The sequence below is a fragment of the Triturus cristatus genome, chromosome 5_2, assembly GCF_964204655.1.
Source record: "Triturus cristatus chromosome 5_2, aTriCri1.1, whole genome shotgun sequence".
Lineage (NCBI taxonomy): Eukaryota > Metazoa > Chordata > Amphibia > Caudata > Salamandridae > Triturus > Triturus cristatus.
Genome location: NC_140588.1, coordinates 989,460,688 through 989,719,129, shown reverse-complemented (window position 1 = coordinate 989,719,129; position 258,442 = coordinate 989,460,688). Strand labels below are relative to the sequence as shown.

Here is a 258,442-nt window from a genome sequence, read left to right as displayed (position 1 = left end):
CATGCTGTAACGAAAATGTACATAGATTTATGTAATTTACTAAAATGTTGATGCCTATGAAACACTCATCAGTATTTGAATGTATCTGAAAGAGACTATTAGTTATAGATTCCTTACCTTAGAATTACCCCCAGGCGTCAAACTGGATCCGGAGATTATTTTCTTGAGCAGTACCCCTGTGCATCAGTAGGTGGCTTTGGTCGACTTTGCATCCGTTGTTGTGGTCGCCAGAATGTTATATTATTGGGTTTTTATAACGCGCGCAGTTACTCCTAGGAGTGTCCAGGTGCAAGCCTATGAAGTGCCAATTAAGAAGAAATTAAAACAGAAAAGTTTTGAGCTGTTTCTTGAATTGCCCCAGCTCTTGGATACAGCGCAAAGAAAAAGGTAAAGAATTCCAAGCCGTGCTGCCCTCACGGCCAGAGATCTGCTCCCCATTCTTTGAAGGCACACACGAGGAACTTGCGCAAGCAGCTGAGATGACTATCTCAAGTGTCTGGCAGGCGTGTAGAAAGCAAAGCGATTTCTAAGGTATATCGGTCCCCCAGCATACAAAGCACGATGCGCTATAACCAGGGCCTTAAACTCAACACGTTTCATAACGGGTAGCCAGTGCAGCATACGCAGATGATGCTTGACACTCTTTCTAGTAGGAATGTAGAGCACCAGCCTGGCCGCTGCATTCTGGACCACCTGCAATTTTTTAAGAATGTAGTCAGGAAGGCCCAGATACAGCCCATTGGCATAGTCTACCTGAGAAAGGATCAGTGCCCGGACCACTGTTTCCTTCGCTGTCCTAGGTAGTAGTGGAAGGAATTTCTTGAGAGACTTTAATATCCCAAAGCAACTCCCAGCCAATTTTTTAATCTGAGTCGAGAAGGACAACTGCTAGTCGAACCAGACGCCCATATTTTTAACTGGTAGTCCAGAAGAAGATGGCATAGGATAATCGGACGGCCAGAGATATTCCCTGAACCAGGGGGGGGGGGGGGGGGGGGAAATTTACCGTAAAGAAGGATTTCGGTCTTTTCCTCGTTACATTTGAGTTGGGCGGCACAGAGCCATTGGAAAACAGCTGTCAGACACTTTCACCCTCAAGGTAGAAAATTCCGATTTACCCCAGGTGAACAAAAGTTGGGTGTCATCGGCGTAAGCAACTATCTTGGCACCCCGGTCTTCCGCTAATTGGACCAGAGGAGTAACATATATATTAAAAAGCAGGGGGCTCAAAGAAGATCCCTGCGGCACTCCAGTGGTCACAGATTGGGGAAGAGACAGGAAAGGCGGTAGCCAGACCTGTTGCACACGCCCCTCAAGAAAGGATTTCAGCCACTTCCAAGCTAGCTCAGAGATACCTATGTCCGCCAGCCGAGCCAAAAGCAGTGCATGGGGAACGGTATTGAATGCCGCCGACAAATCCAGCATTATGAGAGCTGCACTTCCACCAGAGTCCAAACAGTCTCGAATTGCTTCAGAGACCTCGACCAAGGCGGACTCAGTACTGTAGGCAGCTCTAAAACCAGATTGTGCTGGGTGAACTGCCTTCTCATAAATTTTCGCCACACGGGAGCAGAGAATGATGTCGCAGTGTCTACTTAGATGCCGCCCTGCGCACTGACGTCAGTTCTTTCTTTTTCCCCCGTCTTGCCAGCCACCACAGATCCGGTACCCTTAGTAATTTTTTGACTAAAACTTTTTCGACTTTTCTCGACATCTTTTTCGAGTAGTTCGACTCCTGGTGCACGTAGGGATGTCCCATCGTCGGACCGGCTTCAAGCCTTGTGACTCCTGTCACAAGTTGATGTCGGTCACAGACCTGCACCTCGTGTGCCTCTAGTTTCTGAAGCGCGACCACGACCTGAAGTCGTACTCCGGCAGTCCGCTCCGCGTCGCTCGAGGTCCCGGTCCAGAGGGAGGTAGCGGGACTGGTAGCGGAGTCACCACCATCATTCCTCTTCAAAGTCTTTGTCATCGGTTCAGTCGAAGCACAATAAGAAAGCAAAGAAGCACCGTCGCTCTTCTCCCCATCCGTCGGCTGACGCGACGTGGGACGTGGAAGGCCGTTGTCCTTCGGCTCAGTCCGCAGAGCCTATTGGGACAGCTCTGAGCTTCGCCCACCCCACCCCCCCGGAAGCCAGAGCGTCCCCTGCCCAGCTTCATGCTTTTTACAAAGCCCTCCACTCCATCTTAGGGCTGCCTGACTCCGTTGGCGCGCCTAGGCCCTGCGGACTCAGCTGGGGGGCTCTAGGCCTTCGATGCTGGCAGCACACCCTCGGTGCCGCTGGGCCCCCAGGGATCCATGCCTGGATCCGGATTGGTACGAGTCAACCTCACAACACCTCCCCCCTGTGCCGATTCCTCTGATGATGCCTCCGCCACCTCCAACACCAGCTGTGTCCCCGGCCTCCCCCTCGATATGGACACAGAGCTGTACCAAAATCGACCGGTACTTTTGTACCACTGTTATTCCCTGGCGTTCCTTAGCACCCTAGTGGCACCCAGAGGGTGGGTGAGGAGGACTGGGAGGGGTCTGTTGACCCTCTAGCAGACCAGCTTGAAGAGCCGGACTGGAGAGAGGAATTTAGTGAGGCCAGTGGTCTGGATACCTCCCCAGACCTTGGTATGCTTTCTCCCCCTACCGTGGACACGGAGGAGGGAGCCTCCTAAGCTGTGGTGTTGCATAGGGCAGCTGAGGCCTTGAACCTTGAGCTTTCTTTGGTGGCAGTCAGGACTAACCTTCTGACTGAGCTGCTTCAGCCAGCAGCGCCTCTTCGGGACCCCTGCTGCCGTTCAATGAGGCCCTCACAGATATCCTTCTGGGCACTTGGTCCAAGCCCAGCACAAGAGCCCCTGTGGATAGGATGATTGCCCGACGCCACTGCCCGGCTGACCCAATTTTCCTCTCCTAACACCCTACCCCCGAGAGATTGGTGGTCCAAGCCTCAACATCCAAAGGCCCGTTCCCTATTGCTCCACCAGATAGGGAATCCAAGAAGCTGGACCATTTTAAGAAGATGTTTTCTTCTGCCAGCTTCGGACTGAGGTCGGTTAACACGTGTCTTGGGCTGGTACAACCAATCTGTGTGGTACATGGTTGAGCAGGTGCTGCCACAGTGCCCGTAGGAGGCCGGAGACATACTCTCCCGTGCAGTCGAAGATGGTAGAGATGCAGCAAAGTTCACCATTCGATATGGGCTGGACAAAGCCTCTATCCCCGATTTTGGTGAGAATGACCCTGAGGCTGCTGCGCCTCATGGCCTCCTGCATCTGCTGGTGGATCATGCCATGTGGCATATGCCGGCTCTGCAGTGGCCGCAGCATTAGATGAATCTTGCCGATCGCATCCCGATCTCGGAGGGCACTGCACACCAATTTCAGTGGTGGCTAATTAACCAGGATTGGGTCAGCGGCAGATCCCTCTCCCTTCCTTAACCACAGTTCACAGTGGTGACAGATGCATCACTCCTGGGATGGGGCGGCCACATGGGGGAAGGCGGAGATCAGGGGTCTCTGGTCTCCGGCGGTGTCTGGGCTCCACATCAACCTTCTGGAGCTCCCAGCGATTCATCTTGCACTGAAGGCATTCCTTCAAAGGAAGGGTAGTGCAGGTGTTCATGGACAACGCAAAAACCAAAGGAAATGATGGACGGAGTGTTGAAAATTGCAAGCACTCACCCCCAGTCAACTGATCTGGGTTTAATCCATCACCGTTCTTTAGCCCACTCTGCCACCCCAGTTCAGACAAGGCCATGTGCAAATCAGTCTGACCCTGTGCCTCATGGGAACAGTCCAGCCCGAACTGCCAAGCCATGTCTTCCCTGGACCGGAAACAAGCTTCCTAGGACCAGTTTCTGGCATTTCAGCCGTCTTCAGCCAGGCTTGCTTGAATCCAGTGGCAAAGTGAGCAAGGGACTCACGTCTGAGCATACCCTGCCAACTTATGGCGAACAAAGCAAAAACCAAAGGAAATGATGGACGGAGTGTTGAAAATTGCAAGCACTCACCCCCAGTCAACTGATCTGGGTTTAATCCATCACCGTTCTTTAGCCCACTCTGCCACCCCAGTTCAGACAAGGCCATGTGCAAATCAGTCTGACCCTGTGCCTCATGGGAACAGTCCAGCCCGAACTGCCAAGCCATGTCTTCCCTGGACCGGAAACAAGCTTCCTAGGACCAGTTTCTGGCATTTCAGCCGTCTTCAGCCAGGCTTGCTTGAATCCAGTGGCAAAGTGAGCAAGGGACTCACGTCTGAGCATACCCTGCCAACTTATGGCGAACAAAGCAAAAACCAAAGGAAATGATGGACGGAGTGTTGAAAATTGCAAGCACTCACCCCCAGTCAACTGATCTGGGTTTAATCCATCACCGTTCTTTAGCCCACTCTGCCACCCCAGTTCAGACAAGGCCATGTGCAAATCAGTCTGACCCTGTGCCTCATGGGAACAGTCCAGCCCGAACTGCCAAGCCATGTCTTCCCTGGACCGGAAACAAGCTTCCTAGGACCAGTTTCTGGCATTTCAGCCGTCTTCAGCCAGGCTTGCTTGAATCCAGTGGCAAAGTGAGCAAGGGACTCACGTCTGAGCATACCCTGCCAACTTATGGCGAACAAAGCAAAAACCAAAGGAAATGATGGACGGAGTGTTGAAAATTGCAAGCACTCACCCCCAGTCAACTGATCTGGGTTTAATCCATCACCGTTCTTTAGCCCACTCTGCCACCCCAGTTCAGACAAGGCCATGTGCAAATCAGTCTGACCCTGTGCCTCATGGGAACAGTCCAGCCCGAACTGCCAAGCCATGTCTTCCCTGGACCGGAAACAAGCTTCCTAGGACCAGTTTCTGGCATTTCAGCCGTCTTCAGCCAGGCTTGCTTGAATCCAGTGGCAAAGTGAGCAAGGGACTCACGTCTGAGCATACCCTGCCAACTTATGGCGAACAAAGCAAAAACCAAAGGAAATGATGGACGGAGTGTTGAAAATTGCAAGCACTCACCCCCAGTCAACTGATCTGGGTTTAATCCATCACCGTTCTTTAGCCCACTCTGCCACCCCAGTTCAGACAAGGCCATGTGCAAATCAGTCTGACCCTGTGCCTCATGGGAACAGTCCAGCCCGAACTGCCAAGCCATGTCTTCCCTGGACCGGAAACAAGCTTCCTAGGACCAGTTTCTGGCATTTCAGCCGTCTTCAGCCAGGCTTGCTTGAATCCAGTGGCAAAGTGAGCAAGGGACTCACGTCTGAGCATACCCTGCCAACTTATGGCGAACAAAGCAAAAACCAAAGGAAATGATGGACGGAGTGTTGAAAATTGCAAGCACTCACCCCCAGTCAACTGATCTGGGTTTAATCCATCACCGTTCTTTAGCCCACTCTGCCACCCCAGTTCAGACAAGGCCATGTGCAAATCAGTCTGACCCTGTGCCTCATGGGAACAGTCCAGCCCGAACTGCCAAGCCATGTCTTCCCTGGACCGGAAACAAGCTTCCTAGGACCAGTTTCTGGCATTTCAGCCGTCTTCAGCCAGGCTTGCTTGAATCCAGTGGCAAAGTGAGCAAGGGACTCACGTCTGAGCATACCCTGCCAACTTATGGCGAACAAAGCAAAAACCAAAGGAAATGATGGACGGAGTGTTGAAAATTGCAAGCACTCACCCCCAGTCAACTGATCTGGGTTTAATCCATCACCGTTCTTTAGCCCACTCTGCCACCCCAGTTCAGACAAGGCCATGTGCAAATCAGTCTGACCCTGTGCCTCATGGGAACAGTCCAGCCCGAACTGCCAAGCCATGTCTTCCCTGGACCGGAAACAAGCTTCCTAGGACCAGTTTCTGGCATTTCAGCCGTCTTCAGCCAGGCTTGCTTGAATCCAGTGGCAAAGTGAGCAAGGGACTCACGTCTGAGCATACCCTGCCAACTTATGGCGAACAAAGCAAAAACCAAAGGAAATGATGGACGGAGTGTTGAAAATTGCAAGCACTCACCCCCAGTCAACTGATCTGGGTTTAATCCATCACCGTTCTTTAGCCCACTCTGCCACCCCAGTTCAGACAAGGCCATGTGCAAATCAGTCTGACCCTGTGCCTCATGGGAACAGTCCAGCCCGAACTGCCAAGCCATGTCTTCCCTGGACCGGAAACAAGCTTCCTAGGACCAGTTTCTGGCATTTCAGCCGTCTTCAGCCAGGCTTGCTTGAATCCAGTGGCAATGTGAGCAAGGGACTCACGTCTGAGCATACCCTGCCAACTTATGGCGAACAAAGCAAAAACCAAAGGAAATGATGGACGGAGTGTTGAAAATTGCAAGCACTCACCCCCAGTCAACTGATCTGGGTTTAATCCATCACCGTTCTTTAGCCCACTCTGCCACCCCAGTTCAGACAAGGCCATGTGCAAATCAGTCTGACCCTGTGCCTCATGGGAACAGTCCAGCCCGAACTGCCAAGCCATGTCTTCCCTGGACCGGAAACAAGCTTCCTAGGACCAGTTTCTGGCATTTCAGCCGTCTTCAGCCAGGCTTGCTTGAATCCAGTGGCAAAGTGAGCAAGGGACTCACGTCTGAGCATACCCTGCCAACTTATGGCGAACAAAGCAAAAACCAAAGGAAATGATGGACGGAGTGTTGAAAATTGCAAGCACTCACCCCCAGTCAACTGATCTGGGTTTAATCCATCACCGTTCTTTAGCCCACTCTGCCACCCCAGTTCAGACAAGGCCATGTGCAAATCAGTCTGACCCTGTGCCTCATGGGAACAGTCCAGCCCGAACTGCCAAGCCATGTCTTCCCTGGACCGGAAACAAGCTTCCTAGGACCAGTTTCTGGCATTTCAGCCGTCTTCAGCCAGGCTTGCTTGAATCCAGTGGCAAAGTGAGCAAGGGACTCACGTCTGAGCATACCCTGCCAACTTATGGCGAACAAAGCAAAAACCAAAGGAAATGATGGACGGAGTGTTGAAAATTGCAAGCACTCACCCCCAGTCAACTGATCTGGGTTTAATCCATCACCGTTCTTTAGCCCACTCTGCCACCCCAGTTCAGACAAGGCCATGTGCAAATCAGTCTGACCCTGTGCCTCATGGGAACAGTCCAGCCCGAACTGCCAAGCCATGTCTTCCCTGGACCGGAAACAAGCTTCCTAGGACCAGTTTCTGGCATTTCAGCCGTCTTCAGCCAGGCTTGCTTGAATCCAGTGGCAAAGTGAGCAAGGGACTCACGTCTGAGCATACCCTGCCAACTTATGGCGAACAAAGCAAAAACCAAAGGAAATGATGGACGGAGTGTTGAAAATTGCAAGCACTCACCCCCAGTCAACTGATCTGGGTTTAATCCATCACCGTTCTTTAGCCCACTCTGCCACCCCAGTTCAGACAAGGCCATGTGCAAATCAGTCTGACCCTGTGCCTCATGGGAACAGTCCAGCCCGAACTGCCAAGCCATGTCTTCCCTGGACCGGAAACAAGCTTCCTAGGACCAGTTTCTGGCATTTCAGCCGTCTTCAGCCAGGCTTGCTTGAATCCAGTGGCAAAGTGAGCAAGGGACTCACGTCTGAGCATACCCTGCCAACTTATGGCGAACAAAGCAAAAACCAAAGGAAATGATGGACGGAGTGTTGAAAATTGCAAGCACTCACCCCCAGTCAACTGATCTGGGTTTAATCCATCACCGTTCTTTAGCCCACTCTGCCACCCCAGTTCAGACAAGGCCATGTGCAAATCAGTCTGACCCTGTGCCTCATGGGAACAGTCCAGCCCGAACTGCCAAGCCATGTCTTCCCTGGACCGGAAACAAGCTTCCTAGGACCAGTTTCTGGCATTTCAGCCGTCTTCAGCCAGGCTTGCTTGAATCCAGTGGCAAAGTGAGCAAGGGACTCACGTCTGAGCATACCCTGCCAACGTGACAACACCACCACCATGTGGTACTGCAACAAACAGGGCGGGGTGGGTTCGTGGACCATATGTCAGGAGGCTGTTCGCCTCTGGACTTGGTTGGAACATCACGGCACCTCCCTGGTGGTTCAGCACCTGGCAGGTTCTCTGAATGCCAGGGCGGACGAACTCAGCCGCAGGTGCATGACGGATCACGAATGGCGTCTTCACTTGGAGGTGGTGCAAGGTCTTTCAGCAGTGGGGAGAGCCTTGGTTAGATCTGTTCGCCACTGAAGAGAATGTGGAGTGTCAGCAGTTCTGCGCATTGGAATTTCCAAGGCGGCACTTGCTCAGCTACGCTTTTCGTCGCGAATGGAATTGCGGTCTTCTATATGCTTTCCGCCTATACCACTTCTGCCCAGAGTGCTGAAGAAGATCAGGTGCGACCGGGCCCAAGTCATTCTTGTGGCTCCGGACTAGGCACGAAGAATCTGGTATCCCGAGGTCTTGAACATGGCCATCGATCCTCCGATCAGACTGCCTCTTTGAGAGGATCTTCTGTCGCAGCAGCAGGAGACGGTCCTCCACTCGAAGCTGTCCAGCCTCCACCTCATTGCATGGAGATTGAACGGCGACAGTTGACAACTTTCAACCTTCCTCCTTAAGTCTGTAATGTTATCTTGGCAGCCAGACGCCCCTTCACTAAAAGGTATACGTCTGTACATGGAACAAATTTGTGGCATGGTGCGCAGCAAAGGCTGTGGATCCCCTTTCTGCCCCTCTTTCGGAGGATCTCATCTCCATTCTTTCTTTGGTCATTTTGGCCTTTCTTCGCCTTCCTGATCAGCCTTCTCTTTTCAAGTCCCCTATTGTAAATAGGTTCCTTAAGGGCATTACTCACCTCTTTCCTCCTATTCCTTTCATAATGCCCCAGTGGGACTTGAATCTGGTCTTAACTTACCTCATGTGTGCTCCTCTTGAGCCACTACATAATTGTCCTCTCAGACTATTGACTTTAAAGACTGCTTTTCTGGTTGCCATCACCTCTGCTCGCAGCGTGAGTGAGCTTCAGGCTCTATCTTCTTAACCTCCTTTCCTTGCTGACCATCCGGACAAGGTTGTCCTTCGAACTACATCTTCTTTTCTTCCCAAAGTGGTTACTTCTTTCCACATCGGACAAACCATCACTTTGCCCACCTTCTTCCCACATCCTTCCTAGGAGGAGGAGAGACTCCACCTTCTGGATCAAAAACGTGCGTCATAATTTTATCTGGATTGCAAAAAACAATTCCGGGTGGACTATTAACTCTTTGTTGGCTATGTGGGCGCTAAGAAAGGTCAGGCCGTGCAAGAGCAGACCATCTCTCGTTGGGTCGTCTTTTGCATTAAAAACTGTTATTCCTTGGTGAAAAAGGAGCCTCCTGTAGGACTGCGCGCCTATTCCACCAGGGTGGCGGCAACCACTACTGCTTTGGGAGTTGGAGTCCCCCTCAGTGACCTCTGCCAGGCAGCCACGTAGGCATCACTGCACACGTTTACTAAAAATTACTGCCTGGATAGTCAAGTCCGGAGAGACGGCTTCTTTGACTGTTCAGTTCTCCCAGACTTTCTGGTGTGAACTTTGTTTGCAGACCCTCCTCCAGGGTTGGTATTGCTGGGGTATTCTAAGGTAAGGAATCTATAACTAATAGTCTCTTTCATATGAATAAGTTACTTACCTTCAGTAATGATATATCTGTAAGAGACAAATATTAGTTATAGATTACTTACCGCCCCACCCATCCTCCCCGTTCTGCGAACTGACTTCTAGAGTGAGGGACTCTCTTTCAGGGCCCTAGTTATGTGTACCAGTGGTCAGTGTCCTGCATGGCTCTGCGCATCTGGCGTGGAATGTCATGTAAAGACCTGAAGTCAGCATGCAGGGGCGGAGTCAGAGTAGAGACTGCGAAGTCATTCTGGCGACCACGCCACCAACAACAGACGCGGAGTCGACCGACGCCACCTACCGACGCGCATGGGTACTGCTAAAGAAAAAATCTCCGGATCCAGTCTGACGCCTGGGGGTAATTCTAAGGTAAGGAATCTATAACTAATATATGTCTTTTACAGATATATGGTTACCTGAAGTTAAGTGACATATTCTTCAAGATAACTGTATCTCATTCACATGTGCTGGGTCTGAGTACCTCTGTGGCTATCGCACACTGTTGGTCTAAAAGAACCCTAGCATACAGCTGAAGCAAACCAGGTCCAAAACATACCTGGTGAGCCAAGAGTTGCAACAAGCACCTCATTTACCCATTGTTTGCCTCAAAACTTAAACCTGTGCCCGCTCTTTTATGCCTGTCTTTTTAGGCAATATGTCTTTATTCATTTTTTTTCCTGCTAACCTAGATGACAAGGATTTCAAATGTTTCTCCATTCCATCTTTTCATCCACCTTCATATTTGTACTGTAGATATCACTCCATTCACAAATACGTTAACTTCACAAAGTGTCAAAATACTTTATGTCCTCAGCTAAAACTATCGCTTACCCTGTCTTATCCCCTTTTTGTCTTGTGATAAACCTATACCAAATGTGGACTGTACCAAAAACTTAAAGCTGGCTTAGAGCCTGCCCATTACTTTGCTTTATTGTCACACTCATTTGTTGCTTATTTAACGGCTTACCCCCTTCCTCTTTGATGCCCCCCCCCCCCACCCCCCCCTCGGAGGATAGCCTCTCTACCATTCTTTTGATTGGCTGACTTATGTCATTTCACTTCTCCCATTTCAGGAACTACATTTTTCTTTGTCTTTAAGCACTCCATGAGAGTGGTTATTTTTTTCTGCTCTCTTGTGTGCTGCTTCCCCCAAACACCTGGCCCATTGTGCTCCATATGGTTCTCCCTCACGTGCCACTTTTCCTGTTCAGTACCAAAATACGAGCAATCTGTTTCTTCCTTCTCCACCCAGCTTTTTTTCTTCTTCTAATTTAATAACCACCCAAATCTCATCCTCACAGCTTCTCCCAAAGCTCTAAAGCTCATCTGCGGTCCTTAAAAACACTACTATTTTGAATTTTTTGGGAGAGTCTGGCAGCTTCCATTTGCTGCTGTTCCTCTCTGCTTTAATTAATATGATTTTGCACAAGGTAAAATTATTATTTATCATCTGAAGTAGCGTTCAACATCTTGGATTGGTAAATAAAAAATATAATTAACATGGCCCTTGTGTCGTTCATTAGGCATTATCAAGCAGCCTTATGATGCGTACTCTAATGCATTTGTTCTGTCATCTCGTCTTTTTTCTTTACTCCCCCCCCCCCCCTCCCCCCACCCTATACAGCATTGCCAAGAAGCATTTTGCTGAAAACCTATAGTTGTAGTACGTGTTGGCTGCAGGTATACATGCTATGCACTCTCCTGCCATCCAGTGTTGGGTCCGGACTCTGCAAGTTGTTTTTCTCATGAAAGTCTATATATCCTCACCTCCTAAAGGTATTTTGCATGTTCAACAACTCCTTTGTTAGATTGTTTTTTTCTGCCATCGGTCTCAGACAGACTGCATCGAAGCTCTAGAGTTTGACATCCAAGAAGCCTATGGATGAATAAAGGATCAACAACGGAGAAGAACTCACAGCTCCGATACCGGTTGGAACCGTGTACTGATAAACGGAAAGCACCAGACTTTCACATTGTTGCCGTCTACACCCGTCAAGAAGGGTCGTCTTCAGGTAATGGAGGCAAAAAAGGACAATTTATTTAGACAATGCCCTCTGTGCGAGGCAAAATAAGCCTCATCAGACACACACAAGGTCTGTAACCTGTGCTTATCACCAGAACACAAAGAACAGGACTGCGAAGCATGCAACTTATTCAAGAACAATACAATGCTGGGAAGCAGATGGAATTGGTGCCATAATATGGAGATGGCAGCCGAGGTAGAGTTCTCACTCGAAGAATCACACAGTGAGGGTGAGATCGACAAAATACCAACCAGTGATGGGTATGTCCTCGTCAGTCCTCACTACGTCACATCCGACGAATCCAGCGGGGAAGAATTGTCGGAAGTGCAAGTTGAGGAGGCAACGCATCAGACTCCGGTACCTGGGTCAGGGCAGAGGAAAAAAACAACAACGCTAAGGGGCATGAGTAATCTTTATCTACCCTGAATACAGAAAATACATACACCTTCCACTACACGCCACAGTCCTCGAGCTCTGGTTGACACTGTGAGCGCGCCGCAGAGGAAGGTTCTCTATCCCGATCAGGCAACAAGGCAAACATGGGGATGGAGCAGCCATCACATCAGTACTGAAGCAGCTGTTGACATCGACACAAGCGTCAGCACTAAAGAATGCAAACCTGGCCTCGACGCCTGCGAAGCAAACGGATCGGAAGAAACCCTCTATCAAGCTACTCGGAATCGAGACACCTATCGGCATGGACAAAGGAAAAGGAACAAGGTCACTTCAACGCTGAAGAAAACCCACGTTCTAACCATAACAATGACAAATGTGCCTTCCTTGGCCACTCCAACAGTGTCAGAGAAGCAGGCAAACACACCTCAAAAACAAGAACAACTGGAAGAAGGTAGTGTTTTTTAAACCACCCACAAAAGGCGCCTCTACTCCCTCACACATCACCTGTTGGGGAAGGCTGTAACAGTTCCATCAGTTGTGACCGGAGATAACGTCCATCCAATACGTGTTAAATATCAGTTAAGGATGTTGCCTTGAGCTAAAACAGCAACCTCCAAATATCCCACAAAGAAGACATACCTTAAATACACAGCATCCCCAGAAGTAAAAGCATCACTACAAAAAAGAACAATGGAACCAGTCCCCTTTAAACATCATGGCAAAGGAGTATACTCTCTATTCTTCCTAACACCCAAAAAAAATGTCTCACTCCATCTAATACTAGACTAATGACCACTCAATCAGTACATTGTATTTGAACACTTGCACATGGTAATACTTCAGGATGTGATACCACTACTACAGGAAGGTGACTTCATGGCTGCATTAGATCTCATACTTTCATATTCCAATCCAGCACATTGCTGATATCTCAGGTTTGTGGTAAGTGGATGCCACCATTTGGAGTAACAACAGCTCCACGAGTATTCACAAGGGGGCACATTTATAAGAAATTGGCGCATCTGTAGAGAGTTTCCCCGCGCCAGCCTGCGATACCTTGTGCCAACACGGATGCGCCATATTTACAAAATGGCGCACCATGGTGCAAGGATTGACAGATGCGTCAGAAATTCTGACGCATCTGTTGGCCCAAAAGTCTCGTATTGCTGGAGTCGGGTCGCAAGCATGATGCAACTCCCAACAATGCATGGGGAGGCCTATACTCGTACTGCGTCCCTCCTTACGCCTGCTTCAAACATGCGTAAGGTTTAAGGTTTTGACGCAGTGGCGTCCTAGAAGTGGCGCAGTGAAATCTAGTAGAGTTCACTATGTCACTTCTACGAGGCTTTCCTGTGTGGGAATGCCCACCCTGCATTCATTACACCTGACGCAGGTATAATGTGACGCAGGGCTTTACATGGTGACGCTTCTCCCTAGATGCGTTATGTTTTAAATTGGCCGCATTGTTTACGCTACCGCTGCGTCACAAACGTGCGTAACAGCGGCGCAAAATAGTTGAAAGGGGCTTGTAAATCTGCCCTAAAATGTTTAGCTGTAGTAGCTGAAAAACTAGGAAAGTAAAACATAGATGTCTTTCCATATATGGACGATTGGCTGATCAAGACGTCCAGCAAACATAAATGTCTTGAAGACACTGAAGCCACAATAAACCTCTTACACCAATTGGGATTTACCATCAATGTCACCAAATCCCATCTACAACCACTCCAAATACACCCTAACCTTATCTTGGAGCCATACTCAAATCAATCACAGCACAAGCTTACCCCAATCCATAGAAGGTTCTCAATCTCCAGAACCAATTGGCTCTTTTTCAGCCACATCGTCACCTAACAGTCATAACAGTGATGCACTTCTAGCACAGCGGTAGTTCCACATGCAAGGCTACATAGGAGACCCCTACAGGAGTGCTTATCAGCACAGTAGTCACAAGCGGAGGACAAGATGGAGGATCTAGTGTTGGTTTCACCCAAGGTCTACAAAACACACAAATGGGAAGAGCCTTCGGGGAACTAATCCCGCAGGTAACAAATCACAACGTATGCATCACTCATGGGTTGGGGTGGTCCATTATGGAGAACATTGTGGTACTGAGACTGGTCGCCACAACAGAAAGTCCACATCAATGTATTGGAGCTGTTAGTCTTTAACATGGCTCTCAAAGTGTTCCTACCCAACATAACAGGGAAGAATGTCATTCTAAGAACAGACAATATGACAGCAATGGATTACATTCAGAAACAGGGAGGGACCCATTCACGGCACCTATCCCAGCTAGTACAAGTCATATGGAAATGGGACAACAAACACAAAGCCCACCTCCAAGTACAATATGTACCAGGAGTGGACAACTCACTATTGGACCTACTAAGCAGGACGCAGATTCAAGTCCACAGTCAAATCGTACAAACATACTCCCAACGTTGGGGGACACCGACCATAGATCTCTTTGCCACCAGACACCCACAATCCAAGGGCAATGCACTATGGATGAACTGGTCAGGGATATTTGAGAATGCCTTTCTCGCACATTCCTTATATGTTCAGGAAAATCAGACAGACTTCGTTAACTATGATACTTGTAGCTCCAACATGGGTGCGTCAACCTTGATACACAACACTGCTGGAGCTCTCCCTAGTACCTCATGAGAAGCTTCCAACATCCCTAAACTTCTCACTCACGATGGGGGGCAGTGAGGCACCCCAATATACAACAATTCAATCTGGCTCCTTAGGTATCTACAATTACCTCCAAAATCCATTGACATTGTAAAAGAAGCAAGAAGACCAACCACCCCAGCATGTTGTGAAGCAAAAAGGAAACAATTTGTCAACTACTGCGCTGCAAACAATATAAACCCTCACACACCATCTGAACAACTAATATGTTGCAGCTTCAAAAGGCACATTTAGGATACACATCAATACAACTGCATTTAGCAGCAATTGCAGCGTACCTACAATACAGAAGACAATCTCTTTTTCGTGTACCTGTCATAAAGGCTTTCATGGAGGAACTTAAAAGAGTAACTCCACCACGTTCACCTCCTGTACTATCGTGGAATCTAAACATTGTGTACAGTTCTTAACATGGAAAGTGGCACTCTTTGTTGCCATTACATTGCTATGAAGAGTCGGCGAAATATATGCACCCACAATTGAGACACCTTACTTCCAATTGTTCCAATACAAGGTTCGCCTAAGTACAAACCCAAAGTTTCTGCTAAAGGTTATATCACCTTTCAACCTAAATCAGACTTACTAGTTTTCTTTCCAAATCCAGAACAGTCGCAGAAAGGGTGTTACATACACTAGACATAAAACGCGCCCTGCTGTATTATGTGGAAAAAAATCAAAACATTTAGGAAAACACAACAGCTATTTGTAGCTTTCTCAAACCCACGAAAAGGTCCTCCATTTTCAAAAGTAAGAATTGCAAGATAGATACTGAAATGTATACAAATCTGCTACATAAAAGAAAAACTAACGCTACCCACAGTGCCAAGAGCTCATTCTACGAGGAAAAAGGCCGTATTATGGCGTTTTTGGGAGATCTACCACTAAGAGATATTTGTAAAGCGGCAACATGGATAAACCCACACACTTTTACCAAGCACTATTGTGTGGATGTGCAAGCCAGACAACAGGATTTAGTAATTTGTAACCATTACAACGCCGCAGAGGAAGGAACAAACCATCATAACCTGGCGCGATACAGGTCTCACAAAAAAGCGTACCTAAAGAAAAACATTGCTTTGCAGAATGGGGGATTGACATCCAGATCATCAACAAAGAAAAGTACCCTTTCATCTTAAAACGCACCCCCTAACAATATCGCGACAATTTCGGTCCTGAAACTTACAACAACCAGACAACCAACGATTATATCCTATTGAGCCAGCGATTAGGGAAGCTTATGCTAAGCTACGAAGTGCTCTTTCGGTGTGAAAGTGACCATGCTGCCCTTGTGCTGAGTTTAAAATCCTCAGTGGCCAACCAATATATTCTTAGCCTTCTCGGGCACTCAAACGGTGAGGAACAGTACAGACTCATGAGGAGAATCAAATGGGTGAACATTACCATCAACAAATTTGACTCATGGAAATCCTCATGGATGAGCTGGGAGACTAGGTCTACTGTGCAGGACATCATAGGGGAATGGGAATATCTTGCTCCATAACTAACCCCTCTGCTTCATGAAAGTTCCCCTCGCACCAAAACAAACAGAGGAGCCCACATTCAAGGCTCAGCTCCACAGATCAAACCAAGTGCGCAGCAACTAAAAAGAATCTAAAGAACAGACAATAAAAAAGGAACCAAAGCCTCTAAGAAGCAGCTGCCACTAGTAACAGAGGCCCACAGGCATCTTGTCTGGAACCTAAAATGGAAAGCCACTGAGGGGAAATGGATAACAATTTTCGACCTAGTCACAACGAACAAGGCCCCACAATTCTGGGGATATTTAAACAATCTAATCTACGGATCCTCTAATAAAGGGAACCCGATACCAGCAGGGATCTGGGAAGCACACGTGAAATCTGTATATACCAGCAAACAGAAACTCACACCTGTAAAGGGTCACTACACACAGAGCGATCCAAAAATCGCCAGGATTGATTGCCCCAGGCATTCTATGGAACTCACAACTCCAAGCGTGGCAGCTGTTTGAACTGTCTAAAAAAGATCTAAAAAAACGGTGCACCAGGCCCCAATGGATTGCCCGTCTCCCTTTTTAGGTAGGATATCAACTTTGGGTCTTCAAATCTTTCTATGTTGTACCCAGAATGCAGGCTCTTAGAAGAGGTCCCGGACACTTGGGAGGGGCTCATTGCTGCAACCTATTTTCAAAAAAGGGGCAAACACCGACCCCAGGAACTATCGGATGATTGCCTTGCTGGATATTGTGGAGAAGGCATATGCAAGCACCATTCTGCAGAAACTAGCGAACTAGGTGGGCTCAGAAGGCCTACTGCCATTTTATCAGATCTGGTTTGGACCAGGGGCCTCCACTGTTGACAACATCACAGTCTTGTCATACCCAGCCCAACAAGCAGTTGCCTGCGGTTCTTTCCCAGTAGTCGCATGCTTCATGGATTACTCAGCAGCATTTGATGGGATTGATAGAAACATCCTCTGGCGGAAATTGGTAAGCCAACTGCGTGCTATCACATCTTTGTACTCAAGAACTTGGGTAAGGATAAAACTCTCCACAGAGTCAGCTACAAACAAAAATTGTCACGGACCGGGGGTTAAAGCAGGGCATGGTCTTGGCACCAATACTATTTAATCTGTATACTGCTGATCTGGGCCCGGCTCTACAGGGGGCCTCCTCGTCACCCCAAAAATCGGGGACAAAAAATCCACCTGACATCGCCATAGCCATCCCAGACGGGTACAAGATCACCCGCAGAGACAGCGTAAACAGAGCCGGAGGAGGCATCGCCATCGTTCACAAAAACACCATCAAGATCTCTACAAACACCAACGACAACCTCAGCACCGCCAAACACATGCACTTCCAGATCCACACGAACCCCAAGGCCACCCTTAGAGGCACCCTCGTCTACAGACCACCAGGACCCCGGGCTCAATTCTGCGACTCCATCGCTGACCTCATCAGCCCACACGCACTGACCTCCTCCTCGGAGACCTCAACTATCAACTGGAAAACAACAACGACAGCAACTCCTCCACCCTGATCGACAATCTCGCCAACCTCGGACTCAAACAGCTCGTCACAATGCCGACCCACACCGGCAGCCACACACTTGACGCAATCTTCTCCTCAAGCCCTCACGTCACCTACAGCCACGTCCGAACTCACCTGGACCGACCACCACTGCATCCATTTCTCCCTCCGAAATCCGCTCGCACACCACCGCACCCTACAGACCCCCCGCCGCCGCTGGGGCAAGATCACTGAAGAACAACTCCAGACAAGCCTCGCACCCCACCCTCCGACGAACCCCACCAACCCGGATGAGGGGGCACTCTCCCTCGAACGCTGGATGAACGACTGCGCCAAAACCATCGCACCACTGAAAAACCCCACCAACAGAGGCACCAGCAGAAGTGTCAGCTGGTTCTCCCCGGAACTCCTCGACTCCAAATGCACCTACCGGAAACTGGAAAACACACGGAACAGGGACAAGATGCCAGACAGGCACACTGCCTACAAAGACGCCATCCGCAACCACCACCACCTCATCAGGACCGCCAAAAAGACCTCCTTCACAGACCGCCTCGACAACAACGCGCACAACAGCAAGGAGCTCTTCACCATCGTAAAAGAACTCTCCAACCCCAGCTCCAACGCCAACGACATCCCACCATCACAAGCCCTGTGCGACTCGCTTGCCACCTTCTTCCACCGGAAAATCACCGACATCCACAACAGCTTCAGACCCTGGACGACCCCGGCCGACCACGCCACACCTAACCCACCGCACCCCACCACCCACGAAGCCCTGACCAGCTGGGCTAACGTGAGCATCGAGGACACTATCAAGACCATGGGATCTATCCACTCCGGCTCCCCTTCAGACCCCCTCCCACATCACATCTTCAACAAAGCCAGCAACTCCATCGCACCCCACCTGCACAAAATCATCAACCTCTCCTTCGAGACCGCCACCTTCCCTGAGAGCTGGAAGCACGCAGAGATCAACGCCCTACTGAAGAAACCCAAAGCTGACCCGAGCGACCTCAAAAACTTCCGTCCCATCTCCCTGCTCCCGTTCCCAGCTAAGGTCATCGAGAAGATAGTGAACACCCAGCTCACCCGTCACCTCGAAGACAACAACATCCTGGACCCATCACAATCAGGATTCCGCAGCAACCACAGCACCGAAACCGCCCTCATCGCCGCCACAGACGACATCAGAATACTGCTAGACAACGGCAAGACAGCAGCCCTCATCCTCCTGGACCTCTCCGCCGCCTTCGACACCGTCTGCCACCGCACACTACGCACGCGCCTCCACAACGCAGGGATCCAAAACAAAGCCCTGGACTGGATCACCTCAACATAATCTCCTACGCCGATGACACACAACTGATCCTTTCCCTCACCAAGGACCCCCTCACTGCCAAATCCAACCTCCATCAGGGAATGAAGGCTGCGCGACTGGATGGAGGAAAGCTGCCTCAAACTGAACACAGACAAGACAGAAATCCTCATCATCGGGTCCAACCCCTTCGCATGGGATGACTCCTGGTGGCCCACATCTCTGGGGTCCATCCCGGCCCCCACCGACCATGCACGCAACCTGGGAGTCATCCTCGACTCAAAACTCTCCATGACCAAACAAGTCAACGCAGTCTCCTCCACCTGTTTCAACACCCTCCGCGTGCTCTGCAAGATCTTCAGATGGATCCCGACAAACACGAGGAAAACAGTCACCCAAGCACCCTCTACGCCGGAACCTCGGCCAAACTCATCAGCAGACTACAGAGAATCCAGAATACCTCTGCACGCCTGATCCTCAACGTCCCGCGCCGCGACCACATCTCCCCTACCTGAGGAAACTGCACTGGCTCCCCGTCGACAAGAGAATCTCCTTCAAGCTCCTGATCCACGCACACAAAGCACTCCACAAAACCGGCCCAGCCTATCTCAACAGCCGACTCTCCTTCTACGTACCCAACAGGAAACTCCGCTCCGCTGACCACGCCCTGGCCACGGTCCCACGCATTCGGAGAATTACTTCCGGAGGCAGATCCTTCTCCCATCACGCCACCAAGACCTGGAACACCCTCCCCATCCACCTACGCCAAACCGAAGACCTGCTGACCCTCAGGAGACAACTCAAGACCTGGCTCTTCGACCAGTAACTTCCTCTCCTCCCCACCCCTCCCCCAGCGCCTTGAAACCCGCCCGGGTGTGTAGTGCGCTTTACAAATGACCTGATTGATTGATTGATTGATTGCTGATGACCTAGGGCCATATGTATCCAGCAAAATTGCGATCGCAAATGCCGAAAATCGCAGAATTTCGGCGTTTGCGATCACAATTTTGCTTAGTGGTATGTATGAGGCAAATCTGCATGCAAAATAAGGAATCGCAAAATTTGCGATTCCTTATTTTGCGATTGCATTTAAGGAATCGCAAATTTTGCGATTCCTTAAATGCAATGTAAGCAGCACCAAAAAAGTGCAATTTGGCCTTAAGGAATCGCAAATTACCACCAACTTCAAGTTGGTGGTAATTTGCAATGTCTTTGAAAAATTCACTTTTTTGCATTTTTCAAAGTGCAATGTGAAGCACATACTTGCCCTTAGGGCATGTATGTGCGCCACATGTGCACCCATGCTTATTTCAGGGATGCAACAGGGTGTCCTTTTAACACCCTTGCACCCTTGAAATTGCATTCTCAATTTGCGATTCTCTAATTGCTAATCGCAAATTGAGAATGTCTGCCCATTCATTCCTATGGGCCTCTAGGCCCATAGGAATGAATGGGGAGGTATTCCTTAATTGCGAATCGCAATTTGAGATTCGCAATTAAGGAATATGTAGGATTCGCAAAATGTATTGCAAATCCTACATACTTAGCATTTTGCTATTCTCAAATAGCGATTCGCAAAAAATCGCTATTTGAGAATCGCAAATGAGGATTTTGATACATATGGCCCCTAGTCCTTTTGGACCACACAGGAACAGGCCTCCAAAAAGCCCTCACCGCCCAAGCTGAATACATCAAAAATATGCTAACAGCTAATGCGAGTAAATCCAAAACCGTGATTTTTGGCAGTTATCCAAAGAAAAAGGTTATCAAGTGGCGCGTGGGCACTTTGAGCCTGGACTGCAACCTAAGTGCTTGACAAAGCAAGACTGGCCGCCCTTCGATCCATTTACACAAACTGCAGCTGAAAGGAAAGATGGTCACGCACTCCCTCTGTAAGCTGCATGCCACGCTAGACAGCCCAACAACTATGGCCATCCGAAGGATAATGGGGGCCAAACTGCTACCATCACTTAACTATGCGCAACAGGCATTTCCAGGAATGCTTGTGGAAGACCTGGAGAAAAGTCAATGTGCAGCGTACTAGAAAATACATCGCCTGCCCGCATCCACAAGAAACACCTTGATCCGTCTTGAGTTCGACCTCACCAAACACAAATTAGAAGAACTGGCTACATTAGCAAAATACCATCACCTGGCAACCATGGCCCCAGCTAACTCAGTGAAGGCTGTCCTAAAAGGAATATGCTACTTACCAGTATGCATCTGTTCTTGGCATGTAGAGCTGCAGATCTACACACTTTTGCATAGATCGCCATCTGGTGTTGGGCCCGGATGTTTGCAGTTTGTTTTTCCTCTTGGAAAGTCTTTGGAAGTCACGAGGTTGGTGACTCCTCCTTTGGATGGTATTGCGCATGGGCTTCGGCTCCATCCTCAGATTGTTTTTCACCAGCAGGGAAAGATGGAACGTAGTAGTAACAGTGAAGAAACCCATGTGTGTTGTATCTAAATAAGATAGACTGGAACAGATACAGGTTGCCGGGGAGGCATGTGGGCGTGTGTAGATCTGCAGCTCTACATGCCAAGAACGGATGCATACTGGTAAGTAGCATATTCCGTTCGAGGCATGTGAGCTGCAGATTACACACTTTTGCATAGACTATATAGCAGTTCCCAACCTTAGTTACGACCACCGGTATCTGTTGCAGTGGTTTGAAATAGTGTTTTTAGTACAGCCTGGCCCACACTAGCTTGTTGCTTGGATTGCACATCTACACAGTAGTGTTTAGTGAAAGTGTGCGGTGTTGACCATGTAGCTGCTTTGCAGATATCATCTAATGGGATGTTCCCTAGAAAAGCCATAGAAGCCCCTATCTTCCGTGTAGAATGGGCTTTAGGGGGAACTGATAGCGTTTGTTTTGCTTTGGGGTAGCAAATCTGGATGCATTTTCCAATCTACCTAGCTATCCCTGATTTTGAGATGGGGTTGCCCTTGTGTGGTGGAGAGAAAGAGACAAACAGTTGTTTGGTCTTTCTGAAAGGTTGTGTTCTTTGGATATAGTAAAGTAAGGCTCGTTGACATCTAGGGTGTGTAGAGCCCTTTCTGCAACAGTCGGAGGTTGCGAGAAAAATACTGGTAATTCTACAGCTTGGTTTAGGTGAAAAGGGGAAATGACTTTAGGTAGGAATTTTGGGTTGGTACGGAGAACAACCTTGTTCTGGTGCATTTGAAGAAAAGGTTCCTGTATGGTAAGTGCTTGTATCTCACTGAGCCTTCTAAGGGAAGTGATGGCTACAAGGAAAGCTGTTTTCCATGTGAGAAATTGCAGTTCGCATTTATGCAAAGGTTCGAAGGGAGGCCCCATTAGCCTTGTGAGAACGATATTTAAGTTCTACACAGGTGAGGGTGGTACTCTGGGGGGGAATTATTCTTTTTAGGCCTTCCATGAAGGCTTTAATGGCAGGTACTCTGAAAAGTGATAGGTGCTGCCTGTTTTGTAGGTAAGCTGCAATTGCTGCGAGGTGTAGCCGAATGGAGGTATATGCTAGATTACACCTTTGTAGGTGGAGTAAGTAGCATATGATGTGTTGTATAGACATGTCTAGAGGATTGATTGTGTTGTTATGGCAATAAACAACAAATCTTTTCCACTTGGCAGCGTAGCAGGCTCTAGTGGTAGGGCGTCTAGCTTCTCTGATGTCGTTCATACAGTCAGGGGGAAGGTTTAGGTATCCGAATTCTAGGATTTCAGGAGCCCGATCGCAAGGTTGAGCTGAGCTGGGTCCGGGTGCCTGATCTCTCCATGGTTCTGGGTTAGGAGGCATGGTGAGAGGTGTAGCTTTTGGTGTGGTACTACTGAGAGTTCCAGCAGCGTGGTGTACCACGGTGGTCTGGCCCATGTTGGAGCTACTAGGATCAGCGTGAGAGAATGCTGTTGTAGCTTTCGCACCACTAATGGAATGAGTGGGAGAGGTGGAAAAGCGTACGCAAATTTGCCTGACCAGTTAATCCATATCGCATTTCCTTTGGACAATGGGTGTGGGTATCTGGCGGCGAAGCTTGGGCATTTTTTGTTTTCGTGGGTGGCGAAGAGGTCTATCTGTGGATGCCCCTACATTTGAAAGAACGGATGAAGAACCTGTGGGTGAAGTTCCCACTCGTGGATCTGTTGTGTCTGTCTGCTGAGCAGATCTGCCACGGTGTTTTGGACTCCTGGGACATGTTGGGCTTGGAGAAAGATTTTGTGTGGAATTGCCCATCTCCATATGCTCTGTGCTAATTGAGAGAGCTGTGGAGAGTGTGTGCCGCCTTGTTTTTGAATATAATACATGGCCGTTATGTTGTCTGTGCGAATGAGGACTGCCTTGCCTGAAATCCGTGGTTGAAAGGACTTTAGGGCTAGAAAGATTGCTAGTAGCTCCAGATGGTTGATATGGAGTAACTTTTTCTGAGTCGTCCATGTGCCCTGCACAGTGAGTTGTAATAGGTGAGCTCCCCAGCCGGAGAGCGATGCGTCTGTTGTTAGTATTATTTGTGGAACCGGGTCCAGGAACGGTCGACCTTTGGAAAGGTTTGTGGTGTTCCACCACTGCAGAGAGCGATGGGTGCGACCGTCTACCAACACCAGATCTGTCAGTTGCCCCTGGGCCTGGTTCCATTGGCGCGCTAAGCACTCTTGGAGTGGACGCATCTGGAGTCTTGCATGAGGCACTATGAAAATGCAAGAGGCCATCATCCCTATCAGTTGCATAAACACTCTTGCTGGAAGGGAGTGTTGAAGTCGAATTTTTGTCGCAAAGCCTGAATGCTTCCAATCCTGGCCGGATTGTGGTTGGCTATTGCTTTTGAGGTGTCTATGGTGGCACCGAGGTATTGTTTTATGTGGGATGGTGTTAGCTGGGACTTTTGGTGGTTCACCGTGAAGCCTAGTTGGTGAAGTAGTTGGATTGTAGTGGTGGTGTGGTGTACACATTGGTTGTATGAAGTGGCTTTTATCAGCCAGTCGTCCAAGTATGGGAAGACGTGAATGGGCTGTCTTCTGAGGTGTGCCGCCACTACTGCTAGGCACTTGGTGAATACCCGTGGTGCTGTTGCGACTCCGAATGGGAGCACCTTGAACTGGTAGTGTTGTCCGTCCACTACAAATCTGAGGTACTTTCTGTGAGCATGGTGTACTGGAATGTGGAAGTATGCGTCTTTCAAGTCCAGTGTGGTGAGAAAGTCGTTCTGGGAGAGGAGCGGAAGCACCTGCTGAAGCGTTACCATGTGAAAATGGTCTGAATGTATGTATGTGTTTAGGGGCCGGAGATCTAGAATAGGTCGTAGAGTCTCGTCCCTTTTTGGTATTAGAAAATATAGGGAGTAGACCCCTAAATTTTGCTGGTTGACGGGAACGTGTTCTATTGCCTGTTTTTGTAGGAGGGAGATTACCTCCTGCTTTAGTAATATGGAATGTTCTTGTGACATTGGGCGTTGCCTGGGTGGAATGTTTGGGGGGGTAGATGTTAATTCCAGGCAGTATCCTGACCGAATAATTTGGGTCACCCACTTGTCTGAGGTGATGGTCTCCCAGACATGAAGGAAATTTTGAAGTCTGCCCCCGACCGGAGTGGGATGGTCTGGAGGGAGCGGGTGGGGGAAGTCATTGGGTAGGCGGTGTGGCAGAGTGGGCGGTATTTGTTTTGCCTCTGCCTTTATTATTATTGCCCCTATAGCCGCCTCTTTGATAACCCCTTGTGAAGGTGGACTGAGTGGGGGATTTGTAGGAAGTGGACGCGTTATCTGAGGAGTAGCCTCTACATGTACTCCGAAAGGAAGAGCGGCGAAAAGAGCGCCTAGGAGGGTGTGACTGCAGGGCTCCCATGGACTTCGCCGTATCGGTGTCCTTCTTCATTTTTTCGAGGGCCTCATCTACCTTTGGGCCGAATAGGTGTTCTTGGTCAAAGGGATGATTCAGGATGGAGGCTTGTACCTCTGGTTTAAATCCTGATATTCTTAGCCAAGCATGGCAACGGAGGAAGACGCTAGTATTAATGGCCCTGGAGGCTGTGTCTGCTGCATCTAAGGCACAGCGTATAGAGGTGTTAGTTATTGTCTTACCCTCTTGAATTAATTCATTGGCCCTAGTTCTATAACTTTCAGGGAGGTGGTGCATTATGTTTTCTAATTCATCATAATGTGCCCTATCGTATCTGGCCAATAGCGCTTGGGTGTTGGCGATACGCCATATATTGGCTGCCTATGACGCAGTGTGCTTTCCTGATGCGTCCAGTAGCTTTGACTCTTTGTCAGGTGGTGGTGCTTCGCCTGACGCCTGGGAATTTGATCTTTTTCATGCAGTGGAAACCACTAGGGAATCTAGTGGCGCTGGCCCTTTGATATAGGCAGGATCTGTAGGGGCAGCTTTGTATTTTTTCTCTATGCGTGGGTTAATGACCCTGGCCCTGACTGGGTCCTTAAAAACCTCTGGCGCATGCTTTACCACCCCCTTAAGCATAGGTAGTATGGAGGTAGACCTATGTGTGGTATCAAATGTGTTGAGGAGGAAATCCTCCTCCACTGGGTCAGTGTGCAACTCTACCCCGTGATAGTGTGCCGCCCTTCGAAGTAGATGGTGGAAACCTAATGAGTCTTCCGGTGGAGATGGCCTGGAAGGGTAAAGGTCATCTTGTGGGACGTCGGGAATATCTGGGTTATTGTAGTCGTGGGGTCTTGGGGCACATCCCCTGTATCGTGATATGGGTCCCCCTGATCATCATCGTCTGGAGACTGGGTCGGAGAGCGATGAGGTGGGGGTGGAGAAGGCGGAGGGGACGGAAGTGGAGAGGGTGGAGGAGGTGGGGAAGGTATTCTGAAAGGGGAGGTAGCAGAGTCCTTCCTCTTTGGAGGTGGAGGCGGAGCCGGTTTGTCCAAATGTCTCTTTTTGGAAGAGAGTGCCAAATGTCCAGTTTTTGGATCCCTGGTGAGAGTTTTTTGTAAGGGATCCAGTGTAAATAGTTCCTGTGACAGTGTTTGGTCCGTCAGCGCCGAAGTCTTCGGGGCCGATGACTTTTTAGGCTTGTCCGTGCCAGTTTGCTTAGCACTGGGCTTGGGAACCTCCGATTTCTTGGTCGGCGCCGAGGTGGGCTTCGGCTTGGAAGTGTCGGTGCCGAGGGCCTTATGGGGTTTGGTCGGTACCGAAGATGGCGTCGGTACGGAAGCGCTGGGTTTCGACCCCGGGGGCTTCGGTGTGGAGCTCGGTGTCGAGGTAGAGGCCGGTTTCTTTTTCGGTGCCGAAGTGTGTTTCTCGCACCGCTGGCAGGCTGGCTCGAGCCCGAGCCGCCAGAAGACTTATTTGGCTTCTTCACCGGGCCCGAAGGTGGGGTGTGTGAAGCAGTGTCTCTGGTCTTGCCTAGGCCCGGAGGCGAAGGCGTGACCGAAGCCTTTTTGGGTGTTGGTGTGTGGGGGGGGATATATTACTCACGACCCTCTGCGCCGGAGTGATGTCCTCCACATCGGAGTTGTCGCCCTCAGAAGCACTGACGAGGTCCTCTTCGGTGCGCTGCTGTCCCGGATCTTCGATGTCGTCTCCGAAGATATCGACTGGAACGGAGGTCGAGGAGTGTGCCATGTTTCGTCTGGCTCTTCGGTCCCGAATAGTCTTTTTCGATCTGAAAGACTTACAGGCCAGACAGTCTCGAGCCTCGTGTTCAGGGGAGAGGCAGAGGTTGCATGCCTCATGAAGATCGGTGTGGGGGAATTTGGACCCACATGGAGGGCACTTTTTGAATGGAGTTCTTTCTATCAGCCGGGACCGGAGCTTGGGTAGGCCCGAAGGCCGCCATCGACGACTGGAACCGAAGATTTGTCGATGAGAAGGTGCGTTGATTGAGGAGATCGCGATCGAAACAATACCGCGATGTGAGGTAAGGATTCCGCTTCGATCGTCGAACTGGAAAATGTTCGGAACCGGAGCGCGAAGATTACATCCGAGCCCGATGGCGGAAAAAAACAATCTGAGGATGGAGCCGAAGCCCATGCGCAATACCATCCAAAGGAGGAGTCGCCAACCTCGTGACTTCCAAAGACTTTCCAAGAGGAAAAACAAACTGCAAAGATCTGGGCCCAACACCAGATGGCGATCTATGCAAAAGTGTGTAATCTGCAGCTCATATGCCTCGAACACAATTTTTTCAAAACCAAACAATCCCTGGTCTGCTAAACTCTCAAGCATAAAAGGAGCAACTGCAGCTAGCAATTGAGAAATGGGAAATGGGACAATTAACTACGCCACCATCAAATTAGCTATAAAAAAGCAGCTGCGTTTTTTTAAACAGCAAACACTAACTTAGCAGACAATGTCATGCAGATGATATCCCGCATGGCAAGGAAAAACATTACAATATAACAAAGTAGCCGTTAAACATGTGCAATACCTCGCAGAGGAGGAGATACGGCACGTAGCGTAGACCTTAAAGTTTTTCATGAGAAAAATAACTTGCAGAGTTCGGGCCCAACACTAGGTGGCAGGAGTGCGCATGCATGTGAATCCGCAGCACTACAAATAGATGCTTACAGGGTAACATACTACTTACTTTGTCAGCACTTGATCTTTTTGCCATTTGTTTCAGTCCAGAACACTTTGGCTCAGATTTACAAAGCTTTTACGCAATGCAGCTTCAGCACCTAAAGTTACTGTACTGCATTGCATTACAAGGACAGAGCCATATCTACAGAGAGATGGCACTTTCCTCACCTCTCCCTAGCGCCGGCGCAGAATTTTGCTGCCGAGTCCCACACATACACCTAGTGTATATAGTGCAAGGGTGTGCGCGAGTCTAGCCTAGGATTTATAATGGAATGGTACCGTTCCAGGACAAAATACTGTGACTAGACAAGTTTTAAAACATTTCCATTGTGCTTTTACTTACTACGCCACACCAGTTTGGACCCAACCATATGCAAATCAGTCTTGACCTTGCTCCTCATGGGAACAGTTCCGCCTGATCTGCAGTACAAACTGGGGTGGAGTAGTAAGCAAAAGAGAGATGGATTTAACCGTGATCTCTTGACTGGGGGTGAATTTTGATTGATTCAGCATTCAGTCCATCATTTGTTGCTGCAGCACTTTTCGCTCTAAGTTGATGGGTATGCCCAGACCTGGGTCCCTTGCTGGCTGTGCCACTGGATTCAAGCTAGCCTAGATAATGATGGGTAATACCCCCAACACTGGTCCCAGGATGCTTGTTTCCAGTCCATGGAGGACCTGGTTTGGCAGTACCCATGGAGGAGCAGGGTCAAGATAGATTTGCATATGGCTGGGTTCAAACTGGGGTGGCATAGTGAACAAAAAGGATGATGGATTTAACCCAGATCTCTTGTCTCGGGGTGAATATTTGATTGATTCAGCATTCTGTCCATCATTTGTTGCCGCAGCACATCTGAAAATATGGCATCTCAGAGGATGACTGCTGCTGCATCTTCGAGTTTAACCAACACATCTGCCTCTGGCACCTAGAGGTCTTTTTACACAGGTAGGCCATACAAACCTCACTGGTAGTCTTGTTATGGTCGGTGGGGAGGTAGAGATTGCAGACACCATGCCTGCCTGCCCACAGATACTCTGTTGCAGTTGAAGCACAATTGGAAAGCTGTGAGTTCTATTACCACTTTCCTGTCAGCATTCTCTCTGGCATATTCCGTGGGGTTTGAGATAGTCTCAACCACATTGGGTACTGGGGTGGCAGCTGTCCAGGGTAGAAGTAGTCATGGCTGTAATTTAGGGAGAACCGTCGAGTAGCGTTCGATCTTGCAGTGATTGTTATCAGAGTCATCTGTCTCAAAGAGTGGAGCAGTTAGGGCTGGAAAAGCTGGGAAGAAATTGTTTATCTTCGAGGCATTGGTGGAAAAAAATCTATCTAATGTGGAGTCTGTGACAATGTACATTGTGGACTGGGAGAGAAGTCAAAGCACATCCTGTGAATAGAAGCTTCTTTGACGAAAAACAAGTTGTAATGTCTGAGCCCAACACTAGATGGCAGGAGCATGCAGATTATGTGCATCTACAGCCACCTATGCTATTAACATATTGCTTTACCCACTTTTTACATATAAGACAAAAAGATATGATGCCAAGCTATCTGACTATCCTTCCCCCTCCATTGTCTCAAACCTACACCAGAACATGGCTAATTTCAGACAAGCATTGGCAAAACCAATAGGTGTGGTGTTGACTGCCACCCTTTTGGCAATTCTTGTTTTATTCTGTCATGGTTTTTGCAAACTTTTATTGTTGGGGAAAGCAGCAAGGCTTTAAAAAAAAACCTGACTAATGGGAAAAATATTTTTGTCTCCAAAAAGCACACATCACCATAATAATCCCAGGTACTCCTTGTTAAACGGCAGTAGTCTGTAACTCGCAGTGAAATCAGCCAGTGGTTGAAGTGGGCTGATCCATTGTCCTTTGATGCATGCTAGAGTGGGTGTAAGAAAAATGTGAACACACAACAGACTAATAGATGATGTATGACAGAAAACCCTTGTAAGTAACTTATGCTATGGACATAGTTTTAGTACAAAATGAAAGGTCTTGGCTAACAGAAAACCTAAAAACAAAAATACCAACTGTCTGGCATTGGCTGCAAGTCTCTTGCCTTGGCTAATGCTTTTTCCTTTTGTAAATCTTTTTGAAAATATATAGAGAGGGTTGGAAAAAGAGAGGATAGATTTACAAAGAGACACAGAGAGATAGATATGGTTGCAGTTAAATACAGAGGGTTGCCTAGATAGACAGATTTGCAAAGAAACAGATCAATAGATATATAGACAGACCATTATTAGACAGACGGAAAGAATAGGAAATTGGATTAAATGGAACAACTTCAATTAGTAATATAATAGGTCAAAACATATATATATTCATATAAATATGCATGACATACAAGAGCACTGAAAAAACATACATGCAGGACATATAGACTAAATTGGTTTACAAGTATACCTGTAGTCCTCAATTAAAATACATTCCAGCATGACCTGCACTTACTTGCGAGCATACCAAAAAGAGACTCACTCATAAAGATCAGCTTTAAATGGACACAATATGGAATGCTGTGAAACAGAAGCAGTCAGGTAAACAAAGAGCAAAATACAGTCACTCAAAGTGAACTTAGCCATGGCTGAAGTAGGCAGACACACTACCCCATGATATGTGTTGTAGTGGGCGGAAGCAAAATGAAAATGACATAACAGACCTGTGGATGAAGAGAGCTATCTGAAAGCCACTTTAAGTAAGAATATTATACATATAACTTTAGTAAAATCAAAAGGACTTTTCTAAAACCAGACTTAAACATTGGCAACGCCAATCTGTTTCGCCTACACGAGACCTAATGGCATTGCATATGTTTTTTAAAGATGTTGCACAGCAGCCGGCGCTGCTGTGCAACACGGCTCAAAGTAAATAAAAAGAAAGCGACCAGTAATGACCACTCCGTAGCACTTTGTTTTAATTTACTGTAAGCCATGTTGCACAGCACCCTGCACTGTTGTGTAACGTCTTTAAAAAACATTAACAAAGCCAAATAACTCTGTGCGAGATACTTGGCTATGTCAATGTTTTCAATAATGTTGCACAGCAGCGCAGGCTGCCCTGCAACAGAGCTTAAAGTAAATAAAACCAGAGCGCTATGGTGCGGCCAGTGTTGACCGTGCCATAGCACTTTGCTTTTATTTACTTTATGCCATGTTGAACAGCAGCCTGTCCTGCTGTGCAATATGTTATACCACAGCACAGAGGGTGAGGGGTGGCAAGCAACAGGAGGGATGAGGGTGGGAAACAAAACAATTGTGGTGGGGGACGCCTGGGTAGGTTAGAGAGAACCACAGGGAAGAATATGGAAGCTGGAGGTAAGAAGGAGGCACTGACCAACAGAAAGCAAGGAAACTAGCGATGTGAGAGCCAATCCATTTTATGTAGAGTTGAGTAATGGGCAGGCTCTAAGCCCCCTTTAAGATTTTGATTTCTTTGCAAGAGATTTCACAAGAGCTACGTAGGCAAAAGCTTAGAATGATTTCCCGAACTGTGTATGTGTGTGTATATATATATACATATATATACCATAAGGTGTAAGCACCCGCCCTGTGTTCAGAGTTTGAGGTGGGAGTGGTGTTGGTGATATTAGTCGAACTCCCGAACCGCCGCCGATGAGTTATTTCCGGCCGACGAAAAAGTCGCAAGTTATTCAAACTTGGGGTAGCCAGTTATCTATCTGACACCTACTGGGAAAACATCATGTAAAATCCGGCGGCTGTGGCGAAGGACATGGGGCAATTGGAGTGGCGATACAATGAATTGGACATAAGTCTAACGGAACATCAGAGCCACCCCATTGGCCCGGTATCAACCAATGGCAGAAGTGGACACAGTATAACTGTTCAATCACGCACTGTGTACCATGGACAAGCTTCACAGCATTGAGAAGGCGATGAACGCCGAAACGAGTCTGCTGTTAATAAATAAAGCCAGAAATGATCCTGCGAGTGCTCCAATGTGTGTTCAAGTTGCTGTGCAGCAAACGTGAGGTCCCACCCTCACCATAAGGAGTAAGCACCCGCCCTGTGTTCGGAGTTTGAGGTGGGAGTGGTGTTGGTGATATATATATAGATATATATACGTTAACGAAATAAGATTACACACAAGTAGAAATTTGTAGACAAATTCAATTTAATGCATTTACAACCGCAGAACAGAATTGCACAAATAATGCAATATTTTTATCCCCAAAAAAACTGTTAGAAAAGGCTTTCAACCAAAAGCATACTTTACAGTATTCAATAACACAAACACATTAAAAGTGCAAATCAGATTTTATACACATACGACAGAAATGAAAAAACACTGTACAAAGGCGAGATGAGATCATTGCACATTATTTTCCTGATATCGAAAAAAAGAGCAGTGGGCGGTCACTACGTTATGACCTTGGCTGAACAACTGTGCATTTATAGAGTTATTATAACCATAAACCAAGTTTAAAAAAAAGGATTGAGAACAGACGCGCAGGGTACGATGAACATCAGAACAGGTAAATCTTTAACCTCCTCACAATAGAGCTGGGATTGTCGAGTGGCCAGAGAGTAACTTTTAGTCATGATGATCAGAATCACCAACAAACATGAAATTCTTTATACATCAAATTTCTGCACCCCTATTCTCCATGGTTATTGTGAAGCACAGCATGTGAACGTGAACTCAGCAAAAGCATCTCCTGAAATAACAGACCCCAAAACACAGATTACCTAATTTTTGACCATCTCCCTCCTCCTAATATGTGTAGACTGCACTTAAAGTAATTCCAACACATCCTAAAAAACATGAAAACTCAATTTTGCTGGAAGAAGAAAATACATTTGTCAATATCTTTGCCAGGATCTTTTTACGCAAGGTCAAGCTATTGCCAGTCCAGACATTTTTACATCGAACATGCGGAAAACCTGACGGGGATTTGTTTAATATGAACTATTGGAAAGCCCAAGCCTCCTATCACACAATGTTACGGTACCAATAGAATGCTGCTCGATATAGCCTGCTAGGACTTTAAAGCTTTACAAAACCACAGTAGGACTGTCGCATGGTGTTCATGACCTGGGCAGCATTCTCAAGCACCAGCTCTGTAAAGGCGAAGTAGTCTATAGCATCAAATGTGACGATGATTTGATAAACAGCTGAATGGGCATACCCTTCCAATTTAGAGCGACAAATGCAAAAAGAACAAATGATGGATCAAATGAAGAACAGATCAAACATTCACCCCCAGTCACAGATCTGGGTTGAATCCAACATTTATTTCAGACAGCATGACCTGGTTTCTTTTGACCTGTTTCATTTGACCCTAGTTTGGTGGAAGAGTGAAACATCAATAAGAAAATGATTTCTCAACAGTAGGCGTCTGAAAACTAGTTTTTTTGTTTGTTTCATTCATACCTTTGTACTCCCTTCCATGCTGCAGGGCTGAAATGAGTTTCACCACAATGCATTGTTCTTGCGTGTGTTGCCTGGCATAGACTCTTCATAGCTGTTCCAAGCAGATTTTCATATTGCAGCTTTGCTATAACAATACCATATGAAAAATCCATGTGATATTGAATACTTGTGCTTTGTACTTAAATCCTACGAATAACTCTATATGTTTATATTTTGTTGGTTTATAAAAAGACTCAAGTCCTGTAGTGTTTGTGGTTGAAAATGGTGAAGTTTATCCACAAAAACATTGAGCTTTGTATCCATCTAATGAGTAATGCCTTCTGAAGGATGCTTGGGTAAATCTCTACTTGTGGGGAAATACCTGTGAGTTGAACACATGGGGGAAGTTTTTTAAGACTTAATGCGGCAACAAGAGAGTAGGACAGTGCCATATCTACAAAGGAAATTACACATTTTGGGGAGTGCTCACTGATGGCTAGATATTGATAACAGCACCTATCTTCCTAGAAACATAAAGAAAACATTTCAAGGAAACTTAAAGTTCCCATTTTTCTGTCCCTCGTGATGTGCGTGTACCTGCACAGAGAGAGAGAGAGAGAGAGAAAGGCAAATGGTTTGGAACTAATGCTAATTATAAACCTTCTGACAGAAATGAAGGGCCTTCCAACACTCCCGGTGCTATAACCAGCCTCTGAATGTTTGGTGTCGCATGTTGCGTAATAAGGCATTCAACCGTTCTGTTGAAGCCTCAGCGAATGCCTGTGACACCATGAAAGGTCTTGGTGAACAAACATCTAAGTTCGCAGCACTAATGCCACCTTCCTGGAGCCTTGTGCTGAACCAGCAGTGTATGGAAGTGTTAAACCCACTCTGCTGCACTTAGCCCTTGTGCTCTGCAAGACATGCCCATGCAGCAGTCACTATTAGTATATAAAACAGTGATGGATGGAATGTTTGAATTGATCTCAGTCACTGGTAATCACTTGGCCGCAGTCCAATCCATGGCTATTCTGACCACCATGCTAGGGTCAAGACTGATTTGCATATAGCTAGGTCTAAACTGAGGTGGCATGGTGTGCAAAATAAAGATGGTTTGGGATGCGGCCCACAGTAATTACCAGTGGCTGAGATTAATTCAAGCTTTCCATTCATCGCCTTTTCTATACTTTGATGCAGCAATCACTGCCATTTATACACTGCTGCAACTAGTGTGGGCCTGAAGTGCTGGTAACTCGTCCTCACAGCTGTGGGCGAGAAAGATGTTACTTTGTGTAGCCTGCATGTTCCAAGGGGGATATTGTTTGGGTGCTCCGGTTATATTACTGAGGGAATGTGGGGGATATTGTTTGGGTGGTTCCTGGAGAGGTGCTCCGGTTAGATTACTGAGGGAATGTGGGGGATATTATTTGGTTGGTTCCTGGCGAGGTGCTCCGGTCATATTACTGAGGGAATGTGGGGGATATTATTTGGGTGGTTACTGGAGAGATGCTTCGGTCATATTACTGAGGGAATGTGGGGGATATTGTTTGGGTGGTTCCTGGAGAGGTGCTCCGGTTATATTACTGAGGGAATGTGGGGGATATTGTTTGGGTGGGTCCTGGAGAGGTGCTCCGGTTATATTACTGAGGGAATGTGGGGGATATTGTTTGGGTGGTTACTGGAGAGGTGCTCCGGTTATATTACTGAGGGAATGTGGGGGATATTGTTTGGGTGGTTCCTGGAGAGATGCTCCGGTCATATTACTGAGGGAATGTGGGGGATATTGTTTGGGTGGTTCCTGGAGAGGTGCTCCGGTTAGATTACTGAGGGAATGTGGGGGATATTATTTGGTTGGTTCCTGGCGAGGTGCTCCGGTCATATTACTGAGGGAATGTGGGGGATATTATTTGGGTGGTTACTGGAGAGGTGCTCCGGTTATATTACTGAGGGAATGTGGGGGATATTGTTTGGGTGGTTCCTGGAGAGGTGCTCCGGTTATATTACTGAGGGAATGTGGGGGATATTGTTTGGGTGGGTCCTGGAGAGGTGCTCTGGTTATATTACTGAGGGAATGTGGGGGATATTGTTTGGGTGGTTCCTGGAGAGGTGCTCCGGTTATATTACTGAGGGAATGTGGGGGATATTGTTTGGGTGGGTCCTGGAGAGGTGCTCCGGTTATATTACTGAGGGAATGTGGGGGATATTGTTTGGGTGGTTCCTGGAGAGGTGCTCCGTTCATATTACTGAGGGAATGTGGGGGATATTATTTGGGTGGTTCCTGGAGAGGTGCTCCGGTTATATTACTGAGGGAATGTGGGGGATATTATTTGGGTGGTTCCTGGAGAAGTGCTCCGGTCATATTACTGAGGGAATGTGGGGGATATTATTTGGGTGGTTCCTGGAGAGATGCTCCGGTCATATTACTGAGGGAATGTGGTGGATATTGTTTGGGTGGTTACTGGAGAGATGCTCCAGTCCACTGCGGAGGGATTGTGAGGGATATTGTCAGGGTGATTACTAGTGACCGGATCCAGTCATGTTGCTGAGGGAATGTAGCAGCGTATTGCTGCAAATAGATGCGTATGATGAAAACATGCAGCGAAAAAGCCAACTAGGTGAATTTAGTGTGGTAAATGTAATGTAGTACAAGGCAGAGTGAGGTATGCTGATGCGCTTTGCGCTCCAATCTTGGTTCAAATGAGCACAGCTAAGAGTAGTATTGGGAAACTAAGCTGCAAGAACTCTGGTTTATATCAATGTAGTGACCCAGGTATGTAGAACAGGCTAGATCTACTTAGGAATCAGTAAACAAACACATTTGGCAGGTGGATGACACAAACCAAATCTAGATGGAGGTAAATGTTTGGCAGCAACTTGAAGGAAGAGACAGGGTAAAGTAAGACTAAAAGTGAAAGGAGTACAGGTGCAGTTGTAAATATTGCAGATGGAATAGTAGCCATCATCAAATTTTTTCAGAAATGGTAGGTGATAATGATGGACTAAATTTATTATTTACATGATCGTAAATAAATGATGTACGACCAACCTGCTCATATAGAGCATCACGTGTGCGGTTTTCTACATGTCAGGTTAGGGGTTTGGTGGTGTTATTCAGGAAAGAATACCGTGCATTATTAGTCAATACTACGGAAAACAAAGGGTCTGGAAAGAAAAAGGCGGACAAGATGGACCCTTACATATCCACCTGCCCATCAGTTCCCATAGTTCTGTTGTGCCAGCGGTCACATACATGCACTTGGGAAACAGGTCCTCCTCCATTCATTTCCTAGAGCCCAGTTCACTATGTGATGCTCATAAGCAACTTGGAAGGTGGGTGACTCAAGCATAATTGATGCCTAATAATTCCAGCCAGATATAATGGTTTCAAAACTTTTGTGAAAACAAAGAAAATTCAGGAAGTGCTCTCCATGGTGAGACATTATTTGCACAAAAAGCAGTGGTATAAAAACCAATACATCACAGGGTACCATGAAATATGGAAATTATTTAATGGTTAACTGTGAAATATACATTTCATCATTGCAATCACAGCCCCCAAAGGACTCTGCAAAGCGTTAACATTATACACCATGGAAGCCCAAATTATGTGTCAATGTTATCCAAATTAAGTGCTAATTTGTTTTTATTAGTATGCGGCACATTCTCTGGCAGCACAATTTTAGTTAATTAGAAACAACATTTTATGCAAATTAAATTGCAAATGCGGTAAATTCATAACTAAGCAGCAAACGCTGCAAACCTAGAATCACATAGATCCACAGACCTTACTGTTCCCAACTGTTTATCCATAATTTATTTGTGAAAGCTAAACAAAACCTAAACATTCTAATTCCGACTAGTGCACATTGTTAGCTACACTGTAACCAAAACAGCTTTTTGAGGCTAACTACTCCCAAATAAACGTGCAATATAAAAATACATAATGGGTACCATGTGTAATATGCTCCTATACTGTCTTCTTAGGGTTTTGGTAACATATGCAAGCCTGGCTGCCTTTGGTCTTGTGGTTGATGACATCACCAGAATCCCTCAATGGCGAGAGAAAGAGAGAGAAATAAAATGTGGCCCAATAACACAGTATTTGGAGCAACTGTACTAATAAACACACACCACTATAGTGCAAAGGTCAAACGAGTTTAATTCCGTGGTACAGAAAAACTGACATCACAAAACACTTTGCGTGTAGCAATTAGTTTACACATGAAATAATTCTCCTGATAGCAACAATATCTCTTGAGTTTTAATTGTACCTTAATGCATAAATGTAACTACTTGCATTTTAGCTTTGGTTAAATACATTTGTAAAAATGAACACAGATGCAAAAATGCCATGGCATAAACCATAATGTGCTGTTTATTCTCATTGTTAAGGGAGAAGAGATGGGCATCTTAACCCACCCAAGGCTTACCTTTTGTTAGTCAGGGCCTGTTCCCACACTCGACAATGGTAATAAATAGATATATTTTGCTCTGAGCTCCACAGTGTAATATGGTAATAAATAGCATATTACAATGTGTGCTCCACATGTATGCTGTACACATATATATAGATGTGCCAGAGCGTACTGATGTTTATTCCTATGGCTGAGAGGGGTAATGGCTTTCAAAAGATAAGCCTCAAGTAGGCTATAATGCATCGCCAATGGAAGTAAATAGCCTATCACACTTTGCAAATCTGCATATATGGTTTACGCCATGGGATTTTCTTATCGTTATTAACTTCTAAAAAAGGGTATTTAATGAAGCCAAGGATGCAAGGAGTTAGCTATAAGGTAAAATCACATTGAAGAGACCTTGTGACTATTAAGAAAGGTGTTTCACTGTGTTAAGTAACTGTAAGATGCAATGCCAGGAAACAATGTTTTTCTCATATCAATTGTGCTCTGCTGTGGCACTAAACTGGATTTTTTGGGCAATGGATAGCGTCTTCTATCAAGGAGGCGTCCCCTTGAGCACAGCAGGTCCCACAATATGGTGGGTATGGCAATCTTCAACGTGAGTGTAGTAACAATAAAGCAGCAGAGTTTGTAGCTTGTTAAAGCTGTTTATTCGTACTTCGATATTATAACTTCATATCGACAGCAATTTTCATCATGTAATGCATTAAACCGTTATGCAATTCGAACATCTCTCCCGATGCATTTCGAGCATTAAACGCCCTTCATCAGGGGAAAAATTGTCTAAAGGATAGAAAAAGCAAAGATATTTTGAGGACAATAACCCGTAAAAGGTGAAAAACCATCACCTTTGACCCGAATGTGTAAATGTGAATATGATAGGTCTTACGAGTAAATGCAAGACACTTGTAGTGAGACTACAGAAATACCATAACGTGCGGGTTCACAGTAAAAACAAAACAGATTGGTTGTGGTTAGAATGTGAGTGCAATATGAGAAAACGAGCAATGGTGCTTAAACACGTACAGAAAATAAAAAATCTGTGGTGTGCGTAAAAATACAATAAGGCGGTGTGGGCTGACCACATCGTAACGCAAATCAAGATATTATAGACATGCGGGCAGGAGGTCAAGCGAGTCAAAAACAACGTGTATCGTGCTGGAGGTTGCACCACAGGAATGAATAACGTGCCAGTTAAAAGTGAAACCTAAGCGAGGTCATTGCGAAAATAAAAAAATCAGAGTGCCCTTATGGAGTATGCCGATGTACGAATGCGTCTTCCGAATCGTGTGAGATGACCAGAAAGTATCCACAACCTTTGAAGTGAGTGTGCAAGGAGAAAGTGAAGAAGAACTGAATCGCGGAGCGTGAAAACTCTTAAAGAACGGGTGCCATCTTGCAGTGAGTTGCAAAGGAAAAAATAAACATTGACAACATTATGAATTGAAAAATAATGTGATAGAAAAGGGTGCAAGATAAAATGAGAAATTTAAAGTAAGAACTACAAAGATGGTGTAAATACGAGACTACATCAAGGAGCGTGAAAGGTCTTAAGAAACGGGTGCCATCTTGCAGTGAGTTGAAAAGGAAAAAGAAACATTACACAACATAATGAATTGAAAAATAGTGGAATAGAAAAGGGTTTAAGAGAAAAATGAGAAGTCTGACGTATGAACTAAAAAAATGGTGTAAATACTAGACGTTTGAATAGAAAAATGAAAATAACAAAGCCCCAAGCTGGAGTGGAAGTTTAACAAGATTATCAATACTGAAGGTAAAAGTAGCTAAGCAGCGAGAAAAGTAAGAAATAGGGACAGCTGTGCCATGAAAGAACATGGCAGGTCTTCAAAAAAGAGCAAAGACAGCTGTGCCATGAGAGAACATTGCAGGTCTGCAAGCGAACACAAATAACTCAATAGATGCAGATAATGGCTGCACAGTCTGCAGTAGGGTATATACAAAGATCGAATCTGACAATTCATGGCAGGTGACCATTAAAGGTAACAAAGAAATTCAATGCGGTCATTAAAACCGTGGGGTTTGTAGAGTTCAGGAATCTGATCCAATAGTTCTCCCTCTGTAACAAGTGGATGTTGTTGTATCTTCCTTCTTGTTTTTCTACCACCTCTAATATGAGAAATTTGAGTTGACTGTCCTGGTGGAGAAAATAAGGTCATTAACTCTACTGCCTTTGTTTGTGCAAAAGCAGACGTCCGAGATTAAGGTTTCGGGCCGAGCCCTAAGTATGTTATGCTTATGTTTTTTGGTGGCGTTTTTCAATAGGTTAGGTGGGTAGTTGATTATGAATGCGTTGGATCCTGAGGGATCGGGACTTAACTCCATTTAGAGTGTGTCAGTTGTCCGATGGTAATGACATTTCCGTAGGACAAGGATGGTGTTAGGAGGAGAGATCATTACTCAGGTGTGTGGGATAATGAAAGAGCCCACTCCAAGATGGACACCAAAAACAGAGGGTGGAACCGCCCCATTTCTCTTTCAATGCCCAGTCCAGGTGTGTGGGATAATGTCAGCATGCCAAATCCAAGATGGCCACCAAAAGCAGAAGGTTAGGGCCAGCCCTTTTCTCTTTCTATGCCCAGCCGAGCAAACGGCCGGGGAGGGGGGCATCCCACCACAAACTCCAGTGACCAGAGGACAAAATGGATGCCCGAGATCAACAATAATGATAGACATAATGATAGATGGTTGGCTGGAACTGTAATTTCACAGGCTAATATGTTTCTGTTTGTTAATAAATCCTTTCAGGCTATGATTGGTGTGTGAGATGATTTCTTAGCATCTACATGAGCGCCCAGGAAAAACACTTTTTCTAGGCTACAAAGGGCTCACAGTTTTGAAGTACATCTGATCATTGGCTTAAAGTGCTCTGACCATATCTCAGAAGCCAGGCAATCTCGGCATTGGCTCAGTACCAATGATCAACTGGATTTCACAGACTGCTGCCTGACACAAAGATCCAATGGTATTGTGCCAGACATTCTTGCATAAGAATTCATCCTGGTGGTCAACTTCTCTGACCCTGCTGATCCTCCGTAAGGCGAGGTCACACATCATGGTGAAGAACCCTGAATACATAAGTTCTTTAATCAAACGTTCTTTCACCTCCCATCTGTTCTAAATTGGACACTCTGAGGTTCAGATATGCTTTGATACCACCCCAGAACCTCTCTGCATTTACCTCAAGAAATGTCATCTGGCCCCCAACCTATGCCCTATTAGGACTTGCTAGTACATTGTTTATTACTTCTCCATCATGCCAAACACTCCATATAATCATAATGCTCTTCTTACAGTGGTGTAATCCATTTACAAATCATAAGTGGGCAGTGAAGTGTCACAAGTGGCAGGAAAGCACTTCTATAAAGTGATATTCTCTGCACAGATGTTTTGGGTGCAAACAACAATAATTGTTAATATTCCATGGAGACCGAGGTCCTGAGCTTTAGCAGGAGTAGTTTATCAAGGGATTACTCAATCTCACAGTCAGCGAGGCCCTCCACTGTAATGGGATTAAGGACATGATGGATCAATCAATGTGGTCCAAGATTATGAACATGGCCAGAAAAAGCTCATAATTTAACTCACGATCTAGATGGCGTTCTGCAGGACCTAGTCCAAACCCAAGGCAAACTTTCTATCCAATGATGAGGGCGTGCGTGCATCGAGCCAAGCATGCCAAATGTTGGGGATATTTTTTAACATATATTTACAAATCAAGATGGCTCCCAAATTTCAAGAAGATGAATGCCAGGTCAAATCTTTTCCCCGGATATTTCCAAATGATGCTTTGCATCTTAAAACAAAGGACTTTAGTTAATAGAAGCACTAGTTTCCAGTACTCAAAATAGGCTATGGGTAAAAATTCTTCGAAGCCTGAGTTAGCCGTTCATCCTTTCCGAGTAAACAAAATCATCACACCTATCATTTTATTTCCTTGAGACATTTCAGTTTGTGGTGGACACTATTTAAATAATGACAATTATGATTTCAAGGTCTTTCCTAATAAATGTAAATCACTATTAACAGCAGATGAACCGACTGACATGAAATTGTCGCTCCTTTTAGAAAAAGCGATAACCAATGAAAAATGGGACTGACTTTAATGAGATATGGATCGGCTATCCTTGTGTAAAATGTAAGATATATTATTTCTACACTAGAACACTCTGAGGCAAATAAGACAATTCCCAAAACAGTCCAAGGATACAATAGAAGTGGTGAAGTGAAAGCCTGTATTTTTCCCATGTTTAATAAAATAATAACATATCTCAGAAACAATGGCTAACCGTATTTAACCAGCGACCAACCGAAGACTCAATTGGGGAAAAACTAAATACTTTCTTTTTCTTAATCAAAAAGGTGTCACCTTTACAATAGGTGCAGCAAGATGGTAGATAAATGTAACTCTTTTAAAATCACTCTTTTTCAATTGCCATGATTTGATCAGCACTGCAATATTGAACATGATGGAGAACTAGTTCCTCAATCTGATGGACTATCTGGGGTTATATATATTTCGGCTACACCTAACGTCAATATTGCTTTTATTTGTTTACAGTGAGCTAATGCGTTCATTTACTAATGTATTAGTTTAGACATGTTTGTAGTATGCATTGCATATTTCTTGTTGCTAGGAACTGAAAATGGATGGGACGAGTAACCAGATGGTTTGATCAAACAGGTATGATTATAGATTTTTTCTTTGAAGTGAAGTAACTAGGAGACAGGTTGTGAAGAAAGAGGGGAAGTGTTAACAGTGCTTTGGGTGGTACATGAGAAGCTTAGCCATTTTTTGCTGCTTTCCGGTTAGTAAAGTGCCTGACCAAGAATTAGGTCCAATATAACGTTATACTTCTTCCATACTCCAGAGCCCACGCGCCCTTTCATCAGCTATGATATGGTAAAAAGCTTAAGTGGGCCGTTCATTTGAATGGGTAATGTATCTACATAGAAGCTTAAGAATGGATTCTTAAAACTTTGTGCAAACAAAAGCCCAACATATGTGCGCCAAAATCAATTTACACAGGTATGGTCACAATCACAAAACACAGAATTGGGAATGTAGCTTTTTACCCTCACAAATGGGATAAGCCTTTACAGATATGCTGCAAGCATGGGGAGTAGTCACATTTGCAAGCTTAGCAGCAAGAGCATGCAGGTTTGCGGGTGTTCATGAGAAGATCCACGAGTTAACCCCTTCAGTGCCCATGACGAGATAGTCTCGTCATGGAGCGCGGTTGCGCTGTGCCCATGACGAGACTATCTCGTCATGAACCCCGCCCGCTAATGAAAGGCCCGGCACAGGGCAGGGTAAGGGCGGGGCACTGAAGAGGTTAAAGTTATGAACACCCAAAACCTTGTGGATTTTAGATATTTACCAGCTACTTGCTGGTAGTTTCTCAACCTGTAAACAAAGATTTAGTTATAACAGCAGCAGTAGTATGTTTCAAATGCGGAAACAGTGGGGAACACCCGCAACCTTCATCTGGGAATCAGGAAAAGGACTTCCCCATGAAGAATAAAAGAATCATAATTGATTTATATAGGAGTGATCTTGGAAAACTTTCTGGAAAGAGATTAGCTCAAATGTAGAAATATCCCTTCGGAGTAAGAGTATCCCCATGTTGCTAAAGGCCCACAAACCAGGCCCAAATAATTTAAATATAGTTAATTAACATTTAAAAGAGTCATTTTTAAATACTGGGTAAAATGTAAAATACCCCCAAATGGATCTAGTGCTTCTGGTATAGAAAGAAGATACAAAAATATGCTGACTTCCAAGGTCTCAACAGTATGGATTTCAGGTAAGCAGGACATGCTCAGGTCTACGACCACAATAAGGCCTTGTCTTTTACAGAATCATTTACAGTGACTGTAACATATTCAATACCATGTACTGGAAGAACATGTGCAAAGGAAGTAAACCTCATGTCTGCATGTATAAGGATGATCAGCTCTTTAGCAGCATGTGATTAAGGCACACCAAGACTCTTTGTCTCGGCGGGACACCTGTTGGGCAGTTGTGCGCTTTACAGATCCAATTTGATTTGTCCGTACCACAGCCAAAAAAGTCCTGCGCCAACTCAGACTCTCCATAACTAAAGGTGCAAACGTAGACGGATAAAGCAAAAAACTAGTGTGACCTTTTATTGGATTATGTAGGATTAATTAAAGGGCCTTATTTGGAGTTTGGGATACTATGTCAAACAGTATCCACCGTATTACAATGCACTTGTGACCCGTTTGACAGAGTGGCCCTAAGTTTTTCACAAGACCCTCCACACTTTATAGTGGCTTACACAATACTCAACTCAGTAGCAATGGTGAAATTAGGTCAGCAGAAAACAAAAAAGTTATGCAACGTGAATCCTGTGGCACGGTGAGAACTGGTCCCACTTCTGGGCATATCTATCACACTTAGGGTGTTGCACAGAGGAAATCAAAAAAGTGATTGGTGGATTGCTTGAATTAATCTCAGCCATTGTTATCTGGGAGTACCAACCGAAACACATTCCTTCTGAATCTATTTAAGTTTTTTCTGCATCTTATATGCATGTATATATGTATGGGTATTTCTATAGTAAGAACCTAGCTAAAAGGCAGCAAAGCGCTGTACACGATTAAATACAAGCATAAAGTCAATGCGCAGTAGTTGCTTTGTAGAATGTTAATACATTGTGTAGTATTGTTCTTTAAATAGGTGTATGTTCAACTCTTTCAAAGAATGGAGTAGTATCGGGGCAGTCCTGATGGACACAGGGATGTAGTTGAAGATCCTGGATACACAGATGGAAAAGGCCTCCTGCCTTGTTTTTTTTTCCTTTTTACACTTCTTAGTCTCCAGTCTGATGGAGTTCTGGCTGCGGCTGTGCCAAGAACGGACAGCTGCAAGATAAGCTGGGTGCTGGTCATGATGGCTTTGTAAATGATGCAGTACATGTAGCAAATAGAAGTCTCTATCTCCTAACATGTTGTTAGTAGTGCAGAGACTCAAAAGCACACAAGCCTTTCCTAAACATCCCCAGGCTGGTGAGGGACATTTGGACAAAAATAAGACTCCAAGTAAGATGGCACATGTTTTTAACTCCGCTTATTTTGCTGCCGTCAGTCTGTAAGTAAGGCACACCCACTTCCCCTCCGACCCTTTCCTGCCACCACAATCCCATAAGTGGGCAAGACCCAAAGCTACTAAGAATCCACTATTTTAATAATGAGGATCTGGCGTGGCTAGCGCTGTGACTGTGACAATCATTATGGAAACATTGCAAATGGACCATACTAAATCATACACCACCATGCCACAAATACATAAAAATACCTTGTGCTTCTTGTACATAGCCGCAAACTCAAGGCAATGCATTCACAGATGCCCAAGGATTCTGCCACAGCAGGGAGTGCCATGTGTTCATAAAACACTTTTTTAATATAGTGTCAGTTTTCATGGTTGCACCTCAATTCCAGCATGATATTGAGCAGTCAATGACCACATCATGAATACAAGCACATGTAGCGTACAGCGTCCACACAGTTGGATGTAGTACTTAAATTTACATAGGTCGCATCCAGGTGCAAAGGCAAGCAAATGCAGAGACACTTTTTATCAGTAAACAACAACACAGTTATAAACAACAGCCCACTCATGGCACAGAGTAAGCTGTATGAAGAATCTGGCACATTGTGTCAGAATTGGATATAAAAGGAATGACTGGAAAATGCTTGTACAGCACATTTGTAAACACCAACCATTTTTGCAATTGAGAAAATAAAAAAGGATTAAATGGAGACATGCCTATGGACTTTAGTAGGAATATAAAAAGGAACAAACATGTTGGTGAAAGTCGCAATTCTAGGAAAAGTGGCCCCTGTTGTCTCATAAAACAGGCTATATTGACACATTCTTCGCGAGCCTGTTCAAGAACAGATGAGACTGCTATATTCTTGATATCGGGCCTCATGAATAAAAAAATTAAAAAGAAACCTAAACTACTCCCATTTGCACAGATCGTTAATAGCACTGGTGACTGGTAAATCTTGGTTCCGTTAATTTTTTTTTCCTGTCCATTCTCACTGATGAGGACTCTCTTAACACATTAAGATAGTCACATACTTTTCATTTATAACATACCCTTTGCTATGTTGTGTTTCTCTTTTCTTACCTGATTTTTAACTGCTTGCACTACTTTTTTACATTTTGTTAGCTGTAGTAAAACAGTCGGTAAAGCTAACCTGTTCCCTACAGAAGTAAACGGAAATCTTACTACATATATTTAGTTTACAAATTGTGGGGCAGACATTTTACAAAACAGACAATGCTATTTTTTAATGTAGATGAAGTGTGCTAAATGAATACACAAATAATTGCACTTTTCCCCGATTTCATATGGGTAGTTCCTAATTTCTAAAAAATATTTTATGAGCTGCATTGAAAAATAATAAGATATTTTCTAAACATTTTTATCTGAGTGATACATTTTCGTCTTTCACTTATAAGCATTCTGTTTTACACCTTGTAATAGGGTCTAGGCACTAAAATGAAAGTACAATTGTTGTTGCATAAATGTTAAAATCAAATCAAATGTATGACTGTTCAATCTGCCCGTAGTGGATTAAGAGTAAATGTGCTCTAAATTGAGTGTAATACTAATGGATCGCTTTGTAATATACTGATTAGCAATTAAAATTTCAGGGTGATTTTAATTATTGTAGTGATTCAAAACCTCAAATGGGGTGAATATTTTGAAAATGGAGAGCTGCAGAATGCTCTTATGTTACGTGAATTTCCCCATTTGAAGTTTGTGGAGGATTACCAAATGGTTGTTGAGGGGCGCTCGTGTCATCAATCTTCTGTATTCAATCTTAACCCTTATCCCACAGTTGAATCAAAGTGGTGGCCCCGTCATCTAAATTATATACGCAAAGTAAATGGTGGCTTACAGAAACAAATAAATTAAATACCAAACTGCAAAGTTCAGAACAGTCTGTATAATGAAACAGGATCTGATGAGAATCATCCAAAGTAGTAAATCATCAAGAGCGCACGGGCCAGATGTATGCTTCACTATCTTAAATACAGCTACTAAGTGGTGGAGCTCAATCTCTGCTGGCTTTAGACACCCATTCAGCCTAAGTATTTTCTTCTTAGCGCTCCCTTTGCATAATAACTTTTAGGTGGGCTGATATGATGTGCTAATCATCACAGAGTATACTGATGCACTCATTAGTGAGTATTTTAAAGTAATGCTGCTATTCGCCAATGCACCAAAGTTACTCCTTTCACCCGGTGAGATGCTAGTTGAGTCTCCTTATTATTTTTCCTCTAATTTTAGTGTTTTAAGCAAACAATGAGCTAAATCCATATACATCTTTATAATACCTTCTTTTCATTCAATTATTTTGATTTCTTTTTCAATATAATGTTCTGGGATGCAAAAAAAAAAAGACAGTCCCAGCAGCATGTTTTTTCTACTAATACCATTAGGATCTTTTTTTCTAACAACCTTGTCTTACTTATTGGTAATGTCTACTTATACAATAATGATCTATTCACATCCTTTAATAATCTCATATGAGCGGTTTACTGATTTTTGACCCTTTTCTTTAAACTTTGCCTCTAGACACTCAATACCACATCACCTAAAACACACACTTTATTTTTTTCACTGTGTCCCGAGACATCTCAAGACTCAATTAAGATTCCTGAAGTGTTGGCACAGCCTACCCCGTTTCATCCGTTAGCTGCCTGCTTGTGACAGTACACCAGTGTCCACAGAAGGTTAAACCCTTGCCTCTGTGCAAGTCTATGGACAATATCCCATTTGCTGCAACTAGGTACACACTTATATGCTTTTATAAATAGAAGAAAATGGTACAAAACGTACCATTTAAACAAAATGGTATAGAAAAGAGAAAGAGAACCATAGAAAGGGCATGTTGAAAGTAAAGTGACTGTAATTGGATAGATTGGCACTAAAGTAGGAGCCATTCTCTCAGTACAAACCAATTCTCACCCATACATAATATTTACAGAGGTTATAATTGGCTTCTGACCTGGTGTGGTCTAGTCCATTAATCTCTGCACGTGTAGAGTGTTGACACTACTCCATTATTACACTGCACATTTTGACGTTTATATGGTGTTTTAGATGCCTTCTTCGCCAGCACTGCAGTGATTAAAAAATGCCCATCCTATTCAGGAAAAGAATGGCTTTGGTCCATTAAACATGTAGCTATGTGCAAAGAAATACTGTCCCATCAGACTTGCCTGTTCAGTAACTTATATAATACAAAATGATCCTTGTGACGGCATCCCAAAATTTCTCTGTGTCACCATCCCACAGAACATATCCAGAATCTGCACGTTCCGGTCAGCTAACACGTCTTGGATTTGCCACGATCCGAAGATCTTTCTAACCTCTTCCATTTAACACTGAGGTTCTTGCAAAATGTTGTTTAGTTTGACCTCTGCGGAAAACCCTGCAACATAAGAAGAAAAAATAGTGAACACCCCTGGGAGAAAAATTGCAACTCACTGCTCAATTGGCTTAGCTGAGTTAGGTACGCACCTTTTTCATTTCATTTGTAATTATTCACTGTGAACAGTTACTGTCAAATGTTAACAAGCATTGAAAATGCAATAGGTCTCGTCTTTGATTAAGTTAAAGCCATTTGCTTTAGTAATGGTATTGTATAGCAAAGCAAATGGCTTTAACTTAATGAAAGGCGAGACCTATTGCATTTAAAATGCTTGTTCTATTCGTCTAACTCTCCCATGCCCTCTCCCCCTACAATCCTTGCCAAACATCCCTTCTACCTGCAACTATCGTTAGTGAGGGCCAAACAGCCTTATCTGCTCTGTAAAGCCTCGACGTGGTGGTGGTGGACGTGGTAGTGGTGGTGGACATGGTGGTGGTGGATGTGGTGGTGGTGATGGGTGTGGTGGTAGACGTGGTGGTGTTGGACGTGGTGGTGGAGGATGTGGTGGTGTACGTGGTGGTGTACGTGGTGGTGGACGTGGTGGTGGTGGACGTGGTGGTGGTGGTGGACGTGGTGGTGGTGGACGGGGTGGTGGTGGTGGACGGGGTGGTGGTGGACGTGGTGGTGGTGGACGTGGTGGTGGTGGACGTGGTGGTGGTGGACGTGGTGGATGTGGTGGATGTGGTGTTGGTGGACGTGGTGTTGGACGTGGTGTTGGTGGTCGTGGTGTTGGCGGACGTGGTGTTGGTGGACGTGTTGGTGGATGTGGTGGTGGACGTGGTGGTGGACGTGGTGATGGACGAGGTGATGGACGAGGTGGTAGACGTGGTGATGGTGGTGGATGTGGTGGAAGAGGTGGTGGTGGACGTGATAGTGGTGGTGGATGTGGTGGTGGACATGGTGGTGGTGGATGTGGTGGACGTGGTGGTGGATGTGGTGGACGTGGTGGTGGTGGTGGACGTGGTGGTGGGAGTGGTGGACAGGGTGGTGGTGGACATGGTGGTGGACGTGGGAGTGGTGGACGTGGTGGTGGTGGTGGACATGGTGGTGGTGGACATGGTGGTGGTGGACATGGTGGTGGTGGACATGGTGATGGTGGTGGACGTGGTGGTGGACGTGTTGGTGGTGGTGGACGTGTTGGTGGTGGTGGACGTGGTGGTGGTGGACGTGGTGGTGGTGGAGGACATGGTGGTAGTGGTGGATGTGGTGGTGGTGGATGTGGTGCTTTGGAGGTGGATGTGGTGGTGGACGTGGACGTAGTGGTGGACGTGGTGGTGGTGGACGTGGTGGTGGTGGACATGGTGGTGGTGGACATGGTGGTGGTGGACGTGGTGGTGGTGGACGTGGAGGTGGAGGACGTGGTGGTGGAGGACGTGGTGATGGTGGTGGACGTGGTGATGGTGGTGGACGTGGTGATGGTGGTGGACGTGGTGATGGTGGTGGACGTGGTGATGGTGGTGGACGTGGTGATGGAGGTGGTGGCCGTGGTGATGGAGGTGGTGGCCGTGCTGGTGGTGGACGTGGTGGTGGGGGACGTGGTGGTGGGGGACGTGGAGGTGGTGGACATGGTGGTGGACGTGGTGGATGTGGTGGTGGACGACTATTGGGTAGGAAGGTGCTGGCAGAATGCGGAAGGAGAGGAGGATCTCGAAGGGGGCACATGGGAGAGCAGAAAGAGGCCAAATATTAGAAACAAAGAACGACGAGTAGATAGGACATGAAACAGATTTAACGGGGTGGTCCCTTCTTATAGCGCATGTGAATGTTCCTGAGCACCCCGTTTTTAGTAAACAGGGGGACCATGGGGAGATTAATTGATTAATCACACATGATGATCGCGTGCAATTAATAACGCATGATGATCGCGTGTGGCAGCTGGTGTTGTTCGAGTCACGGCGTTGGCTTACCAATGTGTGATTCTGGGCAAATTAGTTAATCTCCTGTGCCTTCTAAAAGGCAATGTGCCTTCTAAAAGGCAATGTGTTCCTGTGTGAATGTGCTCTTGTGTAATGTAACTGGGTGTCTTGTAAAGGTCTCTACTACTCTTGAGTTCATTTTGCGCTGTATGAGTTTGCTAAACAAACAGCCAACAGACCTTGTAGAGCAAGAGCCTATTATATCCGTTCATGTAGCGCACGCACAGCAACGAGGGCTCTGTACAGCCCAGTATTGCACACTACACAACAAACAAATATCCGTTCATGTAGGGCACGCACAGCAATGAGGGCTCTGTACAGCCGAGTACTGCATTTAAAATTTAAAGCGCATTACAGCGCAATGCTCCGTTAATAAAATTAAAAAAAAACGTTGTGCCTGCAGTGAGAGTGGCTGACAAAGAAAAGAAACAAGATTGCGGCCACATCCAGTCCAGCATCCCGCAGCCTGCCCTAAACCCAGGATCACAATGGCCGGACATCACGCAGAGTAAAAGGGAAAGAAAATAGCATAGTAAGCAGGAGGCAGTGTGCACACGTCCACAATAACGCTGCTAATGCCTTTGCTGCAGATGAAGGTCCGATTCCACTAGGAGAACAAGCGCGGTCCCGAAAGTGAAAGAGGACCGCGCTGCAGCCGGAGCATGGGGATCTCTTGTCTTTATGGGGCCATATGTTTCTAATTAGAAACACATGGCCCCATAAAGATAAGAAAGTGCTTTGCGACACCAGCAAAGCAGGCGACCCAATCCGGCTCGGAGGCCAACGGGTGTACAGAAAACCCTAATTTCCAATGGCAGGCCACCGTTTAGCATAAACTGTGACGCCAGCCAATGGAAATGAGGGGCGGGGCTTAAAGCCCTTTTCTAAAACTCCTTGTACACCATAAATCTCGACAAGGCGAGCAGCGCTTTGCACTGCAACGCCATGCAAGACCTAAAAATGGAGAGTTCAGGGAAGTACAGTAAACCATAAATTCCTATCTGTGTCAACCAAAGCAGCAGAAGCATTGTTGTCTGATATTATTTGACAGTGTGTTCAGATGAAGGTGCTATAAGGGAGTACCAACTTCTATGGCTGCCAACTTCATGCATCGCATGTGCAGACTGCCAGTGGTATGCCCATCAGTGTATTTAGTTACAAGTAGACCTGGGCGTAATTTTAATTACTCTGGCGTAATCAGAGTAATTTCGGTAATTCCACATTCTTTTTGTAGCGGAATTATCGATAATAACGCAATTACGCCTGCTCGCATAATTAAGAGCAATTTGGGGCACACTTAGAGACCATGAATGCAATAAGCGCTGTTTCTTAATGCCATTTTGGATGAAAGAGTGCATTTTCTGTGCTAAACAAATCGCATTTAATACCGGGAGTAAGTTGGGGGGGGGGGGGGTGAACTCTATCCCAACAGCACAATTTAGCTCTATTTCTTAGCGCAGAATGCCTTTTTACGCTCATTTTGGACCCGAGAGAGGGGTTTTGCGATAAGAAAATAGTGCTGAATGCCAGTGGTAAGTTGGGTGAAAATTCTATCCTAAGAGCACGCAAGCGTGAGCGGCTGTTCACACTTGCTATTCATGTTATGTTCCATCAAGTGCTATTTCGTTGCACAAAATGCATTCTTGAGCCCATTTTGGACGCAAAGAGGCATTCTTTGCACTAATGCGGAATTACTCTTCTTGCATAATCAAGCGTACTCACTTGCAATTCTGTGTGATTATGCAAGACTGAATTAAGCGAGTTATGCCCACCCCTAGCTACAGGGACTGTTAGCAGAAGAATGAGTTAAGTTTTCATAGCATCATCCACTCTGCTCCGTTCAGGAAAGTGAACACTTTGAGTGGGTTTCTATATTACAGGTTTCTCATAATGTCTTCTGTAATACTGTACTTCTAGCATAGAAAAAATAGGCTTTCACTAATGGGTAGGATGCAATATCACTATCTCCATTAACTATTCCTTTACTCCTGGGCTAACCACCTAATGCACATATAAAATACCCCCTCCTGAGTTAGCCCTGCTACGCCTGGGTATTTTTGCTATTGCCCTGGAAAAGGGTAGGGGTAATGGAAGCAGCTTTAAAATGGTTGCAACCCTGCCTTACTTAGCTGTAGATTGGGTACCTAGTTTCATTCACTCTTATGGAAACTTGTGGAGTACCACAGAGCTCCTCTCTTTCTCTACCACTTATCTGCAGGCATCCTTTGGAATAGTTGCTGAGGAATTACTAGGTTAATTTTCAGATGTTTGTTGGCGTTATCCAAATGTATGTCCTCGTACATAATGACCACAGCTGTTGCGCAAAGATCATCAATGGATGAAAGATAGACTGCTCTCTGTAAACAAAGGTAACCCCGATTTACCGGTCCTATGTGGGACTAATTTCGACTTTTTCACCATCTACTGTCGTGTATGCCTAATAGTGTCTCCAACCGGAGCTTAGCAAGTAAAAACCTGGCAGTAATCTTGGATGCGTATCTCAACTCTACTTCCTTGATCAACAGCATGGTGCCGGCTGTTCCTTTTCAGCTTTCCACGCTTTCAAACTCAATACTGCTGCAGCTAATCTGAGCCCTTGAAGCGCGACTTCATTCATGCGCGTCGATATGGTCATCAATTCTGGGACAAGCATGTTTACACTATATGTTATTGGAATTTCAGCTACAGGGAGATGAAGAGACTTGCCCAGACATCTCTTTAGCAATTATCAGTGCTGTGACTGGAGAGACCATTCCAAGGTCAGCATCTTGGCCACAATGTAGCACAACTTACTTATTTGCTTGGGAAGCATCTCTCTCAACCTTCTGCACATCCAGGTGACAAAGGTGCCACCTGTGCCTGCATATCACAGAACATTATTCACTGAACCAGGATCTGCAGAGGCTAAAAACCCAGAAAGCAATGGCAGTTTCGACAGAATGAGGAGTAGCTTCATAGAGGAGTTTGGGGTTTTCACAATAGATTGCCCTGGGAGTGGACATTGTCAGTGGGGGGGAACATCTACACTGTGTGGCTTTGAGGTTATTAACTTGTGATGTCCTTTCCCAAAGTCATTGCACTAATAAAGTATGTCTGAAAGGCACATTCAACACCCCTATTGTTTGCTGAAGGGGAAAGCAGAAGGTATATCAGTAAAAACATGTTTTCCTTAAAAAAAAAAAAACACATAATATAGAAAAACAGAAAGGCAATTGAACATTGACCCTAATCTTACCACTGGGAGTTTCCTACTTTATTACAAACTTGAAAGTACGTGCACAACCTTGTGTTGAGTCACACGTTGTAGTAAGGTATCCCGTGCCTCCTGGGTATCACTCACTTAACTCGAGTGAAAATTTAAACGAACTGGTTGCACCCCCACTATCGTGGGGTATGTCCCCAGGGCACTGGTGTTGTTGCCTCCTATGGAGGTTAATATGCTGTCCCAAATTTTCTCATTAAGAGAAAATTTGGTAAAACATATTTGCCCTGGGGACATACCCCACGACAGTCTGGGTGCAACCAGTTTCCGACTTTAGACACATTCACCAGTCGAGGGATTGTGGACAACTGGGATGTGGTAGCCGCACACCTATGTGTTGTCAAAAAAAGCAATTGGGTCAGGCTGGTCATCTAAATTCCATACAAGGTGCCTAGTGGGAAACTCATATCTGTTTGAAAGAGCCTTCACATTAAGGATGAAAATATGAGGTAACTGTAAACGCAGCAGTTTTCTACACTCAGATATGGGTTCTCAAGCGGTTTGTGTGTCCAAGCTTAGTTTAATGCAGTGCTGTGGTACATTTGGATAGTGTCAACATTATTCTCCTACATTTTCTTCAAGTGCTTTTCCTGCACCAAGACCTTGTACCTTATTCCTTATATAGAACACCATTCAAATTGGGTGTTTTTCTGAATAGTTCCTGTGCACCTAACACGAATTGGACCTATTTTAGTAATCTCAGATTGTCTCTCAAGGTATTTCCTCACAACGTGTCTTTCTGTGCACAATCCAGAGTAACATCGCCTGCCTTAAATGGCACATTATGTTATATTGTATTATTATTATTATTATTATTTTTTGTGGTATATTACTGCCTTGTGTCAAACTCTGTGATGCAGGTATCAATAACACAGGAGAGAGGGAACAATAACAGAATGAAAACAAAGGTCACGGTTTCCAGTAAAAGCATTATCATACAGCGCTGACCTGGTAGCGTCGCGGGCTTCACATCACACCGCTGCTATGTCTCCATCTCTATGGAAATGGCCGAACTTCCGTGATAAGCTGCAATAGTCAAATAAAAAGATTGCAAATAGTTGCAAGATAAGTAATTTCTCTTATTGCCACCACAAACCAGTATTTTAATCCTGGTGCAAAGAGATAGAAAAACAAGTGGCTTCCCAACAAACACAAAGCAGACATTTCTTACCTCTAAAGGGATTTCCTAGTTGACAGGGAAGGATTCTGTATTTAATTAGTGAACAACCCACCAGTGTTTTTGACCACTCTCAGCATGTAAAAACCACAAGCGTACCTCAGTCGGTATTCAGCATGGGTGGAACCGACCATTCAAGAGTCGTACGCAGAAATGCTATTTCCAACTGCAAAGCGTCTACAACATCTGCAGAGTTTACGCATGACGCCTAGGTGGGTATCTATAAGTGTTCCCAGATGAGAGTTGGGAGAATGAGAACAAAATGCAACACAAATGGATTGAACAGTCATAACTGTGTGGGTTTTCACCAACATCTTCAAAGTCTTTATCACACTTCCCTCCACTGCTAAGTTAAATACTGAGGTAACCACATGTAAGCAGTGAACTAAGTCTGGCTTACACACCATAAGGAAATTCTCTGTACACAAAATGCTTCCTAATAATAAAATGAAGGAATTTGAATACATTTGAATCAATTTCAGTTTTTTCATTAAGCTAGCGAGTTGGAATTTATTCCACAGTCTGGAGACTCCATGCCTGTTAGGTTAGGAACATTAGACATACTCCAGCAAAGTTACAAAGACCATACATTTCCTTCTTATGATGTTTTGAGAACTGTATAAAGGATCTCTATAAATGCAGCACCGATTGGAGAAAGATAGTAGCTCTGAAATGCACAGTCCTTGCTAATGCATCCCAAGGTTAACAGCTTTTCTGGAAATCGAAACCGAGATATGTTTTGGAGCTCCAGACCTTGAAACATTCCTGGACACTGGAGGGCCTGCTGCTCTCTCCAGCCATGGTGTTGGACCAGATTCATAAACATTTAACTTATGACTTTAAAATTTTGGTTTTAGTGTTGAAATTGTGACTCATAGAATCAGGATTTCAATATTATGCCAGATATGACTGCACAAAATCTGTCAGTACAGTATGCATTTGCTGTTGTAAGCAGAGGGATAAAGATCAGAGCATGGGACTGGACTCTGGGACATGGAGGATTTTAAGAAATGGCTTTTCAAGTTCAAATATAGTAATAAAAAACTCTGATTAATTTTGCAGATCGGCAAAAGTTGCTCCAAGCAGAGGGTGTAGGTGAAGGGATTTCTCTGCATGGAAACGTTTTCCATATGGAGGCAAACTGGGAAAGAAATGGAGAAAATGCAGATTATCCTAACAATAAACGTGCAGATTACCTGGAAATTTACGATTTTCATAGCATTTTTGGCATTCTTTGGGGATTGTTTTAAAACAGGCCTCTTGTCTGAACATTAATGCATCCTGATGTCTTCAAGTATAGAGTGTTTCATCGCCGGAGAACCGGAATAAAGTAGAAATCGCAGTTATCACTCATGAAGCTGTATAACATGCCAGAGAATCGGCCTACAGTATAAACCACAACAATCACTTGTGGATCTATATAACACACCAGAGAGTCGGCTTATACTAAAAAACCACAACAATCAATCATGGCTCTCTATAACATACCAGAGATTCGGCTTACAGTACAAACCACAACAATCAATCATGGATCTCTATACGCACACCAGAGTCGGCCTACAGTACAAATCATAACAATCACTCATGGATCTCCATACACACACCAGAGAGTCGGCTTACACTAAAAACCACAACACTCAATCATGGATCTCTATACGCACACCAGAGTCGGCCCACAGTACAAATCACAACAATCACTCATGGATCTCCATACACACACCAGAGAGTCGGCCTACAGTACAAATCACAACAATCACTCATGGATCTCTATACACACATCAGAGAGTCTGCCTACAGTACAAATCACAACAATCACTCATGGATCTCTATACACACACCAGAGAGTCTACCTACAGTACAAATCACAACAATCACTCATGGATCTCTATACACACACCAGAGAGTCTACCTACAGTACAAATCACAACAACCAATCATGGATCTCCATACACACACCAGAGAGTCGGCCTACAGTACAAATCACAACAATCACTCCTGGATCTCTATACACACACCAGAGAGTCTACCTACAGTACAAATCACAACAATCACTCATGGATCTCTATACACACACCAGAGAGTTGGCCTACTGTACAAATCACAACAATCACACATGGATCTCTATATACACACCAGAGAGTTGGCTTACACTAAAAACCACAACACTCAATCATGGATCTCTATACACACACCAGAGAGTCGGCCTACAGTACAAATCACAACAATCACTCATGGATCTCTATACACACACCAGAGAGTCTACCTACAGTACAAATCACAACAACCAATCATGGATCTCCATACACACACCAGAGAGTCGGCCTACAGTACAAATCACAACAATCACTCCTGGATCTCTATACACACACCAGAGAGTCTACCTACAGTACAAATCACAACAATCACTCATGGATCTCTATACACACACCAGAGAGTTGGCCTACTGTACAAATCACAACAATCACACATGGATCTCTATACACACACCAGAGAGTTGGCTTACACTAAAAACCACAACACTCAATCATGGATCTCTATACACACACCAGAGAGTAGGCCTACAGTACAAATCACAACAATCACTCATGGATCTCTATACACACACCAGAGAGTCGGCCTACAGTACAAGTCACAACAATCACTCATGGATCTCTATACACACACCAGAGAGTCTACCTACAGTACAAATCACAACAACCAATCATGGATCTCCATACACACACCAGAGAGTCGGCCTACAGTACAAATCACAACAATCACTCCTGGATCTCTATACACACACCAGAGAGTCTACCTACAGTACAAATCACAACAATCACTCATGGATCTCTATACACACACCAGAGAGTTGGCCTACTGTACAATTCACAACAATCACACATGGATCTCTATACACACACCAGAGAGTTGGCCTACTGTACAAATCACAACAATCATAGATTGATCTCTATATACACACACACACACCAGAGAGTCGGCCTACAGTACAAACAACAACAATCAATCATGGATCTCTATACACACACCAGAGAGTTGGCTTACACTAAAAACCACAACACTCAATCATGGATCTCTATACACACACCAGAGAGTAGGCCTACAGTATAAATCACAACAATCACTCATGGATCTCTATACACACACCAGAGAGTCGGCCTACAGTACAAATCACAACAATCACACATGGATCTCTATACACACACCAGAGAGTTGGCTTACACTAAAAACCACAACACTCAATCATGGATCTCTATACACACACCAGAGAGTAGGCCTACAGTACAAATCACAACAATCACTCATGGATCTCTATACACACACCAGAGAGTCGGCCTACAGTACAAATCACAACAATCACTCATGGATCTCTATACACACACCAGAGAGTCTACCTACAGTACAAATCACAACAACCAATCATGGATCTCCATACACACACCAGAGAGTCGGCCTACAGTACAAATCACAACAATCACTCCTGGATCTCTATACACACACCAGAGAGTCTACCTACAGTACAAATCACAACAATCACTCATGGATCTCTATACACACACCAGAGAGTTGGCCTACTGTACAATTCACAACAATCACACATGGATCTCTATACACACACCAGAGAGTTGGCCTACTGTACAAATCACAACAATCATAGATGGATCTCTATATACACACACACACACCAGAGAGTCGGCCTACAGTACAAACAACAACAATCAATCATGGATCTCTATACACACACCAGAGAGTTGGCTTACACTAAAAACCACAACACTCAATCATGGATCTCTATACACACACCAGAGAGTAGGCCTATAGTACAAATCACAACAATCACTCATGGATCTCTATACACACACCAGAGAGTCGGCCTACAGTACAAATCACAACAATCACTCATGGATCTCTATAACACTTAACAGAGTTGGCGTACAGTACAATCTACAACAATCACTCGTAGATCTCTACAGTATGACTGAGATGGACTACAGTACAAAACACAAAAATCACCCATGGATCTCTATAACAGGCCAGAGAGTCGGCCTATAGTACCAGCCACAACAATTGCTCATGGGTTGCTATTTTTCACAACAGAGAATTAGAACCAGCATGTTCCCAAGTGAAATCAGCATGTTGCCAAAAGACTGGAGCTATACTGACAAGACATCTGAACCTAGAGACTAGCTTCTGTTTGGAAGAGTTCACTGGAACTACAACTTTGGAAACTACTGTGTTAGAGTGCCAGGCGACACATCTAAAGAAAGTAAAATCAGCTCAGAAAGTCATGTTGACATTCCTAAAGTAAGTGGCCCAACTCTCCAGTCCTGGCAACTACAAAAATCTGGACTGGGGTGCTCTTGTGAATACTGTTGGTGCGCTGCTCTGGTCTAGTGGTCACTTTTGATAACCTGTTCTTTTGAGAGTTGCTTTACCACTCATTCATCACAGGCTATTTTTCTCAAATTGCCATTTAATCTCTTTATCTTTTTGTGTTAATTGCTGTACCATTTAATTTTATCTTTTAAATTGGACTTTTTCAGGACGTTGAACTTTATATCTATTTAAAAGAACTGTTGTTTTTGAGTTGTTAACTCTCTTTTTTAATGGAGATTTACCTTGTAACCCAGCCCAGTACTGTGTAATAAATACTTTAAAGTTACAAACAGGAAACTCTGGCAAGAGTCACACTTTTATATATTTTATCAAACCACAGACTAGGTAGTCCTAAGAAGATCCTTCTTCCATTTGAATGGAGAAGTATTAGCTGCTAAAGAGTAACTTTCACTAATTTAAGTCTCCATCACTTGCAATGCATGGTATTGTCTGTGCAACCTGCTAAGTTCTTAATTTATTTCTATTCATTAGTGATTTACAAAGCGTGCAATTTCCCTTCAAAATAGATTTTGCGCAGAAAGACACAAAGTCATATGCTTTCAACTCAGGACTTTTCTATCCCTTCACTACAGGGGATTCTGTGCGAAAATACTTGTTAGTGAACTGAAATTGCACAACACTCAAATATGTAAAAAATGGTTGAAATCTAACAGAGGAAACCTTCAAGACTACCCTCGTCCCTAAAAAAATGCTTTATTCCTCGGAGTGGATACCATCTTAAATATCAGACGATTCTATTCCCTCATGTGTGAGGCCTCCGACGAGTGCCCATTCTGGCTGAATCTCGCTTGACATGGTTAAAGCATATGGTACCTTAAATTGGAACTACATGTGCAGAGTACTACACCTATTCAGATTCGGAGTTGATCAGACTGGCAAGAGTTAGAACCTGGCAGCATATATCCAATCAATTCTAACTTTGGTGAGGTAGGACTGCCCCCAATTCTCTTTGCCCTCCTCCTTGACCCTTTTTTCTCATAAGGTCTGAAACTTGGGACAGGGGTGCAGCATACCTTTCAGTGAGCGAACACAGGCCCACAACCTGTACACGGATGATATGCTCATATATGTGCAAGGTTTACAGTGGGCATGACTGCTATTGCTGGAGCATTGCGAGTTCGGTGCTCTTTCTAGGTTACAAGTTAATTATAGCAAATCTTCGATCTTTCCCCTCAGAAAGAACACGCTGGAGCAGAAGACCCACCTTGGTGAGGACCGACTGGCCTGGGCCTCCGCTACTTTAAGATATCTTACCATTCAAATATATCATGAACAAATGGATACCCTGGAAGGGAACCTGGGCAGAGCAGTGAGATCGTTCCGATCGTAGACCCAGTTCTGTACCACCCTCCGTCTGTTTATGGCTGGCTGAGTAGTCCTGTCACAGATGATGATGCTCTCTCGCTTTTATATTTCTTTGCAAATCTCCCAGTATTGGTCCCCATTCCCCCAGGATTTTCTGAGATCTTGAGTCCCTTTTGGTGGGATTAATAGTGGGCTAAAGGATTGGTAGAGTTGTACTACATAAGGTCAAGCTGCCACCATCGGGGGGGGGGGGGCATGGGAGCGCCTGACTTACGAGACTACTACCTGGCAGTGCAGCTCCAGTGGGTGGCATACTGGTTCGCTGGGTACCATCACGAGGAGACAAGAATACTGCATGCCCAGATACGCAATGGTGCCCTACAGAGCACACTATTCCCCGGCGTTTTGTGTTCTGGCCTTTACTCCCGTCTACGGCCCACAGCTGCTTGAAGCATAGCTTCCCCCAAAGTGGCTCGACCAAGCTGATACTCTCTACTTCTCCCGCTTAGGAAGAACCGAGAATCGGATGTGCACCCACTACTCGATACACTACATAGCATTGAGCATGGTTGGTGCCTTATCACATGGGTTTACAAAACATTCTAATGGGACCCCTCCTTTGCACTACCTCCCTTAAGGCACCAATAAGAGATATCTCTGGGGCTCAATGACTCTGGTTGAGATTCCTCAGATATCACTGTGATATCCCCAGGAATGCCAAATTCATACACTTTAATATCCTCAAATGTCCCTACTTAACCCCCACAGGCTACACTTGGTTTACCAGCTGTGACGGACGTTTGTAAGCGATGCTGACCATCTCCATGCATATGATGTGGTCTTGCTCATTGCTACAACAATATTGGAGAAAGGTGCTACATGAATATCTAGCAAGCTACTAAGCGATCAGATGTTACCAATGCTCAACGCTGCTTGTTGGGACTGTTCCCTAGACCTACAAATAAGAAGGACACTATGGGATTTATAGATTTGTCTCTCCTTTTAGCTAACATAGCCATGCCAATGAGGTAAGTTCCCACTCCCTCCCCTGCTTTTACAGTGGAGAAAGGAAGTTATAAGGTGGGTAAGTGTGGAGAGTACGCCCATACACAGGGAAAAAAGGAGAGGTCTGCACAAGTACACATTAGCAGAGTTCTGGGACACAATCCTACATGATTTTAAGGAGCACACCAATAGTGACACCAGACCGCAGTGGGCCTCCTACTTATGATACGGAGTCATACCTGGGTGATCTCTCACCCATGCTATAAAATGAAGGTGACCCTCTAACCCCTATGGTATCATTTATATATCTTTCTCCACATGACCTAGTAAGTCCCAGCAAAAGGACTAGTTCCAGAGGCTCTAATCAATGTTATGTCTGTAGGAGGGCAGGATGCATAATCTCTTTCCTTTTCCTGATGATAGGTTACTGTGGGAATGGGCAGTTTATAGAGATTTATTATAGAGTTTCCTAGGCCTCTCTGGTAGGCAGGCCTCATTTGCAATAATAATCCTGAAAACTCCTGCAACACCATTGTGTTTACCGATTTACATTGTGTAACAGATATGCTGCCTTAGGATGTAAGTACAATGCTAACATGACTTGTATGTTCTTTTAAGCCATTCAAAATATATATATTTTTTTAAATGAAAAACAGAAATATTTTAAAAAGACATGTGGGCATCATAGCCTAGCTTGCTACAGCTATGCATTCTATCAGAGACAAATGAAACTTCTGTGGAAAATAGCAGAATCCTCTAGATGTCAATTGTTAGCACACTATGTGCATAAACATAATTATTGTCATTTCATACCTGTCTCTCCTGATATTCAAAGACCTTGTATGTCAGTCTGAGAGGAAGTGGTACGCCTTGCACCACTAAGTGAGAACAGCACTGACAAAGACCAGATAATGTAAAGAGGACGGGGAAAACGAAGCTTAAATCCCACCTTCTAAGAAGTTAGCAGTTTAGGGATATGATCAATAGATTTATTGAGCATGTTTAATTTCAATCACTACCCCAACCGGAAATCATCCAGGATGTAGATATTTGTTTTTAAAATGCTTGACTCAGAAACAGTAGCCAAAGTTCCTTGCAGAATGGATTGCTCGTCTGGAATTTTAAGAGTTGGATGGAGGCCTCATCAAACCAGAGTCCAAGATTAACTCAAACAAAGTCATCCTTTCAAAGGCTGCCATTTGGTATTCATATCAGTGAAAGAGGCCACCAGGCAAGGCACAATATGAGAAAGATAAGGGTAGGACTGACTATGACTGTCCTCGGGATCCAGGCCCCCGGGGACATCATGACTCTTTAAAGGGTTAACAAGGAGTTGTTAGGAGAAAAGACAATGGGCCAGATGTACGAAGATGCAATTTAGCATTTTCTAAATAGCGACTCCATAGGAATCGCTATTTAGGAAATGCAAAATGATGTGTATGAAATTACCTATTTCCTGATATAGAGTACTACACAGTAGGAATCGCTATTAGGAAATCACATGCCATTCGTACCAACGGGCCAGTTTTGCATTTCCAAAATAGCAATTTCTTATTTGAAAACCGCTATTTTGGAAATGTTAAACCAAAGATGGCTATGGGCATAGTGCCCCCCCCCCCCCCCCCCGAAATGCACCACAATAATAGTGGTGCACGTGTAGAGCACACATTGGCCTAGGAGCTGGCATGCACTCTATTGCTCTTCATAAAAAAATCATCTTTGGGTGCTTTTTTAAAGTTGCACATGGTTACCATCGACTTTGAGCCAATGGTAATTGCATTTCCTTAATGCTCATTTGCATTTAGGAAATGCTTTGTACTTGTGCTAAGAAATCGCAAATAGGAAATCCCTATTTGAGATTTCCTATTTAGGGAATCGCAAAATGCGATTTCATCTGGGTAGAAATCTCATTTTGTGATTCCCTAATAGGGCTTTGTACATAGGAAAAGGCTGTTATGCATTTCTTAATGGTCTGAAATTGCTATTCGGCCCGTTAAGAAATGCAAAAGGCCTTCATACATTGGTTTCTAACCATCAATGTATGAACCGCTTCCAGAATGCAAATAATTTGGATCCACAAGTCACAGTTACGCAGTCATAATGACCAGAATCCAGATACTTTGCTTTCACAGACCCATGCTGAACGCACCGTAGTGGCCAGTTGTCGGCATGTAATGATAACGGAAAACCGAAGCACTCGAACCATCTGGGAAACAGGATGGGCCAAAAGGAATCCACAGAGTGCTTTATACATCTCAATCATTTCCGTTTCAATTGTAAAATAAATGATCTCAGACCGATTCCTGCCCAAAACCTGGAATTCTCCCCTTTCTCAGGTGCTCCTCTAGTTACAAACACATGGATCATTCTTGAAGTCCTCAGCAACATCCGAGATCCTTGGCTCAAGGCTGCCGTGCACCGGACACGGTCCTCAGTTTGTGCACGCTAAATAATGCAGCGTGTTGAAACAGTAGCCCAGTTGTTAGAACTGGTGTGCGCGCCTTCTCTGTACACTTGAGCTCATGGTGCTGGGTGATGTTCAGGTACGGGCCATTAAGTAAATTACAGCTACTAAAAGGATCACTTACTCAACCTGGCTATATCGCCTACAGACAGAGCCCCACACCTTAACCCTGGCTGACACAGGTGAACAAACATCTCCAATAGTAAATAGAAGGGAAGCTAAACTCTGACTGGCTGATCTTTTAAATGACAAATGATGGGAGTGCAAAAGAAACACGCTTCCCATGCACATCCATCCATACCGCCCCTCACTCCTCTTAGTGCTGTTAAATATCCCAGAGCTGTGCGAAGAAAAGGATGGGCTCAGTGCTCTTTACGAAATGAGCAATGGTGGATTTTGTGCCGTAGAGGTTCAGCGGCCACTGGCAGTTTGAGGACCGCCCACCAGCCCTAAGCCTACTTGGTTAGACAATTTGCCGGTGTCAAGGTTAGTTCTACAAGTTCCAGTCAGGGCCAAAGGCGAGAAGGTGTAGTCCTTCTAAGTACATAATGAGGTGCACTAGGCCCACTATCTGCTGGTGAATTTGCAGCCTCATGAACCACTTCATGACCTTCTGTATGTACCATGACTTAGGGCTATAATCCATAGTGAACTGGATCTGTATGTCTAAACTTTATAGGGAGGAGCGTGATTGTCAAACATATTTTGTTCACTTTGCTACCATTATACGCCTCCAAGAAACAGTATTCAGAGCATTTGTCTTAAAGATAGTTTTGTGCAAAACCTAATAAGACCTAAGTAGTATAAAATGCATACACATGAATGATGTGATAATCACTTATGTATTGTGAATTTGGAATGAGCAAGATATTTCGTGCCCCAAATTAAAAAATATACTTCAATGGAAAGGATTTTTAAACCAAGAAGATTTGCTGACTGACTGGGTAATAATGGAAGGGGTTGGCTTTCAAATATGAGCTGGGCGAGAGTTTAACACTAGAAAATGCCGTTCGTCTCACGAAATAAATGCCACACACCTAGGAAATAAAATAGATGGTCGGTACAATCACAGTTTAAGAAGGGTTTTTGTGCAGCATTGTCAGATTTGGGGTTATTAATTTGGGTGGGGTACCGCTACCAATTCAATAAACTGATTATGATTAGGTTAAAAGAGAATCTCTGCTCAACCGCTGATAGCTATGTACAAAGAGCAGGCAATCCCCACAGAAATGCATGACAAGCTCCAGAAGAACCAACAATTCTAAATGAAAGAAAACAGCACATACAAATTTTCAGAACTATTTAGAATAACAGAAGCAGATTTAATGAGTAAAAAGACACCAAGATCGTCACAATAGGCTAAGGGGAACCAGAGATATGATTTTGTAAAGCTTTAAGGCAAAAAGTGCCTAGAAAAAGTCAAGCACTATGGAAAAACAGCAGTTCGCAGTGGACTGTGATCTAAGCACAATGCAGGCTCACCGCAATGGAGTGAAGGTCGGAGGGCCGGATACACCCATAAGATTGCCCTGGTCAACTTTCAAGTTTAGTCTCAAACTGCAGGGAAACTACTTGTAGTCAGTCCTGCAGCCCCTGCTCCTGGGTGCAGGCTTTTCATGGCAGCCGATCTCTCTCTAGCCAGGTCTCCTTCAGAACAAACCCAGTCCTCATTAGTCAGCTGGACCGACTTGGAATCGGGAGTCCTTCTGCGGTTTGGGTCCCTGAAGCAAGTAAACAGGAGGTCAACCTCTTGACCTTTGAAGAGTTCCAGTCCCTGGGTGCAAGCAAGATTCAGTAGTCTTTGAATCTTCTTTTAGGAAGAGCCATAAGTCAGTACTCTTCAGCTCGAGCCTTTCTAGGAATATTCTGAGGAGGTGATGGTGGAGGTTCTAGATTTATCCTGTGCACCAGCCAGTGACTGGAGGAATTCTACGAGCCAATCCTAACAATTTTCCAGAAGTCCTCAAACCACTTTTTGCAGTGCTTACTCTTGCCTTACTGTAAAATTGCCCCGGAGCCCCTCTGTCAAGATGGCAGGGCACACCTGCTGAAGACGGGCCACCATTAGGCAGGCCTGTCTTCAGCTTCCTGGCCGCTACCCTACCTGAATTTGATCTCCATCCTGGTGTGGCTGAATACTGACCGCCTAGAAGGGATGTATAGGAGAAGCCCTCCCTGGCACCTCCAAGTAAAAAGAGGTAGTGCTCTTTGGTCTGTCAACTGTCCCTGTCTAAGCCCAGAAGGCTAATCCCTGTTAAGTGGTCAACTTTACACCCATTGGCTTTTCCCAGGCCCAGCTGAAATCCATTATCCTCCAACTCTCCTAGCCAAGGATGTGTCTTCCAGCTCTGGAGGAGTGATGAGTGGTAGAACTGTTTTACAAATTTGCTTTTCTGTTTAAGTTATCAAAAAACTGATACCACCATAAAGTTCGATTTTAAAAACTAAGCAGGAAGTAACTCTGAAGCATTTCTCTAGCTCTTTTCACAAGTAAAGATGGAAAATAAATATATCAATCCCGCCTACAAAGTCTAGCCTGGCCTATACAGCGAAATAGTTTTGGAAGTTTAATTCACTATGAGGGCACGCTAACCCCATTAGGCTTCTGATTCGTTAATAGGCTTGTTAGTCCCTCTTTAGTACCGCCTTGTCTTCACTTGTAACCTCCCATGTGGACTGGCCCGCTTACTTCTGTTGTTACACCGTATGTCTTATTTAGTCTTTAAGCACTATTTTTTTTAAGGAGTTTCTCCTACTGCAGACACGACATGCTCTCCTGCAACATTCAGCGCACCATGCGCGATTTCACTTTCCAAGCAGCCCGGGACAATGGCGGCCGCTTCTTTGAAATGAAAAAGGTCTTGCATCTTCAAGAGTTTGCACTAATACCTTTTATGTGTTAGTTATCAAAACAGATAAATAAAAGGCATTGCCATTTATAATGCCAATAGCTCAAACTCTCGCAAATGCGAGACCTATTTCATTGTAAATGCTTGTTTAGTCAAGTGCAGAAGACAGGACTAAAATCCAGATTGCAAAGCAGATCATTAGACTGGAACGCTAGCAATTTAGCCACCAGGCACATCACTTAATCCATCCCTCCCTAAAGACGTGTTTTGATAGGTATCAACAACACAGGGCTCAATGGTATTTTCTCTCGTCACTTTCCATGTACTTTTGTAACCTGAATGAGGAGCCCGGATCATGTCTCCCGTCACACTAGATGTAGTAGCTAAATTTGCAAACTGAAGCTCCCCATAACATCTGTAGCTGAGCCAGTCGTCTCTCAATCTCTCTCATGTCACACCAGCTGCAAAGCTTGCACACTGAGGGTTCTCCCTGTCACACTGGCTGCATATCCTGCCTGCTTCTGGGAATATACTTGCTTGGGAGAGCTACATTTTGGCTAGAACATGCGGTTGACAATGTAAACAAGGTTACTCCTTTCAAATTAAATTTTCCGCTACTTAAAAGGAAATCAATGTTAGCACTATAGTTTGGCTTTCGCTCGTTAAAACAATGTTAAATATAAGTGAAGGTATGTTGGCGACGTGTCTCCCTCCTTAAAACTACTAAAGTAGTTAAAGCACCAACAATAACGAAAGCAAGTAGTAACAACCTGCCAATAATGCGTAGCGTTATCCTCTAGTGTTGAGCCTGCTTTGTAACATTCATTAGTTTGATCTATACCAGCCATAAAGTCTTCCACCTAGCAATCTACCGGGCTGAGAAGTGTAATAAAGTAAATCCACCCCAGATGAAGATATGTGGTAAGAGGTATTTATTACAGCCTCAACCAACAGCCAGCATATGACTCCAGCTCAACAAATTATCACCCCTCTCAGCAACATAAATCCTAGCATCAGTGAACCTACCATTGTACTCAATGCAGTCATCAAAATAACCTAATAACTTAATTGGCAACCCACCATAACCCGTAGGTTTAATATTAGGTTTGGACAGTTTCTTCCTTCCTTGAAAATTCTTCATAAAAAGATCCTTTGAGAGAAACGTGATGTGAGAGCATGAATCAAATTTCATTTTGACTCTAACATCCCCCACCAAAACCTACTCAGAGGGATGTTCCACCTCACTCTCACTAACTTGAAAACGGACTTCCTTTATTTCTGATCTTGAATCTCTCCTATTCCTCATCCTACAATTTTTCCCAAAATGTCCTCTTTTCCCACATACATTGCAAGTAACCCTATTAGCAGGACACTCACTTGCATTAGCCATGTGTCCAAATCTTCCACATCTGTAGCAATTTCCCTGAAAAGTTGTTGCAAACCTCCTATTCCCTTGTGTCTTTCCTGCGTTTTTTTCTATTACAACACCTTTCTCGCAGACACCCTCATAATTTTTTTCCCTCTCATCTTTTTGTATGGCTCGACACTCCACTTCTTGTGCTTTTACACTGATCTTGTCTTCTTTATGTTCTTTACTTAGTTCTCCAACACACTTTAACATATGCTCTACCCTTTTTGCAATACTAATAACCTCATCCAACGGTGGCTCGTCCTTTAGCCAGAGTTCTTCCCTCACTTTATCACTGCAACACCTCAGCACAAACTGATCTCTAATCCTTTCCTCTACCAACGCCCCAAATTTACAACTTGAAGCCAACTTCCGCAAAGCCGTAATATATTCTTCCACACTCTCCTCTTTTCTTTGCTCCCGCAAACCAAAATGGTACCTTTCCATAATAGTACTAATCTTTGGCAAGTAATGTAAATCTAGTTGTCTTGCACATATTTCATATTCATTCAACCCCCTCTGATCATTTTGCGACAAAGGAGGTAGATTTTCCAACACCTCTTGTCCTTCGCCCCCTAAACAATGTAACAAAAGTGCCTGCTTCCTTTCACCACTCAAATTCGTTCCACACACCCTGGCATAATTTTCAAAAATCTTTTTCCATTTCTTCCACTTAATAACCGGTTCTCCTGGATCTGACAAGAAAAACGGCGGCGCTGTAACATTCTGCATACTCACAAGAGGTGTAAATCACTACTTCCCCACAACCCAACTAGTTGCTAAAAGTGCTTAAAGTCCAAAAGATGTGTCAGTCACCATATGTCCCAGCACGATACCGCTATATCAAACACGTTTGTTGATGGTGTGTTTGTCACCGCAGATGACCTTTTCAGTTTAATTCAATTTACAACGCTCAAATACTTGTATTCCACAAGTGTAATCAAGTTTCAAAAGAAACGTTTATTCCCCTGACCACCAACCAATATAGTGATCCTTATCCAGTCTCCGTCCAATTCTCAACTTCCAATAGACCGTCGATGATCTTCTTCGATGTCCTCCAACACTTGTGCTGCAAAAAAGAATTAAAAAAAAAAAAAAAAAAAAAAATATATAAGAAAAAATTCCTTCTTCCTCATCTAAGATGGCCGCCACAAAACATTTGGTCCATTTTCTTCAGGCAGTTGGGCTTGCTTTCTCTTTGAGCAATCTCGGATCGTTTTCCTCACTCAAAATGGCCGCAACCAAACTCTTCCTCATCTAAGATGGCCACCACGAAACATTTGGTCCATTTTCTTCAGGCAGTTGGGCTTGCTTCCTCTTTGAGCAATCTCGGATCGTTTTCCTCACTCAAAATGGCCGCAACCAAACATCCGGTCTATTTTCTTTAGTTAGTCTGGCTTGTTCTTCTCCTTTCACCACACTCAAGATGGCCGCCAACCTTTCCCACAGCCTTCAGTCCTTTTTCAATTGCTCACTGACCTTCAGACGTCGTGAAGCGTAGAGACCACTTTGATCCTCAGTACCTGCTCAAACAGCTTTCCACAAGGCTCTTACAACCGCAATTTCCCACTTTTCACTGCTTGAACATGCTTCAAAACGCTGGATCCTCATCCAGCACGTCTCTGTAAGTTATCACCTTTTTTTTCTCTGAAATAATCCAAGCTCTTCCTTCTTTGTTGCTGTTGAGACTGTCCCTTCCTCTGCGTTCTTTTCTCCGCCCAAACGTCGCCAGTGTAATAAAGTAAATCCACCCCAGATGAAGATATGTGGTAAGAGGTATTTATTACAGCCTCAACCAACAGCCAGCATATCAACTGTCATCATAGAACCCTCACATGACAGAACCTCAGAACAAGCTGGTTCCATGCCTAGTGTTCTGGCATGGAGCCATGTTACATCATTACAAGAAGCTCCATCTTTCATGTGGCTCCCACACAATCAGAAGGAATCACTTTGAAAAGCAACTCTTCACTGTCACCAATAGAAAACCCTTACCACTTCCTTCGGTGGGACTATCGCCACATCTTGAACGCCTTCCAGTAGTTGCTCTCTTGCAAGATATGTTTGCCTCACCAGAGGACAATACTTGTTTTCTACCTAATCAGTTTGCCCTGAAACAATTCCTCATCAAAATTCACTTCCAAAGCTGAAACACAAAGAACAAGTTACTTCCCTTTGGTAAGGCTCTTTCTGGTATACTTTCTCTCTTTATATTCCTCATGAAGACTATTAACCTCAACAGAGTTTTTTCTGCTCCACCTTTTCTTTCTTTTTACCAAAGAACCCCACAAAAAACAGATCGTCTTTTGGGGTCCAGCTGATGGAGTCTCTGTGTTTTGAGGAATGGGGCAAGGTGAAGAACGGTGGGAGACTGAGGGATTGTCCTACATGAAAAGGAGTCACAACTTTCAGCAAGAAAGCCGCCAGATCCTTAGCACCAGTTTGTCTGGTAAAAAGGATGGTATAGGGCAGTTCCACTGAGAGGACCTGGAACTCGTTCACGCAACAAGCTTAAGTGATCGGAATGAGGCAGACCGTCTTAAGGGTCAGATGACACAAAGGGCGGCTGTGTATTGGTTCGAAGGGAGTACAGATGAGAAAATTTCAGGACCAAAATAAGGTCCCATTGTGGCATCCCTTAACGTCTGAGAGAAAACGGGTGCCAAACCTTTAAGAAAACGTATCACAACAGGTTATTTAAACAAGGATTTTTGGTAAACACAATAAGGCCGAAATAGCCAACTAATAATATTTCATAGTGCCTACTGCAAGACCTTGTTGGGCCAAAGACAAAACAAATAAAATATCCACGCTGGGCGATCTGAAGGACCCACCTGTGATAGTTGACTAATTGCCACCCGGGGAGAAAGTGTTGGATCGTGTGTCCTACAGGGTCCGTGTCCGCCACTAAGGTCAAGCTAAAGTGGCTTGGAGGCTTATGCCATTGATGACATGCACCTTGTCCCATGAAGCCCCATCTCAGGCCACGGGACAGAGGTGACTCCAGTGGGGCCTGACATTTCCTGTATGCCAATCCTCTGCAGTAGCCTCAGAAAGACTGAGACTGATGAGTAAACTGTCTGGAAGGGGTTCAGAGGCCCAAGGAAAGCACTGTGGCCCAACTTTCATAAAGCGTTCTAAGGTGTATTCAGGAATTTTGCCAATAAGGCAGAATCCATTCAATGGCATATCCATAAGAAAGTCCTGCACAACACATAAAAAAACTAATTGATCGCATCCATGCAACGGGACGGAAAGCTACCCTAGTGCCAATCGCCCACGCCAAGCAACTGGTAGTATCCACACCAGCACAAATCACGTATTTGGCTTCATTCTGACCTTTTTGAATTGTTTAAGAGGAGGGGGCCCTAAATTCGTGTGGGACTGCCAGCAAACTCTTACTGGCTATGTCCCAGAGAGAGTACATATGTTGGCCTAGTAGGCAAATCTTGTTGACTGACCTCAAGACTAGGCTGGCAGAAGAATACGTTTTTATTTTTGAACGCCTCAATCCTTTTTGACTCTGTTCAGGGAGGTCATGAGAAATGCATTAGGATTCACGTTGCTTGGAAGCTTGGAACACCAAATTTTGGTGTTTGGCCACCTGTCTGTTCATTGATGGGCAAGACCAAAGCTAAGACCAAGTGTCCATCAGAGTGTCTGGGAAGGCTTCTGTTAATAGGATTAAGGGCTCAGAGGAAGCAAGCCCATGTTGTAGGACTTTTGAAATGATGTTTGTTTTAACTTCAACAGAAGGAAGTTGTAGGTCCACGACCTCAGCAGCATATGGAATTGTCACAGGAATTACCACAGCTAAAGAAGCACTATGTTACATTGGTGGTTCACAGGAGGAAATCAACCGTATTTCAGGGGAAGTATGAAGACCACTGGACTTCTAAAAATCCATGAATAAACTGTTATCATCATAATGTGGTGTAAGTCATAACCTTCATCACTATTGAAATCTCCAAGTGGTGGGAAACTTTAGTTAGAGTTGTAAACCAAAAAGATGATGGTGCTCTGAGCCTGGCTCAGTGGTTGAGAAGGTACATTGTAAGAATCAGGCTGTACCATACCCACATGCTCTGGGTTGGAGTCAGAGGGCAACCTAATTCTGGATCAGGATGAATTCAGTTTGGGGGCAGAAATCAGAGTCTGCACTGGATACCCCACGGGCGATGTCGGTCTGTAATCGATAAAAGAGTGACTGGCACAGGTCTTAGAGCTAGAGTAGAAGTCTGCACCAAAGTCAGTGAGGAACTTGAGACAGGTTCGAGGCCTCAGACAGCACCAAGGACAGATTCGTCTGAGAAAACCCGACTGGAGGCCCCTGTAGATCCTTCAAGACCCAAACGCGTGCCAAAGGAAGCTGGTAGAGTGTTAAAAATATGCAGCATAGCCTCTTTAAAGACCTTATCCTGCTTTGGAGTTGCAACTGGCCTAGGGTGCATCACGATCAATTGCAGAATCTGCTCCTCAATCTGGGATCAGGAGCGAGATAGAGTGGCACCTTGATGTCCACATGACCACTCTTTGATTAGAGTTGCAGGATGGAGCAGAGTCCTTCTTATGTTTCCTCTTCGATTTTGAATTTGACTTATCGGACAACTTTCACAACAATAAAGACCAGTTGCAGGATCAGCTAGGGGACCGGGAGTGGGTCTGCGTCCTCGACTTGGAACAAGAGTGCGCCTAATGCGAGGTTTGTGACTTTTTCTTATGTTTGCCAACAAACAGTTTTGCTTCACGGTCCTGGATCGCCTTCAGGTGCATGAGAGTGCACTGGTCTTATGAATTGGAGTTGTGCTCTGAGCCCAAACACCAAAGGCACACCTCATGCGAGTCTGTCAATGACATTGTTTTCAACAGTCTCAACATATTTTGAACCCTATAATTTTTGGGGGGGGGGAGGGGGGAAGTAAATCTTTCCCTTGCACACTAGATTTCAATATTGAAAAGTCAGCAAATACTAACTAAAGAGGGAGCGGACCTCTGGATCAACCTTTGAAGGCACAGATTGAAAGGAACAGACATTCACGAGCGGGGGTGGCCCATCTATGCACCTCCGCTCTGTTATTTCCAGGGCCCAATGACCTTCCCAGACTTGGCAAGGCGCCACCTAGAGGCATGTGGGAGCACTGCTATGAAAATTAAGGAATTCAGTCTGGTGCCTGGGGAATACTCCAAAGGTGAGCAATCAGTGGTTAAATCTATTGATCAGAAAGACCATTACTTTTTTGGAGTGAAGCCTGGGCTGGAAGACTAAGCCCAATTACATCCATGTGAAATGCTAGGATTTTCCCTGAGATAGAGGTGCCGGTTCAAATAGTATTCTTACAACCACTTTTCCTTAAGCCTAAAACAGTAAGGGACCAAAATTAATTTGAAGTTTCAAATGCTGTGTCTGAACTTAAATATTGGCTCAGTATTGCAGCATTATACATTGTTAAGACATTAATTGATCATCACTGAGAGAAAGTTGTGTTATGTCAAGAAGACATGCACACTAGATTTCAATATTGAAAAGTCAGCAAATACTAACTAAAGAGGGAGCGGACCTCTGGATCAACCTTTGAAGGCACAGATTGAAAGGAACAGACATTCGCGAGCGGGGGTGGCCCATCGATGCACCTCCGCTCTGTTATTTCCAGGGCCCAATGACCTTCCCAGACTTGGCAAGGCGCCACCTAGAGGCATGTGGGAGCACTGCTATGAAAATTAAGGAATTCAGTCTGGTGCCTGGGGAATACTCCAAAGGTGAGCAATCAGTGGTTAAATCTATTGATCAGAAAGACCATTACTTTTTTGGAGTGAAGCCTGGGCTGGAAGACTAAGCCCAATTACATCCATGTGAAATGCTAGGATTTTCCCTGAGATAGAGGTGCCGGTTCAAATAGTATTCATACAACCACTTTTCCTTAAGCCTAAAACAGTAAGGGACCAAAATTAATTTGAAGTTTCAAATGCTGTGTCTGAACTTAAATATTGGCTCAGTATTGCAGCATTATACATTGTTAAGACATTAATTGATCATCACTGAGAGAAAGTTGTGTTATGTCAAGAAGAAACTAATAAAGTAATGTGTTCAGACCCTTTAGGTTTCATACATGGGTGAGGATATGCCTCCATAATTCAACACTTACGACTATCATGTAAATTACCTTCATTGTCTTCTTCCATTCCGTCATCGTCCCACTGGTCTTCGCTTCCTAAAAGCGGGTTCCGGGACTCACACTGAGAAGATCGCATGGGGAAAGACAGCCCATCCCCCAAGCTAAGGAAAGAAAAAAATTGAACCATGATATCAGTCTATGTACATGGAAATTAAGTTTTTAAATACAGTTTCATACAAACTTTAAAGTTACTAGATTAAATAGAGAAGTCGAGATGTTTGTCTTATTGCAGGCTTTGAAGTATTGTGTTCCATTAGGTCAAACATGCTATTGAATGAGACAGGAGCAAATATCTGGTGTGCCACAGGCTCGCTAATGGTTCAGACTGAGACAACAAAAAATATTAAGAAGAATCTTAAAGATGGCTATTACTCAGCTCATTTTTTATTTCGTGCAATATTTTGTGGGTGAATTGCTGTTGCCTTTGTATGCGCACATTTGGTCAGTGAGGTCTAGAATTACAAAAAGATGCATGGCCCCCTAGTGCTCACAGAAACATATGCATAGGGTTAACAATGCTTCTCTAAAGGCAGTTGCTAAACAAGCAGCAGTGTAAAAGTAGTTTAAGACTGTGAATATTCCATCTGATAAAACCTTATCTGATGGCAGTCTTCCTGTTTAACAAAGCATCTGATACTACATACCTTGCAAGCTTTGAAAAAAGCATTTCTCTGACTCAATTTTATGAAATTACTTTTTTGAAGGGGTTCACATATAGCAGCACATCACAGTACCACAGTACCGCCAACGCTTTCCAACCTCTGGTTCCCTTTTTATCGACCCCTCCATGCCTCTCATATCAGCCTTTGTCTCATCTCTACTTCTATAAACTTACACTCCTTTAGCCTGCTTATATTCCACAAGCAGGGTAGAATTTTAATCAAACAGGAACAATTCTCTTAAACCCAGTGGATATATTGTTTCTCTGCAGTCTCGGTCTATGAAATCCAACATATGTTGCCATACTGACAATAAATCATCTCGCTCTTTAAGTATATGTCTACTTAATCATTCCATTGCCACAGTATCACAAATGCTAAGGTACCAAAAACTCAAGTTGTGCACTATTGTTTCCATAGCTTTGCTGCAACTATCTTAGCAATTAGCAATAATTGTGAAATTAATACTCTCTCCCTAGATATACAATTCTTTCATATATTTGGTCTCATACCTAGAAAAAGTTAGCTTTGAGTCTGCTTGGATAGTGATTCCTACCATTTTCCTACCATTTCATTTGCTGCCCCATGTATTTACAATAGGTTGACAATTTCAGATATGCTCACAGAATGTGTGTAGGTGTTCCCCTTTCAGTGTATTGTCTCCATCATCTGTTTGTTCCTTTAAACATCTTGTTTAGCTTGCTGGAGTTAAGAACCATTGTAAAAACATCAAGATGATGGACGGAGTGCTGAAACGTTTCAACCACTCACCCCAAATTAAAGAGATCTGGGTTGAATTCCTCATTCTTTTGCTCACTAGGCCACCAGAGTTTGGACCAAGCCATATGCAAATCAGGTGTAACCCTGAACCTCATAGGAACAGTCCAGTCCGAACTGCCAGGCTAGGTCCTCCTTGGACTGGAAACAAGCATCCTGGGATATCACCCCTCACCATCCAGGCTAGTTTGAATCCAGTGCCACAGCAAGCAAGGCACCCATGTCTGGGTATACCCATGGCCACTTAGGGCGAACATAGTAAACACAACAAGATGATGGACTGAGTGCTGATACTTTTCAACCACTCACCTCCAGTCAAGAGATCTGGGTTGAATCATTTTATTTTCCGATGTTGTGTTGGCTGATTTGAATATGGCTAGGTCAAAACTGGGGTGACGTGGTGAGCAAAATAACGAAAGTTTCAACACTCCGTCCATCATTTTATTTTGTGATGTTATTTTGATTCTATATTGTCTTTGCTATCTAGACTGGTTGAATCTCACAGTATCGCTCAGTGGCTTAGTCACCCTTTCTCTGCTATTTCACTGCCTATTTCATTCTGCCACCTTTTCATGTACAGATGCACAAGTTACTTACCTTCGGTAACGATGTATCTGTAAGAAACATTAGTTAGTTATAGACTCCTTACCTTAGAATTACCCCCAGGCGTCAGACTGGATCCGGAAAGTTTTTTCGTCAGCAGTACCTCTGCGCGTCGGAAGGTGGTGTCGGTCGGCTCTGCATCCGTCATCGGCATCGCGGTTGCCGGGATGACGTCACTGTAGGAGAGTAGGATCTGCTTCTTATGGTTACCCCCACTTTTTGCTGATGTTTCACTGTTTTTCGACTTTAGTCTGGCTGGGACCCTGCTATCCAGAGCCCCAGCCTAGCTGCTTCCTCTCTAAATTGATTGCATGTACTTAAGGTACACCACAGATTGGATTCTGGGGTACCCTTATAAGTCCCTAGTATATGGTATACTATATACCCAGGGCATAGGTACCCCAGAGGCCTCTCAGGGGCTGCAGCATGTATTATGCCACCCCTGGGAGAACATTTAAAATGACACCACAGGTGTGCTACAGCAGCCTGTATAAGGTGGTGTATGCACCCCTTACTCAGATATAGGTTCCCTATATATATCCATATCACTGCACATATAAACCTATCAGTCACCCCTATGACAGTCCTTATCAATCCTGAAGGCAGGGTGCTGGGTTTTATGTGAGAGGGTGCCCATGCATGAGCAGAGCCCCTCTGCAGCCTTCGGAACCTTTATTCCGGAGTTGTTTGTGATGCAGCCATACCATATACTCTTAAGTGCATTATAAACCCGCGGTAAATGCTAACTTTGGAATGACTGCATGGAAACATGTCGTGTTTGGTGTCAAACGCCTTGGAATCATGACCATATACGCTCCTACGAAGATCTCCAAACCAGATACTCGCTGCACCACTCGCAATTCTTTCGCTACCTCCAGCTACGGCATGCCCTACGCTCACACCTGAACAGGTACGCGGTTGCCAGATCATAGCCCGCCTGAAGCCCAGATTATGTTTTGGGGCCTGGGGAGAGGTGACATTTCCCGCATTTACCGTACACTGATTAACAACACCCCGACTTCCTTGGACTGACTGCTGGCACAATGGGAGGACTGGGTGGGCCCCTTGGAAGAAGAAGACTGGCGTGATGCCCTTATAGCCCCCAGAACGGTCACCGCATCCGCTAGGCTGCGCTTGGTGCAGCTCTATTACCTACATGCCGCATATCTCACCCCTGTACGCCTTCATCGCGCGGGGCTTAGTCCGTCCTCAGCCTGTACCAGGTGTGGCTATGACCCCGCTGACTTCCTTCACATGGTTTGGGCCTGCCCCCACCAGGCGGGATTTTGGGAGGGCATCAAAGAAGAACTCTCTGAGGTTCTAGGGTGGGGGGTTCCACACGACCTTAAGCACACGATCCTGGGCATCACTTATGGGCTGGACGGGTCACGCAACGAAAAACTGTTCTTCACTACAGCTATGGTGGTAGCTAAAAGAGACATTGCGACCTCCTGGAAATGCCCTGATCCCCCAAGTGTGGGGCGTTGGCAGAATGGGGTGGATTGGTGCGCCACACAGGAGAAAGTTATGTACGTGGCATGTGGTTGCCCTAACAAATACAGCAGAATTTGGGGGAAGTGGCTGGGGGCGGGGGGGGTTCTAATCATGAGGGGCTTGACTGTTTTCATCCCATTTCTGCTTTATTAATGTCTGTAAACTGGATAACGAGAACTTGTGAATGTAATCCTCGATTATTGAAATACGGTGCTGATTGGCTGGTGCATTCCTTCTGTAAACTGAATAAAAATGTGTTTATAAAAAAAAAACACCTTAGAATCATACCTCCACACCAGTAACTGGTGTGGGAGGTATGATTCCACCCTACTAGAGGGAGAACCATGACTTACCCGGTACACCCAGTACCAGCTTCACAGACCCTGGCATCACAAAATGGATGCTGCCAACCACAGACACGTGTCCTCCTGCTGCTGGACGAAAGCAAAAACAACAGTTGATGGACAGAATACAATGTCATACATTCACCCCAGTGCAGAGATCTGGGCCTAAATCCATTGTTTATTTGCTCACCATGCTGTTCCATGGGTACAGTCCAGCCCGAACCGCCAGGCCAGGTCCTACCTGGACTGGAAACAAGCATCCTAGGACCGGTTTCGGGGTTTCACCCCTCTTCAGCCAGGATAGCTTTGTTCCAGTGGCATGGAGAGCACGGGACCCACGTCTGGGCATACCCTTCCCACTCGGGGTGACACATGCAAAAACAACAGTTGATGGACAGAATGCAGAACAATGTCATACATTCACCCCTGTACAGAGATCTGGGCCTAAATCCATCGTTTTTTTGCTCACCATGCCGTTCTAGTTTGAACCCAGCCATATGCAAATCAGTCTTGACCCTGTGCCTCATGAGTACAGTCCAGCCCGAACTGCCAAGCCCGGTCCTCCCTGGACTGGAAACAAGCATCCTTGGACCGGTTTCGGGGTTTTACCCCTCTTCAGCCAGGATAACGTGATTCCAGGCAGGGGAGGCCTGGACAATAGGTTTCCTGTCACAGGGAGGTGTAACCACCTCCCAGACAGGCTTTAGCTTACTGGGGCTGGGTGGATGCACTCCAAGAGTGCTTTGATGTCTGCACAGGGGGCACATTTGGTGTCCATGTGCATAGTTCAGCTCAAACCGGTTGCAGGGGCTACCAGCACCTGCTCTGGCGCGAAACTGGACAAAGAACATGGGTGTAGCCACCCCTCTGTCCTGACCCTCCCTTAGGTGGGTCCCCAGAGTTTGTCACACCCCTTCCTTGGGTATAAAGGAGGAACCCCTGACTACAGGACTTTAGATTTACCTGGATGAAACTCTGCTACAGAATCCCAGAACTTCTACTATCTACACAACGTTGGATATCCGAAGAATCTCCCTTAGAGTACAGGAGTTACTCCCCTGCAAGGCAGGGACCAAAGACACATCTGTCCAGTTTGCAACTACGCATCTCCTGAAGGACTCCGAAGACTTTGCAACACAGGAGGTGGGTTTCCAAGCTTCCCGAGGCCGATCCGTGCTCTCAGCCACCCTGAGATACAAAGCCCTCGTGGGGACCGTGCAACCCGAACCCCTGGACACCGTGCACATTTGCAGCAGCATATGCTTCTTGGCGATCCCCGAGGCTGTGCTTTGGGCTACTTGTAGTCCCGACCCCGACCAGTGATTCTACCAAAGATTACTGGCCTACACTCTTCGAGTGACCCGTGGGCTGGTATTTAGTGATTCCTCTCGAGGTCCCTTTGCGATCCCTTTTCCGTCGACTTGTGGGTCCCTGAAAAGGGTACTTTGACTTTCAACGGGCTTACCTGGTTGCTCCAGACGTGCCCTGGCTCTCCATCGCTTGGAGAGTCCACAGGGCCTTGCTGGTCCACAGTGAAGCCATTTTACTCTCACCGCGTGGGTTGCCGTTGCCAAGGCTTGTTGGTCCCTCATCCGGACACCGACCCCCCCAGCACTCGACATCCTTTGTGGGACAGCTCGCCTGCAGACTGTGGTCCGTCGACGCCTTCTGGTCTCCGTGGCAGTGGAGTCAAGCTTCACCTCATCACACCTGAAACACCCAACATCGGTGGGCATTCGTCTATGGTTCCCCTGGTCACTGGCAAGTGACCCAGACTCTGTCCCCTCTGCTTTCAGGTTCTTCACATCTTTGATCCAGGCTTGGATCACATCGGACACTTTTCCTTTCCACAGTAGCAACACTTTGCAGCAACTCTCCATTGACGACATTGAAGATTCCCGACACCATTTGACACCTATGCGCCCAGCTTCCCTGGGTTAGGTAACACGAGTACTCCGGTGCTCACGTGGGAGTCTGAAAGGGTTTGCTCCCAGTCCTCTCCTAAGTGTCCTTAAACTCTAAAATTCCAAACGCGACTTTCCCATAGGATTGTACGGCGCTCGCGGCTATGTTCTGACACTGCACACGTCCCCTGTGGGTCCCGTGTTTCACTACCGTGGGTGGTTCCTTGGGGTCCCAGCGATTCTACGTGCTCTAGGCACTGTGTCTAGTCAAGTCGTGGTTCTTAAACCACTTTCTTAATATATGGTTTGATCTCATAAAGAGGTTAGTAGAGGGTGTTTAGTAATAAATACATATATTTAATATATATACCTTCTGTGGTTCTCCTTTCATTTAGTTATTCAAGAGTTTATAATCTGGTAAACCAAGCTGCTTTACATTCCTTCGAGACTTAGCCTGAAGGCTGATCTCCATAGCTACCACTAGGATAGCTTTCAATAAAGGTTGTCTTTAACCTAATCATTAATAAGGGTTGTTTGGACTGGTGCAAGGTGCCCACTATAACTAGTGGACAGCATATACCAGGCCAACTTCTCACAGTCGCGGCAGCTACTTAGACACCGCTCTCGCACAATGATGTCAGTTCTTTCTTTTTCCATGCCAGCCAGCGTAGATCCGGGAAGAGCGGTACCTCAGTCATTTTTTTACTATGTTTTTCTCGACTTTTGTGGACTTCTTGTTTCGAGTCTTTGACTCCGAGCGGGTGCACGAGGGATGCTCGGGTTTAAGGCCTGCAGTTCCTGTAACAGGCTGATGTCGGTCACAGATCCGCACCACGTGCGCCTCTTTTGCCTGGAGCGCGACCACGACCCCAAGTCGTGCTCCGACTGTCGGTTGTTGACCCCGAAGGCTTTGCGGGAGCGGTCCCGAAAGCTGACTGAACGCCGACAGTCGGCTCCGCGCCGTTCTGTGCGTCGGTTGGTTCTGCGTCCGTCGTGGTGGTCGTCGGGATGACATCGCGGCAGCTACTTAGATGCCGCTCTTGCGCGGTGACGCCTGTTCTGTACACTACTTTCCGCGCCAGAAACGCAGAGCCATGCAAGACACTGACCATTGGTGCCCAAAACTAGGGTCCTGAAAGGATGTCCTTAACCCTAGAAATCAGTTCATAGAAAGGGGAGTTTTGGGTGGGGTGGTAAGGAATCTATAACCAACTAATATTTCTTACAGATATATCGTTACTGAAGGGAAGTAACTTGAACATCTGAAAGAAACACGTTAGTTATAGATTCCTTCCCGTAGAATAGATACCCCAGCAATACCAACCCCGGTGGTGGGTCTGCGAACCAAGATCACACCAGAAAATCCTGGAGAACAGAACGACCAAAGAAGCAGTCTCTCCGGACTTGGCTGTCCAGGCAGTAGTGTTTGGTGAACGTGTGCAGCGATGCCCACGTGGCTGCCTGACAGATGTCGTTTAGAGGCACTCCCCTTCCCAAGGCAGTAGTGGCTGCTGTCGCCCTGGTGGAATGAGCTATACACTATACGTGTAATCCTTTTTATGTATACTTATATTTGCATTGATTTCACCAGGATCTATAGATTTCATGTTCCCTGATGTGTACTGTTTGGTCCCTGCAATCGATCTGTTCTTATTGGACCCAGGTTGTGCTTTTCTTTTCACGCCATTAATGCACTTGCCTGAGCCTACTGGCCCTGCCTATAGGCCAGTACAACTAATTTCCTTGGCACGCAAAGATGATGCACACTGATTTTTATATGCTCGATGGATATGTTTGTTTTTTTATTTTATATTGCTACGGTCATTGTATTGTATACATACTTTTATGGTCTTAATGACCGAAATAAAGGTTTTTGAACTGAACTGAACTGAATGAGCTCGTAGCCCGACTGGAGGCTCCTTTTTACCTAGAGAGTAGCAAGTCTTAATACACAAGACAACCCACCTAGAAATGGTGCGTTTGTGTACAGCCCAACCCTTCTTTGCACCCACGTAACCTACAAAAAGTTGATCATCCACCCGGAATTGCTTTGTGCGGTCCAGATAGGAGAGTGCACGTTTTGGGTCCAGACGGTGGAGCCTCTCTTCTTCCTTTGAAGGATGCGGAGGCGGAAAGAAGGTGGTTAAAGTAATGGTCTGCCCAATGTGAAAGGCAGTGACCACCTTAGGAAGAAAGGATGGACGGGTCCTGAGAACCACCTTGTCCGGATGAACCGACAATAAAGGAGGTTTTGAAGAAATGGCCTGGAGCTCACTCACCCTTCTAGCAGAGGTGATGGCAACCAGAAAAGCAGTCTTAAGCGATAAGAGACGTAAGGGACAGTTGTGAAGTGGCTCAAAGGGGGCACACATCAAATAAGTAAGCACAAGATTCAAGTCCCACTGAGGCATAACGAAAGGGATTGGAGGAAAAAGATGCGTTAAGCCTTTTAAGAAATGGTTAACTACTGGGGACTTGAAAAGAGAAGGCTGATCTGGCAGCCAAAGGAAGGCAGATATGGCCGAAAGGTAGCCTTTGATAGTGCCCAGAGCAGAGCCCTGCTGGGCTAAAGAGAGAAGGAACAAAAGTACTTCAGAGAGAGGGGCAGAACGGGGATCCACAGCCTTTGCTGTGCACCATGCCACAAACGTATTCCACCTGCAGGCGTATACCGTCTTTGTGGAGGGACGCCTGGCTGCCAAGATTACGTCACAGACTTCGGGAGGCAGGTCGAAAGACATCAACTGCCGCCGCTCAATCTCCACGCAAGGAGGTGTAGACTGGACAGGTTCGGGTGGAGGACCGTCCCCCTGCTGCTGCAACAGAAGCTCCTTCCGAAGAGGCAGTCCGATTGGAGGATCAATGGCCATGTTGAGCAGCTCGGGATATCAGACTCTTCGTGCCCAATCCGGAGCCACAAGAATGACTTGGGCCTGGTCGCGCCTGATCTTCTTCAGCACTCTGGGCAGAAGTGGTATAGGCGGAAAGGCGTACAACAGAACGCAACTCCACTCACGTCGAAAAATGTCACCGAGCGAATGCCGCCTTGGAAATTCCAACGTGCAGATTTGCTGACATAGCGTACTCTCTTCGGTTGCGAACAGATCTAACCAAGACTCTCCCCACTGTTGAAAGACCTTGTACCACCTCCGAGTGAAGACGCCATTCGTGATCCATCATGCACCTGCAGCTGAGTTCATCCGCCCTGGCGTTCAGAGAACCTGCCAGGTGTTGAACCACCAAGGAAATGCCTTGATGTTCCAGCCATGTCCAGAGGCGGAGGGTCTCCTGGCAGAGTCCATGACCCCACACCGCCCTGTTTGTTGCCATATCACATGGCAGTGGTGTTGTCCGTAAACACCTGCACTACTCTTCCCCGGACAGAGGGAAGGAATGCCTTCAGTGCAAGACGAATCGCCCGGAGCTCTAGAAGCTTGATGTGAAGCCCGGACTCCGCCAGAGACCAGAGGCCTCTGATCTCCGCCTCTTCCATGTGGCCGCCCCATCCCAGAAGGGAGGCATCCGTCACCACAGTGTGGTCTGTTTGGGGAAGGGAGAGGGATCTGCCATTGACCCAATTCTGGTTCGTAAGCCACCACTGCAGTTGTCGAGCAGTGTCCTCCGAGATCTGGACGCAGTCGGACAGATTCCCCATATGCTGCGCCCACTGGAACTTTAGGTCCCACTGCAGAGCCCGCATATGCCATCTGGCATGAGCTATCAGCAGGATGCAGGAGGCCATAAGGCCCAGCAGCCTCAGAGTCATTGTGACCGAAACCCGGGACAGAGGCAGAAAGATCGGAATCATAGCCCGAATATCCTGAACTCGCTGTTCGGGAGGATAGACCCAAAACCGCGTCATGCCCAGAACCGCTCCTATGAAGAGGAGCTTCTGAGAGAGAATCAGGTGCGACTTCGGCACATTGATGGAGAACCCCAGCATATGCAGGAGGTTGGCCGTAGTCTGGAGGTGGGACACGACTGCCTGGGGCGAGCCCGCCTTCAACAGCCAGTCGTCGAGATAGGGGAAGACTGAAACTCCTGATCCGAGCAGATGAACTGTGACCACCGCCATCACTTTCGCGAACACCCGAGGGGCTCTGGTAAGGCCAAAGGGGAGCACGGTAAACTGAAAATGCTCCTGGCCTACCGCGAACCACAGGTAACGCTGGTTCGCAGCTTTAGTGCCTACATATAGGAGCGATCTAATCTTCTTTCACAATTTGGTAGGTATAATACACCCTTACTATATTTATGGTATCGTTTGGATTTCTATGTGAAATATGCTCTAAATCTGCACTTACCTTACTACCCTATCTAAATGAATCAGTGTAGATCGAATAAACACAACATATGACAGTATAGATCTATTTCTTTATTTCTTTCCTTCCTTCCGTTCTTAGATTCTTTTACTACTTGATGCTTATGCAAGATGATTATCAGGATAAATATCCCATATATGAAATGTAATACTGTATAGCTTTGTTTTTAGTGTGGGGTCCATTGAGAGATTATGGACATGTGGAATGACGTAATAACTTTCATTATATTTGTATTGGGTCATAACACACTTCTCTGAAATTAGAGATTTATGAGAAATGTTTGTCGTAATGTAGGTTTTGTTTGTTAGATTGTCATCTACTGTATGATATTTTTAATGGTTACACATTTTTGTAATTGTAATTATATGTCTATGTATTTTTAACAGCTCTGAAGAAGTCCTGTCTCAGGACGAAACGCGTCGGCTGTATCGCACTGTATTGTCCATTGAACTTGGAATAAAGAGACTAAAATCGAGGAATACTCTGTCTTCTTGAATTCAATTTGACTTATATATATTGTTATTATTGGATTGTTTTACAGGGGCTGCGAAGAGCTCGCCACCGGCTGAAGCACCTCAGTAAGGAGGTTAGTCCTGACAGCCACCATAGGAAGCACGAGGTTGAGAGCCTCGGCCGCCCTACGCAACACCACAGCGTAAGACGATCCCTCCTCCGTAGCCACGGTAGGAGGAGACAACATGCCAAGGTCGGGTGAAGTGTCAAGACCACTGGCATCCCCCAGGTCCTCTCTCCAGTCCTGCTCATTATCTAACTGGTCAGTTAAAGGGTCACCTGACCCCTGCCAGTCCTCCTCACCCTCCTCTGGCTGCCAATTAGGCTGAAAATGGCCAGGGTGGAACACAGGGACAAAAGTACCCATCGGTCCGGCTCCGTGTGCACGTCGGGATGGAGGGGAGCCGACCGGCGCTGAACGCTGTAGTGGTGCCGGAGGAAGCACGCCGGTGGAGGTGTAATGAGGTCAACCGGCGCCGATCCAGATCTGCATCCAAGGGGGACCTGCTGCGCCGGGGCCGGCGCCGGCAAAGACCTAGGCCTCCCCAACCGAGTCCGTGGGGCCCGAAGGCACGCCGACGGGGTCGGTCCGCCCAAAGATGGCATGCATCGCCTCGTAGAACGTACGAAGCCGGGCGGGGGTCGGGAAGCTCGGAGTCGACCAGTCGGGCTCCATGGAGGGGCACCACCCGTGGGCCTCGTCGGATCAGCCGGGTCGTGGTCGCGCTCCAGGCAAAAAAGGCACACGCGGTGCAGATGTGTGAATGACATCAGCCGGTTACAGGAACTGCAGGCCTTAAACCCGGGCATCCCTCGTGCACCCGCTCGGAGTCAAAGACTTGAAACAAGAAGTCGACAAAAGTCGCGAAAAACATAGTAAAAAAATGACTGTGGTACCGCTCTTCCCAGATCTGCGCTGGCTGGCATGGAAAAAGAAAGACCTGACGTCATCGTGCGAGGGCGGCGTCATCCCTGCAACCACGATGCGTATGACGGACACGGAGCCGATCGACACCACCTTCTGACGTGCAGAGGTACTGCTGATGAAAAAACTTTCTGGATCCAGTCTGACGCCTGGGGGTAATTCTAAGGTAAGGAATCTATAACTAACGTGTTTCTTTCAGATACAGAAAGAAGGCTGTTCCTAATTACGAGACAAGGGAAAACTAGGAGAACCGGTTTTGCGTGGTCATGAGATGTAGGAGGACGGGGATTCCTCCTCTTGGAATTTGGGGCCCTCACACACCCGGCTGGGTGTCATGCTTCATCATAGGGCTGCTCCTCGTCAGGTCGGCGCTGCAATACCCGACGGGCTCCCTATGGGGGGCTCTTTGGCAGAGATGTACGAGTTACTTACCTTCGGTAACGATGTATCTGGTAGACACGTTGTCTAGCCGCAGATTCCTTAACTTAGAATTATCCCCAGGCGTCAGACTGGATCCGGAAGTTTTTGCAGCAACAGCACCTCTGTGCGCCTGGGGACGGCGCCACATGACCCCGCCCCCCTGACGTCATCCACGGACGTGACATCAGTGAGGTCATAGAAGTCCCACCCGGCTTGCGGACGTCAGTTTTCTTCGGAGAAACTTTTCCGTGGCACAACGCGGAGCCACCAACAAAACTGTGAAAGTATGGGAACAGTGTGCAAAGAAGGAAAAATCTATAAAACAAAGAGATCGGATGATGCATAACATCATCATAAAGGACAGTGTCAGACACTGTATACCAATAGACCAAGAAGTAAAGGCAGAGCATCGCTCGGAGAAACAACCCCGCAAAACGAAGCGGAGACCATCCCCAGAGGCTAAGTAACAAGGGAAGAATATCCCGACAGACAACAGAAAGGCTGCCATTACAACGCAGAACTGTGCCGGCCAACGAGGGTGGAGCAGAGGAAGAACAACAATCCACTGTGAGATGACATTACAAGGATTGGCGCTTTCCCCTGTAGAGATCGAAGGGCCGAGGCACAACCCAACAGATCCCAAGGAAGGTGACTGCAGAGGAGACATGAAACCCTAAACCGAAGGAGGAGGCGGGAGGGAGGGAAAGAATAGGAGAACTGGAAGGACCAGAGTGGAGGAATACAGAGAAAGGGAAAATAAATCCCCTGTGAAGGCGAAGCGAAAAGCACCGCTCCAACGGAAGAGAAGCCACACAGAGGGAGGCGGCTGCAGAAGGCAAAGTCTTAGAAGCTCGCACCAACTTGAGCACCCTGGATGGAGACCAGCGCCAACTGAAAGGAGGCAAGGTGGAGAACCCCACCTGGAAAGGTCCTTGCAGAACGGGGAGGATGGGTGGGCGTTAAGGAATCTGCGGCTAAACAACGTCTCTACCAGATACATCGTTACCGAAGGTAAGTAACTCGTACATCTGATAGAGACATCTAGCCGCAGATTCCTTAACTTAGAATAGATACCACAGTCATACCCCAAGGGGGGAGGTGGGTCTGCGATAGAACAACAAAAAGTGCCTGAGAGACGGACTATAAGGAAAGCTTTGGCAGAGCAACCAATCAGCAGACCAAGCAGCTCGGAAGAGCAAAAGACAATGGGAGCCAAAGGCACCACAAGACGACCCGAAGGGCGCAAGACCACACCTGTGTGAATACTGGATGGAATAACGGCACTAGGCCATATCCCAGAAGGGTAAGAGAGAGTTCATAATGAAGGGAGGAAGAAGAACTACTCCCAGAGCCCAATGGTGCACTAAGTTGGCACCAACCAAAATCTAAAGGACAATATGGAGTAACATAATCAGAGCCTACCCGGTGGGTCTACGCAAGGGAGGCCGGACAGGCAGCAGCCAGGAGGCGAAGGGCAAGTGCCAGGAACTGAGCAACGTCCCAGAAGCACAGGCGTGCAACATAAGACACGTCAAGTGCAAAACTCAGTCACAAGAAAATGTAGTTAAGACGTGTACGGGACTGCCCAACAAGGCAACTGGAAGGCCAAGGGAAAGAACGCACCGAAAGGGAAACAGAGATGCAGGGCGCAGCACCCGGGACTACCCTCAGAAGAGGAACTGTCCCGCAGGCACGCCAGATACTGATAAGGGTGACACCCAAAGGAAAAAAGACATCTGAAAGGCGTGTCATCCGAGGCACCGAAGGTGCCTATATGAACGGTTAATAAGTGCACGCAGAGCTGTGGAGAACAAAATCAGATCCCTGGAACCACCACCTCCGACAGGGAGGAGAAATGCACCCACACAGAAGAGAGGGACTGTTTAGTACATGAACGGGACAGACAAGACCCACAAGAAGAAGAGCATCCAGAAGAGGAGGCTAACCCCAGGGAGCGGAACCATGGGAACCGTTGTTGCCGAATGAAATGAAATGAAAGATGCCTTTATATAGCGCATGGCTACCCGGAGGCATCCCAGCGCTGCAGCGGATGATAGAGGGGGGAAGGCTTTATGGGAATAGCCAGGTTTTAAGTTGTTTCTGGAGCGCAAGGTGGTTAGATTCCTTATGGATAGGGAGTTCCGGAACTTGGCAGCATTGTAAGAGAAAAGATGGCCACCTGTTCTGACCCTTTTGATTCTGGGTACTTCAGCCAGGTGGAGCTCGTCCGAACAAAGTTGTCTGGTGGCCTTGTAAGGTCTGACCAAGGTTTCAATAATAGGTGGGACTTTTCCTTGCAGAGACTTGTGCGCGGTGCAGCGAGCTTTTTTTTTTTTTTTTTTTTTTTAAAATTTTCAAAAACCTTTATTGAGGCATTTCACAACAAACTCATTACAGTTTACGACAAATCAGACCACGTTACACCATAGGTTCCAAATCATAACAGGAGGTTAAAATGACAATTCTCCCCTGCAAAAACAAATACTGTGGGAAATTATAAAACAGCAAAGCAACTCGGTTCGCCCCTCCCCCAAAGAGGATCATGTTGCCAAAGCATCAGCAAAGGGCATCGCAGCACCCCAAGGAGGCAAGGGGAGAAAGGAAAGCAATCACTGACCAGCACCGGCGGCCGCCGCGGACAGAACGCCGGCGGGGAGCGCGTGGGAGGCAGCAGTACTAGGAGAAACTCAGGAGTGAAGGTATGTCACCAGGGGTCCCATATGTCAACAGGGCGGGACCTTGCCGGCAATAAATCCCAAAATTCGGACAGCAAAGACTGACACCGCGAGGCGTCCTCCAGCCAATGGTCAAACTTAGGCGCCGGTCTACGACCCCAGCAAATGGCCACCCTACGCCCGGCAAGGACTAGCAGCATTGCAATCAGGCGATGAGAGCGTTGCAGAGAGCTTTAAAATGTATCCTCTCCTGCACCGGAAGCCAGTGAAGGGACCAAAGGGCGGGCTTTGCTGAGCAGCGGTTTTTAGTGCCATGAGCAATCATGCTACCGCATTTTGCACGGTTTGCAGTTTAGTGATAACTGAGTTAGGAGCACCTAGTTAGAGAGCGGTACCATAATCCAACCTAGAGAGGATTAGGGCCTGAATCAACAGCTTTCTCGAGTGGCAGGGTAGTAGGGGAAGTATTTTACGGGTAGTTCTGAGCAGACCGTAGCACGTGGTGACAGTCTTCCTCGCTTGGGCTCTTAAAGTGAGATCTTGGTTCAGCCAGATGTCCAAGCTTTTTATCTCCCTTTTTGGCGTAGAAGCTGGGCCCATACAGGTCGGCCACATTGTGCTCGAGTTGAAACTTGCCTGGTTGCCCAACAACATGAGCTCTGTTTTGTCACCATTGAGCTTTAGGTGAGATCCAGCTGGCAACTTCCTTTAGGCAGGAGCACATATCCGTGGGCGACTGTTCAGCCTGGTTCAGTGCCACAACTAGCTGGGTGTCATCAGCATACGTGACTATGTGGATTCCAAACGGGGACACAATGTCTGCTAGAGGGGCCATATATACATTAAAAAGATTGGGGCTCAGGGACGAGCCCTGGGGAACTCCACATTGCAGGGGGAACGGATTGGATAGGATGTTGCCTTCAAATACCTGGAAGTGTCGTTCTTCCAGGAAGGATTGTAACCATGATAGGGCAGTGCCTGACACTCCCACTTTTTTGAGACGGTGGACCAACGTGCGGTGTTTCACCGTGTCAAAGGCTGCACTTAGGTCCAGGAGGATTATGGCAGAGGATCCTCCAGAATCCAGAATCTTTCTTGACTCTTCCATTACCGCTTTCAAGGCGGTTTCAGTGCCTTGACAGGGGCGAAAGCCTGTTTGTGAGGGGTGGAGCTTTCCATTAGCCTCCAGATGAGCCGAAAGTATGCGGTTGACATATTTTTCCACGATTTTGCTGATTCCGGAGAGTAGCAAAATGGGGCGGTAATTACTCAATTCAGCCGGATCCAAGTGTGTTTTTTTTAATAAGGCTTTCACCATTGCTTTTTTCCAATCACGGGGGACTGTGCCAGATGCTAATGAGGCATTAATTAGATTAATGATGGTAGAGGCGACAGTGGGTGCTACCAGCTTCAGAATGTTGAGTGGTGCCGGGTCAAGGGGTGACCCACTCTTGACCGAGGCTAGAATGAGAAGGAGAGAATCCTTGGTAAGTGGGGTGAATGATTCTAGGAGGTGGTTATTGTTCTGCTGTTCTAGGTCAGAAAGCTTGGGTGGGTGCTCATTATCAATTTGCGGGAGATGTCTGAGGATGTTTTGGATTTTGTTGGAGAAGAATCCTGCTAATTAATTTCAGCGGCGTCCGAACAAATCAGGGGCCGCCGGAGGGTCAGGGACTTTCAGAAGTTTTTTTAGCGATCAGGAATATTTCTCTAGAGGAGTTAGCAGATGCTAAAAAAAATTCCTCATAATAAGAGGCCTGGGCTGCTTTTATTTCTGCTTTGTACGTCGTGATAGCTGACCTGTATTCTGATTTCTTGTCTATTGAGTAGTCTTTCCTCCACGATCTTTCTAATTTTTTACACTGTTGTTTAAAAAGATGTAGTTTAGAGGTGAACCATGGGGATTTCTTGGGTCCATCTTTCTTTAATATTGTTTTTCTGGGTAGCACTGCATCGAGAGAGTTTTCAATCCAAGAGGAGAATTTTTGTTAGCTACAGATGGATCGGCATCTAGATTAGGTTTGGTTAATTCCAATTCGCGGGTCCAGTCCTCTTTGGATAATTTGGGCCAGGGGCGAATACGAGTGCGTGTCACTAGCGAATGTGAACCTGTGATTGGTGGGTGCCAGGAGAAAGGGACTAAAAAATGGTCCAACCAAGGGAGGGGGATCGGGTCTTTCCCTTTTAGTTCACCTAGGGTCGAGAAATTAGGGTCAAGGAGATGTCCCTTAGCATGCGTTACCTTTTGATGCAGTTGGTATGCTGCAAGGTCATGGACTAGGTCGGAGGCCAACCTGTTCAGGGGATCATCGAAGTGTAGGTTTAGATCTCCGAGAAGGGTGAAATTGGTCGAGATACTAGCAAGATTTATGGCTGTTTCAAGCAGGGAACTCCAAAATTGTCCCTGTGCTCCAGGGGGGCAGTATATGAGAATACCTACAAGTATGAGTGAGGGGGTAAATTCAATAGAAAAATGGGCATTTTAGCAGTCTACTAGAGGGCTGCCCAAAATGCGGCAGGTCATATGGTTATTGTGAATAATTGCAATCCCACCACCTTTGCCATTACTTCTGTCTAGTTGCTGGATCTAAGTCTGTTAATAACATTGAAATTTCCGTGGAGTGTTTTTTTACAGTTAAGCATGAGCAGTTTGAAATGTTTCCCTGCCGGCAGGGGATGGGGCGCTAATGGGGATAATTCGTATGGGCAGTGTATACATCTGTCCTGCGATTTTTCAAGAGAGATAGAATGGGCGCACTTGGGTTCTGGGGCTTTATTCAGTTGATTTAGCTCTGCCCTTGTGTAGCAAAGATGAGCTGGAGGTGAAAGGGCAGGGGTTTTGGCCCCTGGGCCAGGTCTGGCGCGGACAGGCACAGACGGGCTTGTCTTTGGCGCGTCGGCGGCCCGTACGCTGCGCGGTCGCGTCATCAGGCGCTTATATGTGAGTCCGTGGTACAGCGAAGTCAGACAACTAGACCGCTGACCCGGTGCATGCGCACTAGCGCCCCTCCCCTGAGCTACAACTCAGCTCCCCTCGGTGCAAATAGGCAATTTAAAAATCAATCGTAAAAGCGCTATAACACAGTAAACAAATATGCCACAAGATAAAATAAAAAGCGGTCTGGCAGGAAAATACCTTTTGTTCTGTTCTGGGGGCCGCATTTCTTCTCTACCACGAGTGCAAGCGACATCCTACCTTAAATCCTCGCTCCTGGGGCCAGGGCTGTGCTGCATTGACGGGCTGCCTGCGCTGTGTGTCTCCCCCGCCGCCTCATCCTCACCAGTGGCCGCTGTTGGGGGAGACTACAGCTCCCGTGATCCCTTGGGGCAGACAACTTCCGTACTACAGCGCGCCCGGAGGCGCTTTAAAAACGACTGCTTCCTTGGCAGAGCGGGGGCCGCATTTCTTCTCTACCACGAGTGCAAGCGACATCCTACCTTAAATCCTCGCTCCTGGGGCCAGGGCTGTGCTGCATTGACGGGCTGCCTGCGCTGTGTGTCTCCCCCGCCGCCTCATCCTCACCAGTGGCCGCTGTTGGGGGAGACTACAGCTCCCGTGATCCCTTGGGGCAGACAACTTCCGTACTACAGCGCGCCCGGAGGCGCTTTAAAAACGACTGCTTCCTTGGCAGAGCGGCGGCCGCATTTCTTCTCTACCACGAGTGCAAGCGACATCCTACCTTAAATCCTCGCTCCTGGGGCCAGGGCTGTGCTGCATTGACGGGCTGCCTGCGCTGTGTGTCTCCCCCGCCGCCTCATCCTCACCAGTGGCCGCTGTTGGGGGAGACTACAGCTCCCGTGATCCCTTGAGGCAGACAACTTCCGTACTACAGCGCGCCCGGAGGCGCTTTAAAAACGACTGCTTCCTTCACGACGCGGGACGCGCGCGGGCGGCGCCGGGCTGAGCCCGGGCAGAGGGCGGGCCGTCTGTGGCCGTCCGGGGCTGGCAGAGGCTGGGTTGGGCTACGGACCGTGTACCTCCGACTCGGACTATAGTGTACGTGAGCTCTCCCAGTATTCTGGACTCTCTTTAATAAGGTCTACATACTGCCCTGTATATTTCTTGGCTTGGTCCCCTTTAGTAGCCTCATTAATCCTTTTTTGGTATATTGTTGCTGATTATGTCTAACGGTAAACATGTTAAACCGGTAGCTGGATCTGGAACTGGTCTTATGGACAATTACCTTGTCAAAGTGGTCAATAAAATTAATAATGACCGAAGAGTATCCCTCGGCAAGGGGGTTCTCCCTGCCCTTTCTGATATTACCCCTAACCCGGAGGTTGTTAGTTCACTTGAGGACTCAATTAGTGTGAGTACCTGTCCGGTTTTAACGGCCGTAGCTCAGGTTCATTCAGATGGCTTGGTGGATCCTCTGGATACGTCCACAATAGATTTAGAGGAAGTCCCCCCTAGTTTGAGACCGGTGAGAGCTTGTAGGAATCAATTTAACAAAAGGGGGGGGAAGCACATCAAAAAAAGACCGGAAGCTCTACAACAAGCTCCTAATACCTCTGGTCGTGGAATTGCATTACAGGGAGGTAATAGCTCAGCCTGCATTAATCTATTACCAGACCAATTTGCATTATTAGTAGCCACCCTCGAGGCTAAATTTGAAGCCAAGTTAGCCGAGCTCACTCAATCTTTATTGCTTCAACTTAGTACGGCTAACCTGGAGGTTAAGAGGCTTGGTGACCTTATAGCAAATATTGTGCCTGGTAGTGGTTAAATTAAGGCTTTAGAAATGGGTATTGTTGGTGTCTCTGATGGCACATTATGTGACTCTCCCCAGCGACCCACCAAGTCCCTTGTTATACCGGTAACTGTCCCCTCTGACCCTTTACTATCTAGTGGCTTAGTTAACCATTCTTCTATGGGTCAAGGTGGCATTTCTACCCTTAAGATTGGAACTAATATCGGTTATACCAACCTTCCCCCAGAGTGTGCGCCTTTTGTAGTAGTTTTGACAAATGTGCCTACCTTAGAAAATCAGCATGCCCAGCCTCGTGACGAAACACATGAGTCCCTAAAAAATAAAACTGTGTCCTGGCTCAATAGAAGATGTGGTTTCCCGATACATTTTGCAGATCACATTTTGTCCACTAGAAGGACTAAGTGGGTCGGGCCATCCCGAAAAGGTTGTAGTGGGGACTGTGTCATAATCAACTTTAGATATCCCCAACATGTTAATACAGTCCTGCTACGTGCAGCATCTTTGGTGGGCGATACTAACAGTGTGGGTGTGCGACCTCTGGGCTATTTTTATAAGCACTTACTCAGATCCCCTATTCGTGCGAGACCAAGCCCACCCTTTCATGAAACCTCAGACGCCTGTAGCCCCTCAAGGGCTTAACGTGGCTAACCCTGGTGAATACGGTTGTAATATCACTACCCATAATAGATTTGGGGCTCTCTCAGGTTTGGAGGCCTGTGATTGACGGGAGGTTCCTGAGCCGCAGGGGAGTGTGAGTCCGGTTGTTTTGGATCCTAGAGAAACTATTGATCCTATAATGAATAATGGAAATTCACAATCTAATTTTGATAGCACAATAATTGACCCTGGGGAAATAATAAAAATGTTAAGCTGGAATATTGCAGGCTTACGGACCAAAAAGACTGATAATGGTTGGCTAAGTTTAGTAAATCAATATGACATTATAGCCCTACAAGAGACTTGGGATAAGGATTGTGATTTTTGGATGGATGGTTTCACCTCTTATTTCGTGCCTGCACAGAGCTCTATAGCAGAAAGAGATAGGGGTGGTCTCATGTTTCTGATCTCAGTAAATATCATGGGAAGTGTTAAGAAGGTTGTATGTACTTCCCATAATTGCCTTGTATTGGAAGTTAGCCTGCCAAATAATACCAAGCTCATTCTAATTAATTGTTATAATTCACAGCAAGAAGAGTCCCCTAACGAGCACATCCATTGGCTGTCAAAATTTTTAGAATCCTATAAGGACAATCAAACCACTTTTTGTTATTACATCCTGATGGGTGATTTTAATATACATCTATGTAAATTAAATTGTCATTACAGAGACAAGGATGGCCCACAATTCACAAACCCTCAACATTTTGAACATAGTCCGAGGGGGGTAGCCTTGGAGTCCCTTTTGTCTAATAATGATCTGTATGAAGTAGGGTTCTCGGACAAGAATACCCGTGTCCCCACTTATGCTGCTAGGGATAGTGAATCTTTAATTGATTTTATATTTTTATCCGCAGGGCTTTTAAGGTATGTCTTTTTTTATAATGCCCTACGTTCTTGTTTTAGTGATCACAATCCGGTGGTATTGTTCTTGGCTAATGTTTTCCCCCTTATGGATAAATCAGCCTTGATACCCGCGTTGGTTACCGTGAAAGTTAAAGACCAAGGGGGGAGATTAAAATGGAGTAGGGTAATCCCTGAAGACTTTTTTAATTTAATCACCCTAAAGGTTGGCCCACACTTAAGCACTTGTGCCGACCCCTCCTCTTATGGCAGGGATGTAATATTGGCTTTTGAAGCTATTTGCTTACAAGTGGCTAACGATCTCACCACAAAAGGCAGAGTTGTCAAAAGTAAACCTGCCTGTGGTTGGTTTAATCATAGTTGCACCTTAGCCCTAAATCAACTTAAAAAAGCCCTTAATGATAAACCTAGAAACAAAGGGCTAGTCACACAGCTAAGGAAAGAGTATTCGCAAGTAACACAGGCACGGAAAAGGGAAATCAAACAAGATGCATGGGTAGCCCTAATGGACAATGCCATTCTGAAAGATAGCTCCAAATTTTGGGAAATTATTAATCCCCCTTTGCTATCCGGTTCCCATAATTCTTTGCTAGAATTGAATATCTCTGAGGAGGACTGGTTAGGTCATTTTGAAATAATATATGGGAGTAATCTCGTAATGGACGCTTTTACGATACCAACTTCCAGATCGTCCCTCCCCCCTATTAATTTCACCTTAGAAGAGGTGGAGAAAGCTATCGAGGGTACGGCCGGGCGTAAGGCGCCTGGTCCAGACGGGGTGCCTTCGGATATGTACAAGGCTAATCCTAGGTATTGGGCCAAAATTTTGTTAAATGTTTTTAACTCAGCGATCGTTACAGTCCCCCCGAAGTCGTGGTCTCATTCGATTATAATCCCAGTGTTTAAAAAGGGCCAAAGGGGTGACCCTAGATGTTATAGGCCCATATCCTTGCTGGATTCTTCGTTTAAAATCTTAGGAAAGATTATTCTGGCTAGGATATCAAATTGGGCCACAGAGAAAGGTGTAATTTCTAACGCACAGTATGGTTTTAGACCGGAGAGGGGTACTGAGGATCAATGTCTTAATCTGCACTTAATCATCGCAAAGTACACAAAAGCTGCAGGGGGTTCGCTTTTTTTAGGGTTTATGGACATGTCCACGGCTTTTGACCTGGTTAACAGGTCTAAGCTGTGGTCAAAACTTCTGGAATTGGGTCTGGATAGGCCTCTTGTGTATTTTTTGGCAGAACTACATAAAGACTTGAAAGCCTCAATAAGGATGTCGCAGGAGGGGAAATGTACTGCCAGTTTTAAATCTGGTAGAGGGGTACGTCAGGGTTGTATCCTTGCCCCTATGTTATTTACATTATATATAAATTCCCTTGAAGATAGTTTGCTAGCTGCATCTCTTGATATCCCACGGATAGATAGTACTCCCATACCCGTACTTCTTTATGCCGATGACACAGTTTTATTGGCCAGGACACCGCTTGGTCTGCAAAGACTATTGAATTCCTTTGGGGATTTTATGAAATCCTTGGACCTTGTGGTTAATAACGGTAAATCCCACACTATGGCACTGGGCAAGGGAAAAAACAATCATAAAACGTTTTATTGTAATGGAAATCCTATTTCTAGAGTGAAAGTATTCACCTATTTGGGAGTCGTTTTTGATGATAAGGGTACCTGGGCATCGCAAATAGCTACTAAGGTGAAAGCAGTACGTAGCTCCTCAGCTGCAATTTTGGGTTTCGCGAAAAGGCTGGGAGGGAAACCCTGTGAGGCCAGTATAAAAATATACCAAGCAAAATCTGTCTCAATAGCTAGGTATGGAGCTGCAATTTGGGGGTACACTAACCCTGAACCCATTCAAACAGAAGAGAACAAATTTTTACGTGCTCTTCTTGGTCTTCCCCAATCCACAGCGACACACTCGGTCCACCTTGAATTGGGGTTAGGATATATTTCTGACATTATAAAAATTGCTCCAATTCTGTTATGGATTAGAACCTGGCTGAACCCGGACCTTACGCTGAATCACAGTATCTTGAAAGATTGCACTAAATTAGACAAATGGAAAGAAATCGAGTGGCTATCCTATATTAATATGATTTCTAAGGAAATAGGACGCCCCGAGCTTTTTACCAATCCTGAAGGTTTATGTAAAGCAGATCTAATGTGGGTCAAAACATATTATATTAAGCACTGCGAGGTTGCCCGTGAATCTCAAGAGCTCTGTAAATCTACAGTAAGGGCTCACCTCTTGCTTAATTTATCTATGGCTATGCATCCGTATTTGTCAACGGTCACGAATTTTTACCATAGATGGCTTTTGACTAAACTCCGTTTTAATCAGATCCACTTAGTATTAGGTGTTCCACAGGGTTGGTTTAGGCCGGATGATGGGGTCCCTTGTAAATGTGACGATTTCTCTGCTCAAGATACAATGCATTTTATGTTTTTTTGCCCTTTGTATTGTGAAGCTAGGAAAAAGTTCATTCTCCCTATTTTGAGAGAGGAAGCTTTCGTACAAGTTAAACCCGCATTATTGTTTTTACAATTAATGGAATCCCCTAGAACTAGGTTTTGTGTAGCTAGCTTTCTCGTTGCTTCTATTAGGTTAAGGAGGATCAGACTGGCTGTATTGGAGGAAATTAATTAGTTTTTATAAATTTGATTCACCGTGTAACTTATTTTTTTAACTAAGAAAATGTTGGGCTGTTCTTAACTTGTTTAATCATGTATTGTACACTTTTATGATTTTAAATTATCGAATAAAGTGGTTTTGACTTGACTTGTTTTAACAGGGGGCAGGACCCCTCTAAATACCGAAGATCACAACTAGTCCTGTTTTCTGCCCGCCTCAACCTAAGGGAACCTGTGTTTTTTCATCACACATGCGTGTTGAACATATTTCTATGCGCCCTTAATATTAGCGTAGAATTGTGAGATTTCCTCTTTGGGTCTTTTGGCAGCGGCATCGGTGGATACCAATATTCATCAATGGCGAGCAGTCAAGGCTTATTCCGGGAGATGGTAAAGGGACTGAAACTCAAATAGTATTCGATAATCACTTTCGATACGCTCAATATCCATCCAGCAGGGTTACAGCTTTTTAGATGGCCTGGTTTAAAGGAGGGGTATCATGAAAAGACACCGAAGTGTACTAAAAAACGTGCAAAGGAAAACGCCGCCATGCAGAACGACAGAAAACCTGAGTACAAGGCACCCGCCGTGCAGAACGACGGCACCCAACTGCTCCCCAAAAAACAGGGATATAGGACCAGACCTCGCCAGATAGGCGGAGGCGTATAAAAAGGGTACCCAGTGGTCAGCAACATGCGGGTATATATAGAAAGATGAGCCACAAGACCAACGCAGCTGCGAGTGCTATAGCAGGAAACCGCCTAATGCACCGGTGGCAGGCTCGAAAAAAGCGTGTTGAAACACACTGAAAAGAGTTAGTTACAAGGAAAAAACCTCTAGAAGAGGAGTATGAGACACACACACCAGGCGCAAGCAAGGCGAAACCTGTGGCATGTGGGAGGCAGTGCCAGAAGGCACAACACGGAAAACTGCCCAAACAGTAAGATAAGGACACCAGGAGATGGGGGAGCCCAAAGGGACCTCCATGTCCGCCTGGCGCGGAGCAGAGCTACACAATAGCATACAGGTACCCCACCTGGGGTATATCACGCCCCTAAGAAAAAACAGGGGAACATCTCTTAGGGTAAACCACAGTCAGAGGTCAAGACATGAACAACCTGTGGATCACCGCCACTTACTGCCAGTCCAAAAACGCACAGTCCAACTTGTGGACGCTGAATGAAAGTTGCAAAAAGAAAGGAGGGGTAACCACCCCAGGATAGGACGAACTGAGACCTGCCAAGTATAGGACTATGGTGGGGGGGCGAAAGCCCGCAAGGAGGTGCTGAACCGCTGAGTCGGTGTGGGTATTATTTTTTGATAAACAAGTTTTTATTGTTTTCTTGTGCAACAAAAGCAATGAGCCTTTCAGACCAGCCACATACATTCCTCCCATCTGGGAAGCATTCCCCCTCTCCGCCCCCCCCCCCTGGACCACCTCCCCCCCCGCCCCCACCCCGCCCCGCCAAATCATAATACATTTCCTAACCATTTCCCCCAAACCCTACGATACTTTTTATGGCAGCCCCGATCTTGGTACAGAGTCCGCTCCTGCGCCGCACACCAGTCCACTCCCGCACTCCACCTTGTCAGACTGGGCGGCTGCGGCTGTTTCCAGGCTGCCGCAATGTCCCTCTTTGCCACCATTAACGCTGTCATAAGAAACACTTTTTCAGCGCGCGTGCCATCCAGGCCATCAGTGATGCCCAGTAGGATGTGTTTGGGGTCGTGCGGCACCTCCCACCCCAGGACCTCCGTCAAGTCAGCCTCGATGCCACGCCAGTACCCCTCCAATTCTGGGCAGGACCATACCATGTGAATGAAGTCGGCCGGATCAAAGCTACAACGGGGGCAAGCTGCGTCGGTGGAAAGACCCGCGCTGCGCATGCGCGCTGGAGTAAGGTAGGCCGTATGAAGATAATAGATTTGAATGAGCCGCAGTTTGGCGGAAGCCGTCACCAGCCTGGGAGCCATAAGGGCGTCCCGCCAGTCGATCTCATCCAAGGGACCCACCCATTCCTCCCATCGCTCCTTCAGACCCTCCTGGGGTACAGGGGTATTGTTAACAAGGGAACGATATATCCTGGATATGCCTCCCCTTCCCAGGTTACCCAGCACAACCTGAGCCTCCGGGGGGCTATGATCCGGCAGCCGGATGTCCAGCGGGGTGTGTACCCGTATGGGGTGTCGCAATTGAAGGTACCTGTAGAATTGGGATGGGTGGAGGGAAAAGCGCGTCTGTAGTTCTGAATAGGAGCACATGCGACTCCCCCGCCATACATCCCCCAGCTGGGAGATGCCGAGCAAATCCCACGGCTCAAAACCCTCCAACCCCGCAACCTCCCGCAACCATGTCCCATGCCAGAGAGGGGTGGCGCGCGTCAACTTCCCGGTCCACCCGGTGTGGCGGAGCGCGGCCCGCCAGGCCAGGAAAACCGCCCTGGTGATGTGGCAGGGGCGCCATACATGCGGTCTTGAACATTGGAGAGACCCAGGGCCTCCAGTTCCACCCTGTAGGCCGGATCGGACCATCCCCCCCCAAACCAGTCATGAATGACTAGAAGCCGGGTGGCCAGGTAATAAAGATAGAGGTTAGTCATGCCAAGCCCCCCGTCAAAGGTGGGGAGGCGGCAGAGCGGCAAAGCCAATCGTGGCCTACCACCACCCCATAGGAACTTGGTGGCCGTCCCGTCCAACTCGCGAAACCACGACCTCGGAAAGGACACCGGAGTGTTCTGCAATACATACAGAAACCGAGGGAGGATCATCATTTTATAGAGCGCCACCCTCCCCAGCGGGTTCAGTGGGAGCGAGTGCCACCGAGTGAGGTCCGCTTTGGCTTTTTTGACCAAAGGGGCCACGTTGAGCGCCCAGCTCAATTCCGGGAGGAGGGAGACCCAGATGCCCAGGTATTTGAAAGACAGCCTGCGGAGGGGAATCATGGTCTGCCAATCAAAGCATTCTCGAGAGGGGTGAAGAGGTACGAGGACCGACTTGTGCGAGTTGAGGCGGAGGCCAGAGGCGCGGGCAAAGCGGCCTAAGATGTAGAGAGCCCGGGGGCCCGAGCGCGCCGGGTCACCAAGGTACAGCAGAACGTCGTCCGCGTAAAGGGCGATCTTGTCCGCCTCGAGGCCCGGCCACTCCCATCCCCGAATGAGAGGGTCCGATCTGATTAGGGCCGCAAGGGGCTCCATTGCGAGCGCAAAAAGGAGGGGTGAGAGCGGGCACCCCTGCCGTGTGCCCCGGCCGATCCGGAACGCTCTTGACAGCGCCCCATTAACCAGCACTATGGCGCGAGGGCGCGCGTACAGAACCCGCACCATCCCGACAAACTTGGGACCGAAACCCATGTGGGCCAAGACGTCGAATAGGTAGGAACAACCCACCGAATCGAAGGCTTTCTCGAAGTCGGCAAGCAGGAGAGTGAGGTAGGGGGATATGCGGTGGCGGTGTGCCAGAGCCACGTGGAGGCGGCGGAGGCAGTGGCGCGTGCCCCGATCCGGCATGAAGCCGCATTGATCCGGATGCACTAGACACGACAGGAGGGGCCGGAGCCGCTGGGCCAGGACCGTGGCATACAGTTTGATATCGGTATTGATCAGCGAGATCGGCCGGTAGGCTGACTGATCACTGGGCGGCGGAGTGGACTTAGGCAGGATCACAATCGTGGCCATGTCGGCCTCCGGGGGGAAGGAGCCTCTCTCAACCGCCTCCGCGTACAGGGCACTCAGCCGTGGAACCAAGTGCTCCTTGTAGGTGGCATAAAACTCCTGAGGGAACCCGTCCGGACCTGGGGTCTTCCCGGCGGACGTGTGCCCTATCGCGTCCCCAATCTCCTCAGGAGAGATGGGAACTTCCAGACTTTCCCAATCGCTCTGCCGCAACCGGGGAAGGCCTAACTCACCCGCGGCGAGCAACGAAGCCAAAGACAGATCCGATGCCCGCGCCCGGTAGAGTTGTGAGTAGTACTGAGCGAACGCATCCGCTATGGCCACAGACGAGGACTGAAGCGTGCCACCCGAGTCGGTCACCGCCGGGATGATGCGCGATGCTCTGGGGTAAGTGGCCAGCCGGTGCAGGAGCGCCCCATTTTTGTCGTCCCAGCCGTATTCCCGCGCCACCGAGGATTGCCAAAGGAGCTTGGCCGCGTCAAGCGACAGCTGACGAACTTCCTCGCGTAGGAGCCATAGCTGCCGGGTCCCGGCCGGGTCGCCAGAGTCCGCGACGGATTGCTCCAGGCGCAGCGCCTGAGCCTCGCAGGCCGTGAGCCGCTGTTGCTGCGCCAGGCGATGTTTCACCACCTGTGCCTTAGCAACCCCCCTAACCGTGGCCTTGCATGCCTCCCAGAGAGTTCCCGCCGAGGAGACCGATCCGTCGTCGTCGCCAAAGTAGAGTGCCAGCGCGGATCCCACTTCCCTACGGAGCGTCTTGTCCTGCAGGAACCACGCATTAAAGCGCCACATTTGGCGAGCCCCGTGGAGCGGAGGGCCCAATCCCAGCAAAAGCGGAGAATGGTCGGATATCCCCCGAGGAAGGATACGGACGTCTTGGATACCCAGACAATCGGCCGGGGGGACAAAGATCGCATCTATGCGTGCCTGAGTGTGGTGGGCGGCCGAGGTATGGGTATATTGTCGTGTGTGTGGGTGCCAGAGCCGCCACGCGTCACAGAGGCCCTGTGCCTCCACCCACCCCGCCAGCCGCTTCGCCTGCGCCGCGCGGGTGTCTGAGACCGGACCCGAAGAGTCAAGGTGTGGGGCCGAGACGGCGTTAAAGTCCCCTCCGAGAACAACGGTGCCTGGCGGAAAAGTCGCCAGCCAGGACGCGGTGAGAGATAAGGCCGAGGACAACCCCGCGGGTGGCACATACAGTGATACGAGACTGAGCGGTCGGCCCTCAAGCGTGCCACCAACCGCAACACCCCTCCCCTGGGAGTCATGGACCACCCGGGCCAACACAAAGGGGAAGGAACGGCGTAGGAGGACCGCAGCCCCCCGCGACCCGCGCAAGAACCCGGATTGCCACACTCGATCATATCCGAAGCGCGCCAGAAAGGGACAGTTCTCACCGAGGAGGTGGGTTTCCTGAAGCAGGATCACGTCTGCCCCCGCGCGCTGGGCGTATTTGAGGACGGCAGTGCGCTTGAGCCGGTCCAGCAGGCCATTCACATTCCAGGACAGGATGCGCACCTGGGCTTTGGGAGCTAAATCAGCCATGGCAGCAGTGGGAATGGAGCGTGTCGGGACGGGGGCAGGCAGGGAGCGCCGGGGGGACACCCCTGGATCCGGACGCCAGCAGAGGGGGCACAGAACTCCCACCCGGGGAAGCGAGCGGACGGTGGCAAAAGGTGAGCGGCAGTGGAGCGCGCAGGTGGAGCTGAATGCGGGGGCACGACGCCGGGCGCCGCGCAGCGCTGTGTGAAAGGCTCAGCAAGTAACAACCCAAACCCAAACAGAACAGTCTCGGCAAGAAAGACCCCAAACGAACCCCAAACCCCAACCCCCCACCCCCCACCCTACACTTCAAAACCAGAAGCATCTGTCGCCCGAACTGAACCAACAATCACAAGGCCCCAAGCTCAGGTGCTCGGGTATAAAGAGCGTAGTGGACCCCTCCTGAAGTACGGATCACCATGTTCTGACCTGGGCTGGCGCTGGGGGCGTAAGATCGTGGAGCCCCCCACCCCCGCCCGAAGCTGTAACAATCCCTGCAACTGTAAGAGACAAGGAGAAAGTCATATAGCGGGACTGCGGGAAAGGTCTGATGAGTCAATGTGCGTGTTAAGGGGGGTCGGAGACCCGTCCGGCCCAGGCGATGCTCGGCGCCGGGATCCCCCGATCGCCCGGGAGGAGGCTGCAGAAGAAGCGGAGGAGTCTCTCACTGGTCCGCCGGAGGCGCTCACAGACCGAGCTTTGATGACTGCGGCACCCCGCCGCTGCCGGGAGCGTGTGTGCTTCCCGCGCCGCGGCCGCTGGGACCCAGCCACAACAGGGCACCCGAGCCCCGCAACGGACGTCCCTCCGCCCGGCTGTCACAGAGGCCTCTCCTCGGTAAGCCATGCCCAGGCCGCCTTGGGGGTATCGAAGAACAGCGCCTTACCCTGAAATACAAGTCGAAGGCGGGCCGGGAATTGGAGCTGGTATTGAAGGCCCAGGGAGCGTAGCCGTTGCTTCACCTCCGTATATGAGCGGCGCTACTCCTGGACCTCCCGGGTGTAGTCCGGAAAAATCATAATGGTGTGGTTGTTGTAAGCCAGTTTGCCGCTCACCCGAGCCTACCGCAGAATGGCATCTCTGTCCCTGAAGTTAAGGATTCGGAGGATAAAGGGGCGTGGGGGGGCCCCTACCGGAGGCTTGGACGCCAGCGAGCAATGCGCCCTCTCCACCACAAACCAGGTTGACAGGCTGCCCGCCGGCATCCAGGATCTGAACCAAGCCTCCAGGAAGTCATCGGCCCGACCCGACTCGACCCCCTCCGAAAAGCCCACCAAGCGAAGGTTGTTGCGGCGGGCGCGATTTTCGGCATCCTCCGCCCGCCTGTGTAGCTCCTTGGAGTGGGTCGTGAGCTCCCGGACCTGGTCTTGTAATTGATGGATGTCGTCCTCCGTCGCGGAAATCCGCGATTCTGCCTCCGTGATGCGGGCCGTGGCGTTGCGGAGATCCTGCCGCAGAAGCGCGACATCTATTTTCACCTCCCCAACCATCCCCTCCAAAGAGGTGCGGGAAGCATCGATTGCGTGCAGGATGGTGGCCAAGTCCTTGTTGGGGGCGGGAGCCTCCCCCCCGCCGGCACCCGGGGGGTCCGGGGTCGCAAAGCGGTCAATCTTCGTTTGGTGGGATGCCGCCGCTTGCTTAGGGCCTTTTTCCTTGCCCATGGTGGATCCCCACGTCCCACCACCCGAGTTCGAGGCCGGGCCGACACCGCCCCGCCACTGGTCACGCGCCGCGGGCAGTCCCCAGAGATGGCCCCCAGGCAAGCCGCGACACTCGGGCCGCACAACGCTGTCCGCTGCCCCAATCCACAGGACCAGTCCAGCCGCTACTGCCCCATTCAGGGCCTACAGCCCGATCCCTCCCGGGATGCAGAGATCTCAGGGCGCCCCCATCCAGCCACGACGCGACTCCATGGGCGACCTCGCCGGGCAGGAATAAGGAGGGGCAGTGGGCAGGGGGGCCCCCCCGGCAATAGCCCCCCGGCAGGTGGCACCCGGCAGCAACAATCCAGTGTCACCTCCCCGTCAGATCGCCGCCTCAGGCGCCAGGGCGCGACACCACTCTTGTGTGGGGGCTCACCACAGGCTCCGGGGGGGGGGGTCGAGCCTCCACGAGGGCACCCTGCCAGCAGCCAATCCACCAAGCGTGTAGGGCAGTAGGGCAAGGGGGGCAGAAGGAAGCAGTCCCCTGTAGTACGCACCGGTCCATAGGCCAAAGTTGAACAATGCGGTGGATGGCGGCAATCACGTAGTCGGGCCCGGTCCCACGAGCCCCCAGCACCCAGCACCCGGGCCGATCCGCCCGGCGATCAGGGCCCCGCGGCCGGGGGGGTCCGGGGAGGCGTCCGGGACCTGTCGCCCCTCCCACAGTGCTCCGCAGGCCGAGGTTTTCCCCCGCGGGTCTCTCCCGCCTCCACACAGCTGTCAACAGATAGCGACCTGCGCCCCTCGTGTGGCGCCGCGGGCGCTCGTAGCGGGCGCCGCCGGTCGAGGAACCGGCCGAGTGCACGTCCCTGCAGCGGTGCCGCTTCCAGACGGCAGAACACAGTCCCTGAGGCACCAAAGCGTCCCAAAGTTGCAGCGGGAGTGGGGCAGCGGCTCCTCCGCAAGTATCAGGAAGTGGAGCGCGCCCAGACCATCAGCAACGGAGTAAGAGCGGATGCGAGGGGTCAGGCATCACGGAGCTCTACCTCGGCGCGGCCATTTTGGCTAGCGCCACCCAGCGCTCCCGTCGGTGTGGGTATTAAACAAAAGGACCCTATCAAAAGGCAGGTCAACAAGGCGCTCCCGAATATTCTCCGGGAAGATGCCATCCCGCAAACAAGCATGGCGGCGTAGTGTAACAGAACCGGCCATAGCCCAGCCTAAGGAGTCTGAGGTATCCAGGGCCGACCGGATAGTAAGTTTTGCCAGAGCACGTCCGTCACAGATATGGTGGAGGAGGTCAACACGAGCGCCCTCAGGGGTGGAAGAGAGAAGAGACTCGGCAGAGTCCCAAAGGGCAGAAGTTGCCCGAGCCAAGATACACACTGTATTGAGAGAGCCGTGCTAGTGGAGGAGAAAATATTACGACCCTCCAACTCCAGCCATCTGGACTCCTGAGAGGAAGGAAGCAGCAGCGGAGGCAAGGAAAGAAAGGCAGCTTGCAGAACGAGCCCCTGAACGTCTGGATGAACAAACAAGCAAACCGGATCGTTCGGGGCAGGGCGGTGGCGGAGTATAATGGAACGAGCCACCGGATCACCCGACGCCGGCCGAGCCCAGGTCCCCAGAAGGGCCTCATAAAGGGAGGCTTCGAAAGGCAGAAGCGGCTCGACATTCCCCGAGCCGTGGTGGAGAACATCTAACAGGGGGTCAACAGGCAGGGGAGCTGAAGGGGGCTGCATATGCAGAACGCGTGCGGCCATGAAAACAACCCTCATAAATGTTACACCAGCCTCGGTAGCTCGCCGAGGAGGGGACAGTAACTCATCCGTGGGTGAGGGCTGTAAGCTGAGCTGCCCACTCCAAGGGGATTGTCCGATGAAAGGAGGAGCAGACCAATGTCCTGTGGAAATATGGATTTTTATGATCAGTTATGTCCCCTATCTTGGACCCCAACGGTTTCATGTATAAATCACAAGTACATGTATGTTCCCTCCAGTTCCAGTTATAAAGACGCAAACACATGTGCGTCCACCGCCAACATGTCCTCTTTCAGATCCGCCATGAATGGGCCGGATATTCCATTCCTAAGTACGAAAGGCCACCGGCTTTATATGGTTCACTTATGCCATTTTACAGTCCAGGCAAGTAGGCCCTGATTCTGCCATCAAGCTTTTCCTGCCTTCTGCCTCTGAAAGCTCCAGTCTGAGCTCGCATCTGTATCCATGAACTTTGTCCTACTCCCTGCGCAGCTAACGGTGCCTGACATCAGCCTGTTGCCTGCCAAAACCTGTATTTCACCTTCGAAATTATCTGCTCCGCTCCCTACCCAATGCATTCCTGTCTAGTAGTTTAAGTAAACATTCTTCCAGCTACCGAGCAAAAGGCCCGGCTTCTCTGTCTTTATGCAAGTAATTCATAGCCCTGTTACTATGAAAGATTTCTGCCCTCGCATCTAGTGTAGACACTTAGACGCTTGTACACGCACTCACAGTCAGTATAGTCAGTATAGAATAAGATTCTACTCTAAGAAGGCCTCTCTTTTGGATAACATAGTTCTTTAAACATAGGATGTTAGATATGATTTGGGATTAGGTTGACTTGACCCTCCAGACTTCTGTCGCCACATGTAGAGCTAAATGTCAAGTCCCCTTCACCTCCTAGTTGCACGTCAATCACACGTCATGCTGCTGCGCGCGCATTTCTGCCAAGTATTTCTGCTGACATTGCGAAATTCTTTCATGGAACCACCCTATTATGACATCATACCTGATGACGTTCCTTAGTTACACCCAGTTACACCCACTTTTGCTACGCATGTATGTTTTATCTTTACTATCAATTGTTACGCCTCCTGCATTTGCTTCACTGTAATGCCTATTGTATAAAAATGATTACTTATCAATAAAGTACGGTCTTCACTTCCTGAACCTTCGTGGTGATGGAATATGGAGCTCATCAATTTAAATTGATTATGGAATAAAGCCCGTTCCGAACCTCTAATACCACGGATTCTGCCTCTTATTTTACTGAGCTATTGTTATAGATTTTCCGCATCAAATTAAGTTCCGGTAATTAAATTATTTACCACATAAATGGCGCCCGAACAGGGACACTTTCTCATCTCACGCGCCGGCGGTGCGTTGCAGGCCCGGTCTCCTGTCACAGCTGGACGGACAACAACGCGTACCCACAGGATTTCCTGTATCTCCCTCCTGCCGAGCGGGGGTAACTGAGGCTGCGATCAACACCCAGACGAGGCGGTGAGAAGTGCGAAGTATCCCGACCAGAGCCTAGCTGAGCGAGCAAGATCCGAGGTATACAGAGGCCCACCAGTTTCCGAAGTTTCCGAAGTTCCGAGTCGAGTCCAGTCCGGTTCAAGTTCAGTTCAGTCCCGAGGCCTTCCGTTCCGAGCTACCCGGTGAGTACCATTATCGGGGAGGCGTTCTGACGTGCACATAGGTTGTGCCGGTCAAGACGGGTTTGGGTACACAAATCCGGTCTGCACTGTTTCAGCAGTGTATCTGTACTGTTTAGCAGTATATCAAGTATGTCTAGTATATAATTCAGATTTACCTAGTTAGTATCGAGTATTATGCCTAGTGACTAGTTCTCTAATTGGCCATCATTGTCTATTTCATTTAAATGTTAAATGTTAAAATGTTTTAAATATGTTCTGTATATTGTGGTGTGAATGACTGTTCATTATTGTGTTTTATGGTATTAAACGTGTTCAAAATTAGGTATCAGATCAGTTCTCAAATATGCCGCTCTTTTCGAAATTAAGACAGATCACAACTAGAAAAGGGGTACTCGAAGAAGCTGTTCCCATTCCTCCTAGGGACACTCCAGGGTACTTCATGTATCATAAACATGGCCTAGACGCCATATTATTTCTTGATCTATGGGTAGACTACACCAAGGAATTACCAGAAAGTCAGAGGTGGCCCGCAGCTGGGACCTGGGATGCAGATTGCATTATGAAAGTAGAAGAAGAATTGTGGAAAAAGAAAGCTAGACAGTCACAGAAAGATGCCATTGAATTATGGCGTAAAGAATCATATAGACGCACAGAAAAAGCGCTCAGACAGGAAGAGAAAAGTAAGGAGAATTCAAATAAAGTTCGAGAAAGTGTATTAAGTGAAGAAGGTAATCGAGTAAAGTCAGAACAAACAAACAGACAAAGAAATGCCCTTGTGAATGGTATGTATCCTCTTCTGGCCGAAGGATTACCTAAGGCTACTCCGGAAATACCAAAAGACTTGCCACCCCCATTGTTTCCGATAAAAGTACATCCCAAAGGGCATCCCAGATCCGCAGAAGATGTTTTTCTTTCCTCTTATTTAGACGACGCAGCTCCCGAGTATGCTAATGCTGCGCCACATAGACCGTCTGCCGAGGGGGTTCAACGCCAAGACCCTCCTTCGTCTGTACCTCTGCAACAGCAAACCCCGACACAAGTTCCGGCAAGCACATCTGTTTCTACATCTGCATCCACACCAATGGTTGCTATATCACGTTCAACGAATCCTTTCACATCCAGCACCCCAGGTGGTGCTACCGGAGGTACATCAAGCATTTTTTCTACGCCACCCAGAACAAGTAAACTTTCCTTTCAAGAATTAGCCCACCAACGTACACCCAAACTAGTAACTCCCAACACGCTCAAGGAACTTCTAATAGATTGTAGATATGACCCTGTGCCCGGAAAAGGGGACGAAATGATGCTGGCATCATTACGTATCCGACGAGCTGCAATATACTTAGGGAAGCTACCAGGAATGACTGCACATTTAGAAAATATATATCATTTTGTCCAGTCAGGGCGAGACCCTGAGAGTATTACCAGAGCCATGGAGTACCAAAAGGTGGAAATACAGGGGGAACTGTTACGTTTCCTCATAAACTGTGTGATCAGAAATCAAGATCAACCAGGGGTAAGTCCGGAAGAAATGCAAATTCTTACCACATGGGGTAAGAATATATCAGAGGGGAGACACGATAAACGATCATGTATAGTAGCTATGAGCCGAAAGATCCGCAAAGAAATAGAACGAATACACGAGGAAAGATTAGCAGTAGACGAACCTGAACAAACCGAGGACGAGGAAGAATTAGAACTGCCCACAGGACAGTTAGAAACCATGGCCTATGTAGGTAGAGGAAGATCTTGCAATGATACTAGATGCTTTACTGATCCGATATGTCCGATACGTTCAGATAATAACAGAAAATTCCAAACTCCTATAATAAATATAAGGTCCCCCGAACATTCATTCCAAGCCGCTGACAAATTACTCCGAGAACGAAGGGGTTATCATATACTCGATTCCATGGACGAACAAGAATTAGCCAGGTCAGCCGTACACTGGGTTGATAGTCCTGGAAAATATGGTGATGATACACTAGCACATACGTTTTTGAACCTCGCCCCAGATGAACAGCGTTTAGCTGGTATCTACATGATTCAACAACTCCTTATATTATATAAAAGCCAACACTCCGATCCTGGCCCCTTACCTGATATATTGACTGAATTACTCACGAATAAATGGAGAGGTTCCGGTACTAAGTTAATTAGAGAAATACTAGAATCTAGAAGACAGTATATTCTTTTTGTATGTCCTGAACATGTCTCACTGCCCATCAAGGAAAGAACGACGTATTACATGGATAGACAGAATCCCTTACGCGAAGTGCACCCGATAAAGGGTGATGACAATGAGTTTAAACGTGTGTTTGTATACATACCCATATCCAAAATAGAACTATTAGAAATGAAGAAAGTGGTACCCAGTCATGACAAAGACCCAGCGGGTTTCCACCGTGAAATTAAAGATATGCTACTCATGGGAGAATATACCTACCCCGACATTATGACAATATTGAAGGTATTAATGCCTGCGGGCATTTACGAAAAACTCAAGGAAAAGGATTGGGAGGTGGGAGACCAGAAGATAGATTGGACAGCATTAGAAAACGAAGAAAAAGCTCGAGGTCCAGGTTCAGGGCTCGGGGACAAGACCAAAGCACTACCAGGTCTACTAGTACAGGTACTGCCACGTTTATTAACTACGAAAAAGGAAGACTGGGGTGCAATCTCAGCCTGTAAACAAAAGCAAGATGAAGACACTAGTGATTTCTATTCCCGATTTGAGAAATGTTTTGGTATAAATAGTGGAATAAAAGCAAGTAGCGAGTCGTATCCACACCTGTTTGTGACAAAACTGGTTGAAAATGCCTTGCCCCAAGTTAAGAATAGAATATTGAAGTTCGAGAGTACCTGGCAAGGTAACACTCCGTCACAAATGTTACAAATGCTACAGTACCATCACAATAGGATTAGAGAAGAACAAGAACATGAACATAGACGCATGAAAGACACGAAAATGAAAATGCTAGTTTCCCAGACAGTGCCAGCTGACGGTCATAAGAAGGGTATAACACAGTCCAGTGGCTCAACAGGTCCTGTAAAAGGGACATGTAACTATTGTAAACAGCCAGGTCATTATGTACACGATTGTCCAGTTTTAAAACATAATATTGCCATAGGTAACGCAAAAGAAAGACCACGACCAATTAGACAGGATCAGAACCAACAAGGAGCCCCGCAGCATGCCCAGTCCATGCCAGCTCCGCAACAGTCTATGCCAGCTCCGCCACCGCAGCCTATTGCTGCCACACAAACAACGACCCGACAGATGTATCAGACCGCACAGTATGACTATCCTGATTATCAACGATACTCATGAAACAGCCTAGAGAGGGAAGTTGGCTTACCCCTTATTGAGGTCCCTGTAGATCAAGAAGGACCTTATGTACACAGTGAACTGTTAGGTCAAGATAGAAAATTCTTACTTGATACAGGGGCAAGCCGAACAACAATAAAACGTAGTGAAGTACCAGGGGCACCCCTCTCAGGCACACAGAATATTTCCCTTGGCTTTTCAGGAAAACCTATCATTAACGAAGTAACACAGCCTCTTCCACTTACGATCGGTCCCTTGACACGAACTACAGATTTATTACTTACTAAATCATGTCCAGAAAACTTGTTAGGCATAAAAACTTTGAAAGCTCTAGGAGCTATTATATGTTGTTCTCCGGAAGTAGTAAGATTGTTTTTACGTGATTACAAAGGGCACTACGTGTCCCGAGACATGGATCACCGACTACAGACTTTACCGACACATTTATGGGCACAAGGCCCTACAGATGTTGGTTGCATGAACATTACACCATATCGAGTCACACTAAAGGCAGGAGTGGTACTTCCACGAATGCGACAATACAAGTTACCCCCAGATGCTGTAGTGGCTTTACTACAAATCATTGACGAGCTTATTACCCAAGGAGTGGTTGTGGAAACTGACTCCAATGTATGTAATTCACCGATAATTCCGATTCTTAAACGAACCGATCCAACAGCCCCGCCAGTATATCGATTGGTTATTGATCTGCGCGAATTAAATAAATGCATAGTACCACAATACCCCGTAGTCCCAGACATTTCTTCATTACTGACAGCCATTGATTCCAAAGCAACGTTCTTTACTGTAATTGATCTCAAAAATGCCTTTTTCAGCGTCCCAATAGATCCGGAAAGCCAATACTTGTTCGGATTTAGTTTAAATGGACGTAGCTTTAAATTCACACGCGCACCCCAGGGATTTACCGAAAGCCCCAGCATCTATAGCCAAGCACTGAAATGAGAACTCGACAGTATCCACATGCCAGTCAACACTGCCCTGCTTCAATATGTCGATGATCTGCTGATCACCGCTAGAAGCGAACCTGAATGTGAAAAAGCCTCACTGACGGTATTACAATTTTTGGCCGAAAAGGGGCACAAGGTGTCCCCTTCTAAGCTGCAATTCTGTGTCCAGCGAGTTGTTTACCTTGGTCACTCGCTGTCCAAGGAGGGAAGGCAGCTTACACCAGATCGCATCCAGTTAATTGCTAATATGCCCATACCCAAGACACAAAAAGAGGTGCGGGCTTTCATAGGCCTCACTTCATATTGTAGGCAGTGGATCCCTCAGTATGCATTTCTAGCAAAACCACTCATTCAATTGACAACACAGGAGGCAGCCACATCGACTGTTCTCCCTTGGACTCAGGAACATACACAAGCTTTTGAAAGCCTAAAGAAAGCCTTATGCCAAGCACCTGTTTTAGCAACACCATGTTACAATAAACAGTTTACACTCTTCGTTACAGAACGCGAAGGTACTGCCTTGTCAGTACTCACACAGGAACAAGCAGGATCACACAAACCATGTGCTTATTTTTCTAGTACATTAGATCCCGTAGCTCAGGCTTTGCCTGCGTGCCTGAAATCAGTGGCAGCAACAGCTTTAGCAATCAGACAAAGCGATGCCATAGTATTAGGACATCCATTGACAGTACAAGTACCACATGCAGTAGAGGTTCTCTTGAACCGCACACAAACACAACACTTGACTATAGCACGACTCACTGGTTACGAATTATCATTGTTTCAGCCACATATAGAAATCAGACGTTGTAGTACATTGAATCCTGCCACACTGTTACCTATAAATGGAACAGACCCACTAGCACATGATTGTATTGAAGTTATCACTATCACGACGAAACCCAGACAAGATTTGACAGACGTCCCATTGTCAGACCCAGACCTGACGTTGTATGTAGATGGTTCATGTATGAGAACAGGTACAGGAGAGCTAGTGGCCGCTTACGCAGTCACAACAGACACTGAAATCGTTGAAACTAATTGCATAAATACCTTGTCCGCTCAAGCCGCAGAGCTCATCGCTCTGACACAAGCCTGTATTCAAGCCACAAATAAAAGAGTCAACATATACACTGATTCACGTTATGCATTCGGAGTTGTACATGACTTCGGCGTGCTGTGGCGAGAGAGAGGTTATTTAACTTCTCACGGTGCCCACATTCAGCACGGACCCCTCATTCATGCCTTATTAGATGCAATACATTTACCCACTGCAATATCAATTATGAAATGTAAAGCTCATATGAAAGTTACTGATATCATTTCTCAAGGCAATGATCTAGCTGACAGAACAGCTAAACAGACCGCTCAAACTCAAACATCCGACATGACAAAGACAATAGTCCCGACACCAACACATTGCATGATGGTTAAGGATCCCGCTCTTGACGTAATTGACATACAGACACATGCTACACCAGATGAAATAAAGAAATGGACTGAATTAGGAGGGATCCAAACGGACCAAGGATGGATGACGAAGGAAAAATCTGTGTGGTTCCTTCCTGATTCAATGGTCCAAGTCGTTATTAACACTGTACATAGTCCAGCGCATCTAGGAGAAAAAGCTATGCTAGACAGCATTCAACACATTTGGTTCAACAAACATTTACGAGCAGCAGCTAAACAAAAAGTTCGTACCTGTATGATCTGTTGTCAGTTTAACCCAGGTAAAAGCATTCCCGTAGAACAGGGTGGATTTCAGCCTCCTGATCACCCTTTTGAAGTCCTCCAGATGGATTATATCCAGATGGAACGATGTCGAGGATTCAAATATGTTCTCGTAGTTGTCTGTGCTCTTTCCCGTTGGACAGAGGCATACCCGGTTTCAGATTACACTGCCCCGACTACTGCCAAACAGTTAGTTCGAGAATTCTTCCCACGGTACGGTTTACCACGTGTTGTCTACTCAGATAACGGCCAGCCGTTCTCATCCGAATTAATGAAACACGTTTCACTTTTGTTAGGCTATCAGTGGAAATTCCACTGTGTCCGACACCCCGAGGCAGCAGGTCTCGTGGAACGACATAACCAGACCCTGAAAATTAGATTGTCCAAAATTTGTAGAGAGAAAGGTGTCGACTGGGTAGTAGCCTTACCCGTTGCACTCTTTTACATGAGAATGGTAGCACACTCTCGAACAGGGCTATCCCCTTATGAGGTGATCTTTGGCAGACGACCAAATATGTGGGGGACGCCTATACCACGCAAAATAACTGATATTGACTGTAATATGCTGACAGATTACTTGGCTTCCTTGATGTCTGCACTACAATCTTGTCGTTCACAGGTAGCTGCAGCCTTTCCCGACAATACCGAGGTGAAACCCCATGACGTAATTCCAGGGGATTTGGTTTTAGTGAGGAACTTTGATCGGAAGTCTCAGCTGGATCCTAGGTGGAAATCACCTCAGCTCGTACTGCTAACGACGAGGACAGCCGTAAAGATCGAAGGACGAAAAGGCTGGATACATTCAAGTCATATCAAGAAATTTCATGGACTACCGTCAGACGTAAACGACACACCTTGCGTGTCTTCCCCGATTGACTCAAAACTTCCTTTGGTTGAACTGAATAACCACGAACTATATAAACTAAAACTTAGGTCTAACAAGTCAGGCAATTTGATTGTTTAAGTCCTCTCCAAGGTGAATCGGTCGAATTTGTCTCTGACATGTATCCCTTGGACCTGTATAGAGAAAGAAACAGAAGGATAAAGTTGAAACGACATGCGTACTGTAAATCACTGCGTAGTCATTGCACAGTGACGTTATTAATTTTGTTTTTCTTAAGTCTTTTAATAATTACTGCAAGTATATTTTTGCACACATATTATCCTATTTCTAGACATGTTTATAATGTTACTGCTGAACATTCTTTTAGTGAATTACCTCCGCATGAATTGTCTTATAGATTTGCGCTGTGCAATAACACGTTTATTAGTATGTTACATCATTCCCATCAGGTTAGCAATGCTACAAATTGTTGGATATGTGGTCGACTCCCTCCCTATCAGAACTATAAAGGAATCCTACCTCTCTTTCCATACCCGTTCACACACAACGGCTCCTGTGGAGCATGGTTTAGTTTAATTAATTCCCTAGATTCGAATTCTGCAGTTTACCAGAATAACTGGGTATGGGGAAATCTGAACTTAGTTTTACTCAAAGTCTGCTACCCTAACAAGGAGGGACTTCCCAAAAGAACAGGAACTGATCTAGAAAATGAAGTATATGGATTAGGTAATTTTACGCTTAATCTCATGATCCTGAATGTCGAATCCGAAGCTACACCAATTTTGCCCGCCATGTCAGTATTTCCAGTTAAAGGTGAATTATGTGTAAGAAAGAATGGTTCCATACATATGGGCCATAGTAGATGCACCACTGTGATAGAATTTAGTGACCAAGGCAAGTCTACATTTAGAGCTTCCCGCCATTCCTACTTCATATGTGGTCAGACGGCATACATACGTTTACCTCTAGATTGGGATGGTACCTGCTACATCGGATTCCTTTTACCACCTGTTTTCCTAGCTCCTCCTGATTATTATAGAAATACTCATTTAGTACACAATAGAGAAAGGAGAGATCTCCCAATAGTCGATTACACTGAGACCGCATGGGAAAAATACACAGATTTCAATAAAGGTCTCTTTCCCTATATAGGTACAGTTACCAATAGTAAGCTGATACGTAGATTAACCAGAACCCTTGAAGCAGTAGTGAACGAAACTATTTCCGCCTTAGGCAATTTAACAGAAGAGCAGTCTGCTATGCGGATTGTTGTGCTTCAAAATCGTCTTGTCCTTGACGTCATCCTGGCTGATAGGGGCGGAGCTTGTAGGGTCATCGGATCAAGTTGTTGCATTTTCATACCAGAAAATTCGCCATCTGTATATAAAGCCATAACTCGCCTTCATAAGATTGTAAGCCAGATACACCAGAATCCAGGCACCTGGACTTGGTCCGGTTGGTTTTGGAGTGTATTATCTACCTTTGGATGGAAGGTCCTATCCTTCCTAGGTATTGGCTTCCTCATATTATTCAGTTGCTGTCTATGCCTACAATGTGGACCAGCGATCTGTGGTCTGTGTGCCACATCGTGTATTCCACCACCAAGATTTCATTCATCCCAGAAGAAAAAAGAAGAACAAATGATGCTATATGAACAGATCAACGGATTGATGAAGATTGATATCTCTTGACGGGCAAGTAGGGGACAAGGAGGGAATGTGGAAATATGGATTTTTATGATCAGTTATGTCCCCTATCTTGGACCCCAACGGTTTCATGTATAAATCACAAGTACATGTATGTTCCCTCCAGTTCCAGTTATAAAGACGCAAACACATGTGCATCCACCGCCAACATGTCCTCTTTCAGATCCGCCATGAATGGGCCGGATATTCCATTCCTAAGTACGAAAGGCCACCGGCTTTATATGGTTCACTTATGCCATTTTACAGTCCAGGCAAGTAGGCCCTGATTCTGCCATCAAGCTTTTCCTGCCTTCTGCCTCTGAAAGCTCCAGTCTGAGCTCGCATCTGTATCCATGAACTTTGTCCTACTCCCTGCGCAGCTAACGGTGCCTGACATCAGCCTGTTGCCTGCCAAAACCTGTATTTCACCTTCGAAATTATCTGCTCCGCTCCCTACCCAATGCATTCCTGTCTAGTAGTTTAAGTAAACATTCTTCCAGCTACCGAGCAAAAGGCCCGGCTTCTCTGTCTTTATGCAAGTAATTCATAGCCCTGTTACTATGAAAGATTTCTGCCCCCACATCTAGTGTAGACACTTAGACGCTTGTACACGCACTCACAGTCAGTATAGTCAGTATAGAATAAGATTCTACTCTAAGAAGGCCTCTCTTTTGGATAACATAGTTCTTTAAACATAGGATGTTAGATATGATTTGGGATTAGGTTGACTTGACCCTCCAGACTTCTGTCGCCACATGTAGAGCTAAATGTCAATTCCCCTTCACCCCCTAGTTGCACGTCAATCACACGTCATGCTGCTGCGCGCGCATTTCTGCCAAGTATTTCTGCTGACATTGCGAAATTCTTTCATGGAACCACCCTATTATGACATCATACCTGATGACGTTCCTTAGTTACACCCAGTTACACCCACTTTTGCTACGCATGTATGTTTTATCTTTACTATCAATTGTTACGCCTCCTGCATTTGCTTCACTGTAATGCCTATTGTATAAAAATGATTACTTATCAATAAAGTACGGTCTTCACTTCCTGAACCTTCGTGGTGATGGAATATGGAGCTCATCAATTTAAATTGATTATGGAATAAAGCCCGTTCCGAACCTCTAATACCACGGATTCTGCCTCTTATTTTACTGAGCTATTGTTATAGATTTTCCGCATCAAATTAAGTTCCGGTAATTAAATTATTTACCACAGTCCAAAGGGAGGAAGCCCCATGGATGAATGAGGGTCCTGAAGGGGCTCTTGAGGAGGCGGAGAGTCCGCCGGAGCCACAAACCCTGAGGGCGGGGAAGAGGCAAGGACGGATCCAGCGTCGCCAGACGTCGGGGTGATGCCGAACTGCGTCCGGAGGCCTTCGGAGAGGAGTCGATGATCCGGCGTCGAGGCAGCGCCAGGGCGTCCTCGGCCGGCGCTGACTCGGCCTCGGCCGGCGCCGACTCGGCCTCAACCACAACAGGCTCCGGTTCCGAAGTAAGGAACGGAGCCGGGGAGGCAAGTCTACGGAGCCGGACCGGCGCCGACTCGGCCTCAACCACAACAGGTTCTGACTCCAAAGTAAGAAACGGAGCCGGAGCCGAGGAGGCAAATTTACGGCGCCGCACCGGCGCCAGCTCAGCCTCCGCAGAGACAGCGGCCTGTCCAGAGGGCCGAGGGGGACTCGGAGACGAGCTGCGAGTACCAGCAACCACCTGCGATGCCGCAGGGCGCCCCACAGGACAATGCGGCGCGTTAGGGGTGCTATGGGCAGAAGAGGGGGACCCAGCCGGACCATGCCCTGATGACGCCATACTTCCATCATCCCTAGACGCACGGGGCTCAGTCGGCACCGGGGGCGAACTTACCGGCGAGTCCACTGGAGACCCCACACGCAGCTGGGGGTCCGAGGAAGCCCCAGGGAGAGGAGGGGACCCAAGGGAGGCCTACAGGGCTGCGGCATAAGCTGCCATCTGGGTCCGAGTCGCCCCCGCACAAGGAAATGGCAGATAGGGGAGGGCAGACTCTCGGGGGGCACGTCCGGAGAAGTCCGGGGAGTAGTGCCCCCTACAACAGGAGGAAGGGAGGTCGAGGACCCCGGCAACAGGCACTAGGACTTACCAGGAATGGGCGAGCGACGCACACGGGAACCAGACGGTGACCGACGCCACAAACGGAACCCACTGCCACCGGGACCTGCCGCCGAAGAGGAGGCCAGGGCCTGTGACGACTCCGACGAGGACAGGCGAGCCGAAAGTAGCTTCATCTGGTGCTCCCGCCGGGACTTCGGCTTGAGTTGTTAGCAGGCGTAGTAATCCGTCGATTTGTGGTGTTCACCGAGACACCACATGCAGATAAGGTATGGGTCCGTTGCGGACATTTGCCACGAGCAGGAGGCACACGTCCTAAAGCCCGAAGGCATCGCACACTGTTCCAGATGCAAAGCGTCAAAAGGGGCCTGAAAACAGGCCAGAGGAACCGCTTACTCCGGATCCGCGTTGTACGTGGAAAAGAAGGAAACTGACGTCAGCGCGCTGGGAGGGACTTATATGACCTCGCTGACATCACGTCCGTGGACGACGTCAGGGCGGGGTCATGTGGTGCCGTCCCCTGGTGCGCAGAGGTGCTGCTACAAAATATTTTCCCGGATCCAGTCTGACGCCTGGGGATAATTCGAAGTTAAGGAATCTGCGGCTAGATGTCGCTATCAGATCTTTTATTCCAAATTGCCGTTTGGTGCCGTGTGGGTGAGGGGCCTAACCAGTGTCATAGGGAAATTCCTTGTGTGATACCTGCCGGGGATTGAGGAAGTCAGCAACAATGTTACGGTAATCTGACTACAATGTAATTGTTTCATTCTCAATGTTTTTGGTATCCAAAACATATCCCACATAAACTTCCTCCTTCAACTGTCCATTCAACCTAACATTTACAGCTATGCGGCCCTATTATATGTTTTGACATACGGAAAACACAACTGTACCATTAGAGTTGGTTGCCACAGTATATTCCTGGAGACTCTTGCAGGTGTACCTGGCCATGTAAATTTTACTATGTCTTTTTGTAATTTGTCCTGTGCTCAAAGTATTCCGTTCACCATAATTCTGCTTTTCGGCACTTTATAGGGAACCCTCATCATGCACACCCAGTCTTCTCATATTTGATCATCTCTCAAGCAGTTCCAGCTGACCCCGTTAAATGCCTTATTGGCATACAGATCCAACAGGACCAGGGTCTTCTCTGTTTTATTTGCTTTTTCTATGAGTTGTGCAGTCCTGTTAATGTTATTGAATGTGTGACGTTTTGGAATTAACCCTGACTGATCCTCGAGTATCATATCTGGGAGGATCTGTGATAACCCGGGAGCCAACATTTTCGTATATAACTTAAGGTCTATATGCACCAGTGCTATCAGTATGTAAGTGGAACAAAGAGCCATATCCTTCCCTTGTTTCGGTATGGCAGTTACCTCAGCCTCATTCACTGTATGGGGCACATTAACTATTTCTTAGAATAGATGTGTTAACTGCAGGATTAAGCGGCATGCGAAGGCTCTGTAGAATTTCTAGACTTGGGGTTTCCTAGGTTTTAGCTCTTTTATGACCTTCCTTACTTCCTCCTATGTCTGAGGCTAATAAAGTTTCTCTTTGTTCATTCGTTATTTTAAGGCGGTCAACCAGGGTTCTTGTTCATACTGGTTTGAGTAAAAATCGTTAAATACCCATAATTAAAAGTTACCACCCATCTGAGTGTTTAATCAACACAATCCTTTCCCTATTCCGTTTAGACTGCAGACTCCTCATTAGCAGGGTACGTGCCTTAATACTGAATTTGCATGCTCTATGTCGGACTACTAGTAGAGCTTTTTCAGATCTGTTTACCAATAATATGTTCAGCTGCCCATCAGCACCATGCTCTTATTTGTTCTGAACGCCTCCACCTCTTCTGCGAACTTCCCAGACACTTGGAAACATGCAACTGTCCTTTTATTGCTGAAGGAAACCTCAGCAGACCCTTAAATGCTTGCCAACCATAGACCGATCTCTGTGCTACCATTCCCAGCCAAGGTCTTCAGATATTCATCAACAGATGCCTGACCAAATACCTCAATGACACCACTCAGTCTGGTTTCAGACCTAACCACAAAACGGGAACTGTCCTCATCGCCACAACGGATGACATTGGCATGACTCTAGACAGAGGAGACATAGCGGTCCTCATCCTCCTAGACTTCTCTGCGTCGTTTGACACGGTCTCCCACACCATCCACATCCAACGCCTACATGACATCAGAATTCAAGGACTTGCACTCTGATGGATCTGCTCTTTCCTTAACCAGTCAGTCAGCCTCACACTGTACACCTCGGACATCTGCTACCTCATCTGTAGAGTTCCGCAAGGACCCTCCCCGAGCCCAACCCTCTTCAACTCATACATGATCCCTCTCGCCAGCATCATCTGCTCTCACAACATCAACGTCCTCTCCTACGCAGACCACATGCACCTCATTCTTTCCCTCTCGGACAAGACACCCAGTACCCGGATCAAGTTCAATGCCTGCATGACTGAAATCACCCACTGGATGAAGATCAACTGTCTAAAGTTGAACACCGACATGACTGAAATTGTGATCCTCTGGAAGAGCACTTCACCGAAACTCCAACAGAGCTAGAACCGCCACACCCTGGTATCATCATCAAACGCAAACTCAATATGAGTCAATGCCGTCATCACATCATGCTTCCATACTCTGAAGATGCTGAGGAAGATTTTTAAATGGCTCCCAATTGGCTCTCAGAAAACTGTCACGTACGCCCGGATCACAAACCAGATGGATTATGGGAACACCCTCTATGTCGGGATCAACAAAAAACTTACAAGGCTGCAGACCATTCAGAACACGGCAGACAGAATCCCTCTCAATCTCCCACACAGTACTCACATAACACCACACGTGAAGGAGCTCCACTGGCTCCCCATACACAAACAGGTACATTTCAAACTCCTCACCCACACTTTCAAGGCACTACCCAACACTAGCCCAGAATACCTCAACAATCCTATCTGCTTTGACAAACTTCCAGATACCTCCGCTCCTCTGGACTCCTGCTTGCACACATCTTACACATACAGAAAGCCAGATCATGGTGGACGAGTCTTCTCCTACATCGCTTCTAATGGTTGAAATGATGTGCCGCTACACATAGGAGCATCCTCCTCTCTTATTGAATTCCACAAGAAGCTGAAGACCTAGCTTTCCGAGTAGTCCCACTAGGCCCTAGGGTTTGGCTAGACTCACACATGCTCAGCACCAGGATACCCTCCAGGGTGATGGAGCACTCTACAAATCGGCATAACATAACATACTCTCAAAGCTTTGTTACGTCTCTTAAACCTGATCGCGGTCCTGATTGTTTACGTCTATCTTCTGCTAATTTTAGATCCGCTTTTAGTTTGTTTTGGATCGGGGCCTCTTTCTTTTGTTTCTGGCTGGTAAGTCCATTATTTTTCATTTTAAGACTGCTTTTAATGCTTCCCACGTTATTTATCTGGAGATGTCTGATAAATTGTTCATAGTTAAGTCCCAGCAATTGCTTGCAAATGTTCAGACCTGTTGGCTGCATCTCTTAAAACGTGGCTACTGAGTATTCACCTTTTGTCTCTAGGTGGTGGATTTACATCTCTTAGATTGCACCACAGTGGTGTTTGGTCTGAGAATGTGATTAATTTTATTTCTACATGTTTGACATGCCCTAAAAGACATCTAGACATTGAAAACATGTCTATCCTTGAATAGGTGAGGTGTATTTGGGAATACTAGGTGCAGTCTCTTCAATATGGATTCAGTGCCCTCCAAGCAGAAATAAATCCTCAATGTGTTCAGGCGTGTCTCATGATATCTGGCCACCTTGACTGCATCATAGTGCAAACTGATCCTTTTTTGCATCAAATACCTGATTAAGATCATCTCGTTCTACTATAATTTTCCTTTTAGCAAATCCTCTCACCTTCCTAAGTACTGAGTGGAGAAATCGTAATTGGTTGTGCTTAGGTGTGTATAAAGTGGCTATTGTACATATCTGAGTTGCCAATCTGCACTTCACCAATATGCATCTTCCTATTTTGTCAACTATAGTTTTGAAAACTATTACATCTCCAATGTATTCTAAAGGAGTATTATTAGAGGCTGAAGAATGAATCTGGATTTTACAATGCTTCGACTAAAATCTCGTTGTGTCTCCCTTTTTCAGATGGGTTACTTGGAGTAATACCACCTCTGCCCAAATTTCTACCATTTACTGTACACACTACAGCCTCATCTTTGGCCTTCCCAGACGAACCCACATTGCACCATACCTCAGGTAACTCCACTGGCTCCCCATACAGAAGAGATGCCATTTCAAGCTGGTGACCCACGCACACAAGGCTCCACACAACCAAGGACCATCATACATGAACCACCGCCTGAACTTCCACCAACCGTCGAGAAGACTAGGCTCCACCTCGCTTTTACTTGCTCATACTCCATGCATCTACCGAAGCAGAAATGGAGGACGCTCCTTCGCCCACATCGCCGCAAAGACCTGGAACAGCCTCCCCACACACCTCCGCACCATCACCTCACTTCCGTAATTCTGAATGGCCCTCAAGAACTGGATGTTTGAATAAGCCTCCAGTACCCGCAAGTGCCTGGATACCTTATCGAGTGATTAGCAGCACTCAATAAATCCTGATTGACTGACTATAGCGCTTTGTGGGAAAATTCCACCCTTTCACTTTGAATGCAAGCATTCTAATCCCATCCTTGTAACTTATATATGTATTTCTTGTTCTCTTTACCTGTCTTGTCAGTCTCATTATATCTGGCCATGCAGGATTCCCGAATCCCATTTTGCTTCTCCTTCCCCAACAAATTTGTGTTTTTCCCCGCTGGCAGTTGCCAATATTTTTGCAGATTATCGTTTTTATTATAATTAATATTTCCGGGATTCAAGTACTACATCTTCTAACACTACTTCCCCCCTCCCCCCCTTTCCCTATTTCACCTCATGTTAAGTATAAAACAGAGAAGCACAATATAACTTATATAAATTTGTTTACCATTGACCTTCTCTAGTCTTATATTGTTGGAGGATTTTTATGTCTTTCATGTCTTTATGTGTTATTACATCCACAAGAGCACTCTCTCCTTTGTGCCCTTTTCTTCTATACCAGCCATTTCCCTCAGGTCTGTCTCTTCGATATTGTTTGCTTTGCTAGCAGTTGGTCTTCCTCCTTAGCTTTCCACCCTTCTTCCTCTGTTTTGTCTTAAGAGCTCTCTCCTGCTTAAAACCAGATGCCGCATGGGAAAGTTAATCAAAAGTGGATGACTCCTGTGTAGAGTTCATGTAGTATTGGGTGAAGGAGTTTTCTTTTTGCCAAATTTGATGTTGCTTGGTCCTGTAGGAGAAGCAGTTTGTCTACTTGGTGGTTTAGGGGGTCATTCCTTCTTGCTCTCTGTATTATGTGTTCTTCCTGCTGATAGGAAAATGTTTTCACTATTATGTCTCTTGGTCTGTTTGCAATTTGTTGTGTTTGACTGCTTCTCCCTCTTTAAGCGCCAGAATTTGGGCAAATATAGTGTATTTTTTTCAGAGTCAGCTGTCTCTTCCAAGACATTTCGAATCTATATGTTCTCTTTCCGGACTTGTTTTTCCTGATGTTTCCTATTTTTATTTACATTGTTGCTCACTTTGTTCTGCCTTTTCCAGACTGTCTATTTTTTCCTGTATATCTTATACTTCTTGTTGTATGTGATGTATAGTTTTGCCTGCGGGCCGTCACTGTTTCAAATATTTTCATGTTGCTTATATTTCTTTCTTCAAACCTTCCTTCGATTCTGAGTACAATGTTTGACGCATAGTGCAGAAGTCTTCCTTAGTCATGGGGTTTTCTTCTATTTTCCCTGCTATTTTTGCTGAGATCTGTGATTCTTATAAAATGTATTTGCCTGCATGAATTTATCAATACAAAAGAAAATTGCTCTTTCAGCTATTTGCCCCATCCAGCAAAGTAGTGTGACTTTCTTGATGCAGGTTCTGGGTTGCCTGCAATGTGCACTAGAATTTATATACTTCACCATTAGACCTTACCTGGATTCCACAGGTAGAAACCACAATTTTCTGTTCATGCCAAATACTTGCTGGAGGTTCCTTCGAATGCCCAAGTGGAATGCATTTTTATCTGGGCCATTATGAAATACTGGTGGTGAAAAAGCTTCTAAAATGGGAAGAGAGAAAAAGAAATGACATGCATGATATATACTATAACACTATTGGTCAGGTAAAGAGGCACGTTCAGGTAGTTATTTACTGGGAGTGGAAGTAGAGCATTTCAAAATAAAAGAGAGGAGCCACTCCTGATTTAGGATCATAACTACATGTCTACATTACTACATTACTAATTTAAAATTACAAGCCCTATTGAGAAAGGTCTGAATTCAGAACACAAGCCTGGAAGTCATCAGTGAGGCAAACAAGGAAAAGGCTTTTGGCAGCCTAAGTATAGCAGGTAAGCAAGCCACACAGGGAGCTCTGAGGTGGTGGTGGAGAACTGGCGTGGTACTGAGGGAAGACCTCCCATAAAAATCGAACAAACTTTGCTACTGAACCTATATGGTAGCTGGAAAGTGCGGAAAGTACACAAGGGAGTCAGTCGGAAAACACATGCACACTGTAGCGTGCTTAACCCACATTTTTAAAAAGTGGTATTTGAAAAAGGAGCAATGGAAGGACACAAGTAATAAGTCCATGCCCCTGTGCAGGTACAAACACCAGAATAGGAAGGCACGTCCATGGAAGCTGACAAAGTAGCAGCAGGCAAATGAGTGACAATAAAGCCAACTAATGGTATGCAACTGTCAGACTCTAAGTGCACTGTAAGCTAACAATATGTCTTGCAACATCTGCCGTTTTAGGCAACAAATAAAAAGCTACCCCTCAGTGCAGTCATAACATGTTGGGTGTAAGTAAGATATTGGGAAACAGACGAGGAAGACAAAAAGCACAGCAAATAAGAAAGTAAACAAATACATAAATAACGTATGACTGGTGACGCAGAACAGCATTCACAACAATAATTAAAGAAAAATGTATTTGCAATGAAAATAGTTCTAGGTTTAATGTCCTAATGTGTGTAAACACAATTGTGCACAAATACACACAGGTCGTTTGTGTGCCAGTTGCCTCTTTCTGTACCTATGTCTGTGCCTTTTTACATTTCCCAGGCTTGCGACGCTGCAGTGCAACAGACCCACCCAGATAGGAAATGCTGTCAAAGCAAAGTTCTGTGCTATTCATCGGTTCCCTAATGTAACTGTTTGCTTACATATGTCATTTGTTGCGCCCATGACCACTGGGCAAATCTTTTGAACCAGGAAAATGCAACAGCTGAGAATCCATATGAAGATGGCATGTGATGCAGACCTGACAATCACACACTGGTGTGCCTTAATTTCCTGCATCCACTCACAACTTCAAGAATACCAGCAACCCATATTCAATAGAGACCTACCACCCGCTTGGGCCACGGCTATTGGGTGAGTATGAGACAGACAGACAGACAGACACACACACACACACGCAAAAGGTCAGGACATGCAATGCAACTGAGAGTGTTCCTGGTATAGAAGGGGCGTTTCCGATGCTTTCATCACATCACATTGGTAGTGCCTCAGCATGAGCCACATAAAATGCAAGGGATGACACTCTTTGTTTGTATGCTGCCAGTGGAGGGAATGAGGTTCATACAAAATCAAGTGATAATGAAGATGAAAAGACATGAGTGAGATAGGATCAACAACATCAGGATACTGCTGTTGACCCAATGGCAGCCAGCCTCGGCCCTGTGTGGATGAGTATCATGCTAATGTCCACTGCAGCAATGGCAGCTGAAAATGTTGCTTCAGCAAGGGCAGCTGCAGGCAGAAACCAAGAAGGAGACCTAACTGGTCCTCTTGATGGTGTGAGGAACCCATGCCTTATACTTTACCGAAGCTTCAAGAGGGGACTTTGTAGGTTCCCTCTGATATTTCCTGGCTAATGTCTGTAGGACTAGGTTTGATAGCCAATAATCTGTGTTCTGCAGCTACAGAGGTTCCAAGGGATATCAGAAGCATTGGCAAGGCAATGGTGGCGTGTGCAGACGTGGATGTGATTGCAGCCGGTTTAGGGGTGGTGGTAAATGTCTGAGCTGGTGCAAGTACTGTGACAGAGGACACAGCCAGTGAAGGGATCATGGTAGATGTCCCAGCTAGTATAGGGGTGATGTACCCAACCAGCGAAGCTGCTGGGGTGGTAGTGGATGAGGCTGCAGCAGAAACTGGTTTTCTCCTAAATCCTTATGAAGATGGTGAGTTTTAGCTGGTTAATGACTAATCATGATCTGCACCCTTCCTCTTATGAAGTGTACCGTTCAACACTTTGGAGGAAATTGGGGAGGCGATTGGGTGCATGGCAACTGGGAAAACCCCGGGGCCGGATGGTCTAGCGGCTGAATACTATAAGGCCTACCGGGAATCCCTGATACAGCAACTGCATGCCCTTTACTCCACAGCCTTGGAAGAGCCCATATTGCCCCCCTCGATGCGTGAGGCCTATCTGGTGTCCCTACTCAAACCGAACAGGGATACCGCAGACCTGGGATCATACAGACCCCTAACACTCCTCAATGTGGATTCTAAAATATTCGCCAAGGTGCTAGCGGAGCGCCTGGCGCCAGTGGTGCCTGCGCTAGTCCCCAGCAACCAGAATGGCTTTGTGCCCAAGCGTAGCACCTCGCTGAACTTGCGAAGGTTTTTTAGAGTGGCAGTAGATAGTGTGCAGGAGTGGCCGAGGGCGGGATGTCTTGTGCTGGACCTTGAAAAGGCCTTTGATTGTCTGGAGTGGGGCTATCTTGCGGCAGTGCTGTCGCATTACGGGCTGGGCTCGGGATTTCTCCAAATGGTTGATCTATTATACAAAAATCCCACAGTTCGGGAGAGAACGGGACCATACATCTCTGACGCCATACCAATATGCAGGGGCACCAGTCAGGGGTGTCCGCTTTCGCCCCTCCTGTTTGCGTTGGCAATTGAACCCCTGGCAGCAGCGCTGCGGGCGACGCTAGGAGATGGAATACCTTTAGGAGATGCGACGCACCAGGTGTCACTGTATGCCGATGACCTATTGGTCTTCGTAAGAGACGTGGGAAATATACCACCTCAACTAGAGCGCACGTTACGTGACTTTGCCACTATGTCGGGACTCAAAGTGAATGTTGGCAAGTCCTGTGTTTATGCATTCGGGGAGACACTCCGGACCCGTGCTATAGCCTAGGTGGTATAAGGGTGCAGTGGAGAGCTGATACTTTCCGCTATCTAGGAATCCAGATATATCGCCAACCGGTGGATCTTATCGAGGGCAACCTGGGTCGATCCGTGGCAGCCATTAAGCCACAAATACACTTCTGGAAAACGCTCCCACTTGCGATCGCTGACAGGGTCGCATTATCTAAGATGGTGATCCTGCACCGCCTGCTGTACCATTTCGCTAACCTGCCGATATATATCCCGGCGGCCTTCTTTACCACACTCACCAAGCTAATTAGGGATTTCCTCTGGGGCAACGCGCGTCACAGAATGGCGTTGGTTAAGCTGTACTTTCCCACTGATCAAGGAGGCCTTGTGGCCCCTTGTTTCGAGCACTACTATCTGGCCGCGCAATTACAGTGTATAGCTCGCTGGTTAGCTGACAGAGGCCGTGAAAACACCGCGTCCACAGCACCTCCCTTCTCTCTAGACGATATTACCAAACTCTTTCATCCAGCCTCCAGAGCCCCAAAGCCGACACCGCTCCTCCTGGTGGTGGCGTATAAATGCTACCGCCGCAGTCTCTACCTCACCACAGCACTGATCCCTTATGCGCCGGCCTTTCCATTGGAGGGTTCCCCCAGTGGGTCTGGGGTACTCACACCTTCTGAACTCATGGAGTGGCGCGAAGCTGACTGACAGACCATAGGTGACTTGTACCGGGAAGGCGCCCTCATACCATATGAATCCCTGGTTGAAGAGATGGGGCTGCCGCCGGGGCAATTCCTAAGGCACCGTGCATTAATTGCGATACTGACCTCCAGATGGGGGGACATGAAAGAGGAGCCGAGCCACCATCTCACCATACAGTACTTTGGGGCGCGCAGGCACTTGGTTCGATGGTTTGCGGCATCTCTTCGCACGCACGGGTGAGTCTGGAACCACTACGCCACAAATGGGAAATAGACCTTGGGCGACCACTAGAGGATAAGGAATGGGGCAGGATACTACAGAGCCCAACACGTATACCCAGAAACATGCGCTTCCGTCAAATACAACTGTTATAGTCCACTGAGCATACCTTACACCCGAGAAAATTAATCAGTATTATCACCGCGCAGATGCAGTATGCCCTCGCTGCGTGGAGCTGGGAGTTGGTTTGGTGCACATGCTGTTGTAAACTACACTCCTATTGGTGGGCTGTAGGGGAGGCCCTGTGCACGTGCACAGGCCATACCATACCCTTTGAATGGTCTGTTTATCTGTTGCATCACTTTCGCAGAACCCCGGCTACTAAAGTTTCCTCTCGCTTTCTTGATTTGGGGTTGGTGGTAGACAAGCGTTTGCTAACGAAGAGGTGGAAGGCACGCGACCCGCCGCACATACAGGCATGGAGGTATTCATTCCTAGCGTGGGCTAAAGCGGAAGGAATGGCAATTCTCCGAGATGAAACACTGGGGCTCCGGAAGACACCTATTGCGACACAGTGGGAGGGACTGCTCCAGGCCTTGACACACACTGGGGAGGATGGCTCGGAGGGGCGACCCGGACGGGGGAGTAGCGCCCTAACGGAGAGTGCTGGATGACCTGTTAGTAGGCAATTTTGACACCATATACATGGATGTATGCCGTCTGACGCTTGGGGGAAGGCATGGTCATGGTTGCTGGGGGTGGGTGGCAGCTTACGGGGAGACATGAGGCAGGGAGTCAGGGTTGCGGGATGTGACGGAAGGGGGCATGGTGGAGGAGTGTCGTTTTACAAAAATCGGAAAAGTCGGATTATGCTTCTGTTACTGGTTTCGAGGTTTTTTGTTTAGCTATGGTGATTAATCTTTAACATCTGTGCATTTCCGTATGCGGTCACATTTGAGAAGACTCTGTATACTACACTAATAGAACCATGTCATAAATGCATGATGGTATTTACCCTGTTGAGGCTCCACTTGTAACTAGGCCAACAGTGGCACCGACACATGTGTTTGTACTACTCCTATGCAACCAAAGTGATGATGTGCTATTGTTATATGGTTCAATGTATGGTTGGCTTTATATGATGTATTTAGTCTTTAATGACGATGAGAACTCTATTGAAAACAATAAAAACAAATTTAAAGAAAAAAAAAAAATGAAGTGTACCGTTCAAGGGAGGCAGTTGATCAGTCAGCTGCTCATGTGTAATCAGGGGCCACAGCATTATGTATACTGGGCAGTAATGTGATGATCTGAAATGGCTTACTGTGTTTAAGTATTCTTCTGAAGCACGTTCCGTGAACGCCTTCTGTGCAGATGATGCCACACAAAGGTGAAGTCCCATCCCACTTTATTCTCGTTTACTGTTACATGGAACAACAAAGTACAGAATGTCCTACAATACCATACACACATCTAGTGCTTTAAGTGTCATGAGAAATGTGGCAGACCCTAACAAGAGTGTGGCAAGAGAAACGTCTCTAGGAAACCTTTACAAGAAGCACAGCCTTTGTTACTAAGGAAACAGCACAACACAAGTCCACATTCACATAAATAAAGCACAATTAAAACAACAGCTGGATACTTTAATTCACATTTTATACAGCACCTTTATCCTTGGCCATAAATAAAATAGTTGACAAAGTAAATTTAAAAGTAAGTTGTTTAGTCCCCAGGTCACACAGCGGCGTCTAATAACATTGCACTGCCGCACTAGCATGTTACAAGGAGGCAGATGCAGTGTACAGCAGAAATGAATGGCACAGTAGGGCACTGGCTCAACAGGATAAGAAATGTAATGCCCCTTGTCGTTGATCAACTATATAACTATATATTTGGATGATAACTTGACTATGAGGTCACCCACTAATCTGGTCTCCTCACTAACCACCTTCTCTACCACCACTTGAAACTCTATTAGAATTTCAGCTCTTGGCAGAGGATAACAATCGATGTAGGTGGAGTCCTCACAGCCTTCAAAACAATTTAAAAGCCCAGTTTACTGGAGCCTAGTCTGAGACAATAGTTTTGTCACTAATTAAAGTTTCTGGGTTGGCTGGCAGGGCTTAGTGTCTATGGCATCTGAAGTTAACGTTGTATAGACCAGGGGAATTAGGATCTCTAAGGTATTATATGCATCCTGGAATGTAATCTGACACAAAATTCTGTTATACATCTGGTGGGCAGAATATCGTGTGAACAAGTTGTAAACTATGAGCTTGAAATACAGTTCAACGTAGGACAGCCAGCTGCATCTCCTTCCACCAACCACCCAGACACCTCTGCTTCAGAGTACTCCTCCTCGCACACATCCTACGCATAAACAGAACCAGATGAGGAGGATGGGCGTTCTCTCTACATCGCTCCTAAATCATGGAATGGCTCCCACTGCACACCAGAGCCTCCTCCCCTCTTCTTGAATTCCACAAGAAGCTGAAGACCTGTTTTTTCAATTAACCAACCGACCATAAGCAGGACTAGGCACACAACCTTACTTTCCGCCAGGATAACTTTGTTGGTGTGCTTTACAAATACACACAACAAAAAACATCTTAGCAGGGATATTTCTAATTCAATAATCGTACTACCTCTGCATGGTCCTTCATATTTTTCAGCAAGGTGTAACAATACAACAGAGCATCAGGTTCTTTGCATGAAAATACATAGGATCGGTGTAAATCACTTAATTTCTATTACCTAATTTCTGATTAAATAATGACTCCTGACACACAAAGGTGTTTTCAAATCTAACGCTATGTTAACAAGTTACATATTGAAAAAATGTGTGTACACGGCCTTGTTTTTGAGGTATTATTATATTCACCCTTCAGAAGAAGCATGATGATTGGCATTAATGCACATCTCACTCTGAATCTACCTGAAATGCTTCAAGTCTACAGTGGTAATATAATTATTATCTCAAAAATTGTCCCAAGGGTAAATGTGCCCATTTGGAACATGGGTGAAAGTTTGAAAAGCCAGTAAAAAACTGGAACCAGTAGGTTTTTCAAAAATGGTACTTTCCAATTTTCTGTTCTCAGCATAAATCTCCACGTCAAAAAACGCAAGTCACGCTCTTTTAATACTCCAGATAAACTGCTGACTCTTATATTGCCCATTAATCCAAGTGAGATATTTGCATGGGGATTTTTGTTTTCATGTCTACATACACAGCCCATTGTCTATGTAGTGTCTTTATTTGGACTTGTATCATTATGAATTAACAAAGCCTGCATTTGTGTTACATAGACATTCCCAAAATGAGGTGTGAAGACTATACCTATAGAGATGCCACCAGTTTGCCAGTAAACTCATTTTGCAATTTAAAATAGTTTTTAGTCAATGCAAGCTCTACGCACTGCTTACAAAAAGGCTGTAGTCTCATGAATCACTTAAGCTTCCTCAAGTCGATCTATACTGCTTTCACAGTTGGCACATGCAGAATGCTGAAATAAAGAGCCTCCATGTCGTCCAATGTCACAAATATTTTCTTTGTGGGATCAAATCATAAATCAGATTATGTACTTGTGTAGGAAGAAGTCAGTAAGGGCTCTAAGAAGGACTGTGAAACTACTTGGTAACTCTGTGTTAGTTGCAATTTATTATGCAATTTAGGCAGTTATACTAAATCTAAGATTTCGTGGTATGGCCTCAATCAAGAACTCTGCCCCTTCTTGGTTATCCACATCATTGACCTTGCATATTTCCACAATGACATTTCTAATGACCTCTATTGAATTTCTGGCTCCTGCTTGGAATCATTTGCTGCTTGACAGTCATCAAAAGGCTTGGTGAGTATATATTTCAGTGTCTAGTAGTTTTGTGATCGTATTTGAGATGTTATTACATATATTTCTAAGTGCTATATGTTATACTGTAGGCAGTTTCAGAAAAGATATTTATCTCTGATCAGAGCTTGGTTGATACTGCAAAGCTATTCCACTATCAGAAGGGACCACCAACATAAACTGGGTGGATGTGCAGCTATAATTTTTAGATTTAACTTTACTGGTTCTCACATTGACTCAATCAAGACCTTGCTGAACAAATGATTGTTACTCTTTGATAAGGTTGACTTTATTAGCCACTTGGACTATACATTAATTTTGGCACCATACTGGCAGGCTAGCTATCTCCATATATATATACAAAAAAACACCAAATGTTACCACCCTGTGGGACCTCAATTTTCATCCAGAAAAATCAGTAGACATTGATACAGCACCTCTTATCGACTCTTTACAGACATTAAGACTCCACCAAAGGGTCTTGACCCCTACTCACCTAGCAGGACACATTTCTGAACCAATTTTGACATTACCAATGATGACTCCTTGACAGTAAGTATACCTCTCCCTCACTCATAGGCTGATCACTTTGCTGTACCCCTACACATTCCCCTCGCTCAATAAGCGATTCATAATGGGAATATTCCAATCTCCCATAGAATGCGGCCTTTAAAAAACTAGTGTTTCAAATTCTTTGCATGTATAATTCTTCCAGAATCGAAAAACAGCCAAAAACCCTGCCAGGGAAATGTTGTCTATTGTGAAAGTTCTTTTAAATCCAGCAGCCTCTTATAACATTATCACAACTTCACAAGAACTGCAGGAAAACCTTTCAGTCTTTTGTCAGGAAAAAATGCTAAAAATATAAGCCGTACTTGAAGAGCAACTTTCCATAAGTTTCTTGATCACCCTTTCATCTCAACATTGGGCTCATCTTTGTGTAATATCATCCCACTGTCCTTTGTAGAAATTATTAAACCATCCCGTAGAGTCATAAAAGCAAAATTGTAACTTGTCCACCTCATATTTGGGTGGTATACCTGGTTATCTTTGAATTATGTAATCTCTCTTTATCTTCCTCTTAAGTACCATCCAGTTGGAAACATCCCACAGTGTTACCATTCCCAAAGAAGCCATCAACGTATTCCCAACCTACTAAGCAATTATCAGACAACTTATCCCCTTCCCTTAGCTCTAAGACTTTAGAGCATAAAGTGAACAACAGCTGTCTTTATATTGTGAAACCAAAAATCACCTGGATACCACACAATTGAGGTTCAGTCCTCATTTCAGCACAGAAATCACATTGCTGGCTGTAACAGATAACATTAGGACCATTCTTTACAAAGGGGACACTGCTGCAGAGCTCTCGCTGCCTTTGACAAGGTCTATCATTCTAGCCTACGTAGTTGTCCTTTTGATAGTAGAATTTTGCGGAACACATTACGTTGGCTGCCACCTTTCCTACCAGATCTCAGTGCATTCTGCTTGCACCCTTTCAATCCACCACAAGCCTATTTAAGTGTGGCGTCCCAAAGGATTCATCAGTGAGCCCCACACTTTTATATCTTTACATCTCTCTCCTTGCTAAACTAATTAGGATGCTTCGATTGGAGATCAACAAAAAATCTGGGCTTTCTATTTTGACTCAGATCTAACATTTAGGCCACAGGTGAATAATGTTGCTGCTTCCTGCTGTTTTAGTCGTGAGAATGCTTAGAAAAATCCTTCCATTTATACGTTTTTCATTCCACAAAATGGTAACACAGGCTCTCAAAATTTCTAGACTGGTTTGTGGAAACTTGCTATATTTGGGCTTGTTTTGTCTGGTTCTAGGACCGATTATCATTCTGGTCATCTGCCCCTAAAATGATGACTCTAGCCCTAACTCCGTTACATTCTCTTAGGCCAGCCTCTTCTCATCTACTACAAATTCTTAATATCAAAAGGAGCACTTTAAGCAGCCCTTCATTGTCCCATCTAGGTGCCAAATCTTCATTCCTCCCACCATCTGAGAATTCCCAATTTAATCCATTTCAGGAAACAGCTTAAGCCCTGGCTCTTCCAGCAGAGATACATCATGTCCTCCCAGACATGTCTTCACTCCTTTAGCACCAGGGTAGTGGTGAGCTTTATGAATCTCCTTCATTTATTTATTCATCCTCTAGTTTCTCAACTTCCATCAGCACTGCTTTTTCAAATGTTTATGCCTCTTCATTCAATGCAGTGATAAACTCCACATCGTATGCTGTTACCCAAGCTTCTAACATTATCTCTGCCAATCACAACACACCTCCTCTACCCCTAACCATCTTGATGTCCATGCACCCTTTGATACCGTTGACGACATAATCATGTTCGAAACTCTTATCGTGTTAGGCATTGTGCCTCCCTAGATTGTTTATTCCTTGGTACCTAGTACTATTTACCTTCCTCATCCATGCCACTACTGTCAATCACTAGAAAATATGCTCTCTTCCTTTTCATTACCTGCACGGCCAGAAGTTTTTGATTCACCCACCTTCATAGTCACATCACTGAACACCTTCTGCATTCTCACTATTTGAGTTCACAATTGCCCTCAGTGCACCTATGCTCGAAGCTGTAGATCTCCAAACAATGAACACAAATGCCTTCACTCTTATTCAATGCTCCAGTTGTAAATACGTTTCCCTCTCAGATAAAATACGAGCCTAGTAACAGTGTATGATTACTATGTAAGTTTGCAAGAAAAACTCAAACTATCCATCAACCGAATACAAATGTCTACACTCCCACCTATTGCCATGGTGATAGTTCATTTTGCAAATCCAGTATGACACCTGTACCACAGGTATCTGTACTTGACTGGAAGAGAAGGATCCTCATACTATATAATTTGAATGTGCAACAGCATCACACTGCTCAATCTTTCACTCAGACTATAGAAAGGTGATGAAAACTCAGCACTTCTCAGCCCTTTATTGTTTCCCCTACCCCTCCCGTGGAACAAATGTGGGAGGAACTCTTCACCATCCCCCTGCCAACTTTTGTACATAAGCACTCTTCTATATAAAGCACTACGCTGCTGCCAAGCTTCTTTTTTGCATTTTATAAGTCAATATATATATGTACATACACACACACACACATATATATATATAAATAGTACAGTCTCCACACTGTCACGAAGTTTCTGCTTTCACAGCTATCCCAACGCGAAAGAAAAGGAGAAACGGACCCTCACGGCTCAGGCAGGAAGATTTTATTTCATTAGACTCTCCCTCTGCGACGCGTTTCGAGCACTGAGTGCCCTTGATCACACACAGGGTATTGCATCCGCCATTGTTTTTACCAATTGCATCAGAAATCACGTGACCATCACCAAATAAACATAGTAGAGATACTTCGCTTCTCACATCATGTGTTGTTATGAGGTAGGTGTTATAACATTCTTAGGGTAAAACAAACTTAATTGCACTTGTAAGCTGTTATTTTAAACTGCGTAAAATGCAGTATTGTAAAATACATTTTTACAGTGGATAATATAAATATAATAAATACATAGAAATATCGCTAAGAACATTTTCTGTATAAAAATATATATATTTTTTTTATATAAAAATATAAAACCACTTAAAACTACAATGTAGAGGGAGGAGCCTAGCGCGCAACCAAGATGGCCGCGTAGGTGCGAGGCTCCCGAGGACCTCCGCGACCTCCTACGAATATCCTGACATTATCCTGCCCTGGATGAGGGGACTAGGTTGGTGAACCTGAGCTGAGGTGGCACCCGTTTCCCGCTTCCGAATCGGACCTCGGACACCGGAGTGAGCACCGATTGAAGTGTGCGGCCTTCCCCTCGCCGGACCCCGGATTTGCGCAGTGGGGTGATCCAGGGACAAAGTGAACAACAGCGGCAGGCAGGGCCTGGCGACTCGCGTGCCCCGCACTTTCACTTTCGCACCACCTTGTTGTCTCTGCAGGGTTGGGTCGCGGAGCCCTTGGTGTTGGTGTGGTGTGGCCTTGCTGGGAGACCCTGCCTGCCTGCCGGCTGTGTCCACCCCGCTGCCCCGAGGGGGCCCCCCCGGAGCCTGTGTCTGCTTTCCTGCCCTACACGGCGTGGCTGGTGCGAATGGGAGACTGGCGGCCATGGCCACGAAACAAGATGGAGACCGGGTAAAGACCAAATCGACCCGGCGCGGTGCCGTCCATCAGGCCAACAGTATGGACCGCTATACCCTCCAGAAGGGGTCGTCCGATGGACCGCGCAAGCCCCCTGAGAGTCCTCCTGATACCCCAGACCTGCCCGCAGATTTGACTCTGCGAGATGTTATGGGCGCCATTGCCGAGATGAAGGCCTCGGTGGGCCAGCGGTTTGATACACTGGCGCAGAAGATTGACTCGGTCCTTGTGGATGTTGGCCTGGTGAGGGCCGATCTTTCCAAAACCAATGACCGAGTAGATTCTTTGGCCCACACCGCATCGGGCCTAACGACAGATGTGGCGGCCTTGCAAACGGAGGTGCGCCGGCTTAGTCGGGCGACGGCGCTAATGGATCGGCGCCTGGAGGACTCCGAGAGTCGGGCACGGAGGAACAACATCCGCATTATCGGGGTGCCCGAGGGACGCGAGGAGGCGGCGGCGGATCTTTTTGTGGAGGACCTGATTGCTACCCATCTCCAGCCACGGGGGCTGAGCAAGTTCTTCGCTGTGGAGAGGGCTCGCAGGGTTCCCGGGGGTCGGCCTAATGTCGGAGCCCCTCCGAGACCTCTCATCGCCCGGATTTTCAATTTTCGGGATAGAGACGCTATCCTGCAAACCTCCAGACTGCATGGACCGGTCAAGCTAGACAATATGGAGGTTAATTTCTATCCTGATTTCACTCCAGCGGTCCAGAAGCAGAGACTGAGCTTCCTAGGTGTCAAACGCCGTCTTCGGGACCTAAACCTCAAGTATGCCATGCTTTTCCCGGCCAAGTTGCGTGTGGAGGTGGATGGTCGCACGCATTTCTTTGATCGTCCCGAGGCGGCCGGGGACTGGCTGGATACTCTGCCCGGGGATCGTGATCGGGGGGGCGGGGGGGGGGGGGGCGGGGGGTGACGGCACGCTGGATCAGGACTGAGGGTCTCATAATGGGCCTCACTCTGGACGAAAATGATGCCACTTTTAATTCTGCGTCAGTTTTTTGTAAGTTCCCCTCCTATGGAGGTTGTGTTGGGTCTCTTGGGGGTTCTCCCTCCTCCTCTAGGGGGCTTAGTTAGTCTAACTATATATGGGGCGACAGGCACACTGCACGTTGGGGGGGCTGTTTGGGCTCATGCAGGGGTGCAGGGAGGGGGGAGTTCTGTTGGGGTGGGTGGGTTGGGATGGGGTGTTGTTCGTTCTTACCACAAGGCAAACGTATTATTGTGTTGGTTTTAAGGTGCTCTCCGGGGTACGAATGATGGCTCTTGTATATGATGGGGGGTAGGGAACTAACTTTGTTATCCTGGAATGTGAATGGACTGGGGGACAGGATCAAACGGGGTGTGGTCCTGCAATTTTTGAAGCGAATCTCGCCTGATGTAGTCTTCCTGCAGGAAACGCACCTCATTGGTAACTCCTTCTGCGCCATGAATCGGCGTGGATATCGCCTAGTGGCTCACTCGGGCTTTACGTCCGGCTCACGGGGTGTGGGCATCATGGTGAAGAACTCGCTCCCGTTGGAGATTGATGAGGTGCTCCACGATGATAGGGGACGCTATACGGTCTTGGTGGGAAGACTGGAGGGCAAAGTGGTTGTCTTTGTGTCAATATACATCCCACCGGGGCTGCAGTCGACCACCTTTGCGGACCTTGGGCGCCTTCTCCTTGGCCTTCCGGGGGGGCTTTTGGTTGTGGGGGGGGATTTCAATGCGGTGGTATCTGGATCTTTGGATCGTCACCCCCCTAGAGACCTCCCCCGGGCACAGGCGTGGCTCCCCGGCCTCTTAGATACATTTGGATTAGTGGACTGCTGGCGTTTAAAACACCCCGCGCAGTTACAGTATACTTTCCACTCGGGAGCCCATGGTAGCCTCTCACGACTAGACTATGTCCTTGTCCCGGCGGCCTATGTTGGGAGGGTGGGAGAGGTACGCCATTTGCCACGGGGTATTTCGGACCACTCCCCGCTCCTACTGCACTTTGATGTCTTTCCGAGGGGTGAGGGTAGGGTGGTCCCAATCAATCCTTGGTACCTGCGCGACCCCTCCATTCGCGCTGCATTGATTAAATCCCTTCAGCGATATTTTGATGAGAATGTGGGGTCTGTGCCTTCGGCCATACCGCTATGGGAGGCCTTCAATACAGTACTCCGAGGAGAGGCCCTATCCCTCATTTCCCATGCCCGGAGGCGCGAGCGGGAGGAGGTGACCCGGATGGAGGCTGAAATAGCCGAGTTGGAGGGGAATCTAGAAGGTGGGGTGACGGATGCTGCATTACATGTCCTCCAACTCAAGCAGGCGGCCTACAGGGCCCTCGTCACGGAGGCGGCCAGGGGCCTCAGTAGAGAGCAACAGGGGCGTTTGTATGATGTGGGTGATAAGGCTGGTAAGCTTATAGCGTGGTTAGACAAAAAAGAGAGAGCGAATCGTGTGGTCCCGCAGATTGAGAAAACGGATGGTGTGTGTGTGACCGAGCCAGAAGAAATTGTCTCCTGCTTTGCGGATTATTTCCATGGGGTGTATTCCCCGGTGTCTTCCTGCTCGGAAGAGGATTCCCTCGCCCTGCTCAGTGATATCGCGCTGCCCTCCCTTTCTGGGGAGGACAGGGTGTCGTTGGACGCCGCTCCCACCTCCGACGAGATCGCCCTCGCCATACGCTCGGTCGCTTCCGGCAAGGCCATGGGTCCGAATGGTCTCCCTATCGAGTTGTACAAGTTACGACCGGATACGCTGGCACCCCACCTCCGGGCTATGTTCCTGGCGGCACACTCGGTGGGCTCCCTCCCGCCGGACCAGCGTCTGGCTACAATCGTGGTCATCCACAAGGAGGGGAGACCTCGGAACCGGGTTACATCCTATCGGCCCATCTCGCTGCTGAATGCGGAGCCCAAGATTCTCGCTAAGGTACTGGCCAATCGGCTGGTCGGCGTGGTGGGCGATCTGGTTCATCAGGACCAGTCTGGCTTTATTCCTCATCGCAACACGGCCCTTAATCTGCGGCGTTTGCACGGTGTGCTCGCACGTGCCCCGTTTATACGGGAGCCGGCCATTTTGGCGTCCTTAGACGCCACCATGGCGTTTGACACGCTTGAATGGCCATATATCTGGGCGATGCTTGCGAAGTTTGGATTTGGCCCAGGGTTCATCAGTTGGGTCAAATTGCTGTATTCGGGCCCATTGGCGCAGGTGGTGGTGAACGGAAGAGTATCGGCTCCGTTTGAGCTGGGCCGAGGCACTCGACAGGGCTGCCCCTTATCGCCGCTCCTTTTTGCACTTGCCTTGGAGCCCCTGGCGGAGTGGCTGCGGTGGGAGCCTTCCATCCGTGGTCTCCGCTGGACCCCCGAGTATGAGGACCGTGTATCCTTATACGCTGATGACATCCTCTTCTACCTAGCTTCCCCACGTAATTCACTCATAGTACTAGTTGATGTTCTGCATTCATTCGGTCGTAACTCCGGTCTGGTCATCAACTGGGCTAAATCGTGTGTGTACGTTCTCTCTGGGGAGGCTCCTATCCTCCCGCGGGGCTGTCCGATCCAGGTCGCCCCGCAGGGATTTAGGTACCTGGGTGTCTTCATTACTCTGGACCCGGAGGCTCGGTATGATCGGAACTTGCTTCCCCCCCTCCAGCGTCTGAAAGAGGATGTCGCGCGCTGGCGGCGTTTGCCGCTTTCGCCGCTCGGCCGGGCGGCATTGTTTAAAATGATGTCGTTGCCGCGTTTCCTATACGCGTTACAGAACACGATGGACCTTGTCCCGGCGCGCTACTTCCGAGAAGTGGAGAGTTTGCAGCGCCGCCTGTTCTGGGACGGGAGGCCACGTATTGCCCTGTCTAAGCTGACGCTCCCCTGGTATGATGGGGGGATTGCCCTCCCGGATATTAAACGGTATTATTGGGCCTCCCAGCTAGCCGCAATTAATCAGGGCCTATATGGGCCGGCCTTAAACCCTGCGTTTGAAATGGATAGGACGCTACTTCCAGGTGGTGACTATAATCGAGCGCTCTACTCTAGCGCGCCCGACGCTCGCCTGACGGGCCCCACGCGTGTCATGGTGCAAGTGTGGCACACGGCTAATGCTGCAATGGAGTGGAAGGACCGTTTGACCCGGGCGTCACCACTATACGCATCTGAGCGGTTGGGCTCCTTGTGGACCTCGAAGGGCTTTGAGAAATGGGATTTAATAGGCATCAGCAGAGTGGGGGATCTCTGGACGAGGGGAGGATTTAAAACGTTCGAGATGCTGCAGACGGAATTTCAGTTGCAGGGCAGCGAGTACTTTCGGTACTTGCAGGTCCGGCATGCGCTGGGCTCCGTCTTTCCGGACGTCGCCTCCATCCCGGAGTGCTCCCCCCTGGAGGATAGAGTGCTGGACGGACACGTCCCTGACAGCACGATCTCACTGATCTATAAAAAACTAATCAACGATCGCTCAGACTTGCTGACTGCCCTTCGTGAGGCTTGGGTAGCCGATGGGCTGGAGCTGGACGACGAGGACTGGATCTCCGCGGTGGCCTCCCCGAAAGAGGTGGCCATACCGGCTCGCCTTCGTTTCGTCCAGCTCAAGATACTCCACAGGGTCTATATGACGGGGCCAAAGCTCCTGCGTATGGGCTATGCTGAGGACGGTTTGTGTAAGCGTGGGTGTGGTGCGCTGGGGACCTTTTTGCATATCCTTTGGGAGTGCCCGCAGGTGGAGGGATTCTGGCGAGGTGTGCATGAGGTGCTGCGAGTGGTCACGCATGTGGCGCTGTTGCCCGAAGCGAGGAGATGCCTGTTGAATGTGTGGGAGCCTACCGACTACTCGGTGCCGCAGACGTGGTGGGTGACTCTGGGATATATGGTTGCCAAGCGTGATATTGCCCAGCTGTGGGGATCCCAGAGCACCCCGACAGTCTCGGCCTGGAAGGAGCATATGGACTGGTGCATGTTTCGGGAAAAGGTGGTGTATGTGGCGAGAGGTAAGCCTGCGACATGGGTGAAAGTGTGGGGCCCCTGGAACGCCTACCGCGGGGGAATCTGTGCTCCACCCCTACTGCCTGATCCATCGCCGGCCCCGTCCCCTTAGCCAACTCATCCCCCCGGTACCTGGGCATCGGGTGCCCCCAATCCTAGTTCTGATCTCTCCCCCCCTCTTGAGACTCCTATAGATGGCTAGATTCCCCCTCTAGGGGAGCACGTGTTGCTATTTCGATTGAGGATTGCCTTGTGGGTTTGTTTGTGTTTGCTGTGCTTTAAATTTAAAATGGAACCGTAGGATGGGGTCTGCATAATGTGACACGCAACGATGTTATCTCCTGTAAATGCTCGGCAGCGGCACCATGTGTTTTACAAATGTATACCGTATGCTCCTTATATTGCTAGCGGCCGGCCGGAAGGTTGTAGGCCCATACTTGTACAATTTTTTTTGAGTCCTGTAATAAACGGTTTAAAAAAAAAAAAAAAAACGAAAAAAAAAAACCTACAATGTAGGGCATAGTCACTTGTAAACATTCTTAATATATATGTAAACAAATCATTTGTGCAAAATAGATCAAATGTGCAAAAATTCGCAAATTATGTAACTGCCCCTTTCACATTCTTTGTGCATCAGTTTGTTTCCTTCTCAAATGAAATTTTATATCGGCATTAATGTGTGACACCTTTAACCTCATAGATCAATCTGTTGTAGCGAGATCAACTTCCTAGTTTTATATTTGTGTTTGCTTCTTCTGACCAATCTCAAAAACTGTGGGGTATTGTATGTGTAATCGAAAAACTTTATTGATACACATCCCTCACCATTTTGATACCAACTACCCTCTCCATGCAGAAACAAGCAAAATAAAAAAGAAGAGAAATATATATGTATTGTGACTATTTATGAAATAACTAATCATACAAAGTGAAAAAAGATTGTTTTTATAAAGGGAAAAGACTAATATAATATCAGGAATTCCAAAGCTTCCAAAAAAATACTCGGAAACAGAAATGAAAATAGTGAAATAAAAAGCACTTTTTCTTTAAACTTGCATAATCTAATCCTCTGAAAATTCATCCATTCATCTTAGGTAGCTACATCAGTATTCTGTTTTTTGTATAGTTTATAAAAAATTATACATATCTTCAGTAGTGTTTAGCCCATTTGGATTTTTGCTGTCCAGTTCTAATATCATGCGTGTTTCTAACTTCCTTAGAAGTTTTTCTCTGTTGCCTCCCCTTCGTAAGGGACCTGCTGCATTAATGACATAGTATGATAGACAGTTCAAATCATTGTTGTGGACTGACTTGAAATGTCTGGCGACTGGGTATGCACCATCGTTATTTACAATGGCTCTGAGATGCTGCAAGATTCTGACGTGTACCTGCAGCTTGGTGCTACCCACATAGCGTAAGCCACAAGTACACGTCAGAACATATACAGCATACTCCGTCTTACATCCATAACTACCCTTAATCGCAACCGGAGCATCAGAGAAGGGAGTTGTGTAGTGTGTAGTATTAGTGCCAAATTTACAGGCGCGGCATGATGGGCATTTAAAAAAACCTGTTTTGGGTTTCAGCCATGTAGTTACCATATTGAGTTCTGGACTTGTTTTTACCAACTCAGTTCTCATAGATCGGGATTTTCTATATGTAATAGTAGGTAATTCAGGTAATCTACTGCCCAGAACCCCATCTGTAAGAATAATGGGCCAGTTCTTTTTGATGATTGCTTTTACTCTTCTTTCTTGTTTACTGAATGTGGTGATGAAACGTGGACATTCATCATCATTGTTAGCAATAGGTTCTTTGGGGGCTAGTAGTGATTCTCTAGATCTTTCATCTGTCTTTTTGAGTGCTCTCTTAAGGGTGGAATCACTGTATCCTCTTTCTCTTAATCGCCATATCATGTCTTCTGAGCATTTTGTATATTCCTGTTGGGAACTACAGAAACGTTTCAGTCTTAGTAGTTCACCAAATGGGATACTTTCAATGAGGTGTTTGGGATGTTTGCTGCTCGCATGGAGTATACTATTGCCAGCAGTCGGTTTTCTAAACAATGTGGTTTCCAATGTACAGTTACTAATTGATACTTGTACATCTAAGAAATCTACTCTGTTTCTACTAATGTTAGAAGTAAATTTAAGATTGCTAGAGTTGTTATTGATTGTCCTAACAAATTATTGTGCACTTACTTCATCTCCATCCCATACACAAAAAACGTCATCGATAAATCTAAGCCAGTGATGGACATGGTCTATGTTAGGTATTTTCCTTAGGACCTGTTCCTCCCACCAGCCAACATGCAAGCATGCATAGCTGGGGGAGAAACAGGACCCCATAGCCACGCCCCTTTCTTGTTTCCAAATGGTTTTGTCAAACATAAAGAAATTGTTGTTAAGACACCAGGCAATCAGTTTGCATATCATTTCATTATGACTAAGATATTAAACTGGTCTTGTGTTGAGAAAGTGACTGATGGCTTTATATATTCACTGAAAAAACCATAGGTTTTAGGGAAAGTTATAGTTAGTTGGACATTTCACTCGTACAAAACCAGAGAAATTCCCCCGTTATAGTTAGTTCAGCTAACTATAACTCGCGCCCCCGCAATGCACTGCTGATGACGTCACATATTACATCACTCATGACATGGTTGGTCAGTGACATCACTGATGACATCTCAAATGACATCACTGAAACCTGTTTTTTTCTATGAATTTCCAAGGTTTATTAAATGCTAATTTCTAACCATAACGTCCCTGAAACCTATTTTTTTTTTGTGAATTGCTAAGGTTTTTAAATGCTAATTACTAAATATAACGTCCCTGAAACCCATGGTTTTTCAGTAAATTTCTAAGGTTTATTTAAATGCTGATTACTAACTATAAAGTCCGTGAAACCTCAGTTTTTTAAATGAATTTCAAAAGTTTTAAAATGCTAATTTCGAACTATAAGGTAGTAGTCGTGTTTGCAGAGTGGTGCAGAAAGGGGCCTGGGCCTCCGACCAGCACTCAGGAATTCTGCTGCATTGGACTTACAGGCCCACGAGCCCCCCAGCCTCATATAAATTGAATCCCCGGGGAGGTGGAGGTCCCTTGGGCATCGTGAGGGGGGGAGGAGCCCAACACACATTTTTTTTCTCAAGCCCCGCGCATAATTAATAAAGCCCCGGGAAAGTGGTGGTCCCCAGGGTTGCTGGAGCCCGCGTGGCCCCGCATATATTTTGCACATTGCCCCCAGGACCTGGCTCACCCAGGGGCTCATTAAAACTAAGCGCGGGAGCCACACTTTGTTTTTTTTTTTTAATGCGTTTTTGGGCAATGGGGGTACGTGTGGGACCCCCTGAGCATGTCTAGGGGGTCAGGGTGTTTCTACCCTGTCCCGTTTTCTTTCTTGTTTTAACAATTTTTCTTGTGACTCGGTTCTAACGAGTCACCAGATGGCTGCCAACTCTTCTTGGTTTGAAGTGTTGGCAGCCAATCAGAATGAAGCTCATGACCGGGAGGGTTCGCGGATCCACCGCAGTCACCAGATATCTATATTTTTTATTTTTAGATTTCTAAGGAACTACTGAACGGATTTACATCATTTAAAGCAAAGAGTGCACTCTGGACCAAGAGCTACCTCTCTGCCAAATATGGTGTAATTCCGTTCAGCAGTTCCTGTGGAAATTATCATGGAGAAAATGCGTTTTGGGACCCCCCTTTTTTCTCGGTGCCCGCTTGACGAATCACCCCGAAACTTTCAAGACAGGAGCTGACCGGAGCGCCCAATTAGTTTCGCGAAGATTCGTCAAACGCCACCAAAGATATTGGCAAATCAAAAAACGCTTTTGCTATGGAATCTAGGACCTAACTATAACTACCTACTGACGACCGCCAGTAGGTAATATATATGTGTGTATACACACACATTTTTATGCAAACACAGACGGATATTAAAGTCATAACAGAGAAAATAATTACTATTATTTATGCCTCATGCAGGGACCTTTGTAAAGCTGGTCTACAATTTCCAAACACTTTGTTAGCTCCTTGAAATGTTTCGAATTTTCCAGTAAACTAAGATGCTAGACAATTGTTTCAAGGTGTTGATGGGCAAACATTATATGTCATGCAATAAAATCAACTTATATAAATACATTCTTAAATACGCAGATCCTTACCTAGGGTTGATCGGTTTCTGGTGACCAGCCAGCAATGATAGCCAAACAGAAACAACAAACTGACGAAAAACATGACGGACACAAAGAGAAGGAATAGAATGTGGAACTTCGATCGACTGTTTTCCAGGGTCCCCTGAAAAAGAAGAATAAGCACCTTATGAGAAATACAGTACAAGAGGATATAAGCCAAATATGTGCATCGGTGATATCACCAGGCTCAGACTTCTCTCAGAAGGGACCAACAAATTGGGTCTCAAGAATCTGCCTCCATTAACACACCCTCAGAATGTACCCTCTTCTCCATGCGGAGATTCCCCAGGTACATAAGGTTCTCCTTCAGCAGGTAATAGAAAATGTACACCCATCATCAGAAGCAAAAAGTAAAATTTGTTGTTCCAATGAATAGCTACGGATAGTTGTCTTTCAATTTTCTACAGCTACATTTCTGGATGCAATAATGCTCCCCATGCACCAACTTTCTCTTACTGGGTGAAACCTTTGTCAGTTTAGAATTGTTTTGGTAAATATTTTGATTTACATTTTTGAGCACTTCCTGGCAACATGACCCATCATCGTTCCCTTATTAAGAAAATTAACATTACCCTATATGTGTCTTTTTACCCTTTATATTTATTACCCTTTATATTGAATATCCTAATGCTCTTTCTAGGAGTGGACAGCCTGCATGCCCAGATGATAGTGCGAATCAGGGAAGAAGTGAAGTAGCAGCTATGTTTGAATAGCACACACTAACCACCAAATGAGAGATATTCTCTGGGTTGCTAGGATGGTTAAATACTATGTAATTGGCGCTCTTGATGTTAGTAACAAATTCAAGCTTTGCAAGTGTTTTTTCAACATTTTCAATCGCTGAATTTTATTATTTGAATTTTATTTTTACCTTCTACGTTATAAGATTTCCGAGGTCTTTTTGTGATTGCTGTGCCATATTAGTTTCTCATTTCTGATCTGTATACCATAGGGGGAATTTTTATATTTGTCTGCAGAGTTTTTTGAAGGGCACTGAAGCTTGAGTGTACTGGCATTGGTTGAACTGTACAAATAATAAACAAACAATGAACATATATTTTTGGACTAATACTAAACAAATTACTTTGACCAAACTAATTTATGACACATGAATATAAACAACACTAACAACCTTACTTCTTAGCTTATACTGAGAGTTATTTTCAAAAGTACAAATGTAACGAAGTTTATGTTGATGATTGGAAATACAAAAGGCATGTGACAGGATTTTAGGTAAATGTTAAAGTTGGCTGGCAAACAAGACTGTGGGAATGAATCAGAAAGGTTGTTGAAAAGTTTGGGGACCAAGAAAGAAAAAGCTGGAAAATTAGTTGGAATGCTACGGCAGGGGACAAAAACAGCACAGGCTTCCATTATGTAAAACTTGAGTGGTGATAGTGAAGAAAGAAACTAAAAAGGCATAGAGAAAACACAAGTGTAGAGCATTGTCAGTGAATTGAAGACATTTCTTAAGTTTGGTAATACTCCTGTGAAAAGCTAATTGCAGATTCCTCAACTTAAAATATTCTCCAGACACCAGAGTGGGTCTGGACAACATTTTGCAGCAGTGCTGCACCACACTACTTGGTTGCATAGTGTGGTTACCCATGCACGCTGATATCAGTTTACTATGATTAGTTTTTCATGAACAATTGTTGGTAACAGTGAGCTTATTACTAATGAACAAGTTACTTACCTTCGGTAACATCTTAATTGGTAGGGATTCTATCTAGCCACAGATTCCTTAACTTACAATATTCAAATAGGGCCTCACATTGGTTCTGGATATTTTTTGTGAGCAGTACCCCTGCATGCCGGTTGGTGGCGTTGTTCGCCTCCATGTTGCGTCGTGGCCATCATCTCTGCCGGAAGTGACGTGGGCAGTGCCTATATACTAGCCACTTTGGCGTGCCAACATTAGTTCCTTTTCATGACTCTCCACACCAGAAGCACAGAGTCTTGAATAGCACTTCCCACTGATGCGTAAAACTAGGGCTCTTAAAAGTGAAACAGCCCTTTACTCCGAAATCCTTTCGCAGAACGGGGAGGTTGGGTGAGTCGGTAATGAATCTACGGCTTGATAGATCCTCTACTAGAGAAGGCGTCACCAAAGGTAAGTAACTTCTTCATCTGATAGAGACTTCTACCCACAGATTCCTTACCTCAGGTTAGATATCCAAGCAAAACCTTCCAGAGGTGGGGCTGTGACATAGATTAGACTAGAAAATCCTGTACGAATGAGAGGGCAAAATGCCTATCTTGCCGGACCAAACTGTCCAGGCAGTAATGCTTCGTAAACGTGTGCAGGCAGGTCCTCATGACTGCCTGATAGATATCCAAGAAAGGTACTCCATGAGCTAACGCAGTGGCCACAGTCTTGGTTCCGGTAGAATAAGCTCGCAAACCCTCACAAGGTTGCTTTTTGGCCAGTGAATAGCAGATCTTGATGCAGAGCACTATCCATCTAGAGATGGTTAATTTCTGCACTGCCTTTCCTTTTTTGGCTCTAATGTACCTCACAAGGAGTTGATCATCCACACAGACCTCTTTTGTGTTGGCCAAGGTTGACTGACAAAACTCTTTTTGGATCCAGCCGATGGAGTCTTTACTCTTCTTTAGAGGCGTGAGGCAGAGCGTAAAAGGTAGGCAAAGTGATGGACTGGCCTACATGAAAGAAGTAACCACCTTCTGTGGGAAAAATGCTCTAGTGTGAAGGACCAGTTTGTCTGGGTAGATGGTAAGATACAGAGGCTGTGATGACAGTGCCTGTAGCTCACCGACCGGCCGTATAGATGTTATTGCCACAAGGAAGACTGCTTTTATGGTAAGTGGCCTGACAGAGCAATTGTGTAGCAGCTCGAAGGGAACACACATCAAGAATGGGAGAACTAAGTTGAGGTTCCACTGTGACATTATAAAAGGAGCTGGTGGAAACATATGTTGAAGACTTTTGAGCAACCTATTCACAATAGGGGGCTTGAAAAGGGATGGCTTATCTGGCAACTGCAGAAATGCCGTTATGGCAAACTGATAACCTTTCAATGGGCCTTTAGGAGAGCCCTGATGGATTAGGATAAGAATAAACAAAAGATCTTGGGAAAGGGATGCCGATAGAGGGTCATCTTGTTTATCTGTACACACGTCACAAACGTTGTTGAACGGCAGGCATATACCATCTTGTTTATCTGTACACCATGTCACAAACGTTCTCTAACGGCAGGCATATACCATCTTGGTGGAGGGCCTAGATAACACTGCAGACTTCAGGCAGAAGGTCGAAAGCTGTCAACTGTTGCCACTTAATCTCCACGAATGAATGCAAAGCATTTTCTGGTTCCGATGCAGAACCCTGCCTTGTTGCTGTGACAGAAGATCCTCCCAATGAGGCAGGCTGATCAGAGGATCCGTGCTCATGCTCAACAGCTTGGCATACCAGACTCTCCATGCCCAATCTGGAGCCACAAGAATGACATTGGTCTGGTCATTCCTGATCTTCTTAATAACTTTGTATTGGTGGAAAGGCGTACAAGAAGCCTGAGCTCCATTGGAGATGAAAAGCGTCTCTGAGCATCCTTGGAAACTCCAGCATGCAGAACGGCTGGCATTGCGCTGACATGTGGCTAAAAGATCCAACCAAGGCTCTCCCCATTCTTGGAAGAGACCATGTGCCACCTTTGGATAGAGACGCCATTCAATCCGAAAGTCTTTGACGGCTGAGTTTGTCCGTCATGGAATTCAGAGAACCCTCCGGATGTTGAACCACCCTGCCAAGTCAGAGCGATTCCACTGAGGGGGGAGCGAGCCATCCTCCTCCCGCGTTGTCTGCCTTTGCGCCAAAAAGGCAACGGCCATCAAAGGGCATGTCCATGAGTGTGGATTGGACATCCCCTGAGAACCCAGTAGAACGTAACCAGGCATAGCGCTGAAGGGCTACTGACGTGGCAATCGTTCTGCCAAGTGCGTCGGCAGTACCCAGTCCACAGCGGATGGTAAACTTCGTTGCGTCTCTCCCTTCAGCAACCGCTCGAGAGAGCACGGCCCGCGCCTCCTCCAGACATTGAGGCAGCACTTGTGCAACCGTGTCCCACACGGAGTGGGAATAACAGCCCAATAGACATGCGGTGTTTACCGACCACAGTCCCAAGCTGGAGGAAGAAAACATCTTCTTCCCAAGATGATCCAGCTTTTTGGATTCCCTTTCCGGGGGTGCGGTAGGGAATGCGCCCTTGGACGTAGATGCTTGGACTACCAAGCTCTCAGGGGTGCGGTGTTGGGAAAGGAAGGTGGGGGTCTGCCGGGCAGTGGCGTCGGGGAATTATCCCGTCCACAGGAGCCCCTGTGTTGGGCCTGGACCAAGTGCCCAAAAGGATGTCCGTCAGGGCTTCATTAAACGGCACAGGGGCTCCGAAGAGCTTGCTGCCGGTTGAAGCACCTCTGTCAGGAGGTTAGTCCTGACTGCCACCGTAGGTAGCTGGAGGTGGAGAGCCCGGCCGCCCTACGCAACACCACTGCATATGATGCTCCCTCCTCCGTAGCCACGGTAGGAGGAGACAACATGCCAAGGTCTGGTGAGGTATTCAAACCACTGGCATCCCCCAGTTCCTCTCTCCAGTCCTGCTCACACTATCTTGTCTGTCAAAGGGTCTCCAGACCCCTCCCAGTTCTCCTCACCCTCTTCTGGTTGCCAATCTGGTCTCAAAGAGCCAGGGTAGAACAGGGGTACCAAAGTACCTGTTGGCGCGGGACCCGGCGTAGGTAGACGCTGGCCCAGCTCCGTGTCTACCTCTAGGTGAAGGCCGGGGTCGACGTCGGCTGGGGACACAGCTGATGCCAGTTGCGGACTTGGTGCCGGTGGAATCTGTGCCGGGGGAGGTGTTACGAGGCCTGGATCCAAGGGGACCCTGCAGCGCCGAGGCCAAAGCCGCCGACACCGAAAGCCCAGGGCCCACAGCCGTCTCCGTGGAGCCTGAAGGTGCGCCAGCAGAGTTAACCTGCCCAAAGATGGCATGCATCGCTTTGTAGAAACTCTGAAGCTGGGCAGGGGTCACACCAGGTCCCAGGAAGGGAGGAAAACCCAGAGTCGACCCAGCAGTCTCCGCACACGGAGCCGTGGGAGGGGCACCACCCCCATCTCTCGTCGCGTCGGACGGGGAGAAGTCGAAGAGCGACGATGCTTCTTCGACTTCTTTTTGTGCTTCGACTTACCTGACCCCGAGTGCGAAGACTTCAACGAAGAGTGGTGGTGGTGGCTCCGCGACCAGTCCCTCGACCACCTCCGCGACCGGGACGTCGAGCGGCTCGGAGCCGACTGCCGGGCGTCGAGTAGCTTTCGGGACCGCTCCCGCAAAGACTTCAGGCCATCATCTGGCAGTCGGTGCACGACTTGGGGTCATGGTCACACTCCAGGCAGTACAAGCACACGCGGTGAGGACCCGTCACTGACAGGAGTCGGATACAGAAACCGCAAGCCTTAAAGCCGGGCACCCATCGTGCACCAGGAGTCGAAGGACTCTAACTACAACGAAGTTGAGAAAACAGTTCAGTCAAAATCTGTGCTTGCTGGTGCGGTAAAAGAAAGAACTGACGTCAGCGCGGGAGGGTGGCGTCTATGTAGCTACCGCAACGTCATTCCAGCGACCATGACGCCGAACACGGAGTCGACCGAAGCCACCTTCCAACGCGCAGGGGTACTGCTGATAAAAAACTTTCCGAATCCAGTCTGATGCCTGGGGGTAATTCTAAGGTAAGGAATCTATAACTAAGTGTTTCTTTCAGATATCCAATTTGTTGTAATTTCATAAAATTGCTTTCTAAAATAAGATCCACACTCCATATTCTATGAGCTGTACAAAGTGAAACAAAACAAGTATGTCCAAGATAATCAGTAGATTGTTGACAGCAGAGGTGCTTGGTCAAAAGAGTCACAGGCAGTCCTAAAAGGAGATTGGGATATCCCAGGTGGTGAGGATCAGATCAGAGAGAGAAAACCAGCTTTAGCCATACACCTATACGACTAGAAGCAGCATCTTTTTCATGTTACTGTGGAACAATAGGTTTCCCTAAAACCTGCGTTCCTCAACTTAAGCCATGCTAGGCTTGAGTTGCCCTCATTCTTTCTGCTAAATCAAACAGGGATTTGTGAAGGTGTGACTTACTGAATTGCAGGCTTTTTTAAGAAGTTATCTGTGTCCAGCAAGAAATGCCCTTAATTGCAACTAACAAGAAAAATAATCATTAAACATTACTCGCAAATTATCTTCTTTGAAAGTTTGTATTTTATGCTACTTTCTGTGGCGGACTAATGTAATTTGAACATAACCTGTGTCCAAGCTATAACAATATACAAAGACAGTCTCTTAGTGTTATTTGAAAGAAATGGAGGCTTCTGTATATGTTGGCAAGCTTGGAAGCTAAAGGACTTGAAAATATGCATGGTATGTGGTTGGACTCAATCATTCTCCTTCCTACCCACAGAGTTGCATCCCTATTTATCGGAGTTTGGCACATGGAAAGAAAAGGATTGAGGAAGCCAGTGGCAGAACCACAAATTATAAAGAAAAAGAGAGAAGTAGAAAATGATTGATGGCCATGAGTCTACCTGGAGGATACACTACCAGTTCAAAGCTGGAGTTTGGAATTTTATGCATAGGGAGTAGGATGTGGTAGGGGAGGAATGCAAAGAGGATTGTGAGAAATCTGTGCTGCGAAGGATGTGCAAGCCTAGTTGAAATGGAGTTGTGATGTATGTTGTTGTTCTCAGTTATTTAACCCCTTCGACGCGGCAGGAATTCCGCCGCGGCGCTGGGGGGGGTTTGGGGGCAGTTGCGGTGGCGCTGTGCTCGTGACGGACCACTCCGTCACGAGCCGCGGTTGAGCTGTGCTTATGACGGAGTGGTTCCGTCATGAGCGGGGAAGGGGTTAAAGAGAGGCAGATATTTATGTATTGTTGGTTATGATGAGCTGGAGCACAGAACACTTTTAGACGTTGGATTCTTTTATGAATTTGTATCAAAGAAGTGCATTTTTTATTTGAAATGGCATCTGTTTGTATCCTATTGACTGCATGTTAGTTTATTTGAAACATGGACTAGCGTGCACTGTTGCTTCCAAGAACATATGGTTTGTACTGTGTTACACATTTTTGTTAGATTTCCTCGATACTGGTTGGTTAATATGAAGGGCAAAATGCAGTCAATAATCACTTAAGTATCTTTCATAAAATCTGTACAAAAGCTAGAAAAATATACGGTTTAGAAACAAACATGATGAAGATTTAAAAAATAAACTTCATCTAAATGTAATACTTACCACCCAAAAGAGCAGGAAATATTTAAACACGGTTGAAGCAATATAGGTGCAATATAGCAAGGAATAGCCCAAGAACAACAGGAAAAACTTGTAGTTTGAAAATCCAACACAGTTGTTCACCCTGAAAAACAAACACAAATTCTGAACCGATGTGAAGAGTGAGTTGCCGGGAGATACATGCCACAAAGTGCACCTATACAGTGAGGGCGCACTCTTAAACACTCTCAAAAACATGATTGTCACAGAATGATAGAGTCTGAAGACAAATGTAAACATCAAACATAAACATCAGAAAATAAATAGAAACCCCCCAAAAAGAAGCAAAAGCAATGTAAAAATAAAATAATTAATACAAATGACATTGAAACTAACAATAACATAGAACATACACAACAATTTTTCACTGAGTTTAGCTATCCTGTACATTGTGAGATTGTTGTTACTTTTGATAAGGTGCCAAGAGTGCCAGTGATCTTGGAGGGCAGTGGTCAAATATTAGAAACCCTACTGTTGGTGCCTCCTGCTTATTTACCCCAAATATCCAATTTACAAAGGCAGAGGAACATTGCTAATCAGGTCTAGGGAAAGCCACAGCTGGAGGTTGAGCCTAAATTTACAATTAAAACAGTATTAACACAAAACTATTACATACTTCTAGTCTGAGTGTATGCAAGTTGGATGCAGGCTACATGGAACACATGAGAATCCTTTGGTTCACACGTCTGGCATGGGGCTAAATTGCCTATCCCATTATGAACTATTCTAGGCAGTAGTGAAACATCTCTGATGGTTGCTAGGAGGAAGTGTGATGTGATTAAGAAATTTATATTTAGTTTCTATGTAGTTTCTACACACAGTAGACATTTAAAGGTTATTCCTGGGGGCAGGAGCTAATTCAAAAACATACATTTAAGGAGGGGGAACAACATCCTCAAGTTTTAGATATGTGGGTCTGTGGGTGGTTAGTATTTTACAATGATCATCTCACTTGTTTGTGGAGGACCAAAAGGTAAACATGAGTAAAGCACACTGTGAGCAGCCATCTGGATACAGTCTTGTATCTGCAGATCACATGGTTGCCTTCTATCGTTCAAGAACTGCACTGCAGTGAGGACCACCATAGGTATCTAGGTCTTCTAAGGGTGTCAGTTTATGAGTAGGGCAAGATCCAAGGAGTGATCATAGTGTAGTTCAACAATGATGATGCCAGTTAAAAGAACTATATCTCAGCATTGCATGAGGACTCTTGAAGGAGACTAGCACAATATGAAGAAAAGAGAAAACCAACATTGAAGCAACAAGCGTATAAGTAGAGACGGAATTGTGTTCATACCTATACCCTGAGCTGGAGACAGCATCGCATAATTTACATTGGAATATTGTTTCACTGAGTTAAGGTGAGGAATTCTGACTCTTCAAAGTGATGGACTGGGAGTCAAATTTTGAGGCTGAGGCTATATTGAGTGCAAAACAATTAAAAATTGAATTGAAAGGGGCCAGGCTGACTGCAGGAGGCTGCATAGCACTGGAACGCTTTTCTCCAATGTTTTACTTTTAAAGCACAGCATCTGCACCTCAAGCTGGATCTGGAAAATAGCACAAGGCTTTTCAAAGCTTCTGTGTTCTATTTATGTGGAGGAGACTCCAAGTGGTCTAAGGAAAGAAGCCAAAACAAGAAGGCAGGAGAAAAGTCCTTGGATTGCACACAGGATTTTATGTCAAGACAAGAGGCTAGCATTATGCACAAACGTTTATTTACTCATGAGCAGCAAACCATTAACCCGTTGTGTGCTCATGACGAGCCCAGCTCATCATGAGGCACAGTGGAGCTGTGCTCATGACGAGCTGGGCTCTTCATAACGGTCACGCTCCGCCCACGCGCGATTGATTCCCCGCCTGTGCGGGAGAATCAATCAGTGGGCAGAGTCGTGACGAGCTCAGCTCGTCATGAGCACAGCTCCCCTGTGCCTCATGACGAGCTGGGCTCGTCACGAGCACAGCGCCGCCGCCGCCCCCCCCCACGCCGCGGGGGAATTACCCGCGCGGCGAAGGAGTTAAACACTTCCAAATAAAACTTCAAAAACATGAACATGAAAAATAAAATGTTCAGTCCCATATATGCTGGTTTACCTCCATCTTCCTCCTCTTTTGTTTGCTGCTTTTGAGCAGATAAGTATATTGATGTTTTATTTTTGAATTCTTTGAGTGAAGAGAAAGTTTATTGGGATGTTTTGCTGTAAGGGTAGACGGTTTACATTACCCAAGTTATGGGTATGATATTTAATAAGGTTTTTTCCCAAATTTTTAATTTGATTAGAGTGTATTTGTAATGTTAGGCACGCGGAGTTCAAAAAAGTATATTTATTTTGATATTTGCTGGGTTTTTGATAATACATGTGGAGGTAAGTGTTATTTTTAAACTGGGTTTAAGTAAGTTGTTAGGAAACAGATGTTTACCTTAGGTTGTGAGCGCGAGGAATGTGTATTTCTCATCCTTACACTTGGGGCCATTGAGGAAAGACTGTGCTGCTGATGCGCGAGGTGTCTGGCGCATCTGAGCCTCTCGAACTGAAGGAACGCGCGTATAGGGAGCGGAACTATTCTCAATCATAAGAGAAGCTTGCACACTGTGTACGAGCGTCTCTCTATAGGAGATTGAGCACATTCTGCAGCCACAGCTTTGGTAGGCCTTGTTTAAGAACTTCGGGACATTTTTTAAAGGAATTAGTCTTGCGAGGTCCGTTGCTTAGCAACGATAAACTCAAGACTATGGGGCTTGGCAAAATCGGCAGTTGTTGCCATTTTGATACCATTTGAGGAGAGGCTGTGATTAAGAAGGTGGTTTTTGGACATAATTGATATAGATATTACAAAATAATAATTTTGGAAGGGTTATTTGATTTTTATAACCTCTGAGGGACAAGGTGCGAGGAAAAGGTATGGAGTCACAAGATAGTGAAGTGAATCAAGAGAGCATAATAAGGGGTTGGGCAGTGTTCTTGGATTACAAAAAGAGAGATATAGTCCGTGTTGAGGACGATGAGTATTTCTTAGTCTCAGAAGAGGATGAGTTGTGCAGAGGGCCAGGAGGTAAATGTGCAGGGAAAAGGAAGCATGAGAAGATGACTTCAAGTAAGAAGGGAATCCAAGACGGCTCTGATGGAGAGGGTGCCAGTTACGGCATGCAGGAGGGACAGTCAAGCACTGTAAGTGAGGTATCATCAGGTATGATGGCGGTAAAAGAAGGATCATCCATTTGGGATGAGCATGTGTTGGATCTGGACTACAATGACAAATTTGATGAGGAAGTTAGGGATAATTCAGGATTGAGGTTAAAGAGGATAAAGATGGTAACCTATCCTATTGGGGTAAATCCTTTTGATCCCTGTGATATTTGACAACCCATGGAAAGGATTGGTGGCCTTTGGAGCACATGTCTGAGTATATTCAACACTGGATTTAAAGACCATTGGAGATGGATGAGCTTAATGTGATGAAGGCAGAGTGTTCTCGGCTGGTCATAGATGATAAAGTCACAATGACCCTGAATTTGGATCCGGAAATGATTACTTATTTGTTCAAGTTAGGGCAGGATCCAAGGAAAGGTTAGGAAAACTCACTCAAACATTGTCAGGTCAAGCTCCTACATGTTTTAGGTCCCTTAGCAAGGATGTTCGAATTGGTAGAAGATGTTTTTCTTAAAGGAAAGGATCTGAATATTTCGTTGTTTAGAGACCGGTGCCAACGAGCTATATGTTTTTTACGGCAACGCTAATGTGGGCCTAGCAGCTGAGCAATGAAAGACTGTTTTGATGCACATTAATCCTAAATTGGCTGATCTGGCCAATAGAAAGTGAGGACACCTAAGGACTTTTATTTGGCGACGGAATGGTGCAGTCCACGGGGAAATACATGCAAACGTTCACCAGGTTGGATAAGGTGCAGTTCAATATGAACAGAGTTTTTAGTGGGGGTAGTTTTTCTGGGTGGGCTGGAAGGAGAGGGCAACCTTTCAGCTGTGTGAATTATAAGACTCACTCCTATGGCTACCAAGCGAATGGGGGTTATGGATCCGGGGGAAGTCAAGGAAGTTTCTATCCCCAAAGGGGAAGGGGAGGAAGATATAGATCGTCTAGAGGACGAGGGCAAACCTCCAATACATGGCAAGGTGAGTACGAAGAGTTGTATCAGTTCTATCCCCATTCAAGGGAGCCTAACAAGTTGGAGGATATCGTGATGGGAGAGGTCAAACCAATGTTAGCAAAGGAAGCAATAGCAGAGGTAGCAGAAGAGAAGAAAGGTTTTGTAAGTACGCTTTTTCTTGTGGAGAAAAAGGACAAGGGCTGGAGGCTAGTCATAAATGTAAGAAATCTGAATCAGTGCATAGTGCAGAAATTTCAAAATGGAAGGGGTGCACATGCTGCAAGACAAGTTGCAGGAGCAGGACTGGATTGTGAAGATGGATCTTAAGGACACCTACTTCACGATTCCAATAGGGAAAAAACATGAAATATCTGCAATTCAGGTAGAAAAGTGTTTTATACCAATTTCAGTTCCTGCCGTTTAGATTATCGGAGGCCCTTTGGTGTTTTACAAGAGTATTGAAGCCAGTAGTTGGATATCTGCAAGAAGAGAGGCATGTTCGGATGATAATATATCTGGACAATATTCGGTTAATTGGGCAGAAGCTGAAGGAGTTGAACAGTTAGCTGGTTCTGGTGCAGGATTTGCTGGAAAACTTGGGTTTCGTGCTGAATTTAGAGGATTACATTTTGACTCCAACAAGGCTACAGCTACTGTTACTGAAAAAGAAAGTAAGGAAGATAAGTAAAGAAGTGAAAACGTTGTTGATGAAAGACGAGGTAATCTTGAGGGAATTGACTCGGCTGATTGGCCTCTTGTCTTAGTCAATTCAGGTGATTTTTCCAAGTCCACTGCATTATCAAGCATTGCAAAGACTGAAGATGTCCGATCTATCCAGAGGTCTGTAGTATGGAGAAAAAGTGGTTTTGAGTCAGGATGCAAAGATAGGGTTGCAGTGCTGGAAAGAAAATTTAGACACATGGAACGGTAAGGCGATATTTAGAGTAAAACCGGATATCATTTTGGAATCGGATGCGAGCAAGTTAGGATAGGGAGCTTGTTGCTCAGGTCAAGAAACAGGAGGCGTTTGGAATGCATTGGAAAAGGAGATTCATATAAATTGTTTGTAGATGAAGGCAGGGATTTATTTTTGCCTTGCAGAGTTTAAAAGGGCAGTTGGAAGGTAATTCTGTTATTTTGAGGATAGACAACATGTCGGCGGTGACCTATATCAACAAACTGGAAGTAACTAAGTCAAAGAGATTGGCAGATTTGACACAGAAGATGTGGGAATTTTGTTTGATACACAAGATTGTTTTGAAGGTAGAGTATTTACATGGTGTATCCTTTGTTATAGCAGATTGGAGTTCAAGGAATGTGACAGATTTGAGCGATTGGAAGCTAAGGAGGGATAGGTTTCTGGAAATTCAGGAGGCTTTAGTACCCTTTGGGACAGATCTTTTTGCGTCCAGGTTAACAGCTCAGATACAGAATTATGTGAGTTGGTGACTGGATCCAGGCGCAATGGCGGTGGATGAGTTAAATCAGAATTGAAAGTGGATGGAATGCTATGCTTTTCCTCCTTTTGAAATGATACATAGAGTGTTGGTTCAGATGAGGAGGCAGGGGTGCCAGGTGGTGTTACTGACCCAATTTTGGAAAAAACAGGTTTCGTTTCCGACTTTGCCTGAAACAGCAGTCGAGATTCCATTTTTGATTTAGTCATGCGAAGGACTTTAGCAGGGAGTAGAGTAGGAGGAGCATCCTTTGGTGTCAGCGGGTTGGCTCCACTTTCTAGTATGGAAGGTGTCAGGAATTCTGGAAGATTCTCGGGCCTTTCGGGAGCAGCTTCTGAAGACCGGATGAGTCATGGGAACCTGGTACACAGAAGAAATACAGAAGAGCTTGGAGAGGTTGGGTTTATTGGTGCTTGGAAAGGGATTTGGATCCCGTACAAGCGGATGAGGCAGAAGTGGTGAATTCTTTAGCAGATTTGTTTGGTAAAGGTTTGTCACACAAAATGGTTAATTATTCATGATCAGCAATAGCGGCAGGTTATTCCTTGGTGCAAGGTATTTCTATTGGTATAAGCCCCCTGGTGTGCAGAGTGATGAAAGGTGGTTGGTTACAAAGGCTGCTGAGAGCTAAGTATCAGACATTATGGCATGTGGATTTAATACTCAAGTTATTGGAGAATTGGCCAGGAAACAAATATTTAGGAGTGTGTGAATTTGCATGGAAGTTGGCAACTTTGCTATGTTTGATTTCTTTCAGTAGGGTGTCCAACATTAGGGCTTTGGACATATGTATAAGATTTTACCAGCCCAATGATGTGCTTTTTGAAGTGTGGAGGAGAACTAAGACTAGTTGGTTAGATTTTCTATCAAAGTTTTGATAATGTTCCAAATTTGTGTGTGGTGAGATGTTTAAGGGAATGTGAATGTCAAATGCTGGAGAAAAGATATGCGGGGAAGATCAGTTGTTGATCTCTCTTGTGAAGCTGTTCAAGGGTGCATTAAATGCTACCATTGTAAGATGGGTGAAAGCGACGACGAAAGAAGCGGGTGTGGATTTATCATGGTTAAAAGCCCATTCGGAAACAGCGGATATGGCGAGTAAAGTGTGTATGTCAGGAGAACAGTTGGAAGATGTTTTAGAAGCAGCAGATTGGTCTAACGCAGATACGTTTAGGAAACTTTACTTTAAATCTTGGAGAATGTTTCAGGTTATGCCTTGAAAAGCTTTGAACATGCATAATGCTAGCTTTCTGTCTTGACATAAAATGATGATACTTATAGGTTAACTGAATAAGGAATCACTATTTTAATAAAGACTAAGGAGGCTAGCATTATTCCACCCACCTTTACCTTGGGGAGAGGGGGAAGTTGAAGTGAGGAGTGATCACTCTAATGGTGATGTTTGTAACTATAATGTTGAATTGGGTACAATCTAATGCTATTTAAAAAAAAATTATATGAACAGGCTTCATATTGTGATTTTTTCCGCAGAGAACCAGATGAGGATAGGTTCTTCGCTGGAGTTTAATTCAGGAGTGGTCATGAAGAAGGTCAAACAAAAGAGGAGGAAGATGGAGGTCAACCAGCATATATGGGACTGAACATTCTATTTTTAATTGTGATTTTTTGAAGTTCCACTTTGAAGTTTTTAATGGTTTGCTGCTCATAAGTAGTAAATAAAAGTTTATACAAATGCTAGCCTCCTTAGTCTTTAATAAAACCACAATTCTTTATTCAGTCAACCTATATGAATCGTCATTCCTGATTCACCCTGACACACTGTAAGGTGCATACGTTCCACCTCCCTGTACCCCAATAAATAGCCTGGAAGTGAATTAAGTATCTGGTATCCTTGCCAGTTCAAAGCTGCCAAAAACCTACCATGGACAGTGGTGATCCATTTTCAAAACACACCTGTGGGCAGACACAATAATGGTACAATTAATACACAAAACAGCATTCATGCTACATCGTAGTTCACAGTAATATTTGGCTAAATGTAATACACATTTTAGACCAGTTTTTAATTTCTGTAATTTCAAAAAATGCTTGGTGTTGACTAAAAAGCGTTTGATGGAGCTGAAAGTATACAATACATCCTCTCTTATGACCATGGACTTGCAAGTAAGTTTCCCCTCATTGCTATATTGAACAAGTTGGGACAAAACACTTAAACTAAATGAGAAACCACATACTTGACTAGGCATCTGGGGTTAAGCTCCCATACTAAGCAGAATTCATCCTCAATTTTAGACGCAGTTGAAGGAATAATTAGAGTGATTCTTTCAAAGCCGCAGACCATAGAAACGATTCCGTAGCCTTCATTGTAAGTAGCTCCATATGATGCTGTGATTTTAGATCCCATTGTCCATGTATGTGAAGTTCACACCACTCTTTTTTAATAAATACTTCACAACCCTTTTCTCTTTAATAAACAGCTTTTAAAAAATAGCAAAGGACAAATATGATGGACAATGATAGCCAGAACAGTATTATCATCTTTAAGTCCAAGACTGGGGGATCATGTAAGCAATGAAGCTGTTGCCATGATTTTTGCTCTCTGAAGAAATGCTTGTGATGTCATGACTTAAATGCAAACATAAAAGATTCTACTTCTGAAAGAGAATCAAGTTACACAAACAGACTCATGTACCTATCAAAATACAATACAAAATATAGTATGCAGAAGGACCAGAAAATGCATGAAATGAAAAATGTTTTTATATAGCGCACTAATGCCCAAGGGTGTATAGGTGCTGCTGGCTGCAAGAAGAAAGTAAAGTAGAAGGATATCAGATTTAAGGGTGCTAAAAACGAGGAACACAATTGTGCCTAAAACTCCATGTTTTCAGCTTTTTCCTGAAGGCACAGATCTGTACATTTCTTCAGAGATAGTGGAAGAGAATTCCGTCTTTTGGCTGTGCCATAGATAAAACTCCTGCCTCCCCAATGCACTCTCTTCACTTTGAGTACTATCACATTGAAGGCTGAGGAGGACCGCAAGGTTCTAGATAGATCATACCATCTGAAATTATGCTTCAGATATTCTGGCTGCGACCAATTAGCGCTTTGAAAACAATGCATGAAGAGAGAAACTGCTTACCCCCAAACTGGAGGACTTGTAAGATGTAATGGTATTCTGAGATATAGTTCATAATACAGAGGGATGTACATAAAAGGCTTCATGTATTTACTGTTACCAGGTGATGTTGTGGCCTAGAGGCAAAGGGTCAGACTTGATAAGCATGTAATTTGGGTTTGAATCCCTGCTTTCTATCATGGCCAAATTGTGTGATCCTGGGCAAAATTCTACTACTCTTTAAGTTGCACCCCCATCAGAGATATAAGTGCTATTTAATCAAAGGTAAGAAGGTGATTTTTTTCACAGACCTTTTAAACTGGTTTGTGTTTTTTACTGTGTGATGAAAAGTAGGGATTTTAGGACCCATTATTTATATATAAATAGTTCAGATCACCCTTTCTGAATGAGTTCCTAGCCCTCTGTACAAACAGTACTTTGACAAGAACAGCTAATGTTTGTGACCCAATAAGCATAATCCTTCCAGAAACAATTTTAAGTTTCATGATGAATTTGATCTATACTGTAATGTTGGATGTAGTTATTGTTTACTCATACCCCCACTTCCTAAAATTCTATTGTCTCCTAAAGTATTCTTGTTTTTCCCTAACAAAAGAACTTCACAGACTTTTTTATGTTACCTGCACTGTAAGATCATCCATGATGTCACAAAACTTGCTTGAGGTACAACCTGATCTCATTACTGGCTGTAGCACACCAGGTAACTTGGTCCTTTAGCAAACACCGGTTTATTGAGTTTGCTTAGAGTTAATTGAAACCCCAAATTTTAAAGTCTCTACTGAATCTGCATGTTGATTATTAATTTGTAGTGGCAGTAATTCATTAAAACCACCATGTATTATTGCGGGGGAATTGCGTCCTCGGATGTCCTGTCTTACCATCAGGCCTCGCATCTCCTTGTCCTCAACGAGTGGTGGTATGGCGATAGGAGGGATCCGGCGTACGCATTGGAGCGGCTGCTTATGGGGTCTAATACACTGCACACTATCCTGTAATCGGCGCCTTTGCGCAGCAGCATGCGCCAGAGCATCGCCAGAGCATGGAAGGCACCTCGAGCTCCATCGGTGACCGCATGGAAAAACGGCCTAGATTTCTGTATGGGTCTGGAACAGCCCATATTTATGGCCAGGGGATGCCCACGCAAGCATTATAAAATATGGAAAAGATGGGCGGATTACCGGGGGATGTGGCTGGAGCAACCAGTGGAGGTAGAGGATCATTCATGGGGATAATTCTTGAGACTAGTCAGGTTGGGGTGGCGCCGGGTAGGGGGGAACACAGAGGGATATATCTTATTGTGCTACGACTTGGTTGCAGAATATTAAGGCTGTGGTGGGGACCGTATGGACAAGGTGCGACGCTGGGGAAAGGGTGGGGGGCGTTGGGGGGGGGGGGGGGGGTTTGTTATATTTTGGGATGTATTTTTGTGGTATTGCGGGATGTCATGCATAAAAATAGATTGCTTTTGTAACAGGATGCAATATGATTTGATTGACGACTCTGATACACAGGGTGCTGTGATATGTATGCAATCGACAAATAAAATATGTTTTTAAAAAAAACCCACCATGTATGCAGGGGACAAATGCTTCTACTGAATGTATGCATAGGTAAATGCTATTAAAGCAATACAACAAGACTCAGTTGGAGTAAGAGTTGGAATTATCTTGTTTGGGTTCCAAATGTAAGTAAAGCTCAGAATCCCACTATTCAGATATTTGTCAGCAATGGCATAAGGGATAATGTACCATTGTAACTCTTAATAGCTTCCTTCATGCTTTGAGTTTATTTGTCACTTGATGTGCAAACCTATTCTAAAAAGGGTGTAGGGGGGATACATTTCATGAGGGGCTCAGACGCCTTCAATTGGGCACTCTGCCCTCATTTAGTCCGCCTGCTTTCATACTGACAAGTGCCACTTGACTCAGTAATGCTTTCAGCTGGGAGATGGCCTTCTTTCCGCCTTACATAATGGAGATCCTGTGTCTAAATCAAACAGGCAATTGTTTCGCTTCTCAGGTTGCACCAACGAGATAACCACTCACTCAAATGCAACATGTAACAGCAGAAACAAATTCCATCACTAGGGCCAGGGGACTAACAAACCTCAGAAGGGGAATCTAGACATGCAGCCACAAGGCAGAAGAACACAATATGACGACAAAGAAGAAACATGAATTATTCATGGTTAGTCCATGTTCTGGGAAGACTTTTAACTGAGTGTGTGGCTTGGCTCATTTACCTCCAAATTGCATGTATGGTGTCTACTAGTGTGTTGGGTTTGAACCCTATAGACAAGTTATGGAAATGTGCAAAACCCACTTTATGTTATTGTTTGCAAAACATGGGATAGCTGTGTTGTGGATGAGAAAAGATGTTATGCAAACTCCTTTAAGGGAGAAATAATTAACACAGTTATGAGAGTATATTGTCTGGAAAGATGGAGGAGGCAAGTCTGATGGCAACTGTAACATCTGAAAAATACATCTGAATGTGTTGTTTTGACCGCCATCAATATGAGAATCTGACTAATTGCCGTCTGTCTTTTACTATATGTGTCAAACCCTAAAGAATGGACTCCTGTGATCTTTTTTAAATTAACAGCGATGTATTGTACGTATAGCGTCACATACTGTAATGGTCTCAAAAAGCATAAAAAAGGTAACAAAGAAAAAAAGACGAAATCTATTGTATCATCACCATTTTTTGCTGTTCACTTCCTTGAGAGTTGAAATGGCAAGCATTGACTGCGAAACACAAAAGACCCTGTGTGGGAAGCTTTCAGAAAAGTATTATGCTGTAATTACAAGACCTGTATTCGGATTGCACCCAGGCTTATCCAACTATTTATTTGCGCAGCCAAGATATATGTTTTACATGATGAAACTAAGATCACACCAGGTTGGCACAGGATTTACAATTAAATAAGAGGCTGAACTATTGTGCCAACATGGTACTGCGCAATAACACATACGAGTATTTTTATTTCATTGACAGCCTTTTGTCATATTATAAAGATAGAGCACATGACTGCTCCCTGATGGTCTATAAGTGCTCTTGGTCACTTTCGGGGACGTGGTAACCCAGGCAACGGGTTCTGGCCAAACTGCTTCAACGTGTCACCGGGAAACCACTGTCACAAGTCACTTACATGCCGCAGACAGAGCAGTGGTGGCAGCGATCTGGCTTGATCACCTGACATCTGTCGCAGAATCGGATGCCTGAAATGACAATGGATATTGAATTAGTACAGCAAGCACAGGTGCTAAATTATCCCCATTACAGAATATACACTTCACTCAATTGTCTGCTTCTAATTGGTTCCCCAGCATTTCCTCCTGCTGAGCCAGGAGACTGCTAATTTAGGCTTCCATTCAATATAGATGAAGTGGAGCATGTGATCTTTCATACAAATTACATCTGTTCCCTTGCTATGCAATTGTCTCACAGCCCCCATCCACCCCGAGAGTGCTGACAGTTTCCAGGCTCTCTACCATTGGCTCTTCAAAGCAATATCATCCACAAAGGGTGCCTAGCCTTCTCTAATTTCTGTCAAGGATGGCATCTGCTTTCATGTTAACTATAACCAGGGCTCTGAAATATTTCCTTTCCAAAAACCTTTTCACTATGAGTTCAGAAACTACCAGAATGAGGATATTACCATGCAAATGTAATGCATGTAGTCATGGCCTTCCCTTCTCCCTACCTTTCTGTGTATGCAATATCCGTCTCTGGAAGGGGAAAGACTGCAGTCCTTGGCAGACCAAGCATATCAAGTACCCCACTGTCACCCAGGACCCACTCCCAGCACCTGCCCACCAGAGTCCCTTCTCATAGGGCAACCTGGGCTTTTCAAGTGCAATACAAGGGTGTAAAGGACATGTGTGTAACTTGAACTTGCTCATATATTGCCAACTTCCCGCATTTTCTATGTATGGGACGTTTCCAAGGTTTGGGAAAAGACAAGCGAGCCAAAGTCAGCACAGCAGAAACTATGCACTGCCTTACCGAACTGAGCACCTGCCAAAGAACATCAATCCAATGCATAGTGTTTGCAAAATATGGGGTGAAGGCCTTGTGGGTTTCCTGCACGTCACATCACGTCACATCACGTCACATCAATATGATGGATTTTTAAAGGGCACTGAGAGCCTCTTTGCCCAAGTAGCATGTATACTGATCCATCTTGTTCTAGCATTGGCATTGCATGAAATGAAAATGTCAGACTCAAGGTACAAAACAAGACATACATTAACATGCTAGAGGTCACAAAATACAAAATAATGTACGAAGACCAAAAGTCTAATTGACACAAGTAAATCAATACACGGTGAATAGATGTACACCTCATCTAAATCATAAAACAAACATAGCATGTAGGTAGCTGGCTCTCTATATAGTGCAGTAAAACGAAGAACACTGTGCAGAGAGTCAAGGGAGACCCACATTGGTATACAGAGGCAAAAGTAGATAATAATAACGCTCTATTTGTGGTTTTGTTGGCAAGCTTATCAGAGGGTAGTGCTAAGCATTTGTTGTACTCACAAAGGCAATGAATGAGCCACACAAGAACAAATCCAAGGCCAATTTTCAAAATTAACACTGATTTTTATATAATTTTCAAGATTAAGAATTCGATCACAGGTAAGTACTTTCTTAGTTATGATTTTTTAATGTTCGGAAAATAACTCACTGTTGTGCGCAATTACGCACAATGAAAGTCTACAAAAATGCATATACAATCGTACAGTCTGTTCTAGGGGTTCACCATCGAGGTTTAGTGTAGCATCAGTCCAAGGTCCAACGTTCCACCAGCGGATAGTCAGGTACGGCCCGGATTCAGCCAGAAGCAGTGCGCTACAAAGAAGGGGGCCACCTCAAAACAGTCTGCACAAGGGGACTTACAAGTATATCCGGGGAGCTCCAATTAAGGGATTGGGTCGCAAGAGATTCAGGACTATGGGCTTGGTGCAGAGCAGATAGGTCAGCTGAGCTCTGTGCATCAAGATCGTCTTCGCAGTTAGAGGCAAGCAGCTTGGAGGGACAATTTCTAGACAGCTAGGTCACTCACAAAGTGGGCCTCAGGGGTCTCGACGTCCCTCGACTGTTGCTTACTTCCTGGGCAGTTGGAGTCCAGATTGGACTCTTCGTCTCGAAGTCGGTTGCAGGTGGTGCGGTACCTCAGGTATTGCTAGGGCACAGCTCCAGTAGGTCCTAGTGTCCTCTCACTTAGTGGGGGGGCAGATCTGACCCTTTGGAGTGGGTGTACCGCTTCTGGTTTGGTAGCTGCGTCGGCGGGTAGCTGTAAGTCGGTAAACCGGACTCTGCAGGTTCTGCGCCTGCGCACTGCAGGAATAGTTCCTCTACTCCAAGGGAGTTCTCTGGCGCTTGGCAAAGAGCAGCAGGACGAGGCAGCACACCACAATGGTGGAGTCCTTGGAGGCAGCAGGCAGGGTTTTGCGCTAACATTTTGCAGCAGATACACTGTTCTCGGGTCAGCAGCTGTTCTTTGTCCATTATCTTCTTAGGTCCATCAAATGTAAAGTTCAAGGTCTCGGAGTGCCACCCAAATTCTTGCTTTTGGGGTGTTTGCAGGAGGAGATATGTAGTAGCCAATGAACTACCTAGTTTTAGGGTGTCTACACCCTCTATGTGATCACTTCCTTTGGGGATTGAGCACAACCCTTACCTTAATTGGCTAATTCCCTCTCAAACAAGATGGAGGAAACTGAAAAGTGGGGGCACATCACCTGCCCCACTTCAGATGTGATGCCTGCTGCATGTGGGCCCACCGCCTAATTTAACTAATTTTCCGCCTGTCCTACTGCCAAATGTGGTGCACGAAAGTGGGGTTGGCATCCTCCACTATCTGGAGATGCCTGAGTTGCATTTCAAAGGTGGCATCGCCTTTGAAGCGTCCCGCCTTGGAATGCCATTCCGGCCTGGAGGGGGTGTGAAGCACCTCTGCCCAGAGCAGGCATTATTCCTAGCCTCTGAGAGCGAAGGCTCTCACCACATGAGGTCAGAAACATGTCTGCTGGTGGCAGGGTGGGTAAGACCAGTGCTTGGTAGGTTTTCAGGGGGCGAGCTAAGGTGCCCTCGGTGTCCATTTATTAATAAATCCAACATTGGCAGCAGTGTGGATTTATTAAGAGGAGATGTTTGGTACCCAACATCCCTGGGTACGGTAAAGCGATCATGGTACTGTAGAACCCGTAATGTCCAGTGTCTAGCCCATGTACTCTATATGGCCTCAAATCTCACTTATAAGACATAAGAATGGATTTAGATACTGTGGGATCATCTGCTCAGGCAGATATGACCACACGTGGTACAGCGCACCTTGCCTTAGCGCAATAAGGCCTGTGGTAGGGGAGTCTTTTCCTATTCCTCATGCAGTGTCTGGGGGCATGGCACACAGGGATGTATGCAATGTCGACTCTTCATTTTTTTCTGCACCAAGACACAAAGCCTGCAATGGCAGTCTGCATGGTCTTGGTGAGGGGTCCCTAGGGTGCCACAACTTGTGCTGCAGCCCTAGTGGACCCTCTTTTGTTCTAATGCCATGGGCACCAGGGGTACCATTTACAAGAGACTTCAGGGGTTGTTAAATTTGTGCCACTTGTGTTAAAGTTTTTCGGGAAAGTACACTGCTAACGAGGAACCTGGTTAGGGGGACCCAGTACACCTCAGTCAAAGTTGCAACAAAAACCAGGCAAAAAGTGTGTGGGGGGGGTGGTACTGCAACACACCCGTTTCCCTCATAGCATATGTTAAACAAATAGGTCTAACCATTCTGCACCACAATCAAGTTCTTTTTAGAAGTAAACAACTCTTCAACTGTTTTGTAAAATTAGAGAGGGCTATAATTTCACAAATAATGTTTGCACCACCTGACCGGAGAGTCTTCCCTAAAACAAACTTTGGAATACCTTACAGGCATAAGTATATAATCCTGCATTTATCACTGTACTGACCCCAGGAAATCCATCACCATTTCCGGTTATCAGGCAGGACTTGGGCTATACTATGTACTATGTCATAAACAATATGTACAAGGAGTAAGAAGAATGACCACCAATTAAAACCTGCAAGTCTGCAGATGTTAAGGGGCCTTTAACCTCTGAGCAAGAACTCAGAAGAAATCTGAAAAAATTGTCCTGGTTGGTATGGAAACGGGGAAGAATTCTGTCAGGCAGAATGGGTGGGGCATCACAGAGACAACAACAGATAAATGGATAGAATTGGAGCTTGTTGTTAGGCGGATCCTCCTTGCCAGCAGATTCAAGAAAGCTTCTTGTACAAGCATTGTGGACTCACATCACAAATTCATGCTAGTTTTGGATAATGTTACAACTTTGGGGCATCCACCACCTTATGTCTAAAGCCTATCCCTTTTCTAAAGGGGCTGAAAAAGGTCTCCGCACTTTGATCTATGAGAGCAATGCAAATCATGGTTGCTGGATGTGTTTATGGAGGTCAACTCAATTAAAAAAGCACAGGACATCTATGACTGCTCAATAGAGGGACCGGAATCAAGACAACTCAGAACTGACTGATGTGCTGCACAGAAAGATCTTAAAAATAATCAAAATATGGGCTGGCACAGGGAGAAGTATATGTGGATAAGGCCAGTTAGACCGCCACATACTGATTAGTCACCAGTTCCGTTTTTGCTATGGCGGAAGAGAGATGGAGCTTGGGCCATTTCAGCATCTTCATTCTGAGCCTGGTCTCAGTCTTTGAAGGTACCACTCTAGGTATTAGATCATGTGAACAACTCTAGACCGTGCCTCGTACTGTCTTGCGACACTCAGAGTAAAGCTACCACCAGTGTAAAGTACCTAATGACTCCAAAAAACAGCAAATGCTCTCCTGAAAGAAACAGTTCACTGGTATTGGGCCTCAGGACCTGACATACCAGATGCATCATTACGACTGAGAACGAAATCTTGGAGTATACAACAGCTGAATGTATATTGCTAGCTAACAAGCCTGGTCTTTAAAGTTCCTCATGAAAAATGCTGCAAATGCATCATCTGTTCACAGGAGGTACTTTCTTTGATGGGTTCAATAGAGATATGTGCATGCTGCAGAAGGCATATTCTTGAAAATAAAAGAGGATATGAGGTAAAGATAAGCCTACAACAGTTCAGCAAAGTCTATAGAAAAACAACAAAACATTCAGAATGTGAAAGCATGATTCGTCTTTGGTCTGCAGAAATCTGATGCATAATGCATCACATTTATCATGAGGAATTTTGGAGCCCCCTACGCATGTTACATGAACTCCAAAGATCACAACTTTGGACTGATTGCACCTTAAAACAGAAAGAAACGTTCTCACTTTTCATAACGTTTGCAAAACTTCGCTGTCTGAAGCCTAGTTTCATGAAAACAGGGATTGAATTGTGAATCGCAGTTGAAGTCTCAAATATGCCAAGAGAGGTTCTAAGTGAGACAACTGCGTTTTAGAAATAGCCTGCCATATGAGAGAGGACCCAGCAGGTAGAAGGGACACTTGCCACACAGAAAAAAACACAGAATTGGAATTTAGAAAGGGAAATGCCAAGTGCATGTTCAGTGACTAGGACCAAAGTGGTGCATATCTGGTCTATGAAAGGGGTTGGCATGCTCAGTAGGGATTCAGCACATGGCTGGACCACACATGCTCAGGCTGCCCAGATGCCTCGGCAAACCCCTCTAGATCCTCCAATAGCCAGCCCGCAGGAAGAGAGGAAATAAGGTTGCACATTTACTGTCTATGATAGAGGCGGGACAACAATATAGCACATCAGCGCTGCACTTCACTAGATTGGGGCAATGAACTGAAGAGATGGTGGGGGGCTGCTGTTATAGTCACACTCGTGTCCAGCAACCTGTGTAAATGAAATGCCTGGATCTTAAGTGATACAAGAGAACACCAAGAACTCTTGAATCTTAAGATCAAAGCTTTTCTATGAAGATCCAAATATGACACAGAAAATCTGGAACTACAAAACTGGTTGATGAACAAGGTCCTAGACATAAGTTGGTTTTGTATATTTGCTTAAGTTCTTGGGGTAGTCAGGTCTTATAAGCGAAACAGGGCAAATGTTGGGGCTCAATAGGCTTTATAAAAGAGATAAGATGTTACCTACGGAATGGGATACGGTTATCATCCAATGATGGTGAGAAGTAGGGACTTTGACTAGATGCTTAAGAGAGAAACTAGAGGAAGTACAACAATGGAATATAAATGAGAAAAGTCAGAATCTCAAGTTTATAGATGCCTTTCTTAAAGAATTTTTATTTTATTTTATTTTTTTAACAATTCTTTTTATTAAACAATGACCGGTGAACAGTACATTACAGTGGACCAAGTGGTTGACACTTCGCACAATGCATGAATGGAAGGATATACAGATAGTACATATGAGAGGAACATCACGGAGAAATAGGGTCATCATTTGAAACATTTCGAGGTGGTGTACAGATCTCTCCTCTAAAAGTATTCCATGGGTTCCAAATATGTGACCACTTCCTAGGGCACCCCCCTGCCAAATACAGTCTTTTCTCTAAACATGCACCAATCGAGGTTTTTCTCCCAAGCTTCCAATGTGGGTGGATGTGCTGTCCCCCACAGTTGAGCGATGTTTCGTTTTGCCAACATGAACCCCAGAGTGGCCCACTGAGTCTGTGAAGTGTGTGGGCTCCCAGATATTCAAGAGGCACCGTCTCACCTCGGGACAGAGGGAGACATGTAATACCTCGTTAATCGTGTCGTGCACTTGGCGCCAAAACAGGTTGATATGTGTGCATTCCCAGATGATTTGCATAAACGTTGCGGTAAGGCCACATCGCCGTTTGCATTCCCCTGTATCAGACCACCCCATGTGCACTAATCTAGGTCCTGTTATGTAGATCCTGTGAAGGATCCTAAGCTGAACCAGTCCCAGGCGTGCCGGGATAACCGCCACTTTGGGGAGAGGACACTGCTGCCTGCCAATCCTCATCATCCAGCTCTACCCCATCTTGCACCCACTTATCTCGCAATATCATGAGGGGGTCCGCCATGTGGTTAATTAACTTTTTATATATTAATGATATCGTTTTGTCAGGGAGGTGACCATCCAAGACTCTGTCCTCCAGAGGGGAAGCCTCCAGGGGATCGGCTGCTCTAGGCAATGAAGACTGAAGTGAGTGTGAGACCTGCGTATAGTGAAAACTTTCTGTGTCTGCCAAATCATATTCATTTTGAAGCGTGCTGAAGGATTTGATCTCCCCCTTTCCCCAAACATCTTTAATCGCTGAGATAAGGTCCCACCTGTCGAACCCCTTCGCCCTCCACAGGTCGCCCAATTTCTCTGAATCCCAAAGAGGGGTGGCTAATGTTAGTCTGTGCTTCCAACCGAGAAAATTAGTGGCTTCGTGCCAAATTTGAACCGAGTGCTTCGTGGGGCCTGTTAGTTTAAACCGCTTAGGTCGGGAGTACACCGCCCTACCATAAGTGCCGCCCGGAAGGAGCCATCTGTCCATGGCGTAACCCGGGTCATCTGCCAGACCATATGTGCCATGATTAATAGCTGCCATATGGGAAGCCCAATAGTATTTCTTAATTTCTGGGAGGCTAATGCCTCCATCATACCAGTGTAGTGTTAGCTTGTTCAAGGTGATTAGAGGCCTGCCGTCCCATAATAGGTCCATCTGTAGGCTCTCAACCTCCTTAAAATAACTTGCTGGAACTAGATCTAGGGTATTTTGCAGGGCATATAAGAACCGTGGTAATGCTATCATTTTAAACAGAGTAGCTCTGCCCAAGAGTGAAATATGGAGAGTCTTCCAGCTGGCAATGTCACCTTTAAGTCTACGAAGAGGGGGAAGGAGATTCTGGGCATAACGGACCGAGGGGTCCAGTGAGACAAAAATCCCCAAATATTTAAATCCATCCAGGTTAATTTGTATTGGGCAGTTCCGGGGAGGGACGGGAGGGTCCCCCTTCAGAACAAATAATAAGGATTTACTCCAATTGATGGAAAGTCCCGAGAATCTACTGAAGACTGTAAGTATCTCCAGCACCACTATAAGCGATATCTTAGGGGAGGCCAAATAGAGTAAGATGTCATCTGCATACAAGGATATGCAGTCCTTCCATCCGGGGGACCACCGCAAACCTCTTATCATTGGGTCCCAACGTATCCAAGTGGCAAGGGGTTCCAAGGCCAGGGAAAAGAGAAGGTGGGATAGTGGGCAACCCTGATGAGTCCCTCGACTGAGTAGAAAGGAGGCTGAGACCTTGTTATTTACCACCACTTGAGCCAGTGGTTCAGAATATAAAAGACGTACCCACTGAATGTACTCCGGGCCAAGTCCCAATTCGCCAGAACTGCCCACAAGTATGGCCACTCGATGGTATCGAAGGACATGGTTGCGTCCAACGACACAATCACAGCAGGCTCCCGAAGAGTATGGACTCTGTCTATGACACCATGAACTCTGCGCAAGTTCAGGGCTGTATTTCTATGCGGCATAAAACCGGATTGATCCGGGTGCACTAAGCCACCAATCACCTTCACCAAGCGGTTGGCTAAGAGTTTGGCCAGAATCTTAGGTTCGGCGTTTAAAAGAGAGATGGGCCTGTACGAGGCACAGTCTGTTTTGGCCTTCCCTTCCTTGTGGATGGTGACAATAGTAGCTATTCTTGGTTCCCGAGGCATTATTCCCACTTCCCTAGATTCTTCAAACATAGACTTCAAATAGGGGGCTAGCTTACCTGGTCTCAGCTTGTAGAGCTCAATGGGAAGTCCATTTGGGCCTAAAGCTTTCCCAGAATTCAAGGAGCGGATCGCTTGTGCGATTTCATTCTTAAGGAATCTTGTTGCGGTGGAGAATGTCAGATGTCACACAGGTGACATTGTGATTACAGAAAATATGCTTTTGATTAAAAGCCAAGTCATTAGATGATTAATGCACCTAGTACATTTAGATTTATACTGACTGCACATAACTCCTTGCATTGATTTAGAGGAGAGGCCGCGCTTTCCTTTATATTTGATCATAGGTGTTCCCTGGCAAATGGTGGAATGGGCTGAAATAAGAGGGTTACGTGGGACATCATGTCTAGGATGGTGACCTGCATAGGACAAACGCTTGGCCATAACACTGCAGTGATTGACATAGTGTACAGGATATCTGGGTAGACAGGGGAAGGCTTGGCGTATGAGGGGGGGATGTCGAGTTTGTGGTGGAAAGGACGAAAATATATGGAAGGATATTGGGTGCATCATGAAATTGACTAGAATATAACAGATGATACCTGGCACTGACCATATGCGTGATACCTGGGTACGTACAACGTAACATTGACTGGCTATGCATTTAATGGTGATACCTGGACACATGGGGAAATTTACTGACACAAGGTGGGAGATACCGGGGCATATACTTTCCCGGACTGGAATATGATAAGGTACCAGAGCACAAAGCAATGCATATAATGAATTCCCTAAGAAAATAACGGCCTTGACAAGCATAAACATACTTATTACAAGTGAAAGAATGTTATCTCGTCAGAAAAGGACAAACTCGTATTTACAAATAAATGTTTAATTTGTTAAAAATGTAAAACTAAGTTGGTGTTTGGGAATATAATGAATGACGTCCGTGGAAAAATGAGTTACCTAACGAAGTTTTAAGTAGCTGGTATTTGGAGACCGTGAGCATAATTTCAGAAAATGAGAAGCTGATGTTTAGATCTTAGAGAACATTGGCTTTGTTTGAAAGAAACACAACTATTTAAAGCCGAGAGTTAAGTGAAAATTCATGCAGATGTAGGACCAGATTTGGCTGAAGGTTTGGTATTGGTTGCAAAACACACTTTCTTTTATCACTACGGCAGTTACAGTTAGGAGTGTGCAGAACGTTTTTTTTTTTGGTCAATGCTAAGTTGAGGAAAACAGCCAGGTTAATACATCTTTCCCATGCCCCTCTATAAAGAGCAGAAAAAAAGCAGGCAAGGGCAGGCGGCATCCCACACCGGGCATCAGGCTGCCCTGAGGCTGCAAGATGGCTTGCTCCTTAGTGGGATGCTATAGCCATTCACATTTCCTGCTCAGCAGACAATCAGAATGGTACAAATACAACAGGATTGGACAAATGTTTTCAATAAGAATTGGTGAAACAACATGGGGACCTATTACAGATAGAGCACACTTTTCCTGTTTCCACCACGGTGCACCTTTCAGGAGGTGCACCTGGTGCGAACAGGGAAAATGTGCCCTATTATGTTGAATGCACTGCCCTCTGGGCAGCCATAAACTGGCGCTACCCCCAGGGCAGCGCATTCATGAGAAATACAGAGCAAAGGTTTAAAAGATGATCGATGTTTATCTGTACAAGCGGCAACCCACCTGCAAGGGGAGGTCTGGAGGGCCGATAGGACCCCCTTTCATCCCTCCAGAGGGCTGTCCTTAGGAGGCACAATGAAAATATGCCACCTTTTTGTGGTGCACTTCCAGTGAGCCTCTTGAGGGCATGCTTGCCTCCGCACTCATGTTGGTAATACGGCATGGGTGCAGAGGAAAAGAGTTCCCTCATTTGCATGGGGCGACACCCCCATGCAAATGAGGGAACGCCCACTAATGATAGCGCTGGCACTACATATGTGCCAGCGCTATCTGTATTACAGAAGGGGCCGCACAAGCAATTGCGGACCCTTCTGTAAAACCAAAGTGCCCCTAAAGCGCACATAGCAGGCACAAATGCCTGTTGCACCCCTGTGGAACTTCTGTAGTACGGCCCCAGGAAACGTATTATGGAAAGTGCCCTGGGGGTGCAATGGTCATGTACGCCAACTTTGTGCTCTCCCGGTGCACTTTGGTATTACAGAAGGGGCCACAGACGCTTGTGCGGCCCCTTCTGTAATACAGACAGGGCTGGCTGGCAGCACTCTCATTTTTTATTTTTTTTTGCAGAGTTTTATATAGCGCGAACTTGACCCGAATCCAATCGGGTATCAGAGCGCTTTACATAGCACCAGTTACGTTACATGAGGACACACATTCATATTTTGTTAGGCACGGGGAGATTAAGTGATTTGCCCAGAATCACAGGATGTTCAGCGTCATTACCGAGACTCAAACCCAGTTCCCCAGGTCCAAGGTTGAGCGCCCTAGCCGTTAGGCTAACTCCTCTCCCCATTTGCATGAAGGCAGGTCGCACTGTAAGTGTGCCCCCTGATGGCACCTCTCTGGAAGGGGTCCTGTGGATACCCCAGACATCCCATTGCAAGCTGGTGCAGTCAGTCACTGCACCCACCTGCAAACGTATCTCGTCCCCTTTTAAAAGTGCAGACAGGTTGCCGCCTGCACAGTGAAACACAAGGCGGCCTTGAAGCAGCCGCTCTGTATTTCACTTGAAAGTGCTGCCCTAAGGGCAGCGCATTCAACATAATAGAATGCACTATCCCTATTTGCGCCATGGTGCACACAGGAAAAGCGCCCTCTATCTGTAATAGGGCCCCTGATGATTCAAAAAATCTCACTACAACCAACCTGAACAGTTCCCTTTGTTGACAACATTCTACTGGATTCCTTGCAACCAATCACAATAGCTGTGACCATCCTTCACCTTACTGAACTGCTGTCCTTTTCTTGGAGGGATAGGCAGCCTAGACATGAGGGGTATTCTGTGTTTTGAGAATGAAACAAACACTTCATCAATTAGCATTAATTTGCTTACAGAATAGATTTTAAGGGTTATTAAAAAAACAAAATACTCTCCAGAGATGGAGAAGAGAGAGAACAAAATACCAAATTCTGCTGTATATGGTTTTCATTGGGTAATTTACGCAGGGTCTAATATTTCAGAACTCATGCGTAGGTATTCCATAATCTAGGAGTTAATAGCATATTTTGACATTAATATAGCTATATACCACTGTTGTCGATAATATGAATCTAGCATTAAGCATCCCCCATTTTGAGCTTTAGGTATACTAGAAAGACTTATTAAGAGCGTTAGGCACACCTTGTAAGTGATGGTGTCAGGATCAACCACATCTACAGCATTACCACGCCCACATATTCTTCTGTGAAAGAGAATGATGATGGAAGAAGATCATGAAAAAAGAGAACAGAACTAGTCGGGTTTCTGTGATTGCGAGGAGATGAGGCTTATACTTTGGGTGATATCCTGAATGTTAATGCCAGGTTTAACAGCTGATTTTGGTTGAAGAGAGGGCCTATAAGGATAGTAGTCACTGGAGTATTAGTAGAATTGGGCAGGTGGTAGGGTGAACAGTATGGTACCCATTAGATGGTTGTGCCCTCCCATCGGAGAAGAGAAGGTGTATGGAACGTGTTGTGATTTCTGCTTGTTTGTGGAAATGGACACCCAAGAGCTACTGAGTCAAGGAGTTAACGTATGCTCAAGAAACCTTGGGTAATACTTGGTGGGTATGGGAGAAGAGTGGTGGGCTGGGATTTAAAAGGTATCAGGAGACAAGAAGGGGAGGGGTTTGAGGGCATAAACATAGATGCAATCAGAATCCAGCACATCAGTCACTGCTGACATAATGACACATGGCACAAGCAGGGAGCTGGGGGTGAGGAATCCAAATACTGGCAATAATGAGGAAGGAGGAGCCATGAGTGGGGGGGACGGTGTTGGGATGAAGACCATGTTCCTGTTGAAGGAACAATCGTGGAGCATCAGATTTCTTCAGTTATCCTGGATCATCAACTTTCTGTTTTCGTAGCTAGTCACCCACAAATGGTGGAAAGCCTCAGTAGGTACAATTCCGTAATAGAGAGGTCAGGTCAGGCGTCCAGGGTGAAGATGAAAATGTTGGTTGATCTTCTACAAGGGTCTGTAGGTAGTGGGTTAGAATGTTTGTTTTTTTATATTTTGTGACTGGATTTTAGAATGAAAAGTGGGAGAAAGATTTGAGTGACCCATAAGTGGCACGGAATTAAAAAGTAAGCTAGGATGCTGGCCTCGGGGCTCTCCGGGTAAGAGAGACATAGGCCATTGAAAAATAAAATATTGCTGGTGAGGATGTATGGGGAACATGATTAATGAACTATTTAGAGCTTGGCGTGAACTTAACAAGCCCAAATATATGAAGACCGGGGGAAGTGTGTAAAATAACTGGGGAAGGACATGGTCAAAATCTGATCCTAACAGCAGGCAATCAGAAACTGGGACCTCAACAACTTGAGGCCAGAGTGGAGATCTGGACAATACATACCATTTTACAATGACATCGCACATTTGGCTTTAAAAACAATCCCAATGTAAAACAGAGCTTGTCCATTAGACGTCTGCAATAACAGTTGGATCTAGCAACAAACCACTTTCTGGTCCCAGCAGGCTTGATTATGATGCAGACTAACAGATGTAAGTCCCTTTCATATAAATTATTTTCTTTAGTTAGTGGTACTGAATGCACAGCTGCTTCTATAGAATGGCAAACATACACAAATGGCTATACAAAGGCTGACACATGAGTAAGTCTCAGGATGGCGTAAAAGATTAGCAAAACTAACCTCCACTGCCCGTTCTGGTGTACACTGGCAACTTCTTTGCAACTTCAGACAGAATCTGTTTCTGTGCGTCTGGCCTTTCTTCATTGTCGTACCGCTCCTTGTCTGCATAGGACAGCAGGAACTATAACCGGGGACAATCAGTTAATCAAAAGACACTTTCACCTCGTTCCATTTACCAATGCAGAGACCTGGGGGCATGCTCTGTACTAGCATGCAACACGCGGCTAGAGAGCTATCTAAAGAACAATAAAATGCTGAGGGAGTAAAGCAGTGTTTCAAATATGAAATTCAGCTTCATAAGGAACTGTGCATATAAAATGGGTTCTGGTGTGCCTGGCTGATTTCAATTAGCCAATGTGGGTTGAATGACATGAACTATTATTGATAAGGATAAAACATAGCTATACTAGCATTTGAGAGGAGACAAAATGCACAAGAGAAATTACACCTTGTCAACCAGGGTTAACATAAGATACATTTTAAATGTGGTGTTGCCAGTGCTTGTAGGTACACTGGGGAAGAAACCTGGTCACAGTTGATTCTATCCTATGCGAAATTCAGTATCTGGGCTAGGTTCGGGTCCAATGATGTTCTGTAAGTGTATATTGGCACTAGCTGGTGAGTAGGTTAGTATTCACCCTGGCACTTTTCCTTACCCGATATAAAAATACAGAATCTTAAAATTCCTAAGGAGATTGAGTCCATGGCATGGGATTCAAATAAGTAAACAACCATGGTCTGATTTTGAGTTTGGTGAAAAGGATACTCTGTCACAAACGTGGCGGATATTCCGTCCTCCAACCACAGTAGTCTATTATAGCCTAAACCACTTGTAATAAGGCAGACAGGATATCCGCGACGTTTCGGCAAACTATCCCATCCGCCAAACTCTAAATAAGGCCTTTAGTCTGTACAATATAGGTGCTCCAACTTAATTCCTTTGAAATATATCAATCACATAAATAATGGCCTATTCACCTATTATAGCCACTGGACTGCAGATAGTGCCACGAGTCGATACTTATTGTAGAATGTGTGCAATACAAATGCTAGTAAAATAAAAACAGAAAAGCATGCTTATTCTCGCAAAGATAGCGATCACATATGCCAAGCAAAGTTGGAGCCTCCACTGCGATCAAAGCGTTAGGTATGCATTGAACTGCTAAGAAAACATAACTGTGGTCCTCAGGCATATTCTGAAAATATGTCAGAGACTGGTGGTAAATTCACTGTATTTATAACCAAAAACAACCATTCTTACAGAGTAAAACAGTGCATCAGGCACATAATACCAACTTAACATGACTGAATTTTAATTTAAAGACTAGGAAGATAACTCATGAAATGAGAGGAGTTGGCCTAACGGCTAGGGCGCTCGACCTCGGACCTGGGGAACTGGGTTCGAGTCTCGGTAATGACGTTGAACATCCTGTGATTCTGGGCAAATCAATTAATCTCCCCGTGCCTAACAAAAAAATGAATGTGTCCTTATGTAATGCAACTGGTGCTATGTAAAGCGCTCTGATACCTGTTTGGATTCGGGTCAAGTTCGTGCTATATAAAACTCTGCAAAAAAAATACAAAATCAGCACAGTTCCCAGTTGTGGCTTAGTGCTGTACTGAATTAAATGGCAGCCTTATGTTCACATTTCGTCTTTACAATGTTTTGCTACAATTAAGCAAACAAGAAATGCCTCTCTATTGAATGTGTATTTTTAGTTACGCAGTACTATTTCTGGCAAGAGTACATAATCGTTTAGGGAAAACCTAACATTCAAAAGGAGTGGTGAAGAAGAACTCAGACTTGTGTAAAATATGTCTGCTCAACTGTTATTGTACGTTAGCAGTTTTACACATGTAACATACTTCCCCTGTAGACGATGCTGGCTTTTCAGATGCAGCTCAAAGTCTTCCAGGTTGCCAGGTAGGAAGCACTGCAAGACCTATGCTTCATGAGATACAAGCTCCCACTAAACACCTTAGACCATTATGATCTTAGCTATATGGGATGGGTGAGTCATACCCTGCCAAAGATGACAGCTCCTACTTCAGGATGTGGGGAGGGAGTATCGAGCCTTCATATGTATGGCTCTGACCGCTGAATCTTTCTTCCAACCTAAATGGAATATTACCAAAGCATCTCAAATTAGCACAAATAAGTGCTTTCTTAAACACTGTCTAATGTGTTGGCTAAACTGAAATGTTACTCTTTGAAAATGCATGATCTGAGTCTGCAATACTGAATTCAATCCAGGTCAAAGCAATAATTTGGGGTTTCATCTCAAGGCTTCTTCAAGTCTTGGCTTGTGGTGAGAACGCATAGCCTGGAGCTAATTACTCTTCAATATAATGTGATGTAATTGGCACCTGAAGGACCACGTCAGGCACCAGACTCAGGTCACTAAGTCAAACTGCAATTACTGCTGATGACTGCCACTTACTATCTGCTTTCTCCCAGCTATAGTGACACAAATCAATATTGCACGTGCACCTTTCCAGGCAGTCGGGCTCGCTAGTTACTCCGTTGACTCGGTCTCAACAAGGACACAATATATTAGAATAAAAAACACAAATATTTTCATCATTCAACGTAAAACACACTACTACAAAAGTTGGAAAGGTGATGGTTAGTGGCAGCACCTTTGAAACTGCTACAACACGTCACCTATAATAAATTACAATTTTAGATCAGCAACATGGAGATGCACATTCTTACCTTCTTGGTTGGCTGAGACGGAAGGGTAAAGATAGATTTCCAGTATGTCCACGCAAAAAGCACAAACACGACGTGGAACACTAGGAGGTAGGCGACTGAAATAAAACGTAAAACAAGAAACATGAAGTTCTCTTGTATGATCAAAGGAACGAACCTAAACTGATAGAGTGAGTGAAACGCAAATGTTCGCAGATTTCAGAACCTAAAACTCTTTTGTGCAGTTTTGGACTGAACTTGCTCTACTAACATGACTTTTAGAGGTGATTTTTCTCGAGTACCATTTCTCAAGCACGATACAATATTGTGAACCCATACAGATAAGAACCCTAGCAGTCACTATTACTAAAATTATGACATCTGTGGGCTACATTATGGAGAAGTCACTACCTGCGCGAGAGTACACAAAGTAGTTCCCCTGTCAGACGGGCAGGTAATAGAGAGAACTGTTTCCCCATCTGCTGGTGGGCTGCCTCCTGGTGTTCGAGAGGAGTGCCAAGAGGAAATCTGGAAGCTCAGCAGATGGGGCCATTGTGGTGTCAACACCAGCGGGGTAAGTTTCTGTGGCCCTCTGTCTCCCCGCTTTTGTAGGGACACTGCCACACCATGGAGGACCACTAGGAAAAACACTGTAGCCCTTGGATACAGTATCCATATTACTATACTCATGACAGTGTGAAAGCATCTGTTCCATAATGTAAGGAACATAATTTACCACGACTTATCTTAAAGATCTAATCTTAGTAAGCAGGTAAAAAATAACCAGTAACATCAGACGTTAATGAGCAGCAAAGGCTGCAGACATATCTCACACGTGTGTCTATCATGTGAAAGCGTATGCATTAATTAATATTTAGTTTCAATTCCAAAGTGTAACAAGTGTGTATGAAAATACGCAAACCATACCAAGCAACAGCTACAGGAGGTTTAAATGCTTTATTTTTAATGGCTCTCATGTTCTGATGCAAAACAGTTGGTAGGAGGCCAAGAGACAAAATACATTCTTCAACCGAGGGGAAAAAACCAGAGGCAGAATCAATATCCATTTTATTCTGTGTTTAATCACTGATGTAGTCACAAATGTTCCATTCTTTAAAAATCACTCCCCAAAGGACGATGAATATAACAATATTTGATAGTTGTCAAAAACAACCAGACTTGTAACATGCAAAGCGACAGAGCTTAGTTTCTGAGAAGTGAATCTACGGGGCCGATTTCTAGCTTGGCAGTAAAGATACTCCACCGCAACGCCGACAGAGTATCCTTAACGGCAAGATAATGGTCCACCCATCCGATTTATATGTGGACGGACCAATGGTGTAACCATGGCGGAGACTACTCCGTCTCCCCATTGTTAGACCCCTCCAATGGCCTGAAGGAGTAAGGGCTGTCTGAGATTAGGCTATATGTCCTTCCGCCCAATTAGGACAAGGATTAAAACATTTTATGTTAATATTCTATCCATATTTAAAATGCTTGTGAATTGTTTTAGAGTTTTTACTGGGAAAATAATGAACAAGCCAATTTCCAAATACCTGGTAAAGTCATTGGCCAGTACAAAAGTGGGAAATGTGAAATTTGAACCAAAATATATCACTTAAGCATTCACTGAGCTCCTTGTTTCTACCTATCTTTTCTCCATAATGTGAAAAAGTATGCCATTAAAAAATGTAAAGCTTCCCATTATTCAGCACTATATTGAAATTGTATAAAAATATCGAATTAACACTGCGTGAGTCTTAAATTCATGATAAAGCTTCTCACATCTCAGTTAATCTGCTTGAGAAAATGTGTAGCGTGAAGTGTATTCACTGATGTTTTTAATTCCTTCCTGTTCCGGTTACAACTAGAGATCACACAAACTGAAAACGTAGATATGCCTTCACCACTAAGGAATGTGATAATAAAAGACTTTAATGGAAGACTGTTGATTTTTTTAAGCCCTGGTAATATGCATGAAAGACCTCCTGTAGTTTAGTTGCAAGGTTTAAAAGTCTGTGTGGTTGGAAGTCAAAGTGTGTCAACGGGGTCCAGGGAAGATTAAAGGTACCTTACTGGACTAATGTGCCTGAGAGTGTAATAATAATGGGGACATTGTTAGGACTGAAACGTTTTTTAACATGAGTGCACATTAAGCAACAAACCAAAATAGATGCAGTGGATACCACCTATAAACTATATATACAGAATACATTCCCGATTTACCCTTTATGAGGGCCAATTTTGACTGAATGCATCACACTATTTTATAGTATTTGTACAATACCGCAAAACACCAACCACTAGCATACAGGTAAACGGGGGAAGAATTTGGAAGGGAAGGGATGAGAGAAAGCAAAGGAGTACGGTAAAGAGAGGGACACACATAAAAAGATAGAAAGGTAACACCCCTTCAAAACAAGCATTGGCATAGCCAATAGGTCTCGCCCTTGGGACCTTATAAGTGTTTCGCCATGCAACGGTTGATGTTGTTGCACCAAGGATATTGTGCAGCATAACTAAGTACTTATAAGGTCCCAAAAGTGAGACCTATTGGCTATGCCAATGCTTGTTGATTGTAGACTAAGATTTTGCTCTATTAAGAACTTGAAAAACAAAACGGATGCTTTTGTGCCATTTTTTCTCAGCCTTCACTTCCTCCTGTTTGTGGTGGAAATGGCAAAACGTTTCGAAATGTGTACTAAATATCTTTTCCAAAATTGAACACAAAATGCTCTGCGGTTGCTTTCACTAGATAAGCCATTGGTCTTGGCATCTCTACCTTTTGAGATCTGTCTAAAAGTACTGAAAATACATTTTCTGACATTTGCTTTCCTTCCTTTTAACTATCTATTTCTGCCTTAGTAAATTGCCAAGCTTTAACACATTCTTTACATACACCTGAGTATCTTCGCCGAAACATTCCATTCCTGTGAGCTTCCCAAACAGGTTATACATGGGTTTTTGAAATCCTGCTGCCTCTGACAGCAGGTTATTAAGTGTCGTGCCAAATTACCCACAGAAGTAATGAATGGGAAGTACTTTCATGGGTTTAGATGGAGCGTGACGTGATGGTATGTGGATGATTAATTCAGTTGAAAATACTGCTGCCTTTTCAGGAGTGTTGCCCCTCTGTTTGTTTCAGAGGAGGTGATGATCCACAACCACATTGTGTTTCATATTCCTGAAATCAAAGTAAATAAAGATTTTGCTTGACATCCTTCCTACACGCCTCTGCGGTATGAACCCACAGCCTGTAGCTTCAACACTTCATCACTTACGTCTCAATGTTTCCTAACTTTTAATGCTTCGGGCATCGTTGGCAAAGCCAATAGTACTGACTTGTAGGTGTAATGTTACCTGTTATATCATATATCTGGATACAATGACAGACAGCAAAATACAAGTCGGGCGGCACACTATGCTAACCACAGATTTTAGCCCCTTAATTACATTGGCCACGCCCCTTTGAGAGACCCCCAGTTTTTTCATCCCACTTAAAGCCCTGACTGTAGCCCATGAGGTTAATTGAAAGTAGAGGATCAGAGCCAGTGTTTCAGTTTTCCCACTAAATTTGCTCCAGTGGGGCTGTTGGAGAGTTACTCTTTGCCTTGATTGATGAGCTTGGACCTTTAGAACTGCTCAGTCGCTTTACAGCTTTGGTGCCCGTTTCGCTGCATGTTAAAGAGGCTCCGTGGGGGTAATTTAGCAGATAAGCGCTTTCTCAGCTCATCCTTCCTTATGGAAACCCTGCTTTAAAATAAAAGCGTTCACCACCTCCAGTACAGATCCTATACATAGCGCAGATCACCTTGGTAATTAACTAAAAATATGTGTATCTGCCTCTTTAGAAACAAGTTCTTCGCAAGTTTTTTCATACAGAAGAAGGTGTGAACTTTTCCAAATTTCTTTTGCAGCCTGGCTTTTGTGACTATACTGAAGGAGAAGTGATCGCTTCCCAGCCGTGGGAGGGCTGCGATTCAGCGCCCTGGAAGCTGTTGTCCTGAAACACAGCTTAGCTGAGCAGCAGAAGGAATTCAGGAATCCGATGTGGAACTGCCTGAGAAAGCATCAAGTATGAGGTGGGGGTGGAAGAGCGAGCGAAGAGAGATGAATGAATGAATGAATGAAATTATATTTATATAGCGCGTAGCTACCCGGAGGCCTCCTAGCGCTTATGGACGACAAAGAGCAGAAAAAAAGAAAGGGTTACTGGAAAGCTGAAAGAAAAAGGTAGATCTTAAGGTGTTTGCGGAAAAGAGCAATATTGGGTTCGCTACGGAGCGTGAGTGGGAGGGTGTTCCAAAGATTGGAGGCATTCAGAATGAAAGACCGTCCGCCCCATTTTGCTCTACGGACTTTTGGGGGCGCGGTAAGGAAGGTGTTACTGGACCGGAGAGACCTGGTCGGTTGATAAGGCACGATCAAAGATTGAAGAATTTGGGGGCCGTGTTTCCAGAAAGCTTTGTGTGCCAGGCACATGGCTTTGAACTGGATCCTGGCGCGGATGGGCAGCCAGTGCAAAGACATCAAAGCGGGTTTGGCTGACTGTCTACGGGGGATCTGTGCCAAATGACGTGCCGCACAGTTTTGAATCACCTGTAGTTTATTTAAGGTTTGATTGGGGAGCAGGAGATGAAAAGGAAAGCAAAACTAGCGCTGTGAAAATCAGAGCCAGTCCTCGTAATGCACTTAGATCTGCTAATCAGCATTTATTATATATTCCCAGGATCCATAAAGTTCGATTAGGTGGAGCAGCTGCGAGGGCAGGCACAGTCAGCAGTTCCCCTCTGCTCTGAGGTCTGGCTCTGCTGTGAGGCGGCTGGAGCCCCGTTCAGCAACAAGCGCGGCCATGCTAATTACAAACAGATGGCCCCTGCGCCGCTGCTCGCTCCCACAAGGTGTCGGCCCTGGCATGCACAAGTTTGTAAAAAAATTGCAGACCGATTCCAACAGGTCATTTCCTAGAGCAGCGCATGTGCACCGCCTAGGCGAGACCTAACAACTGCGTAAATGTGACTTTTCCCCAGATGCCTATAACATATGATTGTTAAGGGGACTTGGGCATAGCAATTTAAGAAATTGTGTCCCCACTAACAATGTATAAAGAAAAAACACGAGCTTCTGTGGGTGCCTTGAGCCCATTCAATATAAATTGCTCCACCTCTGTATGCAAAACTACAACTTGTTGGTTACTCCTCACTGCTGAAATACCTACACACAAGTGCGCCTTACGTAACTTCTGAATTTGTTGATGCTTAGCTATTTTAAGATCACCGTAGTCTGCGAAAAGCTTTTGACCTCCACAAGTAAGGATCCCTTCGGTGATTCTACCTCACATGATGTGGACCAACATTCCCTTCAACATCAGAACAGCACCAACCCTCCTACAATTCAGGACAAATAATCTGAAACTCACCTCAACGAACACTGCCTCAGATAGGCCGACTTCTCACCTCTTCCAATAGCCCCACCTCCTCCCACTGTCCTCTATAGGGCTACATGCCCCACTGGGGATGACCCCATGTACAACGCAGCACAGTTGCTAGCTGGCTAGGTCTGCGCTTCAGAAATATTAAAACAAAACAAAAACAGCTTTTACAAATAAGGCTCTACTCTGTGACAGCCCTCTCTCTACACTTATAAACCTCTTGAGACTAGCTGAGTGGAAGACACACCTCTACTTTAAGCAGTCTCTGTTAGATAACAAAGGGGAACAAAAAAAGAAACTGTTCTTTTTGGGGACCTGAGCATGTAGCCCTGGCCAGCTGAAATCTCTTTACCTGTGCCCAGATACGCAGCTGCATCAATCGTGTTTCAGGATTTCAAATCAAATCACCGTGGCACACTGTTTCTGGACATTCATCGGGTTTAGCAGTATTTGTTTGCTTTGTTTCAAACAAGGGATGATACATCTTAAATATTATACTTAGGTCTTATAAAACAATCTTGAATACATTTAGTGTTAATGCAGATTAGTTTCCAGAAACGGTGTGCTAGGTTTGAAATAATCAAACAGGACTTAACATTTTATTTAGGGCAGCTTTGAAATGTGTTGAAAGGGCAATAAACCGAGTGTGAGACACTTATAATCAGAGAGGCTGCCGCATAATCTTTGCAAGAGAGATAATTATGATCTAATTGGCCATAACTGGAGGCTCTGTCTGAATTAATTGGTCCCATCTATGCTGGAATTGGGAAAAATGTACTCTGGATGCCCATACATTTTACGTCAAGGTGTGATGGAGGAGAAGGGGTGGAGTCAAACATCTATTTTTTTTAAATATGCTGCAAAGAAATTGACAATAGGGAGATATGTGACAATAAATCTGTTCTAGCTGAAGTAAATGGCTACAAAGAGGCTGCATTTCAAAATATGTCACAGGGTTAAGAGCAGTGCACGCCTACTGCAGATATCTTTGTGTCCCCAGCGATATTCAAGGGATTATAATATTAACAGTGTTTTGTCCAGTTATAGTTTTGTTTCATAAAGTAGCATAGAGGGTCAATGTGCTCGCTGCAAAGTACATTGTGTAACATGCAGATCACAGATTCGTATTTCATGTAGATAGGTAAGTGGGTTACTGCTTTTGACACAGAGATTCTTTTGTTACCTCCAGTTCATAAGTTGCAGTCCTCATATAGCTCAGTGAGATATGAACTGACATCAAGCAGCTGCAAGTCGTGGGTTTAGATCTTTATTATTATTATTTACTTTTGTTAGTCTATGCTTGCCAAAAGGGTTCGTCTATGCTTGCCAAAAGGGTTCTTCTATGCTTGCAAAAAGGGTTCCGTTGGGTAGTCATAAAGTCTTATTAGTACAGGAAAACCCAACACTGCTTTACGTTTTTAAATCCTGCCTCTGTGTTTTTCTTTATCATGCATATAAGTCAAAGTATGGACGATATGGCACTCCAACATTTTATGACCCTCGTTGTCTTTTGTAATTTACTGAACATTGATTTACAAAATTGTATGAGTTCTTTTCTCTCTGGGTATGATCTAAATTGCTCTGACACATACACTGGGATGATTAGTGCTATAAAAGAATTAAATAAAAAAGAAAGAGTAAGTGCCAATTAAATCTTTGTTTGTGTAATTATTCATACACACAGATATAACCGTCATTCTTACACTGCATGGACATCTCTTACAAAAGGGGTTTGAACAAAGTATAAAACCTGCCCCAAAATCATCCTTGTGAAACGATAAGCGGTGCATCTTTATTTCCTTCCATTCCATTGGCATCTATGTGTTAGGCTCCAGGTGGCTCCCAGCCAGTGATGCTCAAACACAAGAAGGGCTGATAGCCCCTTAAATCAGGACTTCGTTTTAGACCCGGCTGGAAGTAAAAATATGAAAGCACCCTCGCCACCTACGAGTTGCTGCTCCGAACAGAAAGCAGGCAACGTGAGGGCACTGCTGAATTGTGTCCAGGTGTTGGAGAATTACACCAAGACAGATTCAGCGTACTTCCCTGGGTCGGCCCGATGTGGTTCAGAAATAGCTAGCTGAATTTGAATCTCCACCCCACACTGGCTGCCATCCCGTCAGCAACAGGGTGCAACTGAAGCCTAGCTCAAACAAGCATTGGCAAAGCCAATAGGTCTCGGCAATGCCCGAGCTATCGGCCTTGTCAACAATGTGAATGTCTTTTAGCCATGTTGTCTAGCAGCTAATCTGCTGCTCAGCATTGCTGAAAGTTACTGAAAGCCCAAAATCACAGGATGTTTAGCCCCCATGTTGAGTTTATTGTCTTGCCCCTCCTAACACAAAAAAGCTCTATGATGTGGCCTGCGCTGGCCGTAGCGTAGCACTTTTTTCAGAGACTTTCAGACATGTAAAATGTCTTTGTTCCAGGCACAAGAGCACAAGTGCCTGGAACAAAGACACGGCTGGCGCGGGCAGCTCCTGAACGTTGGATTAGGATCGACCTTGGGCGATTGATTCACCCTTAACAAGGAGCTGGTAGCATTCGATATTCCATACATGTGACACCTTAATTTTCATATGGACTACCCACCATTTGGGGGCAGTGACCAGACCATACCTACTTACACCTAACATAGGTTGCCCCTTCCTCCCCTGTCCTGATGAAGACCCGTCAGCTGAGGTTGTGAATTGCTCTCAATGTACCAGGGTCGAAACGTGGACATTCACCCCGCACGTGGGCCTGTACCCCTTCCTTTCCCCAGTCTGTCCATTTCACAGATGATGTTTCTCTGTGCACCTCGTTTGAAAGAAATATGAACAATATCTGAAACAACCTATATGGGGCAGGCCCTAATAAGGAACTGGTCTTAATACAAACTAAAGCCATTCCCCGGTTTAAAATTTATTACAACTAAGTCTTGCTTGGATGTAATTTTGAATCCCCTTTTCTCTCTACTTTATCTGTCTCACACATGAGCACATCTTCTTTTCCCTCCCTCTTTGGAGCAACCTTTATATCTAATGAATATTAGATTTATTGAATATGACAATTTATACAGCTAAGGAGTACCTGTACCTGTACCTTGAATCAATCAGTGCCATTGTATTTGTTGAGTGTGTGCTTATTGTGTCTATTTTCTTTTGTGGAATTCATATGTCCTATATGACCATTTGCAAATCATATGCAATTGTAATGTGTCTTTCAAACTAAAAATATTGAACAATTCAATTTGTATATACATTGGTCCAGGACCGACGGTTTTGCTATACCTAGGGGGACTGAAGCATAAGAATTCCAGTTTGGAAAGATACTCTATTAGCGGGTGCCAAAGATGGGAACATTTCTTGTGGTGAAGGAGAGGGTGTTCAGTTATGCATTCCATGGCCAATGTTTGCCACAATCTCTGGAACCACACTGCTATAGAGAGGGGCTCAACATTCTTCCAGAAAATGCAAGTCGTCGTTTCGTGGCTCCGGAAATGATTCAGATTACTGCCCAGTCCACGTGGGCAGCCCAAGGATCAGGGCAGCAGGATCTGCCAGGATGGCGTAGCCCAGAGTGCCTTTAATGTGTTCCAGAACCTTTTCCCAGTATCTTTGGATTAGCGACCAGTACCATCAAATATAGAGGAACCTGCCTGCATCTTGGTGACAGGACCAGCACGGTGTGGGGGAGTTGGTGAAGATGCAAAAAAGCCTGGCGGGTGTCAGGTAACATTAGAACATAACTTTCAAGAGTGTTTTTAACAAAACGTATTGAAATCACATTTAATTTTGTTTCGGTCGCAGAAAGGGGATTACCTTTTTCTAGAGGATTCACCAACGTCACTGCAAAAAACCAAAAAGAAACAGTCTTTATTACACATCCCTTAAAACGATGTGTTTTGCACTCATCAATTTCTTCTAGACACTCCTTACAATAGAAGCAAAAACTAGAAGATTCAGATATAAAGCACTTCAGTTTAAACCACAAGATTTGCAACAGTAAAGAAGTATATAAATAAATTTGATTGGTCCCTAGAGCCAGATTCATGTACTGGAGGCCATCTAGGAATGGTTTTTGTTTTCAGAAAGATGGAAGCTGTTGTATTGATGAGCATGAACGGCCATCTTGGATTGGGGTTTCTGAAAGAAAAAGCATGGTGGCCAGTGTGTATGTCTGCATAATGTTGCCCTGGCACCCATTTCGGTTTTTATTTTTAAGTTCACCTTACAGTTTGGAGATGGCTGACAGACATTTTCAACAGTGATAAAATCACAAACAAACTGTTGAGGCAGGAAATCATGACTCACTCGAAACTTCAGCTTCTCCTGAGTCAAGCACCCTCCCAACACTCGACAACGGTAATAGAGGGGGGGGAGGGTATGTGTGTGTGTCTGTGATCGGCCCTCTATATCCATTGGTCTAATTAATAATCATTCACAATTGACTTCGACGCCAAAATAGCATGTAACATGGGATCAGCCCCCTTTAGCCACTAGCTCTCTTTCCTGTGAGCGAGGCATTTTGTTTGCAAATTGTGCACAATGGGTCAAAACGTGGTGCACTTCAGTGCCAGGTTTTGTAGAGCAATATTACCGCTGTAATGCGTATTTTTTTTAAAAAAACTTTTATTGCAAACAATTGCAATCCTTAGGCTGCTGTATTTTTTTACTTTTAAACTTTGCCTATTGCATGCTTGCACAAGCATTACAGGCTTGGCAAGGCCAGAGATATAAGCTTCGCCAACGCTGGTAGCAAGTGAGCCTCTCTGGGGAATAAATGTTTAGCAAAGTTCGTTTGTTTCTCCAAATTGCATTTGATTTGAATGCTAACTTTTCTGCGTCTCTTATTCATTCACAAATATTTTTAAAAATGTATTTTTAAATGTAGTCTGAAGAACGGGTCATTGAAGAATTGAAAGTTAATATTTTGTGCCAACTTGACATATTTTTCAGTACGATTCGAAACATGGCGTTTTTAATTCTTATTACCGAGTGTGTCAAAGGTCAGCACAACAGTTCACTATAAAAATGAACTTAATGGAACAAATGTCGGAAGGAGCTTGCTAGGTAATCTTAAACTGGACAGAAAAGAGTTGATTGCCCTGACCATTTTATTTTTCGTGGTCCTGAAAGCTCTTGACTGTAATCCTCAAAGCTCTGCCAGCAAAGATCTCAGGGCTCAGTCAAACTGAGAGCCCAGTTCACAAATCTCTATTGTTGAGTAGTGGCATCTTACTCCTGACGTAGGTGTGCCCTCCTCTCGAAATTTCAGAGGACACGCTTAATCAAAAAAGGGCTTTTATTTGCCACATGATTTCTACATATACATCGAAAAACACAAATTAAAGGCCCTGAAAACACAATCTGTAGAGTACAGTGGCACAGAGTAGAATGGTGTAGAGTGTCTTAGAAAGGTGTGGATTGGCATGGAGTACAGTGGAGTGGTGTAGAGCAGAGTAGACTGGTGTAGAGTGCAGTGGCATAAAGTGCAGTGGTGTGATGCAGTGTAGAATGCAGTGGCATAGAGCAGAGTGGTGCAGAGTAGAGTGCCGTGGAGTGAGGTGGTGTACAGTGCGGAAGTGCAGAGTTGCGCAGAGTAGAGTAAAATGGCGTAGAGTGCAGTGGCAAAGAGTGGTGCAGAGTGCAGTGGCATAGAGTGCAGTGGCGTAGCGTGGTGCAGAGTAGAGTGGCACAGAGTGCAGTGTTGTAGAGTTTAGTAGCACAGTGGTGTAGAGTGGTGTAGAGTACAATAGAATGCAGTAGTGTAGAGTGGTGCAGAGTAGAGAAGAGTGGCGTAGAGTACAGTGGCGTACAGTAGAGTTGTGCAGAGCAGAGTGCAGTGGTGTAGAGTGGCATAGAGTGCAATGTTGCAGAGTAGAGCAGCGTAGAATGCAGTTGCGTACAGTAGAGTTGTGCAGAGAAGAGCACATTGGAGAAAAGTGCAGTGGCGTAGAGTGCAGTGGCGTAGAGTAGAGTGGTGTAGAGTAGAATGGCATAGAGTGCAGTGGCGTAGAGTGTTGTAGAGTGCAGTGGCGTACAGTAGAGTGGTGCAGAGTACAGTAGAATGGCGTAGTGTGCAATGGTGTAGAGTAGAGTGGTGCAGAGTACACTAGAGTGGCATAGAGTGCAGTGTTGTACAGCAGAGCAGAGCAGAGAGGCATAGAGTGGAGTGGCAGAGTGGCGCAGATTGGTGTAGAGTGGAGTGGCACAGAGTAGAGTGGAGTGTCAAATAGAGAAGTAGAGTGGACTGGTGTACAGTGCAGTGGTGCAGAGTAGAGTGGTGCAGAGTAGAGTGCAGTAGTACGGAGTGCAGCAGTGTAGAGTAGTGCAGCAGTGTAGAGTAGTGCAGAGTAGAGTAGAGTGGTCTGTAGTGAAGTGAAATACGGTGCAGTGGTGTACAGTAGTGCAGAGTGGAGTGTGGTATAGTGCACTTGGGTAGAGTGCAGTGGAATAGAGTGGTGCAGGGTACAGTGGAGTGTCGCAGAGTGCTGTGGCATAGAGTAGACCGGTATAAAGAGCTGTGGTCAGTGCTTGCTGGTGACAGCAGTGAAGTACAGCAGCACAGAGCAGGGTGGTGCGGAGTGGCATTTAGTGCAGTGGTGAACAGTGAAGTGGCGTAGAGTACAGTGGTGTAGAATAGAGTGGCGTAGAGTGCACTAGCATAGAAAAGAGTTGTGTACAACGTAGTGGTGTATAGTACAGAGGCATAGATTGCAGTGGAATAGAGTTGAATGGTGCAAAATAGAGTAGAGTGAACTGGAGTGCAGTGTTGTACAATGCAGCACCCTACAGTAGAGTGGTGCAGAGTGGAGATAAGTGGCGTAGAGTGGCCTGAGTGTAGTGGTGTGGTATACAGAGACTGGTGCAGTCACATCTCTCCACATCTCAAACAACTCCATTGGCTCCCAGTCGCAAGAAGGATTGAATTCAAGGCCCTAACAATTGTGTTTCGTGCCAACCAGGGCAGGGGCCCTTGCTATCTGAGGAAGAGACTTTGCCCATACCACCAGGAGCGGTCCTTAAGATCCAATCACCAAGGCTACCTCACTGTCCCTCGCTTCCCCAAAACTAGGCAGGGGGGGCAGATTGTTTTTAGTGGGAACCACCAAAATGTGCAATGACTTGCCACCGCACTTACACATGTTAAACTCGGAGCAGGAGTTCAGAAAGACTTTGAAAAACTGGCTCTTTAAGCTAAGAGATTAGCTGCCTTGTCCCTCTTCTCTACTGTCTTCCGCGTTAGTGACAGGACACCTCGCTCGAGGTAGCTGTGCGCTTCACAAATGTCCTTTATTATTATTATTAAAGTGGCATAGAATGCAGTGACGTAGGGTAGAGTGGTGTACTGCAGAGTGTCATAGAGTGCAGTAGCATATAGTGTAGTGGTGCAGAGTACGGTCGAATGGCATAGAGGGCAGTGGTGTACAGTACAGTGGTGCAGAGAGGATCACAGTAGCGAAGAGTGCATTAGCATAGAGTGGAGTGACACACAGTATTGTGGAGTGGCGTAAATTGGCAGAGTGGAGTGGATTACAGTAGAGTGGACTGGTGTAGAGAGCAGTGGTGCAGAGTAGAGTGCCGTGGAGTACAATAAAGTGGTGTAGACTAGAGTAGACTGGTGTTGAGTGTAGTAGTGTACACTGTAGTAGGGTAGAGTCATGTAGAGTAGAGTAAAGTAGCGTTGTAGGGTAGAGGGCAGTGGAGTAGAGTGCTGCAGAGTACAGTGGAGTGGCGTATAATGCAATGGCATAGAGCAGAGTGGTATACAGATTTGTGGGCAGTGCTTAATTTGAGCCGGTGAGTGTCAGTGGCAGCCACAGGCGCATATTTTTGGTGACCAGTACTTATTTTGCCACGTCAAATATTTGCTGAATGCAACAGAGCGAAAGTACAAAAAAAATGTAAACACAAAGGAAGAGAAAGACGGCAAAACCATCACAAAGAGATAAAGCAGGAACTGCAAGAGCATGGAAAAGGGACAGGGATTGCCTGGAAGCGGATTAAAGACTACCAGCCTTGGTATTTAACGTGCCAACATTTAATTGCATTGGCCGTCTGCTTCTGATCAGAGCTTCGGGCACAAGCACTCTTGCTCACAAATTAAACCCTGGCTGTGGCGTACAGTGCAGTGGCAGACAGAGGAGTGGCGTAGAGTACTGCAGAGTAGAGTGGTACAGAGTTCAGCGCCGTAGATTATATGACATACATTACAGTGGAGTGGTGTAGAGTAGAGTAGAGTGCAGTGGCGTGAAGTACAGTGACACAAAGCAGGGTGGTAGAGCAGAGTGGCATACAGGGCTGTAGTGTAAAGTGGCGTATAGTGCACTGGGGTAGAGTGCAGTGGAGTAGAGTGGTGCAGAGTAGGGTGCAGTGGCAGGCTCACGCTGAATTGATTTTCAGAAAAAAACTGAAAACTTGGTTGTTACGGTACTCAGCTTCCTAGCACTGGGACACTTCACGTAAAGTAACCACGCGCTTTACAAGTGACAATATCATTATAATTGTATAGACTGGTGTAAAGTGTAATGGTGTATAATGCAGTGGCGTAGAGTAGTGTGAAGTAGAGTAGAGTGGTGTTAAGTGCATTGGTGCAGAGTAGAGGGGCGAAGAGTGGTGCAAAGTAGAGTAGAGTGTTGTGGAGGGCAATAGCGCAGAGTAGCATTTTGCAGAGTAAAGTAGAGTGTAGTAAAGTACAGTGATGCAGAAGAGTGACAGAGTGCAGTGGTGCAGAGTAGAGTGCAGAGGCGTAGAGTGGTGCAGAACAGAGTACAGTGGCATAGAGTGCAGGGGTGTGGAGTAGAGAGGCACAGAGTAGAGTGGCATAGAGTGCATGGCATAGAGTGGTGTATAGCAGAGTGGTAAAGAGTAGGGTGCTGCAGAGTGCAGTGGCACAGAGTAGAGTGCAGTGGAATAGAGAGGAGTGGTGTAGAGCGGTGCAGAGTAGATTGGAGTAGGGAGGCATAGAGTAGAGTGGTGCAGAGTAGATTAGAATGCCGCAGAGTAGATTAGAGTGGTGTAGCATGCTGTTATGTAGAGTAGAGTGGCTTAGAGTGCAGTTGTGCACAGTATAGAGGTGTAGAGTGCAGTGGTGCACAGTAGAGTAGATTGGCATACAGTGCTGTTGCGTAGACTAGTGTGGTGCAGAGAAGAGCAGAGTGGCATAGAGTGCAATGGCGTAGAGTAGAATGGTGTAGTCTCACCTCAGTAGCCAGACTAAATTAACTATAACTCGTCCCTCTACTCAATTAGTCAATCAATCAAGGTTCTATAACGAAACTACTCACTCGGTAGGGTCACAAGGTGCTGATCTCTATACATTTACTCACCTCTATACATTTTATTTACATTTTAAAAAATTACATTTTAGTGGTATCGTGGACCTTTCTCAATAATCTCAAGAAAGTACTGCGGTACATGTAAACTTTTTAAAAACATATAAAATCAATACAAATAATTTTCCGCACGTCTACAGAGTTTGCTCAACTGTCTCATGCCTTACAAAAAGACTAATAATCTAGTATTCACATTAAAACACGAGAGCAAATGCAAACTGTGGTCAGAACAATATGGCTTCCTTTTTATTTTGTAAGGGCTTTGTTTGATAATTCTGCTTTTCGTTGTCACTATATGCCACGGTATACTGCGACTCAATATATAACTGGGTTTTTGCCCCATATTACTTAAAAACTACTGAACAAATTCAAATCAGATAAAAAAAATTACCCTTTCCACACCATAATCTATATCCCTGCAAAATATATTGTAAATCCGTTCAGACATTTTGTCACTATGTCTAAGAAAGTCTATGGAAAATGCACTAGTGGAAAAATGTGTTTTGAGTTCCTCCTGTTTTTCTTTGTCACCCACTTAACTAAACAGCACAAAACTTTGCACCGTCAGCCATAGTAGAAAAAAATAATAAGTCTACACAGTTTTATAAAGATTCATCAAACAGGAAAAAAGTTATTAGCAAGCAAAAATCTAAGAAATTCCTATCTCTGGGAATCCTAACTATAAAAAAAATATTTACAAAAAGCTGTCTCTCTTTATCTATCTATCTATCTATAGGATGCTGTTAGGAACCTTTGGTCTAGAAGACTCATCAAGTTTGTTGACTATGGTTAAGTAAGAACAAATGTTTCTACCTAAATGTACACCTCAGAATTCCCATCCACTCTTCCAGACATCCTATAAAGATGGTGTGATCTACTGTCTCTAAGACCGTCGAGTGGACACTAGTAAAACCAAGGCTGCCTCGTGTCCTTCGTACATGGGGATGAGCCGGCTCTCACATATATTTACTATTGCTGCCTCTATTCCTCTCAAAGGCATGAAGTTCGGATGACAGAAGTAGCATAAATATTTTGTAATCCTCAATTTCTCTAGTGACTTCTATTTCCAGACTTCAACCTAATTCTAGAATGTTGGAACTTACCCCTTCGTTGTCTCATATACCAGGGCCGTATATAGGTCTTTTGAACAGCACAGTGGTATTTGCTTGCTTCATACAGGTGTTAACTCACCTTTTGAGGAGGGATGCGTTGTGAATGAATATGATTTAGTGGGGGCGGGTGAGAGGTGAGGTTCAGTTTTGTGGTCAGTCTTTCCATATGGTACTCTTTAGGCACTGATCTCTGACCGTGCATATTCCATGACTAGTATATCAAGAGACTAAAACCGGGACCCTTTAGGATGATCAGGAAGGGGGTAGGTGAAATGCTCTACTAAGTGTAAAAAACACGAAGTTGAACAGCAAGAAGTGGCTCTCAAAAACAATGCACCTATTGAAATATGGGTCCAAAAAGTTCCCAACCTCAGTAAGGAATTAATTACATTCACGGCCATAACCTGATACTTAGTCCAGAAGAAGGATACTGTGCAGGACCAGGGGGTAGCACCTCAATGTCCTATGGTACGGACACTTTTACATTGTAGCTGAGCAGCCAAGACACGGAAAACAACCTTTACAATTAGGTTTTTACTACATTGTGCCTTTACCACACATTTTCTACCACACGTCTTTAGAACGCATATGTTTTTACAACGTAAGCCTTTACCACGCATTTACGGTAAGTTCAGGAGTGTAGGGGTCTCCCCCCACAAATACATTGTTTATATATATATTCACTGAAAAAACCAAAGGTTTCAGGGGCGTTATAGTTCGGAATTGGCATTTAAAAAACCTTAGAAATTCACTTAAACAACCATAGGTTTCAGGGGCGTTATAGTTAGCTGGACATTTCCCTCGTACAAAACCCTAGAAATTCCCCCGTTATAGTTAGTTCAGCTAACTATAACTCGCGCCCCCGCAGTGCACTGCTGATGACGTCACATATTACATCACTCATGACATGGTCAGTGACATCACTGATGACATCACTGATGACGTCATCCAGTGAGTGTGTGTTTCTGTAAATTTTAAATATGTTTAATATATATATAGGGGAAAACCTATGGAAGAATGAGTGGGTGTATAACTGTGTGAATGGATGATTTAGTAGGTGCGTGACTGACTGTAAGTGAGTCATTAAACGTATCTTACTGCAGACTAGTGACTAAACTGTGTGAATGTCAGTATCTGTCTGTTGGTGTATAAGCGGCTGCATGGTTTTGTGAATGGCTATATGAGTGTCTCTATGGGTTATTGATTGGTTGTCTGAGTATCTGTATGGGTGCCTGAGTGTTTGTGTGGGTGGGGTGTGTGTGACTCTGTGCATACATGTGTAAGTGGGTGATTCTATGGGTGCATGGTTTTAAGAGTGCATCTGTGATGGACTGTATGGTTGGGTGAGTGTATGTATGGGTGTGTTAGTGATTGAATGTATATCTCAGTGGTACATGTGTGAGTAACTACATATGTGAAAGGCAGTATATATGTGTGTAAGAGTATATAAGTGGGTATATGTGAGTGTGTGATTGTGAGAGTGGCTGTATGGATGAGTGTGTGCTTGTATCAGTGACTGTATAAGAGCGTAAGAATGTGGTACTATTTTTATGAGTAAGTGAACTTGTGTGTGTATAACTGCATAGGTGAGTAAATGGGAGTGTGATTAATTATTTGCATGACTGACTAGGTGTGAGAGTACCTCTATGGATGATTGGTGGAGTGTGAGTGTCTATGTAGGTGTATAAATGCATATGATAGTCCTGTACTGAGTGACTGCAAGTATGGGTGACTGTACAGGTGAGGGAGTGGATGTGTCTGTAGATCCAAGAGTCAATGAGTGGGTATGTAGTTATTGGTATTGGATTATCTATGGTTTTGAGAATGGACGTCTGAAATTTTGATTGAGTATATCAAAGGGTGTGAGAAGATGCACTAATTTATCACATGGATGACGTCATCAGTGATGTCATTTCAGATGTCATCAGTGATGTCATCAGTGATGTCACTGACCATGTCATGAGAGATGTAATATGTGACGTCATCAGCAGTACATTGCGGGGGCGCAAGTTATAGTTAGCTGAACTAACTATAACGGGGGAATTTCTAGGGTTTTGTACGAGGGAAATGTCCAGCTAACTATAACGCCCCTGAAACCTATGGTTTTTTAAGTGAATTTCTAAGGTTTTTTAAATGCCAATTCCTAACTATAACGCCCCTGAAACCTTTGGTTTTTTCAGTGAATTTCAAAGGTTTTTTAAATGCTAATTCCTGACTATATCAGGGCTGAAACCTATGTTTTTTTCAGTGAATTTCAAAGGTTTTGTAAATGACAATTTTGAATGTATTAATTGCTATACTGATTTTTTTTATAATGATTTACTACATTTTTTAAACTATTTATTTTTAGATATTTTTTTTAAATTACATTATAATTACATTATACATTACAATACAAAATATACTTTCTCAGAATGAATTACTTTAGTTTAAATACTTGGCAAATAGGCAACAGACTTAAGTACAGTAGTTACAGTTGTTGCAATGGGCAACACAATTTCAAACACAAAGCAACATTGAGCTCAATGTGAATTTCTAGTTAAATGCAATTAGTTACTTTATGGATTACTGTTCTAACCACAGGACTGGATCCTAGATTCAGTCCTTGGACATCTCCTGTAAACCGTTGAGCAAAAGCGCTTTGGTTACAGTAGTAATTTTTAAGGAATATTATTGTATTTTAAAACTTGACACTTTGAAACTTTTTCCCATAGAATCACCAATGTTATCCTATGGCAGAAAATTCACTTAGCAGGTAAGTAGTGTTATCGTTACTTTTTCTTACTCAGTGGTGGATCCTGGATCCAGCACTGGCTAACCTCCTGTAAACAGTTTAAAGAATGTGTTTAAGTCATACAGCCGATTTTTTAGGAATATTTTTAGTTTGTGAAAATAGACACTTTGAACCTTTTCTGGTGAAAACCACACAATGGATTCCTATGGAAGGAAATACAAGTTACTGGTAAGTACACTTAGAATTACTTTTCAGGGTCAGTGCTGGGCTAAAAGATGCAGCCCTGTGTTCTCTCCTGATAATAGGTGAGTAAATCGGAATTCGTAGTTCGGCTGATTTTAGAGGAATATTTGTACAATGGTGAAGGAAGGGGGAGGGGCCTGAGGGGACGTGTGCAAACACGCCCTGTGGCGCGTTTTAAGTTGGGGAATTAATTCCTCTTCAATCCTGAGGTCCCCTGGGGGCCAACTAGCCCACCAGGTACCTCCAGTATGCGCCAGGGAGCTGCATTGCAGAGAGGTATTCAGAGACCACGCCCCTTTTTACAACACTCTACAACACAGCTCCGTGGCGCTTACTGGAGGTACCTGGTGGGCTAGTTGGTCCCCAGGGACCCTCAGGATTGAAGAGGAATTAATTTCCCCAACGTAAAACGCGCCACAGTGCGTATTTGCACAGATCTCACCTCAGGCCCGCCCCCTACCTACACCACTGTGCAAACGCGCCCCGTGCGGTGTTTTAAGTTGGGGGATTTAGTCCCCTTGAATCCTGAGGTCCCCTGGTGGCCAACTAGCCCACCCGGTACCTCCAGTATGCGCCAGGGAGCTGCGTTGCAGAGAGGTGTTCAGAGGCCACACCCCTTTTTACAACACTCTGCAACGCAGCTCCGTGGCGCTTAGTGGAGGTACCTGGTGGGCTAGTTGTCCCCTAGGGGACCTCTGGATTGAAGAGGAATGAATTCCCCAACTTAAAATGCCCCACAGGGCGTGTTTGCACAGTATCACCTCAGGCCCGCCCCCTACCTTCACCACTGTGCAAACGCGCCCTGTGGGGTGTTTTAAGTTGGGGGATTAAGTCCCCTTGAATCCTGAGGTCCCCTGGCGGCCAACTAGCCCACCAGGTACCTCCTGTAAGCGCCAGGGAGCTGCGTTGCACAGAGGTGTAAAAAGGGGCGTGACCTCATTACACTTCTCTGCAACGCAGCCCCCTGGCGCATACTGGAGGTTCCTGGTGGGCTAGTTGGCCCCCAGGGACCCCCAGTATTGAAGGGGAAGTCGTTCCCCCTCTGCAAACGCGCCAGGGGGCGCGTTTGCAGAGTGATGAAAGGAGGGGGCGTGGCCTCCTCCCCGATCCCGTTTTTTTAAAAATGTTTCTTTTTAAAAAGGGGGGCTGTGTAGCCCCCCCTCTTTTTCTTATTTTTTGGCCCTGGGGACTCAATTCCACAGGGCCTGCCCCCAATTTGTATTTTTTTTTTTTTGTTTTTTTTAAATCGGGTAGGGGGCCGCGTGGCTCCCCTCCCGAGGCCATAATTTGCCCCGGGGACCCCATCCCCCAGGGCATGGCCTTTTTTTTTTATTTTTGTTTTCGGAGGGGGGCTGCCTTGTCCCCTTTTGGCCCCAGGGACCCCATCCCCTGGGGCCGTTTTTTAAATTATTTATTTTTAGGAGGGGGGCCGTGTGGCCCCCCTCCTGGGCCACTACTGGCCCCGGGGACCCCATCCCTCGGGGCCTGGCCATCTCGTTGGGGACCGTGGTGGGGTCCCAATCCCCCCACGGTCCCAGCCGGCTCCCCGCTTCCTGCGGGAGCCGGCATAGCTTTTCCACATGGAGAGCAGCTAACATGCTGCTCCCCATGTGGAAAAGCAATCGTCTTTGCTTCATTGAAGCGAGAGCAGGTTTCCCTGCTCTCGCTTCAATGAAGCAAAGCAGTTTGCAATGGCAGGGTGGGAGCCGCGAGGCTCCCACCCTGCCATTGCAAACAGCAGTGTCCCGGGGGTGGGCACCCTGGGACACTGCAGGAGCCGGCCCTGAGGGGTGTCGGTCCCCAGGGCCATCTTTGGCTCCAGGAGGGGGGCCTCGCGGCCCCCCTCCCACTTAATTTTAAGCCCCGGGGGTGGTGGTCCCCGGGGCTTGGGGGTCCGTAACGGACCCCCTATTTTAAATAATTAGTGCCCCGGGGAGGAGGCGGTCCCCGGGGCGTGGGGGGGGGGGGCTCGAGCCCCCCCACACTTTTTTTTTCCTAAACAAACATGCCCCAGGGGGTGGCGGTCCCCGGGGCTGCGGGGGGCCATGAGCCCCCCGCATACATTAAATTAAAGCCCCGGGGGTGGCGGTCCCCGGGGCTTGGGGGGGGCCTTTGAGCCCCTCCACCCATTTCTAATGAAGCCCCGGGGGGTGGCGGTCCCCGGGGCTGCGGGGGGGACGTGAGCCCCTCCGCATATTCAATCTTGGAGCCCTGGGGGTGGCGGTCCCGGGGCAGTGTCGGGGCGATTGGGACCCCCCCACACTTTTTTTAAAAATTATGCCCCCGGGATTTGGCCCCCGGGGGCAAAATAGAATATTCAGGGCAGGAGCCCGCGCTGAATTTTTTTTTTATTTTCGGCCTAAATTTGTGCTGGGTGCGCGAATTGCGTTGATTTTTTTTTTTTTTAATTCTTTTTTTGGCCCTGGTGGTCCTTGTGGGAACCCCTGAGCAGACCTAGGGGGTCAGGGTGTTTCTACCCTGCCCCCTTGTCGCGTTTTCCGCGTTTGTATTTTAGGTTTCTTGTGCCTCGGTTCTAACGAGGCACAAGATGGCTGCCAACACTTCCTGATCTGGAGTGTTGACAGCCAATTAGCATTCAGCTTGTGCACGGCAGGGTGCGCGCTGGGTGCGGGGAGGGTCCGCGGATCCTCCTCGGCCATAGATATATATGTACTTTTAACTGTAATTTTCTCAGGAACTACTGAACGGATTTACACCATTTAAGCAAAAGGCACGAGTCTGAACTGAGGACTACCTCTTTGCCAAATTTGGTGTAATTCCGTTCAGCAGTTCGGGCTGTAGCTGCGACAACAGGTCCTATGGGAAATTGCATGGGGAAAACGCGTTTTGAGCCCCCCTTTCTTTCTCAGCCCCCCGCTTGACAAATCACCGCGAAGCTTTCAGGGTAGGAGCGGAGCTGGCCAAAAGTTTGGAAAATTTCGCGAAGATTTGTCAATCGAAGCCAACGTTATTCCAAATAGAATGTTGCGGATTTCCTATGGAAAAAAGGTCCTAACAATAACTATCTACTGACGACCGCCAGTAGATTATATATATATATATACATATACACACATATACAATGCCTAGTGAAGGCATACCTTGTGAAAGCATTTGCGTACTAAACAAACGCGGGGTACAAAATGTGTGGTAAAGGCATGCAGAGTATTTCCCTGCATTGTTCCGTCATACAACCCCAGGACACCCTCTGCATACTTACCCCTTCAGGACATAGGTTTAGATCTCAAAATTCAATATGAGACAGTAATCAAACAAAATGTAGAATAATGCCTAGTGAGAGTTATTTTCTTGTGAGGAAACCGGACTTTATATTCATAACAGATATAGAGGGTACATAGTCGGAATGAACAAAACATACAAGCAGGTCAATGTGGAATTTTCTTTTGCCCAGGAAAGATCCCTTCTTTTCCACCCCCACCAATCTTGGGGTCCCTCCTGGATCAGTGTACTTTGGAAACTGATGCACTCCTGCCCTTGACATGAGTACATCAGCAATCGTTTTGAGGGTGGCACTGGGCGGAGAAAAGGTTTAAGAAGATCCACAAACGTGTTGGGTCGTGGGTGTGTATAAACCTTCCAGGGCATCTCTCTCTGGAAAACTAGCAAGGCGTGTTAATGCTTCATTAAACGTAGAGATGGCCTTAAGGAAAAGCCTTGGGCAAGAGGACAGCCATTGCATGCCTAGCTCTAGGAATTATGTTATAAAAGACAACAGTGATTTTTTAATGTGTGAGGCATCAGACGTCGTTTTTACGTGAAAATACTTCTTCAAATGTTAAATAAAATGAAACTTTGTGCCTACTTAAAAGAAATCTGAAACCACTCTACAAAAAGAACCTAGTCCGTATCATGCTTCCAACCTCAGCCTAAGATCTGAACTTCAACATGGATCTCTTGTGTTTCGTGTCACCCAATACGCTCTGACCTATTTTACGGTGCACAATGAATACCTGATCTGCATCAGCCTGCTCAATACAAGCACATAGACTGCCAGTAAACTAAGCACACATTTGTTTATGAGGCTTAAAAGTCCTCACGCAAAAGTTATCTCATCTTCATTAAACAACAGTTTCACAATAAAATAAGAGTGTCTTTTTTAGACTTGTTGATAATTTATGATAAATTATCCACACAAACATCAACACTTTGACAAAAGAGACATTTGATTTATATTTGCTACACATTGTTTTGTTAAGTAAATATATGGTATCTCATGTGGTGGCCTTCTGCTGTCTTGCATTGTTCTGTCCCTAAGAGGGTGGCTGAACTCGCTGCTCGATTCAAATGTTGATTCATAAGAAGTGTTGGTCATCAATTTCCTGAGAAAGACAACCTCAAAGGGCATCCCACTATCACTGAAGACAAACTGCAACTTCTGCCAACAACTCTAGGGAAGAAAAATTCAAAGTGTGGAGCGGGGCTGCTTGAGGCAGGGCTCGGAGTGGTGAAGCGTGAAGCTCTGACAGGAAGGATCCCAGCCAGACACCCCAAGGAAATAGTGGAGTGGCCCCATGGAAAGTAGGAGCCAAGGATGGGAGTACATTGTTTGTTTTCACCACGAAAAAGGGCTCTGGTATCATCTGGAGGTGCCCAGGATAGGAACATTTAAGTTGTCGAGAGGCGAGGGATCAGACTCTATTACATTTAAGTCGTAGAGAGGCAAGGGTTCTGCCCTTTTTTTCCTCCCCACCGTCCTCCAAAACAAAGGTCACATCCCACCCACCCACCTCTAGAGGAAGGCTGAATTTCTAACAGGAGAAGAAGGGGGCTACCTAAAAATGTGGACTGATTTACTGTACTGACCCCTTGGAGGGGTGTTAAGTTGTGTGGACACTGGACAGGCAGGAGGGGGGCTGAACTGCAGGTGGTCCTGGACCTTTTCTGCCCTACCCTGGGATGCCTGGAGTTGAACATTTTAGGCGAGACGCTTGGACTTGGATGAGATGCCTAGAGTTTAATCATTTGGACGATTTGCCTGTGTTGATTTGTGAGAGCACTGGGCAGACGTGAGGGGGGCCGACCTCTTCGTTGTTCTGGACTTTTCTGTTGTAGCCCGGGATGCCTGGAGCTGAACATTTGGGGGGAGGAGTTGCCTGGTGACAGGTACCCTGGCAAGGACGGAGCGCTATGAGGTGCCCTGGTATATGTGTTGTATTGCCCAGCTCTCTGAGAGACGGAGGTTAAGGTTAAGTTGCCACTAAGGGATGCTGGCCAATAATCCCCAAGATGCCCTTGGTTCAGTGCTGGGGCGATGGATAAGGAATAGGGGCCTTCTGGCACTAAGGAGAATTGTTGTATTACTTGTACAATCTTTGCACTGGTTTTGTGCTGATCTTATGACCAGTATTCTTATAACTATAATTTCTATTTAACTATGGTTCTCTTTTGTCACTGAAGCGATGTTATAAACATAGAAGTCTACGCCTTGACTAAACCACAATCAAAGTTGTCTCTCTCCTATGAGTCTTTTCAGTGGGGGAGGGTTGGATGGGAGGGGCCTGCACGTTGCAAGCGCACTAAAGGTAGTCACTAAGAATCAATAATGTTTTGCCAATATAATTGTTAAAATGTGCTGCCAGGTAAAAAAAGCTCGACGTCACTGCAACGCATGAAATGTTAAATATGTTCCTGTCAGAAAATGAACAATGAATATGGCTTTAAAGCGTCATTTCTTGGAGAACAGCTCCAAACCACACTGTAAAGGTTACTACTTCGTGCCTCTGAGCTCTTCTCTTGGCAGTAATGCCTCCTATTTTTTAATGTTTCTCATAAACCTCCTTTTTCAGGCAGGGCACGGGTACATCTACTCAACAGCAGAAGCTAGGACTGTACCGTCACAATTTCAAAATTCCACGACCACTATCACATATTGTAAGCGGATGACCAGGGAGGATGGGGGTGGAAGATGTGATTCAAGCCCGCAGGAGAAGCATCGTTGTACTCGATGTGAACAATAATACAGCAGGGTCATCGGAGGGGCTCTGAACAGACCTGCGACTGCCCCAGTGTACTGCGGCTGGAACAGGACATGTAGAAACTTTGGCAATCAGCAGGATATTTTCTGTTTTGAAGCCACTCAGCTCGAGCTAACCTGCCATTGTTGGTAAGAGGGACTCCTTTCCGACCTTCCCCGACCCTCCTTCCCAGTGGCAAGATTCTGCAACTTGTCATAGGAAAGGTAGGATGTCTCTGTCCACTAACCTGCCTTAACTGGGAGCCCAAAGTGACCTAGTTTGCTTCCAGAGGCTATGAGGAGTGCAATGTTGTTAAACAGCACCCAGTCCCTAAAGATGCTCAACTTAAAATTCCACTCAAGCGGTTCTTAACATAAATACATGCACGCTAAATGAGGTCATCGCCAATATTAATTGGCTGTTGTTCCCACTAGTAGTGTTTGAAAAAATTGGATAATTTGCAATACAGCAAAAGATACACACAATGCAATACAAACAAATGTACATGGATACAAGCAAGAAACTGTCCTATTATTAAACACTGTGGGGTTATTATCATGAACTCACCCTTAAATCTTGTAGCTCATTCTGCCACAAGATGCCCTCAACGCCGTAATCAGACAACAGTCCGCAGTTACCCGCTATGCCGATTCTATACGCACAAACGCCTAAAACGTATGTATGTGTTTGTGTGTGTACATGAAACATGAACTGCTAAACCAGAAGGAGAATGGTATCCGAGGCGCCTAGCCGAAGGGCTCTTCCAAGATCAATAATTTCCATTCTCTGCCACAATGGACAGTCAATACTTTGATTTATGACTTCTTACCAAGTGTTATTTTCTGCACTGCTCTCTACTTGTTTTGACAGACACATATTCACAACAGAAATTGTTAAAATGCGGAACTCCACACTGATCCATGCTCAAGAATACGTGCACTTGCATATACTTTTTGATACACAAAGAAATCACGTTAAAGCTCCAGATGATACAGAACACCACCACCAGACTCGTCCTGGGTATCCCTCGACACGAGCACATCACCCAACACCTTCGGAAGCTCCACTGGCTCCCCGTCGAGAAGAGAGTCACCTTCAAGATACTCACCCACGCCTACAAATGCCTACACAACACCGGACCCTGATAACTCAACGACAGACTCACCTTCCACGTACCCGAAAGAAATCTCCGATCCACCAACCTCGTTCTCGCCGAGACCCCACGTGTCCGCTGAGTCAAAGCATGGGGAAGAGCCTTCTCCTACATCGTGGCCAAGACCTGGAATGGGCTCCCGATCGACATCAAACGCGCCCCCTCCCTGAACTCCTTCAGGAAGGCCCTCAAGACCTGCCTCTTTGGCAAAATGGAACTGCTGCCCCAAACCCTCCCCCCCCCCCCCAGTGCCTTGAAACCCTCACGTGTGAGTAGCGTGCTTACAATTCCCGATTGATTTGATTGAGGGTATCACATAACAAATCTGATGTGAGAAAGAGTGATAGACGGCCCTACAAAGAGGTTGGTAAGAAATTTACAAATTCAGGCAAAAGTGATATAGAGGACAAACGTCCAGTTTGTTATAGATGTGATTATAAAGGCCACACTGCCAATTAGAAGTGGTGTCCCGCTATAACATCTTAATGTACCTTTTGCGAAATTGTTGGTAATTTTGCAAAAGTTTGCAGAAGGAGAATCAACAGAAGTAAGAAGAAGTTTGTGGGGTGCATGGAGGACAAAAATGAGGAGGTTGAGAGAAATAGTAACTCCTCAAGTGAAGATGGAATACTATGTATAGAAGACATGTGTGACACAGAGAATGTTGTATTGAATGTTTGTACCAACAAGGAAAACAACAGTTATGATATAAGTATTGGGGGAAGACATTTACAAATTGTACCCGATTCTGGTTCTCCATACACTATCATAAAACGTACAGTTTGGGAGAACACATTTGCTAAAAGTTGAAACCTCCTGACATTCAACCAGTAACTTTCACAGGTGAAAAAATTCCTATGGTAGGGTTTGTTGAAGAAGTTTTCAAATTTAAAGACAGAAGCGCACTGGGTAAACTATATGTTGCAGAAAAAGGGCCAGCTGTACTAGGTTGGATTGATCAAGGAGAACTGGGAATCATTCTTAATCTGAAAATGGATGACCAGGTTATGCTTTTAGACGAAGGAGACAAAGGTTTAGTTAATGATATCATTAAACAGTTTGAGTGTTTTTTCTGGTGAGGTTGGGAAACTAAGTGGATTTGTACACAGAATTGTACTTAAAGATCATGCTATTCAAGTATGTCACAAACCAAGGAATATTCCCATAAGTGTGATAGAAGGTGTCATGGCAGAGTTAGATGCTCTGGAGAAGAAAGGTATAATTGAGCCTGTAGAGAGTGTGGAATGGTTGGCTCCCTGAGTCGTAGCAGGCAAACCGGACGGCCGTTTGCAACTATTTATTGACTTAAGAGACCTAAACAAAAATATTATAATGGATAAGTTCCCCCTACCCAAGATAGATCAGTTATTGGCACGATCTAAAGGCATTAAATGGTTTTCGACAATAGATGTTACATCTGCATATCATCAGATTCAGTTACATGACAGCAGTAGGGATTTAACAGCCTTTATAACTCCATTTGGGTGTTACCATTTTGTTCGAATGATTTTCGGCCTTGCTTCGGCTGCTGCCGTGTTTCAAAGATTAATGCATAAGTTGTTCAAAAATCAAAATGGTGTAACCTATTTCCAGGACAACATTTTATTCATGGGTCGGAATAAAAATTAACTTGATAATAGATTGAAAGCTGTTCTTATTAAACTGTCTGAGAAAGGTTTGACTGCTGAATTAAAGAAATGCACATTTGCAATGAAATCAGTCACTTACTTTGGCCATGAGGTTGGTGGTGATGGCATTTTACCAAAGAAGAGTTTAATTGAAGCAATTAGCAATGCATCTGCACCCAAATCTAAAGATAAAGTAAATTCGTTTCTTGGCCTAGCTGAGTTTTATTCAAAATTCGTACAAAATGTTGCTACTAAAATCTATAGTATGAGGCAATTACTCAAAGTTAAGCAAGAATTCTTTTGGAATATGGAACTCCAAAAGGATTTTGAGAAAATAAAGCAAAATCTTATTTCTGCCTTTCCCCAAAAGGGTTTGACAATCTTGCTCATAGCATCATTACCACTGATGCCAGTGGTAAGGGTCTAGGGACGGTTTTGTCACAAGTAAATGAAAAGGGTGAAGAAGTGACAAATGAATTTGTCATAGAGAAGGAGATGTTAGCTACAGTATGGTCCATGGAGAAATTTAGACAGTTTGTTTGGGGTACTAGATTTACTTCAGTGCCAGGACACCTTATGGTAACCGTTGCGCTTTATAAATTTTATTAACATAACATAACCTAACTTAGCGTACTGATCATAAACCTTTGCTTTAAGTATTGACTTCAGAAGGTATACTTAAAGCTACACCTCGAATAGCAAAAATGAGTTTGAAACTATTGGATGTTACTTACGAGGTTGAGTACTTACATGGTAAAAGGAATCAGGTAGCTGACTACCTCAGCAGATCTCCTTTACCCTGTGAAGATACAGAGTGTACTCATTGGGATGATTTTAAGGTAACGGTCGTATACGATGACGCAAGTGCTATCTCTAAGGAAATGTGGGAAACAGAATATTTACAAGATGAAATTTTGAGCAAAGCGTGTAATTTTGTCATTAAAGGGTGGCCTAACAAAAATTATCTTCAAGAGGACTTAAGAGCCATGTGGGAAATCAAAGATGAATTGTCCATTGATAATGCCAATTATATATGCAGAGGAGAAAGGATTATTGTTCCTTCGAAGTTGCTCTCCAGAATTTTGGAAATCAATCATGAAGGTCATTTGGGAATTCTCAAGTTGAAAAATAGAATCAAAATGTCATACTGGTGGCCAGATATGGATAAAGATGCAAAAAGATTTGCCAAACAATGCTCTATCTGTCAGGAAGCAGACAAAACACAACGTGTATTCAGACCCACTTTAGGCACTAGGTTTATTCCTGATCATCCCTGGGAAGATTTAAGCATTGATTGGTTAGGTCCCATTGAAGATGATGAGGGTAACCGTAAACACATTCTTGTGGCCATTGACAATTATTCTAAATGGCCGGAGATTGAAATTACAGAAAGTTGTGACACCAAACAAGTCATCAGCTTTGTAGAAAATGTGTTTATACGTGAAGGTATTCCCAAAAGTATACTCAGTGACAATGGTCCTCAGTTTTCCTCAGAAAAATGTGTCATTTTTTTTAGAAAATAAGGCATTTGTGGAAGGAAAACCCCAGTCTATTACCCAGCTGGGAATGGTATTGAAGAAAGTTTTAATAGAGTTATCATGGGGAGTGTACAAGCTTCCTTAAATGCAGGAAAACATTGGGAAAAAGAACTTTTTAGCACTATATGGGCTTATAGAATTACACCCACTGGTGCCAGTTATAGTCCCTCTAGGATTTTGAGGAGCAGAGAACCTCTTACAAAAGACAATGTTGCTTGGAACACTATGAAAGTGTGTGGCAAGTGGTCACCTGCAATTGTCTGATCTAATTTAAGGAAAATGCACGAATCTTACAAAGTTCATTTTGACAAAAAGCATTGTACCAAAGATGCTAGAGTAAAACTTGGATTTTGGGTTAAAGTAAAACTTGTTTCCAAATTAAAGAAAGGTGAAAACAAATACTTTGCACCGTTACAAGTTATTACTACCTGGTCAAAATCTTCTAATTTAAGTGACGGCAAAGTATGGCATCACAGTAGAATGGCTAAATGTGATAATGTTCATATTAACAAAAGCTCAACATGCTGTGGTGGTGAAAATTCCACTGCCATGTCCTCTTCTATGAGTTGGATGTGGGATGATGTTACTGATGTTAATTTGAAACACTCCTCTCCACAATCTATTATTGCTCCTAATAAGGTTGTGGAAGATGGTGTACAATCTTCCAGTAACACTGGCAAGTTAACACGTGTTGGCAGAGTGGTAAATTTATCAGTGAAATATATAAGTTTTGTCATGTGATTGTGTTTTTTATTTTTATTTTGCAAAGAAGGGGATATAGTGGCTGTTAGTATTTACTATGTATCATACTGTACCTTTACATTAGCCATAACGTTTTTAGGACATTTTTATCACATCATTCTCTTCATTACATTTATGCAACTTGACAGCACTGCAATTTTAGTTACACTTAGATTCCAGCAATCTGCTTCATGCATACAAATTGGGTTTTCATCCCTAACTGCATACCAGATCTGGTCTCTTGGGGACGACAGAGAATCTTAGAATGATTTTGGTCAGGAGGAAACTGCGGCCCTCATCCTTTTGGAGTTGACTGCAACTTTCAATCTTTATCTTACTCCATGCTTCTGAGGAGACTAGTAGAAAATTGAATTCAGGACACTGCCCTGTTTTGGGTTCGCTCTTTTTTGCAGGACTGTTCTTTTCAAGTTATATTAAAACTCTAGGCATACACAGTGTAGCAACTTCTTTATGGGGTTCAGCAAGGATCCTATCTGAGCCTCACGCTGTTTATTGTTTACGCCCACCCTTTGGTGGCCCATTGGAGGCTTATGGTCTCACTTTTTTCCTATTCTGATGACACACAGAGTGTCTTGTTTCTTTGTTCAGCGAATAATAACAGGCCGTCTAATCTTAGATCATGTCTTGTTGCGGTTGTGCGGTGAATGGGGAAAAAGTGTTTACAACTTAATGGTAGCAAGCCTGAACTTCTAGTGGTCGAAACTAGCCTCACTTTTGGGCTCCACAATGGTGTTCTCCTCCCTGTTCCTAATCAGGTAGTTAAGGATCTTGGATTTTGGCTGGAAAGAAAGCTTACTATGGACTATCAAATAAATAAGCTGTCAGCTAGTTGTTGTGGCCTTCTTAGATGCCTCAGAAAAACTTTACTGCTGTTGCCTATTACCCAAGGGTCAATCATTCAGGCCTTGATAATCTCTCCCCTGGACTATGGTAATGTACTTTACTTGGGGTGGCAAAATCATCTGTGAAAAGGCTTCAGATTATTCAGAACGCTGCGGTACGCGTTCTGTGTCAAATCCTGAAACATGTCTCTGTTTCCACTCAGCTTCGTAATCTTCACAGGCTTACTATAGACAGATGTATTAAATTCAAAGTGCTGTGCTACATGCATAAAGCCATGACTCAATCAGGACTACGTTTTTAAGGATGCCTGCTCATCCTTATTTTCCCAACCATTTTCTAAGCTCTGGCAGTCAGAACCTGGCAGAGATTCATTGAGTCAACTTGGCCACACAAGGAGGGTGTCCTGTTGCATTTCTGGGGCCCAAACTTTGGAACTCTCTTCCTCCTTCTATGAGACTTTGCACCTCCTTGTAGGGTTTCATAAACAATTTAAAACTTAGTTATTGTAATCTCTGTCAGTATGCCACAGCTGTTGTGCTAGCTCTGGGAAGCCCCTTGAGGCAGCCATGCGCTTTACAAATCATATTAAAATAACAATGGCATTATCCGTCCTTACAGATAATGCCCATTTCTTGTAGCGCAAAGTACAATCCTTGGCCAGTTGAGAGGTGAGGACATTATACAGAAAGGAAGGCAATGAATATGGACGTACAGACTGTGCCTGTACATGTTTCTCAAATTACCACTGAATAGCAGCGACACCGTCTAAATGTAGAAAACCTACTGAACGCAATACATTATTGAGATATGAAACTAACCACCCCAGGGCTCTGAGGGATTCTTTACCGTATTCTCAATTTTTGCGTATCATACGCAATTGTTTTTCCAAGGACGATTATTTCTTAGAGGCATCCGTCCACTCAGAAAAATTGAAAACCCGTGGCTACCCAAAGCGCCTTGTTCGTAATTCCTTGAAACGCGCATGGTACTGTCCAAGAGAAGTCTTGTTGTCACCCAAACCTAAAAAAGACATGAAAAGAATAGTATGCGTAACCACCTTTTCTGTAATCTCCAACTCCATTCGCAAGTCTATTCTTAAACACTGGCCCACAGTAAATGTTGGTACACTTAATCTGGAACGACCATTGTTTGCTTTTCGTAAGAATCTCAACTTGAAAGACTATCTAGTGAGAGCGGCTATCCCTAAAACAGCACCCCCACTCACACTCAATGAGCATTGGGGTTTGACACCTTTGATTGGTCACGCGAAATGTGGCAACTGTAATATGTGCGAATGTACGATGGAAGGTAAAACTTTTTCCTTTGACAATGTTGTTATCAATTCTAACGGTTTTTCCAATTGTAACACATGCAATGTAATTTATCTGATTCAATGCCCCTGCAATAAGAACTACATTGGCCAAACGACTCAGAAAATCAAAACGAGAATTGGACAGCACCGAAGCAGGATCCGCTGTAATGTCTTGAATGCGCCACTGGTCGAACATTTTAACCTTGTCGGCCATAAGGACAATGAGATCAAGTGGACAGTGTTAAGAACTATTAAGTTACCATCGAAAGGCGCTGACTTGGCACAAATCCTCAACAAAGAAGAGTTGAAGCTCATAATTCGTTTGGACACAATTCGCAAGGGTCTTAACAGAAACGAGGATTGGATGACTTTAATTTGAAAATTGTAACAATTGTCCTTGACTTTAATACCTGTCCAGGTACTAAATTATTGTTACTGACATTGTATGCTTTTCATCTAGCCCCTACTGCATATTCTTTATAAGTATCTTCATATTATGCTTTAATTCTGTTGTCACAAACCTCCTTTTGATTTACCCCTACCGACCCAACATGGCCGCCACACAACCCCACCGCGTACTAACAAGTCACCGCACTGCACATATGAACGCGTCATATCTGAGTCACATCACGTGCCCAAACACTGCTGCCTTATCCGGGCTCCCGCTGGCTTCTTCGTACCAGCGATCGCGCTAGTCACTATCACATAGGTAAGTCCTTGCGCCAACCTGCTCCAGCCCTTCCCTCTTAGACTTACATGCCTGTTATTCTTTTCAAATTATTCCCCCCTCCTTTTACTATTCTCTAGGCAAGTCTCTTGGATTGACAAGCTGCCTTATACACGGACGCCTTGAAATCCCCATCGGCGCCGTCTTCTCCAATTAATTGGTTTTTTTCCCTGCACTGATCAAAGCCTCAACACGGACGCCTGAAATTACCTTCGGTGCTGCTCCCCATCTCTGACCTTAACTGCAATTGGGTTTTCCCTTATTCTCTGGTGAGTTTTTCGTTATTCCACCCATAACCGCCTCCCCGGCACCCCACTCCCCACCTAAACATATTCCTTCCTTTTTTAGGAACCCTCTCACTCGGTTCCTGTTGGTTCCACGGTAATTCGCGGTCAGCTCAACGCTCAGCGAGATTAGTATTCTTCAATGCATTGGGTTAATCATCACCCTTAATTATCACTCACCTTCATTCCACACGGTTAATTGAGCTAGGCACCTTTAGCACACAATCAATCGACAGTCCCGTGTCTCTATAACACGTTATGGCACCTGCGAGCGTCTCTTCACCTCACTCGCTTTTAAGAAATATAGTACCTTTTCCTCACTCTGTCTGGCCCTTACAATGGTCATGCTAGGTAAATTGACTGTTTGCTGTCATTCCCTTGGTTCTTACCGGGGTTGGTAATCTCTAATGTAATCTCACTTCAAAAGTGGCACGCAACATCTAGATTGCCATTATTAAGCTTGCTGTGTGGTACATTCTCTTTTCTTTCTTTTTTTTAAAATTATCTATAATTGCTGAGACATTAATGTTTTCTCCTTCTTACTTTTCCTTTCACTTCCTCCATTTTTTACAGGTAGTACCCTCTCAAGCTTTTCATTTAATTTAGTCCTGATGATGATCTATATATTCTTGAAATAGATCGAAACGTCGTCGACATGTTGAACAGCATGCATGTTAAACACATGAGTTAAGAATTGTGCATGACTGTTAACTTTCTTCAAAGCTTGCCCTTCCATTCTTTATCGGCGATAAGCTTGTTTGGTTAGCCTGAAAAAATGTTTTCTTTTGAATAACTGTGTTTGTCCATAATTGTCTTGTTTGTAGAAGGTTTACAGGACTGTGGCCCACTCTAATTTGTTGGCTGTGCATTCATTTATTATATTTATTATTAAATTACATGTCCGGCTGGACATTTGTACTAATATAGAGCCAATTCTGGTCTATATTTATTGTTCATTGTATCGTTTTTTGAAGGACCTTTTGTTGTTCTAAACAGTCTATATGTACAACATTACTAATCTGTGATAAAATAAAAATCAATGCTATCTGTATACTTGAGTGAAAATGTATGGGTATAAATATTTTAAAAACAAAGTGGCAGAGGACATGTCTATCTTCAGAAACACAGTCATGACAAATAGTGTGTCTTTATATGCAATGAGAAAAATATTTATCAAGACACTGGGCTAGGATGTGTCTTATTCCCTTTCTTGAGACTTACATAAGCCCTATTCACTAAGCAACATTGAATAATTTGATGGACTACCTGTTATACAGTTGTGAGAAGTTGGCCTGGTATATGCTGTCCACTAATTAAAGTGAGCACCGTGTACCAGTCCAAACAACCCTTATGGTGATTAGGTCAAAGACAACCTTTATAGAAAGCTATCCTAGTGGTAGCTGTGGAGAGCAGCCTTCAGGCTAACTCTCAAAGGAATGTAAAGCAGCTTGTTTTACCAGATCAGAACCTCCCGAATAATCAAATGAAAGGAGAACCACACAAGTGTTATATAAAATATATGTATTTATTACTAAACACTCTACTAACCTCTTTATGAGATTAGAGCACAAAGCACACAATACTTAATCAATAAAACGACAGTAAATAGCACAATACACAGCGGGCTTCAGGGGGAGACCGAACCATATACTAAAAAAATGGTATAACAACAACGACTTCACTAGACACAGTGCCTAGAGCACGTAGAATCGCTGAGACCCAAAGAAACCACTTAAAGGAGTGACACAGGGAGCCCACGGAGAACGGCTGCAGTGTGGGAACACAGACGCGACCTCCGTACAACTCTATGGGAAAGGCGCGGTTGGAAAATTATAGTTTAATGACACTTCGGAGAGGACTTCCAGCAAACCCTTAGGAACATAGAAGGTTCTAAGGCCAGCACCCTTGTGAGTACCGAGGTACCCGTGTTACCTATCCCAGAGGAGCCGGGTGCATAGGGGTCAAGTGATGTCGTTTTCAATGGCGTGATGCGTAGAAGTGCTGCTGCCGGGAAGATGAAAAGTGTCCAGTGGAATCCAAGCCTGGATCCGAGGTGAGAAGAACCTGAAAGCAGAGGGGACAGAGTCTGGGTCACTTCAGGGTGACCAGGGGCTCGGTAGACGAATGCCCACCGATGTCGGGTGCTTCAGGTGTGAAGATAGGATGCTTGACTATGCAGCCACGGTGACCAGGAGACGTCGACGACGACCAAAGTGCGGAGGTGAGCTGTCCCACAAAGGATGTCGAGTGCTGAGGGGGTCAGTGTCCGGATTGAGCACCAACAAGCTTTGGCAAATGCAACCCACGCGGGCAGAGGAAACAAGTTACGGTGAGGACCAGCAAGGTCCAGGAGACTCTCCAAGCTATGGGGAGTCTGGGCACGTCTGGAGTAACCGGGAAGCCCATGGGAAATCAAAATTACCTTCACAGGGACCCACAGGCCAACGGGCCAAGGATCATGAAGGGACCTCAAGCTGAATCACGAAGTACCAGCCTGTGTGGAGTGGAGGCCGGAAATCTTCGGTGGAAATACTGCTTGGGGTCAGGACTACACGTAGTCCAAAGCACAGCCTCAAGGATCGCCAAAAAGCATATGCTGCTGCAAAAGTACACGTTGCACAGGGGTTCGGGTTGCACGGTCCCCACGAGGGATACTGGTCTCAGGATTGATGAGAGAGCAGATCGACCTCAGAGACGCTCAGGAACCCACCTCCTGTGTTGCAGAAATCTTCGGAGTCCTCAGGAGCTCGGGAGATGCAAACCGGTCAGATGCGTTAAGGTTTCTGCTGCTGCAGGGGAGTAACTCCTTTACTCCAAGGGAGATTCTTCTGTCGTCCAGCGAAGTGTAGACCGTCTAAGTACTTGGTTTCTGCTTGCAGAGTTTAGTCCAGGAAAAATCTAAAGTTCTGTAATCAGGTTTCCCACTTTATAACCAGGGAAGGGGTTGGACTGACTCTGTGGACTCTCCTATGGGAGGGGCAGGACAGAGAAGTAGCCACACCCATGTCCTTTGTCCAGTTTCGCGCCAAAGCAAATGGCTCCTGCAACCGGTTTGAACTAGAATATCCATGGGGACACCAAATGTGCCCCAATTGCAGACTTTCTGGCATCCTAAGAATGCACCCACCCGGCCCCAATACACTAAAGCCAGTCTGGGAGGTGGTCACACTACCCTGTGACAGGAAACCTATTGTCAGGACTTCCTCTGCTCGAGCTTGGCTGAGCAGCAGGAGGTCAGACTTGTGTCTGTGGATGGCAGCATCCATTTTGTGATGCCCAGGTTCGAGAAAGCTGGCACCGGGTATACCAGTGTTTCACATAAGTCCCTCTAGGAGGGTGGAATCATACCCCCCCCATCAGTTACTGACGGGGAGGTATGATTCCAAGGTGTTGGCACCAAACACAACATGTTTCTAAGCAGCCTCTTTAAAGTTAGCATTTACCGCGAGGTTATAATGCACTTAAGTATATATCGTTGGCTGCATCACAGACAACCCCGGAGAATAGGTTCCGGAGGCTGCAGAGGGGCCTTGCTCATGCAGAGGCACCCTCTCACACAAAACCCAGCACCCTGCCTTCAGGATTGTTAAGGCCTGCCATAGGGGTGACTGATAGGTTTATATGGGTAGTGATTTAGAATAGATATAGGGAACCTATGTCTAAGTAAGAGCCCCTGAGAGGCCTCTGGGGTACCTATGCCCTGGGTACATGGTGTACCATATACTAGGGACTGATAAGGGTACCCCAGAATCGAATCTGGAAGGTACCTTAAGTACATGCACAACCAATTTTGGGAGAAAGCAGATAAACTGGGGTCCTGATTAGCAGGATCCCAGTCAGACTAGTCAAAAACCAGCAAAACACCAGGAACAAAGTGGGGGTAACCATGCAGTCAGATTCCACCTTCCTACAGTAGTTACCACATTTATTAATGACATACCCCAGTGTACCTAGAGAGTGAGAAAGCCTGACTCCACTCCTGTGACACAGTTCAGGTGGGGGCAGCCCCCGCGCTCCAGTGGTGGTGCTCTGCAGTTGCCTAAATGGAGCATTTTCTAGCTTTCAGTCAATAAGTAGGCAAAGCTCACGAGAGTATTGGGTGCTCCTAGTTTTGTGTGGGTCGATAATTTACATATGATAGGAGCGCGCGCACACAGATCCCTCTGCCTTTCTCTCTCTTCCTTACTGCCCCTCATCCTCACAGCGATAAATCACTGGTACACGCTTGTCACCAAGACATCCGCCACCTCGAATTGGCTGGGTTTGGAACGAACACCATCCTGTCACACACACTCCAAGCAGAACCTGGTGGAGGCGTCGACACCAGCATTAGAAGCAAAACAAGTTTAGCAAACTTTGTCACCTGATTCCGAAAAGCCATGGGTGGGGCAAAAGAAAATCTTTAGGAAAGAAACTCAGAGAAGCAGGTTAAGGGAACAATTCACTCTAATTATAATGTTTGAACGCATTCCCAAAGCCACCGAGCTCATTGAAGCACGCATGGAGATGCATAGCGTTGTCGTCATCCAGCAGGCACCACGGGGCCTATGCACTTCAGCCCAGAGGACAGGAACAGCTGAGTCACCTCAAGAGAACGGAGCTGATCCACTAGCAGAAGAGGCAGTGAAGAAACGACCAGCAACAGTGGGAAATCGGAAGATTGCTCAAAGAGAGAAATGACCTAATCTGCCTCTCTGATATGCAGGCGTGATACACTCACCACTAAAGATAGAAATTGTGGAAGTTGCAGTGAAGACGCATCCTCTGTTCAAAAAACTGACTCAGAGCATCCAGGCAAGGGCCAAACGCACCTACGTCATCAAAAAAAATCTTGAGCAGGTTTCTCGGCAGAGGCGGTGCTACAACCACAGAAATGTGCTGCAGAAGAATCTACAATGATTAGGAAACAAACACCACTGGCTACCACTAAGTATACACTATGTGGAGTTGACACCAAGGAGGGGTGCAGAGAGGGGCTGTGCTGATCTGAAAATAATACAATTGCAGCAGGATCTTAGACGGACATGACGAGGATATCCAAGGATAGCCTACTTTCTATATAAGCCCTTACATAGAATATCAGGGGGGAGCATCGCTCAGCCCGACAAGCACGAGATGTCCTTTAAGCACACGTATTGTGTATAAAAGACATTTTGGAGGCCTCATAAGAATGAGATGGCTGTTTCGACAATAAGCATACAAGACCCTTCGAGATCTAGGGAGTCCACGCACAACCAGATATTCCACCAAGAATTAGACAATGCTTGGATCAGGGTGCACAACCCCTACTCAAAGAGTTTATCTCCAGACCAAGTAACTTTTGGGGAACAAAAACCCAGTGATGTGCAAAGGCTGCAAACAAATGGTATATCAGTATCAGTATCAGTATACCAGCAGTGTTATATGGTTTATAAATAAAACTGATTTCTACTATCTTATGTGTTATTACATAACATCTTTCTCTCACCCAAAAGGCAAAAGAAATCTTCCTCATTAGGAGTGACATCTCCCTGCTCCATGACATTAAATAGCCACCACCCACCCTCAGTTACTCACCCTGTCCCTCAAGCATCACGATCCCACCTTGTGCTCACTCGAGTAAGCAGACACGAATCGGTTTAGTGGCAGCACACTGAGTGACAACCCACAGGAAAGAACAACACGCTGACCATAGATCAGAGGAGGGACAATTACCACATGAGGGACAGCAGAGTGATTATACACAAGAGGGGGGGGGGGGCACTAACCATAAGAGATGGTACAGATGGGAGGCCTGCAAGCAGCTGTGGCCGAAACGATCATGGGATCCCGTGAAGGGACCAGTTAAAACACAGTAAGCAGCACTGAATACTACAACGTCATCAGGTCACGTGCTTTTATGGACTGGTGAGTCACCCATGGGAGCTGCTGACAAAGGATGGGTTCGTTTGCATTTCGCTTACCAGAAAACCTCAGTGACACCCTGCGGGGGGGTGCAGAGGGTTGAGGCACGCCTACGAAACGTCAGAGGACATTAGAACAAGCTGACTCCACACCCGAGGTTACTGCGCCATTCACTTGGCGCCCAAAGAAATGAGTAATTTAGATTGCATTTGAATACCTCATAGCGCTCCTGGAAAGAGGTAGAAGAAAGAAGTTAATGTCTCACGTCTAGGTTTTTGCCTCGGGCAGACGCAGCGGGTCATCCTGGAGGGCGAAAACAGTGGGTAAGAAGGCAATGTGGACGACAGGCCCTCAGCTCAGGAGTGGCTACAACGGCAGCAGACATGAGGCTGGAAACCCATTTCGAATGTACCCATTATACGCATGCGGTGCATGGTGAAAGGCTTCATCCGCAAGAAAGAGATGGATAGACTCGGATAGCACAAGTGAGAAATGCCAGGGGTGCATCTGCCTCACTGTGCCTACTGAACACAGAGGAGACGTTTGGCATGGGCATACTGCGAATAACAAAACATATTTTCTCACACTCTCTCCAACATGACAGTAGCTTTACAAGGTGTTGCCGCTCGCGTCACACTGTCCTGTGTAACACAAAGGAACCTTTTCTTTAATTCTCATTATGCGCCACAGTGCATAGGAAGGTCCCAGAGCCATTCCTTGAATAGAGGATAGACTGAAAACAGCCAAGGGAGAGCTGTTCAACAAAGTACACTGAAAGTATATATGGCGAGTGTGAAAGGAGGGTCTAGGCTTCAAACTCCCCTACGTTTTAGACATTCAGATAGAATAAGTGGGCATAAGTGGGTGAAACTTTATACTCCCAAATGGATATCGGTATAATACCAGTACGTACATGTCTATGACATAATCCTGCCACCCTACATGGAAGTTGGCCACCATATGGTCACCAGACCACATCTTAATGCTTCGTGAAACACCGCTGTTAAAGTGACCCCAGTGAAAGCAACTACCATCAACACAGTTTAATCCTCTCTACTACACAAGAACTGCTAACATTTCATATAAAACTTGTTTTGATTGATGTTGGGGATTACATGGTGTTAGAAATAAGGGTCTCTAGTTGGCAATGGCTGGCCACTGTCCAAGTAGGGACCCTTCTTCCTAAGTCAGAGTAAGCAGCCTACCCCCTTTGATAACCCCTGCTCAACCCTGTGGTAACGTAGCACGAGCAGCTAGGCTTTTCTCAGAGGCAGTGTGTGAAGCATTTATGACCATACACAGTAACACAATGTGGAACACTACAAATGGACACCACTCAAGTAATTATAAAAAATAAGTATATTTATATAGACTTAACACGAGACCAATAACAGTAAAAATCCACAATACTAAGACCATAGGGTTACTTTAAAAATGCTGCAAAAATAGTTCAAGGTGCACAAAATGATGTTCAGTTCAATGCAGTGGTCTCTGCGACCCTTTTACTCACAAGGTATCTGGATTCTGTAGCAAAGCAACAAAAATGTCGCTAAGGAGTTGTAGCGATAGATTTCCCTACGCTAACCAGCGATGCGTTGAATCCTTACCGCAAGGGAGGATGATGCGCTGGGTTGCGGGCAGGACAAAGCGACAAACTTCTGCACGCTAAGCCGGCGATGCGATAAAATCCTTGCCGCTATGGGAGGATGATGCGCCGAGCCTGTTGCGTGTGCGATCTTGCTGCGATCAAAGAAAATGGCACACCGCGAGGGAGCGACGATCCCGATGAGATGCAGGGAAAATGGCGAACGCACGGCGTCCGCGCTGCAATGAACTTGGTGCGATGATTTTTGGTTAGCGAGCGTTTTGGGGCACGCTAACAAACAATGCGACAATCTTCCGGTTAGCGAGCGTTTTTCAGGCCCGCAGTCAGGCGATACAATAACTTGGGTTAGCGAGCGTTTTAGAACCGGCTGACAGGTTCTGCCATGATCTTCGGGATAGCGGGCATTTTCAGCCCGCAGACAGGTGATGCGACGTACTTGGGTTAGCGGGCGTTTTGGGGCCCGCTGACAGGTAATGCGATAATCTTCGGGGTTAGTGAGCGTTTTCAGGCCCGCCGACAGGTGATGCGACGATCTCCGGTAGCGAGCGCTCGGCGGCAGCAGAGCGACGATTTTCCTCCCGTTTTCTAGCTGCAGCGGCTCGCTAACGGGGGTTAGCGACGATTTTCAGCACTCTTTTCTCAACAGTAGAACTAGAGGCCCTGGAACTCACAGGAGCTTCACCTGCAGATAGAAATCCTCGCTGGGAGGAAACAGGAGGCTGGTGGTGGAGTCTGATGTGCCTGAGACTCCTGCAGGAGGCTAGCTCTCTTCTAGCCCTTGGGTGATTGCTGTAGCCAAAAATAAAGGTTCCTTCAAAGTCCTTTTCCTCTTCTCCCAAGTCCAGTAGTAACCACTGCAGGCCAGTCCAAGAAACAGCACACAAGCACAAGGACAGTCCTCTCCTGCAGATTCCTTCAGTTACACAGACAGAGGTTCTTCTTGTTGTCCAGGAGCAATACAAATTGTAGGGGTTTGGGCACAAATATTTATACCCCCAAAGTCTTTGTTCTTAGAAGTCACAAGTCTCTGAACCCAGCCAGAACCAGTTCTGCCCAGCCCTGGAGCACTTTGTTTACCAGGCTGCATCCTTCCTTTCAGAGAGAGGGGGTCTGTCTTCCGGAGCACAGTGGGAGGTGGAGCCAGCATTCACCTTGCCAGGCACAGCCCTATTCAAGTGCAGGAGCTACCCCTCCCCTCACTCCAAGGCAGATCTCTCTATTCAACCTAGGTCTGACTCAGCCTGCCCTGTCCCTCCAAAACCAGACAGCTAATACACATAATAGCAGAGCACACTGGAAGGCTTAGGCAAGAAAGTACCTATACTCTAAAAGTGGTAGTTTCAAACACAGAATATAAAAATAACCTTCACCTAAGATGTATTTTAATATTCTGAGCTCAGGTATACGAACTTCGTTTTTATACCATGTTCTGTGGGTCAGTTAGGACCATAGAATGGAATAGCCAAAACCTCCCATTCTGGCCTATGGAGAACAAGTAGCCTTACGGTAGTGAAAAACGAAATTGGGTGTAATTCACTACTAGGACATGCTACACACATTAGAGCATGTCCTACCTTACACATACAATGCACCCTATCATAAGGGTGGCTTACAGGATGCCAAGGGAAGGTTCAGGGGCTGGGAAGTGGGTGCACTTCACAGCCAAGATGGCAGTTCTGGACTGCACGCAGACACTGCAGTGGCAGGTCTGAGACACACTTTACAAGCTGCTTCTGTGGGTGGCACAAACCAGTGCTGCAGGCCCACCAGCAGCATTCGGTTTACCAGCCCTGGGCACACACAGGCCACGCTACTAGGGACTAACAGGTAAACCAAATAAGCCAATCATGGATGTACCAATTCACATGTCATCTTTACAAAGGGAGCGTTCGCGCTGTGGCACTGAATGGCAGTGGCACAGCGCCCAGAGCATCTATAACCAGCAAAAACAGAGGAGACACAGCGAAAAAATGGAAGGGAGACTCACGCCAATGGTGCCAGGTCTAACACGCATCCCCTCCAGCTGAAATGTGGGGAGAACTACACATCCCCTTGGAAGTTCTCATCACTAAGGCGGAAACATCTGGACAGACCATCAGCATTGGCGTGTTCTGTACCAGGGCGATGTTCCACCGTGAAGTCCATACCCTGTAGGGAAATGGACCACCTTAACAACTTGGGATTCTCATCCCTCATCTGCATCAACCATCTGAGGGGCCTGTGGTCTGTCTGAACCCGGAAGTGAGTTCCAAACAGGTAGGGTCTCAGCTTCTTTGGTGCCCAGACCACAGCAAATGCCTCACACTCAATTGCACTCCACCTCTGTTCCAGTGGAAGTAACCCCAAACTGATGAAGGCTACAGGTTGGTCTAGTCCCTCCTCATTCATCTGTGACAGAACAGCCCCCACCCCATGCTCTGAAGCGTCTGTCTGAACAATAAATTTCTTAGCAAAGTTGGGCGCCTGGAGTACGGGTACCGTACACATGGCAGTCTTGAGGGCATCAAAAGCTTTCTGACAGGTGTCAGTCCAGTTCACAATCTTTGGCCGCTTATTGGAAGTCAGCTCAGTCAAGGGGGCAACAATGTTGCCATACCCCTTGACAAACCTCCTGTAATAACCTGTGAGTCCTAAGAAGGCCCTCACCTGGGTCTGGGTCCTTGGGGGCTCCCAAGCCAGGATGGTTTCAATCTTGGGCTGTAGGGGTGCCACCTGGCCACTCCCTCCTTGGTGTCCTAAGTACACCACAGAACCCTGCCCAATCTGGCATTTACTGGCCAGGATTGTGAGGCCTGCTCTGCGCAGCGCCATCAACACTTCCCAGAGGTGGTGCAAGTGGTCCTCCCATGAGGAACTAAACACTGCAATGTCATCCAGGTAGGCGGCACTGAAATCCTCCAACCCAGCCAACACCAGGTTGACCAACCTCTGAAAGGTGGCAGGGGCATTCTTCATTCCAAAGAGCATCACACGGAACTGGTAGTGCCAATCTGGTGTGGAGAATGCTGACCTCTGCTTTGCCCCATCAGTTAAGGCAATCTGCCAGTACCCAGATGTTAGATCAAACGTGCTGAGGTACCGGGCAGCCCCTAACCGATCTATGAGCTCATCAGCTCTGGGGATGGGGTGCGCGTCGGTCCTCGTGACTGAATTGAGACCTTGGTAGTACACACAGAACCTAAGTTCTGGCGTGCCACCAGGCGCTGCAGCTTTTGGTACCAAGACCACGGGGCTGGACCAAGGGCTGCTAGAGGACTCAATCACCCCTAGGGCAAACATTTTGGAGACCTCCTCCTTAATGCAGGCCCTTACCCTGTCAGTCACTCTGTAAGCCTTGTGCTTGACAGGAGGACTGTCCCCGGTGTCTACCTCATGGACGCACCAATCAGTGACACCAGGCAATAAAAATAAATCAGAGAATTGCCCCAACAGCTGGTGGCAATCTCTCAGCCGCTCAGGGGTCATTGTGGTGGAGAGGACCACACCCTCCACTGACCCATCCTTCTCTCCTGCACACAGGAGGTCAGGAAGAGGCTCACTCTCCTCCTCCATCCCTGCATCTGTGGCAAGAAGCATGCCCACTTCAGACCTCTCAAAGTGGGGCTTTAGGCGATTCACATGCAGGACCCGCAGGGGGTTCCTCGGAGATTGAAAGTCCACCAAATAGGTAACTGGACTTTTGCGCTCCACCAACTCAAAGGGACCGGTCCACTTATCTTGGAGCGCACAAGTCTCCACTGGGGCCAGTACCCAAACCTTCTGACCAGGTTGAAATTCAACCAGAGTGGCATTCTGGTCGTGCCAACGTTTCATCTCCTCCTGGCTAGCTTCCAGATTTGCCTCAGCAATCTTTCTGAAACGCTGAGTCTGGTTCCTGAAGGCCAAGATGTAGCTAAATACATCTTGGGGAGGTTTCCTGGGAGATTGCTCCCAGCCTTCCTTGACCAGACTCAGAGGCCCTCTTACCGGATGGCCATAGAGCAGTTCAAAGGGACTGAACCCTAAGGACTTCTGTGGCACCTCAGGGTATGCAAACAACAGGCATTGCAAGAGGACGTCCCACTTACGCCTCATGGGCTCTTCTAGGCCCATGATCATGCTCTTCAAGGTCCGGTTGAACCTTTCAACCAGACCGTTACCTTGGGGGTGGTAAGGAGTGGTGAACTTGTAAGTTACCCCACACTCCTTTCACAGAGACTTCATATACTGGGAGATGAAGTTGGTCCCCCTGTTGCTCACCACCTCTCTGGAGAACCCCACATGGGAGAAGATCCCCATCAGTGCACGTTCCACCACGGGGGCCGTCACTGTCCTGAGTGGGATGGCTTCAGGGTACCGGGTGGCATGCTCCACCAAGACCAGGATATACCTGTTGCCCATGGCTGTCTTGGGGTCCAGAGCCCCCACAATGTCAATGCCCACTCGCTAGAATGGGGTACTCACAACTGGAAAGGGCTGGAGTGGGGCTTTGATCTTCCCCCCACTCTTCCCACTTGCCTGGCAAGTCTCACAGGTTCTACAATACGTATCTGAGCTCTTGCGCATCTGGGGCCAATAAAAGTGGGTGAACAGCCTCTCAAAGGTCTTGGTCTGCCCCAGATGTCCTGCCAATGGAATGTCATGAGCCAACCCCAGTAGGAAGGCTCTGAAGCACTCGGGTACCACCAGCACACGGGCTGACCCCGGCTCAGCAGCCTTAGGCCCGCTATACAGGAGACTGTTCTCTGACAACCTGGGCGACTGCGTCTTTTATTCTGGTGCCATCTGCCTTATCGAACAATATTATGGTACTAACAGCTTAACTACCAGTCTATAACATCTGTGCTCCTATCTTTAGATGGCCCGTCCCACTTTTTATGGTGCTTGCATTTCTGATTACAAAGGCGGTATTAGGTTGCTCTTGCTTGCTTGCCTTCTTGTATATTAGAAAGAGACATCCAAGTTGAAACATAGGACTTCTCGCATGGATACGTTTTTCTGTGTTACTCATGCTCAGAGTGCTTTAGAAGTGATCAGCACTGTCTATCTTTGTTATTAAAACTTTCTTGAAATGCTTATTATATTATACGTATGCTACAGCTATCTTCATAAAACAACCTTTCAGTCCTAAAAACCCCAGGCCAAACCTCCCCAAGGGGAAGCACGAGGTGGCTGATCCATTACACAACTAATGTAATTGGCAAAAGAGAAAAAAAAACATTTCAACCTGTGAAAGAAAAGAAAGATGCTCTTGCACAAACGGCAATAGAAGTATAAAAATAAACTTAACTAAAGATTTGTGCTATGTCTTTAAATTAAACCTTCAATGGAATATTGTGTAATTATCACTCTTTAACTTTGTTATGTTAGACTCCCTATGTCCAAAAAGCCCCTTGCACTGATGGAAAATATTCTGTGTGCGGATGTTCTGCTTCTGAAAGAGCAGAATAACATCACTCATAGCAGTAAAGTTAGAAAACGGCTGAAGTAGGCTTACCCACTGCCCCCATGGTGTACTGGAAGAAGAAAAACGTGAATGGCACAACAATAGACCGATGAACGAAGGGGACTGGCTGAAAGCCCATTTAACCCCTTCCATGCTCATGACGGAACGGTTCCGTCATGAGCGTCGGTTGAGCTGTGCTCATGACGGAACCGTTCCGTCATGAGCCCGCCCGCGCAAGAAACGGTCAGCACCGCGGCGGAATTCGCGCCGCATGGAAGGGGTTAAGTATAAATAGGTGTATGTATGTATATTTTTTAACTAAAAAACAAAAAGTTAAAGTGAGGTTATATTTAGGTGTTGAAATAGGATTAAAAAAAATAGCATTTTAAACCCCAAAAACCACTGAAATTCACCAGTTATGGTTTACTGAGCTAACATTAACTTGCACCCCCCCCATGTACAGCGTATGGCTGCACATATTACGTCACTCATGACATATTCAATTTTTACATTTTCAAATCCTTTTTATTACCATTTTTTTAAATCTAATACATTTGAATCAATACATGTTTCTTCCGAGGTGTAATAGCTAAACAGTACAATTATTTTATCAGATCACACTGTAGACTGTAGCACTTTTAGAAAGAATTCCTACGTATACGTTTGTTGTTTGATAGCTAGACTCGAACAGAAAGGACTGACCGTGTGATATGTGGAACATCTTAAGCATAAAACGTTCAAGCTGGAGGCCCATTTAATCAATAATTATGTTATGAATGGATAAGGTAGCCTGTTAGTCTATGGTTATCAGAATCAGTGTTGATATGTGGGGGAAATATCCCTAGATGAACTAGTCTTAAACGGATGTAAGTAGTATATGGGGAATAGAAAAGAAGTAACATTCAGAGATCAAGGGTGTATGTCCATGGCTTTACTATCACATTAGCAGCTAGTGGGATTCACGCATGTAGATCTTCATTCATCCATTAAAGTTACAGCCAGTTTTAACCGCTGTGTGTCCCATTCTAGGGCTATTGGGCATGTGCTTAGGCCTCTAGCCTCCTCTCTGTGTAGGGCTGTACTTTCAGCCTTCACTCATCTTATTAAATCTTGACACCAAGTTCCAAGTGATTGCGGATAGAATTGGTAGAGTGAGATAAGCGCTATAACTAACACTTGAAGCAACATAACCCCCTCTCTTTTTCCTGAATGTATCTTTCCTCACCTCTATTTATTCATGCTCTTTCTTTGTCTTTTCCTCTCAAGCTTACCCTCTCGGTCTCACTGACTCACTGCTCCTAACTATGCTGTAAAAGGGGTTGTCTTTGTAACTGGAAAGCTTGGCTACCCCCCTCCCCTTGAACACCATTGTACAGCGAGGAGTTGATGTATGCAGAGGACCAAGCTCAAACTCTTGAGCATACTCTCATGTGGTGCCCAATCAATTTAAATACATCTTTCTTTACAGCAGTGATTTACTAATATATGTTATTCGAAAATGTGTTGTTGGAAGAAATCATCAACCAATAGCTGCACCTACATTCTGCATTTAGTCGACAGTATCAAAGTAATAAATGTTGATGTGCTGCCCTAGCAAGGAACATCCATCCTCTTTACTTCCAGGTCCATTTTCTTCATCCCATTGCTTACGCTACGACGTTCACCTATCCCCTGGCAGACAAGCACCCGGTTGCTTTTTAAAAAAAGTTTCCCCTATTTGACATTATGCTTGTGTCACAACCTATTTTGTATCTCCTATTCCTTTAGGTCTCTTATTCCCATCAAACGTTATGTTCATTCCAAACCAATCATAGATTGAAGCCCACATTTGCTCAAGAAAGGGAGAAGTGTGAGCAATGGTTTGAGTAAGATAAAACCAGGATTAATGATGATGCTCTGTAATGTCCTGGGACCAATTTATTGATCTATTCCTTACTGTATGAGGATACAACAAAGCTTTCAATGAGGGCCAGACTCCCAGTCAGTTCCTAGTGTCGATGCTACAGGAATGCAATATGTAAAGCATGCAACTAAGTCACACACTATCAATGAACCTTCTGGGCTTTCTAGTGTGTCTACAACCCAAGCAGGCTTTTTCCAAGCATAACCCTTGATACCCACGTTTGCGGCCGATGTCGATCCATCTTCAAGATTCTTCCCTTCTTCACTCTTCTACAATCCAGGCATCTCCAACGTCCAATACTATAAGCTACCATACACACTTATTACATGCTTTGGTGTGGAAAACCGTGTCTCACCCTTCATTGCCCTTTCATCCATTTATATTCACACCCAATTCCCTTTTTCAAAAGAACCAGGTATTGCACCAGTATTCACTTCATGTCTCGGTTCATATTTTTTTGTCTACTATACATTCTGTTCTTTATTTCAACATATTTGCACTGTTTTATTCTACCTCTGCATATTCATGATGGACACATTTTGGTGCATGGAAGGGTACCTTTCAACAAAAAAAAAAAAACGAAGATTCCTCTAAAGAAGAATGTGGCTAATGCACCTAGAACTCCACAACATTTTACTAAGTTCTACCTTTACACTCAAAATGTTGTGCATCACTAGTTGAATACTTTTATTCACCACACCATTAAATTGTTCAACAAGCCTCTTTTTGTTTGGATGAAATAGAACACAGTGATGATGTTTGATTCAATAATTCTTCAGCAACTCACATTTAATTGGACACAAACTGTGGTCCATTATCTGACACCAACTCCTCCGGACATTGCTCCCTTGCAAAAAAAGTCTCCCAAGAATTTGATAATGTTCACTGATTTCACCTCTGTTACAAGACTTTACTCAGAGGCACTTTAAATACTATTTGTTAGAAATGGCGATTTCTGGTTGGCTAGGGCTTGCGCCAAAGCCAGGCAGAAACCACCACTCTAGTCAGGGCTGGGGAGTTACACGCCAAAGATAACCCCTGCTCACCCCCTTGGTAGCTTGGCACGAGCAGTCAGGCTTATCCCGGAGGCAATGTGTAAAGCGTTTGCGCACGCACCCAGCAACAACACCCAAGGCCCACCACAAAGGAAACTCCACACAAGGCATTATATAAAAATAGCCTTTGTATTATACCAAAACACATTAGATAATAATCACACAATTTACACTGTGCCACTGGCACTGGGCAGAATTTTACAAGGGATTATATGTACAGGGCCACATGGACCACTATCAGGAATTAGCACTTTTAGAACTTAACACTTAGAACATAGGATATAAAATTACAGTAGCACAAAATTAGAAAATGTAGCGCACAACCAGTAACCACTGGTAACAGGTAAGTACCACCTACGCAACCCTAACCCCCTTAGGAGAATATTGCGCAGGGAACCAGGACCTCACTAGCACCACCTGTACTAGGGGAAAAACAACCACCTAAGTATCACAATACCTGTAGGGGTATAAGCTCATTACACATGATGCATCACAACACATTCAGAGGTGTAAACACAAGGCACATGACGCATACAACACATTCAGAGGTGCAGGTTAGGAACAATAGCGCAAAACTCACATTAGCCACCACCTGTGACAGTCCCTAGGCCAATTGGCCTCGTAGGGGGGCTAGGACGCCCTGTGTCCCAATGTCAGGGGCCTAAACGTGGCAGCTGCCCACTAAGTGCTGGGCAGCTGGGAAGATGATGGGGCCAACGTTGGAGCCTTCCAGGGCTCTGAATACACAACACTCGTGGCCCCCTGAGCCCCTCTGGGCTCTGAACTAAAATATGCCCCAAAAGCGGGGGACGTCCTGGGCTCACAGCCAAAGATTGCCCTACTCGTTGGAGTCCCGCTCGGGGGACTCGTGACAGACAATTCGCCCCGTCGTTGGGAGCGTGCAGCGCGCTCAAGGAATACTGCCCCCGGGGTTGGAGCGTCACGTGCTCTTAACTGACAGTGTCCTCATACGTTGGAGCGGCCCGCTGCCTTCCGGGGCCGCTCTGAACATAAAAATAAACTGCCCCCATATACGTTGGGGCCTCATGGGCTCACAGACAAAGAATGCTGGCCCCTCCGGTGGAGCCTCCTCGTGTGGGGGCTCAGATGCGGACAGGAACCACCCCGAGCCCTCTCCTTACCGGGACTTCCGACGCGCCGACTCTGCTCTGCTCCCTGGTGTCGGCTGCAGCATCCACGGGGCTCTCCCCGGGGTCACGGGAGCCCCGCCTTCAAACCAGCTGCTGGCTTCTCCGGAGTAGCACGTCCCAGGGCGGGGTGGGCTCCCGCCTGGGCCTCTTGACGCAGCGCTCTCTCGGTCACGGCGTCTCTCTCCCGGGGCATACGCAGGAGCGCGGGGTGGGCTCCCGCTTGCTTCCTGCTTCCGTCTCGTGGCCCGCCCCCAGAGGATGCCTGACTTCCGGTAAGCCCGGCCGCGGTGGTGATTCTCTCCGCTTTCTCCGAAGCGCAGGGTGGGCTCTCGCCTTCGTATTAAAGTCGAAATAGGTAGAACCAAGCGGGGTGGGCACCCGCCAACGACCACGGCAATGTCCCTGGCAGGGTGGGCACCTGCCAGGGGTCTTCCGGAACGGCCAAGAACGGGGCAAATGCCGGGTGGGCACCAGCTTCCAGAAATAAAGCACTCCTAGCGCTAAGGATAAAAGCGAAAGCGCTCTCAGCGCTAAAGGCAAGTCCAGCAAAGTTCTCCCCTGCATGCAGCAAGGCGGGGGGGGGGGGGCAAGGCTGGGCCCAGAGCCAGCTCACTGGGCCTCCAGGCAGGGAGGTAGTCCAAGTGGCGGTCCTCTGGCCCAGCAACAGCAGCAGCCCCCTCAGGCAGGATCCTGGAAGAGAACAAATTGTAAGAGGACACAGCCCCTTCTTATACAGTGAAACCCTTTGTTTCAAGGTGCAGGGGAGGGGCGAACCAGTTACACCTGGTTCCTGAGCACTTTGTTTTGCTCAGCCCCTCTCCATATTCAGAGAGCAGACCAGGGTCATCAGTCGCACCACCGGGGGCGGAGCCAGCATTGTGTGGGGAAAGCCCAGCCCTATTCAGGTCCTAGGTGTACTCCTCCCACCCATCTGGCTGCTGATTTCCCCATTCACCACTGGGCGACTCCTCCTGACTGGGGATTCCCTAGCCGGTCACATGACCTCAGTCAGCCAATCACGCGCCAGGCAGTCTCTGCACATTTATGCCAGCGTCCAGAAGTGACACTTTCATACTAGCTACATGGACACCGCACACATCATCGCGCAGCATTTCATCACACGAGTCCGCACATACCAAACTCGTACCTGCACTCCCCACGCATCAGGAACTACCAGGGACACATACATTCCCATGGGAGGGCAGGCCAACCTCACTACACGCACGCACTTTACCTTGGGACACAGTGGTAAAGTGCGCAGAAACCAAAAATCACTAACACCGAGTCACAGTAAAAAGCAAAAAGTTTCAGGGGTGAACCTGCCAGAAGGGCCAAGTCCAACACTATTCAACCAACACTAGTTCCTCATTAACTCTGCGCAATTGTATGGAGCAGAAAAGTCCACACCAATATGTTACCATGTTCCCTATAGATGTCCACATCAACACATCACCATCCCACGTACCCACCAGACAACTCCAATCCGCCCAGCTCGCCTTCACCTCCATCGCCAGGATCAACATGACCAGAACAGGAGAAAGATATTTCTCTTACCTCGCTGACAAGACATGGAACTCCCTGCCCCTGCACCTCAGGCAATCAGCATTACTGACCCAATTCGGGAAGGACCTCAAGACCTGGCTCTTCGAATGATCCGCCACACAGTCTGACCAGCAGCCGCCCCGCCCCTCCCCCTCCACCCCCACGCCTCCCCCCACGGGTGAGTAGCCGTGCTTTACAAGCCCCTGATTGATTAATGCTCTTTGCAGGTATTTGATTGGCACAATAGGAGTTTCTTGCACAACCTACAACTTGTCACTTCTCGTATATGACATACAAACTCTCACAATATCCTTGTCCATTCCTGGTCACCAACATCTAACCTAGCCCTTCTAGGAGGTGTTGATGTGCTGGTGGGGGGCACAACACATCAACACTCATTTATGGCAACAGAATTTGAGATAAACACAGATCACCAGCCAGCCAGTGATGTATATGTTCTCAAAGGTGCCAGGAAGGCAACTTCACATATTGTGAGCTTGATTTATCAATTACACAAGTATTGTTTTGGGATTAAGTATGCACCAGGTGTGAATTATGTTAATACTGATTGTTTATCTGGGATGCCAATCCAGGGTACTCGTTACTCGTGAGCCAGTGGAAGATGAATGGGAAGTAACTCATGTGGCAGAATGTAATTGTTAGGCCATCAGCAGGGAGCAATGATTGATAGAAATTTATAAGGATGTTAAGTTGATAGAAATAAAAAATGTATGTTTCTAAGGGTTGAATGAGGATGGTGTATAAGTTGAATTGCTTCATAACTTATAAGCTAGTCTTGTCAGAATGTTTAGACTTTGATGGCATATTGAGGAGGACAGACCGATTGGTGGTTCTGGCTGTGCTGAGAAGGAAATTCAAGAAAGTGTTAAAAGAATGAAATGAAGGCATTTCGGTAATGAAGTGAAAGGCAGTCATCCTGTTCTGTGGCTCTACTGTGTCATACTTATCTCAGTGATAAACCTTTAAATATATCAAGGATTTTAATTTATTTACAGTATATATGGGGGAATGGAGATGCAACATCACCATCTAATAAAAATCTTTGAGCAGATCCAGTAAGCTAGTTGAAATTGAAAATAGGCAGGAGTTCAGGCAGTTGAATTATCTTAGCGACAGAATAAGTGCTCTATGAACACAAGCAACAAAGAAATGACATATCCTTAACAAGAAAAAAAGCTCAAAAATACAAATGTAATTCATTGGTAAGAATCACACACCTGGAAGTGACTTGAGGAGATGTTTCTCAAGAGAAGTGTACTGATTCATTTTGACATACCAAGTCTCACTCATTGGGCAGAGGTATCACGCTTTGAAGCACAGTCTGGCCATTTGCCCGTCTGAATAGCCGGATTTAGTGCAACTGAGCCTCATATATTTAAGTTTTCTTTTTAAACGTTAGCTTATGATCCAAACGCCTGAAAACACACAATTCAAGCAGTTATTCAACACAAAACTGTGGTCGTTATTCGTTTTAGTAAGGCTGCCTTTGAATCATTGCATGCCTCTGCAAAGTGTACTCATCCCTGCACTGTAATGCAATGTGATAGAAACATATATAGATTTTTAAAACAATGAGTTACACACCACAGAGCTATCTGGCGACAGAACTGACATCTTTGTTAGCCCGGTTCAGTGCCATTCATACCAGGGTTTGCTACAGAAACTCTAGATTAAATAATATATAAAGAGACAATGTCTAGTGCTGTGTTATCAGCAGTAGGAAAATGCACAGTTCAGACTTCAGCACCCGTAGGAACACAAACAGACACTAGATCATGGGCTGCAGGTGCTCCTGTGTATCAGCGATGCAGCTTTACTTCCTGCTCCAAGAGGCAACAGCAGAGGAGGTAGGAACATTTCAACCGCAGACTCACCTATGCAGAGCTCAAAAACATAGGCGTAGTAGGACCAGAGGACCACCAGGGTGATGATGAGGACAGGAATCCAGGACAGCACCCGCTGACAGCACCGCAGCCCCCTGGACAGAGCCATCTTCCAGCCCAGATGCATTCTCATCGGCCCTGCCTCCGGATTGGCTTGCCGGGCCTGCTCAAAGAGGAAGCGCAGAAGGGAAGAGGGCGATCGGTATTCTATTACGGGGCCCTTGCTAGCACGGCAATCCCGCAGGCGTCTCAATTGATAAACCTTTTGTGCGCGGCCATATTTGAATGGAACAATTTCGCATCCATTATAAACTACAATAACAAAACTGTCATGTTTTATGAAAACATTTTCACACAATGTAATATTTCCCTCAAACGTGCTATTAGTTATATACAATGTTAATACTGTTCTAATTTAAAATAAAAAAAACTATTTTTCAAAGTCCTGAAGAAATCCCACAATGTTCACGTGGAAAACTTACAGGCAAATGCAGGCATTGTTTTAATAGAAACAAAAGTCTGCTTTGCTTTAGTTTCCTCCGTATCCGTACCTGTTTGACGAGAAGTATGTAGTGTTGCAAAATGGCCGCTTGGTTTAGCTTCTCTACTGACAGTTCCCTGCTTTCTTTTGTATGTAAACATTGAGCTGCTAATACACATGTCTTCACAGACTCGTGCGCGATGCCTACATTGAGCCCGGCTTATCCCGTGGAGTGTGGCGCCGTTAGAAAGAAACGCAATTCTCGAAAACACGGGAACATATAATTAAACATTAGCATCGGAGGTGGGCGAGCCTTTGAAAGTTTCAGCGAAACTCCAGCCGCAAGTTTGGCTCTGGCCCAGAGCTTGGCTCTGGCTCAGCTTGAAGTCCAATTCAAACTTCGAGCTCGGCTTTATTGGGAGACGTTGTGGTCTAGTCACTGCCGACCATGGAATATGAGGAACCGGGTTCGAATGGGAGCCTGGGCTCAGCATCATGTGAATCCAGACATATCTCCTATCAAAACAAGCATTGGCATAGCCAATAGGTCTCGCTTTTGGGATCTTATAAGTGTTTAGCCATGCAACACTTGATGTTGTTTAAGGAAGGATATTGTACTGGACAACTAAACACTTACAAGGTCCCAAAGGCGAGACCTATTGGCTATGCATTGGGGCGCTTTATAAAGTGTTTAGGTAGAGCTATTGACTTTGCTAATGTTTCTAAGCTGTGCTGTAGAGAAGTGTGGCTGCTGTGCAGCATGCTGAGAAGTTGTAAATAAAAAGTGTAAGAAGCACTGAGTGATGCTGTGGTGTCGGTGAGTGATGCTGTGCTGACCCTGAGTTATGCTGTGGTGGCGTTGAGTGATGCTGTGCTGGCCCTGAGTGATGCTGTGGTGGCCCTGAGTGATGCTGTGGTGGTGATGACTGATGCTGTGGTGATGCTGATTGATGCTGTGGTGCTGCAGAGTGATGCTGTGGTGATACTGAGTGATGCTGTGGTGTTCCTGAGTGATGCTGTGGTAGTGCTGAGTGATGCTGTGGTGAAGGTGAGTTATGCTGTGTTGGCCCTGAGCGATGCTGTGGTGGCGTTGAGTGATGCTGTTGTGGTGCTGAGTGACGCTGTAATGGTGCTGACTGATGCTGTGGCAATGCTGTTTGATGCTGTTGCGCTGCAGAGTGATGCTGTGGTGTTCCTGAGTGATGATGTGGTGGTGCTGAGTGATGTTGTGGTGAAGGTGAGTGATGCTGTGGTGGTCCTGAGTGATGCTGTGGTGGTGCTGACTGATGCTGTGGTGGTGCTGACCGATGCTGTGCTAGCCCTGAGTGATGCTGTGGTGGTGCTGAGTGAAGCTGTGGTGGTGCTGACTGATGCTGTGGTGGCGCTGAGTGATATTGTTGTGTCCCTGAGTGATGCTGTGGTGGTGCTGAGTGATCCTGTGGTGTTGTTGAGTGATGCAGTGTTGGCCCTGAGTGATGATGTGGTGTCGCTGAGTGATGCTGTGGTGATGCTGAGTGATGCTGTGGTGGTGCTGAGTGCTGCTGAGGTGGAAACACGAGTCCTTGAAATTTTAGCAACTTATGACCAGTTTGAGCTAGATACATTTTTGGGGTAAATTCTGAAGATTATGTAGAAAATAATGGATTATGTGGCATAGGCGGCAAGCCCACAATTACTCGGTGCAGACTTATTATTAACAGTTGTTATTTCCACTTGTCTGTGGAACGTACTTTATCGACCTCTAAAGGATGAATGGCTAAGTCGGCCATGCCAGGTTTGAATGTGAATTATATAGTGCTTAACCCAGGCAATCGCCCACCAAAATATTTTGTTAGCATATCACGTATAGATCGGTGCCTTCAAAAAAGGCTTTTCTGCAGAGAGCAAAGCAGAACAAAAGTGCTGAGGAGAGAGAGCTTGGAGCTAAGTCGCTTCTATGGTACCATCTATAGCAGCACAGTTGTCGACGATGGCTTGGTGGTCTCTGTCTGCAGCAAGAGGAAGAATCTGTTCTAGCAATCCCAAGGGCATCCTATTATTCATCAAATATGAGCTTAAGATAGGTCATGCTGCCAAATGCCAGTCAGGGGAGCAAAAGTACCCAATTAAAAATAAGAGCAAACTCCCAAAACAGTGTCTCAACATATGTGTAGAGTTAAAGCATGCACATGTCTAAGTATGAGCAAGTGTAAATGTAAGACATTTCTGTATCTAAGCCTGACAGCAAAGTACAGCAAGTCCAGAACCTTTTTTAAAGAACCATTTCCCAGAGATGCAGAACCAAAGATTCATTGAATAAAAAACCCTCCTTCGGATGGGGCTCTCAGAGCTACACACCGAAATCCCAAAGCAAGGCTTTCTGAAAGCCCTGGAGTAAACTTACTCCTGAGTGCTTAGAAATGGGCTTCAGTGGAATAAGCGCTAAGCAAACAATGGGACTTTTTTAGCAAGATTACTTCTGAAGCAAATTAGTCATGCCAGATTCTCACCAAACGCTTTGGGCGGTATTAAGAAAGATTCCTTGTGGAAAGGTGCAGTCACACGGGCCATCTTTAAAATCCATTTAGCAAAGCATAAACTCTGTTTGTCCAAATGCATCTTAAATATCTGAGCACCTTCAGGCTTGCTCCAGTGCCAAACTTTGCAAAGTTTGTGAAAAACAGTTAGTGTAAATCTGCAATGTTTCCAGCAGCTCCTTATTAGCTCTATGGCAAATCTCGGCAAATTAGTTACACATAAACCTGTGCATTGTCACTGGGGTGTTAGTCAACAAGGCTATCACGCTGGCGAATAACAACCACATCACATGTGTACAAGGCACACCCCAGAGCCAGCACTGGCTAGGAGCCAGTGCGCTACGTGCAAAAGAAATTCCGAGTGGGGGAAGGCTTTTAATGCTAAGGGGGAGGTGGGAAGAAAAACAGCTTGAAGGAGCATGCTGCAGCGTACAAAACAAAAGAAAGACTGAAGGAAATACCAAATGGGCGGGAGGGCTCTTAATGCGTAGAGTGAGGGGGGAAGAAAAAAGGCCAGACTTGCCGACTTTTGATCTTGGCAACCACATTCTAGTCTCGGCGTTGGCGCAACATCCTGTGAATTTGGGCAAATAAAATTTATCTCCCGGTGTCTACAAAAACAAAATGACAGAATGTCCTTGAGTAATACAACTGGTGCTCCTGTAAAGCACTCAAATACCTTCCTGTCGAAATCCTGCAAAAAAACTAAAACTGATCACACTGTGAAACAAAAATTGGCGAGTCAATGCGCACGATCGTGCTGTGAGACGATTTACAGCACAAGAATACTGCATCTAAAATAGTGAGCTGTGTGAGACTACTCAAATATGGAGGGTGTTAATTGAGACTTGGCTTTGGTGTACGGAGGAGTGCACGGAAATACTTGGGTTCATTCGTGTGGCAGAATACGTAAAAAAAAGGATTACAGGTGAACTGGAAGCGGTTCACAAGCGCACGGGGGCGCCGACGGTGTGGAGGGAGTTGGAAACGCGGTGCCGTAGGCTGAAGCATCTGGATCTGGATAGGGCTGAGCCTTCGCTCCTGCGGCTCCGGCATAAATTCTACCTCAGTGGTGATAAATGTGGGAGGATGCTGGCACATTGATTAGGGGGGCAGGCACAGATGTCCGCAATCCCCGTCATACGGGGTCCGAATGCAGTGGAACATACCACAGATGCCCTGATTGCCGATACCTTTCGTCAGTTTTACCTGCACCTTTATTCGAAGGAAGACACCCCTTTGCATGACCCTGGGGACTATTTGGCCTCCTGTCATATCACCCCGTACTCAAAACGTCGGCTGACGATTTGGACTCCCCTATTCGCCTCGAGGAGGTGATATCAGCAATAGCGCGGCTCAAAGTGGCTAAGTCGCCGGGCCCGGATGGCTTTTCAGCCCTGTTCTACAAGCAGTTTTGTGTGAAGCTGGCTCCCCTTTTAACAAAGCTTTTTAACTCCTTCCTAGACACTGGGGAGGTGACGCCTTCCATGTCTGAGGCGGCCATCTCTGTAATTCTCAAACCCAGGAAAGATCCAGAGGAGTGTGGATCATACAGACCGATCTCGCTCCTTAATATTGACGCAAAGTTGTTTGCGGGTGTATTAGCCTCCCGACTTAATCCCCTCATGGATAACATTATAGACCCGGATCAGTCCGGCTTTATACCGTCGAGACAAGGAGGGGATAACAGATAACACTAAGTGAATATTGCACCTCATTGATTTTATTCTCCGATCGCATACTCCGGCCTTTCTGCTTTCGATAGACGTGGAGAAGGCATTTGATTGGGTTGACTGGGAGTATTTATTTGAGGTGCTACGTACATTTGGGTTCGGAGATAATTTCATCCGTTGGGTAAGTTGTCTATACGCCTCCCCCAGGGTGGCAGTGCGGGTCAATGGCTGCAAGTCAGCCCCGTTTCCTATTGCCCGGGGCACGCGGCAGGGCTGCCCCTTGTCCCCCCTCTTATTTGCGCTCTACATGAAGCCTTTCGCTCAACGCGTCCGTTCCAACCCTGACATTGTCGGTCTGAAGTTTGGAGCTGATGTTCATAAAGTTAGTATGTATGCTGATGACGTCATCTGCTCCCTCACACACCCCCGAACGACTCTGCAGTACTTGACTAAGGAGCTCTCTACCTTTGGAGATGTAGCGGGGTTTAAGGTCAACTTCACAAAATCGCAAATTCTCAATATTTCTATCCCAGAGACTGAGATACAGGATCTCCAACAAGATTTTGACTTCCAATGGGTGTTCACAAATATTACCTACCTGGGCATTCGTCTGACCTCTTCCATTGCTGGGACGGCCGCTCTTAATTACTCCCTGTTGCTGGAGCAGACGACCAAGGCACTGACGGGCTGGTCGCGTCTCAAGTTAGCATGGTATCGCAGGTTGGCGGCAGTGAAGATGACGGTGTTACCGCGCATCCTCTTCCAAATGCTTTCTTTGAGCCCGCCGCCAGGTACGCTTCACAAACTCCAGGGACTTCTTAATAAGTTCTTTTGGGACAATAAGAAACCACGTCTCGCGTTTGCGCATGTGACCTCCCCGAAGGCGCAGGGAGGGCTCGGCTTTCTGATCGTGAGCGCCTGTTATCAGGCAACATGTCTTCGTTTCATCACGGAATGGAACAGGCCTCTTTCCAGCAAGCACTGGAATTTTATGGATCAGACAGTGGCCAGTCGGAACATATGGCGAGAACTGTGGCTTCTGCGTTGGCACAGAGCGTGGGGGCTATACTCTTCTCCGATTACCTCCCCGACTCTTAAAGTTTGGGATTGATTTGCGGGCCCGAAAGGGTGGACGACTTTCCCTTCCCCTCTGTCCCCCATAGTAGATAACCCCGACTTTCAGCCAGGTTACGCATCCCAGATCTTCCAATGATGGCGGGAGGAAGGTTGCAAAAGGGTGGGTGCCCTATTCGATCTCGGAGGCGTGATTCCCTTTCCTCAGCTGCGTAGGGATTAGGATTTACTTGAGTCCGATGCCTTTCACTATTCGCAGGTTGTACACTGGGTTACACAGCTGGAGAATTTCGCGCTAATGTCTCGCCCCCTGCCGTCCTTCGAAAAATGGCTGGGGTGTAAAACGGACGATCGCAAACTCATCTCTGAACTTTATGCCCTGATCACCTCACAAACGAAGAGACACCGCACAAAAGCGCAGGTCAGATAGAAAACTGACCTGGGGAGGCCCTTGTCGCACAAAGAGTGGGAACACATTTTTTACAGAGCGCATCATACTGCTTCCAACACAGCAGGGGCGGAATCTGCCTATAAGGTGGTTACTCACTGGTATTATACTCCAGTGTGCATTAAGAGTTGGGACAGCTCCAAGTCAGACCTCTGCCAGCGGGGGGGTGGTCTTGTTGGCACTCTGGTGCATCTACTTTGGCGCTGCCCCAAACTGGTGCGCTATTGGACTGCAATAATTGATGATATTGATGCAGCATTCCAGATTACTTTGCCACGTATTCCCGAGCACACCTTGTTAGGTCTCTCCCATCCTAAGTTTTTTCCGCTGAAATCACTGAAGGGTAAGCAAATAGCCATGGCACTGATGGCAGTGCGACAGGTGCTTTTAGCACATTGGGGATCGCTGACGATTCCAGACTCTCGAGACTGGATTCAGAAACTTTGGCAATTCTTAGCTATGGAGCGGTTATCACTGAGTGTAGATGGGAAAGGCAAGGACTTTGCAAAACTGTGGGCTCCCTTTTTGCAGATTCTTACCAAAGATATGAGAGAAGTCCCGTGCCTGAAATATCTGCACATTTTGCGTCTCATACCTTTAGAACCGCCAGGTGCATCCATGAATTGACTTACTAGTTGTCTGACCAATGTATGGAGACACGAATGAAGGCTTTACCAGATCCGAACTGATGCGGAGGGACGGTGGGGGGGTTGCGGGAGGGGGGCTTGTTTCTTTGTTACTGTTTCTTATAAAAGTGGCACTCTCACTTGGCGCCTTACTGACTCACCGTGGCTTACATTCATTGCGAGTTCGTCCTCAGGGATGTAGACCTATACACTGTGTCATTCTCAGCTGTTTTCGACCTGCCGGCGCTATGATGTAGGCAGTTAAGCTGTGTATTTGCTTTCTTGTGACCACGTAATAAAAATGATTGATTTAAAAAAAGGATTACAGTGTACAAGCAGCTTGGTGGTACAGAGTGAATTGTTGCCAAAATACTCTTAAACATCTAGAAGTTTAGTGCATCTGGAATACCTGTCATACATTCATTATTACTGCGCCATCCCAACGTTAATCCGTTTCAAAAGTTCAATGGATTTACAACGGCTTCCTCCAACTGTCAGCGGCATCTACAGTGCATACGTCATCGTACAGCTGATGCGTGCCACCGCAGCTGATCTGGACGCACGCACGACTACGTACTCGGCGGACATCTTAAATTTCAAGAGTCAGCGTTTTAGTTTCTGCTAATGACGCACTACGCTCACAGCGTGGAGCCATCTTAGTTACGGGCGAATTGACCGGCAGCAATTTCTACACAGATTACGTCAGAGCTGAGGGCAGCACCCACAATTCAAGCACATCCAGTCTTATCAAGGTACTATCACAAGTAAAACAAGAAGGTAAAGAACTTGCATAACCTTTAACATTACTGCTTTAATTGAACACGTGAACAATATACATGAGCAGTACATGTGATGAGTGTAAAGTGCTTTTCAAGGCAGAGGAGCACAGCTTAACTGCTGCAACTACTTGTGGCTTGCAGTTCACTTCTTCTTAATTCTAAAGTGAAGCAATTCTGCCTGCATGTGTATAAAAGCATAACCAGTGCCTTTCACATCTCAGTTAACCATTTTTGCTACAAACTCAATTTGACAGCAACTTCTTGCTCAAGTTTCTAAAACCACTCTGTAAGCGTGGTCTCTATAGCCCAACCATGGCGTCTGGGTACCTGTGGAATCTTGCTCCACCCCAATAATTCCTTCCAGGAAAAGGTGAGCCTGTTCTCAAGTGGGAGGACTGGAGGGAATGTTTCATGAATTACATATCCACGTTTGACGATAATGAGGACTTTAAGGCAGATAAAAAGTAAAAAAGTTTGTTACATTGCTTGGGTGCTGGAGGTATAAACGTTTACAATAGCATAAATAAGAAAACAAGAGGAGAAGGTGACTGAGATATATTTGAAAATGCTATAGATGACCTAAATACCTATTACAAGCCCACCGTCTGTGTGGGATTAGACAGATACAAGTTCTTCCACAGAAAACAGGGCAAGGAGGAATCCATAGACGATTATGTGTCAGCACTTAATTGTCGCTTTGGGGATTTACATGACGAATTTATAAGAGACCAGATTGTCATGCAAGGGACTAACACTAACATTCAAGACAGTCTATGGGCTAAGGGTAAATACCCACTACAAAACATCATAGACATCGCAAGAAAAGCTGAACTTACTGGTCGCTGCGCTAAATCAGTTTTATCTGAAAACAAAGAAAAAAAAGAAGAATAAGCCCAAAGAAAGAACTGCTAGAAGCCATAAGTGGCGCCCCTGTTCCAAGCAACAAGGACGAATTACGATCCTTCCTAGGACTGGTAGAGTTTTATGCAAAATTCGTAAAGAACTTTTCTTACAAAATGTATTCAATAAGACAATTGTTGAAGATAAAAAACTAATTTGTGTGGGATGATGATTGTCAACACGCTTTCAGTACCTTAAAAAGTGGGATGTGTTCCGCATTGCCCTTGCAGGGATTTGACCCCCTACTTGAAAACATTATTACGACGGATGCCAGTTGCAAAGGTCTGGGTGCCGTTCTTACCCAAAGGGACGCCAACGGTGAAGAGTGTACCATAGCTTTTGCTTCCCGCTCCTTGACTCTGAGTGAAGAAAAAGTCTCGGTCATTGAGCGAGAACCACTAGCGTGCATCTGTGGCCATGAATATTTTAGACAGTTTGTCTGAGGAAACAAGGTCACCCTACGCAGTGACCACAAGCCACTCACTAAAGTTTTTACCACCAAGGGCTTATATGCCGCGTCGTCCAGGCTTGCACAGCTATCTGTCCGATTATTTGATTACAATTATGTTGTGCAGTATGTTCCAGGCATAAAAATGTGGTGGCGGACTTCTTGAGCCGCATGCCTGTAAGTGCTTCAGACAATGAGAAACTTGTTGAGGGGGAAGACTTATGTATTGCTAGTGTACATGAAGAATTACATGGAATTTCTTTAGATGAATGGATATCAGAACAAGCCAATGATTCCACCTTATGCGAAGTGATAGAAATGGTAACAAAGGGATGGATATGTAAGAATAAATTGCCTGACACATTACACATTTTTAGGAGGTAAAACATGAGCTGTCACATGAAAATGGATTGCTGTTAAGAGGAGGAAAAGCTGTCCTACCTAGCACTCTTAGAAAGAAAATACTCGAGATTTGCCATGAAAGGCATCTGGGCATTGGGAATACCAAAAACAGTGTGAAAAACAGTTACTGGTGGCCCGGTATCAGCCTAGCTGGTGAAAGAGTAGTCAGGGACTGCTCTTCATGCCTTAATTCTGACAAAACCCAAGTCATTTTCAGACCACCCTTGCAGCCCATTTCGTGCCCCTCCATGCCTTGGGAGAAAATAGGGGTGGACATTATGGGTCCCATACTCGAACAAGGGGAGCAGGCCATGGCCAGGGCCGGACAGGGAACCAAAACCGGCCCTGACAAAGTGCTCGGCCGGCCCCCAAGGGGCCGTCCGAGCACTTTGCTAGGGCCGGTTTTCGGCCGATTTTGTTACAGGGCCGATTTTGCAGCTATGCTGCAAGAACGGCCCTGTAACAAAAACGGCCCCCAGGGGCCCAAAACCGGCCCCCACCCGTGCGGCGCACCGGGGAAATGCCCGGTGCCCGCTACGGCCAGTCCGGCCCTGAACATGGCGGTCCGCGAGTAGTTGGTCGCGGAGGCTCCCGTGAGTCAGGAGCAAGGCGTAACTAGAAGTCTTGAGGTCAATGTGAATATGACCTGGAAAACAGAGCTTTTAGCAACATAATTCTGCTGTTAATGCCGAAATGAGCAGGTGAGGGATAGACAATCAAAAAAAATGTTTACCGGTCGCCGCAGTAGCTGGTAGTGGTTCGTTGACTTTATGCGCTGGATCTCGGTTTCCGGATAATGGCCTGGTGTAGGTCTTCGGCTGGGAGCCCGGTGTTGTGGAGGCGGCGGGATCGGTCGAAGGTTCGAAGGTGGCAGCCGCGGGGGTACAGCCCCAGGAGTCTCTGGAGGAGCAGGACTCATTGTGATCTTGCACGGCTCGGAGCTGGGATGCAGCCGGCAAGCTTGTGCGAGGCTCCCCATCCTGGGCGGCAGAGGCAGGGGCAGCTCAAACGCTGCTCCTGTGTTACAGGAACCGCGGCAAGCCCTTCAGAGGTCAGAGGAGGTAGAAGGGGGGGAAAACCCCGCTCAGACGTGGGCCTGGACCTGACGATTAAGTAAGTGTAACTGTGGAGGATAAGCCGGGAGTTGCCTGCTTAACTGGGGGGGAGTTGGTGACCTTGGATAACGGAACAGGTGTAGACCTTCCTTCAGGCATAAAGTCAGGAGGACAGAATAGATATACATTAAGGAGCGCAAGCCTGAACCCGTCCATCGTGGATTATCAAATTCGGGACAGTGCACGAAAACAGGGGCCTATCCCCGAAAAAAAATATTGCCAGCTCAGAAAAAAGTAACAACTGGGGAATGAGTTACCGCAAAAAATAGAAAATCTAAAAAAAGTGAATAAACCTTCGCAGAAGCAACACAATCCAAAACTTACTCCCTCACTGAGGAGCTATTTTAAGGTTGCACCAAATACATTAATATTAAAACCAATAGCCAGCACGCCTCTGAGTAGCCTCACGAAGCTATATGAATTTCCAGAAGATTTATTAAGTCCAAATAGGTTTCATCTACTCAAGAGGGATCAGGATTTACCAGAATAATCAGAGGAAGCACTCAGAGAGCAATCAGTGATGGTGGATGAAGGCGACAAAGTGTTAGACATGACTACCTTGACAAAACAGATAGATCTGGTCTCTTTAAGAGAGAATCTGTCTCTCTAAGTGAGAATCCGTCTGACCAGTCTTTGGGGGTTGGCTCTGAGTTAGGGGGACCTCAAAGAGGGCATCCTGATGACCACATCCCCCCACGATCTGTCTCAGATTTTTTGCACATGCTGACTAAAGAAGTTAGAGATACGTTTACAGTCTCAGAAAAGAACCAAGCGGATATAAAATTGTCATGCGAAAAAATGGAAGACAACCTGGACTTATTGGCGACTAGGACCGCATCTTTAGAACTCATTGTTGCGGAATTAGTTTCGCAGACAAAGGAAAACGTACAGGATATACGCTTGATGAAAGAGAAGGAAATCTGTTTCCAGGATTAGTTGGAATCTCTCGAAAACTCCCAAAGGAGAAACAACATTTGTTTGCAAAAAATTCCTGAGGGAGCTGAGGGGAGTAATCTTAAGGAGTTTGTAGTGAAATTAATTAAACAAGCTACCCAAATTGAAACCTCGGCGCAAGTTCTGATGGCCGATATACAGAGGGTACATAGAGACCTATTTAGATTGAACCCAAATAAGACCAGACCTAGGAAAAGTTTAGTTCACTTCCTAACATATAGTTTGAAGGATGAAATCTTAAACAAAGCACATAAGATGAGTTTGTTAAACCCGGAAGGAATAATGTTTCAAATAAGATCTTATGTTTCTTCGATAACACAGCCAGGCAGTGGAAGCTGGGAAAACTATTAGAACCCTTCAGAAAACTGGGTGCAACAGCACATCTTAAATTTCCTGCCATGTTAAAAGTAATGTATAATAACTAAATGCAGTCATTTAGGCTGGTGGAGGAAGCAGATTTTTTTTACAATCTATTTCAGGGGCTACTGAGTCTGTGAGAGATTAAAAAGGAGATCTGTGCAACACCAAATCTTCACTGTTAAATCGATAAAAGGTCTAAAGGAGAAGGATAAACGTATAAAGATTATGTATAATATATTTTTCCAAGACAATACATAGTAACCAGTGTTAAAGTTCCTGACTCAAGGGGGTGGGGAGCTTCCGAAGGCCAGGGTAGGGCCATAGGAAAGGAAAGAAAGGTTTCTCGGGGGGGGGGGGGTGAGATTCCCGGAGGAGAGAGGGGAGGGAGAGTGTGGGGAGCACAGGGTGGGGTGCCGTGGGAAAAATAAATAAAAAAATGTCCAATTCGTCTAAGTAAGGCTACGAAAAGAAATTGTGTTTAAAGAATAGAGATATGGCCCAGATAACAGAGGAGCATAATATTCTTCTAAAAGTCCTTTCATGGAATTTAAATGGGTTAAGATCTAAGTACAGGATGGAGAAGATCCTACTATATTCGAGAGATCCCCCAGAGCATATGTTCACACTTCAGGAGACACATTTTAAAAAGAGAGAGAGATGAGAGCTTTGTATAAATCTAGGATTTGTATTCAAGATGTGATATGCACCACGCAACAAACTCCAACTAAGGGTGTGGATATAGTTATTAAAAGAAATCCAGCTATTTCCCTTGAAAGTAATAAAGTGGACAAGATGGGGAGATGGGCCATAGCTAAAATTAAATGTCATGTTCATAAATTTACTGTGGCAGGATACTATGGTCCTAACATTGACGATCCAGCTCCTTTCAGAGACCTGCTTTCTCAATTATAAAATGTTGCAGATCCGCTAATTTTGGCAGGTGATTTCAATGTGGTTTTAGATCCAGTCATGGATAGTTCATTGAAAAGTAGAGCAATGCAGACTAGCAAAATTAGATTAATGATCAAAAATGCTATAAAACAGTTAGCTTAGTTGTATGTATGGAGAGATAAAATGGTTAATAGGAGAAGATATACTTTTCATAATAAGAAATATAGCCACAAGTCTAGATTAGATTTTCTTTTAGTGAGCCTAGAGGTGAAAAGGTGGGCACAAGATATAAAACATCTGGGGGAACATCTTTTAGACCACTCGGCAGTATCCTTAGCTCTTAAAATTCCATTAAAATCATCTCACAGGAGATGGACCTTAGATCGTGCCATCCTGTTAGAGGAAGATGTAATTGAGGCCCTAATTGTAGAGACAAAAGGTTTCTTCTCAACTAATATGAAATCCATCTTATTAGAAGTTTTGTGGGACACATATAAAGCTTTTTTGAGAGGTTATTTAACAATACTCCAGATTGCTAGACAGAAAAAGTATAGAGCTGAGGTGGGAAAGATAGAGGGTGATATTCAGAAGTTAGAACAAGACCTTATTACTCAAGGGAGTAATATAACAGACAAAGTCATCTCAGTAAACTTGCAATCTCTAAAATCTGAAATCGCTTAATTTAAATAGCCCAATAACAAGTAATGAGGTCAAGAAGGCATTAGCAGCAGGTAAATCTGGTAAAGCTGCAGGACCAGATCCCCCCTTTTTTTAACTGTGGTGGTCCTAGTGGGATGTTGGAAAACTTTTAGTCCATATTACATATAACTAAGCCGGCTTTAGACTTTATTCTGTGTTATAATAAAATATGTATATGTATGTTATTTTTGCACTTTCATTTTTTCTAATGTTCACATTATGTTTTATGTTTAGGAATTACTACTAAAGTTATTCTGTGGAGGATTATATTTGTCAGTCCTGAGGAAGGTGGTTTTTATCATTGTACACCACCGAAACGCGTCGACGCATAGGTTGTTGGGTGGAATTTGTTTCGGAACAGAACTTCAAGTAACTAGGGTGTACTGTCACATTGTCTCTGTTTACCGTAATCACAAATCCACACATCCAAGACACAAATTTGGGTGTCTGTAATTGTTCCTCCTATTTTATAATTGTTTACAGGTTTTTTGTCTTTTATTTTTTGTACCAAAAGCATCAATTTTATATAATTGTGTGTGTCTTTAGGTATAACATATATTGTTTTTGTACTATCTTGGTTGTGGTATGATTCTTAGTCATTTGTGTGTGACTATTTTATCTGATGTGATGTGATCATGAATTTTTTTTTTTAATATGTTAATAAACTTCTACTGATGTTTTTTTACTAAAGATAGGCTTCTTTTATTGTTAATTTTCCAACATTTCCGTGGGGTATTCACAACTGAGTTTGGAAGCGTGCAAGTGGATGAATGATGCAAGGACTTTTGATGTGACATAACTGTCCATACCAGCTCAAAGAGAAAAATCTTTTTAACTAAATAGTTATTGGTGCTCTATCTCTTTGGACTTTATTGAGCCCCTCTCCTTGTTTTTCAAGGTATACAGTACAACCGACTGGTTGGAGAGTTCCTCTTTTATTGACTGTTTTTTAACAGCATAGCACTTAGACAATACAGTGCAATATGGATCCATTTAAAACTTTTGGATTTTCAGAAGACCAATATAATAAGATCATTGGAACTGCTTTAAAAACAGGGAACAAATTTACTGTTGTCACAGGAAATAACGATAAATGGGGAAAAACTCTTAATCTTAAAAAGAAATTGATAAGAACTGAGCTACATGCCGAGTTCTTAGTGGAATATCTAAAATCAGGAGTAATTCCAATTGGACTACAGGTGAGAAATGAGCCTGGCCTATTTGTAGATAATAAAAGATTCTTGGAGGTCTGGACACACATTGCCAACAGATGCAGCCGAGACTGGATCATTCTCATTATTGAGACTGCCCAGGAAATTATTATTATCGAGAAAAAAGAAATAGATGAATTGGAAAAACTTCTGTTTGAAAATACGGCATTAGAAGATGCCAAAAAAAGATTAGATGAACTCAACCTAGAGGTGAATGGGTATAAGGACTATCTAATTAATAAGAAGACTATCAAATTGAAAAAAGACGTAAACAAATTCAGTCTGGATCTGGTCTATCCCTATACCACCAAGGACTATTACTCACAAACTAGGGAACAAAGGGGATATAGACCATATGAACCAAGACCGATCTATACGAGAGGTGGTAGAAAGGGGGTCACGTTCTCGGATACCTCTGGGTCAAGTAGTGAGGAGGAATCTTCTTCTAACGTCGATCAAACCAACAATCATGTTCCTCACAGCAATTATAGTGATTTTTTAGAGCACCGTCCGAGGAGGGGATCAAGGAACAACTCGGGACAGGGGAGGGGTCAATACCAACGGAATCCCCCCCAGGAATATCTCAAAACTCGCAACCAGCGCTATTGGCGCTAGATAACGAAATCAACAATAAAATTCCTATAATTAATTTGTCAGACAGGGCCCTAACCAACGAGGAAATAGAAGTCTTAAGTAGAGGTTTTACTTTTGCCCCCACATCTAATGTTAATAAATTCACTCTAGAAAAAGACCTTAGAGCATTTTTTAGAAAAATTAGACTCACTAGATTTTTTGAAAATAGGGATTATGTCATGCCAGCAAATATTTCAGGCTTAAAAGGCAGATCCACGTTTGTACCGCCGATACACTCAGTAAATAAAAGCGTGGAAATCTTTGAGTATACCATTGATGCAAAAATTAAAGACATACTGAAAAACGCCTACCCAGATAATAACAATATGGCCAAAAATCTGAGTACAGCCCTTAAAGGGCTTAAAGACGACTTAAATTTGACAATCAAACCGGCCGATAAGGGCCGTGGAGTGGTGGTCTTTAATACATGAGACTATGACCAAAAAATTTTAACATTATTAGGAGTCAAGGACCATTACACCAAAGTTCCCCACTCTAAACTGGAGGATCTAAATAAACGTGTCAGGGACATATTACAGGAAGCTGAAGCAAACAATTTGCTATGTGATGCGGAGCTGAAATTTCTTAGGAATGAAAATACCTTAACCCCTGCAATTTATGGACTCCCAAAGATTCATAAGAGTCAAACTAACCCCCCAATGCGACCGATAGTTAGCGGTATTGGTTCTCTTCTAGAACCTTTTAGTCAATATGCTGACTCATTTCTAAAGCCCCTAGTAACCAAACAAAAATCCTATGTCAGGGACTCAGCACATATAATCTCGATGATCGAGGGCACCAGCTTTGATGTGGAAAAACAATGGCTGGTGACCCTCGACATCGAAGCTTTATATACTAACATCCCCCAGGATGATACCATCAGGGTTGTCAGTCAATTGTTAACACCAGAAGCAACTAGGGGTGCTAACAAAGATTTCATAATTGAATGCATCACATTGGTCCTTAAGAACAACATGTTCCTTTTCAAGGAAGACCTCTTTCTCCAGCGTAAAGGTACCAGCATGGGGGCTACCTGTGCGCCGAGCCTGGCATGCCTTTATATAGGCAACTTTGAAGAAATACATGTCTATAATGAGGCGGCGCCATTCTATGAAAACAGCTTCATAGATGACATTTTCTTCATTTGGGAAGGAGATGAGGTTGTCCTCTTAGAGTTCCTTGAATGGCTCAATCTGGGCGACGCTAACCTTAAATTCACGGCCCATTATGACAATGTCTCTGTCAACTTCCTGGATATCACAATAAAAAACAATAATGGTGTCCTCAATGTTGAATTATTCACGAAGCCGACTGATAAAAACACATTGTTGCATTACAAGAGCTATCATCCCAAGGCTCAGAGAGACAACATACTTTTTGGCCAATTTCTCCGTTTACGGAGAAACTGCACATCACTCGACGATTTTTACAAACACTCTGAATCTTTGAAAAGTAAACTAATGGATCGTGGATACCCAAAAAAGCTGATTAAACAATCTTTCAAGCGAGCTAGATTTTTCAATCGAGAAAGTACAGAAACCTGATGGACCAGACAAACGTTTGGTGTTTGTAGCACAATTTTCCAACATCAGCAACAAACTTAAGAATGTTGTCAACTCTAATTGGCATATCTTAAATGAAGGAATGGAAATCAAGCTCCCTAAACCGCTCTTTGCATTTAAACGCAACGATAACATCCGAAAAAATTTGGTTACCACATATAGGACAAATAAGCCTCAGGTACAATCAACTCTTACCATGCGGAAAGTCATCGGTAGCTATCCCTGCGGTACATGCAGCATCTGTGAACATTGTCAGATTACAAAATCTGTCACTTATAACGGTTTCACAATGCTATCCAAAGAAATGAGTAACTGCAGAAGCTGTAATGTAGTTTATCTCCTACTATGTCCCTGTGGTTTAGCATATGTGGGTGAAACCGGAAGAGAGCTGAGACTACGTTTACTGGAACATCGATCAGCACTCAAAACCAGTAAACAAAATGCCCCTCTTGTTGAACACTATAGTCTATTGAAGCACAAACACACTGAGTTCAAGTGGTTTGTGATAGAAAAAATCTCTGGCAATCTTAGAGGTGGCAATTTGGAAATTAAAAGAAAGAACAGAGAACAATGTTATATTTCCATTCTTAATACCATCAATAAAGGTCTCAACACAAAAGAAGATTGGATGAAACTGAGCATATAGGACATTTACATCTATGTCATCAATCACCAAATCAATTGTGATTCGATTGTGACTTCATAGTTTAGCCTCTGTCCCAGCGTCAACCCACATGACCATATCGTCTTTGCCCCCGAGGTAGAATAATTATCAGCAAGTTTACTTTTGAGTAATGGACTTAGGTGTTACCACTCTGTGTACAACTTACAATACTTAGCTGTACTTCTCCACGATTTATTTAGGTAGGAATGCACAAATTATTTCCACCCTCCTTTATAAACTGTGAACCCTTCATTTTCAACCTAGATCGCTAAATATACTGCATACATTACTCTCTCACATGTCTGGCCATGTGGCGAAAGCGAGCGTGTCCGCTTGGGACTTAATTCTAAAAATTTTTTTTTCGAATTTTATAGTGGATATAATGAATAACAAATAGCGGCATAGAACTTTAAAACTCAGACACGGTGTATTCATACACAAGGCCAGGCTTCAGCCGTTTACCACTCCAAAATGGAGTCTGCTCTAACATTGAGCGTTTGATCCTTCCTGAACTCCGTGTTCTAGTCCTTTCTCGCTTTCACGGTCTATACGATAACACGATATCACGTGATCGAATAGGAGCAGTTAAAACGATAAGCGGGGAAGCCGGTCGTTTGACGAGTGGCGTGAACCCTACGATGTTTGTTCAAACGCGGATGGATTAAGGTAAGGAACTACGGAGTTTATATAGTTTTTAGACCACATGCTTGGGAGATATTGTTCAATGTTATTAGGCCATTAATAATTATACTTATCCGGTCGGGAGGGTCCTAGGGTGGCGTCTTTTCTTAGATACAAAAAAAGTCGACTCAAACCAACAGAGTTCCATCCGGGAATAAAACTTTATAGATTTGTTAATATAAGGATAAACTATATGCGAGTAGTAGTAGTTCCTCCTCGCCTTCTTTATCTACATAAAGATTTCACTGTCGATAGCATTACTAAACAAGCAGGCGCGCACATTGGTGGCGTCTGAATGCAATCCTGCAATATAAGAAAATTAGCCCAGCCTTGTCTTTGACTCGTAACATAGTTTGAGTAAGGTTAATCATTGTCAGGACAAAATCGACAACAATGCAGGGTTAGCCATTGCGACGTAGTGAACAAGTGCTATGGCTAGAGATTATTACAAAACAGATATCATCTTAATGAGGATTAGTGCTATTATTAGAAATCCGCCCTGCTTGAATAATTTGAACTTCACATTCACTTTACTTTTAGCCGCACCCAGAACCGGGCGTACCAGGAAACTACCCTCTTGCCCTAATAGGACGGCTCAAACAAACGGCGTATTGGCACTCTAACAAATGATTAAATTAGTGCGTCCACACAAAGGGTAAGTTCCTCGGACAAAATATTAAGTATGAACTTATTTCCCTATTGATACTTATAAGGCAAATGGTAAACATGGGGTTTTTTATTGTCCACTTCTCTAGATCGTGCCATCTATGAAGTACAACGCATTGTATTAGGAATCCTCTAAATTTTAAACACACATCGTGAAATGCCTAAACAACGTACATGACCCCCTGTATGAAGTGAGGCCGTATTCAATCGGCCTAAGGTGAGAGTTACAGCAAATAGGGACATGACTAAAACTACTATTAACATTTGGTGGTAGTGGTATTAATAATGTGACTATTCTTGTCTTCACAAACAGAACTGTGTTATATATCCCTTCTCTACTCTTTTTAGATACAGTTATACGTCATTTAGAGACTGTTCCCTAATTCCAAAGCCATTTGTCAGCGATTTTCATTGCGACATAAAAGTAGGTATTTTTACCACTTTTTCTACATAATCATAGCATGATAGATTATGAAGTACCCACGTAATAATTATATTGTGGGGTTTTGTATTAGCGACACATGAACTACACTTTGGTTACACCTTCGCTAATTGGTTTCTATCGTAGATTTCACGAAATATGATGATGCTGTGAGTGAGGAATGTGTTTTTCCCCCCCTTTTTTTAACTGTGGTGGTCCTAGTGGGATGTTGGAAAACTTTTAGTCCATATTACATATAACTAAGCCGGCTTTAGACTTTATTCTGTGTTCTAATAAAATATGTATATGTATGTTATTTTTGCACTTTCATTATTTCTAATGTTCACATTATGTTTTATGTTTAGGAATTACTACTAAAGTTATTCCGTGGAGGATTATATTTGTCAGTCCTGAGGAAGGTGGTTTTTATCATTGTACACCACCGAAACGCGTCGACGCATAGGTTGTTGGGTGGAATTTGTTTCGGAACAGAACTTCAAGTAACTAGGGTGTACTGTCACATTGTCTCTGTTTACCGTAATCACAAATCCACACATCCAAGACACAAATTTGGGTGTCTGTAATTGTTCCTCCTATTTTATAATTGTTTACAGGTTTTTTGTCTTTTATTTTTTGTACCAAAAGCATCAATTTTATATAATTGTGTGTGTCTTTAGGTATAACATATATTGTTTTTGTACTATCTTGGTTGTGGTATGATTCTTAGTCATTTGTCTGTGACTATTTTATCTGATGTGATGTGATCATGAAATTTTTTTTTTAATATGTTAATAAACTTCTACTGATGTTTTTTTACTAAAGATAGGCTTCTTTTATTGTTAATTTTCCAACATTTCACGTGGGGTATTCACAACTGAGTTTGGAAGCGTGCAAGTGGATGAATGATGCAAGGACTTTTGATGTGACATAACTGTCTATACCAGCTCAAAGAGAAAAATCTTTTTAACTAAATAGTTATTGGTGCTCTATCTCTTTGGACTTTATTGAGCCCCTCTCCTTGTTTTTCAAGGTACCCTCTATTAAATACACAATGAAACTCGACAGAGTCTTGCTAAAGAAGAAGAGCAAGCAAAAAGATTTTTGGTTACCGTGTGCAGAATGGTTGAGTACCTTTTAACAACAGAGGAAGTATGTCCAATGATTAAGCCTCTACACTGCGATACTTTACCCCTCTGGTTGTTCTGCAGGTCGCTTAGAGAGAGGATCAGAACAGACCGAATATGGGAAGAGAGGCTTTGTGTAAAGTGCATCCATCTAGATACAGAGCGTTTCAGTCGGTGCCAATCAAGAGGGGGGCCGCGTAGAAATCTTAATTGCTCTGGGGTTATCTGATGGCGAATAAGGACAAAAAAAAAAGGTTGATGGAGGCACAAACTAGTTGCAAGGACAGGTTTGACCAGAAACACGGGTGCAAACCTGTGAAGCTTGAAATTGGGGATACTGTCAAAGTAAAGAGAAGTGGTCACATAAGCAAGTGTAAGGACAGGTTCTCGCAGCCCCTATCCATACGCAAAGTGTTCTGCAACTCTGCTCTCCTGAGTGATGGCAAGGTTGGGCATTTCTCCGTCCTCTCACTGTGCAAACATACTCCTGTTGACCATGACATCGGTACCAAACACTACACTCCTGCACACGGCAGTACATATACTGGGTTATCAGATGAGGAAACGGACTACGAACCTCATCCCTCTGCAACCACTGTACACACCTCACCTTTGCAAACCAATGCCACTCCCATACACAGAAGACCCTACCCTACAAGCACCAGTAGAGGATGAAGAATATTGCCTCCTACTCCCATCCAAGATGCCGCCCCACCCATGGCACGAGTAGGGCAGGGAGAAGGTTGTTGCCACCTGTGAAACTCTCAGATTATATTTGTGATTAGTACAGCTGCATTGCTCCATGGTTTATGCTCTTGCTATGTAATGCATTATTGTTATAACCATTTTCTCCATGCCTCTTTCCCCCCCTCCTCATCCTCACCTCTCTCTCCTTCCCCCTTGCTCTCCTTTCCTAATGGGAAAGATGTGTTGTGATCTGCACTTGTGTCCCGTCTCGGACACCGTACCACTGCACCTCCTGTCACCAGCAGCCAGCTTGGAATGTTGACAGTTGACAGCTGGTGACGTACTGAGCGGTGGCTTCTGTTGCGCTCCGCACTGCGCGGAGCCTGTGTTGGTGCAATTAATAAAGCATTAACTTGTTTTACTTCAACTTGCCCAAGAGGAATTCTTTACGCCCTGCTTGACCAAATTGTGTGGCTCTGGGCTACTTTATTTCACACAGCCTACTTTCCCTTGATTATTGTGGTGCGGGAGCCCGAATCCCAATGATTAACTGAAACTCAATCATTTGAACACCCAAAATGCACCTCTGACTGTTCAGATCCAGAAACCTTGATTTTGCAATAAGGGTCACCACCATCTACGACATCAGGCCCAATAAATTAAAAGAGTAAAATAAATAATGACTATGACCACTCAATAACTAAGTTCTAGATCGATAATAAGTTTTATTACACAAATCTTAAAAAGGCGGTACAAGAAAATGCAGTTGATGCCGTAAAGGCACAGTACATAGTCAGAAATCAATAATCATTGAAATCCGAATGAGCAGTATAGGCTCTTTAAAAACTAAAGGTCAGACTCCTAAAGAATACTGACAGCATCTCTAGGGAAAAAGAAAAATCTCTAAATAATCGGACAGAGTTCTCTGAAGTCAATGACGAGTCTCATGGCTCACCCGCATAAATAGGGATTTTAATTTTTTTTAATGACTAAACAATTAGCAAAACATGCAGATTCAGCATGGCATGACTGTTGTTAGCATATGTTGGACAAATCAGAAGCCATATCGTCATTTAAAGTCTTATAACACTAATTCATTTCTAAGGCAGTCATTGTAGAGCTGTTAGGGCTCGGTACGCAGGTAGGTTGCAGGCGCAAATGAGGTATGCGGACGCGTATGGGTGTAGCTGGAGTCCAGTATTTATCCCCTTGGGCCGTGCCCGGCATGCAGGGTGCAGTGGCAACAAAAGTATTGTAGAGGCCAGGTGGCACTCTATATCTCTTCCAACTTTTATTAGATGAAAAACAAACTTTATTTACACCATGCACACATAGTCTCGAAGGAACTGGCTCGGTGCTGGATTAGGGAGAAGACTGTAACTTTGGCTCCGACCACCATTGTCTCTTGCACCATCCGGTGGGGCAACCAAACTGGGTAACTCCAGGTTGGCACCTGGGTACTGATGATCACTGGTAGGAACAGCCTGGTCTGCCACCCACATGCCTGGGTAGCGACCAGGGTGATCTCGGGCACCATCATTACGTGGCCTAGCTGCCACCACCCTCCCAGACAACATCCTGTCCTGCTTCACCTGGTTGTCAATCTGCTCCTCGAGCATGGGTGACACTCGCTTGAACCAGGACACATTTCTGCAGGGGCAGCTTCTCCACTATAAGCAGTGAGAAACATAAAATGATAATAACCTAAAGTTATTATCATGTTATGCTTCGTGTCCTGCTGCTTTGCGGCAGGCGGTGGGTGGGGCTGCTCTGCTCTTGGAGCTCCTAAGTGCGCAGTGACTGTTTGGTCAGCCCTCACGGGCCATTCAAACGAGCCATGTGCACTTTCCCCGTTCTCTATGCAGGCTGCATTACAGCCTGCATGCAGAACATGCCCACCCATCCAGCCCCTTGCTAAGCTCTGTGTCACGGCACTCAGCCCAATCACAACTCTGCATTGCAGCATTGTGATTGGCTTAGGAGAGGGAGCCTGGCTGCCTGCTTCCTGTTAGAGTCGGAGGAAGGAGAGCCGGAGCAGAGACGCAGGACCCGGCCTCAAGGTAAGTTTTTTTACATTTTGATTCCTCCCGCATGACACCCCCTGCAACCCTTCATGCCCGCCCTCCTCCTGCGAGCCATACCAGCCGCCACAGCATTCCTGGCTACCATGGTGCGGCCTTGCTGGACTGTGACCTTTAGTGCCCTAAATGTCTACGATCTTTCAGGTCTCCTTTTCAAAAGGCCTGCGGAATTTCCACCCAGGGTGGCAATGTTGCATGACCACCTGGTCACCTACGGACAGCATTTGGTCGGCGGCCCACCAGGCCCAGCTGCTACTGTCGTTGTTGTCCCTCCATTTCTCCTGTGCTACTTGCACATCAATGGTTGCTGGCTGCCAGGTGGGCCATGCCGGGATGCTGTCACTGGTAGACCTTTGTAGCAGTAGATCCATGGAGGCACAGTTTGTGGTGCTATGTGGGGTCTGCTGATAGACCCGCAGGAATCGGTGGAGGCAGTACTCTGCATCCTAACCCTGCTCCACTCCTATGGGAAGTGCTTGATTCAAAGTGTGCATAAAGAGCTCCACTTCCCTATTGGGCTGGTGCCACTGGGGAATCACCTTCCGATGCCTGATGTGCGATACTAGGTTCTTCTGGAAGCCCTGCCCTTGGAACAGGGGATTATTGTTGGTCTTCACTTTGTCTGGGAGGAACAACATGGGGAAGACTTTCTCTAGAACTGGTATCACCTTTGAGAAAGTGGTGGCCTGTACCAGTTCTACCACTGCAAGCTTTGTATGACTGTCCACTATCACCACCATAAGCTGCCCATCAGGAAAACTTCCAAAGTCCATGCTGACTTGCAATCAGGGTCTTAAGCGGGGTTCCTCAGTGATTACTGGTGCAGGTCTGGGGCAACCTGGAAGCCAAATTAGGCGGCATGGTGCTCCTAACACACCAGCAGGTGGTGCTGCACTACCTCTTGCAGAGCATACTTCCGATGCTTGGCCCTCACACTCAGCCAGACTGTGCTGGTAGGTACAGGTGATCATGCAGGAGTGGTAACCACTTACCTTTTCATCAACCATGGTGTCCAAACCTGGGAACCAGACTTTGTCTTGCAGTCATGCTTTGGTC

General features: G+C 45.6%; 1 protein-coding gene across 2 annotated transcripts; it reads right to left on the bottom strand.

The window, feature by feature from the left end:
• Positions 1–44,728: 44,728 nt before the first annotated feature.
• On the bottom strand, positions 44,729–234,503 carry ZDHHC15 (zDHHC palmitoyltransferase 15). 2 transcript variants are annotated; one of them, XM_085608240.1, is made up of 12 exons: positions 234,282–234,503; positions 189,995–190,021; positions 180,785–180,879; positions 178,069–178,189; positions 164,694–164,763; positions 160,324–160,356; positions 152,843–152,963; positions 145,505–145,637; positions 124,259–124,385; positions 73,767–73,879; positions 53,951–54,028; positions 44,729–47,824 (listed from the first exon to the last, which is right to left on the bottom strand). In XM_085608240.1, the coding sequence occupies exons 1-11, from the start codon at positions 234,421–234,423 to the stop codon at positions 53,985–53,987; spliced, it is 1,026 nt and encodes a 341-aa protein (XP_085464366.1). In that variant the 5' UTR covers positions 234,424–234,503; the 3' UTR covers positions 44,729–47,824; positions 53,951–53,984. The 2 variants fall into 2 exon arrangements, with proteins under 2 accessions (XP_085464366.1, XP_085464367.1); XM_085608241.1 differs by lacking the exon at positions 189,995–190,021 and having other exon boundaries at positions 45,645–47,824.
• Positions 234,504–258,442: the final 23,939 nt, after the last annotated feature.

What these genes read in the sequence shown, in the direction of transcription:
- ZDHHC15 (XM_085608240.1), bottom strand. Translation starts at nt 234,423, where the DNA reads ATGAGAATGCATCTGGGCTGGAAGATGGCTCTGTCCAGGGGGCTGCGG. An exon ending in TGTTTTTGAGCTCTGCATAG is followed by an intron (nt 190,022 to 234,281) that starts GTGAGTCTGCGG and finishes GGTTTTTTGCAG; the next exon opens with TGACGTTGGTGAATCCTCTA. An exon ending in CACTGCTCTGTCTGCGGCAT is followed by an intron (nt 160,357 to 164,693) that starts GTAAGTGACTTG and finishes GTCTGCCCACAG; the next exon opens with GTGTGTTTTGAAAATGGATC.